We start from the raw sequence: 264,904 nt of genomic DNA, 5'->3' as shown, positions 1-264,904 counted from the left end.
ACATATTTCCATTGCTAAGTGACACATAACTGTATTATAATAACCTGGGATTCTTAGCAATTGTATTGGCCATAACAATTGCAAATGGTTGGGACTCAATTCAATCCATCTTAAGCAAATACACACACAAACACACACACACACCCACACACATACACACACATATATATACACACACACACACACACAAGATATTAGAGTACTTCACAGAATTGAAGGAAGAATTGTAAGCCTCAGGGCATCTCTGGCATATTGAAATTGGCACTCTCAGGATACTCTGCTGTCTATCATCTCTGCTTTTCTCTGTATGGCAGGCTTATTCTTTCTGTCTTTGTGACAGGTAAATATATTCTGGGCCTATATTCCTGAAACTCTATATCCATAGAAGAAAGAGATATTCACCATCCTCTAAACATGCATGTGTACATAATAGCTCCAACTCCAACACGTACACATGTTCCAGTTAAAAAGCCAGAGGAGTGATTCTTATTGTCCCTTCTTGGATTATTATGCCTACCCCTGGACCAATACCTTGAAGCCTGTTTATAGATTATGAATCTCTCAACTTGGGTCACATGGCACCCCTGGGGTCAAGAGCCAGGTTAGGTTATCAGAGAGGAGGAGGAGATCTACTGGGTGAAGATGTTAAGTACCACAATAACCAAAGAGAAAGTTTGGTTAGAATAATTTGAATGATTACTCTAATTCTTTCTTTATTTTTGCTTCCCTCCGGGTCAGAGATATAAAAACATTAGGTAGGTATGTGCAAACTCTGGAGTTAACAAGGGCAATATGTGGGAGGAATGAGCATGCAGAGAGGCATATTGGAATCCTCAGGAGAAAATTAATTGGAAAATGTTTTCAAAATTGTCAATCTATTCAAATATTTAGTTGAAATTTCAAATTACATTAAATGAGAGCTTAATATTTGTATGCTTAGCAAAAGTGACCATGGGTTTATAAAGATTTAGAAAATTAATGTAACAGAACTGACTTTGTTCTATTGACAAAACCCAAACCCTAAAATTGATCCCAAAGTAATGCTTGGAAGCGAAACGCTAAATTTCAGCAAATAAGTAATAATTAACTTTCTACATATGTGCCATGTCATATCTAGGGAATATTTAGTAAGTCTTTAGGATATTTCTTGATGAACTCTAATTTCTAATTGAACAACTTGAGATAACATATTCAATCTCTTCTCTATTATGCTTATCACATTGTCACCTAGAGAGATAGAAAGCGCAATATTAGCAGCATTCCTGATAGATGATTCTTGAATACTATTTTTTTTTCCAACAGAAGAGCATTCCTCACACTTCCTTGTAAAATTTCTAATTTTGCCAATTTGATTTAAGTTTTACCTATTGAAGACATGAACTAAGGAAAGAATGTTAGTGACCCAGTCTATCTCCAGAAACATTTAACAAAATGGTGTGCCTGTGATTGTGTTTATTTATGCATGAACATATATGGAGAGGGGACTCATAGCTTTTATCAGAATTTCCAAGGCATCTGTAAAGTAAAATATGCTTTAAAACCATTTAAAATGGGGGAAACACAGAGTTATTGCTTATTTGAATAGAAATATGTCAGCAGCTGCCAGTCTGGAGGCCTTCCCACAGCTGTGCAGAACTTAGCTCTGCGCGCGGCTGTTGCCTCTGCTGCTCCCCGGGCTGGGGCTGTTTCCCTCTACAAACACGCCTCCAGTGTTCGCAGCCCTCATCCTGCCATACAGCCTCTGCAGGCACCCCAGCCTGAGGTCCAAGTGCGGGGACAGGAGCCACTGACTGCCTCCACGCTGGCCGCAGCACACCCCCAGGAACAGAAGCGGATGCTGAGAGAACGCTTGTTCCCACTCATCCAAACAATGCATTCAAACCTGACGGGGAATATCACGGGAATACTGCTGGAGATCGACAACTCTGAGCTGCTGCACATGTTAGGGTTCCCCCAGTCTCTCCACTCTAAGGTGGATGAAGCGGTAGCAGTTCTACAGGCTCATCATGCCAAGAAAGAAGCTGCCCAGAAGGTGGGCGCTGTTGCTGCTGCTACCTGTTAGACAAGGAAAAATCGATTCAAAAGCCAAATAACCCCTCATGAAGTTCAGCTCAAGGTTTGAAGACTTCCTAGCTTGTCCTATGGACCTCAACACCAAGAACTACAAATTGCAAATTTAATAGGTAATTTTGTATCAAAACGTCAATTATGAAGTGCCTAGAATTTTTCAATTATACAAATATGGTCTCAGGGTTCTGCTGTAGCCCAGTGTTAACTTTTTTTTCTATTGTGGGTTTTGATTTGTCCTCCAATAAATTGGTTTATTTCGTGTACCCAAGTCTTAACATTTCTCAATAAAGAAAAAAAACTCCATAAAAAAAGAAATATGTCAGCAATTTTTACCCTTTGGTCTTAGTTCATTCCACTGGGAACCTGCTAAATACATTGAATACTAATATGAAATGAACAATACTCAGAAATACATATCTGGAGCTTGTATGAGCTGAACTCTGTTACATTCCATACATTACCTAATTTAATGCTTGACCACCTTTTGAAAAAGGTAATATCATGCCCATATTACAGTTGAGAATACTGCAGCTCAGAAGCATGAAATACAAAAAAGTAAAATACTTTCCCAGGGTCATATAACAGCAAATGACAACAACCAAAACTGGGATCTATTTCTAGTTCTCAATCCCATCATGTTGCCAGGAATATGGTAGACACTCAATAAACATGAATTGAACTTAACATGTCGGCATGAGGAAAACGTGATAGCAAGATAAGAATAAACATATCACCTCTCATTAAACTGTTCTTCAAGTAAATAAACTATAATATTCTTTGTATCCCATCCAGTCTCATAAATATGTTTTTCATATTTTAAATTTTAAAAATATATTTGATTATCATTTTATTTAAAGTCATCTTAATGGGAACAAGAGACACTGGAGGCTGCTTGAGTGGGGGAAGGTGAGATGGGTGTGTGGGTTGGAATGCTACCTATTGGGTACTATGCTCGCCTACCTTGGTGACGGAATCATTAATGCACCAAACCTCAACAACACTCAATTGAGCCATGTAACAAACCAGCACATGTACCTTCTGAACCCAAAATAAAAGTAGGAAAAAAAGTCATCTCAACATTATAATCAGTTGGAAAGAACATGTCTTCAGAATGAGGCAGAATTCCTTAGAAGTCCAAAGCTGTTAAACTATCACATCATTTCTTCTGGGCACTCTACTGCCACTAATGGCAGCATAAGGTCACATTAGCCTCTTAGATGTACATATCACATTGTTAATTACAATCAAGGAAACCTAACTCATCTTCATGTAGGATTCTATTAAACCACATCTTCTTCATTTATAGAGATGCTGCAGGTTTTGGAACACAATTATAGTATTTTACTTTTATTTCTATGACATATGAAATGTTAAGGTCAATTTATTCCAATTGTAACCAATTAAGAACTTTAGGATACTGAGTGCTACCTAATATTAGCATTCTTTCCTTTTGTAAAACAAAATGATTGAATTTACAGATTAATCCAAAAGAAATATAAATATAGCTTAAAAAGGGAGAAATTATTATCATTATCTTATCTTTCATCTTCTTATCTCAATGATAAAATTAATAAGTGGTTATTTAGATTACACCTTTTCATTTGCCCTCAGAGGAGAGGGAGGGATTGAATCTTTTTACCTAGTAGAATTAGCCATAAAACATTTCTCCCTGCTGAGGATCTCCTCCCCTTCCAAAAAACAGAATAAGAAGAAGAAGAGGAAGAGGAAGAGGAAGAAGACGACGACCACACACTGTGGGCGAAAATCTTTATTACTCTAAATCAACAGAATATAAGTGGGGGGTGGCTGAGGTGAGAGAGAGCAGTAGAGAAGGACATCACCCATGACTATTTTCCTTTAATCCCTGCTGCACCCCTTGAGGCAGCACAGACAATTGGGAATGATTAGACTTTGTCACATTTTAAAGCTATGTGAGAAATTAATTAAACTGTAGGGTTGCTGGAAAGCAACTAAAACAAAATGGAAGATTACTTTTGGTGTGTCCTGAGAAAGAAATGAAGTCACATCATTTAGAAAGCTAAAGGAGTTTCTCTGAAATCTGTCCTGTGCCTTGCAGTCATACGGTTGGGCACTGAAGCGTGTCTTATGAAAATCATCAGTCTGGCTTGTTATAAGTAAAAATTTATAAAAGTCTGACTGGAAATATTCTAACTTAAATCACCAAAGTCTACTGCAGGCCATGATAGAAATAGAGATAAAATCTGAATCTCTCACAGACCCAAGGGCTGTCCCAGCCTAAGACACAAGAAACACAGGCAGAAAAAGAATCCATGGAATTAGCTTGATAATTATACTTTAACCAATGAGTATGTGACAGCTGTCAAGGGGAAGGAGCCAAGAAGGAATAAAGTAGGGTAGGGGGAGGTTGCTTATCAACTTTTGAGGTGCCTGGTTTTAAGCTTGGCTAGGGAAAATTATTATGGTTTTTGAAATGCACCCTGAAAAGATAAGATAGGATGCTGGAGAGACACAATCTCAGGGCATAGATAGTGAGGTATTGTCAGTATTTAAAATGAGAGATTTAAAATTCCCAAAGTTAGGGATAAATTTTATTAAACATCTCTTTAATCTTCTTAATATCCTGTCCTTTAAAGGTTATCTGAAGAACTGTATTTTAGAACTGATAAATGAAGAGGCATAAGTTTAAGCCTTATTTTAGTTTGAAGATGAAGGTAGATCATCTTATTTAAAATTAAAATGAGAGAACAACTAACCACTGAGGTAACCCTATAATATGATGTTTGTATTTTATATTAATATTTTCTTGTATGAATGAATGTTTTGTTGTTGTTGTTGTTGTTGTTGTTGTTTGAGACAAAGTGTTGGCTCTGTTGCCCAGGCTGGAATGCAACCTACACCTGCTGGGCTCAAGCCATTCTCCTGCCTCAGCCACCTGAGTAACTGGGATTACAGGTGTGCACCATGACACCCAGCTAATTTTTGTATTTTTAGTAGAGACAGTGTTTTACCATATTGGCCAGACTGGTCTTGAACTCCTAACCTCAGGTGATCTGCCTGCCTTGGGCTCCAAAAGTGCTGGGATTATAGGTGTGAGCCACCACACCCAGCCTACAATTAATATTTTAAATTTGTGCTTTATTAACGCTGAATATGGGAGGGGAAAACTAAATATATAATTACATATGTACAAAATAGGTAGCAAGTCCACATCCATGAGCTACTGTGATCAGTTACAAATGGTCAGTAGTCTAATAAAATTGTGACTTTTACTCCTGTGTCTTTGGTAAGTGTTAAAAAGATATAATGGCATATATCTCCTTATTTTTAGCTGAGATATATAAAAATATTTTCTTTTGAATGAAATAAATGCAACAGAGAGAAGTTACATGGCATGCCTAAATTTGCAAATCATGGAAGAGGGAGACTTTGAATACCTAGCTTCCTTCTGGTACACAAAATATCCTCAATTTCTCCACTTTTTTGCATATTAGAAAAGAATAACAGAGAAACAATATAATATCTAAGCCTAATTAATAATCCATAGTTGGTAGAAATTCACTGTTTGATTTGCTGCCTAAAAGAAAATATTTATGTTCTTTAGTGACAAAGAAAAATAGTAGAAAGAAATCAGGATGATCAAGAAGAAAAATATTGGGAAACTGTGAGAAAGAATCCACAACAGGAAAATTTTTACATTAATTAAGTGTTTCGATCCAACAAGAGGTATTTGTGCAGACACATCAGAAGAAATTTACCTGTAAGTTTTAGTTTTTAACATATGTTTAAGGACTCAAGCATTAAAAAGTTAATATTGAATATTAATTTCTTGTGATAGTATCCAGGTAATCATTTTCAGAATAATCATCTACTTCTTTAAACAATAAAATATCATTAAAGTGATTTTCTTTTACAATTTTTAAAACTCCCTCTGTAGTATAAGATTGGCAATTAAAACTGTGTTTTATCCTCCAAATTTCTCCCCATATGCTACAAATTAAATATATGTGAAAAGCTCTGGTTAAATATAATAGTTGTGGGGAAAAAAAAAAAAAAAAAAAAAAAAAAAAAAAAAAACCACTGTATCTAATGAGTACATAAGAATTGTATGAGACCAGGCACAGTGGCTCACATCTGTAATCCCAGCACTTTGGGAGGCTGAGGTGGGTGGATCACGAGGTCAGGAGATCAAGACCATTCTCACTAACATGGTGAAACCCCGACTCTACTAAAAATACCAAAAAATTAGCCAGGTGCATTGGCAGGCACCTGTCCCAGTTACTCGGGAGGCTGAGGCAGGAGAATGGCATGAACCCGGGAGGCAGAGCTTGCAGTGAGCCGAGATCACACCACTGCACTCCAGCCTGGCGACAGAGTGAGACTCTGTCTCAAAAAACAAAACAAAAAAAATTGTCTGAGACATAATCATTAATAATAATGTTCTATTATTATATTTATACATGTATGGGAAGGACAAAAGAACTTTTTTCCTCTATCCTCTTATATTCAACAGATAGGGCCTACAAATTAGACTGACAAAAGACAGATTAGCACAAGGCAGAAGACAGAGTTTATTTATGCACACAACATGCATATGCACGAGAGAACTCAGTGGTGAATAACTCGAAGAAGTGGTTTGATTTGGGAGCTTATATACCATCTTAACAAAGAGTGACAAATTTCTGGAGAAGTGGCAAGACAAAAGAAAAGGGGTTTGGGCTTCTAGGGGCAGCAAATTGTCGGAAGATAAATATATGAGAGAAAATAATGGGAGATGCCACGATCTAAATGTCTGTGTGTCCCCAAATGTTATAAGTTGAAATCCTAACTCCCAAGACAATAGTATTAGCAAGCATGGCTGTTGTGGAGGCTATTAGGTCATAAGGGTAGGGCCCTTATGAATGGGGGATTAGTGACTTTAGAAAGAAGGCACAGGGGAGCTCATTTGCACATACTGCCGTATGAATATACAGTGAAAAGACAGTGATCCTCCCACCCAGCCTCTGCAGGAGCTGGAAACACAGACACATGCTACCATACCTGACTAATTATATCTTCTGAGAGTAGTGCATGTGGAGAGGTAACAAACTGTTATCTAAATTATGTGACACTGAAAGTGCACACCATCAGTGAATTCTTCTAAGTGGTTTACGTTTCTATAGAATTCAATTTATTTTCCTGCTAGCCTAAGTCAGAAAATATTGAAATGTTTTGTCTTCAGTGCCAATGTTGCCAAGTGAAGAAACAACCATGGGAATTACAATGAGTTATATAGTCAGATATTGATACATTGGAAACTGAAAGAATTTGGAAGGGGGTAGATCTATTAATCTTCCAAATTTTTCTTGGACCCATGCAATAACTAACAGAAACAGAAAAACAAGTTGTAGACATAATTTAAAGTGACAAAATGCTTAAAATGTATTGAGTTTTGAATAGTTGCACATCATTTTAGTCACTAATTATGTTGCAGTAACAAACAAATCTCAAATCTTGGTGACTTATTTCCCATTCACATGACATATCAGTTGTAGGTCAGCTATGGTTCTGATCCTTTATTTCAGAATCCAGAAAAGAAGACAGCCCCTTTTGAGGATACATTTTTCCTCTGGCAGAGCAATGGTTGGAGCTATAGTATGGTCCTTTAAGTTCTGCTCAGAAGTAGCATACATCACTTCCCTTTACATTTCAATATTCAAAGCAAGTTATATGATCAATACTGATGCTAACGGAGTGAGGACTTTAAATCCTCTAAAGGATATCATTTTGAACAATAATACAATCTGTTGCATAAACACAACATAATTTCCTATAGCAAGTCAAAATTTCTTTGTTCTTAATTCCTACACAGTATAGTCTATTGTTTCTCCTTACAAAAAAGTTCTAGAGTTCTCCCACTTCTGCTTCCACTGCCACCATCCTTATCCAGGGCACTTCTATTTCTTTTTTCAACCATGATAACAGATTCCTAGGTGGTTTCTTCTCTTCATTCCTAGCCTCTACCTTCAATATACTCTCTAAAACAAGGGCCAACTCCTTTAGATGTAAATAGATTCATGCTAGTGTTTAAAACTTTATCATCATTTTTCTTTCACTCATAACAAACCAAAACTCTCCCCTATGTTGTACAAGGCCCTGCATCACTGCTTTTGTTTTCCTCTCTTATCTCCTCCTTTGCTTTTCCACTTTCTTCAGACACTCAACATAAAATATTTTCCTTAAACTCTTCAAATGTCTCATCTCTTTCCTATATTTTGGTTTCAGTTTAAATGTCACCTTATCAGACAAGCCTTCCTCAACTACCCTATCTAAAGTGAAACCCCTCCCCAGTGTCACCCCACTTCCTGTCATTTTCTATTTCAGCTAGTATTTACAGCATCAAGCACAATGTATAATTATTTCATGTGCTTGTCTTCTTGTTTTTTTCCTCTCCCCTATGTAAACTTCATATTGGAAAAGACCATAGCTATATTATTATTGTATCTAAGCCCTAAGTACTGTGTCTAGAATATACCATATTATTTATTTTAGAAATATGTGCTAGTTTAATTCATAAACAAAGTAAGTCTAGGATTTAGCACTGTCTTACAATAAATAAAAATATTATACTTTCTCTGAATAGCATGGGACATGAGTATATTGATAAATGATATACAGTACCAAATCTAGCATGTACTAAAAAAAAAAAAAAAAATCTTTCTAGCTGAAGCCAATTTTGCACAATTACACTATGAGAGAAGGTCTGCTAATGTTCTAAAGGACCACCCTGCAGCCTCTAGAATATAATTCAACCAAAAGGAAGAAACAGATGGTTACACACATTATATTCTGCCCCATTACATGTGACCCAGCAACCCTGAAGACGTGAAGTGATAAACCATGACCCTGAGGCTAAGCAGATAATGAATAATCCAACAACACAACTCAACCTGGAATAAATGTAGAAGAACCCCAGATATATAGCACATATCTGAATCCTTTAATAGTTCAGAAGATCCAGAAGTCAGTTTATGTGAGTCTGTTGCATTTTGGAGGTGTCTTATTGAGATCTCATCTATTTGCCTTCATTATTTGATGATAGAAGCAAGCAGAATAGGGCAGAAAGGCTAGAAAAAGTAAAAAAAAAATAACAAATATCTATATTTATATACATCATTATGAAAGAGAGACACATGCTTGCGTGCTTTGTGTAGCCATTGCCTCATGGCCACCCAGCACACACATGGACTCTTTACCATTGTGGTCTTACGTTGATGTCTTCTTCCTCTTACCCTCTGTAACCATGGGGGTTTTAAAAAATATTTGCTTAATTTTTCAGAAGACAGATGTGCATAAAGGGGGATGTTCTTTCTAACACCAGGTCTCAAAAATCTTGCTCACATTGTTTACTGTACATAGCCCTCTTCTTCAATAAAATAAGCCAGTTGGTCATGGTAAATAATAATAATAGTAATAAGGATAATACTTTATAGTACATATTTAAAAATTCTTTACTCTCTTATTCTCTCAACACCACTGTGAGATAAATATTGCATACTCAGTCATTTATTGAGTGCCTAATATGTGTCAGTCACTATTCTGAGGGGAATAGTGTTATCAGACATAGTTCCTGCCCTCAAGGAGTTAACCTCCTGTTAGGGAAGATAGAAACAGGACATTATGATGGGATAACATTTAAGCAGTTAGCGTTTGTCCCTCCAGAAACTATATTCCCCTGTTAGGAGATATTCGCTGTTCTTTGGGTGTTTGCTGTACAAAACCAGGGGGAAAGGGGAGACATAAGAGGAATGCTTTTTAAGCTCAACAATGCTCAAAGACTGAACCCCAGGGCCACAGTTTTAACTTGGACACATAAATAACATGATAGGAGGTGGTATGGCAGAGATATAGACGAGAGATTATGGATTTTTCCGAGAAGGAGAAAAATATTGCAACTTTGTGGTGGTGCAGAAAGTTTTGTAGTGGAACAAAGAGAGATGGTGTGGAAAAGGGGGAATAGCAAAAGCTTGGTAATTGAGACTGCATTGCACCAGTCCTTGAAAGATGTACTTTATCATGTGGAGTTGAAGGCAAAGTCATTCCAAATAGAAGAAACAGCATGAGCAAAGGACCCCAGAATCTTTAAATAATTGGATGTATATCTCCAAAAGAAAGTTTTATGGTTTGGCTGGAAAAAAAAATAAATCAGTGGGTAAATCAGAGTTGAAGGAATTCAGTTTGGAAAGTTAAGTTGGAATTGATTATAAAAATTGTTTATGTGGTGTCCAGAGATATTGGAACGACTTACTAATGGGATTGTGGACACGTGCTGCTTCAATTTTCCTTCTAGGAAGGATTTGGTGTCCAGCTCCTGGGAGTGCTATCAGTAATCTTCCCATTTTGTGGCTAAGGATATACAACCAGTGCATCACCAAGGGCTCCATTTGTAGTACAATGCGTTGCATCACCTGGTAGTAGCCATAATGTTGTAATGATCCTTACACAGCTCACACGAGGTTCCAGCTTAGGGATAAAAGCTGGTGGAGCTGGGGTGCTATTCTCTAAAATGTTGTAAAGCACTGACTCAATACTATTGTGTCCCAAGTACTCGCAATATATGGGCCTTGCAATCAAGGGATATATGTAGAATCAGACCCTCTTACTATTATGTCCAGAGATCTACCTACATACTGTATCTTTCTTATCCCTACAACTTTAGACTCTGTTGACTTAAAAGTCCTTGTTTTCTAGAAGAGGAACACTTCCACCAATGAACAGAGTGACACTTTCACTGAAACTAAAACTATGATAGCTGCATGGTAATAGGGAGCATCAAATGTGAGAAGACCAGCAAAGAAAATGCTTACTATGCTGGTGGGGAAAAATGAATTCTGATTATTATGAGGATCTAGGTTCACAGCTACAAAACCAAAATGGGGAGGAGTGCATCTGGAACTTGGAGATTGACTGAAGCATTTCTTGGAGCTCCCATGCCTGCCTGATAACACTGAATGGAAAATTGCACTTTCCATAGCTTGACAAAAGCAAAACAACCAAATGCTCAGACTCCTCAGGAATAAAGTCTTGAATCATACCACCTAGAATATGGAAGTTTAGTAGTGTATCTCTCATTAATCAGTCATTGAAAAGAAAAAGGCAACCAAAGTCTCAGACTTCTCAGGGAATAACTCCATCATCTGACTGGACAAACGCCTAAATCAGCTACCATGCTGATTTAGGACAAAGGTAAATGGGTGGTAGAGATTGGAGACAAGGAACATTATTTATCACCTCAGGAAAAGCTGCAGGAGTGGGCACTGTGTTTTTCTCATTAACCTTAATTATTGAGTCTTATTAAGGAAATGCGGCTAACTCATGAAGAGTTAATTGACATAATATAATTGATGTGGGTTACAAGTAGATCTGGGTGATGTATGAGTGGGCTGGATAAGATGCTTTTACTGGCCTGCAGCACATCGTCTTACTTCACTCCTAATTTTAGTTGTAGTGATGGTAGATACTTCTCTGCATGCTGACGGTACCCCTTCTTGAGTGTGAGTCAAGAATCTTGCTGCATTTCTGTCTCACAATTTTCCCTGAAGAGGCAGAAATCCAGTCAGCTCACAGGGGCAGGCATTGGCTGGCAGTTCAGGGCTGTTAATGCTTGAGAGGTTGTGATCTGATAAACACCTCAGCCATCTTTCACGTGGATGCTGTTTGGAGGCATTCTACATAGTTGTCAGAAGACATGGCTAAGTTGAAACCCTGTTGCCTATAACTGTGACCTCAATAATTCACCTTTCATTAGTGTTCCTGCTTTCTGTCACATTTTCTGTGTTTCTTCTCTTCAGCTTTCTGGAATGAACTCCCAAGTAAAATACCTGTACCTAAATTTGTGTCTCAGGTTCTGTTTATGGGATAATTCAAGCTAAATAATTATAATGGTATTTTGGAAAACAAGGATATGTATACATGAGAATTGCATATAACAACTAACTCATGTGTCTAGGAAGCCAAACAGGGCAAAGAATAACTAAGTACAGTTATTCAGAAGCAATAAAAATAGTTTTACATTATATAAGTCGGACAGCCAGGAATAATGTTAGTGTTGGGGAAAAGTCCATCTGTCATTTGTGTTAAGATGCTTATTATTAGACATCCTACATTGCTGTGCTCCGTGTACCAAATTAAAATGAATTGGGCAAAACAACCCTAAAAGTCGCTCATCTCCTCAGTGTTTTCTTTAATACAGCATTTATTGCTTGTTTTTCTATATATAGAGTAATATATATTCATAACAGAACATTCAGATATTACAAAAGTCTATAGAACTATTGCTTATAGACCTGCCATCCAAGAGTTTTCATCAGGTAGTGTGACACAAGTTTAAAGCTGTAAAATAGGCCGGGCGCGGTAGCTCATGCCTGTAATCCCAGCACTTTGGGAGGCCGAGGCAGACGGATCAGGAGGCCAGAAGATGAAGACCATCCTGGCTAATACGGCAAAACCCCGTCTCTACTAAAATTAACAAAAAATTAGCCGGGTGTGGTGGCGGATGCCTGTAGTCCCAGCTACTCGGTAGACTGAGGCAGGAGAATGGCGTGAACCTGGGAGGCGGAGCTTGCAGTGAGCTGAGATGCTGCCACTGCACTCCAGCCTGGGTGACAGAACGAGACTCTGTATCAAAAAAATAAATAAATTAAATAAATAAATAATAAAGTTGTAAAATAAATGAACATGTGTATGTATAATTGAAATATATATGTATTTTGATTCTGTTAATATCAATGTATGACTATATTTATGCTGTATGGATATAAAGTGAGAAGTCTAAATTTCAGTCTCTGAGAATGTGAGGCTCAAATAAACTGGTCCTCTGCCTCTTCACTTACTCACTGTCCAAGGATAGCCCCAACCCCCCCTCAGCTGTCATAAGCATGATAATACTTCAGTCTGCAAAAATACTAGTTTATTGACCTACTCTTAGACAATCAGGTTTTTAAAAAATTTTGTTAATTATTATTATTTGAGCAAATGTATGATGGGACTAATAGGTTAAAAGTTGGAAAGACCTATTGTTTTTCAACAATATTGCCAAATTGCTTTTCTGAAAGGCTGAACCCCATCACTCTTTCACCATCTGGCAGTGAATAAACCCTCTCACCCTCTCCCATACTAGGTTTTGTTTTTCTGAAACAGTGATAGGCCTGGATCATCAGGTGAGCCACGTCAAGAGGACCCTGCAGATAAGTAATTTGAATAGTGCATTGCGGGCCTGAACAGGTACTGCATGTGGTAGAGAGTGAATATGAACAACAGTGAGAACTTCACAGGGTACTGTATACACTTGAACAAAATAATGGGGTCTACATCTAATTAACAATTGTCCATGTTTGCATGCATATTTTTGGTTTTACAACACAGAGATCTATTTTCAAATGTGACCCTTAGAGGCACGATATTTTAATAAGAACTGAAACTTTTAGCTTGAAAAAATATATAATCAGATCATCCTCAGTGCTGTTTAGCCCTCTGAGTCAAACGCAAGCCCTCCCTCATGAGTAATGCTGTCCTCATTATTTTTTTTTTCTGCCAGATGGCTTGCTAATTTAAAGTCCCTGAAGTGATAGGTGTTTTATTATAGACAATCCACTTGGCTAGGAAAAGTAAGACTGCAGCCTTTCACACCTTCGCTGATGAAGTTAATGAGTTCATATCAACTTTATGAAACTCATTTCACTTATTCAGACTTGCAGAATTGGATACAGGAGAATAAACATAGATTTCAAGTTCCAGGAATATTTTGATGAAGTTCATCCAGAAAAAGTTATGAAAATGCAAGAAAAATTATAATGTTCTTTTCCATGAATATTACCGACGCCTCTAGTCAAGGCCTTTATTAATTTACGACCGTTTATTGCTAGAGATTATTAATTGGCTTTTCTGCTTTTAATCTCTCACTTCTCTAAATCACACTTCATATGATGATCAGAATAAAATTCCTCCAAACCCCTCAGATATCATCCAATTAATTACTATTTGAGGTCTAACTTCCTTGGCCCGTCATTCAAATATCTTCAAACCATCCATTCCTTGCTTACCTTGGTCATATTCTTCAGCACAATCCCTGCACATCTCCCAAGGCAAGTCCACTCAAAGTCCAGTTATGTTATTTCTGGTCATTTCACCCTTTTGTTTCTATTTCTGGTCTTGGTTTATCTACTTCTATTTTTATTATTTTTTTAAATTATTCAAAGCCTGACTCAAGGGCCGCCTTTCCTATGAAGCCTTCCTTGACTTCTTTTCTAAAGTTATTTATGCCTCTCATGAATTCTTGAAAAAATTGTTTTCTGTACCACTTATGTACACAAATTTACATACTGTCTTTTATTGCAGTCAGTTAAATTTGCATATCACCTCTGCAGATTACAAATTACCAAGAGGCAGGAAACATGGCTTGGACACTGTTTACATTCCTTACTTCATTTAGCAGAGAACTTTGAAAAAAGCAGATGAAAAATTAATATTTATTAATTTCAATTCTGTATACATTTTCTAGGTAATGTTGATGAATATTAAATGACTCATAATAATAAGTACAATGAATCACTTACCAAAAAACATTCCAATAAATATTAAATAATGTACTTTCTTGTTGACATTGCTAAGGTGCCTAAAATAGTTTTTTCATGTAAACCTAACTCAGGCACATGGATAATTTTTAAATAAGAGCTGAAATATAAACTTAGAATAGTTGAGAACAAGATATAACACATAAATGTGAATAAGATTATGTGAATAAGAAATGTGAATAAGACTATGAAATTAAAGTATCATATGTGATTGTATAACTGCAGTTGTGGATAGAAAAGGTCACGATTAAGGAAATTACATAATTTTATTTTAGTAAATAGTGTTTTTCCTTCTTTAGCGGATACTTTGGAGAGATTCAGAGGTTTTTTTTGAGGAACTATTTAGAGTGTTTATATCTCTTTGAACGCACTTTGGGATAAATTCTAATAATTTAAGTACTAATACTAAGTTTAAATACAAAAGGTTCTGCCTCTGTTTTCTACGTTATTTAAATCTTTATGCAAAAATTGTGAAAAATGTTAACTATGCATTTTTGCTGAAATATTAGGGTCCCTATAATTGAACCATTACTCTAAAAAACTTTGAAATATACTCCTTGCTTATCAAAAATTAGGAAATTATGATGGTCAAATATTTATTTATCAACAAATACTTATTGGGTAACTGCTATGTACCAGAAAGTATTTCAAGTGGCAAAGTATTTCTGATGTAAAAAGATAAGTTTTCTGATCATAGGAAGTATATATGCTAATTAGCTAAAACAGACCAAAATAATAGAAAAACACAACAAAGAATTATATTTATGTATGTTACAATATGGCAAGTACTTAAATAGAAATTAGGTGATCAGCAGTCTTGGAGTACAACTTACACAATTTCTATTTTAAGTCTTATTTCATGGATCTGATGTACTAACCTAGATCAATTGTACACTGGATAAAGATGTGGCACATATAGACCATGGAATACTATGCAGCCATAAATGAATGAGATTATGTCCTTTGCACCAACATGTAGGCAGCTGGAGGCCATTATCCTTTGTGAACCAGCACAGGAACAGAAAACCAAATACCTCACGTTCTCACTTATAAGTGAGATACCAAATACCTCATGTTCTCACTTATAAGCATCGAGAGTCCGGTGTACTCAAAGTCAAACTCCCACTTATAAGTGAGTATTTGGTTTTCTGCTCAAAGAAGAGAACAACAAAGAAGGTAACAAAGAAGGGAACAACAGACACCAGAGTCTACTTGAGGGTTGATGGAGGGAGAATTGTGAGGATTGAAAAAATGCCCATTAGGTACTATGTGTGTCACCTGGGTGACAAAACAATGTGTAACTCAAACCCCCATGAGATGCAATTTACCTATATAACAAACCTGAAATTATACCTCCAAGCCTAAAATAAAAGTTAAAAAAAAAAAAAAAACTAAAAATGAATTTTAGAGTCTAATTTTCTTGAGGGAAAGAAACTTAGCTTACTATTTATTAAATTATCTTATTTTTTCTTTTCATGAAGAACATATATTATAATGAATTTCTATTAAACTACTGGCTTAAATAACAAGTTTTTTATTTCTAGAGGTTGATTTAAATTAAAGGTTGTAAATTGATTTTAACTTGTGTTATTTACTACGTGAAATTTTTTTGGCAATGTTTTAAGTAGCTCTACTAAAACCTTTTTGTCCAAAGCAATATGAATGAAGACCGAACTTTTAATAACACTTCAAAAAAACCCATTTTTTTTCAAATAGTGACATGATTAGCCTCAAATATAGATCTAGCATTTCCAAAATTATTATACATGCATTTTTAAAAAAATGTTCTAGGAATACACAAACACACACACACATACACACACACAGATATATAGTGTTATTTTTGAAAGCAAATAAAATGAATTTACCTGTTTACTAAAAACCATCTGTTTGTTTTATGCTTCAGAGTCAAACTTGAAATGAGTGCACATGGATCTCATTATCAACTGAAATGAGACAATTTCTATCCTTACTCTTGATGCTTGTCTTGTTAAGAATAAACTTGCTCACACATGGAAGAGCTGCAAACTGCAGGAAATTCTTCAGTATTTTCCTATGAATGGCAAGTTACTCTCTTTTCACAGAAATAGAGCACTTGTCTTGGGACAGATTGGAAAATCTTATCTGGTACATATGATTAGACAGTTCACGGCATTCTTCTTCTTTTCTCCAAGTCAAGTTCTCAGGCTGAGAAGATTCAAAGAAAGGGTTGTTACTCTATTATACAGGCATTGTGAAATGAGGTCATTGGGAAGATGCTGTTCAACTTTGTACTGTTTTGTTTAGGTAGTTTCAATTCCAACTTAAGATCCGCAAATATATTTCCTCATTATCAAGACCAAGAGGCAGTAAGAACATTTCAAGATTTCCTTTTGGAGCCATGATTTTTCAAAATATTTTATTTGCTTTTAAATCTAATACTCTTACCATATGAAGTCAAGGCATTTTCTGAAGAGCTTCATGGAGACTTGTTCAACTGGTTCATGCAGTAAAAAAATATGTATTAAGCAGACTGGTTTTCTGTAGCTATTTTTCATCTTCAAACACTCAGCAAAATCTGTAGTTTAGCTTTCAACTCATTCTATTAAGAATTCTTTCTCTGGCCGGGCGCGGTGGCTCAAGCCTGTAATCCCAGCACTTTGGGAGGCCGAGACGGGCGGTTCACGAGGTCAGGAGATGGAGACCATCCTGGCGAACACGGTGAAACCCCGTCTCTACTAAAAAATACAAAAAACTAGCCAGGCGTGGTGGTGGGCGCCTGTAGTCCCAGCTACTCAGGAGGCTGAGGCAGGAGAATGGCGTGAACCCGGGAGGCGTAGCTTGCAGTGAGCTGAGATCCGGCCACTGCACTCCAGCCTGGGCGACAGAGCGAGACTCCATCTCAAAAAAAGAATTCTTTTTCTGCGAAACCCTCAGATTTCTGTATACAGCAGGAGAGTTAGCTCTTTTCCAGGTTTTTACAAAGTTGTAAAGCATTCTCAAGTGAACAATCATTGTTTAATAAAGTTAAATAAAATGGTCATCTAGGATTCTCTTATAAATTTCATTTTCAAGAATTTTTTGACACAGTATCTCTCTGTGAAAAAAAGCAGTGTATGGTGACATTATTTTACAAGTGAAGTGAAACCTCTCATAAAGCCAACTGTTGAAGGTACACCGTCTATGCAGATACCAACCCAGTTCTCCGAGACAAATCTTTTGTTTACAAAATTCTTAAATATATCTTGGCCTTTGCTTGTTTCCTGTAGTTCTCTGTAGCAGAAAAAGTTTTCTTAAATCTCAATGTTATTTACAAACCTTACATATGCTACAGCATGACATTTATTGGTGAAATCTGTTGACTCAACAACCTGGAGAGAGAAGTTGTTGTTTTCAGTATATTACATACAACCTTCTCAGCATGATGTGAACCACCATCAATACATCACCTTATTTACTATTGGAAAGTGGGATCATTTCATTTTGTTATACTGCATATTGTAGCATTTTCCTCACTCTAATTTTACATGTTGGCATTATTAATTTTCTTTTTCTGGGCAAGAAGTTTGTTGCTCAGTAAATGCTTCTCAGGCTGTTCAAACTGACTGTTTGTTTTGAATTTCCAATTGTTGTTTTAAAAAATCAACACCTTTACTTATAAAACGGCTGTGAGTTTGGTGGAGCCATTGGTGCATTTGAAAGTTGTTTTCCATAGGCCATGCACAACAGAATAGGAAGATGTGAATTACCAACCCATACAAAACAGGTTGATAAGTAACCTTCCTTGCAAAAACAGGTGATCTTGTGTCCCCTGCTCCACTACTGCAGTGAAGTAACATATATAAGATTTTAATTTCCCATCAATAACCACATTAAATTAATTTCCCAGAGGCACAGGCCTGGAATTTTCCTGTCTCACCTCTCATCTTTAAAAATTGTCGCCGGGCGCGGTGGCTCACGCCTGTAATCCCAGCACTTTGGGAGGCCGAGGCGGGTGGATCACAAGGTCAGGAGATCGAGACCATTCTGGCTAACACTGTGAAACCCCGTCTCTACTAAAAATGCAAAAAATTAGCCGGGCGAGGCGGCGGGCGCCTGTAGTCCCAGCTACTCGGGAGGCTGAGGCAGGAGAATGGCGTGAACCCGGGAGGCGGAGCTTGCAGTGAGCCGAGATCGCGCCACTGCACTCCAGCCTGGGCGACTAAGCGAGACTCTGTCTCAAAAAAAATAAATAAATAAATAAATAAATAAATAAATAAATAAATAAATAAATAAAAATTGTCCTATTGATCTTCAAATATGTTTGTAAAACACAAATGCTAATTAAACGTAAAATAAAAAGGTGTAATAAGTAACTAAACAAACACATTGCAAAAACTACAAAATCTTCACAACACAATTTACTTCTTTCACCATCGACACTTTATAACATTTGCCACAACCACAAAGCAGTGGAAGAAAGATAGGTAGGGGGTGGGTCAATCAACCAGCTGAATTATGACAGTTTTTTAGTATAGAATTCCTTTTACAGAATAGAAATGTCTATCAAGCCTCTGCCCTTGCAAACTCTCTCTTGTTTGTGTGCACTTTGGCTACAATCAAATATATGGATGTCATGTAGGTCTTGCAGTGTTGATAAAGATGAATGAAAGAAGGCAAATTTTGTAAAAAATAATAAATAAATAAAAATAAAACCCAAGTATTTCATACATTACTTAGGAAAAATGACAAAAGGACTGGAGGGAAAATTCCCTATTATGCTAGCAAATATTTTTTGGTTTCCATATTTCCAATGTGATGGAAATGCGATGTGCAAACACCCTTCTTGGAGCTATACAGAAAAGCTAAACTGGAAGGCAAGGAAAGTAGATTCTGCTATTGGCTCTTCCACCATCTACATTTTGGTTCTTTCATCCATAAGTCAAGTAGGTGAAATTACATGGGAATTTTAAGTTCCAAGATTCCATAATTGTTGTCCTTTGTCTCAAGAGGATGCATCAACGTATTAAAAGGAACAAATTTCTCCCTTTATCATACATTCAGACTTTGGAAAACATCCCACCTAATGCTATATTGGAAAAATCTAATTCATCTGTTTTGCTCCTTGTAAATGAGGAGGTATATTTTTCTGAACCGGGTATGGAGTATGAAGAAGTTAATGCTTTGAAGTTGCAGAGGGAGAAGGTTATAGGAAAAGTATCACGGAAAATTTAGAATAACTATGGTGATAAAATACTTGACATCATGTCTTCACACTACTGTTTTGCCTTAGGTTCCAGATTCTGCATTTTTACATCCTGGAAATGATGTGGAGAAAACATTATTTGAAATATGTCTTGCACATGGCACTCAGCGTGTTTGTCTAGGACAGCGTGTGGCAGCTCAATCCTCCTGCAATACCTCAAACTGCACAACTAAATAGTCAGCATCTGTTACACTCCTGCACACTTTATTACTGATTGGAAGCCAAAAAAGCTGTGGCTTCTTCTTCACACAACAGAAGGTAAACTATTGGCACTCAGATGTTAAATAATGCCGTCATAAAGACTGTTATGTATGAAAGGTAGTTAAAGAATAAACTCATGTACCACTTGAAGAGGTTTGTTTTATAAGGCTAAGCTATGGTTAAAAAAAAAAATAACTTCTCATTACTTTCAAGTCTCTCTCAAGTATATTAATAAAAAAAGTAGGGACTTCAGAATTAAAATTCATGTTGTACATTTACTTTTTGAGTACCAATTCACACAGATTTGCCCTTTAACAACACTGGATTATTTATATTCATTGATGTAAATAAAAGCTAGAATGTCACCTCACATAACCTCTCTAACCTTAAAATTGTATCTAACTTTAAAATTAAAGTTTTAATGGTTGAACTTGGATAGTATTTTGACAAGTTCATTAACAGTGACTATACAGAGGTCAAGTGATAATAAGCACAATGTCTTGTGTGCTTTTATGTTAATATGCCTAATTAGTAGATGAAACCTCCACTCAAAGCCATAGTCCTATAATAAAATTAACCTCAATAATTATCATAATATAAACTCAAGTAAAAAAGAGTTAATAAAAGGATAAGTTTTGAACTTAGAAGAGACTAATAAAGTAGATAAACTTCACGTCAATCATACTGAGTTTGAATCACAGCTCCATCTCTTTTATGCTGGACAAGTTATAGTCCTCTCATCCTCAATTTCCTCTATATAGAAGGAATAATTAAATACCTCTCTCACTGGGTCTTTTGTAGAGTAAATCACATATGTGTCTGAAGCAGCTAGCACAGTCTCGTACAGACAGAGTGCTATGAAAGTCACCTTCATCTACTGCTCCAGATTGCTAAGTTCTCCAGAGTAGGTCAGTATCCCATTAACCATTATATTCTCATTGTGTAATGTTACATCTGACATATAGTGGATTTTCTCTGGTTAAGTTGTTCAACTCACTTTTCATTTTCTATCCTTCAGGATCCATCAACATACTCTAAATATGAAAACCCTGAGTGATTCTATGTCTTTTTCAATTATTTCCTCAAAGAAAGAAGTGAACAAATAAAGTAACATATGGTTAACACTTAGTTCTCTAATCAGTGACATTCTAGAGAGAGTAACCCAGCAGTTGGTCTCTAGTGACTCCTAGGTTCACTGTCATGAAAAACTAAATATAAGTACTAATATTCTGTTAATGCTTTACTGAGTGTGGACAAGAGGAAAACACATTTCTCCTGCCTATGCAGCTTCAATAATTATTTCCTCTTCATGTTTCTTATGAGGCATAGATGTAAAATATAACATTTGGTTGTAACTCTGCAAGGTGTATACTAAGAGTTGGTACCACCTCTGCCACCAGAAGCTGATGTCAGTGAAAATGGTATCTAATTACAAAAGTTAAATGGTAGCCAGAATCCCCTTTCCTCTCTTTCCTGTATATGCCAGTTAGCTTCCATTGTCTATGTGTAAGACTCTTTTTCTTTTTAAGTTCCTGGAGAGTAGTTTTTTAACTTTCACACCCAGTGCTCAGGTTCAGTGCTACTGTAGTGGCTCTGAGAGCTTTCAGCAAATTATTACTGAGAGTAAAGCAGGAGGAGCATTCTCTCTTCACCCAGTTTTTGGTCTTGTAATATTCAGGTCCTGTATTCAGGGGTATTTGGCCTAGTGGACACATGTGATGAAATCCATTCCATACTCCATGAACCAAGCCATGTGCCTGCTTAAGGCTATATGCCTGCCTAGAGGAAGTGCCTTGTCACAATTTCATGAAATAGCCTCCTGGGCTAGGATATCCCTGGTTTCTCTGTTCTTGACCCAACACTTGAGTAAGGGCAGCTTTCAATGTGCTTTAAATGGATTGCCTTTTAAATGATTGCAAACAATTCTTGTTGTCTAGTCTTTATTGTCATTCATAATATAATCTTTTTTCTTCACCATATCCTAATTTGTAGCAGTGCCCTCTTCAGGGATGCAGAATCTTTCTAATTTGGGAGAAATTATCTGATTACGTACTTCTGACAAAAATTCCTCATGCAAACCTGCTTTAAAGTAAAATGGTTTCATAATTTGTGTTGGTACTGACATTGAAGGTATTAAATATATTTTAATATTTCTCTGCAGTTCACCACCTTCTCTTCTTCCCAGTAAATTACACACAAAAATGGGAATATATTGCAAAAATAACGGAGGTGAGATATACATCTATGTATTAATAATCCTTCCTTCCTTCCTTCCTTCCTTCCTTCCTTCCTTCCTTCCTTCCTTCCTTCCTTCCTTTCCTTCCATCCTTCTTTGCTTCCTTCCTTTCCTCCCTCCCCCACTCCTTTCTTCCTTCTTTTGTTCCTTTTCATCCATCCATCCATCCATCCATCCATCCATCCATCCATCCATCCTCCCATTTATTCATCCATGTATATTCTTCGGCTTTCTCCTGTCTGGTTTCTTAACCACTATAATTCTGGACTACCTGAGTAAACTGTTCTCCATTATAAAATAATTGTACAGGGTAAGCAATTGGGCAAACCAAGAATTCTCATGCAGATTGTGATTGAAACTCAGTGGGATAGAAAGACAGCACTTTGATTAGGAGGCCTTCATTGTATTAACCATTTCTACTGTCCTTTAAACTTTATCCTGGCCGGGTGCAGTGGCTCACACCTGTAATCCTAGCACTTTGGGAGGCCAAGGCAGGCCGATCACAAGGTCAAGAGATTGAGACCATCCTGGCCAACATAGTGAAACCCCATCTCTACTAAAAACACAAAAAGTAGCTGGGTGTGGTGGTGAGTGCCTGTAGTCCCAGCTACTCAGGAGACTGAGGCAGGAGAATCATTTGAACCCAGGAAGCGGAGGTTGCAGTGAGCCGAGATCATGCCACTGCACTCCAGCCTGGGGACAGAGTGAGATTCCATCAGAAAAATAAAATAAAATAAAATTATACCACTTTATCCTTCAACATAGATAATGAGAGTATTTTGTAAGATGGGAAGACCATATATGCTTGGGAAGCTTATGCTGAAATACAATTATATAACCTGGGTCATTAGTTTGTGATAAAAATAACATTGTACTTATTTTAACTTTGAAGATATTTTACCAAAATCTTCTCTCTCCTCTAGTGAGAAAACCTTTCTTTCCTTCAAAGGATGCCTTTCGTCAAGATAATTGAAAGCATCTTAAGGGCATCGTCACTCCACAAGTCTAGTTTTGGTCCCTAACCTTTCCGTTGGAGAGGGAAGTTAGGTTTATCCCCCGGCAATGGAGGACTCTAAAACAGCTGCTGGCGGCTGAGTGCCAGTGGGTTACTCTGTGGTTGCTAAGCCTGAGGTGGGTATCACTGCTGACTCCTAGAGATTCTACAGAGACCCCTCTTCTTCATTCGCTAGAAGCATTGTTACCATCAGTAAGGTTAAATGGATTGCCTGCTTCCCGGCTGAAGTTAGATGACTCAAACTAGTTACTTGAATTTAATTTGTCTATATTTCATGTGGATAAAGATCACAATGCCATAGCTCTTTAGAGACACATCTCTCAATATAAACATAGTCTTTCTGTTTCTTGCCTCCCTCACATGATTTTTTCATGATGTTTCCTAACTATCCCTCTTGTTAAAATAAAATAAGTCAGGCATAGTGGCTCATGCCTGAAATCCCAGCACTTTGGGAGGCCAAGGCATAAAGAAAACTTGAGCCCAGAAGTTTAAGACCAACCTAGGCGATATAGGGAGACACTATCTCTATAAAATGTTTTTAAAAAAATAAGCATGTGACACACACCTATAATCCCAGCAACTCAGAAGGCTGAAGTGGGAGGATCACTTGAGCCTGGGAGTTCGAGGCTGCAGTGAGTCAAGATTGTTCCATTGCATTCCAGCCTGGGTAACAGAGCAAGACCCTGTCTCAAAAAATAAATAAAATAAAATAAAATGAGATAAATCAAAGGGTCCTATTTTTTTTTCAGAGTAAAAATCAGAGGTCTTCCAAGATCTGTGCATCCACAATCAATCGTTTTGAGTGACCTCACGTCTTGCTACCTTGTTCCCTCTATAACCTTCTCACTTCTCTCTGAGGATGCCAAACACCACCCATTTCTAGGCGTTCCCACCCATATTTCTCTCTCCTAGAAACATACTTCTACCAGATATCTACTGTGGCTCCTGTCTTCACCTCCTCATCTCCTTTAAGCCACAATTCAAATGTCAGCTTTTCAAAGAGGCCTGCTCAAATTACACCATTTGGATTACAACTCCCAATAGAGGCTAAGATGCGCCACAGTCTGCAATCTCTAAACTGGAGAACAAGGAAAGTGGGTAGTGTGATTCAGCCCAAAGACCTGAGAACTGGGGCCCACAGGTGTAAAATCTGACCAAAATCTGAAAGCCTGAGAACCAGCAACACCAATGTCAGAGTACAGAAGAAGATGAAAGTATCAGCTCAAAAAACCCTTCCTCTGCCTTTTTTGTCTCTTCGGGTCCTCACCCTATTGGATGATGTTCACCTACATTAGTGAGGGTGATGTTCTGTACTCAGTCTATGATTCAAATGGTAATATCTTCTAGAAATACTCACAGATACACTCATAAATAACATTTTACCTGCTCTCTGGACGTTCCTTAGTCCAGTCAAGCTGACACATAAAATTAACCGGTGCATGTAACCCATGTACATCTGCTTATCGATACATATTTCTATATGTAACCATTTGCATTTATATTGTTAAAAATGAGATCATAGTGATATCTCAAACTTTAATCCATTACCACATGAATCATACTGGTCTCCTCTCCTTGCACGTCTGAAAATTCCCACTCCAGCAATGAGAACTTGGTTTCAACCACTTGTTATCCGTTTATTTACTTTTCAGTATACATGTAGAGTGATTTCAAAGTTGTTCATCTGTGCCCTTATGAGAAAAAAAATGATTAACTCAAATGTAGTGCTGAAGTATAGTTCCTTTTGCCTTTAGTCTTACAGTCCACTCATTTCCAAAACTTTTCTCCTTTTCAATTGAGTTAGTGTCTTTGTAGTACAATTAGATTGTTTTGTCCCATTCTGCATTCCATCTTGAGATCCTCTTACCTGCTAAATGATTTTTAAAGTTTGCATATATTAACATTCTTCTTTGTCCTGGAAAGCTCTATGAGTTTTGACAAATGCATAGTTATATATTTACAATTACAATATAATACAAAATAATTTCCCCACTATAGGAGATCACCTGTCCCTTTTTTAGCCCTACCCTTTTCTCCTCCAGCCCCAGGCAGTCACTGATATTGTGAGTCTGTATAGTTGTGTCTTTACCAGAGTGTCATATAAATGGAATCATGCAGTATGTAGCCCTTTCAGATTTTTTTTTTCCATTTAGCAATACATATTTAAGGTTCATGTATGTATTTTTGTGGCTTCATAGCTAATTTATTTTTATTGTCAAATAATATTCCAATACATGGCTATACCATAGTTTATCTATTCTCCTATTGCAGGCCATTTTGATGATTATGAAAAATCACCTTCTAGATTTTGGTGATTATGAAAAAAAAACTGTTAAAATCATTTGTGTGCATGTTTTTCTATAGACTTATGTTTTAAATCGGTTGTATAAATGTCTAGGAAAAAATTACTGGATATATAGTAAGCTTTGTTTAACTTTGAAAGAAATTGCCAAAATGTCTTCCAAAGTAGCAGTATGATTTTTCTTTCCCACCAGCAGTAAATGACAATTTCTGTCACTCAATATCTTGGCCAGTATGTGGTATTGTCAGTTTTTTGGAATTTAGCCATTCTAATAGGTGTGTACTGGAATGTCATTATTGTTTCGATTTGCAGTTCCCTAATGGAAAATGATGTTGGGTATTCTTTTATATCCTTATTTTCCATCTGTTTATCTTTTATATTGCAGTGCCTCTGGATTTCTTGCCCATTTTTAAATTAGGTTGCTTGCTTTTTTATTTTTAAGTGTTTGTATATTTCAGACACACATTCTTTATCAGATCTGTATTTTCCAAATATTTTTTCCTAGTATTATCTTTTTGTTCTCTTAACAATGACTTTCATAAAGCAAAAGTTTTTATTTTAATTAAGTCTTTTATTAGTTTTTCTTTCACAAATTGGGCCTTTTGTGTTATTCTAAAAAATTTCCATAACGCATGTCACTGAGATATTTTCTTGTTTTCTTCTAGAAGCTTTATAGTTTAACATTTAGTCTGCAAGGTATTTCAAGCTAAATTTTGTGAAAAGTGTATAGTCTGTGTCTAGATGTCCTTCTCCCCTTTTTCATACAGACATTCAATTATCTGAACATGCAATATTTTCTTCGTTGAATTGCTTTTACTCTTTCTTCAAATATCAGTTGAGCACATTCATTTTGGTATATTTCTTGGGTTTTATTCTCACTGACTTATCTATGGGCTTTTTTTCTTTTTCTTTGACAGACTCTCCCTCTGTTGCCCAGGCTGGAATGCAGTGGGCAACAGAGTTGTCTCACTGCAACCTGCAACCTCTGCCTCCCGGATTGAAGCAATTCTCCTACCTCAGCCTCCTGAGTTTGCAGGTGTGTGCCACCACTTCTGGCTATGTGCCTATTTTTGGTTGTTTTTGTTGATACCAATCTCTTTTGATTATTGTAGCTTTAGAGTAGGTCCTGAAATCAACTAGTGTTAAGTCCCTCGGTATTAGGTCGGTTGTTCTAGGTCTTTTGATTTTCCGTGTAAACTTTAGAATGAGCTCGTGAATATTTATAAATAGCCTGCTGAAATTTTTGTTGGGATTGCATTGACTCTATAGATAAAATTGGGAAGAACTGACATTCAACAATATTGAATCTGGTGGAATATTTACATAAAATATCCTTCCATTTGTTAGATCTGCATTGATCTCTTTCATCGAAGTTTGGTAGTTTTCCACATGCAGCTTCTCTATGTATTTGGTGCTGTTGTAAATGGTATTTTTAAATATTGAACTGATGTTTCTTGTTCTTTAACATGTTTTACTTTTGTTGAAATGTTTTGTTGTTGAAAGCCTTACGTGTTGTATTAGATAATAAGAATGGTGGTATATGGCCATTTGTGTGAGGTTTTATGTTAATTTGGCTAGCAGTTGTACTATGTTCAACATTTGCTTTAGCTATGTGTTCCAGAGACTTCATATTCTATGAGATTCTGTTTTTTATTCTCTACTGTCTTTGGACTTTCCTAAAAACTCATATGTAAAGAGTATCTGTGCCTTGCAGTTTTTAAACTGTACTCCACTATTACTATTATTGTATATACTAGTACCCTATTGATGTGGTGGTAGCATGTATATTAAAGGAATCCTTCTATAATCTTATGATGGCATCTTAGTCCTTTACTAGACCTGTGTTCCTGGGCTGGGATCTACACCAGTATTTCCTAGCTTTGTTCTCCCCTTTCAGGTGAGACAGAAATGCTAGATGGGAATGAAGTTCCCTTGGGTAAACGCCGCTCCTGTTGGGTGTGATAAAACTCTGGGAAGCTCTTTTTCCCAGGATAGTAGGTCTTTGTTATAGAGGATGCGCTGGGCATTTTTTTTTTTCATTTAATGAGTTTAATGCTCAATAGTAGCAAGTTATTGTACATGATGACTCCATTGCCACAAAATAGATATGTTTGCTGATAGGATCACATATTCAGATTGTCTGGATATGGCACTATCATCCCCGGGCAGAAGGCACAAAGCAGTTAAGCCATGAAGTCTTAATACACAGGCATCATGATTCTGCCCTAATGAGAAAAGTGCTCTTCCTATGAAAGATGATCTCTCTCCTCTTCCTTTATTAGTACAATAACAGAGAGTGCAAAGGCAAAACAACATCATAAATATGGTAGAACCATGATCGCGCACAAGAGAGACAAATGAACAAAGAACATAGAACTCGTATCAGAAAGACATTATCAGAAAGGTGAGGAGCCACCTGGAGAGAAAAGCCAGTCCCCAGGAAAAAAAAAAAAGTGAGAAACAGCCATTTAGCAAAGCCTCAATAAAATGTGTTTATAAATATGTACATTTGAAAGTGAACTAAACAACTGCATAAGCAGAAACCAAGTTTGGTCCAACCCTTCTAAAGAAAGATAAAAACAAGTTTCAGCAAAGACAATCATGAGACAAGAATTATCTACCATGCATAGAAGGAGATTAGCTGACTCCCTTGTAACCACCACTCAGCCTATTTCTGAGTGATTATTTTTTCCTCTTTCTGTCAGAGTTCATTCTTGCTTCAAGATCTTTGCATCTGTAATTTCCTTCTGAGAATCTGTTTCCCCCAGATATCTGAGTCATTTGATCCCTCACTTCCTGTAACTCTCTGCTCTAAAGTCATATTCTTATAGAGGCTTTTGCTTATTAACTTTTATATAATAAGTTCTTAATACTACCATCACCAGCAGGCTGGCATTGCCTCCTTACCCCTTTAACTCCTTGTTATTGTGCTTCTTTCTATATTATGTTTATAAATATTTTCTGGTGGTTTTTGGATTATTATCTGCTTCCTCCATTTGAATTAGAAACATGATGGTAGACTTTGCTTTGTTAGTTCATGTAACCCTGGTACCTGGAATAAACCTTTGCACATAGTAGCTTCTCAATAAATATTTGTTAAATTAATTTCAAGAATATTATGGGTCATTAAGTTTTAAGTTTTTCTTTCCCTATGCTTCATCTTCTCTTCAACATTTAAATTGCTTTGTTTTTGTCTGTTTAAGTTTCAGTGGTTGTATTATTCATTTTTAGCAGTTCTATTTTATTACTCTCCAAATATGCTGTGTCTTCTCTGAGTGTCTTGCTTCCTAACTTCCCTGGGTTAATTAATTATCTTCTGTGATCTGACAACCCCCTGTGCAGATCTCTACTAAAGCACTAATCACACTGATTTATAGGTGCCTACAAGCCCTTAAGCTGCACCTTCGCAAAGACATCTGTATTTTGTCTTTCCATCATTAATGTCTTTATTCAACAGTCATTGAATGCCAGTCAGCTATGTCTTGTATGCAATATCAGGTGCTAATGGAAAAAAAAGTTAATCATAGTTATTGCTCTTAATAATTGGTTGTCTAGAACAAGAATTTGGCAGTGAGTAAAAATAAGAATAGTAGTAATAATAATTTTAATATTAATACTAATATAATACTAATAAGGAAGAAGGAAAAGAATTATGTTGGTCACCCTTTAATGAGAACGACTATTTGCCAGGTACTGTGCAAATCCTTTTCCATGCATTATTTTTGCGGAATGAATGGGAGGATGAATGAATGCTTCATCTACTTGAATTAACAATTATGATTGCATCCTGCTATGGGGAAAGCTCTTACGGTCCTCATGAATGACGGTGTTTAGTTGCATTTGTAATCCCTCTGTACTACCAGAAAAACCTCTTTGAAGAAGAGCATGGAACTGGGTGGTCTGTCTATGGAGAAGAGACTTCAGAATCACCTCAGCCGTGGAATCCTCTGAGGCTCTCCTTTCATACATCTGTCCACTTCTTACTTCCTTCTAACATTTCTGTAGCTCAAGACCCTCCACTTTTGGCACTATGACTTATTTCTGGAATTTGTATTTGTTTTTGTATATAGAGGAGTCTCATATCTGTCCTTTTTCATTTTACCATCTGTGCTTTAAAACTTCTCAATATTCATGACTATCTCTCTAGCTCTGATATGTTGCTGCTACAAATACTTTCTTTCACCCTAGACATAAAGTCCATTCAGCTTACTACCCTTTTTTGGTTTCTCTTACTAAACTTACACAGTAAGGCAGGCTTTTCCAGGTTTTCAAATGCCATTCCTTGCCAAGAAGTCTTAATATCAGACAAAGTATTTTGTGTCTAAAATGCCTCAACTAATAGACTATTGGAATTATCTTTCTAATGAGAATTGTGTAAGCTTTATTTGTGAATAACAACTGGTACAATTTACTCTGTTTCTCTCCTAGTATTCTAGAATCCTTTACCCATTTACGACTTCCAATATAATAATTTATTTGTTCTCATTTTGACAAAAAAAAAAAATTTAAGAAATTTCAGGCAAGCATCTGGAAATATATACACTGTTTTATTCTTGGGATAATATAGTAAGTATAGCATTTCAAATTTTATATTTAAATGTATACAGTATGTTGATATGTCCCTTTTTTCTACTTTGGATCAAAAATGAAAAATTGACATTCTTCAAATTTAAATGTTATTATTTTCTGTTTGTCTCCCAAGTATCCTTAGTCAAGAGTTGTAGAAGCTTTATTTTGTCCTGTAACTCTCTTCTATATTCTTTCAGACTAGGAAATAAATCTACATCATGTTCAATGGGATTGCTTTCTACAACAAATCACTCTACTAGCTCAGTGAGTTTTCTCTTTAAGCCTTTCCCACTAAGCTCTAGATTTTTATATTAAAGATCCTAATTTGGTTTTCTAGTTCACTGTCTTACTGACTAAATATATTTGTGCAGCAAGTGCTTTTATCATAGCCTCTTGCTTCAGTCTGAAGCTTTATTTCCTTTTTTCATAAAGGCCTAAATTTGCTGACTGCATTCCCCATGATTTGTTTCCATAAACAGGCTAACATACAAAGGTCAACAGTGAGAGTCTAACAACCTGAAATTGAGCATATGATTATCATTTAATGTGCCTCTTTTCCACTGATTCAGGGATGAAATAAATCAACCTTGGAGAGAGGATGAAAATTATTTGATTTTACCGTATAGAGAAAATGAGTTTGCTAAAAAGCTTGAGACCTGAATCCTTTTTGTCCTTAGAATGAATTATAGATGGCCAGAGAATCTCCATTCTACCCCCCACCCCCACCATAGAGAAACACAATAGTTACTTCCTATAAAAACAAGTATTTTAAAAGAAAAAAAAAATGCCCTGGTGTAGTGGCTCACACCTGTAATCCCAGCACTCTGGGAGGCCGAGTTGGGTGGATCACTTGAGGCCAGGAGTTCAAGACCAGCCTGGTCAACATAATAAAACTCCATCTTTACAAAAACTACAAAAAATAGCGGGCTTGGTGGCATGTGCCTGTAATCCCAGCTACTCAGGAGGCTGAGGCAAGAGAATCACTTTAACCTGGGAGGCGGGGCTTGCAGTGAGTTGAGATCGCACCATTGCAGGACAGAGAGAGACTCCGTATCAAAAATATAAAACAAAAACAAAACCAAAAAAAGACTTAAAGAAAAAATTAAGAGTTGGGAAGAGATGAAAAATGCATCATCATTTGGTCTGTCTTTCGCCTAGGAACATAGCATTGAAGTCAGTAAGGCAGACTGCCCTGTGCTGTTGTGTCATTTTGCTTGAATCGTGGTCCAGAGGGACCATTGCTCAGAATTAAAGGGCCATCCATTTTCAATGACTGTTGATTACTTTGTTGCTCTGTTGAGAACTTCCAATTACAATGTCAGCTAACAGGTAAGCTTCAATTCACTGGGCTCTCTCTTAAGGCCTGTCTGATGCTCTCAACAAGCTGTTAAGCAGATGTCCCCTAGTATGATTTTAGGCCACTACTGCTCTCACACAGATTTAATTCAAACATATGGAACCTGAGAGTACAGGATCTGTGTCACTTGTCAAGGAACATTTATATTACTCAGTCTTGATAAAAACAGATATTCTAATGATCAATGGAAATGTAAACATTTATTACAGGCCATACACTGTCCAAAGCAGAGCTGATTTAGATTCTTCTCTAGTTAGGGTATTAAATATGGTTAATTATGGTTAAATTAAATGTAGCTAACAGCAATAATAGCTAATATTGCAAAAGTACTATTCTAATAAACATTTTGGTGTATTCACTTATTTAATCTTCATATTAATGTTTTGAGTAGTTACTGTTATCCCCATTTTACTGATGAGGGCAGTGAGGCATAGGGAGAGTAGGTGTCCCCAACTCTACATGATTAGAGGGTGGCAGAGGTAGGATTTAAAACCAGCTAGTCTAGTACCAGAATCCTTGTTCATAACAACACCACCAAGCTACTGATTGAGGAGTGATAGTGTCCATCCCAAAGAAGGCCAGTCAATAAATTTGTTCTCTTCCCGTTTTCTTTTATCTTTCTGAACCCTCTAAAATGATGCCTTTATTTAATTAATTGACTCAGTAAATATTTGCCGAGTGCCTCCAATTTGCCAAACGCTTTTCTCCTGCCAGGGATGATGTGGTGACTAAGACAAATATATGAATATCACAGGAACAGAAATCACTCTACAAGTGCCCATATTTTTATTTTCATGAGTGGCACTGGCACTCATGGAGTGATGTCTATTTCTGTCCTAATCATTTTACCCCCAGCCCGGACACTGCAGTCAGAGTACAAGCTGAAAACCGGGCACATTATTTCAGTTCTGCAGCTCCATTTTCACATAAGTAAGATGTAGATAATAATAGTGCTTGCCTCCTTGGGTTGTGAATCATTAATGAGTTAATTTATGCAAAGTACTTAGAACCATGCCTGACATGTAAAAAGGGCTCCCTTGTTCTATTGTTTATCCTCCCTGTCCCCCTCCCCTGCCCCATACCCTGAGTGCTGTTCACATGTGATTTCCTCAGTAATTATTTGTTGACTAGTTGGATCACAAAAAAGAGGAGCTACTCTTAGGACTTCTAAAGATAATGCTATTCTTTGAAAGCTCTTTCTCCTGGTCTAAATTGCTTTGATTTTTATTTCCTTTAACACATAATGCTGAGCCCAGTTCTTACCCTTGCAAAGGTCTGCCTTTGGCCTTTATACAGTGTTAGTAAAAAGTAAGCTTTCATCATTAGTCAACTAATGAATAAGAGTTCAGCCATTGCTGGAGAGACTTGAACTCAGAAGGGAAAAAGGTTACTCTTCTTTTCATTGTAATGAACTTATTTATATGAGAATAGACCATTATGTCTTTGGTATGAAATCTGGGACTTTTGAATAGCTTCTTGAATTTTATTTCTTTTCTTTCTTTTAAATAAACCATTATCAGCCTTTTATTCATTACTCATTCTTTTTGAAAAATAATATGTTTTTTTTCTTTATATCCAAGACGACCCAGTTTCAGGCTTTTTTTTTGCTGTTAGCAAGACCACATTGCCCTTGCCAGAGAATTTGGTGGGACATATTTAAAGTTGACTTAAATTAGTTCATTGTAAAAACCCCCCAAAGTTGAAAGAACTCAATATAAAAATTCCATCCAAATCTCCTCTAGGAATGTTAATTGCAAGGCAAGCTCTCAAGGGGTCCATCTGCATTTGTATCTAGTACCAAGAACAGAGCTTTGCTAACTGGTAAGTCTTCTATGACTGTAATGCTTTCATACTGGACTTGAAGCAAAATATGAATCAGCTCATAAATGTGAAAAATTTCACTAAGGCATTTAAATTTGAGCAGAAAACAAATTTTCTGGCAGATTATGCCACGAGCATATTCATTTAATCAAACATTTATTGTACATCTTCTAGGCAACATTTCAGGCATTGTGCTAGGTGCTGACATAAAAGATGATGATCATATATCTTCTGTTTTAAAGGAGTTCTCAGAAAAGTAGGCGAAAGTAAATAGGCAAGTTGATTGTTTTACTTTTTATCGAGGAAATGATAGCAACAGAGATACACACAAAATGCTGTGGAAGCACCTAATCAGCCTGGTGGTGAGAGAAAGATGAGGAAAACTTCTTGGAGGAAATAATGCCAAAGCTAAATATTACAGGATGATGAGGGTTAGCTAGACCAAAGGTGCAATAAAAGCATTCTAGGCATGAAAATAACATGAGCAAAGACATGGGAGTAAGAACTAGCATAGCATGTCTGTGACTTTGCAAGTAGTTCCGTGTCACTTGAGTATAAAATATAAGATAAAGTGGCATGAGGGGTTAAAATATGGTAACTTTTCACTTTTCTGTCCTGTTAAGGAGACTTAGTTTTAGCCTCAGGCTATGTGGGGTTGTTGAGGTTTTAAACCTGGGAATGACCTGATCAAATTTGCATCTATGTAGATCATTCCATGAATTGTGTGGAGACTGCATTTGACAGGCCCAGTATTGAATGCAGGTGGGGTCAATAGGAGGCTGTAGTTGCGAGAGATGATATGAGCTTGACATCAGCCTATGTGGTAAAGCTGGAAGAGGAAAAATGTAAAAGTATTTAGGACCTGAAACAACAGGTCGGTTTGCATGTGCTTGTTTGGATTTGGGGGATGACAAATCAAGGCTGAATACTTTGGGGTCTAAAATAAGTGAAAGCAGACAAACTGAATACTCACTTTATGAAAGAGTTTAAATGGCAGAAAAAAACAATTTTGTACAAATACACATCAATGTATCCTAGGATAATTCAAACCAATACATGAATTAGATGAGTTTTCCCTGCCAATTGTCTTAATGAATGATGCCATGAAGCCAGAATGTCTAGTCGTGGTTCTGTATATCTGCTGCATTGACGAACCATAGAAAACTAAAGCAACATACATAATGGTCATCCAATTTTCTGATAATTGCAGAGACTAAGCTTAACGGTTTGTTTACTATTGGAGTTGTAAACCAAAAGTATCAGAGACAGATCTCAATCAATTTAGAAGTTTATTTTGCCAAGATCAAGGACATGCCTATTACAGACTCAGGAGGTCCCGAGAACATGTGCTCAAGGTGGTAGGGTTACAGCTTGGTTTTATATGTTTTAGGGAGACACAGGACATCAATCAATACATGTAAGCTGTACATTGGTTCAGTCTGGAAAGGCAGGACAACTCAAAGCCGGATGGAGGGCTTCTAGGTCATAGGTAGATTCCAAGATTTTCTGATCGGCAATTGCCCGAAAGAGTTTATCTAAAGACTTGGAATCAATAGAAGGGAGTTTGTTGGTTAAGATAACAGGTTGTGAAGACCAAGGTTTATATTTTGTAAAAGAAGTCTCCAGGTAGCAGGTTTCAAAAATAATAGATTGTCCTAAGGTTTCTTTTAATGTTAATACTGGTCAGTTGTGCCTGAATTCCAAAGAGAGGAGGGCATAATGAGGTATGTCTGACCACCCATTTCCATCACGACCCAAACTTGTGTTTCACGTTAAGTTTGGAATGCCCTTAGCTTAGAAGAGGGGTCCATACAGTTGGCTGATGGGGCTTAGAATTTTATTTTTGACTTACAGTGTTCACAGTTTTTGCTGATGCCCCAAGTCTAGCTAAATTAGATGCTGTTTTAGTTGGGTCGAGGATTCCAATTGTGTATTATTTTCTCCTAATAAAAGGAAACTTAATATCTTTTATTTTCAGTCTAGGTACAGTTGATATTTATTTCATTCATTCCATATAAAGATACCAATAGTACCTCTATTATACAGAAAGGTAAATGGAAGCCAGACACATTATTAGAGTGAGATGTGAAGAAAAGGAGATTTCACTCGAAGTCTCTTATGAGTGTACATGACCTTCTGACACTGCATCTAATTAGAACCTTGCATGTTCTAATCCTTGGGCAGAGACAACAAGAGACCAATGATCTCCAGTCACTTGTCTGTTGTTATAATTTATCACTCAGCTTCCCCCCACCATCTTTTTATCAAGTAAATATATTTGTTCAAATTAAGAAGAAAACAGTATAGGAACTAAAGTGTATTCAGTACTTAGTATGCATCTCATGCATGAGTTACAAAGGCTTTTGAGTTGTATGGATTTGAGTTTAATTACAGATTGTCCTCTTTACTAGGTGTGTAGCTCCAGGCAATCACTTAAACTCTCTGACTCAAGCCTTCGCACCATAAAATCAAGTTTTGTAAAGACTTAATATTGTAAAAAATATTGTATACAATAGGTAGCTTCTGATATTACTTGTTTAAACCTTTTACCTAGGTTATTTCACATATGTAAGTCTGTGAATCATACGATGAGGTATTTAAACAAATGATTTAAACAAGATGAGGTATTTAAACAAATTATTTAAACAATGTTAAAAAAATTGTCACCATTATCAGAATGAAGCAGAAGCAAAATTTAAATGTCAAATTAATTCTAAAAAAGTATATTCTTTCTATTGCAACATTAGAATGCATTTATTATAAATAGTAGATCATATTTATAAAATGTTTACTTCAGTGAAATATTTTGTGTATATGTTTTTAATTAAATTCTAAAAACAGTCTTTTGAGGTAAGCAGGATTTTGTCCCTACTTTTCCCAATGTCACACATTAATAAAGTATTGGACAACTCAATATTCTAGACACACTATTAAATAGATATATGCTTTAAAACAGATTTTTCTGTAATCAATCTATTTTGTCAAAATCACAACTAAAATTTGTTGCACAAGTGTCTATGACTATACATACTTGGCCCAATTCAGAACATTAACTGCAAGCATCATAGCCTGGTTCCAATCTATTAAAGCAGCAAAATAAATTTATGGTAAGAATATTGAGTAATTCAGTTTCACTGAGAAGGCTAAAGCAATCGAAAGTTTTCAATATCCACAGTTAAACATGATGAAACCAGTTCAGTGAGGACCCTGCTGCCATGCTGCCAAGCCCTGGACTGCATATCTGAGGCCCAGCCACCTCCTGAACTGCACGCCAGCTCCAATGGCAGCACCCTTCTCTTATGCCCTGGAAAAAGTTTGCATTGCCTCTGAGGCTGCCAGTGCTGGCCTCCAGGTTGTTTCTCCAGGAGCTTCTGGCCAGCTTTGGAGGAAGCGGGCAAGGCAAGTATCAAGCAATTTCAGATTCTATTGTTTGAGGTGGGCTCTGTCTACCTCCATCCTCAAACAAAGGAAAAGAATTGAGATTTTGAGAAGCAGTTCTTCCTCACAAAAGAGGTAAATATCTACCCCACTGCATCAGCAGCAATGATCAGGCAACCCAACTCTCACCTTAAATTTGTGCTCACCAAGCCATTTTGTAATATATTTGACAGTACTTGGAGTTAAAAAAAAAAAAAAAAAAAAAAAAAAAGCCAAGTTAATAATGAATGAATGAAATCATTTTACAGTATGCATTTTAAAAATAATCGATCTTGTGTACACAATGCTTTGTTTCTTTTTTATATAACATGAGAATTTTGAAAATAATTGTGACTTAATATCAACTAATCTTAAAATATTGATGAGTAATATGCATAAGGTAAATGTATTATTAGTTAGGTAAATGTATTATTAGTTAGCCAAATGACTCATGAGATTTGAAGAATTTAATAACAAAGGAGTTATTAAAAGTTGATCATCCTATTTCAACACCATCATTTTTCAAATAAGCAGAAAAAGGCCAAGAAACACAAAGTGAATTTTCTTAAATGTGAGAGACAAAACAAGAAGTTTATTTCTCTTTGTATATAGATGCTTCTTTTAAAATTATTAAAGTTTTAGATTCAGGAGGTACATGGGCAGATTTGTTACATGGATATATTGACTAATGCTAAAATTTGGGCTTCTATCAAACCTGTCACCCAAATAGTGAACATAGGACCCAATAGGTAGTTTTTCAGCACTTTCTCGCTCTGTCTTTATTATGGAGTTGCTAGTGAGCATAACAAAGTCTCTTTGAATTCTAGTTTTAAATAATGATCTTAATTTTATTAGCTTCATAAATCTAATATACATATATACACACATATGTCTGTATATATGTATATAAGATATTAAGATCGGTGAACCTTGCCTTAATATTGTCTTGAGTCTACTAAGGGCATTGGTAGTCATCCCTCATCCTCACTCAACTACTTCCATAACTGTAGTAGTTTAGTTTTACAGAGACACTGAAAATGGTTATGTTGATTATTCCACAAATCTATCTCTTCAGTAGATCCTCAAGAAGCTTTATTCTTCCATTCAAAAATCTTCCATTTTAGTGTATATCATTGGCTAGCTATGACAATTCTTCCTTTGTGTTTGGAGTTAGAATATTGAGAACATGTTATTTGCACTCCAGCCTTAAGATCTCTTCCTGCATTACCAAAATATATTGATTCAGCCATCTTCATATTCCAACAGTAATAATCTTGTCCACAGGCATGAAGAAGCTTAATGCCCTTGGGCCAACATTAGCTCAGTTTTGCTTTTGGTCCTGTGTAACGTTACTACTCTTCTTTCTTAATTTCTGCATATTTTTCATTAAACTATTCACCCAAAACTGTGGGAATGTATTATGTGCTAGACTACAGAGAGCAAATATATGATGTTCATGTTGCTATTCCTACAACTAGGGCTCAAGATGGACATCATTAATCAATCCTGTTACTTTGGGAAGTATGATTTTGATTCTTCTCAACAGTCTGTCCTGGATAGATAGTATCTCGGAGTTAGATTGCAAGTTGAAAGCTACTTAAAACCTACTTGAGACCTACTTAAGATTTCTGTGCTAGGTATGGCAAATGACAAATGAAAAATACCCTGACCACACAGAATAGTGAGAAAGACTAACAAACCACTAGCTACAGTATAGTACTTAATATGTTATTATAGATTTGATCATAAAAACAACAACACTTAAGAAAAATAGGACGTGGGGAGGCAGATGTGAGGCTAACAAAGACTCTTTTCAGATAGGATAAAGCCTGAGTTTAGTTTAGAGGAACAAGTGGAAACTGACCTGATAAATATGGAGGTGGGTGAAGGGCACTTTATGGAGGCAGAGGCAGTGAAGTGTGTAAAGCTGATTAGCCCTGAGACACCCTGGCTTCTCTGGAGAATACCAGCACACTTAAGAGCAACTGGGATCAGGTAGTTGTAAGGGATTTGTCAGAGTCAAGGCAATCCATCCTAAAGGAAATGGGAAGCCATTGATCGCTTTAAGATAAGAATTCCTAGAATGGAAAGGTCACTTTCCCTGATGTTTGGATGACAGAGGAAGTTAAAGCAGGACACAGTGAAACCTACAGGAAGGCTTTTGTATTAATTGAGAGAAATGACGAGTGCAATGATCATACAGAGGAGTTTTTAAAAAGTTCTAATTGATAGAACTTGATGACTCATTAGCTATATTGAGAAATGGAAAATTAGAACTCTAAGTGAGTTCTAAATATATAACCCATGGCCTTATTTATTTCCCCGAATTTCAGGATTTCTTGCACTGATTTCTTAGGCTCTAACTCCGATTACCATCACACCAATTGTTCTAAGCTCCTGGAGTTTCTGCAACCATTAAAACCTTAACATCTGACATTCTCCTACTACTTTAAGAGTCTCCCCAATCTTGAACTTAATTTGAACCCAAGACTAACCCTGAAACACATGACCCGGTTGTCTTTTTCCTAGGTTGCCTGGTTTTGCCGCTAGTCTTGAATTTTCCTACAGGCATATTTAAAAAAAAATTCAAGACTCAAATCTCTGTTCTTATTTTGGTATTGCAACTCCTAGTCTCTAACACAGTATTTTTGTGAAGACTCCTCATTCTGTCCTCTCTTGAAATTTTATCTCACTTGGTTACCACCTCATCCTGTAGTCTTAGAAAAGAACACTTCTATTGAAAGGAACAACTTCTATTAAAAAAATGAAAAGTAACTGGTCTTTACAATGCTTTTTTATTAAGGCATAAGAATGAAACAACAGATGCAAATAACTACCTAGAAAACTTGCAGGTACTATATTTTAATTTTATAAGTATAGTCTACAGATTTATAACAGTATTATAGGGAATAATGGAGAACAGTTACCATCATCTCCTGGGGACAAGCACCTTGAGGGAAATAGGCAAAACCTGTTGTTTCCATAGAGGAGAATTTATCGTCTTGTGTCAATTAGATGTTTCCTGAATTATTGACTGTAGGTTAAGATAGTTTATTTAAAACATGGCAGTGCATTTATTAGCTGTTAGAAAGCAAGTAACTTACTATAGGCCTTTCCAGCCAAGTCCCTCCTAATTCCTTCATTTTCAAGTCACTAGCACACTCTAGGCAGAAGCCCTCTTATCCTAGTGCTCTGAATGCAATAATTGGGTCAATTTTTGGAAACACTGAAGCAGTTTAAGAAGACTCCTTTTTGTTCGAGACCAGACTGGCCAACATGGTGAAACCCCGTCTCTACTAAAAATACAAAAAATTAGCTGGGTGTAGAGGTGGGCGCCTGTAATCCCAGCTACTCGGGAGGCTGAGGCAGGAGAATTACTTGAACCCAGGAGGCAGAGGTTGCAGTGAGCTGAAATTGCGCCCTTGCACTCCAATCTGGGCGACAAGAGCAAGACTCTGTCTTTAAAAAAAAAAAAAAGCCGGGCGCAGTGGCTCAAGCCTGTAATCCCAGCACTTTGGGAGGCCGAGACGGGCGGATCACAAGGTCAGCAGATCGAGACTATCCTGGTTAACACGGTGAAACCCCGTCTCTACTAAAAAATACAAAAAACTAGCCGAGCGAGGTGGCAGGCGCCTGTAGTCCCAGCTACTCGGGAGGCTGAGCCAGGAGAATGGCGTAAACCCAGGAGGCGGAGCTTGCAGTGAGCTGAGATCCGGCCACAGCACTCCAGCCTGGGCGACAGAGCTAGACTCCGTCTCAAAAAAAAAAAAAAAAAAAAAAAAAAGACTCCTTTTTTGAAAATAAAATCTAACATAAAGCTTAAGAGAAACAAAAGCTTTGTTTCTACTGGAGTCTCTCACATGTCTGAAATGTGCTTGTCAGATTCATTCAATATTAAGGAATCGGTTTGTTCTCATTATTGAGAATGAAAGGCACAGCACACATCTGAATGAGCTGGATGAGGTAGATATACCCAGAAGATGAAGGTAAAGTAGAGGTTGGCTGGAAGGAGCTTGAGGAAGTAGGAAAGTATCAAGACCATCTCAGAGGAACAAACCGCTGCTTTGTAGTGTATCCAAATGATCCTCAAAATTATATTTTGAGAGGTAGTGTTCTCTATCAAACAGACCACTGAGTCAACAGGGAGAAGCCGATTCTCCCGTCAAAGTTAATTCATCAGGTGATTTATTTATTTATTTATTTTATTTTTTGAGAGACAGAGTCTCGCTCTGTCACCCAGGCTGAAGTGCAGTGGTGCCAACTCGGCTAACTACAAACTCCCGGGTTCATGGCAGTCTCCTGTCTCAGCCTCCCGAGTAACAGACTAAAGGCGCCTGCCACAACGCCGGACTAATTTTTCTGTATTTAGTAGAGACGGGGTTTCACCATATTAGCCAGGATGGTCTCGATCTCCTGACCTCGTGATCCACCCGCCTCAACCTCCCAAAGTGTTGGGATTACAGGCGTGAGCCACCGCGCCTGGTTAGGTGAGTGATCTTGAGTAGTAAGTTGACAAATGTACATTTATGTTCAGATGGCAGTATTAAAATATTTACTAACTAAAACTTGGCTAGTTGATCTTTCAACTGCAATTCAAGAGTTGCTAATGAATTTATTTTTCCTGGAAGTCATTACAAATATGACAAATTATTTTTAACCAGGATAATTGAAATATAAATTGCAATAGGAAGAAAATTACACAATTTCATATTACACAATTGCTTTGACTTTTATGAATTACAACGATGATTTGTATGGCATAACCAAATTGTTGATCTGTGTCTACATTTGCTTGCTGAAATATGCAATATCTCTCTTCCTATTTGCTGATTTTGAATTAATATGATGTTCAGGAATGCTATATACTTATTTTTAAAATTTAGGATGGTTTGACATTTTTTGGGGGGGAGGATAATGTTACCATTAGCAAATGGCATAAGAATACTATATTTTGGTATAGAGAATGTTTGTGAGTAGCAAAGAAAATGCAATTAATACACTTGAACTAAGTAGAAAGCTTTCAAAGTATTTACCTCTTGATTAGAATTAATCATGACTTTTGATTTCATAAAATTTAAATATTTGTGACAAAAAATAAAGTTGTAAAAAAAATCTGTCAAGTCCTACTATTTACAGTAAGATAAACAAAGGATATACTGAGGCAGAATCTTCTTTTTGAGATTAGTTGAGATTAACTGGAGGATATCCATCATGATTAATATCAATTGGCATTTAAAATAGTTACATTAATTGTACGCTTCTAAATCATCTACATGGGTGTTTTGTGACTTATATTAAAGATAAGTGGAAATTTGGAAATAATTCCTTGAACAGAAATGTGAAATTTTTTTCCCAACTCAACCTGATGAACTCACCTGAGTGGAATGTTATGTCTGCAGTCAATGAAAGTGATCTATTTTGTGGGTCACAAAGTTGAATGAAAAAGATTCCCCTGGAACTATAAGTCAGACTCAACCATATTTATCACTTCAATCTTCCCTGAAAAATAGATGTTGGAGAATAAACTTATTCAACTGTAGCTATTTTACAGAATAAAATCAGGTCTTAAAGGTAGGTACATTTTACCAATATGGCATAAAGTTAATTGCCCAAATTGGGTGATACTGCTAAAATATCCTTAATCACAGACCTAATTTGTTACATATTTAATGTAAGAAATTTTAAAAGACTGATAGAAATTAATGCAAAGGATAATTTATATTGTATTGGGTAGATAAACTTTGTTTTGTTTTCATACAGGTAGAGCTAATGTATGGAAATAAAGTATCAATATTTTATTGTCTTGCTGTTGTTTGAAAGAGAGATACATGGTGTGCAAGAATTCTAAATCCTGTATAATCTTTTTGAGTTTGGATAATAATAATTTGTTTTCCCTTTTGCCTTTCTGCTTTATCTTCCCTAACTACTCTTTTCTTTTCTTTTCTTTTCAATTAATACTTTAAGTTCTAAGATACATGTTCAGAATGCGCAGGTTTGTGACATAAGTATACACATGCCATGGTGGTTTGCTGCACCCATCAACCTGTCACCTACATTAGGTATTTCTTGTAATGCTATCACTCACTTAGCCCTCCAACACTCTGACAGGCCCCAGTGTGAGATGTTCCCCTCCCTGTGTTCGTGTGTTCTCATTGTTCAGCTCCCACTTAGGAGTGAGAACATGCAATGTTTGAATTTCTGTTCCTGTGTTAGTTTGCTGAGAATGATGGTTTCCAGCTTCATCCATGTCCCTGCAAAGGACATGAATTCATCCTTTTTCATGGCTGCATAGTATTGCATGGTGTGTATGTGCCACAGTTTATCCAGTCTATCATTGATGGGCATTTGGGTTGGTTCCAAGTCTTTGCTATTGTTAATAGTGATGCAGTAAACATATATGTGCCTGTGTCTTTACAGTAGAATGCTTTATAATCATTTGGGTATATACCCAGTAATGGTATTGCTGAGTCAAATGGTATTTCTGGTTCTAGATCCTTGAGGAATCACCACACTATCTTCCACCATGGTTTAACTAATTTATGCTCCCACAAACAGTGTAAAAGCATTCCTATTTCTCTACATCCTCTCCAGCGTCTGTTGCTTCCTGACTTTTTAGTGATTGCCATTCTAACTAGCATGAGATGTTATCTCATTGTGGTTTTGATTTGCATTTCTCTAATGACCAGTGATAATGAGCTTTTTAACATATGTTTGTTGGCTGCATAAATGTCTTCTTTTGAGAAGTGTCTGTTCATATCCTTTGCCCACTTTTTGATGGGGTTGTTTTTTCTTGTAAATTTGTTTAAGTTCCTTGTAGATTCTGGATATTAGCCGTTTGTCAGATGGATAGATTGCAAAAGTTTTCTCCGATTCTGTAGGTGACCTGTTCATTCTCATAGTTTCTTTTGCTATGCTGAAATTCTTTAGTTTAATTAGATCTCATTTGTCAATTTTGGCTTTTGTTGCCATTGCTTTCGGTGTTTTGGTCATGAAATCTTTGCCCATTGCCTATGTCCTGAATGGTATTGCCTAGGTTTTCTTCTAGGGAGTTTATGGTTTGAAGTCTTATATTTAAGCCTTTAGTCCACCTCGAGTTAATTTTTGTATAAAGTGTAAGGAAGAGGTCCAGTTTCAGTTTTCTGCATATGGCAAGCCAGATTTCCCAACAACATTTATTACATAGGGAATCCTTACCCCATTGCCTGTTTTTGTCAAAGATCAGATGGTTGTAGATGTGTGGCATTATTTCTGAGGCCTCTGTTCTGTTTCATTGGTCTATATATCTGTTTTGGTACCAGTGCCATGCTGTTTTGGTTACTGTAGCTATGTAGTATAGTTTGAAGTCAGGTAGTGTGATGCCTCCACTTTGTTCTTTTTGCTTAGGATTGTCTTGGCTATATGGGCTATTTTTGGTTCCATATGAAATTTAAAGTAGTTTTTTTGTTTTTTGTTTTTTGTTTTTCTAATTCTCTGAAGAAAGTCAATGACAGCTTGATGGGGATTGCATTGAATCTATAAATTACTTTGGACAGTTTGTATATTGTCAAAATATTGATTATTCCTATCCAGGAGCATGGAATGTTTTTCCATTTGTTTGTGTCCTCTCTTACTTCCTTGAGCAGTGGTTTGTAGTTCTCCTTGAAGAGGTCCTATACTTCCCTTGTAAGTTGAATTCCTATGTATTTTATTCTCTTTGTAGCAATTGTGAATGGGAGTTCACTCTTGATTTGGCTCTTTGTTTGTCTTTTATTGGTGTATGTGAATGCTTGTGATTTTTTCATATTGATTTTGTATCCTGAGACTTTGCTGAAGTTGCTTATCAGCTTAAGAAGGTTTGGGACTGAGACAATGGGGTTTTCTAATTATACAATCATATCATCTGCAAACAGAGACAATTTGACTTTTTCTATTCCTATGTGAATACCATTTCTTTATTTCTCTTTCCTGATTGCCCTGGTCAGAACTTCCAATACTATGTTGCATAGGAGTAGTGACAGAGGGCATACTTTTCTCGTGCCGGTTTTCAAAGGGAATGCTTCCAGTTTTTGCCCATTCAGCATGATATTGGCTGTGTGTTTATCATAAATATCTCTTATTATTTTGAGATATGTTCATCAATTTATGTGTGTATGTGTCCAGGAATGTATCCATTTCTTCTAGATTTTCTAGTTTCTTTTTGCATAGAGGTGTTATAGTATTCTCTGGTGGTAGTTTGCATTTCTGTGGGATCAGTGGTGATATCCCCTTTATTGTTTATTATTGTGTCTATTTAATTCTTCTTTCTTTTCTTCTTTATTAATCTGGACAGAGGTCTATTTATTTGGTTAATCTTTTCAAAAAATCTCTTGGTTTCATTGATTTTTTGAAGGCTTTTCATGTCTCTATCTCCTTCAGTTCTGCTCTGATCTTAGTTATTCTTGTTCTCTGCTAGCTTCTGAATGTGTTTGCTCTTGCTTATCTAGTTCTTTTAATTGTGAGGTTAGGGTGTCAATTTTAGATCTTTCCCACTTTCTCCTGTGGGCATTTGGTGCTATAAATTTCATTCCAACACTGCTTTAGCTGTGTCCCAGATTTTGGTGTGTTGTATCTTTGTTATCATTGGTTTCAAATAACTTATTTATTTCTGCCTTAATTTTGTTATTTACCCAGTAGTCATTCAGGAGCAGGTTGTTCAGTTTCCATGTAGTTGTGTGGTTTTGAGTGAGTTTCTTAATCTTGAGTTCTAATTTGATTTCACTGTGGTCTGAGAGACTGTTATGATTCCCATTCTTTTGCATTTACTGAGGAGTGTTTTACCTCCAATTATGTAGCCAATTTTAGAATAAGTGCAATGTGGTGCTGAGAAGAATGTACAATCTATTGATTTGGGGTGGAGAGTTCTGCAGATGTCTATTAGGTCCACTTGGTCAAGAGCTGAGTTCAAGTCCTGAATATCCTTGTTAATTTTATGTCTTGTTTATCTGTCTAATATTGATAGTGGAATGTTAAAGTCTCCCACTATTATTGTGTGGGAGTCTAAGTCGCAGCTTCAGCAGACTTAAACATTCCTGCCTTCCAGCTCTGAAGAGAGCAGTGGATCTCCCAGCACAGTGCTCAAGCTCTGCTAAAGGACAAACTGACTCCTCAAGTGGGTCCCTGATCCCCATGCCTCCTGACTGGGAGACACCTCCCAGCAAGGGTCAACAGACACCTCACACAGGAGAGCTCCAGCTGGCATCTAGCAGGTGCCCCTCTGGGATGAAACTTTCAAAGAAAGGAACAGGCAGCAATCTCTGCTGTTCTGCAGCCTGTGCTGGTGATACCCAGGCAAACAGGGTCTGGAGTGGACCTCCAGGAAACTCCAGTAAACTTGCAGCAGAGGGTCCTGACTGTTAGAAGGAAAACTAACAAACAGAAAGGAAGAGCATCAACAACAACAAAAAGGATGTCTACACAAAAACTGCATCCGAAGGTCACCAACACCAAAGACCAAAGGTAGATAAATCCATGAAGATGAGGAAAACCAGCATAAAAAGGCTGAAAATTCCAAAAACCAGAATGCCTCTTCTCCTCCAAAGGATCACAACTTCTCGCCAGCAAGGGAACAAAACTGGATGGAGAATGAGTTTGATGATTTGACAGAAGTAGGCTTCAGAAAGGGGGTAATAACAAACTCCTCTGAGCTAAAGGAGCATGTTCCAACCCAACTCTAGGAAGCTAAGAACCTTGAAAAAAGTTAGACCAATTGCTAACTAGAATAACCAGTTTGGAGAAGAACATAAATAACCTGATGAAGCTGAAAAGCACAGCATAACTTCATGAAGCATACGCAAGTATCAATAGCTGAATCAATCAAGCAGAAGAAATGATATCAGAGATTGATCATCAACTTAATAAAATAAAGCAAGATTACAAGATTAGAGAAAAAAGAATGAAAAGGAATGAACAAAGCCTCCAATTTTTCCCATGGAGCTGTTGTGGTCAGGTAAGCATCCAGCTGCTGTTTGGACAGGACAAGTGTGGCTGCTGTCCCTCCTGGAATAAACAGGATTATGTGAAAAGACCAAATCTATATTTGATTGGTGTACCTGAAAGTGACAGGGAGAATGGAACCAAGTTAGAAAACACTCTTCAGGATATTATGCAGGAGAACTTCTCCAACCTAGCAAGGCAGGCCAACATCAAAATCGGGAAATACAGAGAACACCACAAAGATATTCCTCAAGAAGAGCAACCCCAAGACACATAATCATCAGATTCACCAAGGTTGAAATGAAGGAAAACATGTTAAGGGCAGCCAGAGAGAAAGTTCGGGTTACTCACAAAGGGAAGCCCATCAGACTGATAGGAGATCTCTCGGCAGAAACCCTACAAAGCCGAAGAGAGTGGGGGGCCAATATTCAACATCCTTAAAGAAAATAATTTTCAACATAGAATTTCATATCCAGCCAAACTAAGCTTCATAAGTGAAGGAGACATAAAATCCTTTACTGACAAGCAAATGCTGAGAGATTTTGTCACCTTACAAGAGCTCCTGAAGGAAGCATTAAATATGAAAAGAAAAACCAGTACCAGCTACTGTAAATATAACCCAAAATGTAAAGACTATTGACACTATGAAGAAACTGTATACATTAATGGGCAAAATAACCAGCTAACATCATAATGATAGAATCAAATTCACATATAACAATATTAACCTTAAATGTAAATGGGCTAAATGCCCCAATTAAAAGACACAGACTGGCAAATTGGATAAAGAGTCAAGACCCATTGGTGTGCTGTATTCAGGAGACCCATCTCATGTGCAAAGACACACATAGGCTTAAAATAAAGGGATGGAGAAATATTTACCCAGCAAATGGAAAGAAAACAAAAACAACAACAAAAACCAGGGGTTACAATCCTAGTCTCTGATAAAGCAGAATATTCTTCCTTTTCTCCTTCCATCTTTATCCCTTTTTCTCTACAATGTCCTACTCTGGCTTCTCTTTCTACTTTCTTACTAATCTTGCTCTGCACATACTACATTTCCAGAGCCAATTGTTTCCCAGAATGGAAGGGACTGCTTATCTCTAGGAGAGGAACTTTGTCCCATGGAGCTGTTGTGGTCAGATAAGCAGCCAGCTGATGTTTGGACAGGGCAAGTTTGGCTGCTGTCCCTCCTGGACTAAACTAAGCAGCAGGAAAAGAGCCACCTTATGATGGAGCAGAGAGCCATGCCAAAGCTGATAGTAGGGAATGTTTGGGGTGGGATAAACATTTCAGAGACTCTAAACCTAAATATGTTTTGCCTGAGTTCATCATTTTGTCACAGGTTTCTCTCTTTGGCTGCTAGTTAGCGTATTCCTAATGGGTTTACAATGGCAGCTAACCAAGTGCTGTCTCATGAATGTGAATTCTGAAAAAAAAAATCTTCCTCCACAAGGCCTCATGAAATATCCCTCTATTAGCAACAAGCATCCCATGGTGTCTTATTATTGTTCTTTGCTGAAAAATGGCTCATAATATGATTTATTTTCAACATTTCATAGTCCATAGAACTTTTCAAAATGATAAGTTAAATACTAATGGTTCATTTTGTTTAGGTATGCAACAGGCGTTATAATTAAGGATTTATTTATGTAGCTTTTGCCAACAAAGATGATGCTTGTGACCCTACAGCTGTGTGTAGTTGTGGCCAAATCTGCTAATCACTGACCATTGCTTGTCGCATCACTGTTTGCATACATATAGCTTAGCTTGAAAACTGAGGCCAGTGACTCCTTTCTGGCTGCCTTTCATCAACATTCTTTCATCTTCCCCCCTTGGATTAGGCCATTGCCAAATGTGGACAAACCATGTGAAAAAGTACAGAACTGTTTTATGGCAGGATTTTCGGAGAAGAGACTACATTAGTATGCAAATTATTAAAATGATTTGGAGAGATCAATAGTTCTTAAAATTTAGTGTGCATGAGAATCACCTGGAGGACCTGTTACAGATTACTGAGCCCCACCCACAGAATTTCTGATTCAGCTGGTGTGTAAAAGGGCATCCAAGAAGTTTTCTTTGTAACATGTCCCCAGGTCATGCCAATGATGCTGGTCCAGGACAATACTTGGAGATTTCCTGAGATTGATAAGTCAACTACCACACATATGAATCAGCCCCCACAGGTATATCTCATGATCTGGTCTACTGTATGTTTGATTGCAGCAATCATTAACACCCAGGATCTTATCATCACTCATCACCCCTTCTGAATATCATTTTATAACTACAGGATGAGCTTCAGGCTGTTTATGTAAGTTCATAACCTATTCTCATCCTCTCTTTCCATGGCATTTCTGGGTTGTTTCACAGTGATTCATTTTCTCCACATAATGTGTTGTGTATGGCTTTTCTCTAAGACGAGAACAGTTATGTCCTTTGAAGGTGGAAATTGTTAGTGGCTCTATCTTTTGAATGGTGAGCTGGGCACACAGATAGCTCTAATCAAAGTGCTTGAGCAAATGGGAGCTTCATGTCTATTATCTCAGTTCTGCTCATTGAGAAGGTTACGTGACATTGGAAATTCTGATTTTAAGTTTGGCTTGGGGCTTGAAGTCTCTGCTGTCTGACTGTAGGCCAGTTTGCAAAACAATATATTGATTTTCTTAATTTTTTAAAATCTTTCTGTCTAGTCTGTAAAAGGTCTAACAAAGTCATTGCCTTTACTTTGAAGATGTTGATGAGAATATTTGCAGCATATGTGATCTGTCTGGGAATGTTGGTATTTGACAATTTTGAGTTGCACCCTAAGCCCTTGTCATTTTGTTACAATAATTAATTACTAGCTACATGTTATTTAGAGAGTACTATTGCCAGGAAACAAGGATAGATAAAAAGTATTCCTTGAAGAATATTTGCGGGATAACTTTAAATAACCAAAAGTAACTAGATTTTAAGTTCCTTGAGGGTAAGAACCATAGCATCCTTTCTTCTTAATCATTATATCAACAAATCTTTTTTTTTTTTTTTTTTTGAGACGGAGTCTTGCTCAGTCGCCCAGGCTGGAGTGCAGTGGCGTCATCTTGGCTCACGGCAAGCTCCGTCTCCCAGGTTCACGCCATTCTCCTGCCTCAGCCTCCCAAGTAGCTGGGACTACAGGTGCCTGCCACCATTGCCGGATAATATTTTTGTATGTTTAGTGGAGATGGGGTTTCACTATGTCGAATCCCTGCCTGCCTCGGCCTCCCAAAGTGCTGGGATTACAGGCATGAGCCACCGCGCCCGGCCTATATCAACAAATCTTAACTACATTTTGCTCTCAATACTCAAACTCAGTCCATGTATTAAAAAGAAATGATATTTTCATTATCTTGAGAAAAAGATATTCTGAGAGACAGTGTAGCTCAGCATTCCTAAAGTGTGATCCTTGGAAATTCAGTGTCTTAGAAATAGTTTTAATCATAATAAATTTTTGTAGAATTCAGAATAAATATAATCAATCTCCTCTTTAATCATAATATGCATAAGTAAAATAAAGATCCTAGGAGGTCCTGAAGAAAAAAGGTATAATAATATTTTTACCAGCTTTACTGAAGCAAAATTGACAAATAAAAATTGCATATATACTTAAGGTGCTCAATATAATAATTTTATATACATATTTATTGTGAAATGATTACCATACTCAAGTTGATTAACACATCCATTGCCTTATATAGTTATTTTTTGTATGTGTGGCTAAACACTTAATATCTACTCTCTAAGCAAATTTCCAGTATATAATATAATATTGTTTACTGTAGTCACCACATTGTATATTGTATCTCTAAAACTTATTTATGTTATAAATGAAAGTTTACTCCCTTTAACTAATGTCTCTTCATTTCCCATGCCACCAATGACAATATTTTAAAATCAAAACCATATATTTAGAATTGTTTAACCTAAGATTCTGTAAATGTATTTAAGCAAACATTGATATAGCATTTTTGAAAACAGGACCAGAGTGCAAACATAAGTAAATATTATTGAACACCTCTAGTACAATGCCCACATACACACACACACACACACACACACACACACACAGATTGTCAATCCACCCATCCAGTTAAGTAGCATTGTCCCCCTCTTTGCAGATTACAACACTACAAAGTAGAGATGTTAATCAATTAACCTATGGTTTTTCACTCATGCATTGTCTCACTACTCATCAACAGAAATTGCAGCCCAGGGCTAAAAAATCTGAAAGGTAGCCAGAACTCTTGCTTAGGGCATTTGTAACACATAGCCACAAGCATAGCAAAAGTTTATTTTTAAAAGAATGTGATAATATTACATAAGCATTATTGAAATAATCATCACAAACATGAGTTTTTAACTTCATTCACTTATTTTACAGATGATAACTTATTTTTATTTCATCTTTCATAAGAGGTTCCCCCAAATCTTTGCAGTGTCTGCTGTTCCTCCTTCAAAATTCCACTTTAGAGTGTACATGGTTTTTTTTGTTTTTTTGTTTTTGTTTTTGAGATGGAGTCTTGCTCTATCACCCAGGCTGGAGTGCAGTGACATGATCTCAGCTCACTGCAACTTCCGTCTCCTGGGTTCAAGTGATTCTCATGCCTCAGTCTCTCGAGTAGCTGGGATTACAGGCCTGCACTACCACACCTGGCTAATTTTTGTATTTACAGAGACGGAGTTTCGCCACGTTGGCCAAGCTATTCTTGAACTCCTGACCTCATGTGATCTGCCCACCTCGGCCTTCCAAAGTGTTGGGATTACAGGTGTGAGCCACGCGCCCAGCCGCAAGTGTACATTCTTAAACTACCAACTTCTACTCATCCATCTCACTTACTCTAAGCATTACTTCAGAATTTGTTACTCTCTTTAGACATTTCATTTATGCTTCACATAACACTTTCATTGTTTATCACTCCCTCACCTCAGTAGCTTCCAGTATCATAATCACTTCTTTGCAAATGCCCTAAATACCATTGCCCCTTTTTCACTCCAAATTGTTGTCTGACAAAACTCGTCCTTGCTATGTCCAAGTTATATCTCTCAAATGGGCATTGAGATTAAACTTTTATCCCCATCCCTTGTTAAATCTCCATTCCCAATAGAACTGTTGCATACCTATGCTCGTTAAGCTTCCACATTCTTTTCTGGATCTTCACACTAAGTTGACATCCTCAGGTTTGTAATAAACAAGCATAAACAAAATGGCTTACCACCCTACCTTCAACCACTCTCAATGTTTTCTGTCTTTTCTTCTTTAACAGCAGAAGAAAATTGTCTACTCTGAACAGAGACAAACCCAACCATTAAGCCCCATGTGTTAGTCTCTCATTTTCAAGGATTTTAATGGGGCTGTTTTTCCTTCTTGTGTTCCACATATTTCTGTTACTCAAACAGATTATTTATCTTAGTGTACTTTATGATTAACTTTAAATCATGTCATTTTTATGTCTGGGCCTTTTCCCTATGAAATATTCCTTGTCAAAGTCCCAGATGACTTCCATGCTGCCATAGCCAATAGTTACTTCTGCTGCTCTCAACTTCCTCTCAGCTTTCTTGATATTACAGTGTTCTAATTTTCTCCCTCACTGGCAGCTCCTTCTCAGGTTCCTTTGCTGCTTTTTCTTCTAACTTCTAAATATTTGAAGTGGTCCAGGGTTGAGACATTGTCAGTCGCTGTTTCCTACCCATACTCTCTTCCTACTTTTTTTTTTTTTTTTTGACACAGAGTCTCACTCTGTTGGCAGGCTGGAGTGCAGTGGCACGATCTCAGCTCACTGCAACCTCTGCCCCCTGGGTTCCAGCAATTCTCCTGCCTCAGTCTCCAGAGTAGCTAGGACTATAGGTGCACACTGCCATCAGTTTTTTTGCTGATGGATTCAAAATTTGTTTATTAAGCTGCTAACCTCCAGAATTCTAAAGCCAAATATCTAACCACCTATTGAGAACTCCATTTTTAACTCTATTATTATCAAGCTCAAACCGGGACTTTACAGAACTGTTTCCTTCTCAGTTTCCTCTATTTGTGTAGGCAGAGTTTTACCCTGATTCTTCCATTTTCCCTAGCACTGGCTCCATCCAATACCTCAGAAATTCCTATTAGTTTTACTTCCAAATAGTCTTTGAACTTGTCCTTGTTTCTTCCATATCTACTGCTGCCACCCAAACCAGGCTGCTGTCTCTTCCCTGGACTATTGCAATTGCCTTCTTATTTGATCCTTCTAATTTCATTGTCACACATACTTTCTTTACATAGCACCAATCTAAATTAATCTTTCAACAACATGAATAATATCATGTCACCACCATACACAAACCTCGCAATTCCTTTTCATGGTGAATCAATTAAAATTCAAATTATTTATCATGGCCTCCACTGAAAGACATATATGATGTGACCCTTAGCCACTCATATGATCTTATTGCATATAATTCTACTTCTCACTAAGTATGCTGTAGCCACATTAATTTTTTCTCAGGCTTTCAAGGAAGACAAATTCATTCCTTCTTTAGGCTCTTTGCACTGGCTGTCCTCTCTGACTGGAATGATAGTACGCTGTTCTCTGTATGACCAACTTCTCAGTTGATGTCTCAGCTAAATTGTGTGAATTTTTGTGTATGCGTCAACTGAAGGATAAGCTACTCTCTAGTTTGTTATCTGATTTCATGTTATGTTCTGTATGAAAGAAGAATTACAAAAGAATAGCCAGATAATGACAGGTAAAATACAAAGAGCTTTCAAAACACAAATTGCCTTATAGATGCATAAAAATAATATACAGCAAAGAATGTTGCTTTCTAATGGGAAGAGTCAATTGTATAAGGCCATTAAAAAGCAACTCAGACTCCATCATGTTAACAAAAGAGTAAAATTCCATTAGGCTATGGCTAAGAAGTCTCTATTAATTAAACACTACAGTACTTTTCTGCATACATAGTTCATAGAAACTCATGTAAAAAACTTCCTTTGAAGTAAGACAATGTGGACTGATTTTTGGCATATAATAAATATGACTTCTACCTAATGAAATAATGGAGCTAGTTTATGACCATCAATAGATGCTAAAATATTAGGAGAAATGTTGATATGAAAGTTTTTAATAGAAGATTTAGGCTAATAGATTTTAGCATTATTAGCCTAAATGTTCATATCAATGTTAACATGACCAAAAGAGGAATCACTTCACATTATGTACCTCCTGATATCATGGGGAAAAACAAATAGAGAAAAAAAAAAAAAAAGAAAGAAACCCACAAAATAACAAGAAGAATGGAATCACACCAAACCTCTAGAGGTAACTACCAGCTACCAGAAATATGTGGGGATAGAAGAACATGTGAAATTATACCACAAGCATATCTAGAGTGCAGGGAATTCTATAGCACAAACAACATACATTGTTATGGTTGGAAAAGTATTCAAGAGACATATCGAATTCTTTTTTAAAAGTATATCACCTAATGTGAGTACAATATAAATATGATGAGAAGCCACTGGAAGATTTTAAGCATGGTAGTGACATGATTTGATTTAAGTTTGAAAAGATCACTAAGACTTCAGTGTGAAGTATAGATTGTGAGTTGTAACCATGGAAGCCTGTAGAATGGTGATAAAGCCATTATAGTAGGTGAGGTTGAGAGATGATGGCAACTTGGAGATAAATATGAAAGGATAGAATAGGTGTATAATAGAAATAGCCAAGTCTACATGACAATATGGGTATGACAGAGGAACTTACGTCACATTCTATGTTTGGGGCAGGAACAATGAAGTGTGTGGTGGAGACATTACTAAGATGAGAAACACTGGGGGAGGAGGAGGTTTAGGTATAGAAAAAAAACAATCTTTGGACTTTGTTGTTTTGACATATTTACGAGCTATCTTAGTATAGCTGTCAAGAATGGAGGTGAATATACAAGTATATATCTCAGAAGAATAGTTGAAATTCAAGCTTGATAATAGAGTTTGAATAATCCAGAACACTTTTCTAGATCCAGTCTTCCTTGGTTATAACTCTTTCAGAAACTTTCCTTTCTTCCATGTATCCAGCCACCATTGTGGAAAGAAACAGAGGGAAAAATAGGAGATCTGAGAAAAAGAGGATTTTATATAATAAAATTGATAAATTACCCAAAACATGTTTATATTTTTATGAGAGAAATATTAATAAATTGTTTCAACACTATTTTATTTTTAGTTTTATTTCTTGTTTTTCAGCTAGTGGGAATTCATTAATAATATCAGTTGGCTTAGAAATGATGGAGATAAATTTTTTTAAACATTGTTGCAAGACAACTTAATTCAGTTTGGCTATTTCGGTTATTTTTGATAAACAGTAATGAATCCTTACAAATACAGGTGGCAGAAACTTTTTGTTTCCTCCCCCAAATTAAGTTACCTGGTGGTTTTAAAGCAAGTCTTCTCAGAATGAATTTTGTTATGTACAAGCCTCTTATTAATACATATATATGCATGTATCTCCACACGCATATATATTTGTGTATGTATAGGCACATACATAGGTATGTATAGGTGTGTATACATACATATACTCAGGTATGTATATACCTATGCACATACATAGGTATGTGTAAGTGTGTGTATATGTATGTGTATTTATATATGTGATTATTTGCATATTTATTTACATATATTTATATGCATATAGTTATAATTGTACAAACTGTTGTTAATCATAGGCTTTCAGACATTTTGTAGAAAGATTTCAATAGGGTCGGGCGTGGTGGCTCACGCCTGTAATCTCAGCACTTTGGGAGGCCGAGGCAGGCAGATCATGAGGTCAGGAGATTGAGACCATCCTGGCTAACATGGTGAAACCCCGTCTCTACTAAAAATACAAAAAAAATTAGCCGGGCATGGTGGCGGGCGTCTGTAGTCCCAGCTACTTGGGAGGCTGAGGCAGGAGAATGGCATGACCCCGGGAGGTGGAGCTTGCAGTGAGCTGAGATGCCCCACTGCACTCCAGCCCGGGCGACAGAGCGAGACTCCTTCTCAAAAAAAAAGATTTCAATAGAAAACAATAATGCAATAATATTCGGACTGTAGGGCCTGCTAAACTTTGCAACAGAATACTTAGTTAAAAGATATTTCTAGACTTAAAAAGTTACCCTGAAGATATTAAGCTTCTGTGTTCATTAGATTGTTATAACCCATTTAAAAAATTAGGCTCATCTGTAAAATATTTCCAGCCATTTATCTTGAAAATGACTCATTTTAAAAATTAAAAATTATTTCTAGCATTATTTGTACTAATTAATAAAATTTCTAGTACACATTTAAATATCAGTATTTGAAATTTGCCCATAGTTGCTTTTGGAATGTAGAAAGGTGATTATGATTTTTTTCAAATGCTAGTTTAACCTCATTTGATGTGTGGATTCCTGATAAACATACTTAAAAATGTTAACAACTACCTAGAGAATAGATACAAGTTAACTTATGCACAAATATGCTGCATTTTCAAACTCAAAGTATATTAAAGTAAATTATAGAAATAACAATTGTTCAAGTTACAATATCTAAGTGTGTAACTTGGTTATAGACTTTTTTGATACATATAAATGGTAAGCTAGATTTTCCTCTTTTATTCTTATTCTTCCTAGTCAATGTAAAAGGTCTGATTATGTGAAGATAGACCACAAAATCAGGATCTCTTTTCCTTCTGATTTCATACTTCTTCTTTTCCCTTCTCTCTAATCTTTTCATCAGGCTCCGCCCAGAATGAACAAATTAGAATTGAAAAATGAACAATTCATGGAAGAATCTGAAGAATTCAGACTCTGAGGGTATGAAAGAAAAGCTATACCACCTGTCATAACAGTCATAACTGATCACTTAAAACTGTATTCACATGTATAATTCCCACATGCATAATTCTTTGTGTTAGAGTGTGTTATGTAAGAACTTTTTAAGACTCCATTGTTTTTCTCCTTTGCTTCTTCCTGGTGAACATTTTGCTATCAATAGACACTCACCTAAATTTTGCCCACATCCCTTCTCTTTTGCTGTAATGTCTAGGTTTCGAAACAAAATCCCCAGAACTTCCACCTCTGCCCAAGGCATCTGACAGGTATTACAAGGAGTTAGAGTAGAACTACAAAGTTAGAGGAAAGAGTTCACAAGAGATAACCCTCACTGGTGACACTGACTACAATTTGAATAAGGTTCCTAAAATCAAAATTAGTTTTGATAATTTAATAGATGGACTCACAGAACCCACTGAAAGCTATTACACTCACAGTTATGGTTTATTTCAGGGAAATAATACAAATGAGAACCAGCCAAACTAATAGTCAAAGAATCTTCGAAGGTTCCAAAGGAAGCTTCCATTGTCATCAGGATGTTACCCTCTTGACACCAATGTGTGACAATACACTTGGAGGACTGCAAACAAGGGAAATTTGCCTGAGCTTCATTGTCCAGAATTTTTATTGGATTCTCATTATGTAAGCATAATTGATCGATTAATTTTCTACATGGTTTGACTCGGTCTCCAGCTCTCTGCACCCTCTTCCTGGAAGTCAGGCTGGTATCACGTGGTCCACAAGGGCTCACCTTGAGTCTCATGATTATAGTGTGGCCCAAGGGTCCCATCATAAACAACAAAGACACTCATCACTGAAGAACTTCCGAGGATTTGGAGATTGCCTGCAAGGAGTCTGGGACAAGGCCAGACCTCTCTTTGCTCAAGGCCAAATTCTTTACTATACAGTCTAGCACACACCAAGCAAATGCTGCTGTGTTCTCTTTTCCTGGAATGCCCTTTCCATGGTTAGCTTTTTGTATTTATCCTGGACTGAAAATGAGTTAAAGGGCTTTCTATTTTTGATTCAAGTTTAGAGATATTAAAGGATTAAGATGTTACACTCTTTAGGAAGTGTTTTATGGAGCTATTTATTGTACTGAGTTTATATTTTTGACAAGCATATTCCTCTGACTTAAAATCTCAAATTTCCCATGTATTCAGATGTAAATTTAATTACATTAGGCAGAGACCGTGTATTGAAAAGAGCAGTGAACTTAGCATATGAGGATCTGGCCTTCTGTAGTACTTACTGGATATACAATTTTGCAAGTCACCTATACTCTTTGAATGTCAGTTTAGTTTTGATCTTTAAAATAGTAATAACAACAGTTATTTAGTATGAATGCAGAACGTTTATGAAAACAGCTAGCTAATATTTGCTATGTAGTAAATAGTTAAAGTTAAAAGAAAAACTCTTTTTTTGCCCAACCCAACTAAGCTTCTTTCTCTCTATTTATCCTGCCTTAATGAGGATTATTGTTCTTGTTGCCTAAAGACAGTTCAAAGGTCAGGGCGCAATTTTAGTGTTAAAAGACTAGTGCAGGTGCAACCAAGTCTGATGTGAGTACCAACACTCTCCCTCTGATGCTGAGAGGAGATTTTGCTCATTGACCAAAACACTTTTCCTAGCTTAGCCAAAGGCAAAGTGTACATTGGTATTGAAGCACATGGGCTCTAGTATTAGGCTATTTAGGTTCAAATTAGTGCTATGTAAATAATGCAGACCTCGAAGAGCCCACAGTAATAGGTGTAAGCATCATCATTATCATCATAATCTTACATTTGTGGTAAAATTTGCCTTGGCTGAAATAATTTGTGAATTTCAGCAAGGAACTCAGCATCTTCACTAAGTTTTCTCCTATAATAATAGTTCCTAATTTATGGGATTACATAAATATGTAATATATACACAACATATTAAATGTATGTACACCTATATACATGTTATATATATGCATTAGTGTTACGGGGGTCCTTTCTCCCAGAGCTCCTAAGATGGTGGCCGCCACCTCCAAGATGGCGGCAGGCCACTTCCAAGATGGTGTCAAGCCTCATGTTCTCTGACCTGGGGTTCTTGGCCTCATGGATTCCAAAGAATGGAATCTTGGACCATGTGGTGAGTGTTATAGCTCTATTAGAAGCCGTGGGTCATGGAAGAGAACCGTGGAACCCAGTGACTAGTGTTCAGCTCGATTAGGACCAAGCCAGGCACTTAGCCATGCAGGAACAATGGCAAGCCTTTAGCCCAATCAGGAGTGGCAATGGGTGCCTTGCTGGATCAGGAGCACAGTGGACATCCTGCTGGATCCAGAGGGATATAGTTTTATGGAAGTCAGCGGGGGTCTGCGAGGGTGGCAAACAGCAGTGGTGGATGGCCAGCGAAAGCTCAGCTCCAGCCGTAACAAACGGACCAGTAGAAAGGAGTTGCAAGATTTAATAGAGTGAAATAGAGTGAAGACAGAGCTCCCATACAAAGGGAGGGGATCCAAAGAGGATTGCTATTGCCTCGAATGCCTGGGTTTATATCACGAACCTTGTCCCTCCAACTGTGCTTTCAGGCAATAGATGATTGGCTATTTCTACAACTCCTGTTTTTGCCTAGTTAGGATTTTAATGAGCTCTCTGATTGGTCGGGTGTGAGCTAAGTTACAAGCCCCATGTTTAAAGGTGGATGTGGTCACCTTCCTAGCTGGGCTTAGGGATTCTTAATCAGCTGAAGAAATCCAGCTAGTCCTGTATCTCATTAGAACAATGTCCGTATGTGCTTCCCTTTATATTTCAGAGAACTTCTCAGAATCCTGTTCAACTAAGCATTCTGGATAGGCACATAATTTAAGATGAATTTGCCATTCCCCAACTACAAGTTTTAACCATGTTAACATACAGTTAAGTCCTTTCTTTTAAAAGCACAAATGGAAATAACCATGATGTTAGTGCTTTGCAAAAAAAGGTAGGCCACTTTAGCAACTCATACTCTCACAAACTTCATTCTCCGCAGATGGGGCAGACATTCCTGGGATGCTGATGCCAGCACATTTAGCCAATTATATTTTAACCGCCTATTAAACTCCTTGGAAACAAGATTTTATTTTAACTCAGTATGAAGATTATGCAAAATGGATCACAGATTTGAAGGAAATTATTCCTTCATGTACTATTCATGTACATGAAATAGTACATGAAGCTAAAGTCAGGGAAAGATAATATAGAAAGGACAAATTTGGTCTTCAGCCCCACAGTGTGTCTTTGAATAACAGTTTTTTTTTTTTTTTTTTAATGCACAAACACATGGTATTGAAACACTTGAGACGGAAAAGTCAAAACTGTCTTGAAGTGAAGATAATATTGTGAAACAAACTCACTGCAGGGCTTCATGAGTTTAAAATTCTCAAATAATAACTTGTTGCAGCATGGAATGACTTAACAAAAATTTTCAGAGTTGAAGTATATAATTATTGTTAAACAGTTCTGCACACCAGCCTTTCCCATATTACTAGACTACAGAGATATAGTATTTGTTATATAAATTTACAAAACATTGAATTTCTAGGTGTCTGTCAACACATATTTATTGAAGGCTTCTTATGTGGCAAGCATTGCTCTAGGAACTAGAAATAAATGGATACACAAACAGATGTGGATTTACTCATATAGTGGAAGGAGTAGACAGCAATTAATTGTGGAGTTAAGTTTAATGGGAATATAAGGAACAAGGGAGAAGGAAACAAGAACAAGCCTTAACCTACCCACAGAGGATTTACCTAAGAGGATTATATTAAAGTAAATACCTAAAGAATGGGTGGATTTGGCTCGGATAAACAAAGGAGGGAGGAGCACTTTAAATAGAAATGACAGGATAGTCAAAAGCCCTATGGCAGGCAAGACCATGCCCTGTCAAAGAAACTGAACAATGCCCAGCAGGACCCGTGTAGTAAAAATCAGGTTATAAGAAGACAGGATGGTAAACTATATAGTTCACAGACTGTGGTAACAAAGTCCACAGAGCTTTATAGCCCATGCTTCAGTTTCGAGTCTTCATTGTATACAAATGTTGTAAAATAACTTATTACTTAAAAGCAAATGCCAGGAATCCTAGTAGGCACAACAATGTTCTTGTCTGAAATAAAAATGCAAAATAAAACTTTGAAACATTTTTGGGGTAGAAAGTAAGTCTCCCCACTGCTTCTAAGAGTTAACTGTTGTGGGGCCCATGCTGAAGAACAAGAGGAGCCTAACATTTGCAGGTCCCAGATCAAGAGTACAAATGGACACCTACATACCTTCTTATGTCTAAATATTTTAAATAGCAGAGTGGGGATGTCAACAAGATGTGGAATAGGACTTTCCAATGCTTATTCCTTTAGAGAAACAACAATTCGAACAACTATCCATGCACAAAAATAACTTCACAGGAACTAAAAAATAAGGTGAGGAGTTATAGCACCCGGGTGTTGCACAGAAATAAGAAAATATGCATTCAAGAGTGTAGGAAGGCATAGTTTTATCTTATCCCTGTCACCCTTTCCCCCAACCCCACACAGCACAATGTGGAGTTACATACCTTCCATGTGGGGAAAGGATAGAGAAATGAGCACTGGACTTTGCCTTGTATCCCAACACTGGGCCCATTGCCACCAACCGAGCCTTCAGTGCCATGATGAGTCCTTGGTCTGCTGGGCAAACTCAGTCACTCACTGCCCCACCACCAAGCTGATCTCAGAAACCTCAAGCTATGAATTACTCCTGGCATCAGACCAATTTCCAAAGCCCTAGACATAAAACCAACACCCAGATACCCACCGTCCTGGCTGGTCCCTGTAAATACAAAATGCAGGCCTATCCAGCACTTTGGCCAAACCCAATGCCAGGTCAGCACCCCTGGCCTCAAATATCAGGCAGGTACTAAAGACACAGGCTCAAGGCCTGCCAAGTGCCAGGCTGGTCTCTTCAGCCCCATCTTCCAGATCATTCTCTGTGACCCCAAACTCCAGCACACCCAGAATCTCAGCTTGCCAAAGTAGACCCTAGCACTGGACCAGCTGCCCTAGGCCAGGCTCCAGGATCATTATTGTGTACCAGGCCTGCCTGTGATGTCCCAGGACCCAGGTCAGCTCTCTAGAACCTAGTCTCCACGCCAGCACCTGCACACACAACCTCTATGCCAGTGGACACAGGCTCCAGTCTGGTTTCCATGGCTCCAGCCTTCAGGTCAGCCCCAGTGGCTCCAGGCATCAGGCCAGTGCCCATAATCCTAGGTTCCAGATCATCCCTTATATACCTAGGCTCTGTGTCAGCCCCAACACTAGGCTATCCCCTAGCTCCAGACTAGTTTCAGGGTCCCAGGCTCCAGAGGACCCAGGATGTAGACCTGCTCCAGCAGACACAGGGTCCAGACTCACCTCATTAGATCCTGGTGCCAGAGACCCCATGGACTGAAACTCCAAGTTCATCCCTGCAGACCCAGAATCCAGACTTGCCCCCCTAGACTCAGGTTCCAGTCCTGCCTCTTTACCAGGTAAAACCTTGTGGACTCAGACTATAGGCCTATTCCAGAATATACTAACAGAATAAGGGGCCCAGGAATAAATCCATGCATTTATCATCAATTGATTTTTGACCAATGTGCCAAAACACAGAATATGGAAAGGACAGTCTTTGCAATAAATAGGGTTGAGCAATTGAATATCTACAGGCAGAGGAATAAAATTAGACCCACATCTTATACTATACACAAAAGTCACTCAAAATGTTATAAAGACTTAAATATAAGCATAGAAACTGCAAAACTATTATGTTGGTGCAAAAGTAATTGCAGGTTTTGCCATTAAATGTAACAGCATAAACTGAAATCCCTTTTGTACCAACCAATACTAGAGGAAAACAACGGGAAAAACCTCCACAACATTAGTCTGGGCAACAATTTTTTGGATATGAACCCCAAAACACAGACAACAATAGCAAAAATAGACAAATAGAATTACACCCAACTAAAAAGCTTCTTCAAAACCAAGGAAACAACAACCAAGTGAAAAAACAACATACAAAATGGGAGATTGCAAACCATGCATCCGATAAGGGGTTAATAGCCAAAATACGTAAAGAAACAATCTGATTACAAAGTGGACAAAGGATTTGAATAGATATTTCTCAAGGAAGATACACTGATATGGTTTGGCTCTGTGTCCCCACACAAATTTCATCTCAAATTGTAATCTCCATGTGTTGAGGGATGGGCATGGTGGGAAGTGATTGAATCATGGACGCAGATTTCCCCTATGCTGTTCTCATAATAGTGAATGAGTTATCATGAGATCTGGTTGTGTGATAAGTATCTGGCACTTCCCCCTTCTCTCCTTCTCCTGATGACATGTAAGACGTGCCTTGCTTTCCTTTAACCTTCTGTCATGATTATAAGTGTCTTGAGGCCTCCCCAGTCATCCAGAACTGTGAGTGAATTAAACCTCTTTTGTTTGTAAATTACCCAGTCTCAGGTAGTATCTTTATAGAAGTGTGAAAATGGACTAATACACACACAAATGGCCAAGAGAGGCATATTTAAAAAATGCATTTTCTAAAGGAAGACCGCTGATCTTCAGGTGGGCACATCCCAGTGGGCCTGCAGATTTCTTACCACCTGGATAGGGACTTGGCTAGAGGCGGAGATTCATCTAAAGTGAATGACTTTTTATGCCTGAGTCATATTCCATTATATATATTCCATTATATATAATGTATATATATAAAATGTAGATATAATGTATATATAATGTGTATATATATAATGTGTGTATACACACATACATATACACACACATATTCCATCATATATATATTCATATTCCATCATATATGTATTATATATAGATCACAGTTTGTTTATTCACTCATTGATCGATGGGCATTTGGGTTGGTTTCACAATTTTTAATTTGTGAATTGTGCTGCTATAAACGTGTGTGCAAGTATCTTTTTCATATAATGACTTCTGCTCCCCGGGTAGATACTATTATTCTAAGTGAAGTAACTCACGAATGGAAAACCAAACATCGTATGTTCTCACCGATATGTGGGAGCTAAGCTCTAAGGACACAAAGGCATAAGAATGATAAAATGGACTTTGGGGAATTAGGGGGAAGAGTAGAAGGGAGGTGAGGGATAAAAGACTACAAATATGGTGCAGTGTATCCTGTTCAGGTGATGGGTGAACCAAAATCTCACAAATCTCCGCTAAAGAACTTACTCATGAAACCAAATACCACCTGTACCCCAATAACTTATGAAAAAAATAAAGTGAATGGCTAAGGGAGTAACTAGTGATATATATATATATATATACACACACACACACACACACTATATATATATACATATACACTATATATATATAGTATAATAAAAGGCGAATGATTTGGAACTTTCAGTTAAATCTGGGAAGAAAAGGAGTAAAAAGATATGAGAGGGTAAGATAAAAATGAAAACCAGAAAGATAGTAGAATTCTGGGATTAAATGAGGTCCTCGGGCCTTACAACTCATTTTTTCATTAAAAAAAATATATTGCAGAAGGTGGAGCAAGATGGCAGAATGGAAGCCTATACCGTTTCTCCCTCTCCCCCTACAGGAACACCAGATTTTAAGTACTATCTGCACACAGAAAGGCTGGAGGAGGCATTAAAAAGAGTGAGGGAGACAGTCTTGAATCCCTGATGCCACCCCTCCTCCATGCCCCCAACAGCAGCCATGTGGCACCGAGTCTGCACACTTGGGGAAGGAGAGTGCAGAAACTGGGAGACTTTCCGATGAACTCAGTGATGCAGACAGCAAAGCCATGGTTGGCTAAGCCAGCACCTGCACACAAAGGGAGCATTTGGACCACACTTAGCCAGAGGGGAATCACCAATCCAAGCAGTCAGAACTTGTGTTTCTAAGCAAGCCTCACCACCATGAGCCAAAGTGCTCTGGAGTCCTAGGTAAACATGAAAGGCAGTCTAGGACAAAAGAACTGCAATTACTAGTGCTAGGCTGGGCTCAGGGACAGTGGACAAGGGTAGAACATGGTCTATGGAAACACCAGCTGGGTTGACTGAGGGAGTACTTGGACCCTTCGCCCTCCCCTAAGCCCAGGCAGTATAGCTAGCAGCAACAAAAGTGACTTCTTCCTTTTGCTTAAGGAGAGGAGACAGTAAAGAGGATTTTTGTCTTGCATCTTGGATACCAGCTCAGCCACAGTATTATAAGGCACCAGGCAAATGGATGAGGCCCCCATTCCAGGCCCTGGCTCCTGGAAGATATTTCTAGACACAGGCTGGGCCAAAAGGGAGTCTGCTAGCTTGAAGGGCAGGACCAAGTCCCGGCAGGATTCATTACTTGCTAACCAAAGAGCCCTTGGTCCCTGAATTAACCAGGTAGTATTCTGCGGGTCTTGGGCTCTGAGATGTGCTGGTTTCAGGTGTGATCCAGCACATTCAACGTTGTGTTGGCTAAGGTGAAAGATTCCTCGTTTGAGAAAAGCGGAGGGAAAAATAAAGGGAATTTTGTCTTGCACCTTAGGCACCAGCTTGGTCACAGTGGAATAGAGCAATAAGCAGGATCTTGAGGTCCCTAGGTCTAGGCCTAGGCTCATGGACGGCATTGTTTTAGCTGCTCTGGGCCAGAGGAGAGCCCCCTACCCTGAAGAGGAGTCCCAGGCCTGGGAGCATTCAGCACAAGCTAACTGAAGTCCCCTTTGGCTTTCAGTGAGCATTTAAGGTGGCCTCACCAACCGCCCGCCTCCCCCACCCCGCCCAACTCAACCCACCATGGGCCAGTGGTGGTGGTGGCCACAGAGAGAGATCCTCTGACTGTGGAACGGGGAGGAAAGACCAGGGAGGTCTTTGTATTATGGTTTGAATGCCAGCTTAGCTACATTAGAATAGAACATCAGGAAAACTGCTGAGATTTTCGACATCAGTTTCTGGCTCCCAAACTACATCTCTAGATCCATCTGGGGCCTTGAGGGACCCAGTCACCTGATGGGAAGGACTCAAACCTGACTGGATTTACATCTGCTGATGGTAGAGCCCTCGATCCTTGAGCAAACATAGGTAGCAACCGGGAAGTGGTTACAGTGGGTCTTGAGTGAGACTCGGTGTTGTGCTGGCTTCAGGTCTGACCCAGCACAGTCCAAGTGGTTGTGGCCACAGGGGTATTTAAATCACCACAGCCCCAGTTCCAGGTGGCTTAGCACAGCTAGAGAGGCTCTATTTTTTCAGGAGAAAGTAAAGGAAAAGAGCAAGAGTCTCACTTGGTAATCCAGAGAATCCAGATCTTATTCAAGACCATTAAGGTAGTACTTCTATGAGTCTGAAAAAAACACAGTATTATAATAAATACCAGACTCTTCAATGCCCAGATACTGATGAATGTCTACAATCATCAAGACAATACAGTAATACATGACCTCACCAAATGAACTAAATAAGGTACCAGGGACCAATCCTGGAGAGATAACTTTCAGATGGAGAATTCAAATAGTTGTGTTGAGGAAACAAAAATAACACAGAGAAATTCAAAATAACACAGAGGGATTCAGAATTCTATCAGATAAATTTAACAAAGAGATTGAAATAATTTAAAAGAATCAAGCAGAAATTCTTGAGTTGAAAAATGCAATGAAAATACTGAATAATGCATCAGAGTTCCTTGATAACATAATTGATCAAGCAGAAGAATGAATCAGTGAGCTTGAAGACAGAGTATTTGAAAATACATAATCAGGCCTGGCACGGTGGCTCATGCCTGTAATCCCAGCACTTTGGGAAGCCAAGGCGGGTGGATCACCTGAGGTCAGGAGTTTGAGACCAGCTTGGCTAAAATGGTGAAACCCTGTCTCTACTAAAAATACAAAAAATTAGCTGAGCGTGGTGGTGGGCGCCTGTAATCCCAGCTACTCAGGAGGCTGAGGCAAGAGAATTGCTTGAACTTGGGAGTCAGAGGTTGCAGTGAGCCGAGATTGTTCCACTGCACTCCAGTCTGGGCGAAAGAGTGAGACTCTGTCTCAAAAAGGAAAAAAAAAAAAAAAAAGAAAAGAAAAGAAAAAGAAAGAAAGAAAGAAAAAAATATAGACAGATAGAGAAGACAAACAAAAGCATGCTTATGCTTACAAGATTGAAAAATAGCCCCAAAGGGGCCAATCTAAGAGTTACTGACCATAAAGAGAAGGTAGAGAAAGAGATGGGGTAGTTAGAAAGTTTATTCAAAGAGATAATAACACAGGACTTTCCAAACCTAGAGAAAGATATCAACATTGAAGCATAAGAAGGTTTTAGAGCCGGGCGCGGTGGCTCAAGCCTGTAATCCCAGCACTTTGGGAGGCCGAGATGGGCGGATCACGAGGTCGGGAGATCGAGACCATCCTGGCTAACACGGTGAAAACCCGTCTCTACTAAAAAGTACAAAAAACTAGCCGGGCGAGGTGGCGGGCGCCTGTAGTCCCAGCTACTCGGGAGGCTGAGGCAGGAGAATGGTGTGAACCCGGGAGGCGGAGCTTGCACTGAGCTGAGATCCGGCCACTGCACTCCAGCCTGGGTGACAGAGTGAGACTCCGTCTCAAAAAAAAAAAAAAAAAAAAAAAAAAAAAAGAAGGTTTTAGAATACCAAGATTTAACTCACTTATAAGTGGGAGCTGAATGGTTAGAACACATGGACGCATTGGTGGGAACAACACACACTGGGGCCTTTCTGGAAGGGTGTGGGGAGGGAGAACATCAGAAAGAATAGCTAATGTATGCTGGGCTTAATACCTAAGTGATGGATTGTTCTGTGAAGCAAACTACCATGGCTCACATTTACCTATGAAACAAACCTGCAGATCCTGCACATGTAACCTGGAAGTTAAAATAAAAGTTGGTGGAAAAAAAATAAAAAATTTTTTTAAAAATTGTACTTTTGTGATGTAAGCCCTTTTTCAGCCTTCTCCAATAAATCTTAAGTAACATCAATTATATCAATATTTGAAAATGACAAGGAGGGCTCAGGGAAGTTATATATGCAAATAAGATTGCTTGACACAAAAATAAACCAATTAGATGCACTGGCGACTATGGATACTTGAGGCCAAAGGCTATTTTACATATATTTTAAAATCTTTTAAAAAACACCACATTCCAAGCAAAACATGTCTCTTTGTACGATATGGTAATAAACAAGATAGCTGACAGTTATTAAATATTTACTATGTGCCAGAACATATTCTGAATGCTTTGCATGCACTAATTTACTTATTCATCATAGCAAACCTATGACTAAGGTCTATTGTTATCTTCATTTATAGATGAGGAAACTGTGACACATTAAGGTTAAATAAATCTATACAAAATCATACTTGTGGAAAGTAGAGAGGCAAATTTAAATTCAGGATGTCTATTTGTAGAACTTCTGCTCTTATTTATTAGGCTGTATGGCCTCTCGCTGGTTACTGGGAGGGATATTTAGGTACCAAATCTGCATAAGCAGCTGAAATTCATGTTATGGCCAATGTGGCACAGACCTAGGTCAACAAAGACTGGAATACAAGTGTCAGGAAACGTGATGAAATGTTGGGTATCTCACTTTTGTCCATCTCTCAAGGAGCTGCACTTGTGCATGTGACAATGAGATAAGCTCCTGAAGGCAATGGGATGCCATAAAAAGTTTTAAGTAGGGGGGTAACAAATTTAAAATTACCTTATATAAAGATTACTTGGATTGCAGAATGGTTGCTTCAGGAATAGGGATAAATGTAATGAGCCCGTTGGGATGCTATTGTCATAATCACGTTAGAGATATTGGTGGTTTGAATGGAGTTGAAGAGATATAGCTGCAACCGACATGAATACAGGAATAGATGTTTTATTGGTAGTGAGGAAGCAGTTGGTACCAACGTAATATCCAGGTTTCTAGTTTGAGCACCTGGGTGGATTGTGATGTCATTTACTAAAAGAAGACACTGAATAAATGGATTTTACAAAATAGTCCATGACTTTGCAGCTTGTGGTATGTGAAGAACAACTCTGAAATCAAGTAAACAAAGATAAAAACTGCTCATTGGCCCAGTTTCAGTCACAGCAACGTTGGCAAAGTGGAAGGGATGAATTAGAGATTATCATGTGAATGGCTAGCCATTTCAAAAAGAAATGATTATCATCAAGCAAGTGAATATTTGAACGTTTCTACATAGGGTTGTCTGAGAAAATGTTGCTGACCCTTGGGTTAAAGGAGGAGCCTAGGAAGTTAAGGAGTGGTTGAAAAGCTAGACACCTCAGAGAGCAATTTCCCTAGTGTTTACATTTCAAAGGGAAGTGAAACGGGGAGTCAGGCAGCCAGTCATTTACATTGCAATGGAATGCAAATTACTAGAGAAGAAAGGTTTTACTCCCTCTCTCAAGAGAAGAGGGGCAGCATGTAACCCGCATAAACACCAGAATTTAACTTCAGGGTATTTCTCCTGCAGAACAGACCCCTGTATGTGCAGGCCTGACTCGGACACTCACGTTTTCACCTGGGGAGCACCAGGCATTGGAAATTAATGTGGTGGTTATAATAACGCTGGTCTCTGTCCCACAAACCTCCTGTTCACTTTCAGCATAAAAATGATTGTGTTTTATGATTTAATGATTTTATTAAATGATTATTTAGTGTTTATATTTCAGCACAAATACAAGCATTAAAAACTTTTCAGTTGATTCTCCATGACTTTTGTCTTGCAATATATGGTCATATGTCTGCGCTTGGAAAAGGTAGGGGACATGGGTAACAGGCAGACTGTTGAATTACCTTGCAATGATTAACAATGTAATAATTACTAACTTTTATTAAGCAAAACTACTTTGTGTTTCTTGATTTATTAATTCAATCAATAGAGCAACCATGTGAAGTAGATATATTTCATCCTTTTACTACTAAAGAAGCAGGCTCCTATAGGTCACAAAATTTACCTGCTTGATGGAGTCTAGGATAAAGCCTGTGTCTGACTCTTAAGCTCTCTTAAGCAGCACATTATATTGTCTCTCAGGTAAAAAGACTGTATAAGCAGAAGTTGGAGTTTATAGAATTTGCACCAACTTCAGATACTGCTATGATAGAGTCTGTTACAAATCAAGAGATTTATTCTTTTGTTGAAGTTCTAGAATATGCAAGTAAACTTAGCTGTCTAATAAAGAAGGAAGAAGACTCTCTTTACCGATGTCTCCATTCCCCGCTCCATCCCACTACTGAAAAAGTTGCTTCTCTACCTCGTTCTCTAGATTTGTACCTAGCCATATGAAGTGAATCCTTATGCATCATTTTTCTGTAACATTACCTGTGCCAGCTGTTGAAGACATTCTGCTCACAATGCTGCTTCAGAGGGTCACCTGAATGCCAGATGCATAAATAACTGGGCAATTGATTATGCCAGTGTTAGTTCTATAGACTTTTATTCTCTGACTCTATATCAGTCAATACTCGAAAAAGAATATGTAATATATGTATGTTCATATATTCGTAACTATATCTCTGTCTTGTATATAAGAAATGTATGTGCGTATATATAAAGTCTACTTTGCATATTTATCTGCTTAATCCTTAATACTACTTCTATGCTGCCCTGGATCCAGTGAGATGGACATTTCAGTTCCTCAAAGCACCCTAAAGCTACTAGAACAGGTAAAGCCAGGATATTAATTAAGTTTAACCCAAGACCACACTCTTGACAGGCCAAAAAACGTTATCATTAGCTCCACTGTCTTGCCATTCATTTTCCCACTTGAAATTGTTAGGTAATATTGCTTGATAGAGTTTGTCAGATAAAGTTACATGATACGTATATCCCAATAATTCTATCTGCATGTTATAATATGTATTGCATAATAGGATTCCCCTCCCATTATTAAATCAATTCCATGTTGCTTCAAGTAATTTAAAGTTCCATAAAGTTGAGATACTCAAGTGGAACTCCTCTATTTATTTTCTTCAATAGATAATCAAAATGCTAATAATGAAGCCCAAACAAAATAAGCCCAATATATAATAAGCCGTTCTACTCTGTTTTCCTAGAAAAGTTAATGTCATCAAATCTTTCTTTTTTCTTCCTCCTCACATTGAAAATAACTGGAGAGGCCTTATCCTAGGACTATCCTTAGCTGTCTTCCCCTGGACCTGAAATAGCATGTTTAGATTCTTCAGGTTCTTTATTTAATTCATTATTTTCCAGAGTGGCTGTGGTTTATGTTTCTAAAGTTTGAAAACTTAGAAAACAAAAATAAATCTCTAGGAACAGACATTGTCAATTACGGGTGATACAGTATGATAACATCCCCCAAGCAAAACATTCATGTAACCCTATACCTATCACAGTGGCGGCTCTACTAGGAGACATAAGCCCAGAGATTAGCGTATCTGGAGAAAAGGGCTGACAGAGACAGCAGGAAAGAAAATCGAGAAAAATCTTGGTTTTAGGTTGGCTATCCTGAAAGTCTATCCATGCCAGTTCAGATAACTATTTGCACACCGAAGTTTCGTGCTCCCCTTCAATGATGAAGAGCTGTTGCTGGGATGAAAAAAAAGAAAAGCTCAGCCAAGGACTATGTTTCCCAGTTCCTCCAGCATGCAACTTGGGTAACGTGATGAATATTTTAGATACAATATGGTCAGAAGTGGTGTATGCCTCTGCTTAGCTTGTCCCATAAAAGATTCCTGTACAATCCTCCACCCTCCCTCTTTCCTTATTCCCTAGTTGAATGGAGAAGATTCTGAGGCTTGATATGGGAGAAAGGACATAAGTAGAATAAACACTGTGGAAAAACCATGAATGACCATATGGAAAGTCATCTACCCACTAGGAACATATCATTAAATTGTATTTGAATGACAATTCATCTAACATTCATCTTAAGAACACAGCTTGTGAATTTAGAAGTAATTTGGTAGAAATCATTCATCAAAAGGTTATTTTGGATTCTGTTTCTATATCTTAGTAATATAACCTACATCTATAAAAACTGCCTCTTAGAAAACAGCATCTGAAACACTCCTAACTTATAATATTTTGCATTTTGCAATGGTGGCTAATCTAATTCCTGTCTTTCCTGTGGCTCTGTTGGCCATTTTAGGGTCCTTTTATATTTTAAAGCTATTAATTCTAGTTTCCCTTTTACTTCTCTCTTTTAGACACTATATATGGTTCTTTATAGGACAACAATATTCTCTCTCTTATAATCTGAGTACTCCACTTTTAACAGGAACTCTTCAAGAAGACCACAGTCATGTGTCACTTAACAAAGGGGATAAGTTCTGAAAAAATGCCTTTTTAGGTGATTTTGTTATTCTGTGAACATCATAGAGTGTAGCTGCACAAACTTAGATGGGATAGCCTACTACACACCTAGACTATATGGTACAGCCTACTGCTCCTAGACTACAAACCTGTACAGCATGTTACTGTACTCAATACAGTAGGCAATTATAATACAATGATAAGCATTTGTGCATCTCAACACAGAAAAGGTACAGCAAAATATGGTATCAAAGATTAAAAATGGTATAACTGTATAGGACACTTACCATAAATAGGGCTTGCCGAACTGGACCTTGCTCTGGGTGAGTCAGCAAGTGAGTGGTAAGTGAATATAAAGGTCAAGGACATTACTGTATACTACTGTAGACTTGATAAACACTGTACACTCAGACTACACTAAATGAATTGCATTTATTTATTTGTTTTTATTTACTTTTATTCTTTGTGACAGCATCTCCCTGTTACCCAGGCAGGAGTGCAATGACACAATTATGACTCACTGTAGCCTCAACCTCCTAGGATCAAGTGATCCTCCCACCCCAGCCTACAAAGTAGCTGGGAACACAGGTGTGTCCCACCAAGCTTGGCTACTTTTCTAATTTTTTTGTAGAAATGAGGTCTTCCCATGTTGCATAGGTTGGTCTTGAATTCCGGCACTCAAGCAATCCTCCCACCTCAGTCCCGGAAAGTGCTGGGATTACAGGCATGAGCCTCCCTCTGCACCTGGCCTTAAAAAGTTTTCTTTCTTCAGCTGGGTGTGGTGACTTACGCCTGTAATCCCAGCACTTTCGGAGGCCCAGATGGGCAGATCACGAGGTCAGGAGAGCAAGACCATCCTGCCCAATATGATGAAACCCCGTCTCTACTAAAAAATACAAAAATTAGCCAGGCATGGCAGCACATGCCTGTAGTCCCAGAAACCAGGAGGTACAGGCCGCCTTGAGCTGAGATTGCACCACTGCACTCCAGCCTGGGTAACAGAGTGAGACTCCATCTCAAAAAAAAAAAAAAAAAAAAAAAAAAAAATCAAAGTTTCCTTTCTTCAATAATAAATTAATTTTAGCTTACTGTAACTTTTTTACTTTATAAATTTGAAAAACTCTCCAGCAGTCCTCTTCCCCATTCTTCAAGTCTATTACGTTAAAGAACAACAACAACAACTTGTTTCCTAAATTGATCTTTTTCTTAGGGCTAACACTTTTTCTGATCAGAGTTTCTACTTTGTTTTCTCTTTTGAGAGCGTATTTTTGTTTTGCTTATGTATGTAGCAATATTTTGCCTGTATGGTTATATTTAGAAAGAAATATAATATTTGTGGCTTCTGAGTCTGAAAAAAAATCCAATTTTCAAAAATTATATTCTCAGAGTAATTCTCCCTTGAAGGTCAATTTCACATCTATGCTGGCCATGTGCTCCAACTCCCATGCTTCTGTGAGATCCACTTTCAGTGGGTCTCATCTTTCCTTCAGACTCCAGTTCCATACATTTGCCTGGCATATTTTTTCCATAGCTTGGACCATTCTAGTTTTCTTGTTTAAAAAAATCTTATGTGACCTTGAAATTCACTGAAAAATGCCTGAATTATACATTTGCAAGCCTCTTTTATCAAAGCTCTCAATTTTTGTAGTTGTTAACAATACCTCTGTACATTTTCACATTTTCATCTTCATTCATTTTAAAATACTCGGCTACGACACATATACACACACATAAACACACACACATAAACATGTATGCAAAAAGTAAATTAATCAAATATATAATTTTAGATCAATATTTTTCTAAATATGACACATGGGTTATCTGTATTAAAATTACCCAGAATGCTTATTTAAAATACAGATTTCTGAGCCCGTACCAAGACTGATTGAATCAGAATTTCCTCAGCCTCCAAAACTACAATTTTAAAATCAGATATTCCAATAATTTTTATGAATTCTATAATTAAGGAACGACTGCTTTTATGTATTTACTTTAATATTAAAGGAGTTGCGTTTGTGGAAAGAAGTTTTTATCAGGTTCTTTTTTTTTTTTTTTTTTTTTGAGACGGAGTCTCCCTCTGTTGCCCAGGCTGGAGTACAGTGGCCGGATCTCAGCTCACTGCAAGCTCCGCCTCCCGGGTTTACGTCATTCTCCTGCCTCAGCCTCCCGAGTAGCTGGGACTACAGGCGCCCGCCACCTCGCCCGGCTAGTTTTTTTTGTATTTTTTAGTAGAGACGGGGTTTCACCGTGTTAGCCAGGATGGTCTCGATCTCCTGACCTCGTGATCCGCCCGTCTTGGCCTCCCAAAGTGCTGGGATTACAGGCTTGAGCCACCGCGCCCGGCCCCGTGGAAAGAAGTTTTTATTTTAACTTTTTCTCTGTGTATAGAGAAACATTCTCTCTGTTGAATAAACATAAATTTATATAAGCAGACATATGAACGTAACTTTTATGCTTTTGGTAGTTATTAAAATATGCTGTTTTAATCATGCATTCTAGTAATAAGCTTAGTGCATTAACATTCAGAGAGTAAATGACAGAAACATTTTTGTTCTGTACTCTAAAATTATTATCTTTGGTGTTTGAGAACAGATTCATTTAACAGCCGTTAAAGAGTGAGAAAATATACAGCTTTAACCTACATTGAGAGGTTAAAAATAGAAATTCCAGCAAATATATTTAAATATATGTATCACCAGACACATATTTCAGGCAAAGCTCTCCTTTCTTTAAAAATAATATGGGAGAAACTATTGCATGTAATTTGATGTTTTAGTTTTGATTTTTAAGGACCATTTACTTCCTTTTCTACATGTCAAGTCAATTAATATTTATATGAATTTTGCAGTAAAGCTCTTCCTCCACATATATTTCGCTTTTCAATTATAATTTAGTGGTCTCACCTACACTCTGCATCTGTCTCTCTGAAAGGTGCATTGGTGCAGAGCAGTTACGCAGTAGAATAGGACAATGTGAACAGAAGTGAATTTCTCCCACTATACTGAGCATAATACGGACATTCAGTACTGGGATCGATCCCATCCGCAGAAGGTAGCTCCTCAAGGTTTTATGTACTGGGGATGGTAGGAAAGTTACCCAGCTGCCTAATAAGGGATATTCCAGGTTATTTTAGTTTGGGTAGTAGCTGGTAACGAGGACCACACTCGTTCAGGTTGGACCGCTTGCCTTGTTCATATTCACATATCCCACCACCATCCACACATAAGATCTGAGTACTAGACAAGAAGGGCACTACCACAATCTTTCCATAGCAGGTTGGGTATGTTCATAGGAGGTTAGGAGAATAACAGGGATAAGATTTGTCTCTGTGTCCACAGAGACTCCAAATAGGCTACCTTAATTTGAGTTGAGAAAACATTTTTTTCAGCAGTGTTCCCCAGCACTCAGTATTATTATAGAAACTGTGCTTGAAGGTGGGATTTTCAATATTAAGATGTTTAATATGCTGTTTAATATAATGCATATGTCTCAAAGGAGCCTCAGCCCTTTTCTTTTCTAGGCTAACAGGTCACACTTCTGGATTTTATAAGCCACCACAGATGGGATCAACCAGTCCACTCACCATCACTTCATCCTATCCAATTGATAATGCTACTTAAAATCCAAATCCACACTTGCATCTTCACAACAGTTTATATTTTGGAGTCTAGACATTTTTATTATTTTCCCAATAAAATGATGGTGACAAAAAAAGGGGAGTCTTAAAAATCTAGGGAACAAGTCCCAGGGGAAATTGTAGGCATATTCTTTAGCGTCAACAGTCTTGCTCTGGCCCTTTTCTGGACAGTATTTTTATTTGTTTGTTTGTTTGTTTGCAAATAACCCAATTCTCCATTCTCTTTAATGTCAAACTGACCATCCTTCACAGAAGTCAAACCTTTCCTCTATTTCTTGAGGGATACGGGATGAGCAAGAGAGGACAGGGTTTAGTGGAGTTGGTCTTAATTAAATGTGCACAATATAGTACTAGAAAAACATGCTATTTTTTCTTATCACCATTACTTAGATAAGAATTTTTAATATTAAGCACAGAATCAGATATAAATTCTTATCTATGTAATTAAATGTGACATTAACATTTGAGATAAACGTAAGGTCATTTTTTTAGCTTTTTTCAAAATGAAGAGATGACTGATATAAAGATAAGTTTCATGGGTATCAAGTAGGTCATAATAAAATTCTCGAATGGACAGAAAACTTAACATGTTCTGTTATAAAATCTTTCTTTCATAGTGGACTCTACAGTTTTTGTTTTTGTTTTTGTTTTTGTTTTTTCAATTTCTGGTTTTGTTGTTGCTTCTTGGCATTATTAAATACTTCAATGCAGTAAACTCTACTACAATTACATAAACTGTATACAATGAGGTTTGGAAAAGGTATGCTAAGACTTGCTTCCAGTCATAAGAAAGTCAACCACTGTGTGAAATGAGGATTAGAAACTAGATTTTCTGATATATTTGTACAGGGTATTTACTACCTAACAAGGCGTCTTTTTATTTATCTTTTTATCTTTCAAAATATGAGGCATTTTCCACCATTAGTGAAAAAAAATTTTTTGAAAATCATTACATGAGAGGAAAATGTTATCAATGTGATAGTTAAAATATTGTAATGGCCAACATAGATTTTAAAGGGTGACATCGATTTATGTCATACAACTACATACAATTACAAATGTAGTTAGCATTTTTTTTACCTATTGCTCTGTTACAAATCTTAGTTGCTTTTATTTCTCACAGAGGGTGGGTTGGGCTGAGATCTCTCATATAGCTGCTGTAAGATGGTAGCTGCAGGAACAGTCATCTTAAAACAACTAATGAGGTAATGAGGGGCTGGGTGCAGTGGCTCATGCCTGTAATCTTAGCACTTTGGGAGACTGAGGTGGGTGGATCACTTGAGGTTAGGAGTTTGAGACCAGCCTGGCCAACATGGTGGAACTCCATCTCTACTGAAAGTATAAAAATTAGTTAGGGTGGTGGCAGGCACCTGTAATCCCAGTGACTCAGGAGGATGAAGCAGGAGAATCATTTCAATCCAGGAGGCAGAGGTTGCAGTGAGCCAAGATCTGTTGCCCTGCTCTACTCCAGCCTGGGTAACAAAGTGAGACTCCATCTCAAAACAAAACAAAACAAAACAAAAACCACAAAACACCAAGTTAGGGTGGATATTCATGATGGCTTCTTCATTCTCAAGACTGGTCCTCAACTGATACAGCTGAAACAGCTGGAACTTAGCTGACTGATTTTTGATTTACATGTGGCCTTCAACATGATAAGCTTGGACCTCTTCACAGCATGGTAGTCTCACTGTAGTAAAACTACTGACATGGTGGCTGACTTCCACAGAGCAAGTATTTCCATATACCCAGATGGAAGCTATGATTTCTTATTATCTGACGTTGGAAGTCACACACAATTCCTATCACATTCTAATGATTAAGAGCTACTAAAAGCAGGTCAGGGAAGATTTAGTTCCTGAGTGAGTGTGCATCTTTGGAGAGTTAGTAAAGATGATACTCAGCAGTAAGACTGAGAAGTTTCAGCGAAAAGTCTCATATATTTCATATCCATTGATTCTCAGAACAGGAAAAGACCTTAAGCATCCTGGAAAATATCTAATTTACCCTTGAAACTGATGCTCAGATAAGCACTTGGTGTTTACAAAAATGAAAATCCGGTATCTTGATATTTTTAGGCTATTAGGAAGTCACAATATTTCATATTATTTTAAATAAAAACTGAGATGTAGGAAAAATTAATGTCTCATCTAAAACAAAATAGACAAGAACAAAGTGTACAAAAATTTACTTCATACAACTACAGAAATCTTCCAAAATGTGCATAAGATAAACAACGGCTTTTAAAATTTGTATTTAAAATGTAAAAAAGATAGTATCTGAAAAAAAAATAGATCAAAAAATAGGTTTTGGTTTCTCATGATATTTCTTCTTTTTAATTTTGAAATTCAATTTCTCTATTTTAATTTTTAACAGGTAATCTTTAAGTGACTTCAAAATTAAAAAGGATATAAAGGTTTATAATGAAAAGTACACTGAAAATGATAAACAGTGCTGAGAGAAAGAAAAGGAAACTCAAATAAATGAATAGATACACCACATTCATGGGTGAGAATACTCAGCATTGCTAAGATGACAATTTTCCCAAAGCGGATTTATAGATTCAATGCAATTCCAATCAAAATCTAGAAGGCTTTTTTTTTTTTTTTTTTTCCTGTAGAAGCTGACAAAATGATTTTGAAATTTATGGAAAAGCAAAGAGCCTAGAATAGCCCAAGTGACTTATATTTATTTTTGTTCCTTAAATGTTTTAAACAAAACAAAAAGAAACATTTAAAGTATACAGCCTGATGTTATAAGATACATACATAAAGCTGGCCTTTGATGTTTGTGGGTTCTTCATCTACAGATTTAACCAACTGTGGATTAAAAATATTTAAAAGTAAAAATTAAAAAAGCAATACAACAATAAAAAATACAAATAGAATACAGTATCACAATTATTTACATTATATGAGGTATTATAAGTAATCTAGAGATGATTTAAAGTATATAGAAGGATATGTGTAGGTTATATGCAAACACTATGTCATTTCATATTAGGAACTTGAGTATCTATCTGTAAATTTTGATATTCACAAGATATCCTGGAACCAATCCTCTGTGGATAAATAGGAACAACTATATAGGAAAATGGTGACTGTGGTTCAACAAATTAACACATCCATCCTCTCAAATAGTTTCTCAAATAGTTGCCTGTTTTATTCCCTCTGTGGCAGGAGAAGCTATATTCATTTATCAACGATCCTGAATACAATACACTATTATTAACTATAGTCCTTATGTTGTACATGTTTTGACTCTTTCATGTTTGCTACTTTGTATCTTTTGATCAACATCTCCCATTTCTTCCCCTTAATCTGTCCCTAATAACCCCCGTTTTACTTTTTATTTCTGTACATCTGACCTTTTATTTCTTTTAGATTCCACATATAAGTAAGATCATCCAGTATTTTTCTGTTTCTGGCTTATTTTACTTAGTACAATGTCTTCTAAATCCATCAATGTTGTGGCAAATGGCAGAATTTCCTTCTTTTTTAAGGTTGAATATTCCATTTTAAAAATACAAATATACATACATACATATATGCATGAGTATATGTATGTTTATGTTTATACATATAAAATGGATTATATTCCATATATAAATACACGTGTATAAAAATGCATATATAAGTGCAAATATATTTATATATGTCTATTTATACATGTGTATATATGTCTATATTTATATATAACATGTATTTTATATATAAATATATATTTTATTTTTTATATTTATATATTTTGTATTTTATATACATATATATATAAAATACATGTTATTACAATATGTATTATATATTTATGTATAAATACATATATGTATGCATTTATACATATATGCATATATGCATGCATATATGCATATGTATAAATTTTTATATAAAACACATGTTATATTTAATATATATTTATAGAGTTTGTTATATATACATATATAGGAATATTTATATTTGTGTATATACATATATACATTTGTATGTATATACAAATATAAATATTAAATATGTATTTATATTTATATATAAATATACACATTTCTTTTTATAAATTTTTTCACAGTTTCTTTATTCACTTATCCTTTGATGAATATCTTGGCTACTGTGAGTAATATTGCAATGGTTATGAGAGTACAAACATCTCCTAGAGCTGCTGATGTCATTTCCTTTGGGTAAATATTCAGGAAAGAGATTGCTGGATCTTTATGGTAGTTCTATTTTTAATTTTTGAGGAACCTCCATACTTTTGACAATAATGGTTGCACCAATCTACATTTCCACCACCAATGTGCAGGGGCTCCATATTCTCTAACCCCTCGCTAGCACTTGTCTCTGGTCTTTTTGATAATAGCTATCCTAACATGTGTGAGGTGGTATCTCATGGAGGTTTTAATTTGGTTTTAATTTGCAAATACAAATTTGCAAATATTTTTTCCTAACTTGTAGGTTACCCCTTTTCATTTTGTTGATATTTTTTTTCTGTGAGAAGTTACCATTTGTTTTGTTCTGTTATTTCATTTACAAAATTGTGACATTAAGTTTGTGTCAAGGTGACATACTTCACCATAAACTTAGCAAGAATGTTTTCATTTGAAATACTTTTAAAATTTTTGTCAGGTACAGATGGTATAAGTAGAAGTATTTTAATTAAGCTAATGTTTCATAAGTAAAAAGCAAAATAGTAATAACCCATCTGGAATTTCCTCCAGATTACTCTAGGAAATATACATAATGAGAGAAAATATTCAAAACTATATATTAACTTTTAGGTATTTCTACTGTGTGAGTTCTTTAGCAAGAGACTTGTTATTACTATGAAGAAACTGAATATTTCATTGTTGTTAAAGATGTAGTGCATAACTGGAAACTAGGGTCTGTGGACATACTACTTTGATTTGACTGATAGTTTTGCAATGTGAGAACTCCCATCTGAAAACTCAGTGCACATGAAGAGAAAGAATGTTTTATTTTCTAACACAGCATTGAAATATGTCAAGCACATGAACTGAGACTTGCTCAGCTGATATGTGTTCTGAGAATAAAAGAAACATAAATTGCTAAGGCTCAGGAACATGCCCATTCTATGAATAGAGATTGACTTTGCTGCCAAGGGAAGCAAGTTGCTTGGGCTTTAGGTGACACATTCCCACTTTTTACTTTACCAAGAAAAAGGTTTGCAAAGCAAACTACTTGAAATGTTTTCCCAAAGGTTTCCAATGAATATCAAACCCATCAAACATCACATTTATTTAGACACAGACTCTCTATGCCTCAGGAAACTCTTTCAGCTCTAATGTCATTGGAAGCACCTGTCATCTTCCTTCACCTTACTGTCAGGCTATCCATGCCTTTAAGGTAGGTCACCTTTCTTTGATATCCTGCTTCATTATGGGTTTGGAAGCTGAAGGTTTTTTTTTCCTAAGCTACACTTGGAATTTGGAGCCTTTTTGCTTGTCCTTATACACTCCGCCCAACATTTCCCACTATGTGGTCAAGCCGTTACTCTTATTTACATATTTATTCAAAAAAATATTTATCTATTATATTTTATATTATATATTTCTCTATTATATATTTGTATATTTCTCTATACAAATATTTAAATATTATAAATTAATATTTTACTAAACCATTACTTTTTTAACTCCCACACTGAAGAATAGTGTTAAGGGTAAACAAGTGAAGGATGTAAACATGTCTTTTCCACTGAGTTAGATTGGGAGAGAAAAATACCAGGAAGAAGAAGGGGTTTCTGCATAAAAAGAATAAAATCAAGGTCTAGAAATACTCTAAGAAATGGCTCTCATGGAGGTTTTCTCATGACATAGGTAGAGACCCTGCTTTCTACTATCCCAGACAATTTGAGCGTAACTCCTCTATGAGGAAAATAATATGTTGTTTCCATTAAAAGGCGGGGGGGGGAAAGAAAACAGATTTCCTAATTTTTTTTCCAGATGTTCCCTACCTGACTTAAGAGAAAATGAGCTCCTTGGATTCAGTATGCAAGGTTGAGCACTGGCCAATATGTTTTTGTTTTACTATTCTGGAGACATTTCTTAAAGCCTCTCAAGGTTAATGAAGTATACCAGAGGCATCTATGGGGGTTGCAAAATCTAATTATTATTCCTTGTGGTTACCACACTAGTTTCCTCAACCCACTTTTAGAACTGCTTCTGAGACAATGAACAAGTTCCACAGCCATGTACATATGAATAGAGTTATTTTCTGACTCTTATTGGATTCTGAAGGGCAAAATGAGGAGAGGAAGAAACTACTTTGGTTTCAATGACTGATCAGAGCTGAATTTTCCTTTATTCTAATTTAGGTTTTGTCAATAATGCAAAATAAAATAGTTTAATAAGCGCATCATAAATAATAAGCCGAGATGAAACAGGAATAATTTTGTTTTGAAGGAGTGAGAGATGGAAAGAGAATCATTACCACCTTCTTTATCTTGAGAGCATGCATAGAAATTCACCTTGATTCAAATCATCTTTCTCCTGAGAAGAATGGGTAGGGAGTCATCATTAAGTTTGTAGTTATAGACAAAGCAGTATAGGAGATAATTTTATAATATAACCTTCTCCTCTGACCTAGTTAAAAAAATATAGGCCAATGAGGTTCTTGTAATAAAATAATCCTGAAGAAAGATAAGATAGGCTACTGACTTTGTCTTAAAAAGAGGGTTGAAGAATTTGACGGTGAGAAATGATTACTTAACAAGATGAGGCTGATGCTTCAGTCTCCATAGAATAATGTGTGTGTGTGGTATGTGTGTGTGCATGTTTTCTAATAATGGCTCAAAGTAAGGGCACAACTGAAAACCAACTTATAACTTCATACCGCAAATAAGACTTAAGAAGGGACTTGGGCCACTAAAATCACCTTGCTATAGTTGTTTAAATGAAAAATAGAATCATGTGAGAATCTGTATCAACAGCAGCAACTGTGAGGTCTCAGGTTACATTCTGAGGGAGACATACCAAACTTCTGTAGTTAACAGGTAACAGACATTATTGGTTGGTTATCCCAAAGTTATCCCAAAGGGATAAAGGATGACTCCTTTATCCCTTGCAGCCTTCCCATCTTATAGGCTGTAAAGTTAGGTCTCTTTCCTCCTTCACTGCAGACGGGGGCATACAATCTAATTTTGGACACTGATATGTGAAAGTAAATCTAATAGGGCGAGTTCCTGAAGAAGAGAGCTTCTAGATGGAATAGTAAGGTACAAGAAGAGAGCTGACTGCCTTCCTCTTGCCAATGCCCGCCTTCCCATTCTTATATTTGTACACGATGCTTCTCTGGAGCTTACAACGTCATTGTATCACTTGGAAAAGGGAGGTGGTAACACGCATGTGGGTGAAAAAATCCATATCCTAAGAAAAACTCAGAATAGAAAGAAAGCTTGTGACCTTTGTTGAACCTACGGCTCAGTTTTAAATGAAAATAAATGTTCCTATGGTATAAGCAGTTGTTATTTGGATATTGACACTTAGAGTCAAAAGCACTTTTTACTGATAAAGTACATGGGTGTTCAAGGCCTGAAATACTATATATAAACATAAAATTATTTTAAATTTGGGAAGTGGATAATTTTTATTTCCTGTACCTTCTCAAAGCCCTTTCACACAAATAATTTTATCTGGTTACTATATTAATCCTCAGAAGTACACAGGGGTAGCCTTCTGATTACAGTGTTATAAGAAAGTGAAAAGCAAAAGTAAAGAGACTTTGTCTAGAGCAACAAAACCTGTATATAGTAGAGACGAGATATAAACTAAGATCTCTGACTCCTTAACTAAGAGCCTCTTTTGGACCATATATCAAGTTAAAAGTAATAATAAAATGGCCTTCCATCAAAGGAACTAGATGACGAATGATGCTGATTTTGTCTTTTCTTTCAAACTATGGATCAGCAATATTCCAAAGTAAACCTTTTTGAAACCTAGGCTTTCTCCTTGTTCTTCATAGAAAGGAATGTGTGAAGTTACTCCCCGAGAACTACCTTGCTACGACAACAATTTACATCCTGACTACATTAAATGTGTTAACCGTGGTTAGAAATCTAAAACTGAACAGTTAATAAAAGGAGCCAGAGAATGTTGTAGCTGAACCATTATAGCTCTAGTTTTCCTGTTTCTTTCAATTCAGACCCAAGCACAGAGTCACACTCCCTTCTAGGATATGTGGTTTGCAACGAAAAAGAGTAAAACATCCAGTTTTAAAGCTACTCTGCTGAAATGCAGCAAATTAATAGTTTGTACTTCAGTCTAATCATGTAAATCCTTAGATGGGCTAATCAGTCTTTATAGAATTCTGCTTATCACTATACAGATGGAAGAATCAAGTATAGTGTTTCTTCAAATGTCTTTTAAAAATAACTGAAATTCAATTGTTCATCTCTTAACCTGGTAATCCAGTTCATTTGGGATTATCCTTTTATAATGGAGAAAAGAGTATTAAATGTGAAATTCAAGCCACATCCTATTTATTGTAAATAAAGTTTTATTGGAACACAGCTCTGCCTATTTAGGTATTGTCTGTGGCTAATACTTTCTACTACATCAGGATAATTGACTAGTTGACACAGAAAACCAGTGGCCTACAAAGCTGTTTATTATCTGGACCTTTCAAGAAAAGGTTTTTTGACTCCTGTCTTAGGAAATAAGAAGTGAGGGCTTTAAGCTGGAAAGCGTTATAATAGGAATCATGATGTGGTGGACACCCAGTGTGGATTGATAGACATTGGAGACTCGAAAGGGTGGGAGGGTGGGATGAGGGTGGGGATGAGAAATTACTTAATGGGTTCAATATACATTATTTAGGGGATGGATACACCTGAAGCCCAGATTTCACCATAACACAATATATCAATGTAACAAAACTGCATTTGTACCCATTAAATTTATACAAAAAATACACTCTAGAATCATATTAAATCATTCCCTAGTCAGCTCAGTTTTTATTAGGTTTTTTTTCACATGTGTGTGTGTAGATGTATATATTTTTGTGTTGCTGTACTGACACTCTCTCCAGGAAGACAGTAGCAATTAAATTGAATTAGAGGACACCCAGCTGGTGTCTACTGCAGAACTGCTTGGTTGGTGCATGGGGAGAAAACTCCACACGTTTGGTTTCAGAAATGTTGTGTTAAGTGGTTTGTGAGAGTAGGAAAAACATGTTGGCTTTTTCTTATCTAGAACAATTTTAAAAGGGGAATTTTACCCTGCACAGTATGTTTTATTTATCTTTTCTTTTCAGCCATAGTTCCCTGGTCCTGGTAGATCTCAATATAAACAAAGCAGTTGCTACCAGTGACTAAATGGGTGATGCCATGGGATACATTTAAAATTCATCAAGAATTAGGATTTGATGTGAGATGTTTCTAATTAAAACATGCATATACCATATGGCTTCCCACATAGTTTAGTTAGTTATCTATGTCATGACTTGGAATTGGTTGGCTTTCCAATCTTCTTTTCATCTGCTTTTGGAGAAACTAGATAAAAACAGTATATTTGGAGAGTAATTTAATTGCGGAGGTGGGCCAAACACAGCTTAATAATGCATAATGTCTGCTAGAAAGTGAACTGGAATCATCACACCAATTTCACTTATAAAATTCAAACTGGCAAGAGACTTTACAACACTAATGATAGCCAGTTGCCTAATTAGCTCTGCAACACAGTCTTTTCAATTTATTAAAGCAGAATGAGTCATAAGTTGTGAACCTGGGGCAGCAGATAGCTTCCTGTTAAAACTCTGGGTAGGGTTTAATGATATAAGTAGTCTAGTACATGAAAATTTCTTCTGCAAAAGAAAACATGGAAGGGATATCTGGAAATTTCACTGTATTAAACAGATACATATCTGTATCTTTATCTAAAAAAATGAACTCAATAATGTGAACATATTTTTAAAAACATACTAAAATATTAAAAATAATCTTTTTTTTTTTTTTTTTTTTTTTTTTTTTGAGACGGAGTCTTGCTCTGTAGCCCGGGCTGGAGTGCAGTGGCCGGATCTCAGCTCACTGCAAGCTCCGCCTCCCGGGTTTACGCCATTCTCCTGCCTCAGCCTCCGGAGTAGCTGGGACTACAGGCGCCCGCCACCTCGCCCGGCTAGTTTTTTTTTTTTTTTTTTTTTTTTTGTATTTTTAGTAGAGACGGGGTTTCACCGTGTTCGCCAGGATGGTCTCGATCTCCTGACCTCGTGATCCGCCCGTCTCGGCCTCCCAAAGTGCTGGGAATACAGGCTTGAGCCACCACGCCCGGCCAAAAATAATCTGTATGAAAGAGAGACAGAAAGAGAGAGAGAGAGGTCTCTGTCGCCCTGGCTGGAGTTCTGTAGCATGATCTTGGCTCACTGCAGCTTCAACCTCTCAGGCTTAGGCGATCCTCCCACCTCAGACTCCCAAATAGTTGAAACCAAGGTGCGTACCACCATACTCAGCTAATTTTTGTATTTTTAGTAGAGAAGGAGTTTTTCCATGTTGCACAGGTTGGTCTTGTACTCCTGACCTCAAGCGATCTCCCTGCCTCAGTCTCCCAAAGTGCTGGGGCTACAGGTGTGAGCCACCGCGCCTGGACACTTTTTTAACCTGGTTTTTGGTTTTAAAGGAGTTTATTATTTATTTACTTATTTTTGTTTAATATTTTACCGAAATTCTTTATTAGATTTATTTTTTGCTTTGAGAAATGAAAAAATATGAAATTTCTTTTAACAAAGAAATTACTAAGATTTTTAACATTACTTTATCTGATTTTCTATCTAGGTAATATTCAGTTTTAATTTAGAAGACAACCCAAATTATAAAAGACATGATTGTGTTTATTTTAAACCCTAATATGCAGACATTTCTTTAGTACCCACAGGGATCTGCCTTGAAGAGGTAGGTGGAAACAGGGCCAGAGTCACTTCTACTTTTATTGATATTTTGTTGTGCTCTGAAAATTTGAAACTATTGAGAAAAAAGGGAAAGAGGCTGAGAGGGGAAAACAATAGTATGTTAGATGAATGTGATGACCACTACACCATAAAAACATACCCAAAACCAAGAGTATGGATAGAGTGGAAGTTTCAAAACTAGCTGTTCTTGGAATAGGTAACACCATAATATGGCATATCAAGGGTACACTTTTAGAAATTTCCCAAAACTCTGGGCCACAAAACCAGGTTACCCAGTTGTTTGAATATTAGCAGCAAGAATATTGTGGTTGGCCGAGTCCAAAGACCTCTTTTCAACCTAGAGTGGCTGTAAGTCTCATGCACATGTAGATGTTAAACATCATATAGACAGTTGACTGTTCTTTGTGAATGATGGAGAAACACGTGGGTCTTTAACTGAGTTGTTGACTCAGGACTCTAAAGTAAGATTATATTTATATATTTGCTTTTGTAGCCTATTAAAATGAATACTCTTGAAAATTGACAGGATTGCGCAGCAGTTCCCACTGGTGGGAGTCTATTATCATTTCACCTAATTGTTCATTCGTAGGTTCTGTAAATTAAGTCAACCTTAACTTATAGAAGAAAAATTTGTAAATGATTTTCTATATTTCATAACTATCTCAGCATCCCCATATATCTGATGATCAATAAGGAACTCTAGCAAGACAAAGAACTCTCAAAGAATCAGCAGGTTCTTCCTGGTTGCCTAGGAGAACAAGATATTCTTAACAGAAGTGGGGTATCCAGTGGTTTTCCAATTGAATGCATCATACTACCTTGATTCTTCTCCCAGAAGGGCAGGTTTCCTTTTTAGAGAAACAAATAAATTACACATTTCTCACTAGATTGATCCCATGGAAATCTACTTCATTATTATTAAAGAACTCACAGGAACAACTGGTTTTGGCATATATATACATATATATATATGTGTATATATATATATATACACACACACACTTTAAGTTCTGGGGTACATGTGCAGAATGTACAGTTTTGTTACATAGGTATATATTTTTAAACATCAATGGAAGAGTAGAATTATACCAGAATTTCAAGTAACTATACTACTCAGGAATTATTCTAATAACACTTCTGCTGTTTTACAGATTCAACTCTGAAGATGAAATTTTAAAACACATAAAAACAATTCTCTAGATGAGGATTTGAATTAACTATTGAAAAACACAAGTCACATTTACCTGGGTCATACCATACCTGCTAAGACAGTGATTGGACTGTGTTTGTTTAGAGAGGAAATACACAAACATTGGTTTTTCTTTTATATACATTTTTTAGATTTCTAGAAACACATTACATGACATTTTTGAACTTTTCAACCTGTCTTTGTGGCAGATTGCTCAGTGGGAAATTGCAAGCTTTGAACTTCTGCAGACTTCTTTGTCAGTTACTGGTTTTGCAGTCTGAGGATAATTACCAAATCACTACAGGCCTTGCTTTCTCCATCTCTGAAATGGGGATTAAGTACCTAAATTATGGACTGCTGTGAAGAATAATTGAGATAAATATGTAAAGCTCTTACAGCACACTAGTTGTATAAAATTATGCAGTAATTTTACAAAATAACTTTGCTCTTGCATACATAATTTACAAAATAGTTTATTAAACAACACTTACTTCCATTCCTTTGGCATTGTTGGTTCTTTTTGTCATTGGTACCTCAGTAGAAATGTCCTCCATGCATAGCTTAGTTTTGCAAAACACACATACACACAAGCACACACACGCGCACACACACACACAGAGTATCTTTTTTTTAAAGGTTAGGTATATATTATAAAGCACAAAACAATTTTATTCCTGTTCATAAAAAAATCTATTTCATGCCTGTCATTATGCCTTTTACCATCATCTTTTAACAAAATTTACCTTAAGTATATCTTTATTTTTTAGGTCAGTCCGCCTACACACATTTTCTATGCTTTCATACAGTGGCTTTCAAAGTTCCTTTATTTTTAGCAATCAAAACCCTTCCCCCCTTTTCAAGCAATCTATTACACAGAACCTCAAAATATAAAACTGATGTAAGTTGACCTTTATTAAAGCTGAAATAATGAATCGACAATTTTCTTATTCACTTTTCCCTCTTCCCTGCCTGTCCACCTGTCCCCAGCAATCCCTGAGTCATTCTGGACAAACTGGGCATAGCAAAAGACAATTGAAAACTACCATTTTCATCAACCCATTTTGTGCACTTCAGCTATGGTGTGCTTTCATAGTAATACAAACTGTACCCAACAGAGTAACATCATGTTGAGAAAATAAAATCACTAAATATCACTTTTCTTATTAGTGCACTCAAAGTGTCCACATTATCTACCCAAGTTCTTCACTGGATGCAACACGGCTCCAGACATCTCTCTGCTCTATTACTTGTCTGAGTAGTATCCTGGCCACCACATATACAATTGTAACTTCCTTTGCTAATCTTTACCATATTTCTTTTTTTTTTTTTTTTTTTTTTTTTTTTTTTTTTTTTTTTTGAGACGGAGTCTCACGCTGTTGCCCAGGCTGGAGTGCAGTGGCGCGATCTCGGCTCACTGCAAGCTCCGCCTCCCGGGTTCCCGCCATTCTCCTGCCTCAGCCTCCTGAGTAGCTGGGACTACAGGCGCCCGCCACCGCGCCCGGCTAATTTTTTTGTATTTTTAGTAGAGACAGGGTTTCACTGTGGTCTCGATCTCCTGACCTTGTGATCCGCCCGCCTCGGCCTCCCAAAGTGCTGGGATTACAGGCTTGAGCCACCGCGCCCGGCCTCTTTACCATATTTCTGTAAACCTGCTTCTCTAGTTTCTTATGGCCATTTTAAATATCAGTTCTACATTCTTCTGTAATATTGCCCTATGTACAGACTTTCTGCCTTTTCGTGGCCATACCATGTTGAATTTGATGTGATGCTGCTGACCACCAAAACTAATGAAAAACATCAGGTTAATTTTTTTTTTTTTTAACAACTGTTGTTTTGATGTGATGCTGCTGACCACTAAAACTAATGAAAAACATCAGGTTAATTTTTTTTTTTTTTTTTTTTTTTAACAACTGTTGTTTTTGTGTGTTTTTGGTGTGCTTTAAATTTCACTGTGACAATCATGTGCAAATAACTCGAGACTCTCCTTTCCATCAGGCTAGGAATACAGCTCTCATATGAGAGAAAACCTGCTTCCATTCTTCTCCTGCCCATTCACCTTAAAACCATACAGTCTAGGAACTTGCTGTCTACCAAGTAAGAAGAAAAGCATTAGCATTCATACAGTGTTTGAAATGAAAACAAACACACATTGCCATCAATTTGCTCTATCATTTTTGATCACTAGAACGTCCTCCTTGGGAACCTTTAATTACAAATCTTGCATTTTGGAAAGTCATAAGGCGTTGCTGGTACTTCCAGTAGTGACAAATATAAAGTTGATTCAAATGAGCAAAATTTAGGTTTCTGTCTCTATACCTCATTAGCATTAGCAAGTTCCAGTCTCATAGCAACCCAGATCTGATGATGAACACCTGCCAGCCCAGATGGTTTGGGGAGAAAATTCCTAGCTAAATAGAATAAAGTTCTGTTGTTGGGCTGTCCAAGCCGTTATTTAACAGGGATGTTGCAAAAACTCTGAAAAGCTATTATTGTAGAATTTAAACAAAGAAACATCTCCAAAGTTGTCATATGCAATTTCCATCACTTCTAATATCTAATGTCCCAACAATTTTAGATTGTGCAAATAATATATGGTTATTCTATCTTTAGACATACTACAAATGATATTGGATGTCCACTGGCATGAGCACAGCAGTGGAGCAAAATCAATAGCATCTGCACAATTATAAAACAAATGCTTGTATTTTCATATTTTCATATTTGCTTTTAAATAAATCCAGTCCTCTTCCTTCTCCTAATGAATTGGCTGATATACAAAAAACAAAATCTCCTGAACAAGATCTTAAGTAAATATTGAGTTGCTATTTCAGCCCACAGTGCTTTCTCCCTCATTTGAACTCTTAGAACCTTACCGTTGATGCTGTTTTGGTGGAGGAGGAAAGCAGGTATCAGGGGAGATGTGGCTGGATGTGAAGTCAAGAGTGCCGGGATATTGGTTACCCTTGCTCAGTGGCTGTTTTTTGTGACCTGACTGAAACCATTAAACTAAGTTTTCCTGCCTGCAAAATAATTTTGTAGTAAACGTCTACTTAGATTTTTTTTAGTGTCAAAACATATCATCATATATTTTTATATGTGCATAGTTTCTTTACACAAAAATGAACTCCTCAGGATGAAGACTGTGCTGTACATCTCTAACTTGTGGTGCAGAGCTTTGTACACAACAGATGCCTAAGGACTATCAGGTCTTTCTACCATTGCTTTCACATTCTTGGTGAAAATGATGAAGATCATGGACTTGGGTAGATAATTTTCTGTTTTCTAGCTCTGTGATCTTGGGCAAATTACTTGAGTGTACTGAGTCTCTATTTCTTCATTTGTATTTATTTCATAGGGTTGATAAGAGTGCTAGAGAATTAGCACCTACAGCTTACATTTTGAAAACATGATTTCCTGTGCCTCCCTGCCCTGGGTTGGTACCACAGAACTTTGCAAAGAGTCAACACTGAGGTCAATTCATTGTAATAATTAAGAAAGCCAGAAGATCAAGGTTCAAATCTGGCGTTGCCACTTCCCAGCTGTGTGACTTTGTGCAAGTTTGTTAATCCTTCTGTTTCTCAGTTTCGTCACCATCAATGGAGGCAATGGTAATATTCACTTCATAGGATTCTTATGAAAAATAAGTGAATACTTATGAATTACTTAAAGAGTACCTGACACACACCAAGTACTACTTAAGTTTAGGTGTTTTAACTTTACAAATATTTATTATTCAGGTTTACAAGAAAAATGCTATATATTAATATTATTATATTATATTGTAAGGCAGAACTCCTTTCTCTTTGGGAGACCTCAGCCTTTTCTTGTGAAAGTTTTCAACCGATTGGATGAAGCACACCCACAGTTTGGACGGTGACCTGCTTTCTTTAAAGTCTACTGATTTACATGATGGCTGATCATATGTAAAAAATACCTTTAAAATTTCTTTACTTGATACTGAGTATGTTCAAGATGAACATAATTATTCTTAAATTTGGTGAATTGTATATGTACATTCTACAAAATAACAGATTAATACATGCTGTTTAAACAAATTATAATTTACCAATTTTAATTATATGCTCATATTGTAAAATAATGCAAATAAATTTCTTCTTTACTTTCTGCTTATGTGCTTCTTTTAAATCTCTATATTGTGTATTTGTTTATAAACTAACAGTCTAACCTTTTTAATGCCATTAGACTCTGCCATATTTGTTCACTTTGATGATAAAAAAAATTTATAGTCTCTATGTGCTTTTTAATTTGTTTAGCTCCCAGAATTTTACAAATTATCTCAGTTAAGAAGGGAGAAGTGAGCAGGTCGTTCAACACTACAGTCTTATAGCTAGAGGACTATGTCTTAGTAATATTATTGAATGTATTTTTTCTCATAGTTGATATGTGTCATTTTTTTTCTGTAGGTTTCAAATAAAACAAAACCAAACAAAAAACAAACTTTAGTAGACCAAGTGTTATACATATTTTTTAGGGTGAAAAATCATAATTTACACGAAGTAGGGATATAAAAAGGAAATATTCAGTAATTAAAATCAGTATTCGATTCGTTCTTCTAAAGCAGAGTGTTTCCGGTGAATTCCAGACTAGTAACTTTTTCAATAAAAGAACACTAAACAATGATCTTTCTGGTAAATATCTCACTGATAGCCTTTACCCATATAAATATTGTGGAATATAAAGTTAGATGACAATGTAATTGATACATGAAGAGTCAATGAAAAACATGCTCTACCAGAGGCCTATTGGATCCACAATGAGAGCAGCTAAGCCATGTTTTTAATAGTAAACTATAAATATGGAAATGAGGCTAATGGGGAAGAGGTTTGCTTTAAAACTACAGTTGTGATCATTTTTTTTCTTGAGGTGGAGTCTTGCTCTGTTGCCCAGGCTGGAGCGTAGTGGCATGATCTTGGCTTGCTATAACCTCTGCCTCTCTGGTTCAAGCGATTCTCTTGCCTCAGCTTCCCCAATAGCTGGGGTTACAGGAACGTGCCACCATGCCCAGCTAATTATTTTTTATGTTTTATTTTTAGTAGAGGAGGGCTTTCGTAATGTTGGCCAGGCTGGTCTTAAACTCCTGACCTCAAGTGATCTGCCAGCTTCGGCCTCCCAAAGTGCTGGGATTACAGGCGTGAGTCACTGCACCTGGCCACAATCAGTCATGGTAATTCTTTAGTTATAGCTACCTTTTACAAATAAATGGAACAAATGTTTTCAAGCTTTTAATTTGCTTCATGTTTCAAATGTTAATGAGTATTATGATTCCACCTGTTGGTAAAAGTACTATCAGGCTGCTTTGTTAATATTCCACTTGTATCAGTCAAGGTTCTCCAGAAAAGCAGAATCAATAGGATGCAACCAATAGGATGTATGTATGTGTTTATGTGTTTTATGGAATTAGCTTATGAGACTGTGGGGGATGGCAAGTCTGAAATTTGAAGGGCAGGACTGCAGGCTAGGAATTCCAGTGGGAGTTGATGTTGCAGTCTTGAGTCTGAAAGCAGTCTAGAGGCAGAACTCCTTTCTCATTGGGAGACCTCAGCCTTTTCTTGTGAAAGTTTTCAACTAATTGAATGAAGCCCACCCACATTATGGACGGTGATTTGCTTTCTTTAAAGTCTACTGATTTACATGATTGTTGATCACATCTAAAAAATACCTTCACAGCAACATCTACACTGGTATTTGAGCTTAGCCTAGCCAAGCTGACATATAAAATTAGCAATCCCACTTCCCCACCCACTTTTCTACATAGCACCATTCAGAGATCTTAATCCATAGATCTCTGATTTCACTCTTGCTACTGTTTCTTCATTGCTCCTACAGAATTGACTTGCATATAACTATTTTTTTCTTTTTCATAACCAGTTGTCTTCCTCTATCTTCATTACAGTTTATATTTTTTTCTGAAACTCTTTCTCACTTCTAATATCTTCCTCCTTTTAAGCCCTGTCTCTCAGTTTCTGTTGATACCTATTTCTCTTCCTCTTAATTTTTTTCTTTCCACTTCTGAATGCCACTCTCATCCATCTCTATTCGTGTGAAGCTTTAACTGCCTCCTTTCTCCTTTCCCATATCTATCTAAGATGCCTACAATTTGGCAAATTTCTTCAAGCTTCTTCCCTCTTATTCACTTGAAATTTCTCATTTAGTACAACTTTGAGCTAATAAGTTTCCCTTCAAACCTGTGTGCTTAACACATTTCTGTATTAGCTGAAGCACTTTACACCCTATTTCTTATTATTTGTCTCTGCTGCTGTATACAGGCACTAGCTCTTCATCTTAGTTAACACCAACATTAGGGTCTCCTCCTCCCTATTTCCTCAGCCTCAGCTTCTCTGTGTTCCTGGCAGGGTCTTCCTTTTTCCTTGAAAGTTAATCTTACTACACTGATGTTATCATCAATTTACTCTAACTGGATTTCAGCACTCTGATTTGCTTCTTTTTCTTCTTTCTCACTTTCCTAATTCCTCAATGTTAAAAACACAGCACTGTTCTCTACTGTGCTTATGACCAGGTGAAACCATATTTAGTTTTTTTCCTTTTCCCATTTTCTCTAAAATTTAATAATGCGTTTTACCCAGCCTTTCAAAAATATTTTTCATTTCTGATATTCTGATCCTCAGCTCCCTGGGTATTCACTTTGCAATCTTCTCATGCTGGTCCATCCACGGTCCTGCTGCCAAATATGATTTTTTAAAGTGATGCATTAAATCATCTTACTTTTCTTCATATGTTCTCAAATCTTTTGGAAACACAACTTTTAAGAAATGAATTTTCTCTGGGTATAACCCCTGTTCATATATTATCTATGAGTATTCTGATCAATGATTAATAACTGAAGGATTTCTATTCTTCCTATCTATAAGTTTACCTTTTTTAAAAAAATTTTTCTTCACTGATGTAACTTCTTTGTCATCTAAATTACTTCATTCACACCCATTTTAAGAACTCTCACATTTCCTTTGTCATTTTTTTTTTATCCTGTTGAGGTTTTGAAGTTGGTCTTCTGTACCTATCTGGCCTAATTATCAGTCATGTAAAAGAAAAGTATCAAATATAAAAATTAAGAATCTGAAAATAGATATGCTATATAGTTCATAGTTCAGAGTTTTCATAAAAAAGTAGAAGCAAATTGAGATGTAAAATCACATCACCGTGTATTTCTACAATGTGTTCTCCAAAAATACATACATCATTAATGTTATCAAAAGCCACCATCATGTTTAATAAAGGAGCACTGAAAGTGTTGTAAATCCAGACAAAAGTGTCGCCAATATTGTTCTACGTTGTTCTTAAGATGCCAGATTGAATAATTAGACAAGAAAAGGAAATAAAGCACCAGAAATGTTTATGACATTATTATTATTGCATATATGATTGTATGCTTAAAATATTTATATTAAAAATTAAAAGATAATGTGGATGAGTAAAATATATGAAAATGAATAAGAAACAGGCCTCATTTACAACAGTAATCTCCACACTTTTCCCCCAACTCCCTCCAAAATGCCTGTAAATGTATTTAGTAATATAATAAAAACATATAAGCATACAATGTTCTTTACTAGCAATACCTGACATCTTTAAAATGACAATTTTACCTATGACTAGCTAAATGTTTCACTTTCCCAATAAAAAGATCAAATGGACATCTTGGAACTAGCTAGGCTAATTCTAGTTTATATAACTAGAAAATAAACAATAGCTAGGAAAACTCTAAAAAATAAATATGAATGAGAGGAATTATACTACTGGAGAACAGATCTCTGAATTATAATAGAAAATATGGAAATTAACTAAAATACTACTGTCATCTGAATGGTATCCCCCAAAATTCATATGTGGAAACCTAATCTCAATAGCATAAGGGAGTGGCATTTAGAAGGAAACTAGGCCATGAAGGCTCCACACTGCCGATGGGATTAGTGCTGTTATAAAGGATGTCTGGAGGGAGCTTTGCCCAACTTGTAGCGTGAGACACAGAGAAGATCCCATCTATGAGGAACAAGCCTTACCAGATGATGTTGGCTGTGTCCCTACCCAAATCTCATCTTATAGTTCCCATAATCCCCATGTGTTCTGGGAGGGACCTGGTGGGAATCACAGGGGTTGTTTTCCCCATGCCATTCTCATGGTAGTAAGTTCTCATGAGATCTGATGGTTTTATAAGTGTCTGCTCTCTTCACTTGGCTCTTCTCCTTACTGCTGCCATGTGAAAAAGGATATGTTTTCTTCCCCTTCTGCCAGAATTGTAAGTTTCCTGAGGCCTCCCCAGCCATGCTGAACTGTGAGTCAATTAAACCTCTTTTCTTTATAAATGATCTAGTCTCAGGTATGTCTTGATTAGCAGCATGAGAATGGACTAATATACCAGACCCCAAACCTTCTGGACCTTTATCTTAGACTTCTCAGCTTCCAGTACTGTGAGCAATAAATTTCTGCTATTTATGCATTATCCAGCCAAAGATATTCTGTTATAGTAGCCTGAATGGACTAGGACAAATACATACAGTAATTTGAGAATATTTAAAATAAGTGTCTCATTGGGATCAAGGATGGATGTAAGATAAATATTGGTACTTTTGGTGGTTTATGGAGCTTATATGATATAGGTACAATAATTTTAAAAGGTGGAGTATTTTGGTTTATTTTAAATTTGGGTTCTAATTTAAATTTTAATCAGAAATGTTGCAAAAAGAAAATGGAAGCCAATTGGTAATTCAATAAGCCAGAAATCTTCCATTGTAGCTTTTAAGGAAATATCCAACTACAGTAGTCCCAAGGAAAAAGGCTGAAAAGTTAAGCCCAAGATACAGTCACAAGGGTGGCAAAACTGCAGAAGAGATGGACTGTCCAGTCTCAATTACTTCTAATGTCAAAGTCAGGACCCTTATAGGAAAATGTAATTCTGAAGCCTAGGATAGATCTGTATATGTGGATGAGTCTGAATTAACTGGGTGTCAAAAGTTGCCCTCTTTCTTTTGTAAGACAGAAAGCTCTTTTTTTCTTGGTACTAGTGACTTGACTTGTAGCTTGTAAGATAACACTTATCCTACCCTGAATCTTCCCTGACTTTCTTAGTTGGTTTGTGTTGCTGTGATAGAGTACCTAAGAATGAGTCATTATAAAAAACAAACATTTTTTTTTTCTCCCAGTTCTGGAGGCTGGGAAGTCCAAGATCAAGGTACTGACACCTTGTATTTGGTAAGGCCCCTGATTTCTACTTCAAAGAGGGTACTTTCAGTGCTGTATGCTCTGGAGGGGAGAAACACTATCCTCACATCAAAGAAGAGTAGAATAGAGTGAACTCATTTCTGCAAGCCCATTTTATAGCAGCATTAATCTCTTCATGAGGACAGAGCTGGCATAACCTAAACACCTCCTATTAAATATCACCTCCCAACACTGTTGCATTGAGAATTTCCAACACATGATTTTTTTTTTGCAGGAGACACATTTAATTAAACCATCTGCAAAGTTTCATTGACTTCGTGACTTCAGGGTGATAATCAGTCAGGTATCAGCACCATCCTGGAAAAAAAATGCCTTAAAGCTGAATAAATTGCAATACTTGCTTAATACCTACTGTTAGAAAGCAATGGAACAGATTTTGGAGTGGGTCTTCAAAAATTTGAAACTAAGAACAGAACATATGACTGGTTGGTAAAAAATTGTTGACATGAGCAGCTCATCCATCACTTGCTGTTCAATGTTTTGGCAAGGCCATCTGACCAGTATCTGTTGTGATGGCTACCTGAAGGTTGGATGTGATGAGGGACTTTGCTGAATTTTGGATAAATGTCAAAACATTTCTGACATAGTATTGAGGAAAAGGCAGAAGGTCAGGGAGGCATGAATGTTAGAACAGAATGATAATGTAAGGCCTGAAAATCTGCCACTTTACTGTGTTTCCTGAAAGGGGCTAAAGTAACCTCTTTCATTAAGGCATCAAGAAATGTACTGGAAAAAGATGACACTAGATTATTTAACAAACTTGTGGTGGTCGTTTTTTGTTAGCTGGAGTTGATGGTAGGATTTGTTACTGTGGAACTTAGCTTCCTAGTATCAAATGAATGAGGAAATTAAAAAATGGTAGAGACCAAGTTGAGCACTTAAATGTGGGAGGCAAACTGGGTATACTTACCTTAATGGGCAAAAAGGCCAGAGGGGCAATCAGAAAACCTTGACCATTACAATTCTTTGGTATTGACTAATCACATGATGTTTCTTGAGTTAAGAAAGACGGACCACTAACAGGGGTGGTATTGGGTAATTGAAACTCAAGAACTGTTGAACAAAATACTTTGCAAGCTACTGCAATGAAAAATTATGGTCCCTTGCTCAGATTATTTCAAATTAAATTCACAAACCGAGAGCCATTGGTTGAAGAAGTCTGGGTCTTGAAGAAAGACCCTTCAACGCCTCTAAAAATATATACAACCAAACTTTCCAATTCTTTCCCCATGGAAAATAACCTGTGGTTGTTTTCCAGGTGTGTTTGATCTAACATTAATACCCAAGAAACCAAAACACAACTACGGCTTGCCAAAGTAAGAAATTATGAAGGTCAAGTGAAAATAATTTGGGGCAAGTCTATCTCTTAGCATATCTAAAAGTACCCATGGATACATTTTGTGATTATTACCCTGTAGCATATATTTAAAATCGATATACCTAGCAGCTGTCAGAATAATCACATAGGTTTCCTAATTAGAAAAATAAGAGACATTATAGTATGAAATAAAAATGTAAGTCTGAGAAACTTCTGGAAACCGTTCTGTTCCTGCCAAGACATAAATCAGAAGCAACAAAGTTTTATGGGAAGAAATGCTAGGGGTTTTATGTTATTTAATGAACTACTATAGTCCTTCCAAAACTGAGATAGAAAACAGTCTGTGAAAATTGACAACCGTCAATTTGAACAATTGACAGATTCCATTTCAGCTGCCATGTTGGATTTTTATTTGAGCAGATCATTAAAGCCTCTAGCACTTTGTGTGTGTCATTGATCTGGCAAGTGTTATCTTTTTGTTCTCTATCTATAAGGAAAATAAAAAGCATTTTACCTTTTCATGAAGAGATAGTTGCAATCAGTCCCTGTCCTTCCCTGGGGGACAGACTAACTCTTTCTCTCTGTCCACTGAGATGTCAATTATCATAATTTTCCACACACATTGTACCGGTTCACTATCTTGATAGCAGCATACTATTTGAACCTGGTGAGAAGAGTCACATATTCTACATGCCTAAATAAAACATATATGCCAGAAGGTAGAATTTAAGCCTATAAAGATTCAAGGATCTGCCACCTCACTGAAGTTAGGGTTCAGTAGTCCAGATTTGGTTAGCCTATCCAAAGTAAAAGCAAATTGCTTATACTTTACTTCTTTTTTCCACTGCAGAAAAGGTGCAGCTCTCATTGGGTATATTTATATTTTTGAAGTAATCTATCTATCCATCCATCCATCCACATCTCTCTCTCTCTCCCTCCCTCTCTATCTACCTACCTATCTCTATCCATCCATCCATCCAGTGGTGCTAGGATCCTCAATAGATAATGATGCTGCTTGGTCTTTAGCAAGACATGCTGAAATAATGGCTGATATACGATTCTGTGACTCTAAAAATCAAAAACGTAGGTCTAAAAACGATGGAATGAAAGTAGGATTGCCCTCATCCTCCTCAATTTCAGAGGCCCATTGGAGAATTTTTTTGTTTTTTATCCTCATATAACCTTAGTCATAAAGTTATTGATCTAAATTCTTATGTCTTTTATCAAAGGCTTTTTAAACCAAAGAAAGAGTTCCACTGATCTTGGTCACTTTCTCACTCATCCAGTAGGGCAGTAGAAAAACAACAGAGTGATTTTAATGGCAGAGGTAATAGACTGTTATCACTATGAGAAACTTGAGTTGCTGCCACATATTGGGGACAGAGAAAGATATGTCAGCAATCCAGTGATAGTTTTAATATCTCTTTTAAGCTGTCACACCCAGTGATAAGTTTTGCCATACAATTGCCACAACTGCAGTTCAATAAGGACAAAGCAACTACAGACTCATGAGAAGTGACAGTCAGCATCACTTTGCCAAGCCAGCAAAACAGACCAGTTGAAGTGTTGACTGAGGTGAGTGTATTCTAGGATCGGTGTTAAAGCAGTAGTTGATGACTTACAATTATGGCCTGGGGATCAGCTTCAGCAGTGAAGGCTGAACACTCTTGCTATAAGTATTTAATTGATTGAAGCTGGCTACTATTTTGAACTCATTGTGCATTTTGTGACTCATTGGGCTTGAGTCTCCCCTCTTATGTTCTCACAAAAATGCAGGCTTCATATTGCAACGTGGAATCTGGATATAATGAAGGGCATGGATAATCTGAGTGATGCAAGGTTTTGACTCTATCAAACACTTACTGTACATCTATTCAGATAATCTCTTATTCACTTGTCCCTTCTTCTAGTTGTCAGTATAGCAATTAGATCTGTATGGACTCTGATTAACTTTACATAGTCACCACCTAATGCAGACAACTCTGCTCAAACTTTCTGCCTTTTGGCTCCATTTTGGAGCTTGTTTGTTGATGGTGCTGTTGTGGAAACTCACTCACTGCTCAACTATATGCAACTTGGAACTGCAGTGAATTAATTCCTCATGTGACCAAACGTTGACTAATAGGAGATAGAATCTGATTAATATACTTTTCCTTTCTCATAGGAAAGTCCTTAGACATATTTTATGTGGATTTTCAGGGAGATCCTAATCAAAAACCAATTGCACAACCAGGTTGATACTGCCTTATTTTACTGTCTTTCTCATCTTCCCTACTATACTCCTCAAATCCATTGTTGCTCTCTGGAATTTTACTCCCTGTGCAAAAGAAATAAGCCGTCTGGCTTAGGCTCTGCTTTCTGAGAAATTAATGCTAAGAAAGATAGTAAGAGATTTCATGGAAAAGTTAATACAAAACAGATCTTCAATATATGAAAAGATGTTCAACCTCACACTAAAATAAGAGCTTTTATACAGATGAGATCAAGCATTCTGATCAGACATTAGTGGGTCAAAGTCAGCATATGGAGCTGACCAGAAACAGACCTAAAATCTAGGTTTTAAGGCTCTTAGTGTGAGGGCTCTGGGTCAAAGGGCACCAGCTTCCTGAAGCATGTTATTCTTATGGTAGATTAGAAGAGTGCAAAGGAATAGTGCCATACGTTTTAAGGCCTAAGCTCAAAAACTGCACACTGTAACTTCTGATCACATCTGATTAGTTCAAGCAAGTCGTGTGTAGTGTGATGGATTCCCCACTAGGCTAAAGGGTGTATGTCTGCTGCCTGAACCTTGAAGGCTGGGCAGTGAGCCAAGGCCATGTTGTCCAGTTAAGGAACAGGTATCCCTGAGAACCCAAACATCCCTGGAGTGTCTAAGAACCTACCAAAAAGAAAAAAAAAGAGAAAAAAGAAAAACCCAAACCAGTCTCAGTTGGCTATTGCTGCTTTAATGCTCCCTGCCTCCCAGAGTTGGTGGTTTGCAACAACAAACATTTATTTTATCCTCATTGGTATGCAGATCAGCTGTGATTTGGTTAAAGTTGGCTCAATTTGGCAGAGACTCTGGTGAGCCAAAGTCAGCATATCAAGCTGATCTAAAACTGACCTACAGAAACACAGTAAGCAAAGAGGCAGAAAATTAGCTTACAAGCAGTTTAGAGATGGGAGGCAGTGCAGATCTCTAGAGCTGTCCTGCCACCATCCAAGAGTGTCCTGTATGTAAGTCCTAATAAGTTGACCTATTTGCCAAGGTGGACTTACCTAAGTCATTCTTTGATCTCTTAGTTCCTTTCCAGTTTGGGAACAGGGAAGGTAACAGTCCCAAGTTTTTCTTGTAACAACATGGTCAAGACCAAAGTCAGTGGGGTGGTATAAAATAAGAAACCACGAGGGCGTGGGAATTGGAATGAATATTTGCTAAATAATAATCCAATCCATTATAACTTCTATGAAATATGACTTAGTACTCTCTATCAACATGGATTCAGAAATTCCACATCCAGGGTTTTATAGTATATATATATATATACTATATATATATATGGCACAAGTATAAAACCATATGCCCAAATTTTAATCAATAGATGATTTGTAAAGTAAATCAAGTTACACCAATTCAACAGACTCTATGCAACCCATTAAAAATAATGAGGCAACATGAAACATACACTTGTGGAAGGATCACCAAGATATATAGTAAAGTATAAACACAAAGTACAGAAGAGTCTGTATAGTTGCTTTAATTGTGAAAAAAATATAAATATATCTGAATATATATACGCTATCTCTGAAAGGAGTTATTAGAATCTGACAACAGTAATTACTCCATTGAGGAAAAATGAGTGGCTGGGGAGAGAAGCAAATGGGAGACTTTCTTTTCTCTGTATGTTGTTGTATTACTTTGAACTTGTTGCAAGGCATATTTTTACTCACTTAAAAGTTGCAAGATATAAGTTAGAAATCTAGAATTCTTCTCATTTGTCATTGGCTTGTAATTGTTACTAGTCCAGAATTTTCTGAGTGTCTGAAACTTTATCTTTCCCTCTCTCCTCTAGGTAAAGCTATGGCACTTTAGAAAAAGTCAACTCTCTGTATAAACTATTGTATCAGGAAAATCTTCTGATTCTGCCTCAAAATCTGCTTTATCCAACTTGTTCCTCCTTGCATTCACACACTTCTCTAATACTCAGTACTTACAAAAACTTTGCCTTGCTCTGTAAATTCCTGAAACTACTTTCATTGCTTTTTTAAACACTTCAAAATTACAGTAAGCATTTTATTCTTAAAGATTTTGGCCATTTCATTACTGTTGAGTTTTAGAGAACTCACCTAGTTTCAGACTCATACCATCTACTGATTCGTCTCTTTATCTTCCTTCTTTTTTGCTCTGCTCTTTCCCAAATTTCTGCAAAAGTCCCTACTATGCTCCTTCTGTTATGTACAGAAAAGTCCCTCCAGTCCATCCTTAAGCCTCAGGCAACAGACCTGGTCCCTGTAATTTAGGGGGCTCAGCTTTAGTCTCTCTGGCTACACCTCTTCTATCAAGGAGTCAAGGGACCAAGGAGGTAGACTCACTTTGAGTCCAGGCCTTTTCTTCTTCTGGACTATGTTCTGGGTACTTGAAATTCTAGAATTCTCTGTCTAAATTAACCTGAGTCAAGTTTAAGCACCTACGCCCCAGGGATGACTGTGTTTATACCACTGAGGAAATCCAAATCCTCTGAAAACGAAGTTCAAACTGGGTCTTCTACATTGTTATACAGATATATTTATCAAGGTAGGAGAATAGGACATGTCTTATGTAATGGTTTGTTAGCTTGATTTTAACTTTAAATTTATGATTCTCTATTTGTACTCTTGCTGTGGGCCCTGAAATCTTTTGGCAAGAGCTAGTCAAAAACCATCAAAATCTATGCTTAATTGGGCAAAGTATGGGCTCCCCTTCTATGTGGGAGGGCTGGTTACTTTTTTCCTGATGTCATATTTAAGAAGAATGATGCATTAAAATATTCCCTAAGGGCTGGACGTGGTGCCTCATGCCTGTAATCCCAGCACTTTGGGAGGCTGAGGCAGGTAAATCCACAAGGTCAGGAGTTGGAGACCAGCCTGGCCAACATGGTGAAACCCCATCTCTACCAAAATACAAAAAATTAGCCAGGTGTGGTGGCAGGTGCTTGTAATCCCAGCTACTCAGGAGGCTGAGGCAGGAGAATCGCTTAAAACCGGAAGGTGGAGGTTGCAGTGAGCCAAGATGGCACCACTGCACTACAGCCTGAGCAACGAGAGAAAGTCCATCACAAACAAACAAACACAAACAAACAAACGAACAAAAAAAACACTTCCTAAAAAGAGCCCTAGAGACCCATGTGGAGGTGGAGGGCCTGAGGAATAGCTTGGATAGAATGTGAATAGACTTTCAAAGCCCACATACTCCAGCTCAACGTGCAATCCTCTTTTGATCACAAGTATAGTTAAGACCAAGCAGTGGGCACACAGATTAAAAAATACATTCCAAAGGGAAGTGTATGATCCTGAGATGGAGCTAAAAAAAATTATCTCAAGCAATGGCATAAAGTGTGTGATTGCCTTTTGCAGGACAACCCTGGTTCTATTCAAGGGAGGGAGGTTTGGTTGATCAACAAGGTGTTAAACTTTTTTCTTAGAACGCGACTTATATCCCTGTGTTGCAGTGGAGAATGGGGATAGTCTAACCAAAGTGGTTTATGAATTCTCATAGCCCTGCACCTCACTAGATAACACGATGCTCACTCTACACTTCTTCCCCACTTTGAAGGTTCTAAAGGATTCTCAGGAGTGAAAAACTATTCTTAGTTATGGAATTCAAAGGTAAGTAATTAAAAGGTAAGTGAACATTAGCTCTAGGGAAGTAACTAACTCTCCCTCTAGGTTCCCACTGATATGCCAAGCTAACCACAGGGGAGAAATTAACAATCAAACAAAAGAAAAAAACCAAACAAATATAAAACAAGTATTTAGACCATTTGCCTTTGGGAGTGAAGGAATAAAGAACATATTCATTTCTTTTTTTGAGATTCAACTAAAGTTTCATAGCAAGAAAAGACAAGAGTCACCAAAAGGAAAACTGATTGAGGCTACAGTCACCATAAACCTGACAAACCTGGAATGGTGGGTGTCTTTCAGGAATAAGGACTAAGACAGAATACAAAATGCAATGAGTCTTAAACCATGATAAGCTTTAGATTAAACCCTTAGCCAAGTGTAACACAGAAAACGGGGGATCATGTGCCTTCAAACAGCAACAATAGCTGGGAAACTGATCACTAAGCCACACATACTTGCAAAAATAGCAGACAGAGACACAAACACTTATTGGGGTGTAGAGCATGATGATGTATAAGCAACTGGCTTCTCATATATTAGAATGCACCTAGTATTGGGAGAATTCGCTCTCACTGTTTAACGTGGGTTCTTTTCTATTTCCTAAGTGTCTAGGCTGGGTTGAGAAATAAAGGGAAAGAACACAAGAGAGAGAAATTTAAAGCTGGGTGTCTGGGGGGACATCACATGTCGGCAGGATCCGTGATGTTCCCCGAGCCCTGAAACCAGCAAGTTTTTATTAGTGATTTTCAAAAGGGGAGGGAGTGCCCGAATAGGGTGTGGGTCACAGAGATCACATACATCACAAGGTAATAAAATATCACAAAGTAAATGGAGGCAGGGCGAGATCACAGGACCACTGGATGAGGCGAAATTAAAATTGCTAATGAAGTTTCGGGCACGCTTTGTCATTGATAACATCTTATCAGGAAACAGGGTTTGAGAGCAGACAACCTGTCTGACCAAAATTTATTAGGCGGGAATTGTCGTCGTCCTAAGAAGCCTGGGAGCGCTACAGGAGACCGGGGCTTATTTCATCCCTTTGGCTTGGACCATAAAAGACGGGACGCCTTAAAAGGGGCCGTCTATAAGCCTACCTTCAGGGCGCATTCTCTTTCTCAGGGATGTTCCTTGCTGAGAAAAAGAATTCAGCGATATTTCTTCTATTTGCTTTTGGAAGAGGAGAAATACAGCTCTGTTCTGTCCAACTCAGCGGCGGCCAGTTCAAAGTTACCTCTCTTGTTCCCTGAACATCGCTGTTATCCTGTTCTTCTTTTAAGATGTTCAGATTTCATATTGTTCAAACACACATGCTCTGCAAACAATTTGTGCAGTTGACACAATCACAGGGTCCTGAAGCGACATTCATCCTGCTCAGTTTACAAAGATGACCGGATTAAGACATTAAAGTAAAGGCAGGCATAGGAAATCACAAGGGTATTGATTGGGGAAGTGATAAGTGTCCATGAAATCTTCCCAATTTATGTTCAGAGATTACAGTAAAGACAGGTGTAAGAAATTATAAAAATTTTAATTTGGGGAACTAATAAATGTCCATGAAATCCTCACAATTTATGTTCTCGTGCTGCGGCTTCAGCCGGTCCCTCTGTTCAGGGTCCCTGACTTCCTGCAACAACCTAGGTTTACTGAAGTGGGGAAATCCGCAAGAGGAATTTTGGACTTCATGCTCTCTTGAACATATGATCATTCAAGTGATTAATTTGAATACTGTCTTAGTCCATTCAGGCAGCGATAACAAAATACCATACACTGGGTGGCTTATAAACAACAGAATTTTGTTCCTGGTAATTATGGAGTCTGAGAAGTCCAAGAGCAAGGCACCAGCAGATTTGGTGTCTGGTGGGAGGACTCTTTCTGGTTCATAGATGGCACCTTATCATTTTGTCTTCACATGCTAGAAAGCACCAGCTCTACGGTCTCTCCTACAAGGGCATTAAAGCCTATTCATGGGGGCTCCACCATCATGACCTAATCACCTCCCAAAGATGCTGCCTTCTAATGTCATCACTGTGAGGATTATAATTTTAAAAGATATATTTTGGGGAATCACAAACATTCAAACCACAGCAAATGGATAGATTCCCATATATGTCATAAGTTTATAAAGTGAATATAGAATGCGATCTGTTATTTCCCAAATTTTTCCTCTTGCAAGAAATATTTCAGACTTCATGTTACAACATCTGTAACACTCATGTTACAATATCTATAATTTCTTTTCAAGATGGGATCATGGATTGTTGCCCAGGCTGGTCCTGAACTCATGAGCTTAAACAGTCCTCCCATTTTAACCTCCCAAGTAGCTGGGATTATAGGCATGCACCACTGTACCTGGTAATATCAGTAATTTCCATAGTTTTTAATTCATTTTTGTTAAACCATTGAAACCTTGTTAAAGTGCAAATGTTATCTAAGTTACTGGTTGAAACTAAGATGGTTAAATAAATGAATACTATAGACAGAAGGAGATAGAATTCTAATATAGTCAATTGGTTGCAAAAAGAAGCAAGTTTTATTTATCTTAAGTAGGAAGTGGAAACAAGTTTTTAAAGTCCATTATTGAACTGATAAACTGAAGGTATAGTAATCAAGTCTGAGAAATTCAGAGAAAGGATTTTGTTTTCTAGCCTAGTCTGTATCTTTTGTAGTAATACAGTTGTCCCCAGAAGCATTTCTACAATTGTATTATGGAGCAAATATACTGAGAGTAAAAACCAAAAAAGAAAGCCTCGGGTCATAAATGGGGTCATGGTATGAGTTCCTAGATTGTGTGGAAAATGATTGGGAATGTCAGCTACTTAGGAGCTTGAGGCACGAGAATCACTTGAACCCGGGAAGTGAAGATCACAAGGATCCGAGATCCTACCACTGCACTCTAGCCACAGCAACAGAGTGAGACTCTGTCTCAAAAAAACAAAAAAACAACAAACAAACAAAAAAAACCAAAACAACAACAAAAAAACCCAACCCCGCCCCCCCCCCCCCACACAACTTATTAAGAATGCAGCCCAGTGGTGGAGTGAGTCTGTTAGATGGACTGAAAGACTAAAAGGAGGAAAATGTACAGAAAATCAATGAATAATACAACCTTTTCTTTCTGGCATCTTTGCCCAATCAGTGACCACAAAACAGCTTTGTTTTCTCAGATACCATGGAGGAAGAATACCTGTATATTCTGTGTCTACTTAATCACCAGAAAATCCTGTTCATCAAAACAGTTCAGATTCTGGTCAAACTGGTAGCCACAATTAAAAAATACTGGCTGTAAGCAAAATAACAGCTTATTTCATCAAAACCATCTTTATCTGATTAAATTGACTTTCTAAACAACTTCTGAGTTTTCAAACCTCTGAGAGAGAAAGATATTATTAATGGGAGCATATACTGGGAAAAGATCTTGGTCACTTTCACAACCTGGCTACACTTTGAAAAAACAGAGCTTTTAAAAAATACTGGTGCCTGAGCCCCATTCTAGATCAAGTAAACACAAATCTTCAGGAAAAATTCTGAGCCTCAGTGTTAAAACAAAGTCTCCCCAGGTGACTTGTAATGAGAAGCACTGACTTGAAGAGCACTGTTGCCTGCATCCATTTTAACCTTAACATATCTGTATTTTCATGGGGATATATAGCTGATTTTTCAAGTTTGTTTCCCTGAGATCTGATGGGATTGTTTCAAGGTGTGAGAGGTCATACTATTTTACCACAATTCTTCCTTTACCATTGCTACATTCCCTTACTGTGGCTTCCCTGTTGGCAGAGTACACTTTTCCACACTACTGACTTCAGGTATGGCCATATGAGTTAGTTGATGGGATGTGGAAGTGATAAATTGTGCCAGTTTTGATCTAAGGCCTTAAGAGGCATGGCAGTGCCCACCAACACTCAGGGAGCTTACTCTCTCCACGCAAAGAGCAGCCCCAGGTAGACACTGTTTTTTCAGCCTGAACACAGGAATAAAGGTATATGGAGGAAAAAATATAACACCATATCAGTAGTCCAGCCTGGTCCAGCTAAGTCAATCTGAGTCTGACTGATAGCTGCAAAACTGCAGCTCACCTACAATTCTATGAAATAAGTTTAATTTCTTAAACTCTTTGAAATTTTGGAGTTTTATTTTAAATTCAGCATTATTGCAGGAGAAAAATAACCAACACACAAGTATTTGTAAGTAATCTGCGTCAAGCAATGTCTAAAAAAATAGGTACTAAACAAGTATTTAAGTTAATTTGCTTTTATGGAAGGTTGCTTTACATTTACTGACACACACACACACACACACACACACACACACACACACACACACAAATGGAATCACCAGATTTCAAAGTGTTTAAATTTAGGTTCAATGATATTAAAAATAATGCAGTGACCATTAGAATTTAAGTGGATTTAAATGGATTGTATCTCTATAGAATGTTAGTTATTCTGTTCATTTATAAAAAGGATATTAGTGAATATGCTTAACATTGCTTTTTCCAGTAGCCAAATGGATCAGGTTTTCATCCAGATGGTTTTATGGGAAGCATCTTTCTGCTCAGCTAATGCATGTATATGAGGATCAAGCTTTTGTACTGATTTGGAAATACTACTTGTACTACTAGGATATTGTTTAAATTTTTGGCTAAGATTAAGAGAATTGATTTCATCATATAGAAATCTCTGTTTTACATCACTGAGATGTATTTTATCATAAATGCCTAAAATTATTAATAGCAATAAACAGCTAACACTTCCTGAGCAATAACTGAGTCAAGATGAAGAGTTATGGGCAGAAATCTTTGAAAACTTAATTGAAATGCTAACCCTTTGTGATGCATAAGGAAGTTACAGAAAATTAAACAAGCAATCACAGAAACCTTTGAAAGAAAGAAAATCCTAGTTAGAAAACAAGATATGTCTTAATCTCAATTAAACTGTCTTTTTGAAGTTCTCTTTGCCTTGATAAAACATTGTGATTCACTTTATAAGTGTTTTAGTTATCTTTAATGTAACCCACTTTTTTTTAAAGGTGTTTTCTTAACTTCTTCCTTACAATAAAGATAAATTATTTTTATACTGCTTTTTGATGATCCATCAGTGATTACTAAGGGATTTATATATATAAAGTAGAGGTATTGAAGAAATGATCGTTACCTTATGGGTAAAACAGATGTAATTATGTTGTCACTTATATTTTGAGACTTCTATAAGAATGCATTAGATAAACAGAAAATCCGTTTTTAAACTCTGAGACTGACATTCATTAGTGATGTTATTTATAGCAAAGGCAAAAATAACATAGCAGAATAATATATGAAATGCAATGCTCACACAAACTGTCTTCAGTGTCCAGTGTAAAAGTATTAATTTCACAGTATCTTGGGGACCAGGTTGATGCACCGCACATAATCCACAGTGTCACAAATGTCCTTAGTAAACCACACTCCCAATTGCAAACCCATCACACCTAATACAGCAGAATGTCACTCAGTGCTCACTGGGTTGCCAAAAAGTGCAAGTAGGGTTACCACTATATCACCTACCTTCCCCTGAGATGGGAGAAAGTAGACAATTCAAATTAGGTGTAAAGGAAAGCAGGAAGTATATAGTGCATTTTGATTGCAGGTATTTGTTTAAATCTATGGGACATGTTGATTACAATCTCATTCCATGCATTAATGTGGTCCTGCTGTTGATAAATGTGAGACTTTTAAATCATATTAATTAGGATGCTAAGATTATCCTGCAGTCAATAAGTAGTGGTTTATGACTATATGTTACATTGCAATCATTTACTCAGATTCCCATATTATCTTTCACTCACATCCATGGATTATATACAGATCTATGGCAAATATGTGCCCAGTTTAAATGCTCCCAAATATAACACCAGGAAAATAATCTGTCTGTAAGAAACATAGGTTTAATGAGAAAAAATCCTAAGTCCAAAGGGGAAGGCAAAGTCAGTTCTCAACTTTAGGCAGCCCAGAGACAGCAAGACACAAGAAAACACTACTGATAAGATGTACCTTCTTTTAAGAAAGTACAGCCAGACTTTTTCCTTTTTGGGAGATGGAAACTCTTAAAACTTTTGAATCATGGGTTAGTTCAATAAAGAGACAATCTCAGAATTTCTGATAGTAAAGGTAGTAAAGGTAAGATATGAGGCAAAAAAAAAATTGTAGCACCAAAGAAAGGTTTATGGAAACCAGTTGTGTTACTAAGAAATGAAAGAACCTCAGGCAGTAACTTATATCTAGTCAAAGACATCGCCAAAATTTAAAAGAAAAGTGGTGAGTAGAAGAAAGAGGTGCTTAAAGGAGAGAAGTGGACAAGTATAATACTATTTATAGAACATACATTACTTGTAGGTCATTTATATGTAGGTTGCAAGGTAACTTTTAAAGTTTGAATTTCCATTTTTCGACGATGTAGTGTTTCATAGATACTGTTTCAAAAAGGGATACGGCAGCAGAAATGAGACCAAAAAAAAAAACAGTTCACTTTTTTTTTTTTTTTTTTTTTTTTGCAGCAGTGGGGGCATATTGAAAAGCCTAGACACATGAAGTTACAGATATAATCTTGATATTGATAAAAGATATAGGATAAAATTGCTAAAGTGAGACGACTCCCTTCTACCTTCCTCCATCGCACTATACCCCATCTCTCTAATACTATGTCTGGGACAGGAAATAAAGTAGAAGGTAAAAGATGAGATATTAGATACTTTTTACTTCTACATAAAGTGTTATACTCTCGGCATTATGGACTGTACCTGGCAAGGCAGCAGCAATTCCATATAAATGTATGCAGATTAAGATGTGAAGAGCTGGCACGGTGACTCACGTCTGTAATCCCAGCACTTCGGGAGGCCAAGGCAGGAGGATCACTTCAGCTCATGAGTTCAAGACCAGCCTGGGCAACAAAGCGAGACCCTGTCTCATAAATTTTTTTTTTAAATTAGTCAGGGACAGTGGCACACACCTGTAGTACCAGCTACTTGGAAGTCTGAGGTGAGAGGATTGTTTGAGCACAGGAGTTCTAGGTTGCACTGAGCTATGTTGTATGACTGCACCACTGCACTCCAGCCTGAGTAACAGAGTGATGTCTTTTTTTTTCTCTTTTTAATAAAAATAAAAAATAAAAAAGAGCAGAAGGAACTTGTACTTCCTTCTTTATAGAGTTTTGGGGAGACAATATCTCTATCTAAATTTATATATATATCCCTAGATATAGATATAATACAAAATGAGTGCATGATGTACTTAGGTGATGGTTCATAATGTGGCCTTTGATGGTCCGAATACACCAGGAGTATCATCGTTTACATTAATAGAATAAGTAGAATTAATAGTAAGAGCTATGCAATCTAAGAGCAGAAGAGACATCAAGGACAATTAAGGATCTGATGTTATGTTGGTGCAAAAGTAATTGGGGGGTTACTAATTACTATTAATAGCAAAAACCACAATTACTTTTGCACCAACCTAATAGAACTGTGGTCTATGAATTGATACAATGTAAATCCCTGGAAAATTAAACAGGATCTTGGGAAAAGGCTAGCCATAAACTGAGATTATATACTATCATTTTAGTGGAATAAAGATATTTGTATAAATTCACTTTTGTACATTGGAGTTTGTAACTGAAATTCATACTATGTATGTATCATCTGATTTAACTCTCTAATACAGCTACAAAGTGTCTCATTTAACAGATGGAAAAAATAGATAAGAAAGGAAGTTAATCATTCAAATTCATTACTTAAGATGTGATGGACCCAGGATACAGAATAAGATTTATCTTACCTAAAGTTAACAATATTTTCTGTTGTTTTGTTTCTGTCTACTGTAAAATTATCTATATATCAAAAATGTACAAATGTAGGTTGACGTAATGCTTTCATTCTTCAAATTACATGTTTTTGTTTTTTGAAGAACCCTGGCATGCATATATATATATATATATATATATATATACACACACACACACACACACACACTCCCATATACACACATGCACACCATGTATATATACACACCATATATATACCACTTATATACACCATATTATATATCTATATACCATATATATATATAAATATGATAGATATTAGAAATGAAATTCAATATATGATGTTAGTTTAAGGAAACCTAGCTTTCTAAACTCAAAATTTATATAGTTTAATTAGGAGTATAAGTCTCATTTATAATACACATTTTATTAAAGCATGTTGATTCTTTCTAGACATAATTTTTAAATAAAACTGTTGTAGAAGAGTGAGTGGTTCAACTTTCAGTTCTCAGGTTGTTCATAAAATGGAGAGATAAGGCTAAATTCTAAGTTCTGTTTAACACTACATTGTATGATTGTTAAATGAATAATTAAGAAAATTAATTAATGGAAAATATAGTAAGACCATGCCACACTATGGTCTTAATGAGCAGTAAAGGAATTAGCCTAACTTCACAGGGTCTCAAAATACTATCTAAATGATATTCCAATAGAAGCCAATATTTTGCGTGTTTTCCTTGGTTATATTACAAGTAGATGAACCAGACTGGTTTGGCAGAAAAAACTGTGTGAGAGAAATATGCTACAGATTGCTCCATTTAAGTATATAGAAGTGTTTCTTATCCCTTTTAACCATAGCTGGTATTCCCATGTATTAATGCATTATCATTCATTCAACCAGTCCTGCTACATTGATAGACTTTTAGGATGCATTCAGTCTTTTGCTATCACAAATAATGACACAAAGATAAGCCTCGCACAAATAATATTTTGTATTTTTGCCAATTGTATATTTTGAATACATTTCTAATAGTTAAGATTACTAAAGGCTTAAATACATACTTTTTATATGCTGGTGTTTAGAAAAATTTGTAGTTGTGCTGTAATTGGTTCATTTACATCAATATGTTGTGAGTCGTATATCTGTTATTTTGTTACCTAATACAAAAAATAATAAAATAAGTCCTTTTTTTATCCATTTCCTCTCCCAAACTTCAAATTAAAAGTGATATAACTGTACTCTCATTGAAAACCTATGTAGCTAGTCAGCAAACTTATTCTAGTTTCCAAATACTCTTCTCTGTCCACCCTCCCTCCCACCCCTCAAGACTGTTATTTGTACTATACACAGTTAAAAAACAGTAAACATTTCTACACCACTAAAGTGGAGTAATCTAAAGCACATTTTATTAGGTAAAAATAGCAGGTGGTAAATATTTCTAGTATTCTACCTTTTGAGTAATAAAAGGGGATTTGAAATGCTTATGTATCTGAAAAGATGATGGAATAGTAAACAAAAAGTCATTATTAACCCTTCAGTGTGAAAGGTGCAGAGTAAAAACAATGCTTCTGTGAATGTAAATTGTTTCAGAGTTTTCATTTTCAGTTTATGTAAATGCATTTTGTAACTTAGGAAGAAACAAAGTTAAACCAAAGTTGTGGGAAAATTCATAAAAACACGATACTGAATCAAAGCATCTTATTGTTTATGAAGTTGATGGTATTTCAACAAAACAGAAAAACATTATTTCAAGTAATTCTAAAACACAGTATTTTTTCAGTAGCTTTACTGATGTATAATTTAGCTAAAATAATATCAATTTTAAAAATCTAGATTTTTATCATTTTTGGCATATGTACATAGTCATGTAACCCCACCACAGTGAATACATACACTATTGCCAACTCAAAAATTCTCCTGAGTTTTTCACAAGCCTCAATTCTGTCACTTTGCCTTTCCTAGAATTTTATGTAAATATATTAATCAGTATGTTATCTTTTTTGTTATCTTTTTTCATTTAACATGATGTTTTAGTTTTATGAAGTTTAATTTTTAGCATATTTCAGTTTTATGAAGTTTAATTTAAATTTTTTTGGTCTAGCTTATGCTTTTTGCATCCTATCTATTGAATATTTATCTAAGTTATAATCAAGATTTTCTTCTATGCTTTATTTTAAACATTTTATTATTCCAGTTCATGCATTTAGTTATGTGATCCATTTTTAATTTTTTTGTTTTTATATTGTGTGAGGTACAGATTGATGTTACTTTTTTTTTTTTGACATGTAGATTTAATTGTTTTGACACTATTTACTGAATAGGCTATTTTTTCTCCATTTAAATACCTTGTCATCTTTGTTGAAAATCGTTTGCCCTTATATGTGTGATTCTATTTCTGCGCTCTATTTTGTTCCACTGATTTATATATCTATTATTATATGAATACCAAACTCTTGATTTCTGGAACTATAGAATATGTCTTGAAATAAGGCTATGTTAATTCTCCAAATTGTTGCTCTGTTTCAAAATTGTTTTAGCTATTCTAGGTCCTTTGCATTTCCAAATAAATTTTAGAATTAAAGTACTCAATTTCTATGAAAAGGCCTGCTGTGTTTTTCATTGAGATTGTATTGAATCTGTTAATCAATATTGGCACACTGGCCACATTAACAATATTAATTCTTCTTCTTAATGAACATTTTATATAATTCCAACTGTTTATATTGTTTGATATATTATAGTTTGCATTGTACAAATCTTGGACACCTTGTATTAAATGTAATCTTACGTGTTTTATATTTTCCGTGGTACTGTACATGGTATTTATTTAAACGTTATTTCCCAATTTTTTGGCAGCTAATATTTTGATTTTGTATCTTGTGACTTTGCTTAATTGACTCATTAGTTCTAGTACATCTCTTATAGAATAATTTGAACATTCTATGTAAATGATTATGCTATCCATGAGTAAATAAAATTTTACTTCTTTTCGAATCTATAGATTTGTTCTTTCTATTTTATTATTTTATTGGCTAAATCTTCTCATAAAATGTTGAATAGAAGTGATAATCTTATTTTGATCTTAAATAGAAGGCATTCAATATTACACAATTAAGTATAATATTAGCTGTAGGCTCTTTATAGAGGCCCTCTATTAGACTGAGCAAGTACTCTTCTTTTTTTAGTTTGCTGATAGTTTATTATCATGGATGAGTCCATCTTTTTCTGTATCTATTTAAGTGATTGTATAATTTTGTTTCTCTTTATCCTATTGTTCTATTAAGCTACTTTGCATTCATTGGATTAGCCCCACTTGTTCATGATGTATTACTATTTTATATATTGCTAGATTAAATTTGCTAATATTGTTGAAGAATGTTTACATATAGGATATGAAGTATGTTGGGCTTCCTGGTATTATACTACAGGTCTCTGGAGCTTCAGTATCTTATTCTTCTGTTTTCATATGGGATATTTCAATGGGTCTATTAATTTCATTGATTCTTTCTTCTGCTCACTTCAATCTGCTTTTGAGTTAATCTAACAAATTTTTTATTTTAGATACTATAATTTTCAGGTCTAGAATCTTTAGTTTTATATAATTTCCATTTTCTACGTAAATTCTTTATTAATAAAATAATTTAATTTAAAGTTATTTATATTACATACTGTGAGCGCTTTGCTTAATAAATCCAATACATGGGGCCCATGTCTATTGACTGCCTTCTCCCCTACCCCACTCCCAAAGATGTATTACACTTTTATTACATGTCCTATTTGAACACTGAACATTGGAATTATATATTATAACAACTTTGGAATTAGTGTGTGTGTATATATATACACAAATATATACACATATATACACATACACACATATATATATATATATTTTTTTTTCTATTAAAAAGTTAACTTCCCTGGAGTCACACATGGTAATCTGCAGCAGCTAATATCTCTGCCAAATTGTTGGCTTTTTTGCTACTATTTTTCTCACCTGGCCCCTGAAGTCTTCCTTCTGCCTATGTAGTTGAGAAACTGGTCAATTATTTAGGTAGAATTGCGCTTTGAGGTTCATGTAACTGTATCCATGATTCCCTTACTTCCCTTCACTAAATTTCCAGTTGTTCTTCCACCTCTGATTTCTGGTCTTCATCAGCTCAAGACACTAAAGTTTCCATATTTTTCAATTCAAATCTAATGATAATTGGGTCGTATTCTCTGCAGTTTGGGGAAAAAGCTCAGTCCAGCATGCAGCCAATTTAAAAATCTCATAAAGGCCAGCAACTTTGCTCTTCCTCACCCTCAGAAGAAAATTACTTTTGCTTGGGATGGGGTCAGGAAGCTTTCCTACCCTTTCCCAAGTAGCTTAACCTTGTTTCCTATAAAAAAGGAATTGTGAAGTGAGCGATTTTGTGCTTGTGCACCAATGAGGGTACCCTCTCATTAGTGCAGGCTGTCTCTGATCCTTCTCTGAACCATCTGATGGAGGTCTATAGAAAATACCTGTAATTGTGGACTTCTCTTGTGTCTAAGGTTCCCAGGGATTATAAAGTCATGCAGACTCACACTCAAGAATTCATTGACATTTGTAGCTGTGTTTTTCCTTAACTACTCATATGATAACCACCATTTCCTCCTGTACTCTGGTAAAACTAATACTATTCCTGTGCCATCTTTCCTTTGAATGGCTCATTACACTTTTGAATTTAGTTTAAGTTGGTTGCTTTGGGACTTCAGTTCTGATAGATTCCAAAAAAGTTACGGTTTTGTACATCATCTAGACTTTCCCTGTGGAATGAAAGCAATAAAGCAGTGCAATCCTTCTTCCTCCCAGTTCATAAAAACCCTGAACTTATTCCCACATCCAGCAACCCTTTTTAGGGTCTCCTCTATGCTGAGAACTTTTTCTGTTGCTTAATAACTCCTACTCTGCCTTACTCACTCTCTGGTGTTTGAGTGCCTTATTCTTCTTGGTGGTGGGACAAGAACTTGGAACTTGCCAAATTGTGGGAGCAGGAACTGCAGTGCTCCAGCTTGCCAAACTGCTGGTGGTGGGAGTAAAAGGGCTGTTTCACTTCCTTGTGCTTGCTGAACTGTGGGAGTGAAGAAGTCACTGGGCACCACTCCCTCCAGCTCACCAAACATCAGAAGTAGGAAGGTCGCAACAATGCTACTAAGAACCAATACTTCTAACCTAAAAAAAAAAAAAAAGATAAGAAAAAAAGAAAGCAATTAACTCAAAACACCATAATGTGAATTAGAAGTAATAGCATGAAACTTTGATTTGTTTAAAAAATATGTATTTACTAGCTCTACGCACTGAAGAGTCCTGGGAACAATGTTAATACTGCAGCAATAAACACATTAACACCCACATTTTGATCTCTAAAGACATTTCTCAGGACTCCATTGAGAATTGCTTGTTTCAAATGTGTTGTAACAAAAATGCTAAATGAGCCTGGAAAATTGTGTTCTGCCAGAAAGAAAGGATTTCAGACTATTTGGTTATGACCTGATTTGATGGCTTAAAATAGGATGATTTTACCATAAAAAAGAATGATAATTGAAATGCATATACACATATCATATAAAAATCCATAATCGTAATAATATATACATATTTATTTATAATAAAAAGATTAAAAATTTTTTCATTGGAAGTTTCTAGAGCACATTTTAAACCACTACTGTGATGTCTTTTACTTTTCTTCTGTAATTTCTTTGAAATTCTATCATTGTGTACATACTCTTGTTTTATACTTATATGTCTGCAAATGTATTTTCTTATTAAATTGTGAGGTTCTGTAGAAAGGTAGCATGACTTAGTTATTACTATATACCCAGTGCCTGTAATAGTCTCTAATAGAATAAGCTCCCCAAGATGTGATGATTGAAGCCAGTAGACGATTGATAAAGAGGCCACAATGTAATCATCATGGAAATCAGTCTGATGATTCCTCAGAGCCAAAAACAGAACTACTATTTGACCCAGCAATCCCATTACTGGGTATATACTCAGAGGAATATAAATCATTCTACCATAAAGACACATGCACACTAATGTTCATTGTAACACCATTCACTATAGCAAAGAAATGGAATCAACCCAAATGCCCATCAGTGACAGACTGGGTAAAGAAAATGTGGTATGGATATACTATAGAATACTGTGCAGCCATAAAAAAGAATGAGATCATGTCTTTTGTGGGAAGATGGATGAACTGGAGGCCAGTATCCTTAGCAAAGTAATGCATGAACAGAAAGCTGAATAATGCATAAGTGGGAGCTAAATGATGAGAAAACATGGACACAAAGAAGGGAACAGACAATGGGATCTTCTTGAGAGTGGAGGATGGAGGAGGGAGAAGTTCAGAAGAAAACAACTTTTGGGTACTAGGCTTAGTACTTGCGTAATGAAATAATCTATACAACGAACTCCCACGACATGAGTTTACCTATATACCAAACCTGCACATGTACCCCTCAACCTAAAATAAGATGAAAAAAGAGGCCATAAAAGGCCTCTTTGGCTGTGTGGGCTCTTTTTTGTTTCATATAAATTCATCACCCTTTACTGATTTATGATTAGTAAAAAATTTCTGTTGTGATAAGTTTGTGCCTCTGCTGTTTCTTTTCATGTGTAGAAAATAAATCATACAAAAGGAAAAACCTGTAGACTCTTTTCAAGATGTCAGTGAAACTGCTCACACAGAGATATAATGCTCTAAGGGCCCTGTGGTGCTAAGAGATTCTCTCAGACTTCCACCTCAGAGTCTTGCTCCACTTTAGGTACGTTCTGGCTCTACCTGGGGCACTGCAGCCTTCTAGTGCTTTCTTTAGCACTCCACTTTCTTAATTTTTTAAATTTCAATAGTTTTTGGGCACACAGGTGGTTTTTGGCTATGTGGATAAGTTGCTTAGTGGTGATTTCTGAGATTTTAGTGCACCTTTCAACCGAGCAGTATACACTGTACTCAATATATGGTCTTCTATCCCTCACATTCCTCCCAACCTTCCCCATACCCTGAATTCCCAGAGTCCATTATATCATTCTGATGCCCTTTGTCCTCATAGTTTAGCTAAGTGAGAACATACAATATTTGGTTTTTCATTTCTGAGTTACTCCACTTAGAATAATATCCTCTAGTTCCATCCAAGTTGCTGCAAAAGACATTACTTCATTGCTTTTAGTGGCTCAGTAGTATTCCATGGTATATATGGTACATGGTATAAGCAGTACCACGTTTTATTTATCTGCTCATTTGCTGATGAGCACTTGGTTCCACATCCTTGCAATTGCAAATTGTGCTGTTAAAAACACACATGTGCATGTATGTTTTTCACATAATGACTTCTTTTCCTTTGGGTAGATACCCAGTAGAACCACTCCACTTTCTTTATCTCCACATTGGTTCCCAGGAACTCTGCTGCATAAGCTCTGCCATTGCCCCCGGTCTCCCAAACTGAATGCTCATATCCTTGTGTCCTGCCAAGTTCATTTTATTCACTTCTCCTCCAGACCTTTGCTCTCTACCAGATCTTCCATTCTATTATATGTGCAACACGTCTTTGCAAATACAAAGTTATTTCAAGTAGCAATTTTTTCTTCTTGAGGTATTGGAATCCAAGTTTTCAGGAACCACACGGGTCCCAACCACCAGGAGAGTAATGAAGATTGCATTTTTAGCTCTCTTTTTCACAGCAAACTGTCTGCATTTTAAAGCAACAAACCACTTTCTCTAGCACTCCACTTGACCCTAGAGAGTGTCTTACTTTCCTGGGTGCCTATGAAGAGACTGTGAGAAAGTTTCCATCACTTCCTCCTGAGAGCAGAGGGCGTTTTACTTCAAATGTGGGGAATATTGGTCTAGACCCCAGTGTCCGCCCTATAGCTCTATATGCCTTTCTCTTGAGCTTTAGCAGCTTTTTTGAACATATCGATGTTGGCCCAACTTCTCGTGACTTTTGGAACATGTATTAAAAATTGGACCCAAAAAGTGGTCCTGGGATAAACCTAAGAAAGTTTCTGAATTCTATAGTGAGTGGACTTGTGTAACATAAATGGATAGAAGTTGTTCCATTGACTGAGCCCTCACTTGGAGTGGAATACGTTTCTCAAGGATCGTGCACTTAGAAGTTAAGAGCAAAGGCTCATGTTGACTTGTCTGAGGTCATTGTAGATACTGGATATTATTCCTTCATCAGATGTATAGATTGTGAATATTTTTCCCAACTCTGTGGGTTGTCTGTTTTCTCTTCTGACTGTTCCTTTTGCTGTGCAAAAACTCTTTAGTTTAAGTCCCAGCAACTTATCTTTGTTTTTATTGCATTTGCTTTTGGGTTCTTGGTCATTAAATCCTTGCCTAACCCAATGTCTTTTCCAATGTTATCTTCTAGAATTTTTATAGTTTCAGGTCTTAGGTTTAAGTCCTTAATCCATCCTGAGTTGATTTTTGCATAAGGTGAGAGATAAGGATCCAGTTTCATTCTCCTACAGGTGGCTAGCCAATTATGCCAGCACCATTTGTTGAAAAGGGTGTACTTTCCCCACTTTATGTTCTTGTTTTCTTCGTCAAAGATCAGTTGGCTATAAGTATTTGGTTTTATTCTTGGTTCTCTATTTTGTTCCATTGGCCTACATGCCAATTTTTGTACCAGTACCATGCTGTTTTGGTGTCCACAACCTTATAGTATACTTTGAAATCAGGTAATGTGATGCCTCTAGATTTGTTTTTTTTTTTTTTTTTTTTTTTGCTTAGTCTTGCTTTGGCCGTGTGGTCTCCTTTTTGTTTAATATAAATTTTATAATTTTTTTTCTAATTCTGTGAAGAATGATGGTGGCATTTTGATGGGAATTGCACTGAATTTTTAGATTGCTTTTAGGAGTGTGGTCATTTTCAAAATATTGATTCTACCCATCTATGAGAGTGGGATGTGTTTCCATTTGTTTGTGTTGTCTATGACTTCTTTCAGCAGTGTTTCATACTTTTCCTTGTAGAAGTCTTTCACCTTCTTGGTTAGGTATATTAGTAAGTATTTTTTTGTTTGTTTTGCAGCTATTGTAAAAGATGTTCAGTTCCTGATTTGACTTTCGGCTTGGTGGCTGTTGCTATATAGAAGAGCTACTGATTTGAACTTAAACAAATCAACAAGAAATAACACACAATCTCATCAAAAAGTGGGCTAAGGATGTGAATAGACAATTCTCAAAAGTAGATATACAAATGGTCAACAAACATATGAAAAAATGCTCAACATCACTAATAATCAGCAAAATGCACATCAAAACCACAATGCTATACCACCTTATTCCTGCAAGAATGGTCATAATCCAAAAATAAAATAATAGATGTTGAGTTGGCTGTGGTGAACAGGGAACACTTCTACACTGCTGGTGGGAATGTAAACTAGTACAATCATTGTGGAAAATAGTGTGGAGATTCCTTAAAGAACTAAAAGTAGATGACCATTTAATCCAGCAATCCCATCACTGGGTTTCTACCCAGAGGAAAAGAAGTCATTATACAAAAAAGATATTTGCACACACATGCTTATAGCAGTAGAATTTGCAATTGCAAAAATGTGGAAGTAACCCAAATGCCCATCAATTAACAAATGGATAAAGAAGCTGTGAGCTGTGAGAGAGAGATATATATATGTATATGTATATATATGTATTTATAGATATACATGATATATAGACATATGATATATATTATGATATATATGATATATATAATTATATATATAATATTTTTCACATAACGACTTCTTTTCCTTTGGGTAGATACCCAGTAGAACCACTCCACTTTCTTTATCTCCACATTGGTTCCCAGGAACTCTGCTGTATAAACTCTGCCATTGCCCCGGTCTCCCAAACTGAATTCGCATATCCTCGTGTCCTGCCAAGTTCATTTTATTCACTTCTCCTCCAGACCTTTGCTCTCTACCAGATCTTCCATTCTATTATATGTGCAACACGTCTTTGCAAATACAAAGTTATTTCAAGTAGCAATTTTTTCTTCTTGAGGTATTGGAATCCAAGTTTTATCATATATATGTGTGTGTGTGTATATATATAGTCCGTGTGTGTGTATATATATATATATATAGTCCATATATATATGATGGACTACTACTAAGCTATAAAAGGAATGAATTGGAGTAATATCCAGAACTTGTAAAGAACTCAATCAAATTTACTAGAAACAAACAAACAACCGCATCAAAAACTGGGCAAAGGATATGAACAGATACTTCTCAAAAGAAGACATTCATACAGCCAACAGACACATGAAAAAATGTTCATCATCACTTGCCATCAGAGAAATGAAAATCAAAACCACAATGAGATACCATCTCACACCAGTTAGAATGGCAATTGTTAAAAAATCAGGAAACAACAGGTGCTGGTGAGGATGTGGAGAAATAGGAACACTTTTACACTGTTGGTGGGACTGTAAACTAGTTCAACCATTGTGGAAAACAGTGTGGAGATTCAAGGATCTAGAACTAGAAATACCATTTGACCCAGCCATCCCATTACTGGGGATATACACAAAGGATTATAAGTCATGAGGCTATAAAGACACATGTACACGTATGTTTACTGTGGCACTATTCACAATAGCAAAGACTTGGAATCAACCCAAATGTCCATCAGTGACAGAATGGATTAAGAAAATGTGGCACATATACACCATGGAGTACTATGCAGCCATAAAAAAGGATGAGTGTGTCCTTTGTAGGGACATGGATGCATCTGGAAACCATCATTCTCAGTAAACTATCACAAGAACAGAAAACCAAATACTGCATGTTCTCACTCATAGGTGGGAACTGAACAATGAGATCACTTGGACACAGGAAGGGGAACATCACACACCGGGGCCTATCGGGGTAGGGGGTAGTGGGGAGGGATAGCATGAGGAGATATACCTAATGTAAATGACGAGTTGATGGGTACAGCACACCAACATGGCACATGTATACATATGTAACAAACCTGCACGTTGTGCACATGTACCCTAGAACTTAAAGCATAATAATAAAAAAATAAAAAAAAAATGAGAGAAAAAAAAGGAATGAATTAATGGCATTCACAGCAACATGGATGAGACTGGAATGGAAAACCAAACATCATATGTTTTCACTCATAAGTGGGAGCTAAGCTATGAGGATAAAAAGGCATAAGAATGATACAATGGACTTTGGGGACTCAGGGGGAAATGGTAGGGAGGGGGTGAGAGATAAAAGACTAAAAATAAGGTGCAGTGTATACTGCTTGGGTGATGGGTGCACCAGTATCTTACAAATCATCACTAAAGAACTTACTCATGTAACCAAACACCACCTGTACCCCAATAATGGTGGAACAAACTTTAAAAAAGAACAAAGGCTCAGATAAAAAAAGAAATTCTTCATCTTAAAACAGCTCTGTCATTGGTTAACTTTGTGATTCTTAGCAAGTTATTATAACCTTACTGAGCCTCAGTTTCCTCATCCATAAATGTGGGGAGTGGGACCAAATAAAATAATACGTGTAAAGTGCTTGTATTTTACCAAGGCTTGATCCATGGTAAATATCCAATACATACGGATATATATTTTAAGTTAAATTTTAAATGAGAGTAAAAATCTTCTGGATTTATTTATCTAAATAAACTTCTTAGTAAACATAAGACTGGTTCTTATCTTGTGTTTCACAAGTATAATAGTGCAAAGAATAAGTAAAATGAAACCTAAAAAAGATCCAATCCTAAACTAGAACTTTACAATTGCATATGGTATGACTTATTAAACTTACTAATACTTAGATCTCCTCACATAGCACAAAGAATGTAGTATCTACATAATTCAGAACTCATTTATTTTCTTGTTATTTTTGCATAGGGTCCAGTATGAGAATGCAGAACTTGTTATGTGAAGGCTATGGAGTCAGCCTCACAGCATTCTGTCTGTGTAGATGCCAATGACTTCACAACTACAATGTTATTTTGAGCAGTGAAAACAATTTATTAAAAATGAAGAAAAACGTAAATGACTCCTGTAAAGAAATTAAATTAATGTTAGGTACTAGAACACAGATGTTTTGTGTGCCATACCTATGCAACCATGTCATTAAATTCAAATCTCTAATTAACAGACATCTGTTTCTTGTTCAAATTTGAAATGATTCATTAAAACCATTTGCAGAAACAAGTATAACTTGTGAAGAGAAAAAAATGTTCCTGACCTTTTCTCCACTTTAATTTTTTTCTACTTTGTAATTATTTTTAAAAACTGACTGGCTTACTGACTCAATGATTCAGAATTGAGACATATCTGACACTTCAAAGCCTGCCTCTCTTACTCATTAGCTTCACATCCTGTACCAACAAAAGATTGTGCATTAAAATCAGAAACATTAAATAATATTATGTCATGAAAACAGGTTGCCAAAACTTGGGAAAAGCAGTATAATTAATTTTTGAAGAAAAGCAGATGAACTAAGTTTAGACTTGTCCTGTTGCTCAACTTCTGCTCATAAAGAAACATTAACATTTTAATTTAATTAAGCAAATATTGTTGAACATCTATCTAATAGGGAAGTAACCGTGTTGCAGTAGACGGGGAAAAGAAGACTTCAAATAAGATAGAATTTATGCAAATTCTAATTCTGAAACTAACTTTGTAACTTTAGTAGTTAGCTTCTCTGAATTCAGTTTTGCTTACCCATGATTATAATAGTGTTAAGACCAACATCAAGGAGCAAGATAGCTGAATAGAACCCTCTAGCAATCATCCGGTCTGCAGGAACACCAAATTGAACAACTATCCACATAAGAAAGCACCTTCGTAAGAACCAAAAAATCAGGTGAGTGATCACATTACCTGGTTTTAATATTATATCGAGAGAGACATTGAAAAAGGTAAGAAAGGCAGTCTTGAAACACCTATACTACTCCCCCATCTCACAGCAGCTCTGTGCAGTGGCAGGGCGGGGCAGTGGGGAGAGAATCTGTGTGCTTGGGGGAGGGGAAGTAAAATGATTGTGAGGTTTTGCATTGGAACTCAGGGGTGCCTTTTCACAGCAGAAAATACAAGGCAGAATTCAGCCAGTGGCCACAGAGGAAGCAAGCATTTAGACCAGTCCTAGCCAGAGAAGCATTGCCTATCGAAGTATTCAGAATCTGAATTCTGGCTAGCCCCATCACCTAAGGCTAAAGCACTCTGGGGTTCTAAATAATCTTGAAAGGTAGTCTAGGCCACAAGGAGAGCAATTCCTGGATTCCTGGGCAACTCCTAGTGCTCAGCTAGGCTTGGAGCCAATGGACTTGGTGTGTATGCAACCCAGTGAGACACCATCTGTAGCAGCCAAGGGAGTCAGTTTATGACCCCCATCCCAACCCGAGGCAATGAAGCTTGCAATTCTGGGGGAGACCCCAGGCAATGATGCTTGCAGTTCTTCTGCTTGAGAAAAGCAGAGGGAACAGAAAAGGGGATTTTGCCGTGGAACTTTGATACCAGTTCAGTCCCACCAAAATAAAGCACCAGGCAGAGTCCTGAATCCCCCATTTCAGATCCTGGCTACTGAATGACATTTCTAGACCAACCCTGGGTCAGAAGGGAACATATTGCCTTGAAGGGAAGGACCCACACCTGGTAGGCTTCAATACCTGCCGACTAAAGAGCCATGGGCATTGAATAAGCATCAGTGGTAGCCAGGCAGCAGTGACCACAGGCCTTGGGTGAGATCCAGTACTGTGCTGGCTTCAGGTGTGACCCAGCGCATTGCCAGCTGTGTTGGCCATGGGGAGAGAGTTCTCCTACTTGAGAAAAGGAGCAAGAAGAGTAAAAAGGACTTTGTCTTGCAACTCGGGTACCAACTGAGCCACAGAAAAATAAAGCATCACACAGACTCCTAAAATCCTTGATTGCAGGCCTTAGCTCCTGGATGGCATTTCTAAACCTGCCCTAGGCCAGAAGGGAACCTGTTACTATGAAAGAAGAGACTGGCAAGATTCATCATCTGCTGATCAAAGACTATTTGAGCCTTGAATAAACATCAGTTGTAGCCCGGCAGCAGTCACCACGGGCCTGGGATGGTAGTGGCTATGGGGAGAGATTTCTGCTTGAGGTAAGGAAAGACAAAAGTAAAAAGGACTTTGTCTTGCAATGTGGGTACCAGTTCAACCACAGTAAACTAAATCACCAAGTATGTTCCTAAAGTTCCTGATTACAGATACTAGTTCCTAGACATTATTTCTAGATGTACTCCAGTCCAGAAGGGAAACCAACAGACTGGAAGGAAAGACCTGGGCCTGACTAGATTCACCATCTGCTGACTAAAGAACTCTTAAGCATTGAATAACCATCAGCAGTAACTACGTAATAGTTGTCACAGGCCTTGGGCAAGAACCAGTACTGTGCTGGCTACAGGTGTGACCCAGAACATTCCCAGTGGTGGTAGTCATAGGAGTGCTTGTACCACCTTTCTCCCAACTCCAGACAGGTCAGCATGGAGAGAGAGATGCTGTTTGGGGGAAAGTAAGGGAAGGGAACAAGAGTCTCTGATGGACAATCGGGGAATTATCCTAGATCTCACCCAAGACTACAAAGGCAGTACACCTATGAATCTGCAAGAGTCACCCAGTTATGGAGCTTGGGGTGTCACCTAATGCAGATACAGCTATAGTTACCAAAGTCTTAGAATATAACACTTAATTCCCTTTGAATACTTGGAAAGTCTTCTCAAGAAAGATGGGTACACAGAAGCCTTGATTCCAAAGATTAAAATAAATACCTAACTCTTCAATGCTAAGACATGGATGCACATCCACAAGCTCGAGACCATTCAGGAAAATATGACTTCACCAAATGAGCTAAATAAGGCACCAGTGACCAAACATGGAATGACAGAGATATGTGACTTTTCACACAGAATATGTAAAACAGCTGCTTTGAGGAAGATCAGAAAAAATTTAAGATAACAGAGAAGGAATTCAGAATCCTGTCAGATAGATTTAACAAAGAGATTGAAATAATTTTTAAACTCAAGCAGAAATTTTGAAGCTGAAAAATGTGATTGACAAAATGAAAAATGCATGAGAGTCTCTAGACAGCAGAAATGATCAAGCAGAAAGAATAGTGAGCTTGAAGATAGGATATTTGAGAATATACAGTCAGAGGAGATAAAATAAAAAAATAAAATGAAGCATGCCTACAGGATTTAGAAAATATTCTCAAAAGGACAAATCTAAGAGTTATTTGCCTAATGAGGAGATAGAGACAAAGATTTGGTTAGAAAGTTCATTCAAAGTGACAAATAACAAAGAACTGTAAAAACTTAGAGAAAGACATCTATATTTAAGTACAAGAAAGTTATGAAACATCCAGCATCTTTGACCCAAATAAGACTACCTCAAGACATTTAATAATAAAACTCCCAAAGGTCAAAATAAACAAAGTTTCATACAAGTAGAAAGAGGAAAGAAGCAAATAACACATAAAGAATCTCCAATGCATCCAGCAGCAGACTTCTCAGTGGAAACTTTAAAGGTCAGAAGAGAGTGGTATGACATATTTAAAGTGCTGATTAAAAAAAAAAAAAAAAAAACTTTTATCATAGAATATTATACCCATTAAAAATATCCTTCAAACATAAAGACTTTCCCAGACATACAAAAGCTGAAGAATTTTGTCAATATCAGATCTGTCCTAAAGGAAATTCTAAAGAAACTTCTTCAATCATAAAAAAAAGGACTTTAATGAACAATAAGAAATTATCTCAAGGTACAAAACCCACTGGTAATAGTAAGTACACAGACGAACACAGTGGTGTGTAAACTACTTGCATCTTGAGTAGAAAGGCTAAAAAATAAACCTATCAAAAATAGTGACTACAGTAATTTTCAGGACATAGACAGTATAATCAGATGGAAATAGAAACAACCAAAAGTTAAAAAGCAGGAAAGATAAGGTTAAAGTGGAGTTTTATATTGGTTTTCTTTGCTTGTTTCTTAGTTTCTTTATTTGTTTTTGGAATCAGAGTTTAGCTAACAGTTTAAAATAATGAATTATACAATGTTATTTGCAGTCCTCATTGTAAGCTGAAATCAAAAACCTATAATGAATTCACACACACACACAAAAGCAAGAAACTAAAACATCCCACCAGAGAATACTTCCTTCACAAAAAGGAAGACAGGAAGAAAGGAAGAAAGAAATGAAGGAAGGAAGGAAAGAAGGAAGAAAAGGCCAAGCAAAAAGCAGAAAACAAATGACAAAATTGCAATAGTGAGTTTGTACTTATCAATAATAACATTGAATGTAAATGGACTAAACTCTCTAATCAAAATATATAGGGTGGCTGACTGGATTAAGCAACAAAACACAAGACCCAACTATCTGTTGCCTATAAGAAACATATTTCACCTATAAAGACACAAATACACTGAAAATAAGAAATGGAAAAAGATTTTCAGTGGAAATAGAAACCCCCCCCCAAAACAAAACAAAACAAAACAAAACAAAAACAAAAAAAACAAAACAAGAGAAGGTATACTTTTATAAGATGAAATAGATTTGAAGACAAAAACTATAAGAAAAAACAAAAAACATTATTGTGTAAGGAGTCAATTCATCAACAGTATATAAGAATTGTAAATATATATGCACCCAACACTGGAGAACTCAGATATATAAGGCGAGTATTATGAAAGCTAAAAGAGAGACCTCAAAGTTATACTAGTTGCAGACTTCAATACCCCGTTTCCAGCATAGGGTAGATCATCCAGAGATAAAATCAACAAGGAAACATCAGACTTAAACTGCACTATAGACCAAACGGACAAAACAGATATTTACAGGACATTTTATTCAACGACACAGCACAACACACACTTTTCTCCTCAGCACAAGGTGGTTCCTAAGAATAGACCTATGTTAGGACACAAGACAAGTTTTAAAAACTTAAAAAATAAAATAAAGTCATTTCAAATATCTTCTCTGATCACAGTGGAATAAAACTAGAAATCCAAAACAAGAGGAACTTTGGAAACTATACAACACATGGAAATCAAATCATATGCTCCCAAATGAAGGTCAATGAAGACATTTTTTAAAATTGAAAATTTATTTAATCAAACAAAAATGGATATACAGCATTTCAAAACCCATGGGAAAGAGCAATATTAAGATGAAAGTTCATAGCAATAATTGCCTACATCAAAAAGTAGGAAACTTTACATAAACAAACCTAATATCACATGTTAAAGAACTAGAAAACCAAGAGCAAACCAAAATACAAAGTTAGTAGAAGGAGAAAAATAAAGATTAGAGCAGAAATAAATTAAATTGAAACAAGAAATAAAAAAGGTCAATAATATCAAAACTTTTCTTAAAAGATGAACAAAATTGACAAGCCTTTAGTCATACCAAAAAAAAAAAAAAAAAAAAAAAAAAAGAGAGAGAGAGAGAGAAGATTCAAATAAATAAAATCAGAGAGGAAAAGGGATACATTAAAATTGATACTACAGAAATTTGAAGGATCATTAGAAATTGTTATGAGCAACTATATGGCCATAAATTGGAAAATCTAATTAGAAATGGATGAATTTCTAGACACATGCAACCTACCAAGATTGAACCACGAAGAAACTGAAAACCTAAATAGACCAATACAAGTAACAAGATTGAATGAGATTGAAGCCATAATAAAAAGTATCTCAGCAAAGATAAGACTGATACCTGATGGCTTTGTTGCTGAATTTTGCAAAAAAATTTAAAGAAGATCCAATACCAATTATATTCAAACTATTCTGAAACCAGACAAAGACACATCCAAAAAGAAAACTACAGGCCAATATCTCTGATAAACATTATTGAAAAAATTCTTCAACAAAATACTACCAAACTAAGTTCAATTGCACATTAAAGTCATTAATGATCAAGTGGGACTTAGCCCAGGGATGCAAGGATGGTTTAACATGCAGAAATCAGTGAATGTGATACAATGTATCAACAGAATGAAGAACATAAACCATATAATCACTTCAATCGATACTGAAAAAGCATTTGATAAAATTCAACATCGCTTCATGATAAAAATCCCCAAAAACTTGGGCATAGAAGGCACATACTCCAGCATATTATGCTATACCATATATGGTAGACACATCTAGTTTCAAACTGAATGAGGAAAAACTGAAAACTGAAAAACTGAAAGACTTTCCTCTAAAATCTGGAACGTGATAAGAATGTCCACTTACACCACTGTTATCCAACATACTATGAGAGGTCCTAGCTAGAGCAATTAGACAAGAGAAATAAATAAAAGGCATACAAATTAGAAAGCAAGAAGTTACATTTTCCTTGATTTTATCTATCATCTATCTATCTATCTATCTATCTATCTATCTATCTATCTATCTATCTCCTTATATTTGGAAATAACAAAACTCCAAACTCCACCAAAAAATTATTAGAACTGATAAATTTAGTCAACTTGCAGGATACAAAATCAACATATAAAAATCAGTAACATTTCTGTATGCCAACAGTGAACAATGTGAAAAATCAATAATTTTTTTTTTTTTTTTTTTTTTTTTTTGAGATGGAGTTTCGCTCTTGCTGCCCAGACTGGAGTGCAATGGTGTGATCTCAGCTCACCACAACCTCTGACTCCCAGGTACAAGCAATTCTCCTGCCTCAGTCTCCCAAGTAGCTGCAATTACAGGCATGTGCTACTTCCTTTTGGAGTAGGTGACATCTCTTGTTGCACTGATAGGAACTTTGGCATATGTTTAAGGCCTCATTACTATTTTTGAAAATATTGAAGCTAAGAAGCCGCTACCCCTGTAATGTGCAGTGACTGGAATGTAAAAATTACCACAGCCGGCTAATTTTGTATTTTTAGTAGAGGCGGGGTTTCTCTATGTTGGTCAGTCTGGTCTCAAACTCCCGACCTCAGGTGATCCGCCCACCTCAGCCACCCAAAGTGCTGGGATTACAGGCATGAGCCACTGTGCCCGGCCTAAAGTCATCTTATTTACAATAGCTACAAATAAAATAAAACACCTAGGAATGAACTTAAGCAAAGAAGTGAATTATCTCTATGATGAAAACTATAAAATATTGATGTAAAGAATGGAAAAAGACATTACAAAAGGAAAGATAGTCCATGTTCATGGATTGGAAGAATCAATATTTTTAAACTTCTCATACTACCCAAAGCAATCTACAGTCAACACAATCCCTATCAAGATACAATGTCATTTTTCAGGAAAAAATAATTCTTCTTATATAAAAAAATTCTAAAATTTACATGGGACCTCAAAAGATCCAGCACAGCCAAAACCATCCTGGGCAAAATGACCAAAACTCAAGGAATCACATTACCTGACTTGAAAGTATATAACACAAAACAGCATGGTACCGGCATAACATCAGACACGTAGACCAATGGAACAGAAGAGCCAGCCCAGAAAGAAATCCACACACCTACAGTGAACTCATTTTGACCAAAGTTGCCAAGAACATACAGTGGGGAGAGGACAGTCTTGTCAATAAATAGTACTGGGAGAACAGTATATCCATATGCAGAAAAATGAAACTACATCCCCATCTCTTGTCATACACAAAAATCAAATCAAAATGAATTAAAGGCTGAAACCCAAGACCTCAACCTATGAGACTACTACAAAAACAATTGGGAAAAGTCTCCAGGACATGGTCTGGTTAAGGATTTCTTGAGTAATATCCCACAAGCACAGGCAACCAAATCAAAAATGAACAAATGAGACAACATCAAGTTAAAAACCTGCACGACAAAGAAAACAATCAACAAAGTGAAATGACAACCCATAGAATGGGAGAAAATATTTCCAAACTACCCATGTGACAAGGGATTAATAACCAGCGTATGTAAGGAGGTCAAATAGCTCAATAAGATAAAATTTAATAACCCGATTAAAAATGAGCAAAAGATTTGAGTAAACATTTCTCAAAAGAAGACAAATGTAAAACGCATACAAAAAGATACTCAACATCATCGATCATTAGAGAACTGCAAATCAAAATTACAATAAGGTATCATCTCACTCCAGTTGAAATGGCTTTTATCTAAAAGACAAGCAATAACAAATGTTGGCAAGGATGTATGGAAAGAAAACCTTCATACATTGTTGGTAGGAAGGTAAGTTAGTACAGCCACTATGGAGAACTGTATGGAGGTTTCTCAGAAAACTAAAAAATAGAATTATCATATCATCCAGCAATTTCACTGCTAGGTAGGTACTCAAAAGAAAGGAAATAAGTATATCAAACAGATATCTGCACTCCCATGTTTATTGTAGCATCATTATCAATAACCAATATTTGAAACAGATGAATGGGTAAAGAAAATATGGTGCACATACACAATGGAATACCATTTAGCTAGTAAAAGGAATGAGATCTTGTCATTTGCGACAACATGGATGGAACTGGAGGACGTTATGTTAAGTGAAACAAGCCAGGCATAGAAAGACAAACTTCACATGTTCTTACTCATCCTTGGGAGCTAAAAATTAAAATAATTGAACTTATGGAAGAAGAGAATACAATGATGCTCATCAGAGATTGGAAGGGCAGTGGTGGGTGTGATGGTTGATGCATACAAAAATGTTAGATAGAATGAATAAGAGCCAATATTTGACAGCACAATAGAGTGACGACAGTCATTAAAATTTATTGTACATTTAAAAATAACTAGAAAAGTATAACTAGAATGTTTGTAACAAAAATAAAGGATAAATGCTTGAGATGATAAATATCCCATTTACCCTGATGTGATTACACATTGGTACCTTACCAAAATATCATGTCCTCTATAAATATACACAATGTCCCCATAAAATTTTTTAAAAATAGGGCAAGCTATTTAGAACAAAACAAACGCCATCTTTAAAGCGCTGAAAGAAAAAAACAGACGATCAACCTAGAATTCGCTATATGATATAGACATAATATATGAAGGAAAAATTGAAAACTTTTAGATTTTAAAAAAGTTGAGCAATATTTTCATCAATAGAACTATACAGGAAAGGTTAAAGAAATTTAGATTGAAGGAAAATGATACCAGAGAGAAAGTTACAGCTACAGAAACCAATAAAAGCAGCACAAATAGAACATATATGGTTAAATATAAAATGAATTTTTCTTCTTTCTTAGCAAAGAACACTCTTAAATAAAAATAATATGTTGTGGCTTTTATAAAACATATAGAAATAAAATGTGGAAAAAGTGTAAATGGAAGAATACTATTTTAGTTTCTTACATTATACAAGAAGTGCATAATAATTCTCAGTTCACTGTTACAAAGACACATACTATAAATTCCTAGATTAACTACTAATATAATAAACAGTTACAAATAAATGTTAATAAATGAAATAAAATATATATATTTAAGCTCAGTTAATACTCAAAACAAGTTAAACAGAGGAGAAAAATAAAGCAAACCAGCCAATCTAACAAACAACTCATATGGGATAAATGAAAAGTACATAGCATTTTTTTATCTTTAAACCTAATTATAGAAATAAGGCACAACTCTTTGTGACACCTGTATCTGAGATAAGGCCTAGACTCAACAGGAAACAGTTGTTCTAATCTCCTTACAAAAAGCCCTTTGAAGTACAATGACATTAAAATGTATTCATCATGCCTCTGATATCAGCCTGGTGATTGTTGCCATTTTTACCAAAATACCAAGCTTCATCTCCTGGTGTCTTTTTCCGAAAAGGTAAAATACGTGTCTACAAAATGGATTCTTGAAGGTCAAATTCTAGGCTCCAATCCAGAATAAATAAACAAGAAAGATTGTTTTCAAATTATAGTTTCAGTTCCTTCCCAGTATTCTGTGGCTTATAAAAGAATTTTTTATAGACCAGGCATGTGGTGGCTCACCCCTGTAATCCCAACAACACTTTGTGAGGCCGAGGTGGGTGGATCGCTTGATCCCAGAAGTTCAAGGTCAGCCTGGGCAACATGGTGAACTGTATCTCTACAAAAAATACAAAAATTATCCAGGCATAGTGGAACATGTCTATTGTCCCAGCTACCCCAGAGGTTGGGTTGAGAGGATTGCTTGAGCCCAGGAAATAGAGGCTGCAGTGAGCCGTGATCACACCACTACACTCCATCCTGGCTGGGCAACAGAGCGAGACCCTGTCTCAAAAAAAAAAAAAAAAAAAAAAAAAAAATACCAGGAGTTAAAAATATGTGGGTATAAAAGTAAGCGTTTGGGCTATATAACATAGATAGACTAACCTCCACCACTGTCACGAGTTTTCAGACTTTCTAAGACCCACCTCACATGTAAGCTTAGAACACTGGAGACAGTAGTGGCATGTTCAAGTGGAAAAATGAAACAAGACGCTATGCAAGGAAAAGGTCAAATCCCTGGCTACGTTCCTGGGATTCTTTTTGATATTTTCCTTTTGGAGTAGGTGACATCTGTGGGGAAAAGAAAGAGATCAGCCTGTTACTACTGTGTCGATATAGAAAGAAGTAGACATAAGAGACTCCATTTTGTTCTGTATTTGAGATGCTGTTAATCTGTGACCCTACCCCCAACCTTGTCGTTGCAAGAGACATGTGCTGCGGTGACTCAAGGTTTAATGGATTTTGGGCTGTGCAGGATGTGTCTTTATTAAACAAGTGCCTGAAGGCAGCTTGCTGGTTAAAAGTCATCACCATTCTCTTAATCTCAACTACCCAGGGACACGTACATGGCCAAAGGCCAAAGGTCGCAGGGACCTCTGCCTAGGAAAGCTAGGTATTGTCCAAGGTTTCTCCCCATGTGATAGGCTGAAACAATGCTAAAAGGTTTATGGAGATGTTTGCATATGCATCTCAAGGCACAGCATTTTCCTTTAAACTTATTCATGTCGCAGAGGTTTTTGTTCATATGTCTTACTGCCGATTTCCTCCCTACAATGATCCTATTGTCCTGCCACTCCCTTATCTTTAAGATGGTAAAGATAATTATCAATAAATACTAAGGGAACTCAGAGACTGGTGCTGGTATGGGTCCTCTGTAAGCTGAGCGCTGGTCCCCTGGGCCCACTTTTTCTTTCTCTATACTTTGTCTCTGTCTCATTTCTTTTCTCAAGTCTCTCGTTCCACCTAACGAGAAACACCCACAGGTGTGGAGGGGCAGGCCACCCCTTCAACATCTCTTGTTGCACTGATAGGAACTTTGGCATATGTTTAAGGCCTCATCACTATTTTTGAAAATATTGAAGCTAAGAAGCCGCTACCCCTGTAACGTGCAGTGACTGGAACATAAAAATTACCATTGGGAAATCTCACTTTGTCTCAGAGAGTGGCCCAAGTTATTACATGCTTGATTTTTGGTTGTTGGTCTTTTTTTCCTTTGCTTTGATCCAATTAAGAAAATTATGTATTTCCGAACATGAAGAGTAAGACTTTTATTGATGTCCGAGATTTCCAAATTCGCTTTTTCTTGATTACTCCCGTGTTTCCTTTCCTCAGCCCTGGACTCTGATTCCTTGTCCTTCTAAGACTGTCATATCCTCTTCTGGCCTAGTCCAATTTGGAAAGCAATTAGGATTATATTTTCTTACTTTCCTCTTGGGTTTTTGAGACGGAGTCTCGCTCTGTCCCCCGGCTGGAGGGCTGGAGTGCAGTGGTGCCATCTCAGCTCACTGCAAGCTTCGCCTCCCAGGTTCATGCCATTCTCCTGCCTCAGCCTCTCGAGTAGCTGGGACTACAGGTGCCTGCCTCCATGCCAGGCTAAATTTTGTATTTTTAGTAGAGACGAGGTTTCACAGTGTTAGCCAGGATGGTCTCGATCTCCTGACCTCATGATATGCCCGCCTCGGCCTCCCAAAGTTCTGGGATTATCCTCTTGGTTTTTGTATCTATATGATACCATGATACCAGAAAAATACTTTCATTTTCTCTGAAAATTTTTCATTTTTATTTTTGTTAGAAATCTAAGAATGGTGTTGAATAATAATTTTAGGATTGGAAATAACACAACCTAGTGGGAATGAAGCTGTTAGATAAAAGTTTAAATGGAAATTTAAGTAGGAGTTCTTACAAGGAAAAAGGACTGGGTAGATTTGGTGCCTAGAATGAAATAGAACCTAGTTGAAAAGGCATGTCAGGGTTGGAACGCAAAAATCCAGGGAGTTTCTGATTATTATAAGCACAGTTCCATAATAATTATTATATACAATTTGGGTAAAATAACATGTGAGGAGGAGGCAGGGTGAACAATAAAATTTTCCTTTAAGTTTCTCTGTTTAGTTGTTTTGGTTTCAAAAGACTCAGGAGAATTCTTAGATACGGACAAACTCTTTGTGGAACACTGGGAAGGCAGAAATCAGTCTCCAACAGATTGCTTAGCAAGATGATTCTTCTCTAACTGAAGAAAGAGGAGAGAAGAGAAGGTGGTAGGGAAGGGGAAGGAAAGGAAGGAAAGGAGGGGAGGGAAGGGGAAGGACCAAGAGGGAAGGGAGGAAGACTGAGGTGTATCTGGGAATTCTGCAAGCAACTGTTTTTGTTTCCTGTTGACCAGTTATAGTGGCATAGGAATGGCAAGACCCGAGAGAGATAATTGTGTAATATATCAGGTCAGATGGGATTCTCAAGTCCAGTATTTGGCATAAAGTAGCAATATAGTCATTTTCAAGTTTTGTGTACTACAAAGAAACAGCAATAGAATCAGTGAAACTGAGGGAGTGTGGAAAAATCGATAGATATTTTGGCAGCAGCAGCCTATGTGAAAGGCAAAACAAGCACCAGATGCCTCCCGCCACTAAACTCTCACTCAAGCGTTTGCAAGGAGTTAAACATGGGGACTGTGGCAACACTATGTAAATTAACCATGGAGATCAATGATGTTAAATGTATTGTCATGGTGGTTCATGAGGACTGAGGGCAGGTATTCAAAACAAAAAAAAGGTAAATAAAATTATTTTAATAAAAATAAAAACTGTGTTACATCTTAGTTTGTGAATAGACATTTCTGTTAATGGCACTAAACATTAACAAGTGTTTTGCATATGGTATCATGCTAAGAACTTTGCACACAGTATCTGGTTTAATCGCCACAATATTTTTTTCCTATGAATTCCAGATCATTATTTCAAATTGTTTCATCTACAAGAAAATTTTTAAAAATTGTACCCAAACATTTTAACCTCCATGAGATACCCAAGGCTTAGAAGCTTGGTTCTATCAGTCAGCCAAGTTGGTTTTTCTCTTTGTACACACTAACTGTCATTATTATAACTGTGTTATACCGCTGCCCCTCAGCTGTGTAGGCATGAACAAAATCTGAGTGGTCACTTTCTGAGCAAGAAAAGAAGCATATCAAGCTGTTGGAATTCTTCAGGAAGAGAATTTCTTGCTGAGAAGGGTTAATATGGAAGAAAGATGTAGAACATATGGTGTTCAATGCATTAGTTCATGTTTTATCTCTTTGTTTCTTCAACCCAAATTGCTCTGTGCATGAGAGTGAATGCTTAAGACATTATGTTTAAAAACATGCTCTTGGGGACACTATTTCTACAGAATGTTAATAGGCATAACTAAAAGGGTTTGTAGGTCAGCATAAGTGAAGAAAACTATGAGTGTAACAAGGTTAAAAATCTGTGTGTGCAAGAATGGAGAGGGGGCAGGTGGGTTCCTTTTTCAGAATTCACAGAGCCTTTAATAACTGCAGAAACTCTCAAATGTTCTAATGAATATTTCAGTGTAAATCTCCTAGGATGATTATAATTTGGAATGCTTCGTCAACTTATCTGGGCAGGGGTTTCAAAAATACAGAAAACATTTATTTGTTTACATATGTTTATGTGCATATACATTTACATATGTATGTATGATTTGATTGATTTGCTAGGTATGCAATTTTTGTGATAAGATGTGTATTATAAAACACTAGTCTCTAAGAAAGATATTACTAACTAGCTTAAAATCTATGAATCAGTCTTCCAGTCCCCTATGGGGCCATTACTGGAGATACTGAACCTTTTTACTTTGTCATTTATCTTTGCTTATGGGCACAGGAAGACCATGCTGCAAGACCTGCTTCCTTGGGTAAGTGGTACTTACATGCCAATGTAATCTTATCTTTGAGTCTTTGGAAATGATTTGAACTTTTAAGAATAATGCACAGGCAATCACTCGGCTGACTATGATACCTGTGAATTTCACTGCGTGGTATTTTTGCATTTTTGACTTTAGGCAAGTCAGTTGATTATTCTGCAGTTTAATTTTCCCTTCTGTAAATGAAAATCTGAGCTAGAATAACCTTAATATCTCTTTTACATATATAATTCTCCTATTTTACCCCAAAGTTTAGTAAGATTTTAAACTCTACCAGATCAACAGCCTGTTTAGTAGCCTCAGGATTTTGTTATCAACAAATTAGCCTCCATGGTAAATTTCTCCAAGTATTTCAGAAAAGCTTGTTTGTACTTCTTTGCAACTAATTAAACATAGAAAAACATAATAAAGAGAACAGCTGGCATGGTGCCCAAATCCCCACATTCAATTAACCCCAACTGCTTTTTATGAAGTAATACATGAAGATTTTAAAATGCCATTATTTTTAAAATACATACTTTTTTTCTTTTGGTTTAGAAATGCAGAATTACTACTTCTCTTCTCCTTCCTCTTTCAATCCTCATTCTCCAGAGAATGGCAGATGTGTTGCATTAGACCTGTGACTGTTGCCACATGATATTTTCCTGAGGTCATGTTTTTCTCTTTGTGCACACATTTACTAATTTGTGAAAGCATATTTCTTGAAAAGAATATCTAAAAGGGAACATAGGGATGTAGATCGATGGGAACCATGACTTTAAAAAGAGACTAGTGGGAAACCACAGAAAATGTCAATATAAAAACTCTTATCAGCTCTACACAATGCTGTTTAAGAAGTAAGCTTTGCCTTGGGGTGCTCTAAACCAGTTATTCATTAACTGACAGGAAATGCCTGACCCAAGGGATATTACTATTTCGAACTTCATCTTTTGCTTTTCTTCCCAAAGTCTACAACGTCTCTATTTCACTGAATGCTTCTAATAAAATCCTTTTTCTAGCAACTACATATTTTCTAGAAAATGATAAACTGTGTCCAGAAGGAAAAATGGAATTTGTTTTAAATGTTGTCTGAAGGTTACAATCTTGTTAGAAGTCCATGAATTTGAAAAATGTTCACTATGCGATGTATGACAGCTCCTGCATTATGCAACAATTGACATCATGTTAGCTAGTGCCACTCTCCGCAAATGTTTTTGTTCAGAAATTCCACCAAATGAAATTTTATTTATCTAACCCATAATTATTGTTCCTAAAGTATTTTATATAATTTTTGGTTCATAATTAGTTTTCATTAAAGACTGATGACTGAAAAAGTATGAACTGATGAAATGTATTCAATTTTATGCACATGTTTTTTCTTTTTTGCTAAAAGTTGTGTCTTACATCTCCTGAATACCATCTATCTTCTCTGAATTTAATATTTGGTTCACCAGAATACAAATGGTAGCATTTTGAAACTTATCTCTAACCGGAAAATGTTTTAGGATCATCCAGTGTTTTGTATGAGAAAAGCGTAAAGCAATACCTATAGCTGCTAACACTGTCCTGAATAACTCTGCTGTGCATTTAACTCCCGAGCTTTGTTTCCATAATTCCAACCTTGAGCAATGGACTTTGGGAGGAATTGGTAATAAAAGAAAGTACATGTGCACTCTAAATTGTAATGGCAAATGATCTTCAGTGTTTCTGGTTTTATGGTAAAAGGAAATCCAGGGTAAATAACTTTTAAGTAGTATAGGCTATATTTCACAGCTGCTTAGGATATTATGTTGTCAGGAGAGTGGTAGGTATCTTACATAACAATTAGTGCCTGCCTGTATAACACCTGTTATGTATGTGTAAGTGCTCTTCTGCTTTTCTCTTTGGAGTATTTTAAAGATTCACTGGTCGGTGGCTCAAGCCTGCAATCCCAGCACTTTGGGAGGCCGAGGTGGGCAGATCACAAGGTCAGGAGATCGAGACCATCCTGGCTAACACGGTGAAACCCCGTCTCTACTAAAAATAAAAAAAAAAATTAGCCGGGCCTGGTGGTGGACGCCTGTAGTCCCAGCTACTGGGGAGGCTGAGGGAGGAGAATGGTGTGAACCTGGGAGGTGGAGCTTGCAGTGAGCCAGGATCGCACCACTGCACTCCAGCCTGGGCGACAGAGCAAGACTCCGTCTCAAAAAAAAAAAAAAAAAAAAAAAAATTCACTGGTACTGCTTGGGTGACGTCAGGAAGGTAAGCAGTGTTTGAAATCTGGCTAAATGGTAAACAAGAATACTCACCAATATCCAAAAGGAAAAATAAGATACATTTAAGCAGTATTATGAAAAAGTATCAACTGACTTCACAGGTCTCATTTATGAGTTAGAAGAAGAAATGAGACATGGTCACAGTTTCTCCAAAGATTTTGTTCCCAAATAGCAGTACTCTAAAAATAGTTCAAAAGATAGGGAAACAAATTATCCCTCATTGTATACTTACTTGCTATTCTCAGGTTTTGGACTAGGTAGACTGGCTTGTCTTCTGTGATTCATATATTTTTGAAAGATTTCTCTCTAAAATGTTTATCAGTGTAAGTGAATTACAAGAAAATATTTAGAATAATGAGGTCTAAGCACATTGAATACTTAATATTCCAATTAAGTTTATAAGAAGTGGTGAGGTAATAGGAGACCATATGACACCAGGCCTTCTTTGGGGGCAGAAGGATGAAATATATAGTCAAGGGAATTTAAAACAATACGAGAAGAAATAGGAGCATAGGCAAGAATAACTTGTAGCCATGTAGTAATTAGATGGAATGGATCTATGCAGACTAATATTTACTATATATGGAGGGGAATGATCAACAGCAATCTAAGATAGACTATATATAACCAACATTTGAAAATCTACAGCTGATTTAAATGTGTCTTTAAACATTTTCTGTAAAGTTGTAGGTTAACACAAACAAAAATGGCAATTACTGCAATTATTGTATGTTTCTAGTCAATAACTTTTATAGGCTCCTGACAAATCAGATTTCCAAGGGGTACCCTAACTTATATTAATACAATTTTTTTTTTTTTTTTTTGCACAATATGTTTAACATGAAAGAGTTCAGGAAAAGTGGCAGAAGAATTACTAGTTTTTCAATCTTATGCAAATCGAAAAATCCATTCATGATTGCATTCAAGCCTCTCTGGCATTAGTGGGCTCTGCAGTTGGAGAATGAAATATTTACATTTTTCAATTTGAACACTCTAGAGTGCCAGAATGCCTATATTCATAATCTTAATGAGTAAAATAAATTTCGATATTAAATTTGTTTAAAATATATCTGAGAAATGAGAAAACAGAATTATCTATCCTTTCATTAATGTTTTAATTCAACGTTTTATGTATTCTACAAATAGGGAATTTGTAAAGAATTAAACACAATCGTAGGCACGGGGGATGCAGAAATGAATAAGATTCAGGGATGCTTAGTTTGTAATTGAGAGGATTGTTGGTAAGCATTCAACTGAAATTCAAGTGCAGTGTGGTTCGATAAAGATACAATGCATTTTGGTTTAGCCTAGAGGATAACTCCTGTGAACTGTCCTGCAGTTTATTCTGGAGTTTACTCAGGTGGGAATGTCCACTAGGCAAGGTGTGTATCCAAGGAGAATGATTTGGGAGTCATAAACATCGTGTAGGGCTCACTTCCTACCCTGCATCTTTCTCCACCAGTGCCTTCTAAGGCTTCTTTACCTGGAATTTAATTGTATCCTTGTCCTCTCATAATGCTTCCCATCAGAAGTATTACAATTTCCCAGTCACCTGCCAAGGATTGCATTCAAGGTGCAACTTAATAGCACAACAGCTAATCTACATCTTCATCTTTTTTTTTTTTCCTTTGGTTGAAAAAGGAAGGTAATTTCTGAGTGCCTGACACTGGCAAATCTTTTTTGTTACCAAGTGATTGATGGAGTTCTCCCTGGCTGACTACCCCAGGACACAATGCCAGAAGAATCCTGACTCCTTTGGCTTGCGCAGGTAATAGGCTTCTGGGCACAGGCCACTTAACGTATTGTGACTTCATTATGTAAAAAGGCTAAAGGTGTCTGACAATGAATCTGCCATACTTCATATGACAAGGATTCATATATGTGCACCTTTTGTTCTGTTCGTATTCTGCAAGGCTTTCCTCCTGACATTTCATTTTACCAGGCCCCATTCTCAGAGTGGTTGTAGCTTCCATCCTCAAATTTCAAACCAGATCACTACATTTCCATTAGCAGTCTTATTGTGGGCAAAAACAAAAATAAGCTACCATAAAATAAAAATGTAATTCTATTTTTTAATTCAATTTCCTGACCACTATATTGGAGCAAAATAGTTGTGAGGTCCTCAAGGGAAGGCATCATTTGTATATTTATGTGAGCCAGGTAGCCGTTATTCCTGGTTGGGTATTATATTTATAGATCTCTCTCAAGCCTCGTAAGCTTTAGCAGCACCAAGCTCTGAATTTACAGTTTATGGCCCTCTAGAAGGATTGACAGGAAATATGGACCATATACAGATGTCCTGTTTTACATCACCAGGCATATCAGAGACAGCTGTAACCATCAGTGTCTGTTACAAATTCTAATCTGAGTCTAACAATGACTAAAGCTGCAGAGCTTATTTACTGTCTTTTACTGTGTATTTCATGTGTCAACATTTGATGTGTTTCATCTGTAACACAGAATGAAATTTTGTGCTACTGTGATTTTCATGGTCTTTTTTTTTTTTTTTTTTTTTTTTTTTTTTTATAATGCAGAATGTCTCAAAGACTGACAGCCACACTTGACTCATTATTTTTTTGTTTATGAAAATATCAGAAAGACGACACCTAGGATAAGTTTTCAGTATCAGTGTATTCAAACAATAGCAATAAGAAAACAAAGGCACTTCCTTAAATCTTTTTCACTTAAATAGTAAGTATGACATTGTATTGGAGGAATGAAGTTATACTTGGGATTTTTAGATGTTCAATTTCTCAACAGATTGTTTAAATCAATAGTTCCTGAGGCAAAAGATATACATCACAATTAATGTCTGTCAAATTATTATTATATGGGAATCTGCAAATAATTTGATTTTAAGAAGGTCTCTTCATTCTCGCCTGAGTAAAATATGTACTCCTATCTTTATAGGTAATGGATGAGGGAAAAAAATTGAATAATTATTTTTGTTTTCTAGAAAAATCTTCTATTGAAAAATATCAAGTTTAAATAATAATATTATCCTGTCTCTCCTATTTCAAGCAACTATTTCAATGTAATTACCAAACAACAATCTTATGCCTGGAACTGTAAAAATACACATTATATTATTTATGTTTTACAACTCTATGAGGCAAGTTTTATTTTCCTCTCTTGGAGAAAACTGAGGCTTAGAGCACTCTACTTTGGCAAGCATGACCACAGCCCTATTATGTGACAGAACATACATTAAGCCTTGTAGGATTTAATACTTCTGCTGTACACAAGCCAACCAAAGGCAAAAATCACCTTCAAAACAATGCTGAAGAGACATGGATCAGCAATTGTAAATAATTATATTAAATGAGAAGTTCATTTCTCAATGATGGGTCAACTTTTCTTCGCTGCTAATACTATTTTTGGAATATTTATTTGCTCTTTTTATGGAATATCTGGGGCAGGTGAAACAAACAACCTTTTCAATTTTAGATGGGTAGATTCTAAACAGCAAATTAAATGTTTAATATAGTTGTTCTACGATTAAAGCTCTTATGGGAGACCTTCCTACCAAAATAATTCATTCAGTAGGCAAGAAACCCCTACACAATTTTGGGTGACTTTTAGAATATTCTTCAGTTATGATGACTAAGAACAATTAATGTTCTAGAGGATTCTGGAATGTATGTATGTATGTATTTTGAGATGGAGTCTCACTCTGTCACCAGGCTGGAGTGCAGTGGCATGATCTTGGCTCACTGGAAGCTCCAACTCCCAGGTACACGCCATTCTCCTGCCTCAGCCTCCCTAGTAGCTGGGACTACAGGTGCCTGTCACCATGCCTGGCTAATTTGTTTTGTATTTGCAGTAGAGACGGGGTTTCACAGTGTTAGCCAGGATGGTCTCGATCTCCTGACCTCGTGATCCGCCTGCCTCGTCCTCGCAAAGTGCTGGGATTACAGGCCTGAACCACAGCACCTGGCCTCTGGAATTTATTTTTCTTTTATTTCTTGGGTTATCTCTACATGAGCTGCAGATGTAGAAGGCTTGCAAAGACTTCTGCCGTAGTTAATATGTGTTTTAGGGCTTTTATTCATTTGCATGACTGATATACTTATGTGTAAAAATGGCGTTCTATTGAAAATTTCTAGGGAGCTGCCTAAATGCAAAACATATTTTGAAAGGAGAAAAATGACATCTATATTTTTATAAAGGGTAACTGTAATCACAAAATAAGATTGACTTTTTAAATACACCTTTTTGTTTTGGAGTAGTTTTAGATTTACAGAAACATTGCAGAGATAGTACACAGAGTGCCTACATACCCCTACACCCAGTTTCCCTTATTATTAAAAGTTGACATTAGTATGGCACATTTGTCACTACTCTGAAGTGATAGCAATATGTCATTGTTAACTAAAGTCCATGCTGTATTCAGATTTCCTTAGTTTTTACCTAATGCCCTTGTTAGGTTTCAGGATCCCATCCAGCGTAACACATTACATTTAGTTTTCATGTTTCCCTAGACTCGACTGTGCCAGCTTCTCAGGTGCTCATTCTTTTTGAAGACCTCAGCAGTTGAGGAGTACTGAATAGGTATTTAGACTGAGTTTCTGGGTAACTGCAAGGAAGACCACAAAGACGAAGGGACATCATATATCACATCAAGGGTATATACCGTCAACATGATTTATCACTGTTGTTGACTTTAATCACCTGGCTGAGGTAACTTGCCAGGTCTCTCTACTATAAAGTTCTTCTCTCTCTTTCCATACTTTTCCAAATCTAGACTAACATCACATTTAAATGGTAAGAGATTTGATGTTTAGAGATGATCTGTAGCTATACAATTTATGTAGTTTTCTTTACTAAAGACTCTTTAAATTGATAAACAATATTAACTTAAAAAGTCAGCACTTTTTCCCATTATTTTGGTTGAAACCATCCAAGTGCTTCAATACAACACACAGTAGTTATTGAAAAGTATTAATTTATTTCTTCTGTCCCTCCGAAATACTTACACATAGAAAAAATAGGTATTGTTCTACCAAATGGATCCAGTGTTTGAATACAAGAGATTAAAACAGTCAAGAGCTGTATGTTTCCTCATCATGTGTTATCCCAGAAATGGTATTATCATCCAGATGTTCTGTCCTCTTGAAACTGAGAATGCCTGCTTTTTATTTTTCATTTTTTGCTTATGAAAAATTAAAGCAAAATAATAAGAGAGAATATAACTAGGACAGATAATATTATTAAAAAATATAAAAGATATAGTGAGCGTGATGGTTCATGCCTGTAATCCTAGCACTTTGAGAGGCCAGGGCAGGAGGATTGCTTGAGGCCAGAAATTCCCGATCAGCCTGGACAACATAGCAAGATCCCATCTCTAAGAAAAATTTAAAAATTAGTGTAGTATGGTGGCACACACTTGTAGTCTTAGCTACTGAAGAGGCTGAAGCTGGAAAATTGTTTGAGCCTGGGAGGTCAAGGCTGCAGTGAGCTGTGATTGTGCAACTCACTACACTCCAGTCTGGGTGAAAGAGTGAGGCTTTGTCTCTAAAAGAAAAAAGATGTATAAGAGGATGAAGATGACGTTGAATATGAATAAGAAATTCATTGTTATAAAAAGTGTTATATCAGGGAAAGGGAATTTTCAGCCAGCAAAGAAACAAATTCCAGTGCCCCACATTGTTTCATATGTTATTAAAAAGACTGAGGCAGATCCCATACTTGTCCTTCTTGTATACCTAGAATAACGACTACATTTCCCTCCTTGCACTTTAGTGAGATACATATGTTACTCTGCAAATGGTAAATGCTTACTTTGCTATGCTCCTTTTTAGAAAAAAATTGAGTATTTTGCTACCTACTTGGCAGTCTATGATAATGGCCTAATAAGATATAATACATAGTATGTGACAAGTGTCAGAGATGAAATAATTTGTAATTTGAAAGAGTGGAAATTTCAATTTACAAACCGTATGCAGTTTTATTCTCTAACCATATTACAATATCAGACATACCCATTAGACAATCATTGCTGTGTCAACTATTAAGCAAAGTTTACATGTATATTTTCTTTTATATTATTTCTGTGTGTGCTTATTTATACTTCTAAGTTTTGTCTAATATTGATTGTCTGTTACAAAGTGCTAGAATTGCTACAGTTACACCAAGCAGATTTAGGCAATGTACTCAGAACAAGCCAAAGCTATATGTTGAAGACCACAGTGACACAGACACCTCATGTGTACTGTGTGTTTATTGTATAACTGGCTACATTCATTTAACACTTTCAATTTTCCTTGAGGCAGTAAATTATTATTCCTACTGCATAGACGAGAAAGCCAAACCAATTGCTTGTGCTCAAATTCCAGCTCTGTCACTTATTTTATAAGCTTCAAAGCAGCAGTTGGTTTCTAGATTCTGCTTTCAACTATTATGTGCTTATATTGCTTTGCAATGTCAAAAAAAAAGGTCAAAAGAAATTTTGAAAAATAACTAAGAGAGGAATTTTGGAGTCAATGATTCTCTATTATTTGTGCTCTCTTATTGCCACTGAACTGAAATGTGAAAATCACCAGCAGAAACACTCTTGCATCAAAGAAATAAAATAGGCAAACTCTACAGTGACAGAAGTTGATATAAATGTGAAATTACCTCTGAAGATTATGTGTAATAATATTTTTATCATATCACATATATAAAATCAATGAAATGTACATCTGTCCTGTGTATTCCACTTAATTCAAAATAGACAAAATTCCACCCTCTAAGATCTTTCAATTTGAAATTAGAATTGAACTCGGAACTCAACAAGTCAATACTGTCATCCATTCAATGTCATTAATCTTTTGCACTAAAAACAATAATTGAATCTCTTTCTCTAAATATTTTGAAATGATAACCTAAAATCCCTGCATACAGAGATTCTATGCAACTGATTCTCTCCTGTCCTTTCAGCCTGCACATGAGGTTCTAAGTCAACTACTCAACAAATGAACTTTTCTTGAAGCTATTTTTAAATTATAAATTTCTTCAGTAAATAATCACAGAACAAAGGTGAAAAGCTTCATGACATTAGTCTAGGCAATATTTCATATATGAATCCGTAAGCACAGGCAACAAAAGCAAAAATAGACAAATGGGATTACATCAAACGAAAAAGCTTCTGCACACCAAGAAAACAAATAACAGATTGAAGAGACAAATTGTGTAATGAGAGAAAGTATTCGTTAACCACACATCTGATAAAGGGTTAATATTCAAAATACATAAGGGACTCAAAAAATTCAGTAGTAAGACACCAAATAACCTTACTTAAAAAATGAGCAAAGACTCTGAATAGACACTTCTCAAATAAATACATACAAATGGCTATCAGGTATATGAAAAAAATGCTTACTATCACATATTATCAGAAAAATGCAAATTAAAACTACAATAAAATATCACTTTACACTTGTTAGATTGTCCATTATCAAAAGGATGAAAGAAAATAAGAGTTGAAGAGGATGTGGAGAAAAAGAACCTCTTGTGCATTGTTGTTGGGAATGTAAATTAGTAGAGGAGTTATGGAAAACAGTATGGAAGTTCCTCAAAAAACAAAAAAAGGTATCAAGAACTACCATTTGATCCAGCAATTCTACTAACTGGGTATATATATTAAAAAATGAAATCAATATATGAAGAGTTTCTGCACTTCTGTGCTCATTCTGGCATATTCACAATAGCCAAGATATGGAATCCACCTGTGTGCCCATCAACAAATGAATACACACACACACACACACACACACACACACACACACACACACAATGGTATACTATACAAACTTAAAGAAGGAAATTCTGTCATCTGTAACGATATAGATGAACCTGGAGGACATTATGTTAACTGAAATAAACAAGTCGCAGAAAGATAAATACCATGTGATTTCAGTGATATGTGGAATCTGTAAAAGTAGAGTGAATGGAATGGTGGTTACCAGAATGTGGGGATGGGGCAAGGGTTGGAGAGATATTGATCAGAAAGTACAAAGTTTCAGTTAGATAAAAGGAATACGTTCAAGAGGTCTATTGTACAACATGGTGACTGTAGTTAACAACAATGTATTGGAAAATTACTAAGTGAATTATTGTAAGTTTTCTCACCTCAAAATATAAGTATGTGAGATAAGACATATTAATTAGCCTTATTTAGTCATTCAAAAATGTACACATATTTCAAAACATGTTGTACATAATAAATATATACAATTTTTATTTGTCAACTTAAAAAATTAACTAAAAAATGATGTGGTCTGGCAAAGGAAATAAATAACAGAATATGAATATATGGCCTATCCAGAGAACAAGTAACTGTCCTGTGTGTCTAGAAGTAAAATGGTGAACATCTAGAAAGGTGAATTAGACAGAAGCCACCTTTATAATATCCAAATAAAATATTTCATTAAAATTATAAACATTAAAAAATATTTTAGACATCTCAGTATACTTTTTAACAGATACTGATTGTACTATCATAATAACTATAGATTTCTGAGAAGCAAGCCACCAACCCGTCTTCTTGGTTTAATTCCAAGTTCTAAGATAACATCCTTTTTCCTGTTAGAATAAAGAAGGTGAACTTTCTCCTTAGGTCAGCTAAGACATGGATCTGATTCTCTTTTCAAAGATCTTGAGCATCAATGCAAGGCATTCTCTTCCTATATGAAACTATCATATGGAACCAAAAAAGAGCCCACATAGCCAAGACAATGCTAAGCAAAAAGAACAAAGCTGGAGGCATCATACTACGTGACTTCAAACTATACTACAAAGCTACAGTAACAAACAACATGGCAATGGTACTAAAACAGATATATAGACTTAATGGAACAGAACAGAGGCCTCAGAAATAACACCATACATCTCCATACATCTACAACCATCTGATCTTTGACAAACCTGGCAAAAATAAGCAGTAGGGAAAGGATTCCCTATTTAATAAATAGTGTTGTGAAAACTGGCTAGCCATATACAGAAAGCTGAAACTGGATCTCTTCCTTATACCTTATACAAAAATTAACTCAAGATGGATTAAAGACTTAAACGTAAGACCTAAAACCATCAAAACCCGAGAAGAAAACCTAGGCAATAACATTCAGGACATAGGCATGGGCAAAGACTTCATGATCAAAACACCAAAAGCAATGGCAACAAAAGTCAAAATAGACAAATGGCATCTAATTAAACTAAAGGCTTCTGCACAGCAAAAGAAACTATCATCAGAGTGAACAAGCCACCTACAGAATGGGAGAAAATTTTTGCAATCTACCCATCTGACAAAGGGCTAGTAACCAGAATCTACAAAGAACATAAACAAATTTACAAGAAAAAAAACAAACAACCCCCACTCAAAAAGTGGGCAAAGCATATGAACGGATACTTCTCAAAAGAAGACATTTATGTGGCCAACAAACATGAAAAAAAAGCTCATCATCACTGGTTGTTAGAGAAATGCAAATTAAAACCACAATGAGATATATCTCATGCCAGTTAGAATGGTGATCATTAAAAAGTCAGGAAACAACAGATGCTGGAGAGGATGTGGAGAGACAGGAATGCTTTTACACTGTTAGTGGGAGTGTAAATTAGTTCAACCATTGTGGAAGTCAGTGTGGTGAATCGTCAAGGATCTAGAATTAGAAATACCATTTGATCTGGTAATCCCATTACTGGGTATACACCCAAAGGATTATCAATCATTCTACTATAAAGACACATGCACACATATGTTTATTGCAGCACTATTCACAATAGCAAAACCTTGGAACCAACCCAAATGCCCATCAATGATAGACTAGATAAAGAAAATGTGGCACATATACACCATGGAATACAATGCAGACATAAAAATAGTTGAGTTCATGTCCTTTACAGGGACATGGATGGAGCTGGAAACCATTATTCTCAGCAAACTAACACAAGAACAGAAAACCATTTACGGCATACTGACACTCATAAGTGGGAGTTGAATAATGAGAACACATGGACACAGGGAAGGGAACATCACATACAGGGGCCTGTTGGGGAATTGGGGGTTAGGGAGGGATAGCATTAGGAGAAATACCTAATGTAGATGACAGGTTGATGGGTACAGAAAACTGCCATGACACGTGTATACCTTTGTAACAAATCTGCACGTTCTGCACATGTACCCCAGAACTTAAAGTATAATAAAAAAAGAAACTGTTTTTCTATAGGCATCTTTGCATGAAATGCACACATGCTTAAATCTTTCCCATCTAAAGAAAAATAAGTTCTCATCTCCCTCTACTAATCCAGATGCTATTTCTTGTTCCTTTTCATAACAACTTCTTAAGGAGTAATCTGAAACGTTTTTTGTCAATTTTTCACTTTCCACTCACTTTCCAACCCATTTCATTTTAATCTTTATCACTCCACTCTAAGTGTAAAAGCACCAATGTTCTTTTTGTCACTGAATAAAAAGACATTTCTTAAGGCATTATCTTATGTGACCTTTCAGCATAATTTTACCTAACCTGTTTCTCCCGGAAGCAATCTATTTCTGTTAAACATTCTCCTGGTTTCCATCTATTTTCCTTTTCTATCTTTTCTGCCTTCCTTTAGATTCTGATGTTGCCCAGGATTCTTTGAGTCAGCTTTTTCTGCTCCTACACATTCTTCCATCACAACCCCATTCATTCCCAAGGCTTCATTTACCATCTACATGCCAACGATTTCTATGTTACTATGACTAGTCCAAACCCCCCTCTGAGCTTGAGATTTCCATTTCTGACTGCTTATTTGACATCTTCACTTATGTATCAAAAGCATCTGAAAATCAGCCCCATCTAATTGTTTAAACTTGAAATATATAAATCATGCTTTACTCTGTAGTTTCTTAATCCCCATTTCTAATAAAAACTAAAAGCTGGTTTAAAAATATTCCTGGCAATTTATTGTGCCTTTGGGGGTCTATATTTTGTTTTTTGTTTATATTTTATCATGGTAATATACAAATAACATAAAATTAGCCTTTTGAACAATTTTTAAATGCAGTTAAACAGCAATAAGTACATTCAATTGGTTACAAAACCACCACCACTATCCCACTCCAGAGATTTTTCATTAGTCTAAATCAAAGCTATTGTTTTAATCAAGAATATTTCTTCATAATCCACTGATTTTCTTCCATGATCATTGCTTCTATACTATATTATTGCTGTTGATTCCTAAGTAGTATTTCTACAAAAATACTTTATATTATAATCCAATCCTCATATTTTAGCTGATACTTTTTTTTTTAAAGTTTTAGACTGTTCAAGGTTCCATTGTGTTTAGGAAAAAAAGTTAATGCATAAAGCAAGTCTTTTCTAGCTTTATTTTCTGCTGCTCTTTTGCTTAATGTGCTTTAATGGCTCTATTTAAAAGTTTTCAACTTTTTCATATCAGCTTTGCTTGCTCTTACCATACTTGGCAGTCTTTGCACGTGCTATGCCATCTCCTTGGAAATCTCTTGCCTTGCCATCTAAGTCATATTCATGCTCAATGTAGGAGACCTTGCCAAATATTCCAATCTAGGTTATGGTCATCTGTCACATTCTGCCATATCACCATGCAAGTCTTGATTTCTGTTACTCAGTGCTCTTAAAATTAACTTGGTCAAAGTTTTTTAACACTAGATTGAAGTTTTTCAGAAGATGATATCAATAGCATTTCTGATACTTAATATTTGTTGAACGTGTATGTCTGAAATATTTATGGTGTCTACTATTCCAGATACTATTTTAGGCACTAAAGATACAGCAGTGAGCCAAATTGAAGTCATTGCTCTCTTGGAGATGCCATTCTAATAATACAATGTTGACAATGAAACATTGACAATGAAACAAAACAAATAAATTCATATCAGTTGATAATGTGCTAAGAAGAAAATTAAAGCAGGATAATGGAAGAGTGATTAGTATAATATTTTAAATAGATTGAACACAGTATTTTTTTTTTGATAAGGCTCTGTTTAGTGAAATACTTGAATGAAATGAGCCACCATCAGGGATATCTAACAGGAAAGCAATCTAGAAAGAGGGATTCTCATAGGGCATGAAGCAGTGTGGGCTTGACTTGATCAAGGAGGAAGCCAGTGCTTCTAGAGGGGGCAAGTGAGAAAATGAGGGACAGCAGATGAGCCATCATCTAGGGCTTTAAGAACACAGTTAGGATTTTGAGTGAAATAGTGAGCTATTGGACATTTGTGAGTGCAAAAGTGACATGATCTGGCTTTCTTTTTCAAAAGAACAGGACAGCTGTTTTGCAAAGAGTAGGCTTTAGAGAGTATGGAATTAGAAGGACCTCATAGGAAACTACTTACATGGTGCTGATGAGTTACGATGGGTTAGAGCGAAGTGATCAAAGTGAAATGTTTAGAACTGGTTCGATTCAGGATAAGTAAGGTAGAACTAACAGTATTTGCTTATGAATTTGCTGTGGGATAACAAACATGTAATGGCTTCCTATTTCACTCGAAGTCCTAACCATGGTCTTGAAGCCCTACATGATCACTCATTTGCTGTTCTCTTATCACTTTCTCACTTGCCCTACCCCAGGAGCACTGGCTTCCTCCTTGACCAAGTCAAGCCCATACTACATCAAGCCCTTTGAAAATCTCTCTTTCTGGATTGCCTTCTGTTAGATATCCACCATGATACCTTACTTTATTTAAGTATTTGAAAAAATAAACTATAATATATATAATTCCAAGAGTTTTGACTTAAGAAACTGGGAGGATGATATTGTCATTTACTGAGATGAAAACAGAGGAGCAGATTTGATCGTGGCAATAAACAACTCAGTTCTGGACATATAAAGTTGAAATAACTCAAACATAGTCAAGTGAAATAGTGAGTAGAGAGTTAAATATATGAATAGATAAATTTGACTTACTGTGTAGACATGAAACACTCTTTGAGCCTTGGTTTCTTGGTCTACCAATTAACCCAGTTACATTCTTTTTTTGTGATTAAAAGCAATATACATTTAAGTATTCAAACTATACCAACATAAAATAAGCATTCCATACATTCCAGTAATTTTTTCTCCCATTAAAAGTCAGCTGACTTCATAACTTTTGTGAGATCCAAATGGGGCACAGGAAAATTTCTATAAACTCAGAAACATCAAAATATAAAGTATTAGTACTATTACCATTGCCAATATAACTAATAAGATTTTGGTACATTAAATTTGTTTTTATGCTACTGTTGCTTTTGGAGTATAAGGCAACAGATTAAATATGTATAGGAAATATAAGGTCTATTTCTTTGACTTTTGTGTAGTAGAAATCTCAAGAAAAAGAAGCTGTTTTATTTTCTTAACCTTTATATAATCTTCAAGTCAATTATAGTTCTTAATTATTACTTGGACAAAAGTCATATTAGTACCCAAGCATTATTTATGGTATTAATTTCCTAGAAGATATATTGCAAGTGGAATAATTTTTCCTGTGAAAGAAAAGATACAATAAACTAGGAATCATGACCACTTTTCAGGATATAGAAATGGATGGTGTTCAGTGCCACAAATACAATTTATCTTGGTATAATCTGGTTTCAGTTTGATTAGACATCACATAAAGGGAGCAACACAAGCAGAATGTCTTCTCTAATAAAACCAAATTTTTATTACAAATGTATCAGTAGTGATCTTCGTTCTTTAATCTTTGTCAACTCAACTACTCTAAGTCCTGAATACTCATGAGACACTGATAAAGACAGTATATCATTTCTGCCCTTTTTATCAGCATAATGTAGAAAATGAGAAAAGGATCTCATTCTGGTATCTATCATGTTCATGGTCATGAAAGTAAGATACAGAAATGACATATTCATTTATTTAATGTAATAGACTTAGTTCCAAAAGTCAGAGAGAAGAGATCAAGTGAGATAGTCATTTCTGAGTTAAAGAAACTGTGACTATGGTCTTATAGAAACTCACTAATAAGTGTTTAAGAACTTCTATGATGGAGATCAAAAAGAATAATTCAAAAGAGATTTTCAAGCAAAAGTCAAATAAGTTTTTATATACATATATTTCCTTTGTGAAAAGCTACACTGTCGGATAGTAGTTCTGAAAATGAAAAATTTAAAATTAAAAAAATGGAAGAATAAAGCTAACAAATAGTAAAATGTTGACAGTGACTTGATCAGTGTGAAAATGTGTAAAGTAAGCAGACTGACAATAGTATATTAAACTCTGAGTAAGAGTCGGGCAGAGGAGGAGGAGTCATCACCAGTAGCTGTTAGATAAAAGGCACCAAAGCATGCTCCTTCAATTAAGTAACTGGCTTTTCTCTCCTTGTTTTGCTGTATTTAACTTAGAAGTCTGAGTTGTGATATGCGTCTTATCCTTATGTCTGGTTTAATGACCTTGAACACGAAAACCTGTCTTTTAACTTCCTGTTCTTGGTTTCCATACTGATTATGATTTCCATTATCTTTGCTTTTGATCACTTAGTTTTTGCTTAGTTTACACCACAGATTTCACTGCTTTTTCCTGAATAACTTTGTCTTGCCTCCTCTCCTTGATGACTTTGCTTGTGTATCTAATCCTTAGCCTCTTCTAACTCTGATTAACTCAACTATGGTGGCCCATATAAAGAACCAGACACCCATTGGCAATGAAGATGATTTAGTTTGGATAAGAGGTTCAGCGATAATTGAATATGTTTTACTGTCCCTTTTACAATCAGAAGGTGCTAAAAATATTCCTCTCACCTCTCAGAGTCCAAAAGCTGAGATATACCCCTGTTATCTTTGGTAAGGCCTTTTCCTCGATAGAGAATTTCCTGACTTCAGCATGTTCTCTTTGAGTGGAGAAAAAGAAAAGCTATTGCTGTTTGCAAAGCTCTCAGCTTTCCTGCAGAATGCATTGCTTTATTCATTAAATCAATAAATATTTCCTGAATGGGCAGAGCACTATAGTAAACACTATGAGAGATCTAAAGCAAGGTAAGGCTCAGACCCAAAACCCCAAAGCTTATCAGTGCTAGACACCTGGACCAAAAGGTCATCTCTGAATCTTGATAGCAGTATTTCATGTATATAGGTGGCAACTCTCTTAGGGTTCTTATAAAATTATATAATGGCAACTAAGTGTCTTGCACTGTGGCATGTTTTTGTCTGTGTCCTCTTAATGGAGATATTCAGAGAATGTAGAATTAAGGATGAAAGAAAGGAGCTGCATATACTTTCAACGTACGTAGTTTTAGAAACACAGTGCTTAATAAATTCTCTAATAACATTAAGCAAGATTAAAAGGGTTTTACTGATCTGTATAGATTTATATTTGGACAAAAATTATTTTCTTAGAATAAATTCCAAGTAAAATAGCTTACCAAATGAGAGTGTAAAAATAATTCTTATGGAGGTCCTTGCAATATGTCAGACCTGAGTGCATGTATGTGTCATGATTTCCTATCATCCTATTTTTTATGAATCCAAATGAATTGGTTGCTTCTATATCAGTATCTGAAATATGTTATGTTATATTCAAAAAGCAATATTATAACTTTTACTTAGTAACTTTTAACATTCTGATTAATTTGTCAGCTGAATGTGTTTTCCAAATGCTTTCATTAGTTATACATTTTTTCTTTTCATTTATTTTACAAATCTTTCCAAAAGAAATATAAGAAATGATTCCATTTTCAGAACAAAAGATTAAGTTTCAAAAGCAAATACATGTCCAGATTCTGAATGGAGTGTCTCAAAGAATCTTCACCCTTAGAGGGGAAGTTATTGAAATTAGGTTAACTCTTTTCACGAATGAAGACTCTGTGATTTATGTCAAGTTGTTTCTTTTCAAATTAGGCAGTATAGTGTAATGCTTACCTATCAAGGCATTTGAAAAAGACTCATAGAGGTTCCATGCCAGCTGTGTCTCTTTCTAGAAAGTCAGATATTCTCTCAATTATCATTATTATCTGTTAAATTAGAATAATAACATTTCGTACCTCAAAGGGTTATTTTAGGATTACATGTGATCCTGCATATAGAACACCTAGTAGGGGGTCTAATAATAATCTCTCTCAGCTTGACTCTAATTAGGGACTGCCCAAGTAGAAAGGTGAGAATAACTATTCACAGGCTTGTCTTTAAGAATCCATGAGAGACATTTAAGTTTAACAACACAAAGGAGGAAGACAGAACAAATATGTATGTTGGTAGTGGCTGAGGAATAGAGAGATGGTGGGCAAAAAGGAATTTGCACCTTGCTGAAATCAGTTCAATGAAATATATTTAATGATGTATACCAAATCCCCAGGGAAATTTGAAAGTGCAATGGAATCTGTGAGTAAAATAACCCATTGAGGGTTGCAGATCGGGTAGTGATAATGGCAAGTTTGGACTGACCACATAACCAAAACATTAAATGAGCTGAGAATTAAACTCAGGTTGCCTGATTCTTAAGTTAGAGCCACTTCATCTTTCTTTCATACACCCCCTAGGATGACATTCCTTGGCTTTTCATTTGTTTGTTTTTGTTTGTTTTTTTTTTTTTGCTTTAAGTTAATGCAAAGATTGGTGCCATTGTAAATTCTTCTATAATTTAGAACTACTCTGGATTAGCTTAGTCCAAATTTGAATTCACTTATGATCAAACCAATAGTAACATTCCCAGGGTATGCAACTTGGGTTCCTGAAAGATGGTTCTCTTATAAAACAACAAATTTCAAAGCAAATTATTTTGCCCATTTCTGTAGCAATCTTGTCTTATTTTCTTGTTCACTCACTGAGGTATAAGAGATGACAAGCTTCCTTTGACAAGGTTTTAATTAGTTTCCATATGTGATACTTTTATACCATGTGGTCCTGGAATTTTCTTTCTGTATGGGAAAAAAAAGGCCACTTAAACTGTTTTAATTATTTACCTGCATCAGTTCTGATAATCCCCAAACAGATGGCTTTGCCACTTTTTTGCTTATTTGTGCTTCTGATTTTTTTTTTTTTAAAGCTTTGCTTTCATTCCAGCAAGTCAGATGGACTAGTTTACTTTCTGAGCAATTGTGTTAGAGAAAAAGTAAAAGATCAACTGTAGGTCAGCTGAAGGATTTTGTGCAGTTAAACTCAATTACAGGGAATTACTGAAATGAATTTAAAATTGCCTTTCCTGAAGGATGAATAGATGTTGTCCTCTGGTTTCTGACAGGACAGTGCTCGTAGGGCTTTATCAAAATGGATAAATTTTGGCTTTTTAAAATGTATTTTTGGTCATGGGAGTTGGGTGGCAGAGAAGAAAGTTGTTGTTTGGTTTGAGCTTCATTCTGTTTCCACAGCTGCATTAAACTAACAGCCAGTTTTGGCAAGAATAAATCATTTTGTATAAGCAAATGAGGGATGTATTTGACAGCAGTGACTAGTTTTTAACATAGATGAACACTTTCCACTCTTGAAAATGAAGGCGATAGCTGTGCTGCCTTTTGAGAGTCAAGGGGGAACATTGACCCCTTTCTCTTCCTCTTTCTTCTTGACCTTGGTTAATCTTGTGCCTGGCAGAGAGCTGCAAAGAGGAGTCCACAAGAAGGTTTGAAGCCTACACTGTCTCAGAACTTTGACAATTCTTTCTAATCTCAGAGTGTCCCTTTATACCTCCGCCAGCCTAAAATGTTTCTTTTACCACCCCATCTCCTCTTTTCAAATCTCTGCTTTAAATTTGCCTCCTTCAAGAAACTTCTCCTTTTCAAGCTCATCCACACTAATTCCCCAAAGCATTTTGTTTGGCATTTACAGCATGAACACTTATTCTTATTTACATATTATACTTGAACTCTTATTTAATATACATATGAAAGTCCTGTGTTCTTAACTGGATTTTTAAATCCTTCTAAAGCCAGATATATTATTATTTCATTTTATGCTGTATAATACTTAATACTCTCTATCGAGAAAGCATTCCAGAAACTTTGAAATTCCCTCTTCTCCCACTTCTCTGCCTCTCACTGATTTTTGAATTGGTATCTCGAGTCTCTTTCCTTTTCTTGATTTTCTTGGCTCATGGTCCTTCAGTTTTGGCAATTGTGGCTATTTAGCCTTAGCTGATAACGTCATTCTCATTATTCACTACCCTTTTTATTTACTTCTACTTAATATATCTTATTTGCCATAACATCTGTTCTAAATTTTCACTAGACTTCTCAGTCTCCTTAGCCTTATAACTATTCTTGACTACAGTAAATGACATAGGCTCCTACACTACTGCACAGTTTGAGGCTCTTCATCTCCTTTCTCCCTGACTCTATTTTCTACGTGTATTAGTCCATTTTCATACTACTATAAAGAACTGCCAGAGATTGGGTAATTTATAAAGCAAAGAGGTTAGTTGACTCACAGTTCAGCATGGCTAAGGAGGCCTCAGGAAACTTACAGTCATGGCAGAAGGTGAAGGGGAAGCAAGGCACCTTCTTCATGAGGCGGCAGGAAAGAGAAGTGCCCAGTGAAGGGGGAAGAGCCCCTTATAAAACCATCAGAACCCAGGAGAACTCACTCACTATTACGAGAATGGCATGGGGGAAACCGCACCCCTGATTCAACTACCTCCACCTGGTCTCTCCCTTGACAGGTGGGGATTATGGGGATTATCATTCAAGATGAGATTTAGGTGAGGACACAAAACCTAACCATGTCACTCTGTATCTTCCCATCTGTCTCCTTTGTAGCTGCTGCCCCTGAAGAAGTGTCCTTCTTCCCCTCCAGCACATGCAGCTTATCCTTCCCATGACTTACTCTTCTCTCAGGAATGCTGACCCATGGATTACTTACTACTGCTACCGTCTCTACTCACCTTACTTTTTTTTTTTTTTTTTTTTTTTTTTTTTTTTTTTGAGACGGAGTCTCACGCTGTTGCCCAGGCTGGAGTGCAGTGGCGCGATCTCGGCTCACTGCAAGCTCCGCCTCCCAGGTTCCCGCCATTCTCCTGCCTCAGCCTCCCGAGTAGCTGGGACTACAGGCGCCCGCCACCGCGCCCGGCTAATTTTTTGTATTTTTAGTAGAGACGGGGTTTCACTGTGGTCTTGATCTCCTGACCTTGTGATCCGCCCGCCTCGGCCTCCCAAAGTGCTGGGATTACAGGCTTGAGCCACCGCGCCCGGCCTACTCCCCTTACTTAACAATGTGCTTGAATCTGTCTCTGACACATTGTAGTTTCCCAAGAGCATTCTTGGATGAACGAATGAATGGTCTTTTCTACTGTAAAATCTAGCTACTCTTCTTCTATACTTTTAATATCAAAGTGCTGTATGTATTAGGCAACATTTGGTGTCTTTACTTTCTAATCACAGATGAATTGCATAATTCTGGCAATCACATTTCTGTGTTCATGACATCGCTGAAATTCCTTTCAGCAGCAGACAGGAGGCTCCTCCATGTTGCTTTCTAACATCTTCTCTCTTGTTTTTCTTTATTTTTTCTCTTGCCTCTACATGTCATTCACTTAGTTTTCAAATTTTCGAATCTGGTTCACTTTTAATTGTACCCTCTTTTTTCCCTTTACATTTAAGTGTCTTCCCAAGTTTATTTTCTTCGTTTCACCTACTTACTTTTTCCGCTTGAAAATCTTACATAATTGGGTGGTTTCAATAGTCATATTTTTCCTAAATTATCTCATGGTTATGTCTTTTGAACTAACCTATCTCCTATAGGAATTTCTATCCAGAATTCCAGAAAAATGCCTGATCAATCTTGGATATCCCATTGACACTCAAACTTAAATTCAGCACGCTGTCTTCGTTACTTTACAAACAAATCCCTAAAAGTATTTTTATTATTTGCAGTAATATTATCCAAACTATTCAATCCATTATTTTTGACTCACCTACAATGTGTGTCATATGTTTTGTCTTATTTCTCATCTGGCTGCAACCTCACCTGTTTAGGCTACCACACCTGTTCATGCCTCTATTATTTTTGTAGTTGGTTCTTAGTAATTACCATGACTCCATTATTTGCTCCACTAACCCTCTGCCCTCCTCTATGCCAGCTTATTTTTTCTCGATTGATGAGGCTAACAGTAGCTGTTAAAATAAAAAAGCAATTAAATGTCAGTGGATAAATGCAACAAAATTTTAATTATAGCTCACATAAGGGTCCAAGATCATCCCAGGTAGACAAGGAAGGTGTGAATTTGCCCCATGTAATTATTCAGAAGCTTAGACTGGCAGAGGCTTAGACAGTCAAAATACATGTCTCCCAAGTTGCCTTGGGCCTCAGCATCCAACTGATTGGGTGGGATAGAACAGCATGGAATGCCCTGTGGGAGGTAATTATATGCACCAAGATAGAAAATGAAGGCAATAACTTGTGCATCAATTTCACAGGCTAGAATTTATGGTCATATGGCCACATGTCACTGAAACAGTTCTAGAAGGTATCATCCCTCGCTGTTCAGGCACTTCTCAGTTACAATTCCATAGCATGGAACGGTAAAGCAGAGTAGAAGTATTTCAATAGTAAAGCCATGTGGGCATAGAGTTTGCTTTGCTAATTTTTTTCTTGTAATAATTCAATTTCTTTAACAAATATAAAAGTGTCTCACCACATGTGTGCACACCTTAGGAATCAGAAGTGGAAATTTACATGTAGAATAACGGATACACTTTTATGCAGTTCTGTATTGTCCAAGTTTGACCCATGACTTTTTATCTCCTTGGAAGCTCTGAACACCAAATTTGTCTTTCCAGCCAAGCGAGGCTGCCACAAGGTTTTGGACACTGCTTTCTTACTGGCTTTTATGCCTTAGGAATAGAATCAGCAAATAATCTTAAGTGAAAAAATAAAGTTATGGTAAACACAGCACTTACTACAACATAATTACTCTTTCTTGGAAATATTTTATTTTTGTTATCAATTGAAAGGTTAGTTCAAGGTAACCTATTCCATTTTAACTCTAAGCAACAACTCCAATAGGAGATTTTGAGCAGAGTAGAAATGTAAGATTTGACTTAAATTTTAGAATATCATTGTGAATACTGCGTAAGAATAGACTATAAGGGAGGAAGGGTAAAATTGTGAGGAAAAATTAGGTAGCTATTAAAATAATCCAGGTGAGAGATAAGCATTAAGAAAACATTGATAGTGCTATATATCCTTCTATGTGAGGTCATTCTGCTATGCAGGACTGAAGAGCCCTGGCAATTCCCCTTTAAGTGTCACCTTCCTGTGGCTCCAGTTTACCTTCTTTTGGAATACAGTCTATGAGTCAAAGTAATAAACATTAGGTCACCCTGTAGCAGCACGGTAAATATATATAAGCATTTAATTAACCCTCCCTCTATTATGTATTTTCATTCTCATAAAAGATCATATGGATATTTCCTTTCAAGTGTTACTGAGATAAATGAGCAAGATTAAATGTCAGAAATGATTTGTTTCACTTTGAAAAACATTATCTTTCCCACTCCAAAAAAAAAAAAAAAAATCTGTGATTGATTGATTTATGTGGGATAAAACAAATCAATTCTTCTCTTGTGTATCATCTATTCATTATTAATGAGGTAAACAAGTATTTGTCCTCACTTAATATTTATGTATTTAAAGATACATCAATGTAATATTATTGATTAAATTATAGTACATTGATTTTTGAAAACCATTCAGAATTCTTAAACCATGGGTACAAATTAGGCTTTCTTTAAATATTTTAGCTCTTCGGGCCAGGCATGGTGGCTCACGCCTATAATCCCAGCACTTTGGGAGGCAGAGGCAAGTGGATTACCTGAGTCAGGAGTCCGAGACCAGTCTGGCCAACATGGTGAAACCCTGTTTCTACTAAAAATACAAAAATTAGCTGGGCATTGTGGTAGGTGCCTGTAATCCCAGATAATCGGGAGGCTGAGGCAGAAGAATTGCTTGGACCTGGGAGGCGGAGGTGCAGTGAGCCAAGATCGTGCTATTGTAGTTTAGCCTGGGCAAAAAACTCCATATCAAAAAAACAAAAACAAACAAAAAACCACCAATAAAATGCATATATAATATATAATATATATAAAATATATATAAACAATATATATAAAATATATATATATATATACACACACACTCTTCAAAAAGCAGTATTGCAGAGAGGTTGCCCTGGAATAAATTTGCTGGGTATAAAGGCTAGCTATGTTCCATGCTAGTGCTATCAACCTGAGCATATATACTTATTTAATACAGCAATTGTGAAACCTAAGTAAAATAATCATGGAAAATCCTTAGGAATATGGATTTATGCTGGAATCACAAATTATTCAAATTTATAAATTGAATGCAAAGGATACCTTCATTTTTAGAGGCAAAATTTAAGGTATCTGCAAGATAATTTACTAGTGTCTTTTTAAAATTTGATGCTCTATTTCCTTCCAGCTACTCCATTATCAATAAATATCTAAGGTGAAATGAAGAGAATGCTAAGAGTTACCTGAAGCAAATTGTATTAGTAAAAATAATAAAAATTTAATTGACAAAGACTGACAAACCAAAAAATGCTGAAGTTCAACTTTTTTTTCTCCTGTTTCTGTAGTTTTACAGAAACAACAATTGAGAAAACATATTTCATTTTTCCTTTGGCTATTGAGAAATATAAATTGGTAACTATAAATCTACTTGTAATTCTGAAGGTATAGCATACTTTATCAAGCAATTGGGTACTTCATAATCTGGCTCAATTGCAATTGGATTGTTGATATGCCAAAGTAAGCTCCAAATACATAAAAATAATTTTGATTGATATGTTTTAACATGAGCAAAGTAATACCTCAAACCTACATCTTAGCTCATGAGATAAAACATGAGTAGCAGGCATTGCTAGGACTATTCCCTTATGGATGATCGCTGCAGCATATTGAAGAAAACACATTATTAATGGGCTATACTTAGGACAGAAAGTTTAGTCAGCAAGAGAAAAACAGCTTTAGTTAATAAAGATAAAGAATAACTATTGACTCAGTAAAGTAATTCTATATATTTCGAGGGTGTTTCATTGGTAGAAAAAAGTTCTGTGTCAAGCATGGTATATTTGTCTTATGTCTTTTCACTTTCTATGATTTATTTTTAAATGTTTTTTTGTACTTTTTATAAGAAGGCACAGCGGGAGATGCAAAGATAAATAGGCATGGCCTCTAATGTCTTGATATAAGGTAGAATGTTATAATTGATAAGAAAACCACAAGTATAAAATATGATACTTGAAATAAAGGTTCACTCTGGCCAGAGAGATATAGTAAGATTGCAAAAATAGTGGTGTCTGATGTGGAACCTAACCGGTAGATATGTTACATTCACACCTTTTAGAATAGAGGAAAGATTTTTTAAAGAAATAAAACATATGAAATTGGAAACGGAGAAAATAAAAGTTATGTGTAAGAACAACAACAACAAAAGACCAAAATGTACATGAAGTTAGAAAAGTTAGGTTGAGTCCAGGTTGCTGAATAATACAGGGTTTATTTCTTTACTCCTGGGACATTTTGGGACTACTGCAATTTTTTGAGCTGACAAATTTTAGGGTGTGTATTAAAGAATTATTTATATCTCAGGACTTTATTAGATTGTTTAGAGAGGGAAAATAATTGGGACAGACAGATCAATTAACAGCTTATGAAAGTAGACAAGCTAAACTGATTTTAAAGCCTGTGCCTGAATAGTAATGGAACTGAGATAAGGCATTTTTAATTTTTACATATTGATCTTCCTAAATTATTGCCTCTGTGTAGTTTAAATTCCAATTTAATTTATTGAAAAGTAAAATTAGAAAGTGCAAGTGAAGCTGTAAGTATGACATATTTCATAGAATTTGAAATAATACTTAGGCCACAGTTTCCAGGTTTCAGTAGCTGAAATCCCAGTTTGGAGGAGTGAGAGCTTCGTCAGTCCAGGTTGTTTAAAAGTGTCCACGCCAGGCAATTTGGTGATCCTGTTCCCTGAGTAGCAGTGTCTGAGAAAGAAATTGACGTTCAGGAAATTTGTTGGAGAATGCTCTCAGATCAACACCTGTCTGGAGCCGGACAGACTTTGGGGGAATTGAACTCCAAAGGCCTCAACCAGTCCTCTGTGGAGCTCTGTAACTGCGATAACCTTTCAGAGTCATCCTGGATTGGGAAAAGGAAACACTAGAGTGGGGCTTGTCAAAGAGAATTCAGTTATCAGTACTTCCAGCAGCTGAGAAAATGAGTGCTTCAGTCCAGAAAGTGGTGGTGTTGCAATCTGGACAACATACCACAACAAAGCATAGCAGGGAGTAGAGATGGGAAGTTATGTGTAACCTGGGTTCTTTAAGAAGATAAATGTCAGCATTGTGGGGTGAGAAGCAATTTTCATTTAAAGAGTTAAATCATCATTGAGTCACACATTTAATTAATTATTCTGCTATTTTTGAATATTTCCTAAATATTTTTTCATTATATTATAATAACTATCTTATCAGGCATAGTTTTCCATTAGAATACTTTTTAGAATGTTTACTTTTGATATATTCAAATCTCCATGCTCTCAAGGTAAATATAAACACTGATTCTCTAAGTAATAGAATCTGTCAGTTTCTGAAAATCTTCTACTAGATGAATGCATGGCTTTCATTCAAAGTTCATTCAAGATTAATCTAACAGAGATTAATTTGCTGCCTAAATGCCTGAAAGTAAACCACTAACGATTACTCGTCAGTCAAAAATTTACATTTACCCTGCCCATATCAGAGCTTCATCCTTCTCAATTAATATTACACAGTGAATCACACAGTTTCACAGTAAACTCTCTTCCTCTGAATTTACAAAGCACTGATATGATCTGGTCATACTATTCTTTATTGGCTGGTGCAATCATGGAAGCTGAACAAGCCAGGCAGGAATCAGAGGTAAGGAATCACACAATTACTACTGCAGGGTGATTCCGCAGCTTGTGGTAAGAAATAATTATGGAATGGTGCACAGTAACTGTGATTAACTGTGTACCATAACAGGGATAGCGACCCATCACTATTGAGTCACTGCCTGTTCTTTACTGGCAGCAAGTACCCACAAAATGTGGGAGAGTTGGATGTGGCGACAGAGAGCAAGAGAAAGCACAGGGTCTAACCGATTTCCTTAGGGCTCTGAAAAGAGAGGCACTTTCATTGTTGTTAATCAAGAAAGATCTGTATCTGTATCTAAGCTATACTTACGTCTATATTTCTCTCTATATCTAGCTAATATATATTTATATAATAGGTATTTTTATTGTGTGTAATATAATCAGGGCACTTTTGTATTCATTAATTCTTCTGGCATCCCTTTGAAGCAGGAGTTAATGCTATCAATTTTCAAACATATCATGTTACATAGAAATGGCAGACCTAGAATTGAATCACAGAACAGTCTATTTCAAGCCCACATTCAGAGGTTCTCAATCCAGGTTACACAGAAGAAACTCACTTGGAGCTTAAAAGAAATTACGGAGGCTGGACCACATACCTGGGAATTCTGATTCAATAGGTCTGAGATAGCATCTCAAAAAATATACGCTTTAAAAATGCATAGGTGGTTCTGACGAAAAAACTAAGATTGAGAACTATCGCCTGTGATTATTCCAGTCTATTTTTCTGCATTTTATGTCAAAAAGAGATGGCCACCAAGTTTCCCAGATTGCTTATTATTGAGAGTAGTTAGTATTGAGAATATATACACTAGGCCTGAAGGTTATGCATTGTGGATGTCTGGTCAAAAAAGTTTCTGTTCCTGTTTAACATCACAGCCATCTGTTATACTCATAAACTTGTAAAAATATTTTATAGGTTATTATGTAAAAATGTACTAATATTATAGATAAATAGGACATATTGACATCATAGTAAAATTGTTGCATCAGTGATGCAAATAAGTAAAATACTTAAGTAGAAATATTATTTTCCCTACAGAAATTTTTCTATTATAAATACTTTTTGCCATTCTTGATTTATTTCTATTCATAAAATTGTATTTGCATTTTCACTAATGACCATTTTAATTATAATTTCTTAATGATGTGCAAATTGTATCAAGATGCTGAGTGTTACTGTGAATGGAGATTTTCAGTCTGAACCCATGTAAAAGAACCAACACAGTGAATACCTATTAAGTTATAAGCACCGAACCAGGTATATTAAATTGTTTTAAATTGAGCACTTACTATGTGTCAGACATTATACTAGGAATTTTATGTTTATTTAATTATCAGAACAACCTAGGGATTGGGGAAGCATTCTTGCTTTGCATCTGCATATGATATAGCCAAGGGTCAGAGAGGGTAGGCTAGCTGCTCAGGACCACACAGCATCCAAGCTAGAGCCGAATTCAAGGCAAGTAAATTCTCTGAATTATGATGGCTTCCCAAATTGTTTTTGATATTAGGATATCTATTATTCCTCTTATTGGTTTGATCACTATTCTAATTTCTGCTGTGACATTTATTCATTCATTCCTTTACTATTTCTTAAATTCAGATTTTCATATATATCTGAATCTCTATCCCATTTTTTGCCTTTTCTTTAGATGTATGATGCATAATATGTTTACCTGGGCCGCCTTTCTTTACTATTTATTGTAGTAAAGAAAAAATTCACCATATTGGGGAAATATAAATCCAGGAAATACTATAATTTTCTCAGAAATGACTGTTGATATTGAACTTTGTTAATTATTTCAGCATGCTAGATATCTAATGTAACACTGACAATATTTCCAAAGAACTGCAAACATTTTTGCTTTTTTTAATATTTTCTGTGATTAACTGTTGTCTAAAAGGGGTTGGTATATTAATTGTCATCTTTTTGGTAAATGTGGAAAGAATTGCCTAACCCTGTGGTATTCCCAGAACATCAACTCTCATAATTCTTACATTTTGTAAAAGGTACCCATATGCGCCTGCTTTCCAGATTATTCAGTTTAGATTGATATAGACGATTAAGCTCAAAGTCACTAATCCCTACCATATAAAATACACAGGCATTGCCTCCAATAATTTCTCAAACATAGTTTTTCTCATGTATTGCATCATTTTTTCAGAATGTACAATTAAAAAATGTCCATTTGGACCTCCGTAGTACATATGTTTGTCAGGATAGGTCTGGGAAATGTTGCTTAAAGTCTAATGAGTTGAGTTCTGTACTTTAGGAGGTGCCTTTTTGACCCCAAAATGTTCATTTTGAAAATGGAAGCAATGAGAAATGGTAACTGTATTGATATTTGAGTAGTTCTTTTTGGTGACCTACTCACATTTTTCTTCACTCAAATCCCCTAGTACATTGGTCTGTCTCAAATGAAAGACACAATGGAAATGGAATATGACTATATTCCAGGGTTTTGATGCAAGAAAAAAAGGTACCTAAGTTCTCCTGTCTCTATTTCATTCTTCTTTTTTGCTCTTGCTCTCATTCTTATTTTTTTCTCCTTTCAAGAGCTGCAATTTTAGTGTTATAATAAGATTTGGGAATGAGAGTGACCCCAGATTAGAAGGTACTTTCTTTGGCTTTGGGTAACAAAAGGACAAAAAATAAATCAGGGTGAGAGAAACATTTCTTGCCTTTCTAGTAAAGAAGGGAGCTCCTCAGGTGTTCAACCTACCTTACCATGGGGAAGAATAGGCAGGAATTCAAGGAAGAAGCATTGCTGAAGAATACAGAGTGTATTCGTACTTGAAGAGTGGCATCTGAGTATTCACTTATTTTTAAATTCATTTTTATACTTCAGTATGTTAATAGGGGGTGGGCCTTAGTGTAGATCTGTCATTCTCAATTCAGAAAGTATATGGAGATTTTAAGAGCTACAAATACTATGTATTTTAGTTCAGTTTTAGTTGGTCAGGGCTCCCACCCACCTAGTCATTGTCCTCTTTAAGGTCCTCTCCATGTAATTCTTATATGCAGCCAAAAGTCAAACCCACTCACCCAGAGACAGCTAAAGAAACACTTCTGGTACTCAATTTCTACATTAGATTGATCAATCCTGAATAAATTTTCAGAGTTTAGTTTTAAATCTAGAAACTGTATACTCGGTGTTAATTTCTAGATCAGTTCTCTGAGATATATTTTGCAATGTTAGTTTAGTAGTGTTTTCTGCAATGTCACCCTTTAGGGATTGTGAGTTTCAGATTCAGGGGACTGAGCTTATGGCACTCCAAAGCAAAGCGGTGACTGGAGGATGCTGATCTGAGAAATTCATCTTTTAGGAGTAGCCCTGAATTGCACACGACCAAGGAGTGATTCAGTTGGGGTGTCAGTGTCACAGAGCGTGATGACGGCATGGTACAGGGAGGGCAATCACTGACTACAAGATCCCGTGAAACTGAAAGAGTGAATGAAGGGAAAAGAGGGTTTTGAGAGGTGATGGAGCTTGTGATCTTAGATCTGAATTGGTATCTAAACACTTATATTCAGTCATAGTTCAGCAAGAAGATTTTTCTTATAATTTTCTTTAGCCAGGAATCACGCTCAAAGGCAGACAACTCATTTCCTCTGGTGAGTCAACGCAAATAATTTTATTTGATTAGAAGTCTGAAGATGTGGAAATTAACTGGAATATGTGATATCAGTAACAAAATGTCAGAAAAAAAGGAGCATCACTGTATTTAACATTGTTCTATTTAATCTTAACTGGAACGCTCTGTGATACTCAGAAAACATAAAAATGAATCAATATGGAGAATAGGGATTTTTCAAGTTATTTACTCTGGGATTAAGGCAATGCCTGACAAGAGATATACTACCCTTTTCACATGGTGCTGTAGAATCTCATTGGAAATTTCTGCTTCGTGAATAGGAAACTATATAGCATTATTATTGATATTCTTTATGTTGTCAAAATCAGGACTCAGTTAATGGCGTAGCAGACCAAACCCGGAGACTAGGATGCTTTGCAGAAGAACGAGCAATGTTCAAACTGTGGGCAGTGACCCTACAGAAGGTGAAAACAATCTGAGACTCCAGAGTAACCAGGAGATAGCAAATTTAGATGTGGTTGGTCAGTGTTAGGTGATTTAGAGAAAGGAAGCTACCCTCTCGAGAGAATGTCGGAGGATTTGTTTAGCAACATGTAGCTTTTAGAGCTAAAGTAGTTTTATCATGGAATACAAAAATAGGACACTTCTTCTGGGACAGAGATAAAAGTGAGAGTGTACTCACAGAGTAAACACAAGTCAAAAATTGGGGTAGAAGGCACGGAATTGTGGAGAAGGCTAAATTAAAGATAAAACACCCAGTCTGACCAGGACAGTAGCTCCTGCCTGTAATCCCAGCATTTTGGGAGGTTGAAGTGGGGGGATCACTTAAACTCAGGAGTTCAAGACCAGTCTGGGCAACATAATGAGACTCTGTCTTTACCAAAAAATTAAAGAATTAACCAGGCATGGTGGTGCACATGCTTATAGTTCCAGCTACTCAGGAGGCTGAAGCAGGAGGATTGATTGAGCCCAAGAGTTCAAGTCTGCTGTGAGCTCTGATTGTGCCACTAAACTCTTGCCTAGGCTACAGAGCAGAAATACACTCAACTTGCTCCTGAATAGTCTTTTACATCCACCTAGACGGAACATGGTAGTGGTGAAATTCTTATGCAGTAGCACCAGTTAACATAATTTGAATCATGTATCTAAAAGCAATAAAAAAAAAAAGTACAAATCCTAGTACAAAAATCACATTATAGCATACATCTCTTTGGTTTGTATTTAGAAGTTAAATTCGGTAGTGTATTTTAAACCTTGAACTTACCATGCAAAATATATGCTAAAAATAAATGCAAAAATTGAACTGTACTTTAAATTTTTTCTCAAATGGGGCGAATCCCATGATGACATAAATATATTTGAAACTTTTTTGTATTATTTTATTCTAACTCAAATAATTTTGTTCTTTTAAAAAAAGCTTTATTGAGGTAGAATTGACATAAAGTAAATTGCATGTATTTATAGTGCACACTTGGATAAGTTTTGACCATATATATATACACACACACACACATACACACACACACTCATGAAATCGCCACCAAAATTAACATAACAAACATACCTATCACTCCCATACATTTTCTTCTCCCCGTTTGTAATCCCTTTGTCCTGGTCTCACTGCCCACTGCCCACATCCATGCTATCATTGATCTGGTTTTGTAACTATAGTCTTTGCATTTCATAGTTTTATATAAATGCCGTCATACATTATGTAATATTTTTGCCTGGGCTTTTTTTTTTTTTTTCATTCAGCATTGTTATTTTGAGTTGTGTGTTTCAATAGTTGATTCCTCTCCTCTGGTTTTTTTCTTTCCTGAGTAGTATGCCACCATGGGAATATATCACAATTTTTTTATTCATCTATTGATGGATGTTTGTGCTGTTTCCAATTTTTAATGAAATAAAGCTACTAAGGAGTACATGTACCATTTTACCATGTGTAGAATCCTCGTGTTTTATAGTATAGCTATTGAGCTTTGGAGGTCAGAAAAAAATTAATGAAAAAACTATTTAAGAGATGTTTCAGAGTGTGTCAACAGAAGGCACACCGACATCTCTTACCCTCAGTGACATTTTGTTGTGTTCTGTCAAGAACCTGATGTTTCTTATTGACTCAGGATGAATGTATACCTAAATGAAATTCTGTTGTATATTAAAGTATAATGAAGCTAGCTTCTCTGTTTCTTTGAATGTCAAATACCATCATTGCATTTCATTATTCTCAGAGTGCTTTTCTAAGAAACTGTAATGAACATGTCCAAGCTTCATAATAGTAAAGTTTTCAATATTATCATCTTCAAATTATTTCTTATTACATTTTAAAGCTTTCAATAAAAGATATTCATAACCACATTCTTTGATTTCTAAGATGTTCTAAAAGGCAGACTTGAAATTCATTATATTTGAAAGCATTTACAACTCATTGAAAACTGTTCTGCAAAACAATGATAATGGGAAGTAAATAGGAATATTAAACAACATCCTCTCAGTTACTCAGTAAATACTTTGCACAAGTTAAAATCACAGAGTGTAAGAATTAGTTGAAAGCTTAGATGTTATCCATTCATGGCTATTCATTTGATACTCGAGGTCAAATAATTTGCTTCGAGTCACACAAGAACAGTTGCTAGTGACTGAGTAGATTTTTAAGTAATTTACCTCTGATGCAGTTTTATTTTTATTACTATTCCTTACTATCTTTTAATATTCCTGTTGCCTTCTCAGTTTTTAAAATGGATTCTCAAATGTGGGGAGACATACAACATTTTTATGCTAATTTTTTAATGAAAATAGATATAGGTTTTCTTAGCCAGAAGGTGTCATTTCACCAAGACAAGCTGTCATCACTGTCAAAGCTATGAACTTTTGTCCCTGGAGACATTCAAAATCATACTTTTGTTCTTCCTCCAAGTAAAATGTTGTCTTTATTTACTTTAGCTTAGGGCTGCTCTTGCTAGTAGAAATGGCAACAGTGCTTTAGATTAAATGTTCTTTTAAAATGTTGTAGCTCTCTTTCCTCCAACCCAATGACCACATTTCCATCTAAGGAATTTTCTATATATAAAGTTTATTCTGCACTTTTAATGATAAATAAGAGGTAAAAAAAATTATTTATGCCACATAGTAGATAGATTATGTGCTTTGAGGTCAGAATATTATGCCACTTAGTAACTGTACAAACTTGTGCCTGTGAATTTAGCTCCTAAAGTTTAGGTTTTATTAGAACTTATGTGTAAGATTCTCTACTGTGCCTAATTCAGAAGTTTTTATGAGAAGAACATTAGATATTTTATGGGAAAGCACTTTATAGACTATCACATGATATAGACAATATAATTGCAATTTTATCAGTTCTCTGAGGTTGGATAAAGCCAATGTGAAAAGTCTTGTCAAAATGCCAAGTCAAATCTATTTGGGTTCCTACATGGCAAACTAGAGTGAAGTGCTACAAATTTTAGAAATGCAGATCCACTGTGTCAAGACACTGCAATGGTTTTAATAACAAATATTCATTCTGTGCCTGAAATGTGCTGAACACATGATGAAGGGTGTCCTCATGGCAGCTAAAGCACTGTTGAGGGGCAAATAGGATGCAGAAGTTTCCCAAGACCCAAAGACTTGTGTGTTGAAGTATGGATTCTCTCTGCTTCATTCATATTTCAGATTTGAGTTGTATAATTGAGTCATAGTTAACTGAGGCTACCACATTTTAATTTAGACATGTAAATTTAACATTTGTGTACCTAATTAATTTTCTGTAAATCAAGCATTGCTAATTCATGGATATATATTAACAGACAAGATCAACATGGGTTCTGATTTTAGTAACTTATAACTGTGTACATAAACTTTCAATTGTTTAATACAGGCTAGTAGATGAGTGAAGCTATAAGGCGATTTGTGAATCTCACCAAGATTTTAGAAGTAAAAGATTTAATTACAATAAAGGAAATACTTCTTTGCATCTTCACTTTGTCTCTACTCATTTAATTCCAATACGTATTTTTATTGCTGCTACAGTTCAAATGTTTGTGAATCCTCCAAGCCCCAACAAATTCATATGTTGATGCAATGTGATGACGGTAGGTGGGGCCTTGGGAAGGCTATTAGATCGTGAAGGTGGAACCCTTATGAATGGGATTAGGGCCCCTTGAAAGAAGCCCTAGAGAGCTGCTCTGCCCCTTTCACTATGTAATGACACGGTGAGAAGGCACCATCTATGAATTAGGAAGAGGGCCCTTACTAGACACAGAATCTGCTAGTGCCTTGTTCATGGACTTCCCAGCCTCCAGAACTGTGAGAAGTAAATTTCTGTTGTTTAAAAGTTACCCAGTATGTCTTTGTTATAGCAGCTAGAGTGGAATAAGACAATTGTCTACTGATGTTAGTCATTCTCTATTTTTATAATAGGGAGTGTTGTAAACATACATAGGTAACAGCTTTGACAAATTTCCAATGTTTTGTGATAAATATACTAGGAAAATGTGTACATAATAAGTACCTCCTCCAGAAAATGATATTGTTTGGTAATGAGAATTTTTAAAACCTTAGCTTAAAATATTGTAGAGTATCTGATATATGTAAATGCATCCCTGGAGTATGATCAACTCCCAGATTTCATATTCCAAATGGTTCTGACTTTCTATTGCTTTATGGAGAATAATTCTAATTTTAGTTTATGATTGAATTTTTAAAATATATCTGAACTTCAGTTTTTTCTTGAGTAGTGATCTCTGATTTTCTCTGCAAAATCTGGCTGAAGTAAAAAGAGTAATTTTAATTTTAAATATTTAGAAACTAGATGAAAGTATGTCTGCTTTCAGAAATTATCTTTCCAACTTAAAGGTCACACAAATCTTGAGTAAATTCTTATTTCATTTTCTTTTATTTATAAAGCCATTTTCATTCATATATATTTTAATTGCTAAAACTAAAAGTTAACATTTGGAAGGAAGACTATGACTTTCAATTTCACTTTTGCTGTGATTGTTTTAGATGTTAAGAGAAGTTTGAGCATTGCCTTTTATGGAGCAGCTGTGCAAGCATGGATAGAAAGCCCCCTCAGCAAGGGCTTTCTCCCACCGAGGCTGATCTACCTGTGTCTGAATTCCAGAACCACAAAACAAGACACAAATGCTGGGCCCCGGATATATTAACATCTCTCAAGGAAACTAGCTAGCTACTTGGAGGCCAATTAATGATATCAGAACCCTTTTACTATGAAGGTGACAAAGTTTTGGTCCTGGTGGGATATTTATCTATTCTGGATATGGGTTTGCCTTCACGTCTGTAATACTTAGGCCAGGATAACTATGTGGTTACTTATATGAAATTCGATTTACTGACATAGGATTCTTGGATCCACCTTGGATCAAGGAATATTTCTTGGATGACAGACTATAGGCTTGGGATCCTGTTTTCCAGGAAATAGGATAAGTATTGGACAAAAACATATATATGGCATGCTTGCTCAGTAGCTAGAATGAAAGATTCCCAAACCAAGAGTGATAGTAGAATTTGTTCCCCTCACCATCACTCTCAAATTGCTAAATGTGAGCTTTGTGCCTATGCAACTCTATGCTCTACTGGATTGAAGGTCTTGGTCACCGGGGGATATGCCTCTATCACATGATGGGAGATTTTAACACCTCACTGACATTATTAGACAGATCATCAAGACAGAAAATTAACAAAGATACTCAGGACCTGAAGTCAGCTCTGGATCAAGTGGACTTGATAGGTATCTGCAGAACTCTCCACTTCAAAACAACAGGATATACATTCTTCCCATTGCCACATGACACTTACTTTAAAATTGATCACATAATTGGAAGTAAAACACAATTCAGAAAATGCAAAAGAAGTAAAACCATCACAGTCTCTCAGGCCACAGCTCAGTCAAATTAGAACTCAAGGCCTGGCATGGTGACTTGTGCCTGTAATCCTAGCATTTTGGAAAGCCAAGGGGGACAGATCACTTGAGTTTAGAAGTTTGAGACCAGCTTAGCCAATATGGTGAAACCTCGCCTCTACTAAAAATACAAAAATTAACTGGGCATGGTGACGAGTGCCTGCAATCCCAGATACTCAGGAGGTAAGGCAGGAGAATCACTTGAACCTGGGGACACAGAAGTTGCAATTAGCCGAGGTTGTGCCACTGCACCTCAGCCTGGGCAACAGAGCGAGACTCTGTTTTTTTGTTTTTTTGTTTTGTTTGTTTGTTTTTTATTATCATTGTTTTGTTTTGTTTGTTTAATTAGAACCCAAGATAAAGAAATTCACTCTAAACCACACAACTACATTGAAATAGAACACCCTGATCCTGAATGATTCCTGGGTAAATAATAAAATTAAGGCAGAAATCAAGAAGTTCTTTGAAACTAATGAGAACAAAGAGATAGCACAGAAGAACTTCTGTGATGCAGCTAAAGCAGTGTTAAGATGGAAACTTACAGTACTATAATGATGGCATCAAAAAGCTAGAAAGACCTCAAGTTAACAACCTAACATCACAACTAAAAGAACTAGAGAATGAAGAGCAAACAAACCCCAAAGCTAGCAGAAGATGAGAAGTAACCAAGATCAGAACTGAACTGAAGGAGACAGAGACATGAAAAACCATTAAAAAAAAAAAATCAACAAATCCAGAAACTGGGTTTTGGGAAAAATAATAAAATAGATAGCAGTAAAAAATAGCCTACCAACCAAGAAAAGCCCAAGACCAGATGGATTAACAGCTGAATTGTACCAGAGGTACAAAGAAGAGCTGGTGCCATTTCTCCTGACAATATTCCAAAAATCTGAAAAGGAGAGACTTCTCTCTAACTCATTCTATGTGGTCAGCATCATCCTGATATCAAAATCTGGCAGAGATACAACAAAAAAACTTCAGGCCAATAATCTTGATGTAAATCAATGCCAAAATCTTCAATAAAATACTGCCAAACTGAATCCAGCAGCACATCAAAAAGTTTATCCACCATGATCAAGTCAGCTTCATTCACAAGGATGCAAGATTGGCTCAATGTACGCAAATTAATAAATGTGATTCATCACATAGGCAGAACTAGAGACAGAAACCACATGATTATCTCAATAGAGTCAGAAAAGGCTTTCAATAAAATCCTACATCTCTTCATGTTAAAGACTTTCAAAAAAGGAAGTATTGAACAAGATACATCAAAATAATAAAAGCCATATATGGCAAATCCACAGTCAATATCATACTGAATGGGCAACAGCTGGAAGCATTCCCTTTGAAAACTGGCACAAGACAAGGATGCCCTTTTTCATCACTCCTATTCAACATAGTATGGAGAGTTCTGGTTAGGGCAATCAGGCAAGAGAAAGAAAGGGGTATTCAATAGGAAGGGAGAAAGTCAAATTATCTTTGTTTGCAGGTGACATGATTCTATATCTAGTAAATCTCATTGCTTCAGCCCAAAAGCTTCTTAAACTGGTAAGCAACTTCAGCAAAGTCTCAGGATACAAAATCAATGTGCAAAAATCACTGGCATTCCTACATCAACAACAGGCAAGGAGAGAGTAAAATCATGAATGACCTCCCATTCACAATTACTACAAAAAAAAAAAAAAAAAAAAAAACCTAGGAATACAGCTAACAAGGGAAGTGAAGAACCTCTTCAAGGAGAACTACAAACCACTGCTCAAAGAAATCAGAGAGGACACAAACAAATGGAGAAACATTCCATGCTTATGGATACAAAGAATCAATATCATGAAAATGGCCATACTACCCAAAACAGAATTAGAAAATAAAACTATTTTAAAATTTATAGGAACCAAATAAGAGCTTGTATAGCCAAGACAATCCTAAGCAAAATAACAAAGCTGGAGGCATTACACTACCTGACTTCAAACTATACTACAAGGCTACCATAACCAAAATAGTGTGACACTGGTACAGGAACAGACACATAGACCAATGGAACAGAATAGAGAAATCAGAAATCAGACCTCAGACATAAACCATCTTATCTTTGACAAACTTGAAAAAAGCAATTGGGAAAGACTCATTATTTAGTAAATGGTTCCGGGAGTGCCAGCTAGCCATATGCAGAAAATTGAAACTGGACAACCTTCCTTATACCCTATACAAAAATTAACTCGAGATGGATTAAAGACTGAAATGTAAAACCTGAAACTATAAAAATACTAGAAGAATATCTAGCCAATAGCGTTCAGGACATAGGCACCAGGAAAGATTTCACGACTAAAACTCCAAAAGCAATTGCAAAAAAGGAAAAATTGACAAATGAGATGTAAATAAACTAAAGAACTTCTGTGCAACAAAATAAACTATTATCAGAGTGTACAGATAATCTACTGAATGGGAGAAAATTTTTACAATCTATCCGTCCAGCGAAGGTCTAATATCCAGAGTCTATAAGAAACATAAGCACATTTTATAAGAGAAAAACAAACACCATCAAAAAGTGGGCAAAGGACATGAACAAACATTTCTTGGGTGTTGTGGCCAACAAACACAGGTGAAAAACTCAACATCACTGATTATTAGAGAAGTGCAAATCAAAACCACAATGAGATATCATCTCACAACAATTAGAACAGCTATTATTAAAAAGTCAAAAAGCAACAGATGCTGGCGAGGTTGTGGAGAAAAGGGAACACTTCTGCACTGTTTGTGAGAGTGTAAATTAGTTAAGTGTGGTGGTTCCACAAAGACTTAGAGGCAGAAATACCATCTGACCCAGCAATCCCATTACTGGGTATAAACCCAAAGAAATATAATTCATTCTATTATAAAGATACATGCAAGCGAATGTTCATTGCAGCACCACTCGCAATAGCAAAGACATGGAATCAACCTAAATGCCCATCAGTGATAGACTGAATAAAGAAAGTGTGACACATATACACCGTGGATTCTTGCATGGATACTATGGATTCATAAAAAGGAATGAGATCATGTCCTTTGCAGGGACATGGATGGAGTTGGAAACCATTATCCTCAGCAAACCAACGCAAGAACAGAAAACCAAACACCACATATTGTCACTTAGAAGTGGGAGCTGAGGGATAAGAACACATAGACACACTGGGGGGAACAACACACACTGGGGTTGGTCTGCCAGGGGCATGGAGAGAGGGAGAGCATGGGGAAGAATAGCTAATGGACGCGGGCCTTAATACCTAGGTGATGGCATAATCTGTGCAGCAAACCACCATGGCACACATTTACCTATGTAACAAACCTGCACATCCTGCACATGTACCCCAAACTTAAATTAAAAGTTGAAGAAAAAAAAAGTGGATCTCACTAAACATATCACTAAACATATAACTATTCCTGTTGCCTGGTCACTTTGGAATCCTCATGCCCGTGGATGAAAAGGTGAAGAAAGGGCTTTCTATCCTAATGAAGACTGTCAGCTCTGCCTTTCTTGGGAAGATTTGGTTACTGCTATGTAATTGTGTCAGAGATGATGAAACTTACAGGTTTTACTGAGTATCTCAGAACTTTCATGACCAGTGAAAATGGTGTATGGACAATTGCTGAAACCAAACCTGACAAGATCAAGGACACTACAAACACAGATACCCCAGACTGACCCCACCAGACAAACAACGTGGACCAGGTGAAGTGCTGGCCAAGAGTGAAAGGAATCTAGACTGGGTGGATGAAGAAGATGATGGATATTAATTATGACTTCTGTGCCAGCTCCAAATGGGAACTGTAGGTTGTTTTCTTAACTCCAGTGTAAACAAATCTTATCTTTAGAGACTGCAACAAGTACCACTTTGAAGAGTCAGCAACACAGTGAATTAAATATGAGACATAAGCAGATTCAAGTGGTATAACTCATGATCTATGCTTGTGATGCGCCACGCAAAATCTTGGCCCACCTGAATTCAGCAGAGATGTTGTATACAGTTCATTCACCTGATCTTACTGCCACAACACATATATGCAGTACAGTCTCTTTTCAGTGCTACTGTGTAGCTTTCTCTTCAGCTGCGAAAGACTGCTTAGCATTGTGCTACTGCAATCTCAAGTTTTAAGATAGTTAAAGTGCCCTGGGAAATGCCTCAACAAATAAAGAAATGGAGTTGGTGTATAGTTCAGTCAGCCCCCTTATTCTCTGGGGAGAAAGGCCAATTTGGAGGCACATTCTGTGTGGTTTCTCATTTTTCCCCAGAGGGATTAAGCCCTATATTTTGCAGCGGTAACCAGTTAATTAACATATACTTTATGGGTTTTTCTGCCTTCCATGTCTCATGTTCTCCCCTTTATTTAAATTTTATGAAAATATGAATTATAAAAGAACCAAGGGGAGATTATCTCGGTAATTTTTATAGCCTCTCTGTGCTATAAGTGGCCACATGCAAATGTACAATTGAAGCATGTCCTACAGGAATATTTACCTAACACATTTCATTTCATCTGATTTTGTTGAGGGTGGTTAACTGTTTGTCAGTTCTATACAGAATTCAGATTTCTCAACCCAGAACATCTCTGCATTTCAGTATAGTTTTTATTCCCAGACAACAACTATTTTTGTTCTATAAACTTGCTTTTTGGTTTGGTTACTTTAATGTAACTTACATTTCATCCCTTCATCTCCAGATCATGGTGATGCTTAAAATGCAATAAATGCTGCAGCGAAATAAATTGACACCAGGGAGTATGGAAAGGAATGTATATCTGCCTGAGAAGATTTTTTCAATCTCAATCTGAAATATTAAACAATGTTTGTGCCATCAAAGAAGGCTGAATCAAGGGATATCAAATGAATAGCCACCTTATTTACAGCTGGCAATTTTATTCCTAATAGACTAGCAAATATCAAATAGCTAATATCAATTCACTATTCTTAATTTCGTTTATGGTCAGTGGACTTTATGCTCATTTATCTAGACATGTTCTTTATAATAAGATTAAAAGAATTTATGATGTGTTTAACAATTCCACTTATGATATTAGGCGACTCTAGGGACAGTAAATTTGAATATGTTTCTGATTATTATTTCTAAATACCATCCAGGAAGACATCTCCAACAATACAATCATTTCAACTTTTTTTCTTTTTAGTCTTGAAGCTAGATGATATCTTACCAGTACCAAGTAACAGAGGATATATATTTAAATTTTATTCATCTAAAGTTTTCATATTTTCTATTTAATAGCAAAAAGTATTAGAGCACAATGGTGAAATCTCAGTTCACGGCAACCTCTGCCTCCTGGGCTTAAGTGATCCTCCCACCTCAGCCTCCCGAATAGCTGGGACTACAGGCTAATTTTTGTATTTTTTGTAGAGATGGGTTTCACCATGTTGCTCATGCTGGTCTGAAACTCCTGGGCCTAAGTGATCCATCCACCTTCGCCTCCCAAGTGCTGGGATTACAGGTGTGAGTCACCCTGCCTGGACTATCCAGGAAATTAACCAAAGGATAGAAAAGGACAATTCTATCCAACATTCTTATTGAATGCTTACTAGGTGCCTGATGCTGAAACAAATCTAATGCAATGGGTAAATCTATACAATGTGAGTCTAGGCTTCGCTATTTCCTGACAATGTAATTTGGATTATTATTACTAATTATTTGTCAATTTCTTTATTATTCAAAGGAAAATATGAATTCTTGTATACCAAGCTTGCTGTTAGCTTTTTATGTAATAGTATATGTAAAATGTCAAGCAGTGTCTAGGGCAAAGTGTTCAACAAATGTTAGTTATTTTTGGACTCCAGGGATCCAGGGATGAACAAGTGAGACATCTCACATGGAGGCAGACAATTTAATATGTAATTAAAATACAGCATGATAGTGGTAAATGACAAAGAGAGTGTGTCATAAGACAAAACCAAACAGAATCTGGATGAAAGTAATGTTTAAGTCCGGATCTGAAGAAAAAGAGAAAGCAGGAAAAAAGCAAAAGAATGACATTCCAGAACAAATGAAGAGGCCAAATGAATGAGAGTGTTATGACTTCGAGGAGCTCAAATAACTTAAGTGTAGCTAAATAGGTAGCATGATTGATGTTGTAGCAAGAGGTAATATGACCTCAGGAGAGGTCAGCAACCTTAAATCGGTGACTCTCAAACCTTTTGGTCACAGGAACCCTACTCCCTCTTAGATACTACCAAGAACCTCAAATGGCTTTAGTTTATATGGGTTATATCAATCAATCAATATTTACCATATTAGAAATTAAAACAGAAAGTTTTAAAGCATTTATTAATTTATTTAAAAATAGCAACAATAAACTCATTATTTGTTAACAAATATTTTTATAACAAATATTTTCCCAAAACAGAATACTGTTAGAAGATTGGCATTGTTACACATTTTGAAAATCTCTTTAAAGTCTGTCTGAATGGAAGATAGCTGAATTATTACATCTGCTACTGAATTCGTGCTTCTGTGATAAGTTATTTTTGTTAACATGTATACAACAAGCATAATCTCACAAATATAAAGTAGGAAAATAGAGGGAGTATTTTAATAGCCCTTTCAGGATCTATAGTTTTGTATAGATAGTTTTGTATAGTCTTCTATGCACAATTATCTATACAAAACTATACAAAAAATCAACATGGAGTAGTTTCTTAAAGGTTAGTTGCAATGTGGGACACGACCCCATGTCTATTAGCTTTTAATATGCTGTTATATTAGAATTCATTGGTCTATTTTGGTCTTTGAAACTTTTACCCATGTATAATTTTGCATCATCAGACATTTGGTCATTTGTAAAATATTAACTCACTGTGTTGTCCCACAGGTGTCTCTTCAGAAAAATTTTTATGCATTGGGAGGTAACAGGTTAATGATGTTTCATTCGTTTCCAATTTTGTTTTGTTTTGTTTTGTTTTGTTTTTGAGACGGAGTCTCGCTTTGTCGCCCAGGCTGGAATGCAGTGGCGCAATCTCGGCTCACTGCAAGCTCCGCCTCCCGGGTTCAAGCCATTCTCCTGCCTCAGCCTCCGAGTAGCTGGGACTACAGGCGCCCGCCACCTCGCCCGGCTAATTTTTTGTATTTTTAGTAGAGACGGGGTTTCACCGTGTTAGCCAGGATGGTCTCGATCTCCCGACCTCGTGATCCACCCGCCTCGGCCTCCCAAAGTGCTGGGATTACAGGCGTGAGCCACCGCGCCCGGCCTCGTTTCCAATTTTAACTAAAAAACAGAAATTTTATTATTGGCAACAAATACTATCATTTTAAAAACAGTCTTGCTCATTCATTTTTGAGAAAATGTTAGGCAAATATCCAATTTTGAATAACCACACTTTGTCCTTCTTTCAGTAAGAATGATGTTGCATTGTGAAAGTGGGTAGTTCAAATTGCAAATTGAACAATTGCCAAGTGCTTCAGAAGTACTTTATCTATACTTCCCATTCCTTCACACGAAATATTAAAAAGACATGTCCACAAGGGGTGAGACATGGCAACATTAATGAGTCTTACTTCTTTATTGAAATCATTTTAAAATAAAAGTGGCTTTTTAAAAACCTGAGAGTGTATAAAAATGAATAATTTAATGACCTAGAAAGTTTGATGCCACTGTCTTGATTTGTGATTAGGTGATAATTCACCTTTATTTTTGCACTATCAATACAAAGGGCAAAATGTATTTCAGTATTGTTATGGAAAAGTTATGATCATAAAGACCTCTGCTAGGGTTCAGGAACCCAGGCATTTTGGCCCACACTTGTTCTAAGAACCATCAGATTATAAAATCAAAAATATCCAAGAAACAGAAACTGATGACAATTTAAAATGGTATATAGTTTATGTTATTTAATTGTGTTTGTTCATCATACAAAGGTCTCATTAAGTGTTTAGGGAGCCGTTACGTAAATAGAAATTAGATATGTCTTGTGTTTGGTTTCTATGGGTAGAACTAAAACCAATAAATATAAATGGCAATCAGATAGATTAAGAGGCAGCATAAACATGGGGGTTCCCTAAACATCGTTGACTATTTCACATTGCAAAACTATTTGGTGTTGAGTTTCTAGGAACTGAGTCAAGGCAGAAAAATCACCAAAGCTATTGAATAGGTTTAAATGGTAGAGAGGTTGTTGGATAAAATGACTTCAAATTTTCCTAAAATGTTGAGATTCTGTGATTTGTTTATTCATTAGATTGCCTGAAATATAAAATGATATGAAATATATGAAAAATGACAGCCAAAGGCTTTGTAAAATTAGTTTCTTCAGGTTTTTTTTTTTTTCTTTTCAATTTTGCTGTTTAATGCAGTTCCACTGATTTCCATAGAGCAACTGCTCTTGGGAGGAAATTCTAATGCTATGTCATTTGGTGAAAGTGTCTACCCAAACACAATCTGCTCAGGCCTAAATAATGTTAAAAGCTGCACATGGAATTGTGTTAAAACAGAAATAAATTATTTGTAATTTTGCTTAGTGCCAATTAATTGCTTTTTTGAAATAGCTGTTTTTAATGAAGTGTATGTTTTATTTGTCTGGTTATCATAATCACTTTTTGCTTTGTTAATTTTTCATTTTTCAAGTATGCAATGGAATTTGTATATCAATTCAAAAAGGGTTAGAGCAACTGTACATATTGAGGAACTACATATATTAAGGAATAACATAATGACTAGGTAACGAGTTTATTACTTGTTTTAATAAAATTTTACCTCAGGTTAAATTTATGTGACACCTACACAACCATTTGATTCAGTTAATTTGGAGAGAAAGAAGTGCAGTGATGTTGGATGACCATTGGCTTTCTGTATATTTCAGTAAATTATATGGATAATTTTTGATGCTGTACATGTATAGCAAAATATACTTTGATTTAAAATAATACATTTTGTATTTTGTCAACTAATTAACATACTGTGTAAAAAGGTACAGAGAAATCTCCCTCTCTCCTTTTCTCTTTCTTTCTTCCTATCTCTCTCTCTCTTTCTCTCTCAGTAAAAGAAAAAGTTGTAAAGAGACATAAGAAACTAAGAGATAAAAAGATGCCCATCTGTGAAATGCATAGAGGTGAAATCATTAGAGAGTTTGAAAACAAATGTGAAAAGAAATCTGTGGGTCTCTTTCATTCTTCATTCTCACTGTCTCCTTACTAATATTTAAGAACATTCCAATCACATCACTCCCCATCTGAAGTGGCTACTATCTGCTCCCTTTCTCTTTTGCATGGTAGCTTCTTTCATCTTTAGCTGTTAAAAGATAACTCTGAACATTGTTTAAAGAACAAGCAATCTGAGGTGAAGTTCAAAAAACACTAAAGAGTATTACATTTATTGAATTGTGCTTGAGATCAATGCATTATGAATTTCCTATTAGAGCTCTTCACTATTTGCTGGACACATTCTTCTATTCTTTGTTACATGTATAATGTACTGAACCTGCAGGTAAGCAACATTCAGTTTCACCTTCAGACTTGTCTTGGTTTTCTCATTTGGGCTTTCAGTAATTCTCTCTAAATCAATATTTGTTCTTTCTATTAAAACACAAGCTCTTACAAGCAAGATACCATTTACTGTGGATGTGAAATCAGCAGAATATAAGCTCAGAATTGTGGTAATTCTAATGCCTGAGACTTCAATACAAAGAAGATTATTTAACTACAATGTGGAATTTGTTTGCAATATAAGTTAATTTAAAACTACTTAAAATATTTGTTATAAGGTAAGCCTTGCTGAACAACTTATAAGGATAAGATTTAAGTAAGTTACAGCACACTCTTGATATCATGATTATAGTTTTTATGGAGTTGATTTTTATAAGCCCCCAAATTAAACAAATTGGATACATCTTTTCTTTACTCACTGTGGTTCTCATGTGTCAAGGCAAAAATTGTACCTGACAAAATTAAACAGGCAAGGAACACTTTATTTAGGCTATTGCAATAGGAGAGAATGAACTTAACTCTGATGAAACAGAGGGCTGGAGAGTTTTTAAGAGCTGAGGCTGGGAAGATTCTAGGCCACCTGTATTTGCTAATTGGCTTTACCCAAGGGAAAAGTAAACTTTTTTGTGTTTTCATGAAAGGAGGTAGTTCTACAACTTAGAGCAAGACACCGACGGAAGTTATGCTATTACTCTCCTATAGAAACAGGGAGATAGGGATACTATTTTCCTCAATGTTTACATTTCAAAAGAATGGTTCCCAGGTCCTCGAGACAGATATTTCTGTCTGTCCATAATCATGATATTGATACCATAGTCTTGATATTGAGAATGTGCTGTAACTTACTTAAATTTTATTCTTATAAGTTGTTCAGCTAGACTTACCTTTTAACAAATATTTTAAGTAATTTTTAATTAACTTCTATTGAAGAAAAATTCCACATTGTAATTAAATTATTTTTCTTTGTATTGAAGCCTCAGGCATTAGACTTAACACAGGTTGTAAAACTGTTAAGAAGCTTGTAGCACATTTCCATAAGTTTCATAGAGACAGAGAAAGAATTGACAATTGCCAATTTTCTAAAGTAACTTCTCTAAGCAAAGGGAGGTTGAGTGTAGGGGCAGGAGAAGCTTATCTAATGTTCTATCAGATTGAGGGAAAGAAGAAAACTATTCTGGTCACATATACATTTTCTTCTATTGAGACCTGTGGTCTATTCCTTTTTCATCAAATTAGGTCATCCTAATTTCTGACAGATACAATAATTATATATTACCAAATTTGAAGGGAGTGATTATTGTTTCATGGGCTTTTATAATAAAAATATCCATAACATATTTTTGATTAGTTGTTGAAAGCCCACATGTATAAATTACTTTTGGTACTATGGAGAAACAGAACCCATAGGATATTTTCTAATGTTGAATAGCTATAATGATGTATTTGTCATACTAATTGTTGATTATGACATTTCTAGTATTTACAAGATGGGGGATATATTAGTGTTCTCTAGAGGAACAGAGCTAATAGGAGATACGTATATATAAAAAGAAGTTTATTAAGGAGAATTGACTCACATGATCACAAGGTAAAGTCCCACGATAGGCCATCTGCAAGATGATGGGCAAGGAAGCCAATGATGGCTCAGTCCGAGTCCTAAAACCTCAAAAGTAGAGAAGTTGCCAATGCAATCTTCAGTTTGTGGCTGAAGGCCCAAGCGCTCCTTGCAAACCATCGGTGTAAGTCCAAGAGTCTAAAAGCTGAAGAACTTGGAGTCTGATGTTTAAGAGCAGGAAGCATCTAACACAGGAGAAAGATGAGGGCCAGAAGACTGAGCAAGTCAGCTTCTTCCACCTTCTTCTGCCTGCTTTTTCTAGCTGCGCTGGCAGCTGATTGGATGGTGCCCACCTAGATTGAGGGTGGGTCTGCCTCTCCCAGACCACTGACTCAAATGTTAATCTCTTCTGTCAACACCCTCACAGACACACCCAGGAACAATACTTTGCATCCTTCAAACAAATTAAGTTGACACTTAATATTAACTATCACAGATGATAATAATAATTGGAAAAATAAATGTTTTTTCTCTCTAAAATCTTGGCAAAGTTTACATGTAAAACATGCACAATCACTTGGTTTAAACCAATATGCCTTGAATAGCCGCCTATTTTAATCATTTCAACATTATTTATTCTGTGGAAGTCTTCAAGGATCTCAAAAGACACATACCTCATGATCTCACTTGCATGTGAAATCTAAAAAACATTGAATTCACAGAAGTAGAGAGTAGAATGGTGGTTATCAGGGGCTGGGGGGTTGGGATTGGAAAGATGTTGGTCAAAGAGTATGAAATGTCAGTTGGAAGAAATAAACTCAAGAGTTCTTGAGTTTATTCACATACTTATCAAAGAATGATACATATGTGAGGTAATATATATATTTACTAGCTTGATTTAGCAATCCTACAATGTATAAATATTTCAAAATATCCTGGTATACACCATATATATCATTTTTGTTTGTCAATTAAAAATAAATAATAAGAAAGAGAAAGAAACTTAGAAGCATATATTAATATAGTTAAATGCAATCTTAGATAATGTCAAGTTCTGCTGTATCATTTAATAGGTGAGGAAAAGGATACAAATGAAAATAAGACAGTCCAGAATCACAGTGATCATCTGGAGGACTTTAGCCCAGTCACTAAGCTCTTAAATATTCTTTCAAAAGCAGAAAGTATATATGATTTGAATTTGTCTGGAGAGTTGCCAAATACTTGATTAAAAACATTTCTTAGGAAACTATGGACATGAATGAAATGAAGATTAAAGAAATACCAGCACAGATCATAAAATAAATATTCAACATATGGTTGAGACAGTTGCAAGTAAGGATCACCTTATAATTGTTAAAATTCTACTTTGAACATATTGTAATGAACATTGCATTTTATCAGATACTTTAAAATGTAATTTGACTATGTTCTATAATGATTTATTGACTCTGACCAAATGTGTGTATAAAGAAAACTTTAATCTTATATGTTGAGGAAGAGTAGCTTTCAGTACCATTTTAGAGAAAGAAGTTAGTTTGAGTGACCCCTTTTTATATAGGTCTTGACCGCTCTTAATTTGAATTGAATGGATAATTAGCAGGCAGAATTACCTAGAGAAAACAAGTTATTTAGAGTTCTCAAGCAGGAATTAACTAGTAGGGATTCAGCCTAGTGTGCAGAACATCTCATTCAAATTATTGTAACTTAGAAACATCTTATGTATGTCCATGAAATGGTGCTGTTTAAAGACTTTTCTGAGGGTATGAATTAAATAGAGCATTTTGTAATAAAACAAGAGAGCAAAATGGAGTGATAGTGGATGCAAACCTAAGGAATACTCTTGCTATGAGCATGCTTTTGTTGTTTCTTATTGGTAGCTTAGCCTTTCCGTTTCTTTTTCAGTATGGTATATAGACATCAGTAATAGAACTAAAGCTGAACAGAATATTGTTTTAACAGAGCCAAAGGCAAAGTACATCCTCAAGTAAACTTCAAATGCAACCTGGGAAATTAATTCCAAGTTGACTCAAATGACAACACTAATTTTGGTTTTAAGACAGAGTAGTGTGGAGGGGACAATAATATTATTACTCTGTCATTACTATGTGTGTAATGACAGGGTTCAAGCTGCATAATTAGATAATAATGGGAAGAAAATGTTCCAGAAATTTAGATACTGAGAAGAGGTGGTCAGGGGTGTAATGCCTCTGTCAGGAGGTGACGAGTACACTTGTCACCCTGTACATTATCAAAATGGTTTATGAGTAAAAGAAAAATAACTATTTTTATACAACCCCTTTAGTATAAATGTTTCCCGATATGGTCTGTAATAAATACATTAAAAGATATTCTGAGTGCTGACTCACATATTATTAGTTTAAAGGGAGTATTGAATGTGATTATAACTATCTTTGAGAATATGAGAGTATTCAAACTCTCAGCACATATAAATGTATAACATCCTATGATATATTTATATATGACTGCTCTTGAATTGAATAGATAAGTAACAGGCAAAAAGACAGAAATACCTAGAGAAAATGTTATTTTCAGTTATCTAGTGAGAATTAGCTAGCAGATATTAAGCCTGTTGTGGTGGTTTTATATATAAATAGCAAGTGCCTCGTTCAGTGCCTAGCACATCCTTGACAATAATAGTAGCTTCTTTTTTTATTATTGCTTATGTTGATACTACAAAAACTGTAGAAAACGCTAATACTTATATTTGGCTTAGATATGTAGTCTTTGCTTACTGTACAACTAAGATATGAATATGTTTTATTGTATAAGATTCAAGTACAAACAAATATAAAGAGGAAATTGTGCAAGTTACCTTTACTCCCTCTCCTCAGGCCTGCTTTCAACCTTCATGATCACCACTATATGTTGTGTATTATTTGGCTTTGCATTTATAAGCATTTACATGCAAATAGAGAACGAATGGACATTTTTTTCAACCTACGTAGGGACAAAGGGAACTGTCCTTCCTGTCCCTTCTGAAGGTTAGATAATGTGAGTTTATAAAACAAATTGATCTAGCCTGGGCAATATGGTGAAACCTTGCCTCTACAAAACATACAAAAATTAGCTGAGCATGGTGGCATGCATTTGTAATCCCAGCTACTTGGGAGCCTGAGGTGAGAGGATCACTTGAGTCTAGGAGGTGAAAGTTGCAGTGATGTGAAATAATGCCATTGCACTGCAGGCTGAGCAACAGAGAGAGATCCAGTCTCAAGAAAACAAAACAAAACAAAACAAAACAAAAACCCCCCAAAACAAAAAATATAACAACAAAAATTGACCATAGAGAGATCAACAGGAATTAAAGGCATATATATTTATTAATGTGCATAAACACAAGCCATACAAAATAGGAAGCTCAAAGAAGAGTCAGATGACTAAAACTTTTATATCATCCTGAGGTTACAGAAATATTAGGAGATTGGGCTTTTGGGATGGGGAGGTGTCGTCATAGGTTATGGGAGAGTAGGGAGAGGCAATCGTGATAAGCAAAGAGTTTCTTGTTATGCAGATAAAAATCTTTCAGGTAATCTCAAAACTGCCCTCTGAAAAAAATAGATGATAGCCTGTGGAAAACTTTCTCCAGCAGACCTTTAAACATGTCAGAGTTTTAGTCTTCTTTTTCTGTGAGTTAATCTTTCCTAGATCCAGGTAAGCCAGTTAAATGAGTCTCAGAGATAGCGTATTGACATCTGCTGTTTATTTCACTAATGTAGATTTCCTCTACAGATGCAAATCTCCCCCATAAAAGACAGCTTTTCAGAGCCTTCACTGTGCTTGAAGCCCCTCTAAATGGCTGTCTTGAAATATACCAAAGAAGTATATTTTGGGGTAAGCATATTTTGGCTTCCTTCGTTCCCCTATTTGAAACTTTATTTTCAGAAAGTTTTATGTATTAAAGTAAGGTTCGTAACTATGGAGAGATTTGAGTCAGAAGTTTTGGGATAAGACATTGACACAGCGGAATAAAACAGATTGGATCAAGCTGAAAGAATAAATTTGAGCCCATTTCCCCATGTTTTCTTGAGTCGATCTCTTAGTCTTCAGAATACGTAAGCTAAGTTAAAAAGTTGTGTCTCATTTCAGGAAGTGGCATTGCAGATGGGCTCCCATCAAGGTTAGTTCTCAGTATGGAATAAGCATCTCTACATGGTAGAAGCACATAGGCATTCAATAAGAGGCTTTTCTATTAAAACAAAAGAAAAACAAAGGTTAATGTCTGGAGTTATGACCTAGTCTCTGAGTCTGAAGGGCAATCAGTTGAGAAGATTCTGGACTTGGCTTTGAAGTATTTTCAGCTGGAGTGGGTGCAGGCAGTGACAGGCAATGTGACAGATTGTCCTGGGTTGCATTTTGCATGTCACAAAGTTTGTCCAAATATAAGCTGTTATGATGATTTTTTCTTTAAAGCCAAGTTGACTAGCTTCAGATTGTAGGGCCTCAGGTAAAAGGCAGTTTTAATTTCTAGAGATTCCAAATAAGAAGGGTGGGAAGAAAATGGGAATGTTCATTCAGAGACTTGCAGCCAGGAAAGAATTCAGAATTTATTCCAAATCCCAGGTAAATAATAGAATTTCAAAAACCAATGAGCTGGAATCCAACAACGTAACAGGTGTACTATAGGATTTTTTTCTGAGGCATATTTTTTCTCTATATATTTACCTCCATTTCTACCAAACATATTTGTAGTAAGACTAATTTGTTTGCAAAATAAGTTGTCCAGGCTGGTCTTGAACTCCTGAGCTCAAGTGATTCCCCTGCCTCGGCCTCCCAAAGTGCTACGATTACATGCGTGAGTAACCATGCCTGGTCTATAAGGAATCTTGAATTAGGCTTAAAAGCCTCTAAAGGCTAGTGAGTGGAGACAGAATTGACTCACCCTCAAATTGTGCCTGTAATTACAGTATCTGGGTGAATTCCTCTCTTCTCAGTGTCTTCAAAATAGCTCATGGTTCTTGGGCCTCCCACATTCTTTACCTACCTGCAGGGCAACCATGTTGACTATGCATTTAAATTACTGGTCATTTTTTTTCCAAGGGGTTTTTACTGGCTCCATAAAGCCCCTTAAAGTAATCTTGTCATTTCTGAAAATATGACATTCTAGTCAAAGCCTCAGTAAAATAACCATTGTTTCTAATTGTGTCCTATTACAAAAGAACACAGATTCTTATTCAATTTATGCAAACCTTATATTGCCTAAAATAAGAACACTCACAAATAGGCTCCTAATTCTAAAAGGATCAGTAGAGACAAAGGTAAATGTTTCAATTATGTTTACAAAATTATACTTAACCAAATTATTGCAAGCTATAAATAACTTAAAAGTGAAAAAGTTTCCTTAAGGTTGGAAAACAAAAGGAATCAGCAATGTTCTAAACAAAATGTCATAAAAAGACATTGTATTCAAATGTGATGAATTTTTGTTTTTTGGAGTTGAGTTGGCAGTTTCATGAACCCATATTTCTCTTTTTTTCGTGTCTTATTGGCATTTATTTTATTTTTTTAACTGTTATTTTAGGTTTTGGGGTTCATGTGCAGGTTTATTGCATAGGTAAACTTGTGCCATGGTGGTTTGTTGAAAAGATAGATTATTTTGTCACCTAGTACTAAGTCTAGTATGCAATTGTTATTTTTTCTGCTCTTTCCCCTCCTCTCACCCTTTTTCCTCAAGTAGGCCCCAGTGTCTGTTGTTCCATTCTTTGTATTCATGAGTTCTCATCATTTAGCTCCCACTTATAAGTGAGAACATTCAGTGTTTGTTTTAATGTTTCTGCATTAGTTTGCTAAGGATAATGACATCTAGCTCCATCCATATTGTTGCAAAAGATATTATCTTACTGTTATTTTATGTCTGCATAACATTTCATGGTGTACATGTACCATATTTCCTTTATCCAAAATCTGTCATTGTGGGCATTTAGGTTAGGTCCATGTCTTTGCTACTGTGAATAGTGTTGCAATGAACATTAGTGTACATGTGTCTTTATGGTAGAATGATTTCTATTCCTCTGGGTATATACTCAAGAATGGGATTGCTGGGTCAAATAGTGGCTCTGTTTTTAGCTCTTTGGAATCACCATACTGCTCTCCCCAATGGTTGAACTTCTTTACACTTCCACCAACAGTGTAGAAGTGTTCCCTTTTCTCCACAAGCTCACCAGCATCTGTTATTTTTTGGCTCTGTAGTAATAGCCATTCTGACTGACATGAGATGGTATCTCATTGTGGTTTTGATTTGCATTTCTCTAATTATGAGTGATATTGAGCTTTTTTATTTATAAGCTTGTTGGCCACGTGTGTGTCTTCTTTAGAAAAGTGCCTGTTCATGTCCTTTGCCCACTTTTAATGGGATTCTTTGCTTTTCTCTTGTAGTTTGTTTAAGTTCCATATAAATGTTGGATATTGGACCTGTGTCAGATGCATAGTTTGCAAATATTTTCTCCCACTTTGTAGGTTGTCTGCTTACTCAGTTGACAGTTTCTTTCGCTGTGCAGGAGCTCTTAAGTTTAATTAGATCCCATTTGTCAATTTTTGCTTTTGTTGCAATTGCTTTTGATGTCTTTGTCATGAAATCTTTGCCTGTTTCTATGTCTGAGATGGTATTGCCTAGGTTGTCTTCTAGGGTTTTTATAGTTCTGGGTTTTACATTTAAGTCTTTAATCCATCTTGAGTTGAGTTTTGCACATTGTGTAAAGAAGGAATCCAGTTTCAATCTTGTCCATATGGCTAGCCAGTTATCACAACACAATTTGTTGAATAGGGAGTCCTTTCCCAATTGCTTTTTTGTCAGCTTTGTTGAAGATCAGATGGTCATAGGTGTGTGGCCTTATTTCCTAGATCTCTGTTCCTTTGGTCTATGTGTTTGTCTTTGTATGAGTGTCATGCTCTTTTAGTTACTGTAGCCTTGTAGTATACTTTAAAGTCAAGTAGAATGATGCCTCCAGCTTTGTTCTTTTTGCTTAGGATTGCCTTGGATATTAAGGCTCTTTTGTGGTTTCATATGAATTTTAAAATAGTTTTCTATAGTTCTGTGAATAATGTCAATGGTAATTTAATAGGAATAGCATTGAATCTGTAAATTGCTTTGGACAGTGTGGCCATTTTAATGACACTGATTCTTCCTATCAATGAGAATGGGATATTTTTCTATTTGTTTTTGTCATATCTGGTTTCTTTGAGCAGTGTTTTATAATTCTCCTTGTACCATTCTTTCACTTCCCTGGTTAGCTGTATTCCTGAATGTATTATTCTTTTTGTGGCAATTGTGAATGGAATTGTATTCCTGTTTTGGCTCTCAGCTTGGCTGCTGTTGGTGTATAAGACTGTTAGTGGTTTTTGTACGTTGAGTTTGTAAACTGAAACTTTGCTAAAGTTTTTCATCATCTGAGGTAGCTTTTGAGCCAAGACTAAGGGGTTTTCTAGACATAGAATTGTGTCATCAGCGAACTAGGGTAGTTTAGCTTCCTCTCTTTCTATTTGAATGCCCCTTATTTCTTTCTCTTGCCTAATTGCTCTGGCCAGGACTTCCAATACACTGTTGAGTAGGAGTGGTGAGAGAGGGTATCCTTGTGTTGTGCTAGTTTTCAAGGGGAATAATTCCAGCTTTTCCCCTTTCAGTATGATGTTGGCTGTGGGTTTGTCGTATATGGCTCTTATCATTTTGAGAGAACTCACGTTTCTTTATTAGATATTTGGAAGCTCTTACCCAGTCCAATGAGAAGAACATCAGTATAAAGCAAGTAACTGTGGACAGCAAGACTTAAACTAGCCGTGGTTAAACATCTAGTTGGAGTTCATGCAACCTGCAATTGATGAAGACATTTGGCTATTTCTATGGCATATCATATTTTAATGTAACAACCACAATTGTGACATTTATATATGACATATTAGATTTTTAATAATCCCATACAATTATGTAATACATGTGTCGATAACAGAGCCACACAAACATAAATCAAAGAAAGTTCAAAATTATTTCTTATATGAAAATGCTTTTTGTATAATTTTAAAATATCAAATAAACCTAATTGTTCTCATTTTTTTTAAAACAGGAAAGGTCCTTCTTAAATGTCCAAAAGTTGATCTGAGGTCAAAAAACCTTAATTTATAATTTGAAGTTGGATTTAATAAGGTTGTCAAATGTGTGAAAGATTTAAAATATTTGATCTAAATAAGATTGCAGGTCACTGTGAAATAACAATAATTCATTTAAGCAAAAGACCTAATAAAGACAGTATGAGGCACACAGGATCTGTTTTTCTCTCTTCTTTTACTCCTTTGTTTATGCAGTTTGTTCAAAAGGTGAACAAAAATATTTTATATCTGAACAATGTTATACAAAAATCTTATTTAAAGGAGAGTAACAAATTGTAGTTCTGTATTAATCTACCTTGAGAATTAAGCCTTAAATATTTTATTTTTATACTTTAAGTTCTAGGGTACATGTGTACAATATGCAGGTTTGTTACATATGTATACATGTTCTGTGTTGGTTTACAGCACCCATTAACTCGTCATTTACATTAGATATTTCTTCTAATGCTATCCCTCCTCACTGCCCCCACCCCACAACAGGCCCTGGTGTGTGACGTTCCCCACCCTGTGTTCAACTGTTCTCATCATTCAATTCCCATCTATGAGTGAGAACATGCGATGTTTGGTTTTCTGTCCTTGAGATAGTTTGCTCAGAATGATTTTCAGCTTCATCCATGTCTCTACAAAGGACTTGAACTCATCCTTTTTTATGGCTGCATAGTATTCCATGATGTATATGTGCCACATTTTCTTAATCCAGTCTACCACTGATGGGTATTTGGGTTGAATTCAAGTCTTTGCTATTGTGTATAGTGCCGCAATAAACATATGCGTGCATGTGTCTATATGGTAGCATGATTTATAATCCTTTTGATATTATACCCAGTAATGGAATCACTGGGCCATATGATATTTCTACTTCTAGATCCTTGAGGAATCACCACACTGTCTTCCACAATGGTTGAACTAGTTTCCACTTCCACCAACAGTGTAAAAGCATTTCTATTTCTCCACATCTTCTTCAGCACCTGTTGTTTCCTGACTTTTTAATGATTGCCATTCTAACTGGTGTGAGATGGTACCTTATTGTGGTTTTGATTTCCATTTCTCTCATGGCCAGTAATAATGAGCATTTTTTCATGGGTCTGTGTCTGCATAAATGTCTTCTTTGGAAAGTGTCTGTTCATATCCTTTGTCCACTTTTTGATGGGGTTATTTGACTTTTTTTCTTGTAAATTTTTTAAGTTCTTTGTAGTTTCTGAATATTAGCCCTTTGTCAGATGAGTAGATTGCAAAATTTTTCTCCCATTCTGTGGGTTGCCTGTTCACTCTGATGGTAGTTTCTTTTGCTGTGCAGAGCCTTTAGTTTAATTAGATCCCATTTGTCTATTTTGGCTTTTGTTGCCATTGCTTTAGGTGTTTAAGTCCTGAAGTCCTTGCCTATTCCTGTGTCCTGAATGGTATTGCATAGGTTTTCTTCTAGGGTTTTTATGGTTTTAGGTCTAACATTTAAATCTGTAATCCACCTTGAATTAATTTTTGTGTAAGTTGTAAGGAAGGGATCCAGTTTCAGCTTTTGCATATGGCTAGTCAGTTTTCCCAGCACCCTTTATTAAATAGGGAATCCTTTCCCCATTTCCTGTTTTTGTCATGTTTGTCAAAGATCAGATGGTTGTAGATGTGTGGTGTTATTTCTGAAAGACTCAAAGATTTTTTTTAAGCCCTTATATAAATTCATTCAATTTTAGTCAGTTTGATCACATTACAATTTTTAAATAAGATTTATAATTTGTAACCGTTTTATACTTTCCCATCCATTCAGTTATATATATATGTATATATATACGTGTGTGTGTGTATATATATGTGTGTGTATATATATGTGTGTATATATATGAAATGCTGAAATACACAAATTGCCATAGTGTATTTGTACTATGATCTCATGTAAATAAGTGTGTGTGTGTATATATATATACATATATATACACACACACACATAAATTTTTTTTGAGATAGAGTCTCACTCTGTCACACAGGCTAGAATGTAGTAGTGTGATCATCGTTTACTGTAGCCTTGAAGTTCTGGGCTTAAGCAGTGTTCCCACCTCATTCTATCACGTTGATAGGACTACATAGGTGCACACCATGACAACAGGCTAATGAATTATGAATTTTTTTTTCTTTTTTTTTTTTTTTAGAGATGGGCGGTCATGCTATGTTGTTCAGGTTGAACACAAACTCTTGGCCTCAAAAAATCCTCTTGCCTTGGACTCCTAAAGTGCTGTCATTACAGACATGAGCCACCATGCTTGACTGAAACAATTTTAAATAACCTCTAAACTATGCAGAAAGACTTTTCTTTCAACAAAAATACACATCCTCCTGTCTTCCTTAAAACTTTCCTCACCAAAACGATAATAGTCTGTTCTTCCTGTGAATTAATCTTTCCTAGATCCAGATAAGGCAGGTAAGGAAGTCTCAGGGAAAGCTTGTGGGGATCTAGTATTTACTTCACTAATGTAGATTCCCTCTACCATTGCAAGTCTCCCCAACAGAAGACAGTTTTTCAGAGCTATCTCCATGCTTGAAGTCTTTCTGAATAGCCATCTCAAAATATGCCAGAGAAGTATATTTTGAGGTGGCACACTTAGGTTTCCTTTATTTACATGAGATCATAGGACAAATACACTATGGCAATTTGTGTATTTCCGTTACTAGATTGAGGTAATATTTCCATATTTGTAAACTTTTTCTTAATGGCTGCAGTGTTGATGTATCATATATTATGCAGTTTTTCATCTCCTGATCAACAAGAGATTTGCAATTGCAAAAAAAAAATCTGCAATGAACTTTCTTTAGAACCTTTGTGAACTGGTGTATTTCTTAGGTTTAGATTTTTAGATGTAGAATTTTCCTGTCAAATACATACAGTATTAAAATCTGTTAGGCCCTTCAAAAGCTTCTTTGAAAAAATCGTTATGGATTTACATTCTAACCACCAGTGTAATTGTGCTCACTTCCTTACATTTTACTCCTTGTATAACTATTTTATATCTTTTGTCATCATAGTGTGTACATAACAGAAAAGGGCCTGTGTGATTCTTGACTTGGTGGAATTTAAAGTATTTCATCATATTTTGACAGATTTTGCAGTGAGCTATTCCACACTCTTCTCCACAGGCCAGGATATTATATAATGACCAGTGGCATTAATTCTCTCTGAACAAACATTTTGTTGAAAACATTGCCTCAGAACCTTTAAAAGCTTGAGAGCTTACAGAGTTTTATGAATAACTTTTGGAATCTTCCTGTGAAAGCTGCCCTTGAAGAACTAAGTCCTACAATTTTATCATCTAGTGTCTTCTTTTCAGAATTTATTATAGGCATTTTCCTTATGATTTTGGCTTTATTATTTTGCCTTTATTCTCATATAAAATGTGTCAAAAATACAAAGTAAGAGAATGTTGATGACATGTATTGCTAATAATTGCTTTCGCACATCTTCTAGGTAAAATGTACACTTGTTTAACGTTATTATTAGTGTCATGAGAATTAGCTATATAAAAATCAGATGAAACAAATGAAACAGCTTAGATTTCCTTTATACAATATCCTTTCAATTGTTTTTGTTGTTTTATGTTATGGACTACTATTTCTCTCCACACTTAAAAAAAATCATTATATTGATAGATGAACTGCAAGAAATGGGAAACAATTTGTTCTTGGTGATGTTATTTTCATTCAGACAATATTTCCCTATGTCCCTTAAAATACATAAATATTGATGTTAAAATGGAAGCAGTACATATTTCCTTGTCAGATACCTCATATGAAAAATGACTGGAAGAAAGTGTGAACAATAAAAGCAACAGAGCATTTATTGAGCATTTACTATTTGCCTAATATGATGATTTATAAATCTATCAGTTATCATATGTATACAAAAGTATTAGCTGGCAATTTAATGTATTGTTATGTAAATACAGAAAGTTGTATATATTTGTAAAATCCTTTAAAATGTGCTAGAGAAATCAAGAACATCTAGTTCCTTAACAGATAAAAGTTTATTAATTGAAAATAAAATCTTCTGTATTGATTTTTAAGATGCTGAATTGTAGCAAAGAACTCAAAGAATACATATTTTAACTAGATTTTTGATAAATGCCTTGATGGGTCAAGAAAGACAGATTTCTGTTCTGTCATTCTTATACATGCTTGGCTCATCCTAAATTACAGCAATGTTTAATTGCCACCGAAATTCTCAAGATAAAATTCTCAGCACAACTGCTTGCTAAGCAAAATGAAAAACATAAATTTTATCTGTGGTGAGCAAATGCATTTGGAAGCTGTCTTTTATTTGGCTTGCAGCTTCTTTTGCAAAACAAAGTTTCTGCTGATTCTTTGGAGGATTTGGTTAAGATTGAGTGGATAATCTGTTTGACAATCAACTGGTCTACAGGAAGGGTATTCCAAAAAAACATGTTTTCTGTATTGTAAACACAACAGATTCCATTAGCTTCACCAGTTTTGATCTGGAAAACCTAACAGCTCACATCAATTATTTTTCAAATAAATTTTCTTCTCTGTTTATAGGGAATCTAATATTCCAGCTATAATTATTTTGTTCCAATTTTATTAAAGGTATTTTTACTTCTAGGAAAATGATCACATAGAACAAAACATATGCCCATTTCAATCTATCCAATAAAGTTCATTTCAGTCACTGCTGTGTTCCTTGTATTCTCAAATAACATATTTTCTGTTTCTCAATGTGTGGGTTGTCTAAAATCTGTAAGAAGTCAAGTAACGCACATTTATTTTCATGCACTTCCATTCCCATCGTTTATTTTTTCTTATAATGACTACTTGTTCGAGCAAATAGTTTTTTCACATGATTCCACTGGTTTCCTCAACACACTTTTTGTTTATTCAGTATGCTAATTCCTAAGCCCTGCTGTAAATTACTCTGTTTCTAGTGTTGCCAAAGAGAGGAAATTAGAACAGATGCTACATAGCTTATTTTACATACATTGGATTCCCTATTTCGTTTTTTGAACAGGTTTTCTAATTGTTTAGATACCCTATTTGTGTTTATTCTTGTGCATTCTTGCCTTTTCCTTTTAATTTGAAAGAAAAGCATTGAAAACTAATGGTCAATGCAAAAGTTGGCTGCTAGTCATGTAATATTCAGTTCCAAGGGATAAGTGTGTTTATCTTCTCTATCAAAATAATTTTTTTCCTGAATTCACTACAAACTGATATTAACATGTAGGACTGAACATGTATTCACTTCCAGTCTTTCCTAAAACTCTAGTGAAATGTAAATAAAGAGATTTTAAAAGGCATAAAATGTCAAGGACAAATAGAAAATAAGTGACAAAGACAGCAGTGATATTTTGAGGCTGGAAAGCAAAAATAGTAAAACACACACGCACGCACACACATACACACACACATCAATTCCCTTTCTTGCCCTTTCTCCTTAGCACTTACTAATGGGCTCTGGTCTATTGCCTGAGTCTCAGCTAGAACAGGATCTACATTAAGGATACAGCCATGATTCCCAGTAGAAGGTGGAACATATGCTACCATGTCCTGGAATGTGAATCACCATCTTTCTCAACTGATGTTACAGTTGATAGAAGTTTGATGTGAATATTAGTTCATGGTATTCTTTTTCACATAGTTTGTAAAATCTAAAATAATGTTCCCATTATTCTTTATCTTCACAGATAGTGATAATGCAAAGCTTGGAACTCTTTTAGTTCATGCTATTTAACCAGGAAGACACTATTGCTTTTTTTCTTACACATTTTTTTATTCTGTGCTTACACTTTATGCTAGACTTTATTTTATACTAAACTGTATACAAACTAGTTTATAGTAAACTTTATTTTAACTTTTCATACTAGATAAGTTTAGAGAAAAAAAAATATTTCTTCCAACTTTAAATAGATCAGCCTTGGCCAATGAAACATGATCAAACCTAATGTATGAAATTCTGGGTAGAATGTGTAAAGGCAACTATTGTTCTGGCCCCTTCCTCTTCCCTTCATGCTGGGTGAAATACAGATAGAATCTTGCTATATCTCCAGTCTAGTCAATATATTCTATAGCTGTTGGAAGACTAAGGGAAATAAATTTGAATCAATAATTATTTTGCAAACACACGTTATGCTAGAGGACTATAAAGCTCTATCTTATTTTAGCCATGTTATTTTGTTTTTCTGTTATAATCTGTTACTGACTGCACTGTGTACCCTTATCCCTCACTCCCCGCTTCACACATTGAAGTCCTAATCCCCCGTGTGACAGTATTTGGAGACAGGACTTATGAAGAGGTAACAAAGGTTAAGCGAGACCATAAGGTGGGGCTTAAACTTGATAAGACTATTTTTATTAGAAGAGGAGCCACCAGCTCTCTCTCTCCACCCCACCCTGCCTCTGATTGTGCACAGAGGAAAGCCTGGGTGAAGACACAGCCTTTAATTCTGGGCTACACAAGAAGCAGCCCAGAATTAAAGATGTGGTTGAAATTGTTAACATCTCATTTGAGCTTATTATTTTAAGATGATCTCAAAAGGATCGTATATTAAATTTTGGAGGTGGGGTTAATCATCCTAGACAGGCTGGAAAATAGAATAATACATCTTTTAGGAATAAAGTTTCTGCCTGTAGAGATCACTGTGGTTACTTCTAAAGGCAGCTAAACGAAAACAAATAGAATTGAAATCATCTAAATTTTGAGGCTATAATATTGTCAAATAAATAAGACAGCTCTACCAACTTACACATTTTTTTTTTTTTAATTCTGTGTCCTAATACTGAAATCCAAATCTGCACTTGTAAAACTATTCCTACAGCTCCAAGTAAATGCATGACTTCCAATGATCCCTTCAGGTAGGGTCCCATGAAAAACTGGATAAGGAAGCACCACATAGAGGGACAGGCCAGGGGCCGTGGAGAAGAATATTGGGCTAGGGAGTATTTCTAATGAACCCAAACCAAGGGCTTCCAAAGGGACTATACAAGAAAGTTACTGCATTGTAAAGGCTGAAACTCCTATACAAATCCAGTCTGCGAAATTGAGTAATTGCAAAAAACAAATGATTTACTTATGTTCCACATTTATCACTTCAGAATTTTTTTTTTAAATGCAGTTATTCTATTCCTTTTCCATTATTCAATACTGGTGGCAAAGAGGGAAAATAAGCTGCTTTTTACAGGTTTAGTTTGCAGGTGGATGACTATCAAGAGCCATGGGGCCTTTTGAAAAAAACCTTTGTAATTCTCCGAAAACCTTAACTTTGAGCTAAACTCAGGAACAGGATATAACACTGCATGGAAGGTAGCATATATGCACGTTTGGATGCCTCAAGACATACACTGTATAGCAACTGCGAATTACCCTTTAATATCTATTCTCGATTCAATATGTAGTAACAGAAATATTTATCTTTAACAGAGCACCTGGTTAAATGGGTGACAAGAATAAATCTAAATTTCCAGAACAACTTGAATCTAACTGTAACCAAGCTCTAACTTCTGATCAACTTCTTTATTGTGAAATTAAATCAAAAAGGATTAGTATATACGGTTAATATACATATTCAAACATGGTGAACACAGCACAGAATTTCCTGCTAATTAGTGGTTCACAACCATATCATCCAATAGAGAAGACACTGAGTACTTTGAGATTTGAAGTGTGACAAGACTAATAAACTGAATTTAAAATTTTATTGAATTTGAATGCTTAGAAATTGATATTAAATTCAGTTTTGAAAATTATTTAACTATGTTTAGAAAGACTTGGATAGGTACATCTACTTTTTCAATTGCCAATTTTATAAAATCTAAACATAATTCAATTATTTTCAATAAAAATTTAGTCTACCTTGAGACATGCTATAAGTGTGAAACACACACCATTTTAGAGACTTAGTATAAAAATGTAAAATATTTTATTAACATTTTGGTATTGATATGAAATTAATAACATTTTAGATGATTTAGATCAAATAAAATATTACTAAACTAATCCTATTGATTTCTATTTAAATAATGTGGCAACTAGAATGTTTTAAGTTGTACAAGTGGCATTGTACAACCGTTCAATTGTTACTGATTGAACTGTGTCCCCTTATCCCTTACTCCCCACTTCACACATTGAAGTCCTAATCCCCCATGTGACAGTATTTGGAGATAGGTCCTACAAAGAGTTAATAAAGGCTATATCTCCAATTTAGTCAATATGTCTCCAATCTAGTCTATTCTATTTCTATTGATCATCACTGCTCTATAACTAAAATGAAATTAACTTGGCCTCATTGTTGCAATATAGAGGTATTAATTACACCTCCATTACTCTCTTGTTTTCCTTCCCATTAGCTGAAATGACGAAATGAAGGGGATCATCTGGCAAGATTAATATCCTAAAGATGGCAGAGCAACCAGAGAGAATCTAGATTCTTCATACATTTTAGAGCTGAGCTGCCAGACTTTTACAGGACAGAGAGCCAAATTTCTATCCAGTTTAAAACCTTTCTTATTCAGATCTCTATTGTATGCAACAAATGTAAATCTTAACCAAAATAAATAAGAGAGTGAAATAGGTAAATCCCAGTACCCCCAAATCCTATGATTATTAAGACATTTTAGAACTCAAAAATAACCCCAACAAAAACATATATTATTTTTGGATCATTACATGCAAATTCAGCAATTTAGTTTAGAGGGATACATTAAAGTTTGTGCACATAAAGGGCTCTCTAACTTAATTAATCATAGTTAGAAAATGAAATGTACCCAGTATCAGAAAAATGTCAAATGTATATTCTATTATTCAGATTACATTTTGTTGAGGTATCAAAGGAGTATGGAACAGGCTGGTTCCTGGGTGCAAGAAGTTAGAAAGGGGAAAGAAAAGCATTTAGTTGACCTATCTGGCAAAGACAGCAGATAGGTTTAGAAATGCATTTATCTAATTATATATCTCAGAAGTTAATCCAGTGAGGTCATTCATGAAAAAAGCTTTCTCGGTTAAATTATTTTGCAACATTATGTGTTATATCCTTTTATTAAATAGCTAAAATGCACATTAACTTTTGAATGTTTTAGGAAGATTTGCAGGAAACTCATTTGGCTGTATTAATTTAATATTTTCCGATTTCATTTAAACATCAGACACTATCTTCTCTCTTTTTTCCCACATAGTAACTGTATATTTCTGGAGGAATCAGGGCTTACTAGAACATGTATTGGGAAATACCAGTCAAGAAATCAAGAACTGGGCATCTAATGTTTGACTAAAGCTGCTAAAGAAGGCCTAAATTCTTGTTGGAGCACAATAATTTATTTTTTTCTTTGTGTTTTTAGTTGGTACTTACCAAATAAAGATTTTTCAATCAGTTGATGACAATAGCTTATAATTTCTATTTGAGAATTCATTTAGTCTCTTGGAAACTGACTCCATAGTCAGCCAGATTTCTATTTGTGTTGACTCATCTATATTCTTCAGAACTAATTGTAGTTAGGAAGCTAGCTGTGAGTGGTTGTTGTCTATTTCATATAACTTCTAATTAATTGATTGCTGGGTCATTAACCTTGATGTCAGCTGTGGCCTTTTATTATTTGGAAATATAGGTAAATTTAGCTTAAAAACTCAATTCTATTGCCTAAAGATTTAAACTCCTTCTGAGAATGTCTGAATTACTATTGGACTCATTTGCTCATCAATCCACCTTTGTTTATTTTTTTGCCTCCTTAACTTCAGTTTCTCCTTATTTAATGTCATTATTGATGTGAAATCAGTTGCTTACAAGTTTCTGTATAACCTAAAACCACTAATATGAGGATTTATAAGTCTGGGGTCATGAGTTAACACTTTGGAACTTATTACTTCTTGACAATTCTCTTACTTCCTACTTTTATCTCATTTTTTGATATTCCTTCTCTTTTATTCCCCTATTCTTCTGAGAACAATTATTCCCCATCCTACATGGCAGTAAAGTTACCTATCCTTATTGATAACAAGAACACTCATCTCAAGTAGCTTCTCAAAGTAATTCTTTGTAGTCATTTACTATTCTTTCAAAAAGCCCTCCTAAAAAGTAGAATTTTCTTCATTATTTGCAAGAAGAGCAGAGGCAAGCCAGAAGGTAGATTATATATTTATTCATATCTATCTGTGTGATAGAAGTCAAAAAGGAGGTCGAAGTATTTAACAGTCAATGTTAATAAGGAGAATTGTTAGTAAAATCCATATGAGTAAATTTTGCTTCAAAAATAATATTTTGGTGCCACTCTCGGATATAAAGAGCTTGAAATAGCTGAATACAACCTCAAAACCTCAATTTCATGACTTTTCTTGAACCCATTAAAGTGCAAAGGTTATAGGGCAATTAACACTGTAACCTAAGAAGAGGTAGGCTCCTGAAAATACAGATAAGATGCGAATATGCACTTACTTGGGCAAGGTGCATGTGGGCATTGATAATAGGTGTTCAGCTGGTGTGATTGGTGAACTGGTAAAGGCCAGCTGAGTGTGCACTGGGGAGAGATGGGGAAATTTAGTGCCATAAAAAGACAACAAGTATGAACTATTTTCTCCCAGTAAGCTCTATCAATTATTCACAGAAAATTTCAAAAGGGTTCTAAAAATGTCTCTATTGTTGTTCTGAACTAGAAATGAGCAACAACAGCAACTGTGAAAGAAGCAGAAAACTCTACTAGACCCTTTTCTCCTCTCACCCCTACAGAATAAAAGCCTTAATTTGTGGTAAAAGAAAAAAAAAAAAAAAAAAAAAAAGACAGTTGCACTGCACTTAGGGCACTGGTGAAACTTCATTGCATTTAGGGGAAGAGGAAAGGTGGGAAAAAAAACTCTACACTATTTGAAGGAGAGCAGGAATAAGTTTGGAGCTCAGAAGAATATTAGGGAGGAAGTTGAGAAGAACACTGTAACATTAGATGAAATAAGTGAAGGTAAAATATATTTTTTCTAATTTTTAATTTCTCTAAAGATTACTCATTTTCTAAGAAATTATTGCATATATTTTACATTTTTAGCATGTATAAGCAGAAGATAATATGAGGATAGTAGAACATAGAATGAGAGCAAGGAATTGGGAGTATATTTTCATAATTGGAAATACACACGTGAAGCAGTGAATATATGTGTCTTAACTATAAAGATATACGTAGATTAAAAATAAAAGGCTAGAAAAAGATAAACTATGTGAACACCATTCCACAGGAAGGTGAGGTAAATATAGTAAATTAAAGATGGTCTCATGTTAATTAAAATGTATATTAAAACTATAGATAACCACTAATTTTTGAAGTATATAAATATTAGGTCAATAGGTAAGTTAAGGTTATAAAAAGTCTCAATCACTCAAAACAAAGCAAAATATAAAGAAAAAAATCCTATTACAAATAGAAAATAGCTAGCAATAAAATAAATACAATTATATCAATGGCATTAATGTCAATAGTCTAAACACAGCAGTTAAAATACAGAGAAATTCAAATGACAAAAAGACAAGATCTAACCATGCTACCTGCAAAAAAACTCCACTTTAAATACAGATAAATATATAGGTTAAAAATCAAAAGTTAAAAATAGACAAACTATGTGAATACTATCCCAAAGAAAGTTAAAGTAATTATAGCTAGGTTTAGACAAAGTAGAATTCAGATCAAGAAATATTATCAGGGATAATGATGGGCATTACATAACGCCAAAGAGAAAATTTTCTAAGAAGGCATTATATTATTAAATGTGAATGTACATAACACCAGAACTTCAAAATAGTGAAGAGGAAATGTATATAGCAGAATAGATGAATAGGCAAATATGAAACAAAAGATGAAGACTTTAACATTATTTTCTTACACAGGAAGAGAAAATGAACAAAGTGTTTCATTAATGTTAATTTTCTCTTTTGGTTTCTCTTCTGAAAGATATCTATAATGCAACTCTGCCCACAGGAAAAAAAAATATAAATTTAGTTCATGAACTCCAAAATATTGCTCAAAAGCAAATAGTTGAATGGTAACATCAGTGAAATGGAAGACTAGGTAGAGCCAAGGGCTTGTCTTTTCAGATACAAACATTAAGCAAAAACTGTTAGAATCAACTTTGTCAGAATTCTAGAAAAAGTCAAAGGCTTATAGCAACCAAGTAAACACAGAATCAAGAAAAATACAACTTAAAATGATAGAAAAGCTTTGAGCCACTTTTACTTGGACATTTTAATTAACATTGTATATCACCAAGTCTTTATGTCTGGCTGATCTTGAGTTTAGCCCAAGCAGGAAGTAAATCTAAGGTAGAGTTGCAAACAGCTTGGATAAGTGTTAAAGGAGTGTTCCAACACATAAGCAATCTACAAAGACTGGGAGAACTGTTTATCTTTTCCCTCCTTCCCTCTCTCCCTCCCTTCCTCCTTCTTCTCCTCCCCTTCCTTCCTTCCTTCCTTCCTTCCTTCCTTCCTTCCTTCCTTCCTTCCTTCCTTCCTTCCTTCCTTCCTTCCTTTCTTTTCCTTCCTTCCCTCCTTCCCTGCGTCCTTCCTTCCTTCCTTCCTCCCTCCCTCCTTCCGTCCCTGTTTCTTTCTTTCTTTCTCTCTCTCTCTCTCTCTTTCTTTCTTTTCTTTCTTTCTTTCTTTCTTTCTTTCTTTCTTTCTTTCTTTCTTTCTTTCTTTCTTTCTTTCTTTCTTTCTTTCTTTCTTTCTTTCACAAAGCATTGAAGGAAATCTCTGTCAAAACACAGGTGAACCCAAGCTAATGGAACAGAGACTTAAGAGACTATGCACAACAAGAAATGCAGATTTTACAAAAAATAATTCATAAAAAGCAATAAACGAAAACAACTACAACTGACGGCAAACAACAAATACTCCTGAAACGAAAGAAAGGAAGAAATCTAATGTCTAGAGTTGTTACATATAATATTCAGAATGTCCAGTATTTACCCAAATATTATGTATCATGTAAAGAAAAACTAAAGTATGGCCCATTGATAGGAGGAAGTAACAGAACTGTGCCTGAGGAAGCACAGACACACTTACAAGACAAAGACTTAAAATCAATTGTCTTAAATATGTTTACAAAGCTCATGGAAACCATGAACAAAGAGCTAAAGGACCATGGAAACAATGTCTCAATAAATAGAGTATATCAATAAAGAAACAAATTATATACAGTGACCAAACAGTAATTATGGAGGAGCTAAGTACAATGACATGAATGAAAAACTAGTTTGTGAGTGTCTACAGCAGACTTGAACAAGAAGAATCACCAGAAAATTTTAAGTTAGTTTATTTGAAATTGTGTAGTCTGAAGCAAAATTAAGAAGAATTTAGAAAATTGAAGAACCTAAGTGCATTGTGGAATACCATAAAGCTTATCAACATATGTATAACAGTGACCTTAGAAGGAGAAGAAAGAGAAAAAGAGACAGATAGAATATTTAAATAAATCACGACTGAAAACTTCCCGAATTTGATAAAGGACACAAATTTACACATCAAAGAAGCTCAGCAGACTCCAAGAGAGATAAACACAGATATCTATACCAAGATACATTTATAAGCGAAGAGCTGAAAGTGAAAAAGAAAGAGAAACATCTTTAAGTGAGAAACGGAGAAGGCAAATATCACATACAAGTGATCCTCAGTAAGATTAACAGCCTCAGTTAAAGATTTCTCATAGAAACCATAGAGGCCAGAAAGCAGTGGAAATATATTTAAATTACTGAAGAAATTCCTGTTAATCAAGTATTCTATATTTGCCAAAACTATTCTTCAAAAATAAAGAAAAAATAATACGTTTCCAAATAAATAAAAGCAGGGGGAGTTCATTAGTAGTAAATCCTTCCTACAAGCAATGCTAAAGGCAGTCTTCCCGGCAGAAACAAAAGGCTACCTGAAAGTAACTTAGAGCCATATAAAGAAAAAAAGAACACTGGGACAAGTAACTACATAGGTACATTTTAAGAGTCAGTTTTATTATATTTTTGGTAGCTTTTTTCCCGTTATTTAAAAGACACATGTATACGATAATAATTATAAATCTATGTTAATCTGCACACAATGTAAAGATGCAATTTGTGGCACAACAACATTAAGTAGAAGTACAAAGATAGATATTTTGCTATTAATTCAATCTAGATTGGTATAAATTTAAGATGTTTACTAACCCACATAAGAAAAGAAAACTGAAAAGCAAATATGGAAAAGGGAATGAAGAGAAAATTTAAAAGGTTCAGTAGAACAAAAACCAATCAAAACAATCTCAAGCATACAGAGCCTCCCTCTCTGTTCTGAGCCACCTGAAGCTGGGAGTGAAGTGACACAAGCACCCCTGTGACCATCACCACTCTGATTGTGCTGGGTCAGACCTGAAGCCAGCACAGCCACTGGGTCTTGCCTGAGACCTGCTGCAACCATTCTCTGACTACTGCCTATGTGTCTATGTTCACTCAAGGCCCTGGGCTTCACAATTAGCAGGTCGTAAAGCCAGCCAGGCCTATGTCCTTCCCTTCAGGGTGGTGAGGTTCCCCAGGCTGGGTCCAGGAGTGCTGTCCAGGAGTCAAGGACTAGAGTCAAAAACCGTAGAAATGTACCCAGTATTCTATTGTATTATGGCTGAGCTACCACTTGAACCATAATACGCAGTGCTTTCTGCTCTTCCTTCCTCTTTCCAAAGGCAGAGGAGCCTCATACCGTAACCACTGCCAACTCTGCCCATGAGGAGTACTGCCGGATTACCACCTATGTTCTTTTAAAGCCCAAGGTCTCTTAAATCAGCTTGTGGCGAATGCTGCCTGGCCCAGAACTCGCGCTTCGGAGCAGTTGGCTACGCTCTGGCCCAAGACAGGTCCAGAAATGCCATCCAAGAGTCAAGTCCTGAAATGGTGGACTCCAAGTGCCCACTTGGTGCTCTGCTCCCCTGTGTGGTGTTTCCCCTTTACTATTCCCTCTGCTTTTCTTAGGAAGGAGTTTTGCCCCATGGCCACCAGATCTGGTGAGGTGCTGAGTCTCCCCTAAAGCCATCAAGTCTTGGAGACTCACCAAGAGCCTTTTAGTACTGGGTATTGCTGCTGGTTATTCAGGGCCCAAAGGCTCTTCAGTTAGCAGGTGATAAATGCTGGGAGGACTGGGTCTTTTCCTTTAAAGCAGCAGGTTCCCTTCTGTCCCAGGATGTGTCTAGAAATGTAGTATGGCATCTAGGGCTTGGAATGGGGCTTCGTGACTCTGACCAGTGCCCTAACCTGCTGTGGCTGAGCTGATATCTAAGATGCAAGACAAAGTCCTTTCCTGTCTTCTCTTTCCTCTGCTCAATCAGAAGAAAGTCATCTCTTTTGGAGCCAGCAACTGTGCAGATTTAGGTTAGAAGAGAGGTGATGCCAATATTCCCTTGACTGCCCAAGTTAGTGTCTCAAAATGTCATGTGCCCCCTAGTTCACTGTCTCTGGGCCTAGTTCAGCCCCAGGACTCACCTACAAGTTGCAGTCCTAATGGCCTAGACTTCCTTCCAAGTTTACTTAGAGACCAAGAGCACTTTGGTTCTTGGTGGTGAGGTTTGCAAGCACTCAAGTTGGGATCACGGGGATCAACAATTCCCCTCTGGCTAGGGTTGGCTTCAATTAGACTGACAAAGAAAAATAGAAAGAAACTTCAAATTACTAAAATCAGAAATGAAAGTGAAGACATTGCTACTGACATTACTGAAATTAAAAAAAAAGTATTATAAAATGTTATGAATTGGAAGATTTAATATTGTTAAGATGGCAATCCTACTCAAAACCATCTATAGATCCAATACAATCCCTATTAAGATTCCAATGACTTTCTTTGTTAAATTGAAAAAACTGATCCTTAAATTCATATGAAGTTGCAAGGGGCTCCAAATAGCCAAAACAATACTGAAAAGTAAGAACACACACAGAGGACTGACAGTTTTTCATTTCAAAACTTACTAAAAAACTACCATGTTCAAAATAAGGTAGTATTGGAATGAAGATAGATAGATGGACTAATAGAATAGAATTGAAAGTCCAGAAATAAATTCATACCTCTGCATAATTTATTTTCAGCAGGGATGCCAAGACCAATTTAATAGATACAAAAACATCTTATAACTCAAAAACAAAAAGACAAACAACCTAATTAAAAATATACAAAGGACTTGAATAGACATTTCTCCATAGGGGATGTACAAATGGCCAAGAAGCACATGATAAAGTGTGTAAAATTATTAGTTATTAGAGAAATGCAAATCAAAACCACAATGAGATACTGCTTCACAACTACTTGGATGCATATAATAATAATATAAAGTAAAAAGTGTCGGTGAGTATGTGGGAAATAGAAACCCTTGTACATTGCCACTGGGAATGTAAAATGGTGCAACTGCTGTGGAAAACATGTTCACGGTTCTTCAAGAAGCTAAACATAGAATTCCCACTTGACCCAGTAATTCCTCTCCTACGTGTATACCCAAAAGAATAAAAACCAGTCATTCAAACAAATTCTTACTTATGAATATTTGCAACAACAGCACTATTTTAAATAGCCAAAAAGTAGAAACAACTAAAATGTCCATCAAAACATGAATGGGTGAACTAAATGTGATATATAGTTACAATGAAATATTTTCAACTATAAAAATGGAGAAAGTACCACTAATTCATGCTACAATATCAATGAACCTTGAAAACACAATGCTAAGTGAAATAAACAATGCACAAAAGAAAAACATTGCATAATTCCATGTGTACAAAATATCCAGAATATACCTCTGTCTATAGAGACACAAAGCACATTGCTAATTGCCAGGGTCAGGAGGTAGGAGGAAATGTCAATGACTGCTTAATGGGTAGTAGGCTTTCTTTTGGGGTGATGAAAATGTTTTGGAACTTAATATGAGAATAATTGCTATTAAATGCCACTTTAAAATGACATTTAAAATCTGAAAGAAAACAGTTAATTTTATGTTATGTGAATTTTATCTTATTTTAAAAACCCTGTAAACTATACGAAGCCATAAATCATCAAGCTGTTGATTACTTAATAATATGGAGGAAATGTCCATGATATAAAGTTAAGTATACATAGAAGTTCACTAACCTGTTCATTCAGTATAGCAAAGAATTATTATAGCATAGATATTCTTATAGCAGAATAGCAGAAATAAATCAAATTTTAATTATTATCTCTAGTTAGTACTGGGATTTGGGTAATTCTCATTTTCATCTTCTTAATTTTTTGAACTTTCTGATTTTTTTCTATTAAACATGTATTGTTTTATATAAAAAAGACAATAATCATTATTCAAAAAGGAATACAAGTTTAATGGGACTTCAGTTTTCAACTAATACATGTAAAAAACTTCCCAAGTTGTCACTTTCACCATTAAAATAAGAAAAAGCTGGATAGACTGAAAATTCAGTGTTTTATCTTGGTTCCATCGGAGAACTATGATTGCAAGGTAAACCACCACCCTAAAATCTGGAGAGGTGGAAAAATTCATAGTCACAGAGGAAACTTGCTTTTCTGGAGCAAAAGCCACTGGAACCATAAATGGGCAGGATCACCTAATTGGTATTTTTAACAACTTGATGGAGACTTCATAGTGACTCCTAGGAAACTGAGAAACTCCTGGTTGCTGCAGACTTAGGAGGCCACACTTGCATGTGCCTTCCCTATGGAACCCAACCAGATCATCACAGGGAGGCCTGGAGAAATATGTCTCTCATGGTTCTTGCAGGAGGAGAATGAGTTGTTTGAACTTTGTGAAATAAGCCAGGCAAAGAGAAAGAGCAGTTCTTCCATTCCAGCTGCCTTTAACCTCCCTGCCTCACTTAACAGGCAACAAAAGTTAGGAAACACGTTGAGAGTCATAGGCCCACTAGAAGACCAATTTAATGATAAGATTATAGGGTCCATCCCCTCCACACCTTACCTCACAACAACGAGGCTACAGTAAAGTAGTGGTGCATTACAATGAGGAATTTGACTTCAGATAAAAATCCTATGTGTCACTTTTTTTTTTTTTTTTTTTTTTTTTTTTAGCTCAGAGATAAGCAATTATAAAGCAAAGGCTAAAAATCAAAACCACTGTAACAGAAATTAGAAATGCCTATTACAAGCTTGTCAATAGACTGGGCATAGCTGACTAAAGAATCTTTGGGTTTAAAGATTTGTCAGGAAACTTCTCAAACTGAAATGCAAAGAGAAAAGAAAATGAAAACAACAAGCAAACAAGAAGAAAATATCAAAGGATTATGAAACAATTTTAAAAAGTAGAGCATATACATAATTGGATTACCAAAAGAAGCAAAAGAGGTGAAAAAAATTGTAAGAAGCATCTAAAAAAACAGCCCACCATTTTTGAAAATTAATGACAGACACCAAACCCACAGATCCAGTAATCTCAGTTAATACTGTTTTGATGTATTTAACTTTTAGGTCGTAATGTATATTGTGTTAGTAGGATAGGGAAGGGAGTGGACTCAGGAAAGCAAATAAATAAAATAATCACTATGCAATCAAAGGGTGAATATTTCCAAAAAGGAAATAAAGCAATTTTGTTTGATTAGGAATTCAGTTGATAGAGTGTCAGGATTTGAGGTGCCTTACATTGGGTGAGCAGGGTAACCTCTCTTACAGAGTGATTTTTTTTTAGCTAAAATTTGAATAAGAAGAAGATGAAGAGCTGAGATATATATTCTAGGTGACGACAACTGAGAGAATGCCCTAAGGTTGTAAATATATTCATGTTTTTAAGAAACAGAATACAGACATGATAACTGAAGAGTGCTGAGTGAGGAAGACAGAGGCAGGAGATTAGGCAAGAAATATGGTTACATATCCAGTCTAGAAAATCAATGTAATGAGAAGTCTTTCAATGGTCTGATTAGCTCTGAAAAGGTGGTATCTCTGAATGCTATGTAGAAAATGAATTACACACAAGAGTAGACAAAAGAAACTTACTGCAGTAGTTTAAGTTAGAGATTATAGAGACTTGTACTAAAAGAAAGTAATGGAAAAGCAAGAAGTGGAAAGACTCGGGATGTACATTTTTGGTAAAACTGGAAAGATTTGCTGATGGGGTAGATGTGAGAGGAAGGATAAAAGCAAATATAAAGCGTAGGTTTTGGGCTTGTGCAATGAGTGGCATGATTGTGTCATTTTTGAAGGTAGGAAAGACTGAGGGAGGAACATATTTGAGGGCAGAAATTGAAAGTCCTATGTGGAATATTTTATGGGTGAGGGGCTTGTATATATGTACACATATTAATTGAAAGGATAAAGTAAGAAAATTGCAGGATTTTCAGGGATTGTTGAGTGTCTATTTGAGACTTTTAGTCATAAACTTAAAAAAAATTATTCATCGTGTTTATGTAATCTTTTCCAGGAGTATTCAGATGCTAAAGGGAGGCACAATAAAGTCTGATATGTTTTTTCCCATATCAAGTTATGTTTTATCCATGTAACTGTAATGGAGAAAGAATAGAGAAAGGAAATTAAGGAAGCTTGCATTAGACAGAGTTATAATGACAAACCAAGCCTGGTATATAATGATTAGGTACCAAATTTCACTCAAACAATCTGTAATTCACTTTCAATGAAACTTCTCATGCCTTAGACACCCAAAATATATCATTCTCAGTGATTTAAATCACTGGAAAACTTTCTATTAGATTGGTGCAAATGTAATTGCCATTTTTGCCATTACTTTCAATAGCAAAAACCACAACTACTTTTGCACCAAGCTAACACGAAGTTATAATTCCTCTGTGTATCTACTCAATATATAGAAAGCATGACTATCTTGCTATCAAACACCATCTTGCTTTTACAAAACAGCTGTAAATTTTTAAAACATAAGTATATATTAGATTTGAAACATTTGAATTCTTCCAGTATGGGTTTGTTTGATGGAGGTAATGAGGGCCAGAGGTAATCAGGTGTAAGAAGGGGAACTCTAGGCTAAGAAATACCTAGATTCTGCTGAATCTGTGTCATCATGGTCAAATTCAATCTCTCCAAGCATAAATTTACTCATCTACATAACTGCCTATATTATAAGGGAGACTATATGAAATTTGCTGATGTTGGAGCTTAGAAAATGATACCCCAAAGAATGGGGCTTTGGCATGTTGAGCACTTTGAATTGAAGGAAATTGGAAAGTCTTGAAAGTTGCCTGAGAAACAAGGTCACTGACTTTCCCTTGTTTCTCTACCTCCCCCGTGTCCCCCAAGCACAGGGAGGGAATCTCTCTGAAGTTTCCTTATCAGAATGAAGGAAATTATTCCAAAAGGAAGGCAATTGTCTTGACCTCTCCCTAGGAAATCTCATCAACTCATCAAACAACCAGGGAAGATTAATCACCAGAGAGGAGATTAAATGTCATTATCGTACCCAGATAGGCAATCGCCTCTTCTTCTGGAGAATGCTCTGAAACAACTTTTATTACAGGTGAGACTTTATCTGCATAATGAAACAACGTTTGTTCACCATGTGGTTCCTCTCCTTTCCCTCAGGTAATTTGTTACCACCTCCGGCAAAAGCCTCCAGTCCTTCTTCCCTTATAGCATAAAAACTTCAACTATCTGGCCCCTCCTCTGAGTCTTGTATTCTTTTGTGAGGCTCCCATGCACATGCATTAAATTATTTTTTTTCTCCTGTTAATCTGTCTATTGCCAGTTTATTTCAACAGAGGCAATTATTGAAACTTTAGAGGGGAAATTTAAACTTCCCTATAATATACATCACACATAATGTGCAACCTGACAGAGTAAGTTTAGCTTAATGCATGTTAGCTATAATTTATATCAATAAAGGCAGAAAACTGTGCAGCATATGTCCTGATGAGACATGTCCAGTTTGCTATAATCTGATCTAAATGGATTAATCTGATAGAATATTTGAAAGTTAAATTTCATATAGTTATTAGAAGGACTTTCTTGCCAAGTTAAGGAGTTTAAATTCTATCTGAAGGTAAGGATAAGTAATTGGAGACTTTTGCATTCAAGTGATCAAAAAATAACACTAAGGATAGGCATTTGGCATCAGAAATAGGCTATATTGGAAAAGGTTAAAATTGACAGATCTGTTAAGAAGCTCTACTTCAATTTGAATTAAAGAATTATCCTCACAGTAGTCACATGTACAGTTAATTGATAAAATACTAAAAACGTGTAAATAAAATTCAAAGAAAAGAAAGAAAAAATTGGAGGTAGAAGCAACAAAATGTCAACTGAAAACAAGAATGTATAAGCTAGAAGTGGCTCTACAATTTCAAGTACCTTCAGACCAAAATATAAGCCTAACCACAAAGAAACAAGGTACTTCCTCAGTTTATGGATTATATACAGATCTTGAATTGAACTCCTGCACGAAGCTAGTGACATTAAAGTCATGTCCTACCCCAGAAAGGAACCTAAAAATTGTCTCCCTGCTCAAGAGTTTTGAAATAAAGCTTATGTACTGCCTTGTCTATGGGAGGTAAAAAAAAAAAAAAAAAGTAATTGATGAGAAACTGAATCCTTAAGCTGGCACCCTACTTTGAAGAATCATTCTAATTCAATATTTTACTGTAATTTGGAAAATTTCAGCCTGAAAAAATTAAAATGAAAGGTGGTTTCAGAACCATAATATTCTAGCACCCTAATATAAAAAAAAATGCACAGCTGCTATATTGAAAAATATCCTTAAACCAGGGGAAATTAGATTCCCACAAATAGAATAATATTAATTAACTTAACAGAAAATAATAGTAATCATAGAAAATTGTAATAAAATATAAACCCCATGAACTATGAATCATTATAATGCATACTGAACAGTTACAAGTGAAAGGGAGAAAAATTATTTTTCTAATACTGAAGCAATGGAATAACCTGAAAGTTTTATAACATAAACTTCATTTAAAGAGAAATACATAGTTTAAAATGTTAAAAAAAAAAGCAAGTTAAAAACAAATGAAAAGAAACCAAACTGAAAAAAATAATGTAATGGATGATTAAAAAGTGTAATGGTTCATAAGATAGTAGGGAATGGGTGATCTGAATGCAAGGGAGGGTTCAGGTTGGTTGATATGGATTTGACAGCCAACCATGAGATTCAAATAACATTGTATTCTCAAGATGTGAATCTTGTGTTTGGCTGTCCAACGTTTGTACAGCAAAAACAAAACACAAAACATAACTGAGGATCTCTCTGCAGGAAATACTTATATCAGAACGCAAAATGATGGAAAACAATGTTAAAATAAAAAAGAAGTATACCAAGGACAATATTCAATTGAATTTCCAGGGTTTTAGAACATCTAGTGTTTCAAGTAAAGAATTAGGCACTGCCCAGGCATCAGTCATGGGACACAAAATCTCTCTCTCTCCTCTCTCCCTCTGTTTCTGTTCTGTATCTACATATTGAATCAAGAATAATGTGATTGATAGAGGTCAAATAAAACTTATGCCTTTTGGCCAGGCCAGCGGCTCATGCTTGTAATCCCAGCACCTTGGGAGGCCTAGGCGGGTAGATCACTTGAGGTCAGGAGTTCAAGACCAGTCTGGACAACACAGTGAAACCCTGTCTCTACAAAAATACAAAAATTAGCCAGGCATGGTGTTGGGTGCCTCTAATCCCAGTTAGTCAGGCAGCTGAGGCAGGAGAATTGCTTGAACTAGGGAGGTGGAGTTTGTGGTGAGCTGAGATCCTGCCACTGCACTCAAGCCTGGGTACAGAGCAAGATTCTGTCTCAAAAACCAAATAAACAAACAAAAAAACCTTATGCCTTTTGACCTGAAATCCTGATGCTAACAAAATGTGACTTTTTAAAATTTCTCTAAGGTGCCATTATTAGAACATTTTGATGGGGGGGGCGCCCAAGATGGCCGAAGAGGAACAGCTCCAGCCTCCACTTCCCAGCGTGAGTGACACAGAAAATGGGTGATTTCTGCATTTTCAACTGAGGTACCAGGTTCATCTCACTGGGGTGTGTTGGACAGTCGGTGTTGGACTGTGGATGCAGCCCGACCAGCGAGAGCTGAAGCAAGGCGAGGCATCGCCTCACCTGGGAAGCACAAGGGGGAAGGGAATTCCTTTTCCTAGCCAAAGGAAATTGATACACAAAACACCTGGAAAATCGGGTAGCTCCCACCCTAATATGGTGCTTTACCAAGGGTCTTAGCAAACAGCACACCAGGAGATTATATGACACACCTGACCCAGAGGGTCCCAAGCCCACGGAGCCTCCCTCATTGCTAGCACAGCAGTGTGAGATCTAACTGCAAAGCGGCAGCGAGGCTGGGGGAGGGGTGCCCTACTTTGTTAAGTAGGTAAACAAAGCTGTCAGGAAGCTCGAATTGGGTGGAGCCCACTGCAGCTCAAGGAAGTCTGCCTGCCTCTGTAGACTCCACCTCTGGGGACAGGGCATAGCTAAATAAAGAGCAGCAGAAACCTCTGAAGATGTAAATGTCCCTGTCTGACAGCTTTAAAGAGAGCAGTGGTTCTCTCAGCATGGAGGTTGAAATCTGAGAACGGACAGACTGCCTGCTCAAGTGGGTCCCTGACCCCTGAGTAGCCTAACTGGGAGACATCCCCCACTAGGTGCAGACCGACACCTCACACCTCACACGGCAGGGTACACCCCTGAGACGAAGCTTCCAGAGCAAGAATCAGAAAGCAACACTTGCTGTTCAGCAATATTCTATCTTCTGCACCCTCTGCTGCTGATACCCAGGCAAACAGCGTCTGGAGTGGACCTCAAGCCAACTCCAACAGACCTGCAGCTGGGGGTCCTGACTGTTAGAAGGAAAATTAACAAACAGAAAGGACACCCACACCAAAACCCCATCAGTACGTCACCATCATCAAAGACCAAGGGCAGATAAAACCACAAAGATGGGGAAAAAGCAGTGCAGAAAAGCTGGAAATTCAAAAAATCAGAGTGCATGTCTCCCTCCAAAGGAACACAACTCATTGCTAGCAATGGAACAAAGCTGGACAGAAAATGACTTTGATGAGTTGAGAGAAGAATGCTTCAGTCGATCAAACTTCTCAGAGTTAAAGGAGGAACTACGTACCCAGTGCAATGAAACTAAAAACCTTGAAAAAAGAATGGATGAAGGGATAACTAGAATAATCAATGCAGAGAAGACCTTAAAAGAACTGATAGATGAAAACCATGACACGAAAACTATGTGACAAATGAACAAGCTTCAGTAACCAACTTGATCAACTGGAAGAAAGAGTATCAGTAATTGAAGATCAAATGAAAGAAATGAAGCAAGAAGAGAAGTGTAGAAAATAAAGAGTAAAAAGAAATGAACAAAGCCTCCAAGAAATATGGGATTATGTGAGAAGACCAAATCTATGTCTGCTTGGTGTGCCTGAAAGTGACAGGGAAAGTGGAACCAAGTTGGAAAACATTCTACAGGATATTATCTAGGAGAACTTCCCCAACCTAGTAAGGCAGGCCAACATTCAAATTCCGGAAATACAGAGAATGTCACAAAGATACTCCTTGAGAAGAGCAACTCCAAGACACATAATGGTCAGATTCACCAAAGTTGAAATGATGGAAAAAATGTTAAGGGCAGTCAGAGAGGAAGGTCAGGTTACCCACAAGGGGAAGCCCATCAGACTAGCAGCAGATCTCTCGGCAGAAACTCTCCAAGCCAGAAGAGAGTGGGGGCCAATATTCAACATTCTGAAAGAAAAGAATTTTCAACCCAGAATTTCATACCCACCAAACTAAGTTTCATAAGTGAAGGAGAAATAAAATCCTTTACAGACAAGCAAATGCTTAGAGATTTTGTCACCACCAGGCCTGTCCTGCAAGAGATCCTGAAGGAAGCACTAAACATGGAAAGGAACAACTGGTACCAGCCATTGCAAAAACATGTCAAAATGTAAAGTCCATCGATGCTAGGAAGAAACTGCATTGACTAACAAGCAAAATAACCAGCTAATATCATAATGACAGGATCAAGTTCACACATAACTATATTAACCTTAAATGTAAATGGACTAAATGGTCCAATTAAAAGACACAGACTGGCAAATTGAATAAAGAGTCAAGACCCATCAGTTTGCTGTATTCAGGAGACTCATCTCACACGCAGAGACACACATAGGCTCAAAATAAAGGGATGGAGGAAGATCTACCAAGCAAATGGAAAACAAAAAAAGCAGGGGTTGCAATCGTAGTTTCTGATAAAACAGACTTTAAACCTTCAAACATCAAAAGAGACAAGGCCATTACATAATGATAAAGGGATCAATTCATCAGGAAGAGCTAACTATCCTAAATATATTTGCATCCAATATAGGAGCACCCAGATTCATAAAGCAAGTCATTAGCAGCTTATAAAGAGATTTAGACTCCCATACGATAGTAACGAGAGACTTGAACACCCCACTGTCAACATTAGACAGATCAACGAGACAGAAAGTTAACAAGGATATCCTGGAATTGAACTCACCTCTGCACCAAGTGGACCTAATAGACATCTACAGAACTCTCCACCCCAAATCAACAGAATATGCATTATTCTCTGCACCACATCTCACTTATTCCAAAATTGATCACATAGTTGGAAGTAAAGCACTCCTCAGCAAATGTAAAAGAACAGAAATTATAAGAAACTGTCTCTCAGACCACAGTGCAATCAAACTAGAACTCAGGACTAAGAAACTCAATCAAAACCGCTCAACTACATGGAAACTGAACAACCTGCTCCTGAATGACTACTGGGTACATAATGAAATGAAGGCAGAAATAAAGATGTTCTTTGAAACCAATGAGAACAAAGATACAACATACCACAACCTCTGGGACAGATTCAAAAGCTAGCAGAAGGCAAGAAATAACTAACATCAGAGCAGACCTGAAGGAGATAGAGACACTAAACCCTACAAAAATCAATGAATCCAGGAGCTGGTTTTTTGAAAAGATCAGCAAAATTGATAGACCACTAGCAAGACTAATAAAGAAGAAAAGAGAGAAGAATCAGAGATGCAATAAAAATGATAAAGGGGATATCACCACCAACCCCACAGAAATGCAAACTACCTTCAGAGAATACTAGAAACACCTCTACGCACATAAACTAGAAAACCTAGAAGAAATGGATAATTTCCTGGACACTTACACTCTCCCAACACTAAACCAGGAAGAAGTTGAATCCCTGAATACACCAATAGCAGGCTCTGAAATTGAGGCAAGAATTAATAGCCTACCAACCAAAAAAAGTCCAGGACCAGACGGATTCACAGCCGAATTCTACCAGAGGCACAAGGAGGAGCTGGTAACATTCCTTCTGAAACTATTCCAATCAATAGAAAAAGAGGGAATCCTCCCTAACTCATTTTGTAAGGCCAACATCATCCTGATACCAAAGCCTGGCAGAGACACAACAAAAAGAGAGAATTTTAGACCAATATCCCTGATGAACATTGATGCAAAAATCCTCAATAAAATACTGGCAAACTGAATCCAGCAGCACATCCAAAAGCTTATCCACCATGATCAAGTGGGCTTCATCCCTAGGATGCAAGGCTGGTTCAACATACACAAATCAATACATGTAATCCAGCATATAAACAGAACCAAAGACAAAAACCACGTGATTATCTCAATATATGCAGAAAAGGCCTTTGACAAAATTCAACAGCCCTTCATGCTAAAAACGCTCAATAAATTCGGTATTGATGGAACGTATCTCAAAATAAGAGCTATTTATGACAAACCCACAGCCAATATCATACGGAATGGGCAAAAACTGGAAGCATTCCCTTTGAAAACTGGCACAAGACAGGGATGCCCTCTCTCACCACTCCTATTCAACATAGTGTTGGAAGTTCTGGCTAGGGCAATCAGGCAAGAGAAAGAAATCAAGGGTATTCAGTTAGGAAAAGAAGAAGTCAAATTGTCCCTGTTTGCAGATGACATGATTGTATATTTAAAAACCCCATTGTCTCAGCCCAAAATCTCCTTAAGCTGATAAGCAACTTCAGCAAAGTCTCAGGATACAAAATCAATGTGCAAAAATCACAAGCATTCTTATACAGCAATAGCAGACAAACAGAGAGCCAAGTCATGAATCAGCTCCCATTCACAATAGCTTCAAAGAGAATAAAATACCTAAAAATCCAACTTACAAGGGATGTTAAGGACCTCTTCAAGGAGAACTACAAACCACTGCTCAGTGAAATAAAAGAGGGCACAAACAAATGGAAGAACACGCCATGCTCATGGATAGGAAGAATCAATATTGTAAAAATGGCCATACTGCGCAAGGTAATTTATAGATTCAATACCATCTCCATTAAGCTACCAATGACTTTCTTCACAGAATTGGAAACAACTGCTTTAAAGTTCATATGGAACCAAAAATGAGCCCACATTGCCAAGACAATCCTAAGCCAAAAGAACAAAGCTGGAGGCATCATGCTACCTGACTTCAAACTATACTACAAGGCTACAGTAACCAAAACAGCATGGTACTGGTACCAAAACAGAGATATAGACCAGTGGAACAGAACAGAGCCCTCAGAAATAATACCACACATCTACAGCCATGTGATCTTTGACAAACCTGAGAAAAACAAGAAATGGAGAAAGGATTCCCTATTGAATAAATAGTGCTGGGAAAATTGGCTAGCCATAAGTAGAAAGCTGAAACTGGATCCTTTCCTTACTCCTTATACAAAAATTAATTCAACATGGATTAGAGACTTAAATGTTAAACCTAATACTGTAAAAACCCTAGAAGAAACCTAGGTATTACCATTCACACATAGGCATGGGCAAGACTTCATGTCTAAAACACCAAAAGCAATGGCAACAAAAGGCAAAATTGACAAATGGGATCTAACTAAAGAGATTCCGCACAGCAAAAGAAACTACCATCAGAGTGTACAGGCAACCTACAATGGGAGAAAATTTTTGCAATCTACTCATCTGACAAAGGGCTAATATCCAGAACCTACAAAGAACTCAAACAAATTTACAAGAAAAAAACAAACAACTCCATCAAAAACTGGGCAAAGGATATGAGCAGACACTTCTCAAAAGAAGTCATTCATACAGCCAACAGACACATGAAAAAATGCTCATCATCACTGGCCATCAGAGAAATGCAAATCAAAACCACAATGAGATACCATCTCACACCAGTTAGAATGGTGATCATTAAAAAATCAGGAAACAGCACGTGCTGGAGAGGGTGTGGAGAAACAGAAACACTTTTACACTGTTGGTGGGACTGTAAACTAGTTCGACAATTATGGAAAACAGTATGGCGATTCCTCAAAGATCTAGAACTAGAAGTACCATTTGACCCAGCCATCCCATTACTGGGGATGTACCCAAAGGACTATAAATCATGCTGCTATAAAGACACATGTACATGCATGTTTATTGCAGCACTATTCACAATAGCAAAGACTTGGAATCAACCCAAATGTCCAACAGTGACAGGCTGGATTAAGAAAATGTGGCACATATACACCATGGAATACTATGCGGCCATAAAAAATGATGAGTTTGTGTCCTTTTTAGGGACGTGGATGCAGCTGGAAACTATCAATCTCAGCAAACTATCACAAGAACAGAAAACCAAATACCACCTGTTCTCACTCATAGGTGGGAATTGAACAATGAGATCTCTTGGACACAGGAAGGGGAACATCACACACAGGAGCCTATTGTTGGCAGAGGAGTGGGGAGGGATAGCATTAGGAGATATGCCTAATGTAAATGACGAGTTAATGGGTGCAGCACACCAACATGCCACATGTATACATATGTAACAAACCTGCACATTGTGCACATGTACCCTAGAACTTAAAGTATAATAATAAAAAATAATAAATAAAAGAACATTTTGACAGGAAATATGTTTCTTGAGTACTGTTGGAATCCAAAATGAATACATTATGTGGCATGTTGGATTTTAATAGTGTATTTAAAATAATATGATAGGAGGATCTGATTTTTGTCAGAAAGCATAACCTGAATAATTTATTTTATAATAAAAATTTTTCCATTGAATCAATTTGTAGTGTTTAGGCACTTTCTCTATGTTTAGTTCCATTCGTGCCATAAATTGTATTGAATTCTTTAGTCAAATAGGTTATAAATTGTGAATTCATATGAATGATAATGCACAGTTGTACGTGATAAATTTGTAAGAAGAAATATGTAGTAAAATATTTCTTAAGGGATATTTGTGAACCTCTTGATTTCTTCTGAAACATAAATGTGGAATTATTAATACTTTAACTCTCAAAGAAGGTGTATTTCAGAATGCAGTAATTTAGTTTTGCTATTTAATACTCACTGTATGTGTGTAAATTATGGACACATATGTGTTCTATATATAGACTATAGGTCAAAGATTTCTAGATATGTATTATGAAAGTTTTATGTCTAAATTAACAAATTCCAAGTTAATTTTAACTCTTTGTACTATACATAAGAATATATTTATTCTTTTACATAATTCAGGGCCTGTTCACTTTTACATAAATTTTTTGAAATTTGCAATTTGAGAAAGTCATAATTAAAATCCTAGACTGAAACTCTACTAGTACCTATTAAAAAAAAATTAGAAAACATATTAGAAACACTGTCATCCTTCAGTCTTTCCATAGGCTTCATAAATTATTTTGGATACCCAATACCTCTTATTTTTAAAACTGTAGAGTAGAATTAATATGAAAAAACTTGAAGTTTTGGATAAATTTAACGCATTTCAAATCCATAGTGTGTTATGGCTGCTATAGAGCAAATATAAATTTAAGGTTTTTAAATGATTATATGACATCTAAAATGTGACCTGCGTAGATTTGTTCTGTTTTACTGAAGTCTGACCATAATGGTAATAATAGATTCACTTCTATGTTCCATACCTTGGAAGATATTGATCGACTTTAATGCATTCAGCAAAAAACAAAAAAGGTGATACAAATGAAAAGCAATTAAAGAAACAGGAGACATTTACAATAAAGAAAAGAGGATTGCCAGCAATATGCCACTTATCGCCAAAATTTGAAAACCCATCATATGGAAGAAAGATTGGGTTTATGTTCTGTGACTCTAAATAGTATAACTAAAAATAAACGTGGTGACTCCAGGGAGAACAATTTTAGTTCAATACATGGCAATACTGCCTCTGCTTTGTAATGATGTACTTGACAAAATGAAAGACACGTCTACTGGGATTTCCTTGAGTGGCTGCAAGTTTCATCTGATGTTGATTTATCCATTTATAGTGAGCTTTACTTTTAATTACTTCTAATATATCACACTTAAAAACTAACTTTGAGATGAAGAGTGGCACCATGAAACAGTGGAATGAGCAAAGTGTTTAGAGTCACAAAGATTTGGCTTTTGAATTTAGTCTTTGCCATGTAAGAGACTTTACTTCACAAACACTTTATCATCTGTTAAAACAAATTCATAATATCTTCTCATTTTTTTTGCTTTTTTATATTGAGCTCTAGTCTTCTGGTCACTCAAAGCCTAAACTGTAGTGGCAGAAGAGCAGTGTAAAAACTAATTCTAAAAGCCAATGTTCTGGGTTTAAATTCTAACTTGGCTATTTCAAAGCCATGGGACCTAGACGAAATCATTTCACTTCTGAGTCTCAAGTTCTTCATCCATAAAATGCAGATAACAACAGCAGTTGTTTAATAGATTTGTTATAGTGTTTCATGAATAAACACAAACAAAGCTCTTAGAAAATAATGACACGTGATAAAAACTTAGTAAATATTTCATCTTATTAGTTATTATTCTATTCTTTTTTCTCTCTCTTTGAGATGGAGTGTCACTCTATTGCCCAGGCTGGAGTGCAATGGTACAATCTCTGCTCACTGCAACCGCTGCCTCTGAGCCTCAAGCGAGTCTCCTGCCTCAGTCTCCCGAGTAGCTGGGATTACAGGCACCTACCACTATGCCCGGATAATTTTTCTATTTTTAATAGAGATGGGGTTTCACCATGTTGGCCAGGTTGGTCTTGAACTCCTGACCTCAAGCGATCCACCAACCTTGGTCTTCCAAAGTGCTGGGATTATAGGTGTGAGACACTGCACGTGGCCAGTCTATTCTTTATAACTCACTGATTACACAACCCATGTCCAATTGTTCTTTCAATTCTTCTATTTCCCTAACTATTCTTTTTTTCCATTCCTTCTACTATAATTGTATTTTTTAAGGTTATTTTTACCACTTATAGGATTTGTCATACTAATCTTCTAACTGGCCTGCTTCCTCCTTTTCACCCTTCCAGCCAGGTTCCAAATTGCTGTCAAGTCTTCCCAGAAAAACTATTCATTATTGTTCTACCTTTTTTCCATATACTCTGAAAACCTCTCTAAAATGAAGACTTCAAAATCTGGCCTGAACCTACAACTTCCAGATATCTTTAACTATTTCTGCAGAATCTTCTACCTTAGCCTTCTTTTGTATTTTTTGTTTTCCTAAATTTGCGTGTCTATTCATCCACCAACGCTTTATGTAGAAGGACTTGACCTACTAACATTTTGACAGTCCTTTAAACTTCTGCCTGTACTTGATTCCACAATACCACACCCTTAGACTTTCACTGATCTCTCCCTACAATGAAATTTCATTATGCCAGGTTATCCATCATATTATTTTCATAATGTATACCTTCTGCATTGAAATTTATTTTGAGATACCTTGTAACTTTTCACAATATTTAGCACCAGTTTTACCAAAAAATAATATTGACTACTATTTATGGATCCTTTTAATGAATTTGAAGTCTTTTGTCACACTGCTAATAAAGACATGCCTGAGACTGAGTAATTTATAGAGAAAAAGAGGTTTTATGGATTCATATTTCACGTGGTTGGGAGGCCTCACAATAATGGTGGAAGGTGAAGGAGGAGCAAAGGCAGGTCTTACATGGTGGCAGATGTGTACAGGGGGCCTGCCCTTTATAAAACCATCAGATATCATGAGACTTATTCACTATCACAAGAACAGCATGGGAAAAACCTGCCCCCATGATTCAATAACCTCCCAACAGGTCCCTTCCATGATGTGTGGGGAGTATGGGAGCTACAATTCAAGATGAAATTTGGGTAGGGCACAGCCAAACCGTATCTGTATGGCTCCACTTCTTATGAACTTTGTGATATTTTATATAATTTAAAAAATTACCCCCTCACAATTGTTGCCATTAGTGAAAGTTACGGCAAATAGATATAAATTATATTTTATAAATTAGTTTCTATTTACATAGCGGTTTTGGAAATTCACGTGAATTTTTTTGTTTCGTTTTGCACCGAGAGTAGATGGTTTTAGAAAGAGGAATTGTAGAACAGTAGAAAAAACATGAGGTTCTGAATTAAAGACTTAGGTTTTAGTCTTGGTTTTGCCATTTCCTAAGTGTTGGCTATAAGCAAATAACTTAATCTCCAAGTCTCTTTCTTCTTGTGTAGAATGTGTGTGATGAAGTTCTGACAATCTGTAAGCCCCTCATGGGGCGTTCGTCTGCTTTGTCCACTATCATATCTCAAATATTCGGAACAATATCTGCTACGGAAGAAATATTTAATATTTTTGTTAGCTAAGCACCTCCTCCAAGAAAAGCACTTGTCAAGATGAAAAATATTAACGCTTGTGAATGGATTTTGAAAAGGAGCTTCTTATTTTTATGCAAAATTTTATGTAAGTTCCTTAAGAAAAGGACAATCATTTAACAACGCTTCCCTACTTTCTGACATGTGGAAAGTGCACTATTGACTCATAACATTCCTGAAGGTGGAAGGAGGGGCTGACAATAGTAGTTCCTGTACTTGTATTTGTCATTGTACTTGTATGTCATTGATTGCCTTGAATTTCCTCTTGTCATTTTAAGTATGCTCTGACTGATATAATTTAGAGAGCAAATCTGTATTTGTGTGTCAAAGTCAGGTGTCACTATGGTACAATCCAGACTGGTAAAGCTATAAGTGAGTGTACGATTTTTTAGATATATATTAAAATACGTAAAGACATTCAGGGAAAACAGTCAAATTAATACATACTGGCCCTGTTATGGAATCTAAATTATTAACTATCCTTCCAATCTGAAAAATGTATTGCATTCCTACTGTGTAAACAGAGATGAACATAATGCATTCACATTCTATTTGTTTTCCTTAGGAAAACTAAAACTTAGCCTCATTTAACCAATTAATCCTTAGCCCCATCCATACAAATGCAGTAAATATGATTTATAGTGAAAAATGAAACAGAACAGAAAGACAATAACTTAGGCAATTAATTTTCAGACAATGTCAAGCCATGCCATATAGTTTGGATGTTTGTTCTTCAAACCTTATGTTGAAATATACCCGCCGTTGAAGTTGAGGTCTAACTGGAAATGTTTGGATCAAGGGAGTGGATTCCTTACGAACTGATTAATGCTCCCCCTGTGGGGAGGGTAATTGAGCAAATTTTATTCTATAAGTTATGGTGAGAGCTAGTTGTTAAAGAGAGGTTGTCACTTCCCCTCTCTCTCTTGCTTCTGTTTTTACCATGTGATCTCTGCACACACTGGCTCCCCTTCCCCCTTTGCCATGAGTGGGAGGAGCTTGAGACCCTCATTAGATGCAAATGCCAGAATCATGCTTTTTTACAGCCTCCAGAGCCATGAGCCAAACAAACTTCTTTTCTTTATAAATTACCCAGCCTCAGGTATTCCTTTATAGCATGCAAATACACTAAGACAAGCAATAATTGTAGCAATATCATTAGCACTTCTTTTAAAACTGTTGTGTGTCCTATGAAGCTAGGACTCACTTATTTTCTTCATCACTACATCCCCCTTGCCTACATTTGTTGAAAGAATAAATAAGTAAATAAATGACATATTAGGAATTCAAATAAGTTGCCAGGGAAATCCAAAATGAAAAGATTTATTTTCGATGAGAGAATTCAAGAAAGCTTTTTAGAAGATAGAGAATTGTGTTGGGGTTTAGTGGAAGAGTGGGAATCTTGTTACATGAAAAGATACAACAAGATATAACAAATACCTTCAGGGTGGTATTTTATGCAAAAGACTCAGCATAATCCTATTTCTTGAAGTAAAGAAAGGAACAATATTCAGCAACTAGAAATTTAATGATGACAGAAGAGAAGATTAGAATGTAGATTGGAATGTGCTCAACTAGAGTATACCCTAGTTCCTTGAGACACCAGGCTTTGGAGTTTGGATTTAAGTTTACATTAAAACATTGTCCGTACTTTACAGTTATGATTCTTATAGCATTGTGTGGATGGAACTGATGGTAGAAAAGATGGAGCTGAAGAGTTTGTTAGAATAATAAAAAATAGCTCAGTAGAGAAATAACTTGTTTGAAATGTGGTATGAGAGTGGAAAGGAAAGACTGTGTGTAACTGTTCTGTAGATAGCCTTATTTAAAATGGTATCTCCACCCAGTTTTGACGTATTGGCTAGAGGCTGGTCAGCTTCCTTTCTTGAGCAGCTGATGAAATCTACAACAAAACCAATTATCAAACTGTTAAATTCCAAGTCCCTGTGCAACTGTCCTAATTGACCCAAAGTCAATTACAATACAACTAGGGGGAGCCACTGTGCCCTGAACCCAATAAATTATTCAAATTAGCCAATCTTCAGGAAGCCCACTAAACATATAGCTAGCCCCATTTTGCTTGCCATGCATAAACTGCCCCAACAGCTACAGCTTACTGTTACTCTGCCCCCAATCATAATTCTTTTTGTGGACCTGCCTGCCAGCCTTCTCTCTTTAGGAACTATAACAAAAATTGGTGTCTTTTATGTATCCTACTAGTATTGTGTTGTATCTTGCCATCTAAAGGAGCTTTAAATCTTTTAAAAACACACCCCAAGTCAGATTTATGATCATCTGGTAGCTAAATGGAGGGAGTAGAGTAAAATATTTAGTGGAGTAGAGGGCATAAAAATTCAAGGAATCATCAAAGTGAAATATGCAGCAAAAAGAAATCCAAATACTGAAGTCTGGGGAGTGCCTATATGTATGGAGTGGAATGAGGAGGGTATAAGAAAGAAGTCATAGCAGGAAAACTGGAAGAAAACAAGCTGAGGATCATAATGGTGTCTGTATCCATGGAAAATTTAGCAACCACTGTAATTGCTAAGAAATAGAAATGAATAATCTACAGGTATAAATGCTATAGCAAGGGAGAATAGGAACATGACTTAAAATAATTTAATGGCTACTTAAATTGCAAATTAATCTCTGTGACAGCTTCTTTAAGCAATGGGTGGTTTTCTGTGCTGTGTTCTCAGCCATTAGTGCATACCTTGTATTGTGGCACTTAAATGTTGTACTGTCGTAATTTGTCTGTTTCATGCATTACAATATAAGCACTCTGAAGATATAAATCATGGACTTATTCAGGTGTCTGAATTTAATTCTAATACCACTTTTGGTCACCAAGATAGAGCTGTTACTTGGTGAGCATTTGTTGAAGGAAACAAATGTTTATTTACTCCATTGTTGACATTTTAGCACTCTTCTTCATATTCAAGAGGTTAACTGCCTGATGTCCTGGAATTGGAAGAGATCCCTTGCAGATTTCCTGACTTTCCTTATATAGCTGTGATAATCTATAGAAGCTCAGCTCTGCAATGACTTGAAAATTTGTGCTTCCATGCATGTTTAATATGTTCTTCCCAATATTTTTCCAGTAAGAGCTAGAGAAACTAGACAATTTTGTGTCAGAAGTTCAAAATCAAAGTACTCTTCAATTTTATCCTGTTTCCATAGCAATAGCTCCACGTCCTTCTATAAGACGTTTCATGCAAAGATGTTCTATATGTGATACAGAAACATGAGTCCTTCCATTGGTAAGTCAGTAGGTTAAAATATTGTGCTTATGAGAACAGTGCTGTGGGGAATAACTTCTCTAGGGGCCAATTAACTTCATTCCACCTTATGAATACTGAGTATGTTCTTTACCCAAATAAATCATCTTAAAAGCCTATATTCCTGGTGATGGAGAAATTAAATAAGAAAATGTTCACCCAAATTTTGAAAATGAAAACATACGGCAAAGTAATATAACACATAAATATTGATTTGCTCTTCTGTGCCAGGTAATTGGATACTAGGTCTCTGTCCTAGGCAAAGAGAGGATGGATGGAGAATGTGTTATCTTAGAGGAAAGAATGCTTTTAGTGGGCACATTGACTACTTAGCATTTCTTGCTCCCAGGGAAGGTAAATGATGGGCATGAGAATTAAATCAATCACTTGTTAAAAGACCAACAGAATATTATAGTTAAAAAAAAAAAACTTCTAAGATATTTATAAGTAACTAAGAAGCAAGCCTACAACAATTGCTCTAACCCCGACAGTGTATTAGTATCACCTGAAGAACATGAAACAAACAATGTCGTTGCCCTCTCCCAGAGGTGTTGACTTAATTATTCTGTTTCTGATCCACATTTATTGTGAAATCATGAAAAGACTAAATGGCATTTTCCTAACTAACTGGGAGAATGAAGTATGATCATATGTGAATGATATCAACATCCAGAAGTTACAACGATACCTTTAAACAGTCAGATATTCCTGCATTAGGCAAGACAAAAATCTGCTTTTCAAAAACAAAAGGGGAAGTAAAATAAAGGGAACAAAATGCTATTTCCAGATGAAAAGTGAGAATGGACCTTACATAAAAATGAGCAAACATTTGTTTTTATCATGTTGCTGTTATCACCAACACAAATACCAATTTCATTGTTTAATTTTATTGAATTCTTTGTATTTTCTTATTTTAGAAACTAAAGGATAAACTTGTGTTGTGTGCTGGCTTATATTTATAGACACATGTTTATTTACTAAAAAACAGAAAATAAATGAAAAATTTAAATTTAAATCATGCCTAAACTAGAGAAAAAAACTAATTACAAATGTAGTTGTTGAGCAGCAAATAATTTGTAGGGCAATAATTCAAATGAACCTCAATTCAGGTTTTAATGTACAGCCAAATTTGAGAATGCAGCCAGGGTTAAGAACACTATCCTTCAAATCCAACTTGAAAAAGTGATAAAGATTTTATTCACAATGGAAATAAATACGTACTAGAAGTAAACTGAACAAAAATGTGCAAAAATAAATTAAAAGGCATCAAGAAATACACAAGGGACCTTAGAGAAGAATGAATAAGTGGAGAGAGATGCTAAAATTCTTAATGAGAAAAATCGACGTTTAAACATGCTTATAAAATTAAATTTACAAGCTTAATATAATTCCAATAAAGCATCTAATAGGTCATATTCGTTTTAGGAGGGAGAATGATATCACAAAAGCATTCTAATTTTGTTATACTTTTCTACTGAAGGATTTTGTTTAGGATTTTGATGAGCATAAAGCAGAATCTTAATAAATGTCTGGTATTTCAGTAAGTAGTCAAGACTCAGTTTGAAATGATACTTTAGTATCAAATACTATAAGAAATAAGCTATACTAGTGGTTTTTTAAAAAGTGTTTCTTATTAGGAAATGTTCCTCTGAGTCTTATTTATTGAAAATTCAACCTTCCTGTGGTTCTCAATAGACCAAATACTAAACCTTAATAATGTTTAAATGCAGACACAGAGTTCTCTCTTCAGGAGCGGGAGTAAGTTTTGAGGAGTCCTACGTGGTTGGTATCTAATAAGTATTTCACTCAGTCTCTTGGAGATAAAACTTCAGTCCATTATGGGTCCACTGGAAGCAAGTCCTTAGTGGAGTCAAACTTATTGCTAATCAATATTATCACTGGGCCAAAAGCCTCATGTGAGTGAAGCCACTTCTCAAAAACTATTAAAAAAGTCAAATGAGCAAAACACAGCTTCCCACCCTTTCTTTTTTGTTTTGTACTTTACTTCTTTGAGACTCCTAAATTTATTTTTCTGACATTGTAGCTTTCTATCCCATCTTCCACTGACTTGTAAAATATGGCTATGAAGATATTAAGAACAATTTTAGGCCAGGCGCCGGTGGCTCACGCCTGTAATCCCAGCACTTTGGGAGGCCGAGACGGGTGGATCACGAGGTCAGGAGATCGAGACCATCCTGGCTAACATGATGAAACCCCGTCTCTACTAAAAATATAAAAAATTAGCCGGGCGCAGTGGCGGGCGCCTGTAGTCCCAGCTACTCGGGAGGCTGAGGCAGAAGAACGGTGTGAACACGGGAGGCGGAGCTTGCAGTGAGCCGAGATAGCGAGATAGCGCCACTGCACTCCAGCCTGTTGCCAGCCTGGGCGACAGAGCGAGACTCCGTCTCAAAAAAAAAAAAAAAAAAAAAAAAAAAAAATTAATTAATTTACATGGGGCAAATGAGTTATTGCCACTAATAATCAAAATTTACAAACACTCATTGCAGTAAAATGATATATTGAGTTTTCAATAATAATAGCATATGTTCAAAGATTTATTATCTGTCAATGTGTTATAATAGGTTTCCCTAGAAGTATATTCAAAAACTTTAAAAAGATAATCCAGAAGATGGAGACATTATAATATCCAAAATCATGAGAAACTCTAAATATATTCATCTATATATTGTGTAGAATGAAAACTTTTTTTTCCATCTATGAATGAAAATTTGGACTATATAAGTCATAGGAATAACTTTTGTAAGTACTAAGAACTAATTAAGAAGTAAAAAATATGTAAAAGATGTGTGTTTTAATTCAAAAGATACATTTATATGTGTTACAAGAAAATAAAATTGACTGTGTGACGAGTACTCAAGTAACTAACTCAATAGCTTTTGGATCAAGAATCCCAAATCCCCAAATCAATTTTTCTAAACTGGGTTCTCAAAACAGATCTGGCCGGCCGCAGTGACTCACGCCTGCAATCTCAGCACTTTGGGAGGTCGAGGCAGGCAGATCACCTGAGGTCAGGAGTCTCAGAACAGCCTGGCCAACATGGGGAAACCCCGACTCTATTAAAAATACAAAAATTAGCTGGAGGCGGTGGTGCGCCCCTCTAATTCCAGCTACTCGGGAGGCTGAGGAACGAGAATCTCTAGCACTAGGAAGTCAGAGGTTGCAGTGAGCCGAGATCCGGCCACTGCACTCAAGCCTGGGCGACAGAGCCAGACTCAGTCTCAAAATAAAATAAAATAATAAATAAAATAAAATAAAATAAATAAAATAAAATAAAATAAAATATCAAATCAGTAAGAACCTACCTCCCCTCCTTTCTCTCCTGAAAGAAATGGGTGGAGTGAAGAAAGAAAGACACGTGCGTGCGCGCATACACACACACACACACACACACACACACACACACAGAGAGAGAGAGAGAAAGACACACAGACTCACACAACGGAGACAGAGAGAAAAAGGGAAGGAAGGAAGGGAGGGAGGGAGGGAGGGAGGGAGGGAGGGAGGACAAGAAAGAGAAGAAAAAAGAAAGAAAGAGAGAGAGAGAAAGGAAAGAAAGAGAAAGAAAGAAAAGAAAGAAAGAAAGAAAGAAAGAAAGAAAGAAAGAAAGAAAGAAAGAAAGAAAGAAAGAAAGAAAGAAAGAAAGAAAGAAAGAAAGAAAGAAAGAAAGAAAAGAAAGAAAGAAAAGAAAAAGAAAAGAAAGAAAGAAAGAAAGAAAGAAAGAGAGAGAGAAAGAAAAAGAAAGAAAGAAATAAAGAAAGAAAGGGAAAGAAAGAAAGAGAAAGAAGAAAGAAAGGGAAAGGGAAGAAAGGAGGGTGGGAGGAAGGAAGGAAGGAAAGAAGGAAGGAAGGGAGAAAGAGAAAAAGAAGAAACAAGAAAAACTGTTTCATTGCGAACAAGCTCATGCTGGTTTAGACAGTTTCTTTACTTCGCAGGATTTTTTGATGCCATTAATATGATACTGTACATTGGGAATCTGCAAGCAGAACAGAATATGTACCATTTCCTAAACTTATTTGGGAACAAAAGCCTTTTTATTGCTAAATATCTGTTAATGCACAATAAGATTCATTTAGAAAATACTCCCCTAAATGATTAGAGGCTCTTAGAGAAAGCAGTTAAGGTATCATTACACTTTTACTCATTCCAATTCTATGATGTCATATTTTTCAAATATTAAACTAGATCATTCCCCAATTGCTTCTGATAATGAGACAAAGGAAGTAAGCTTTTTTATTCTTAGACTAATATGTAGCACTATGGCAGTGCTGTGCCTGTTATGATGTTTGTCAATATCATGTAATTATCTAATTTACCACATAGTTATATAATTTTTTAATTATTATTGCTCAATTATCTATCAGTTTTATTACTATTTCTCTTCATCACATTATCAATGGGAGCTTAACATGACTTTTTAGAGGAATTAACTGTTAAATTTATAGTTGGATACATGCTACTTTCATTTCTTGATGTGGTTCTAATAAAATAGAACAGAGCTGTCACTGGCTATATTTTTCCCCATGCCAAACCGTTTAAACTCTCCAGAGAAACTTCTGTTTAAATAAGGCATGCTTGACCAAGAAAGGTTGTCATGTATTAACTGTCTCTGTGGGGAGCTGATGTTAAAAGTATAATTTGTTCAGTAGAGAGAACAGAAAATTATTATGCCCAGTCAGAAAAACAGCTCCTCGTCTTCTCTGCATGTGTGTGTGTTGTCACAGCTAACTAACAAAGTATCACCATACACAATGAGCAATGAGAAGATTTCTGCAGTTCAAATGTTCAGGATTTTCGTTTTTGCCCTGAGGATAAAAATTTTCTTTTTTTTCTTTTTTTTTTTTTTTGAGACGGAGTCTCGCTCTGCGGCCCAGGCTGGAGTGCAGTGGCCGGATCTCAGCTCACTGCAGGCTCCGCCTCCCGGGTTCACGCAATTCTCCTGCCTCAGCCTCCCTAGTAGCTGGGACTACAGGCGCCCGCCACCTCGCCCGGCTAGTTTTTTTTGTATTTTTTAGTAGAGACGGGGTTTCACCGTGTCAGCCAGGATGGTCTCGATCTCCTGACCTCGTGATCCGCCCGCCTCGGCCTCCCAAAGTGCTGGGATTACAGGCTTGAGCCACCGCGCTCGGCCAAAATTTTCTTAATGTGCATTCTGATTGACATTTATCTGTTAGAATGTGAAAAGTTACACCTCAACTTCCTTTTTCTCCTATCAAAGAATCAGCTTTCCTCTTATTATTTCCCTCTTATTTCTTTTCTCATTTTTTTCATGATACTGTATTTCTCCTGGTATTTCATATTTTCTTCTAATACAGAGAGCACATTTATGCCTTGGGATTTCAAGGTTATTCTTATGCTATATAAGCAGAAGTATTCTCCAATGCTACAAAAGCAAAACCATTTTTAAAGGGAGAGAAAAAGACAAAAGATAATCTCAGTTACAAGGAGAATAAAAATCCTTTTTGGATTTTTAATTCATATTTCAAACAAGGTTCTGATTTCTTAATCGTGGTATAGAAAGACTAATGCAACCAACAAGAAAACTCTTTATCCAGTCTCTCTTTAAATACTTCTACTCGGCAATAGTTTCCACCAGGATAAAGTATTTCATATAGTTCGTCACTGTGATTATCCAGTGTTGATACTGCAAACTACAAAGGCATTTGCAACCTAAATCTTAGTTTATTTTAGAAAATGTTTTGTTTTCCCTTGGCAGCACAATTTATTGTTTCTATTGTCTTTCCAACAGCATTAGGTCAGACTAAATTTTTGAGCTTTCAGAAATGATAGCTTAGTACTATTTGTGTTCTCTCTCACACAAGCAAAAAGTGCAAAATGTACTGGCCGATTTGACTTCTGACTGTTTTGTGATCAGAGAACATGGATTATTTGATGTTAATTTTTTGCAATGTTAGGCTTAGGAGTGGCCTAACATATAATTAATATTTATATAGTTTAATATATACTTAATAATAGTTTATAATTTCTATTAGTTGGTTGTAGTAACAATAATGCAGCAAAATAGTTTTTTTTTTAATGTTTATATCCTTGTTAAAATTTTTGATCTACATGATCTCAATTTTCCAAGAGTTTAGTAAAGATTTTCCACTGCAGTTAGTGGGTTTGTTAAGATCTCCATATAAGTTTCACACATTTTGTTTCATATATTACTTAGTATTAAATGCCAACACATTCTTTATTTTAGCATATTCTTATCCAATAGTTTATTTTATTACATAATGCTAATATTTATCTATACCTAAATACTATTGTGTCCAATGTCAAAATTATTGAGGATAATTATTCTTTGTTTAGCATTTGGATCATATATTTTTTCTATATCTTTATTATTTGACTGTTCATTTTGCTTTCTTTAAAAGTTATTTTTCAATTACATGTAATAATTATACATATTTATGAGGTACAGTGTGTTATTTCGATACATGTATACAATGTGTAATGATTAATCAGGGTAATTAGCATATCCATCACCTTAAGCATTTATAATTTTTTTGTGTAAAGGACATTCAAAATTCATTTTTTCCAGCTATTTGAACTATACAATAAATCACTGTTAACTATAGTTGCCCTATAGTGCTGTAGAATACTAGAAGTTATTCCTCCTATCCAGCTGTAATATTACATCCCCTAACGAACATTTATCCTATTCTCCATCTCACCCCTGTTACTGTACAATTCCCAACCTCTAGCAACCACTATACTACTCTATACTTCTATAAGATCAACTTTTTTAGCTTACACATATGAGATAGAATGTACTATTTGTCTTCTTGTGTGTGGTTTATTTCTTTTAGCGTAATGCCCTCTAGCCTCATGTTGCTAGGAAAGACAGAATTTCATTTTTATGGCCAAATAGTATAACATTGTGCATATGTACTACATTATCTTTATCAAGTCATCTGTTGATGGACATGGGTTGATTTCATATCTTGGCTATTGCAAATAATCCTTCAATAAACATTGGCATGCAGCTACCTCTTTTACATACTCATTTCTTTTCTTTTGGATATATACTCCAAAGTGGGTTTGCTGGATTATAATTTTTTTTTTTTTGAGGAAACTTCATAGTTCACAATGTTTATAGTAATGTACATTCCCACCAGCAATGAATAAGAGTTTCCCTTTCTTCATATCCTCACCAACATTTGTTATTTCTTGTCTTTTAATAATAGCCATTCTAACTGAGGTATGGTGGTAAAAGTCATTGGGGTTTTGATTTACATTTCCATGATGATTAGTGTTGCTGAACATTTTGGTCATATATTTGTTGGCCATTTGTATTCTTTTGAGAAATGTTGATTAAAATCATTTAACCCATTTTAAATATTGGGCTATTTTGGTTTTTACTGTTGAATTCCTGTATATTTTGAATATTAATCTCTTGTAGGATTAATAGTTTGCAAATACTTACTCCTATCCTGCAGGTGGTCTCTGTATACTGTTTTTCCTTTTGCTGTGCAGGAGCTTTTTAGTCTGATATGATCTCATTTGTTTATTTTTGGTTTTATTGCCTATACTTTTGAGTTTTTGTCCTTAAAATCATTGATCAGTCCAAAGTCATGAAGCTTTTCCCCTATGTATTTTTGGCAATTTTTGTGCAGATTTGGTATTATTTTTTATGTCTTCAATCCATCTTTATTTGATTTTTGTGTATGGTGACAGATAGGGGTCTAGTTTCATTCTTCTGCATATAAATATCTAGTTTTTCTGCCACTGTTTATAGAAGAGATTGTCCTTTGCCTAATGAATGTTCTTGGTGCCTTTGTCAAAAATTAGTTGTCTGTATGTGGCTTTAATCTGGGTTTTTTATTCTATTTCATTACTCTATATATCTGCTTTTATGTCAGTACTATGTGTTTTGATTACTACAGATTTTGGAAGTCAGGTAGTATGATGCCTTCATCTTGGTTCTTTTTGCTCAAGATTACTTTAGCTATTTAGAGTCCTGCAATTCCACATACATCTTAGGATTGCTTTTTCTATGTCTGTGAAAACTGGCATTGAAATTTTGATTGAAACTGCATTGAATCTGCAGATAACTTTGAATAGTATGGGCATTTTTTTTTAAAATTTATTTATTATTATTATACTTTAAGTTGTAGGGTACATGTGCATAACGTGCAGGTTTGTTACATATGTATACTTGTGCCTTGTTGGTGTGCTGCACCCATCAACTCGTCATTTACATCAGGTATAACTCCCAATGCAATCCCTCCCCACTCCCTCCTCCCCCCTCCCCATGATAGGCCCCGGTGTGTGATGTTCCCCTTCCTGAGTCCAAGTGATCTCATTGTTCAGTTCCCACCTATGAGTGAGAACATGCAGTGTTTGGTTTTCTGTTTTTGTGATAGTTTGCTAAGAATGATGGTTTCCAGCTGCATCCATGTCCCTACAAAGGACACAAACTCATCCTTTTTTATGGCTGCATAGTATTCCATGGTGTATATGTGCCACATTTTCTTAATCCAATCTGTCACTGATGGACATTTGGGTTGATTCCAAGTCTTTGCTATTGTGAATAGTGCCGCAATAAACATACGTGTGCATGTGTCTTTATAGCAGCATGATTTATAATCCTTTGGGTATATACCCAGTAATGGGATGGCTGGGTCATATGGTACATCTAGTTCTAGATCCTTGAGGAATCGCCATACTGTTTTCCATAATGGTTGAACTAGTTTACAATCTCACCAACAGTGTAAAAGTGTTCCTATTTCTCCACATCCTCTCCAGCACCTGTTGTTTCCTGACTTTTTAATGATCGCCATTCTAACTGGTGTGAGATGGTATCTCATTGTGGTTTTGATTTGCATTTCTCTGATGGCCAGTGATGATGAGCATTTTTTCATGTGTCTGTTGGCTGTATGAATGTCTTCTTTTGAGAAATGTCTGTTCATATCCTTTGCCCACTTTTTGATGGGGTTGTTTGTTTTTTTCTTGTAAATTTGTTTGAGTTCTTTGTAGGTTCTGGATATTAGCCCTTTGTCAGATGAGTAGATTGCAAAAATTTTCTCCCATTCTGTAGGTTGCCTGTTCACTCTGATGGTAGTTTCTTTTGCTGTGCAGAAGCTCTTTAGTTTAATTAGATCCCATTTGTCAATTTTGGCTTTTGCTGCTGTTGCTTTTGGTGTTTTAGACATGAAGTCTTTGCCCATGCCTATGTCCTGAATGGTACTACCTAGGTTTTCCTCTAGGATTTTTATGGTATTAGGTCTAACATTTAAGTCTCTAATCCATCTTGAATTAATTTTCGTATAAGGAGTAAGGAAAGGATCCAGTTTCAGCTTTCTACTTACGGCTAGCCAATTTTCCCAGCACCATTTATTAAATAGGGAATCCTTTCCCCATTTCTTGTTTCTCTCAGGTTTGTCAAAGATCAGATGGCTGTAGATGTGTGGTATTATTTCTGAGGACTCTGTTCTGTTCCATTGGTCTATATCTCTGTTTTGGTACCAGTACCATGCTCTTTTGGTTACTGTAGCCTTGTAGTATAAATTGAAGTCAGGTACCGTGATGCCTCCAGCTTTGTTCTTTTGACTTAGGATTGTCTTGGAGATGCGGGCTCTTTTTTGGTTCCATATGAACTTTAAAGCAGTTGTTTCCAATTCTGTGAAGAAACTCGTTGGTAGCTTGATGGGGATGGCATTGAATCTATAAATTACCTTGGGCAGTATGGCCATTTTCACGATATTGATTCTTCCTATCCATGAGCATGGTATGTTCTTCCATTTGTTTGTGCCCTCTTTTATTTCACTGAGCAGTGGTTTGTAGTTCTCCTTGAAGAGGTCCTTTACATCCCTTGTAAGTTGGATTCCTAGGTATTTTATTCTCTTTGAAGCAATTGTGAATGGAAGTTCATTCCTGATTTGGCTCTCTGTTTGTCTGTTACTGGTGTATAAGAATGCTTGTGATTTTTGCACATTAATTTTGTATCCTGAGACTTTGCTGAAGTTGCTTATCAGCTTAAGGAGATTTTGGGCTGAGACAATGGGGTTTTCTAAATATACAATCATGTCATCTGCAAACAGGGACAATTTGACTTCTTCTTTTCCTAACTGAATACCCTTGATTTCTTTCTCTTGCCTAATTGCCCTAGCCAGAACTTCCAACACTATGTTGAATAGGAGTGGTGAGAGAGGGCATCCCTGTCTTGTGCCAGTTTTCAAAGGGAATTTTTCCAGTTTTTGCCATATGGGCATTTTTATAATGTGAATTTTTCTAATCCATGAACATTGGAATCTTTTTATTTGTTTGTGTCTTCAATTTCTTTCATCAGTGTTTTATAGTTTCAGTGTACAAGTATTTCACTTCCTTGGTTAAGTTTATTGCTTTTTTATTGTATATTTTTGTACCTATTGCAAATGGAATTTCTTTTTGGTTTTTGGTGTGTAGCCTATTATTAATGTATAGAAAAACTAGTAATTTTCTTTAGTGGTATGCTTTGATTCCTTATTTTGTATTCTCCCTGCATCTACCGTAGGCTTTTGTTTTGAGGCTTACATAAAATATCTTGTTACAATGGGTTATTTTAAGCTAATTACACTTAACTTTGCACACTAAAACTCTACACTTTTATTCCATCATCTCCTACCACACATTTTATTTTATTTTTATTTTTTTTTAATTTTTTTTTTTTTTAGGGTATCTTTTTTCTTATTTATTTGTTTTTTTTTTTTTTTTTCTTTTTTATTTATTTATTTATTTATTTATTATTATTATACTTTAAGTTGGAGGGTACATGTGCATAACGTGCAGGTTTGTTACATATGTATACTTGTGCCATGTTGCTGTGCTGCACCCATCAACTCGTCATTTACATCAGGTATAACTCCCAGTGCAATCCCTCCCCCCTCCCCCCTCCCCATGATAGGCCCCGGTGTGTGATGTTCCCCTTCCTGAGTCCGAGTGATCTCATTGTTCAGTTCCCACCTATGAGTGAGAACATGCGGTGTTTGGTTTTCTGTTCTTGTGATAGTTTGCTAAGAATGATGGATTCCAGCTGCATCCAAGTCCCTACAAAGGACTCAAACTCATCCTTTTTGATGGCTGCATAGTATTCCATCCTACCACACATTTTAAATTGCTGAAGTCAAGAGTTACATCTTTTTATATTGTATATTTCTTAACAAAATATTTTAGTTATTATTATCTTTAATAGTTCGGACTTTTAACCTTTATGCTAAAGATATAAGTGATTTGTACACTAACATTATAGTATCAGTGCATTCTTAATTTGGCTGTGTACTTACTTTTTTCAGTGAGTTTTATACTTTCATATATTTTCTGTTCCTTATTGGCATCCTTTTTTAAAAGCTTTAAGAATTCCTTTTAGAATTTCCTGAAACCCAGCACAGGGCTTTCCTGTACAAGGTTTTATTCTGGAGGGCTTGGTATTGGTATCTGAGGCAAAGTTCAGTGTTCACTTACCTCTCCTTCTCCTCTGTGCTGGAGTTGAGAAAGGGGTGATAAGAGTAATGTAAAAAGGCCCTTCCTATCCTCTTCAGTGTGTGTTTATTTATTTCTGTGTTACATCCAGACACCATGGTCTCTTACCTGATTTCCTTGGCTTTTGTGAAGACACTTTTATGGATAATAGTTCAAATTGATTTTCTGCAAGGGGATGAACATTGAAAAGTCCTGTTTTGTCATCTTACTGATGCCAGTCCTCTAAAATATTACCTTTGCCTTTGTAGTCTATCCTTGAATACAAGTATTCACTTGAAGAAAATCTTTCTCACTCCCAGGAATTCTTATGAACTCAACTGAGAAGGTTTGAATTTGTGTCCCTACTCAAATATCATGTCAAATTGTAATTCTCAGTGTTGGGGGATAAGCCTGGTGGGAGGTGATTGAATCATGGGGGTGGATTTCCCCTTGCTGTTCTCATGATAGTGAGTGAGTTCTCATGAGATCTTGCTGTTTAAAAGTGTGTAGCACGTCTTCCCCTTTCACTCTCTTCCTCCTGTTCCACCCATGTAAGACGTGCCTCCCTTCCTCTTCCTTCCTTTTCGCCTTCTTCCATGACTGTAAATTTCCTGAGGCCTCCTCGGCCATGCTTCCTGTACAGCCTGCAGAACTATGAGCCAATTAAACCTTGTTTCTTTATAAATTATCCAGTTTCTGGTATTTATTTATATGAGTATGAGGATGGACTAATATACCAACTTTTCTGCTTTATATCTATCTAAAAAATTGCCTTTGTAAGTAAGGTTCTGTGGCATGGTGGTGAGTTGATGTGTAACATCATGAAATTCCTTTATCAACATGGAGAGAAAACTAACAAAACCACTTGCCTTTAAGTGCTTTTCGAGTTTTATATATTTTGTGTATGCCATGGAAAACCCTGAAAGCTTTTTTACTCACTGAATCAAAATACATAGAATAGTTTGCAAAGTAATTCTGAGATAATGCCCATCTGCTCACTTATACACTGTGTGTTTGTAGGTGAACTTTGCATAATACCCATTTTGCATTTTTCTTTTCCTAGAAAGACTTAGAATTAGTGGTTTGGCAAATGGAACCACTTTTTGTTTTTTATATTTTTCTATTTGGTTTGGAAGAGTAACCTTCATTATGTCTAACTACAGAGAAAAGAGAATGATCTTTGATCCTCATCACCTTCCATCTAATTTTTGTTCCTCACCTCGAACAAGGGAGAAAAGCTTTATACATTAAGAGATACATACAATCACCAAGAGACAAATGTTGATAATTAGCTTCAAAGTTGATTTACAAAATTTTACTAAGAATCCTGTTGATCACTATAAAATGATAATGAATGACTAATTTATACCTAGGTGGCATCTCTAATCTTGGTTTCTTCCTAGCTTAGGTATGCAAATGATGATAATGTTATAAATAAACCTGTGCTTATTATCAAATGAAAGTCGAGCCTCCATTATTGTTATAAGGAAAACACCTCTACCTTTTTCTGGTGGAGAGTAAATTTTTTCCTGGTAAAAGAGTAAATGTAGAAGTTGAGACTCAAGTTTGTTGAATAATCAAGGTATAAGAAGCTAACATTTTGTTAACTTTCCTGGATTTATAGTTTCTTGATATCCACATACACGCCATCCTCTGTAGTTATAGTAAAGTACATCACTACTATACATAGAAAACAAGTTTAATTTCCTTGATGTAGAAAATTACATAAATATAAACAAAAAAACTAAATAACATTATTAGAACGTTTCTGAATACTATTGCCTGACAAAATATCTCAGTGTGAGATCTGTGTTCTCTTTTGAAAAGGAGGATTAGTTCGTACTGGAGAGAGATTAATGATATGCCAGTACCAAAATGCGCATTTTTCCTGCCAAAATGAGAGAGAGAAAGAAAAAGAGAGAGAGAGGAAGAAGATTTGGAAAAAAAAAAAAAAAAACCTTGTTATTGGTGACTCGATGTAATTTAATGCTATTTTTTCATATACCTAAATTTGCCCTTCTTTCAATCAGAAGTAAGGGTCCCATTCTTTGAATACTCTAGTGTCACAGGTTCCATTGCCCAGCTATAACCTATAGAACAGTCATTCTACTTTGACCAGTGGAATGGAAGGTACCATTTTGAGATGTTGTCTAGGACTCATTCCTTGTATATTGACCATTTAAGATATGAGAGTGTTAGCATTTCTCACTTATATTTACAAAACAAAATTTAATTGCTTTGAAGACAAACGATCAAATATAAAACTTGATGCAGGAGTGTCAAGCAATGGAAAAATCACATAGCCATTAGCAGCTATTTTTGAAGATCTATTGGAAAATGCTCAAAATAAAATAAATAAAAATGTATATAACATACGTGTATATAAGTAGTCATGTATTTAAACAAAGAGAAGAAACAACGAAGAAAATGCATCACAGTGCTTAGCATAGATTTCTATTGCCTTATCAAGGATGCTGAGTTATTTTCTGTATATACAAACCTGTCTTATAAAAGGAATATATGACTTGCATATTTTAAAACCAGACACAATTTATTAATAAATATGGAAAAAAGGCGCGGATACTTTGAATCAAGACCTAAAGTATCTTCAGAATTTGAAGATAGCACCAGAAAAATCTAATAATTAAAAAAGGATGGTAAAATTAGAGATAAAGGTGTATAATATTATCCACAACAGATTGTCCTTCTGAAAGATGTTTTGAAATATATTTAGGAGACCCCAAATAAGCTAATGCAGGATAGCAATTAGTATTTCAGTAGCAGACTATGTGGATAAAAATTTCACTTAATTAATTTGAAGTAAAATTGTCCCAAGTAATAATGTGATGACAGAGGAGAATGACCTGAAATAAAATATAAGTATAAATTTAAAAATATACATGTCATAAAAATGATTGCTCATATATTTACTGCTTATAATGGTGACATTTTTATATGTAGAAACATCTCAATGCCTTTGATTGATTGTGTAATTTCTAGTACATAAACATAAGGAAGGAAGAAAAGATAATAAGTTTTCAAGATCAAGTTTTATCACAATGATTTTCTAAAATGAGCGGATTTTCTTGCAGTAAAATAAGATTTGACAGTTATTATTTGTGTAACTTTTTGAATTCTTAGTAATGATACACATGTCTCTTTTATTCTAGCCATAAACAACATTCATATACTAGATTTAAATGACCAGAAGTTGGAAAAACTGTTTCTGAAGTAAGAAAAAGTATATAATGTTATCTTTATTCTTTTTCTTAATCTTTCTAATTTAGTCTCAGGTTTCTATTTTTAAACCAATTAACTAAAATCAATGTAATTTTTATAGGGTTATAAATTATGTGATTAAATGTTCAAGAGAGTTTTTTTCACATATTATCTGTGAGAAGAATTTAAATAAAATGAAGATCAATGTTTTTTGGAAAATTTATGGATAATTTTATTGCAGAGATGGTATATCAAACAGAGCATTTAAACTGGTCAAAATACATATTTCAAGAGAAAAGATACAAATCACAAAGGATGTACAACCACTTATTTTTGGCTTTTGAAAGATTTTAACTAGACTAACACTACTAGTCTCTCAAGACTCTCATTCATTTCTCCCACAGGGAAGAATTGTTATCATGGGAGAAGGAAGTGGTATTTGGAGCTCAAGAATATCCGGATCTCCTTGGAGGATGCCTGGCAGAATATATTTTTTAGATGTATTTAAAGGGAAACACTACGAAGATAAATGTTTTTGTTCGTTAATTTGTTTTTGTTTGTTTGTTTTTGTTTGTTTGTTTGATTTTTGAGATGGAATCTTGCAATGTCTCCCAAGCTGGAGAGCAGTAGCGTGATGTTGGCTTACTACAACTTCTGCCTCCCGGGTTCAACCATTCTCCTGTCTCAGCCTCCTGAGTAACTGGGATTACAGCACCCACCACCATGCCCAGCTAATTTTTGTATTTTTAGTACAGATGGGGTTTCACCATGTTGGCCAGGCTGGTCTAGAACTCCTGACCTCAGGTGATCCACTCGCCTCAGCCTCCCAAAGTGCTGCGACTACAGGCCTAAGCCACCACACCTGGCCAAGATAAATTAGTATTATTAAAAATAATTTTCCCAGCACTTTGGGAGGCTGGGGTGGGAGGATCACGAGGTCAGGAGATTGAGACCATCCTGGCTAACATGGTGAAACACCGTTTCTACTAAAAATACAAAAAAAAATTAGCCAGGCATGGTGGTGGGTGCCTGTAGTCCCAGCTACTCGGGAGGCTGAGGCAGGAGAATGTCATGAACCCGGGAGGTGGAGCTTGCAGTGAGCAGAGATTGTGCCACTGAACTCCAGCCTGGGTGACAGAGCAAGACTCCGTCTAAAAATAATAATAATAATAATTTTCTATAAGAAAATGAGGCAACAGGATAGAAACGCTGCAATTAAAACTTAACTTATCTAAATGTAATGTGTCCACAATTATAATTTGAGACTATTTGATGTTGTACATATTTTAAAAAAATATTAGATCAGAAGAAAAAAATTAATCATTACAATATGATGACAATATGGACGACATATGACACAGCTGCACAAAGAAAAAATTGTTGCAAAACACTTTAAAACACATTTTTTGTTGTTGTTGTTGTTATTGTTGTTTTGACTTTGTTTTTTTGAGACGGAGTCTCTCTCTGTTGCCCAGGCTGGAGCGCAGTGACACGATCTCGGATAACTGCAACCTCCACCTCCTGAGTTCAAGTGATTCTCTTGCCTCAGCCTCTGGGGTAGCTGGGGCCACAGGCGCCCGCCACCATACAGAGCTAATTTTTTTTCTTTTTTTCTTTTTTTTTTTTTTGTATTTTTGTAGAGACGGGGTTTCGCCATGTTGCCCAAGCTAGTCTCAAACTCCTGACACCAAGTAACCCACTTGCCTCAGGCTCCCAAAGTGATGGATTTACAGGTATGAGCCACTGCTCCCAGCCTAAAACACAGTATTTAATCTGTATTTCTAGTAGAATGTGTTCTAAGAACAAAAAGAACAGTACAGAAATCTTGAGGTCTATTCAGAGTGTTATTATTTTTTGTATTGTCACATTGGTATATATACATTTGGAACTATAATGTGTATAGTGTAAGATATATCAAATCTGGTAACTGTGGAATCTTTAAACTAAGGCAAAATAAGTAAAACAATCAATTAAGCAAAACCCCCATAATCTTATATTTGAAATGAAAGTATTAGTGAGCCCGGATAGTTCAGTCGGTAGAGCATCAGACTTTGGCCGGGCGCGGTGGCTCAAGCCTGTAATCCTAGCACTTTGGGAGGCCGAGACGGGCGGATCACGAGGTCAGGAGATCGAGACCATCCTGGCTAACACGGTGAAACCCCGTCTCTACTAAAAATACAAGAAAATTAGCCGGGCGAGGTGGCAGGCGCCTGTAGTCCCAGCTACTCGGGAGGCTGAGGCAGGAGAATGGCGTGAACCCGGGGGGGTGGAGCTTGCAGTGAGCCGAGATCGCGCCACTGCACTCCAGCCTGGGGCACAGAGCAAGACTCCGTCTCAAAAAAAAAAAAAAAAAAGAAAAAAAAAAGAAAGTATTAGTAGGAAGATACGATTTTGTGTCAATAGAAAAACTTTTATTTGTTCTATGCCGTTTAAAGTCCAAGAAGCAATAATAACTGAGTTGCAATGAATTCACCTACTACCCAGATGATAATCTCTAAATATGATTTCTCCCACATACACACACACACACACACACACACACACACACACACACATATACCAACAGACATACACACACACACACACACACACACACACCCACACACACACACACAAAAGAAAAAAGAAGAAGGAAGTTTCTTGGGGTAAAGAATGGCTAACTCAGATCTGGGGAAGTACATGAAAAATTAACTTACAATAACTCTTGTTCCAAAGAGAAAGGATCATATAAAATTGGAGTCATGTCAAAGAAAACAAGAGATAGTTTACAGTTTGTCAATATTGGGATAATTTTAGCTTAAAAAAGAATAATGCAATGAACTGAAGCACATCAAATCTGTATAAATCTGTAATTTACAATGCTACTAAAATAAATCTTATGCACCATCTAGTATGCCAACTCTTTATTCTGAAAAATGGTAAAAAAGAAATATTGGGTTTTCTCTGTTTTATTGTTGGGTCGTTAATGGTTAATAAGAGAAAATCTTCTGTATAAATAAAAATCACAGGTAATAAACACAGGCGGAATGATATAATTTTTAAATTTCTATTTTGCAATCTCTAAAGAAATAACGGATCACGGCTGTGATCAATAGTGAATGCTAAAAGCGTTTGGTTAAAGGTTGATGGGGAAATTTATAAAAGAGGAGTAAGTCTGATGCATTAGATTTCTATTGCTGTCTTAGGAAATTACCAAAAGTGAGTGACTTAACGCAAATTTATTACCTTACAGCTCTGTAGGTTAGAAGTCCAAGCACGATGTGGCTCGTCTGGTTTTTTCGCCGAGGTTTCACTACGCAGAAATCAAGTCATTAGGACTGTGTTTCTTTCCAGAGGCTCAAGGGATGAATCTATTTTCGACTTCATTCGTTATTGGCATAATTCATTTCCATGGGATGGTAAGACTGAGATCCCATTGACTTGCTTGCTTTTGGCTAAAGGGAATTCTCAGCCCCTGGAGGCTGCTTATATTCCTTGGCCTTGTCGTTTCCTCCATCTTCATAGTCAGTAATAGCAGGTCTAGTCCTTCTCATGCTGTGATTATCTTTGACCTCCGCTTTCTATCTCTTCACTTCTGCTTTCTCTTCTCTCTGACTCCAGTCTGAGAAATTCATCTGCTTTTAAAGGTTCAAGTGATTAGATTGGGTCCACCCAGATCGTCGAAGATGATCTCCCTGTTGTAACTGCATCCACAAAGTCCCTTCATAGCACTACCTAGATTATTGTTTGAATAACCAGGCGTTGGGAATCTTGAGTTGGCATCTTTATAATTCTGCCTACAAGAACTGACAACACTTAAACCCACTGATTAATCTCAATTGTAGTTTTGGTTAAAAACAAGTGATGAGGAGGTGATATTTTAAAGGAGATTGGCGGCCAGGCGCGGTAGCTCACACCTGTAATCCCAGCACTTTGGGAGGCCAAGGTGGGCGGATCACGAGGTCAGGAGACCCAGATCATCCTGGCTAACACGGTGAAACCCAGTCTCTACTTAGAAAATACGAAAAATTAGTCGGGCGTGGTGACACGTGCCTGTAGTCCCAGCTACTCGTGAGGCTGAGGCAGGAAAATAGCTTGAACCCGGGAGGTGGAGGTTGCGGTGAGCCGAGATCTCGCCACTGCACTCCAGCCTGGGCGACAGGACAGACTTGTCTCAAAAAAAAAAAAAAAAAAAAACCAAAAAAAAAAAAAACAAAAAACAAACAAAAAAAAAAACAGGGAGATTGGCAAAGTGTTTACTGCTGGAGGTGGGTGATGGGTACATGGGATTTTATGATGTTATTACAAAAATCCAGCTTTTTTATGTATATGTTTCCATTATGAAAAGAACAAATAAACACACAACCTCCTCAAGAGTTTCCAACATAAATGCCTCAACTGCTTTCAAGAATGCATTCATAGTTCATTTCTTATCCAGCCTTCTAGTGTCTTCTCTCTTCTCCAGACCTATAAAATTACTACTTTTCTTGGAAGAATCTTAAATTGGTGACTGCAGTTTGTGAAACCAATCCTGCCTTGAGGGTAAGGAGACAGGAACCCCTCTCCTAAAAACTAAATAGCCAATGCTGGTTATATTCACCTTTTGTAAGTGAATTTATAAATGGAAATGCCCAGTTGTATCTTGGAGCCTCCATTACTGGTATACTGGTTACAACTTGCTAAAGAACCTGGCCACCTTTTATTAATACATTTGCTGCAGTAGGGAAGAAGCATATGCTCTATGTTGTGCTGCTTCCTGACCTGTCTCCATTTTCCCTGAAGGATCTTATTTCCATTCCTATAATGATTTTTGACTCCTCCACACTTCAAAGTTTGGCCCTTAAATCAGTTTTAAAGAAATGTCATTTCTACCAGAAATATAACATGGATTTAACTTACCACAGGTAGATGATAACTTTAAAAATACACAAATAAAAGCTAAGTAACATTATTAAAATTTATCTAAATTTCTGCATCATTTTAATTGTAAGGCTTTCTCAGTTCCTGCTGCAAGATGCAATTTCTCAGGTCGATGAACGGTCACAAAATCAATTTCCACTGCATATGTCAATTTGCAGTCTTTTCCACAGACTCAATTATACCTAGTTACAAGTATAAAAAGAAAATTTTGGAGTTTATTTTTGAGTGGCGGAATAATTCAGTCTTATCTATGGTCACCTTGCTTCCTGAGGATACACGTTGATCTTACTTGAACATCACCAAAACATAAGGAAGCTCTAGCAACAATACCTTGTACCTCTCTCAGAGCCTGCATATTGCTTACAGGCTTCTTTCTGAGTGTCTTTCCTACTCTTTTCTTATAAAATGAGATATTATTTCTAAATGTTCTGGAGGAAATCAGTCATGGGATCTTGCAAATAAGAATGACCTGCATTGGTAAATTTGTGGACTGACTAGCTGGTTCTTTATATCCAGCAACCTCTGGGGTCACCAGCTAGTCTAAAAATAATCTTCAGTTGAGTTAGTTTTGCAATCATAGTTTAATAAACTGTCAAACTTGGGCAAAGTGTGGTCTAAAATTTTCATGAATAAAGACTGTGTTTGGGTAATTACATCTTTCAGAGTTTGAACTTGTGATGTACCCTGAATGACATGTCCAGTATACAGTGAAGCAAGTGAGTTAAGTTGAGTGATAAATATAGTAATCAGAATGAAAGACAAAAGAAAAAATAAATTACAACTGTCTGGCGGCTATAATCAGCAGAAAAACATTTTGAAATTCATTGCTTAAATATGGAGGAAGAAATAGTAAACAGAGGAAGAAATACTAATTAGAGTTCTAGTACAGCTTTGGTTTATTCATTAATTTTTGTTTGTTTGTCTATACCACCCAAACCAAGGCAGAAATGTGTATATTTGAAGGCATAACTTGAAGGATATAGGGAGAAAAGGTGGTATGCTGCTTTTGGAAAAGGAGGGAATGTCTGATCCACTTAAGAGTTAGGAACAGAGGTACAATGTTAACCTATTTCAGATGGAAATGACAATAGATAATTTGAAGCTGTGTGAAAATATGCAAGTCTGATCTAACCAGAAGCAATGTATTATAGTACACTTTTGAAGACATACGACATATAAACAGAGCTCTTCTGGAGGAATATAGTTGGCATTGATGTCATAGTATCTATGTTTATTCAACAGGATAGGAAAAGAAAGATTATTTTCAGTTCAAATAGTACCTTATTGCCTTGGTTCTTATTCTCTTGGCTTGAAAAGATAGTATGTGTTAACTCTAAAAGAGCATTAGATTTTACATTAAAGTAGCTACCAATCATGAAAGTAAAAGGTATTTGAATTAATTTTTTTGGAATATATGTAGCATATCATGGCCTTATATCATTAACTTGGTTTGCTAATGTATCTCTACAATTAAAAATATAATCTAAGGCTGTAATTGGTTTCCCCTATGAACTGATCCAGGAAGCCTGGGTTTCAAGAGGTCAAGAAAGTACAAGTCATCAGATTAGCTCTGTGCAGATGGGGGCACAGAAGGGACCAGACAGGTGAAAGGATGCTCGTGACCGTCTTTTATGAGTCTCATCATTTTGACTTGTGAAGAAGAAAAGGAAGCCATCTGTGCTGTCATTCTTGTTAACCTTCTGCTTTGAATAGGAAAGATAAACTGAATACTGAAAATAGGTAAATGAATACAAAACAATATTTGCATCAGGGTTATTGAAAATCAAACTAAAGATGAATAACCTTGCTTCTGTCTGTCACACACATTATCCATGTTTTTGCAGATACTTATTTTTATGACTGAGAAGCTATTTGTTTTATGAGAAAATGCTAAGCATTAATTCTGATTTATATTTGAAGCCAGTCTATATATTAACCCACTAAAATATGTTTCTTTTGTGTTCATTAACTATTCATTAAGTAATCATGGCTTTTATTTTTAATGTCTGAGTAATCCTTAATTACAAATCAGAGACAAAGTAATTTTGATTTGTACATGTCATTTAGAGGAAAGGGTGAAAATTTTAATGTTAATTAAGTCTATACATGTTTTGTTTTGTTTAACTAATAATATTGTCTTCTGCAACTGCTAATCCCCCAGTTTTATGCTATATAATTGATTTAAGTTTTCAGATCCTCAAGATATTCATTTATTTCCTTCTATCATATTCTGCTTCAGGGAAGAGAACTAATACCATTCAGACACTCAAAAGCCCACTAAATATACATTATCAGTCACAACAGGTCCTTATTTCTCTAAGTGTCTAGTATTTGGCATTAGATCATCTAATTGACCAATCTGTATTTCCATAATTCCTATATCTTATGTTGAACTAGGTGTATGTCTGATATGGTTTGGCTGTGTTCCTACCTAAATCTCACCTCACGTGTCATGGAAGGGACCTGGTGGAAGGTAATTTAATCAGGGGGGTGGGTACCCTTATGCTGTTCTCAGGATAGTGAGTGAATTCTCACAAGATCTGATGCTTTTATAAGGTCCTTTTCCCTTTAGCTCCTTCTCCTTCCTGCCACCATTGAAGAAGAACATGTTTGCTTCCCATTTTACCATGACTGTAAGTTACCTGAAGCCTCCCTAGCCATGCTGAACTATGAGTCAGTTAAGCCTCTTCCCTACATAAATTATGCAGTTTCAAGTATGTCCTTATAGCAGCATGAGAATGGACTAACACAGTAAATTTGTGCCGGGAGTAGGGAGCTATTTTAACGATACCCGAAAACGTGGAAGTGACTGTGGAATAGGGTAACAGGCAGAGGTTGGAACCGTATAGAAGGCTCAGAAGAAGATAGAAAAATGTGGGAAAGTTTGGAACTTTCTAGAGACTTGGAGGGCTCAGAAGACAGGGAAATGTGAGAAAGTGTGGAACTTCCTAGAAACTTGTTGAAGGGCTTTGACCAAAATGCTGATAGTGATATGGACAATGAAGTCCAGGCTGATGTGGTCTTAGATGGAGATGATAGGGACAATGAAGTCCAGGCTGATGTGGTCTTAGATGGAGATGAGGAACTGTTGGGAACTAGAGTAAAGACCACCCTTGCTATGTCTGGATGTCCGCCCAGAAGTTTGTTGCAGGGGCAGAGTCCTCATGGAGAACATCTGCTAGGGTAGTGCAGAAGGGAAATGTGGGGGTTGGATCCCCCACACAGAAGCCCCACTGGAGCAATGCCCAGTGGAGCTGTAAGACAAGGACCACCATCCTCCAGACCCCAGAATGGTAGATCCACGAACAGCTTGCACTATGCACCTGGAAAAAGCACAGTCACTCAACCCCAGCCCATTAAAGCATCCATGAGGGGAGCTGTACCCTGTAAAGCCACATGGGAGGACCAGTGCAAAGTCATGGGAAACCACCTCTTGCATCAGCGTGCCCTGGATATAAGACACGGAATCAAAGGAGATCATTTTGGAGTTTTAAGTTTCAATGACTGCTATATTGGATTTTAGACTTGCTTGTGTCCTTCAGCCCCTTCAGTTTGGCCAATTTCTCCTATTTGGAATGAGTGTATTTACCCATTGCCTGTACCACCATTGTATCTAGGAAGTAATTAACTTGCTTTTGATTTTACAGGGTCATAGGCAGAAGGGACTTGCCTCACCTGAGATGAGACTTTGGACTTGGACTTTTGAGTTAATGTTGGAATGAGTTAAGATTTGGGGGAACTATTGAAAGGGCATGATTATGTTTTGAAATGTGAGGACATGAGATTTTGGAGGGGCCAGAGATGGAATTACATGGTTTGGCTCTATCCCCACCCAAATCTCATCCTGAATATTAGTTCCCATAATCCCCACATGTTGCGGGAGGGACCTGGTGGGAGGTCTTTTAATTATGGAGGCAGTTACCCTCATGCTTTTCTCATGATGGTGTGATAGTGAGTGAGTTCTCATGAGATCTGGTGGTTTTATAAGGGGCTTTTCTCCTTTCACTACTTCCTTTCCTTCCTGCCACCATGTGAAGAAGGATGTGCTTGCTGCCCCTTCTGTCATGATTGTAAATTTCCTGAGGTCTCCCTAACCAGGCTGAAATTTGCATCTATTAAACCTCTTTCCTTTATAAATTATGCAATCTCAGGTGTATTATTTAACTTATATCTCTACCCAATTTTCTACTTAGAATCTCTTGCTTCATTTCTAGTACATACCATGCTCTTATTAAATGTCTGCTTTTATTTTCTGGCTGTTTCATTACTCATAAAATAAAATCCAAACCCCTTGGTACAACATGAAAGCTACTTTACAATTAGTTTGAAACTAGCATCCAGAGCCTCATCTCCTTTGGTTCCACCTCAGACACTGAGTCAGCTGAAGCTCCAGTCTTGCAGTTCCTTCCTTATACACTAGTTTCTTCCCTAGAGCATACAAATCTCACCTCCCCAGTTTCCTAAGGCCAATCTTCAAAACCCAGCCCTGCTTAGCCCATGTAAATCCTTCACGTAAATCCTTACATTTTTTCCATAATAATGACTGTCCCAGAACCCTCCTTTTGTTAGAGCGTCTCCTCATTTTCTCACAAAGGTAAATGGGAAATAAACTTGACTCTGCAAATGTGGAAAACATGTACTTCATATTTATATTTGACTGCTATCAATAATAGATTTAGATAATTGTGAAGAAAATATTTATTTTAGAGGTTTTTCCTCTCAAATCTATTACAGATTTTGTGTATTTATAATAAATTCTAAAATTTAGAAAGAATAAGGGACAATATAAATATTCTTTTGTAGTATATATATACACACATATATTCCAAAGCTGATGTTATTATATTTTTAATTGCAATACATTATAAAATAATTTATTATATAAAAAAGTAACACCTGTTTTTAGAAAGTTATTTGCTTTCTGCCTGTCTGTCTCTGCCTTCTACACTGGAACATACATGGTAGTAAACACTGTTTCCTATTTTTTTTTTCTAAATGTAAAGCATCACTATAAAAATGATTCAAATAATACTGAAAGTAATAAGAATTACTATTATTTTGACATGCTAAATATCATCTCATGGCCATATTATCTTCGTGTAGGCAAGTAAGTTAACTGAATGGAGGGACATCTCCTGAGAGCGTAACTCATCAGTTGTAAGTCGTGGCTAAAAATTTAGAAAATTTGGTCATAGTTTCATCTCAGATTCTGAGCATAGTCTTATCATTTGCAGACTATAACAATATCATTTCTAAATAACTATTATGTGTTGTTTCCTGACACCTGGAAACACAGGGTATTTTTATAAGTATTTTAAAGGAAATAATCAAACATATATTATCTAGCCCTTAAGAAGAAGAAAATATCCCATATTTTGAGATTCCTACTGAAGATCAAATAGAGAGATGGAACAGGTCATGTCATTTGACTACACATAAGAATAAAAAAATCAGGGAGACACGCCCATTCAAGAACTCAGGTTCAGGTGGGGGTGGGACAAGACACACTGTCAAGTTTTCGCAATTTCAAGTTTTTAATTGGGAAAGCATATTACTATGTAGCATCCAGGCATGTGGAAACAATTTTCTTATTTTTCATTTTATATAAATATCTGTATAGACTTGCTATGGATCAGGCAGCAAGGGCTGCATACAAAGCAACTCAGCACTCAAAGACAAAGTTAGTCAGAAGTTGAGCAGTTTACTCATGGGCAGCAGAGAGCTAGCTATTGAAAAGGGGTTCAAGAGCAGTGTAATCTTTACATGCAATGCTTACATGACTACCAAGGCAAGAGAACACATAAACACTGGCAGATAAATAGTCTATAACTTCTTGATTTTATTTCTCATCCATATTATTATTTTATGAGGAGTTAGAAGTAGAGTTGGAAGGTAATTTAGTAACTTTTTTTTCTCATGATCGCATACCAGACCGCAGGGAAAATTTAATGGATTTGGTCATCTGTCTATTTTCCAAATGTACTTTATTGTCATAGTCTTGGCTATAATCTTCCCTTTTTTCCCAAGTCCTATTTTAGTCCTCTCAATGTGCTTGTGTTTGAGTAAAATTCTATCAAAAATTATTAATCTATGGTCAGATTTCTGTTTCTATATTTTTCATGCTGGAATTCAGTTGGCAGTGTCACAGAGATTCAGGCAAATTTATAACTTCAGAAGATTGCAATAACAGAAATGCTGAGTAGAACATAATAAATAGTGCCCATTCATTCAAAATACCTACTTCAATTCTTAGTAAAATAAAACACAAATACAAGGTTTTCTTAGACATTTATAGAGCATTTAATGTGCCCACATAGGCATTATTTGATGTAATTCTTTTAAACCTGGCTTCCACTAGTATAAAGCAAATCCATTATATACACATGAATATTAAGACACATTAAAATTTAATTAATCTGAATAAGCTGCAGTATCAATTTTCTAATTATATTGCTAAAATGTTCAATATAAAAATCTTAGGAAATTATTAAATATGTTCCTATATATTAAATTGCTATTTAAAAATCTTCAGCTTCTATTCTCATCAATGAAATTTTTTGCTTTATTATGCTACCATCCAATAAATTACACATTAAATCTTTTATATACAACTGAAATGTAAACACCCACAAAGAATATGCTGAGTAAAGCATTTATAAGTTTCTGTTTGTAATTTATAGTTTTCATTTTGGGATTCAGATACTTAATGAAAATAATTATTTTTTGATATTATTAACTATTGAGCATTACCCATTTAATCAGCTAGTTTTAATTTACTATCTGCTAAAAGAGAATTAAAATTTAAAAAGTCACAGCATAAAGCTTTTTAAGATTTATTGCCTCATGATGAAACAAGGCAAAAAAAAAGTATCCCCTGAATGCCTTTCATATAATGCCTGAGTCTTATAATTATGATATGGTGCTAAACCTCTTTTCTCTAGATATTAGAGTTGAAAGTGCAAATTTCGAGCTTATCTGGAGTACAGATTCATTATGAAGTCGAGAGAGTGAAGAGTGAGAAATAAGGTGAGCAAGGTAGGGTAGGACTAGGTTGTGCAGAGCCTTAAATTTCACTGTTTCCTTGTGTACTTGGACAACAAAGAACTCTGAGGCTTTTAATAGAAAGTAGCATGACAAACAGTGACTTATAAAGGTTAACCTGGTAATAGGTTCTGAAATTTTATAAGAAGTTTACAAAATGTACTGCTCCTTTTCCCTGACTTAATCTTCTATTATCAGTGTATCTAGCCTTAAGCCATTAGCTTAGAGATCACACAGAGGAGGAGCTTTAGAAGAGAGGAAGACTACCAAATGATTTAATGAGGATCCTAAAATAATTATACTATGTCAACCAGCTTATGGCTACAATATAAATTTCCATTGGTTGAATTGCCAGCTCAGTATAAATAAGTCACTTATTAATATTGATAGATTTGGAGAGGCATACTAAACAGGAATATCTGAAATACTGTTAAGGAAACTGTGTTTGCTGTCAGTTCTGCTTATAGAAGGTCAAGTGTACTCAATTCATTTCTACCCCATCAAAAAGGTAGGGCATTTAAACAACATGCACTAAGTTAAAAGATAATTGACTTTTTGGGAAAAATATTCTTAACGATAAGAGAAAAATATTAATATTGTCTATGCACTAGTAAATGAAAGACACTCTGATTTTTGAATGGTCAGATAGTATTGAGTAATCTCACACAAAAATAAATAACAACTGGTCAATAAAATATGCAAAGAAATTTAACCTCACAGTTAAATAGTGTATTTCAAGTCAATACATTTAGTTGTATTTTTTTCTCAACAAAATGGGACCAGATTGATAATATACACATTGATGAATTTTAGAATGAATAAGTATTCACACTCAGTATGGGTTCTCAGTGTACCTGGTATATTTTAAAGCATAATGTGTTGGCTGCATAAGAAAAATTCTAGTTTCAGGAATCTAATCTAGAGAACAACAATCACAAAGATGTTCCCTGGAGCATTTTGTAGCAGTGAAAACCTCTAATGCTAAACTATGATGCAGCAGTTAAAACAGTAAGATGGAACTATATGATTAGCCTGGAAAAATCTTCATGCTAAGTGAAAGGCTGGTGGCAGAATATATACAATGTGATTCTATTTCTACTCTCAAAAACCCAAAGGAAAAGACATGTGTGTACGTGTGCACACATGTATAACTGTGTGTGCATATATATACACATGTATACATACATCACAGTATCACATATATATGAACATATAATGAACATGAAGAGTTTTGGAAGAAAGGCACTAAAATAAAAACAGTCTATAACAGTTATTGCCATCAAGAAGGAATGTGGTATGGAGGTAACAGCAAGCAGTCCTTTCACTAGTCATGTACTGTTTGAAGTTTTCAAATAAATGGTTCAAGTGTCACTTGTAAAATGAAAAAATAAATGCTTGTGAGGCTATATGATCTTGAAAATAACTGACACAGATTGAATCTAGAACATATTGAGTACTCCGTAAATTCAAGTATATTTTATGTAATTTTAAAAATGATTTACAAGCTTTGAAAATTATAAATATTGGCCGAAGATGGTGGCTCACGCCTGTAATCCCAGCACATTGGGAGGCTGAGACAGGCAGATTGTCTGAGTTTAGGAGTTCGCGACCAGTCTGGCCAATACGGTGAAACCCCGTCTCTACTAAAATACAAAAAATTAAACGGGCGTGGAGGCAGGCACCTGTAGTCCCAGCTACTGGAGAGGCTGAGTCAGGAGAATTTCTTGAACCCGGGAGGCGGAGACTGCAGTAAGCCGAGGTCGTGCCACTGCATTCCAGCCTAGGCGACAGAGTGAGACTCCATCCCCCCCACCACCCCAACCTCCCCAAAAAAGAGAAAGAAAATTATAAATATTTGGCTAGCTGTAAGAGTAAATTGTATTGGCCGGGCATGGTGGCTCACTCCTGTAATCCTAGCACTTTGGGAGGCCGAGGCAGGCGGATCACAAGGTCAGGAAATCGAGACCATCCTGGCTAACATGGTGAAACCCCGTCTCTACTAAAAATACAAAAAATTACCGGGCGTGGTGGCGGGCGCCTGTAGTCCCAGCTACTCGGGAGGCTGAGGCAGGAGAACGGCGTGAACCCGGGAGGCGGAGCTTGCAGTGAGCCGAAATTGCGCCACTGCACTCCAGCCTGGGCGACAAAGCGAGACTCCGTCTCAAAAAAAAAAAAAAAAAGAAAAAGAAAAAAAAAAAAAAAAAAGAAAAAAAAAGAGTAAATTGTGTTTCTGCAGCTCTTGAAACAAGAAGAGTTACTGAGGAAGAATAGTATTCTCTGTAGTCACGAATTAATACGTCAAGTGTTACATTTTAAGTACTGCATGATTCCACTTATATGAGGTATCTAAAATAGTCAAACTCATAGAAGCAGAGAATACAATAGTGCTTTCCAGAGACTGAGGGGTGGGGGAAATGGGGAGTGATTATTCAAAGATACGAAGTTTCAGTTACACTAGATTAAAAAAAATTCACCTGTAGTTTAACCATATGGTATTGTAAATTTCAAATATGTCAAGAGGATATGTCTCATATTAGATGTTCTTACTCCAAGAAAAAAACAAAAACAAAATGGAAAACCAAAGGAAATTCTGGGAGGGATTGAATATGTCTATTACTTGGATTGTGGTGATACTGTCATGGATGTTTACATATGCCCAAACTCATCAAATTGTACACATTCAATATATGTGGTCCTTTGTACATCAATTGTACTTTAATAAAGCTGTTAAAAACAAATTTAAGTCATATTTAAGTATAAAATTTGCTTTCATCAATCTTCTTTGCCATTCTTAACTTTTCAAAGTTGTAAATGTAGCCATAGCTAGAGATGCTGCCGTGTATCTGTATGAGTGAGCATGATGAATGAGCTTCGCCATAGAGCTGTACCACATCACAGCATGTGTTAATGTGGCATGCAGGTGTTTTAGAGGAGCTTCAAGTTCAGGCGACTATTTTCCTCTGATATTTCTTGGTATTGTGCACATACCTATGGAACTTCTAGTCGATCTGATACCACTTTTCTTCTCCATAAAGTCAGTATCTATAGATTCTGTTACTGGTTTTAAAGTCTTAGTCCAATATATGATGAAGATTCTAGTCTAGTTCTGCCCTTTGCCAAACCTGTGACATTGGAAAACTTTATCCCTCTTAACATGAGCGTTTCCAATTGTAAAAATAGGGTCATTTACCCTTTTTGTAGGAACTTGTGTGGATTATATAAGATAAAATAATTAAAGCACCTAACATTGTACCTTATTGATTTTAATAATTTCATTAATAAATAATCCACTTCCTCAACCTACTTCTTTGTTGCTACTTATATTTTCTGTCAAATCCTCCATGTGTATTCACTTTCAATTGAAAGGACTCTTACTTTTATAAAAATTTGAAACCAATCAGTCAGTCAGCTTCTTGCCATCCATGTCATAGATGAACAATATATAGCATATCATATGTCAAATGTGCTCTTTGGTTTTTCCAAGCTGTGTTGTCATCGCTATTCCTTCACTATTGGACAACAAGGTCTTGGGTGTTTTCATAAATGTAGCCCCCTGAAAATTCAGCATGGTCTAATTTTTAGACTTTTAAGTTTCTACTTATAAATAATAAAGTATGCTTATATAATATAATTACAGATTTGTGGACTATCTTTGAAATACACATATATACATAGCCCCAGTTTTATGTCATATAATTTTTCTGTCTTTTTCCCTTAAAATCTAAGAAGCTCATTCATAAAAAACAAATTCATAACTAAAATTTCCAAATAAGAAGTCAGAAAAATACAAATATTCTTTCTCATATTACCTAAAAGTATACATACTGCATAATCAACAGCTCATTTAGCAGCCTAATAATTTATAATAATATTTATGTGCTGTTTGAGTATATTTATTACACTTATACTTCTCATATTTCTATAACTCCAATTTTAAACCATCTAACTAATTCTATCAGTTTTCCCCCTTTTACTGGTTAACACAACTTCATTTTATTCCCAATGAAAGTGATGTAAATAAATAAATATATATTTCTCTGTTTTATGTAGTTATTTTATTTTATTTTAAAATGCAGTGAGCAGAGATTTTCCTATTTAGGAATGTTACATGCTGACTAGCATCTGACTTTCTCCTTTTACTTCTGACTCTCCTCATTCCAAATTCCATTGTCAAACTGTAAAAAAACTATCAAGTGTGTCTCTAATGACAACACATTTTCTTCCTGTCTATTTTCTCTCTGTGACGGGAGTATTCATGTTGGATAAAATTTAATATGCTAGCCCCAACTGACAACATTAAGTTTCTCTGCGAGTGTTATTACTTGATCCATAGGTGCAGACAGTACAATGGACTCTGGAGAGGTTCAGAATATAATTTGTTCTTCACTGGTATTGTCATTAAGCCCATATATATACAGCAGCAAGGCAATATTTCAATCAAGATTGGAGGTACTGTATTATCAGCCATTCCTTTAAAATTGAGTAGCGCTAAGTTCTGTCCCACGAAAGAAATAATTCCTTTAACAAATCTACTCCAGTCACAGGATATTTCTAGGCATAACATTTATGCAAAAACTTATCATGAAGACTCTGCTGTGTTTTTGGATGGTTGGTTTTCCAAACCACTGGAGAGGCTGATAAGCAAATACGGCTATAGTATAAACTCAGGCTTAACTTCTATGAGATGTGATTTGAAGTAATTACTCAAGTTCACATTGACTTTATCCTACTCTGAATTTCTAATTTATTCTGGGGCAGAGAGCTATTTTCTGTGTTTTCCTGGACTTCCACCACACCTTATAAAATAGGGGCTAATAATCTTCAGCCCTGTTCTAGGAGTAATAATACAAATAATGGCGATAACATTTACAACATTTATTATGAATCACATGCTGTTCTACATCTATATATTAATCTATTTCATCTCTTCAATAGCCCTGGGAAGTAAGCTCCTTATTATTCTCTTTCTGCAGATGAGGAAACTGAAGCAACAGAGAGTTTAATAGTTTGTTCAAAGTCATAGAGATAAAAGGGTCAGAACTGAGATCCTAAATAAGGCATTATGGCTGCAGAGTCCAGTTCTCTACCACTAGTGTGTTACACAGAAGAATTGAAAAACACTTTTTCTGCCAGTGATCCTGCCAGTTTGTTCTTTGTTCCTTAGAACACGCTATTTCTCTTCTCCTGTTTGGGTGTGCTCAGAGCATCTGAGCCAGGGCTTAGTGGTCACCTAGGAGTATATATCAGTCAAGTTGTAAACAACAGAAACTAATTCTTGCTAATATAAACAGAAAAGCATTTTACTGAAAATATATTGTATAGTTCACAGAATTGCTTAAGATATTTTGACAGCAAAGTTAAAAACAAAACAAAACAAAACAAACAAAACAAAAAAAAACAACAGCAACAAAACAGATAAGAACAAGGACATGGTTCCTGATTGTACTAGTATCAAGTTTTGTAGTGAGACTTGCTTTGAACAATGCAATGCAAGCAGAAATTTTAAACACTACTTCCAAGAAGAAGCTGTAGGAGATATTGCATGATTCTAACATCTCTCTTTTTTTCTATCACACAAGTCACTACATCCCACATAGGAACTGTTCCTAAGGTGTGAGTCCCAAGGGGAAATAAATGCTTATTGTCGTTGATCTCTGAGTTTTTGCTTTATCTGGTAAACACCATAATCTAGTTTAAACTGATTCATAAAAGGGACAACCAGTAGTAAACATTACCATAACCACAATGAGGTAACAGTGTCAGTTCAATTGGGAAACTACTTCTTTCTCCAAGGAAACCTGTGTTTGTTAGTTGGCATTGCTGCCATTGTTGGTACTAACACTGAATCCCAATCTTGCCACCATATGCATCATTGCTCCAGAAAGAGGATTTGCTGTTGCCATAGTCACTGCCATCACGGATTTTGCATTGCTCATGTTTCTTTAGTTCCTGATTCAGTGATTCAGATGTGACTTGAAGTAATTACTCAAACTTACAATGACTTCATCCTACTCTGACTTCCTAATTTATTCTGGGGAAGAGAACTATTTTCAGTGTCTGGGAGAGAGGGATCTGATGATTGGAGTCTAGGACTAGTACTTGTGTGTGCTTCAGTTGGAAGGGTGTCTAGAAAAGCAAATATCTGAGTTATTCAGGTTTTATAGTAGTAAAACGGCACTTCTCATCCACACTCATGACGAATAATTATTTAAATAACAAAGGGGAACCTTATCAAAGTCATCAGAACTTTCAAGACCTCAAATCTCCCAAGTAAGGCAAGTTGGGTTCTCTCTCCACCCCCTGTCTCTCAACCCATCACCCCATCTCTCAATCTCTCCCCCTCTGTCTTTTTCTGTCTCTATCTCTGCCTCTCTCTACCCTTAACTTTATCTCTTTCATTCAATTGAGTTCTAAAACAGCTATGAGCCTCCATAAATGAGTGAATTATACATGAAGAAAAGAAGTGGGATGAAGACTAAAATTTAGTCCCTGATGAAAGTTATATTGCTTAGTCCAGATTTACCATTAACACAGCTGATACAAATATTTTAATTTGAAAGCTATATCTATTTCTCCCTTTGTTCAGAACCTATAAGAAGGAAAGAGTAATGATTACTAGTCCACCTCAAAACCCAATACACTTACTCCATGAACAATGAAGTAGAAGGGTCTAGTTTCTTTCTTCAGAAAAACTTGCACAGAGACAGCCCCTAATTAGAACTGCTATTCCTTACAATGGTGCTTGGTCCTGCAGCCCAGAAACTGGATTTTCTTTGTTTATATTTGATCATTTTTATTAGGGACATAAATTTACATAAATTGAATTTAGACAAGAAATATATATATATATATATAGCCAATGCATTAATTGCCTATATATATATATATAACCAATGTATTTATTGAAAGATATTCCTTTCTAGGAATCAGTATATTCTTTCTCTTATAACCATTTCTTAAGGAAAAATTAGTGATCAGAGATTTCTTTATATGATTTATTCCATTGGCTGAGTAACACAATTTGCAATGCAGTATCTCTTACTAATTCCAACTATAATGGCCTTCTTTCCTTCTCTTCAGTTAAACATGGCCATGTGTCTCGGCTGTAGTCAATAAACTATAATAAAAAGTCTGGGGTCCGTGGGATTCTGAGGAAGATTTTGCTTTACTGATAAAAGAGACAATCTAGCATTGCTTCTTTCATTTCATTGTTACATTCAAGGCACCTTTGAAGCAGTGGTCATTATTTGGCAAACTTGATAAGACAACACAAGGAAGAAAAATTAATATGGTGAAGATGGTAGGGCAGTAATGTAGAAAGTCCCAGTTACTTGAATACACCTTTTAACAACTGTATACATACCATCTATTTACATCACAGTTGTTAACAATAAATGTCGTTATATTTTAAGCCACTATTAGTCAATTATTTGTTAATTGAAACCAAAAGTATTTTCCATGAATATACCTGATGAACATGAAACCATATGAAAGACAGTAAACTGTTTTAGGAGAAAGGGTATTTAACACAAATATTGGAAAACCCAGTAAAATATTTTCTCCACACAAAATAGAGAAATTTCTTTAGAGAAAAAAATTGCTTCTGTAACTGTATTTCCAGTGTATTTCTTGAGTAGGCAGTATTTAATGTACTGTGGCTTTTGTCTATGTAAGCTTATTTTCCATAGTTTTAGGCTAGTCACAAATTCCATGAAAAAATTCACATTTCTAATTCAGATTGCCTATTTTTTTTCTAGTAGCAATTTTGTCTTTTATCTTCAAGAGGTGACATGCATCAGTCCCTTGATTATAATGGCATCTTAGAGTTACTGCTTTGAGAATTGCAGTCTGATTTTGCAACTAATTAGCTGTTGATCTTAGACAAGTTATTTAACTGGAGCTTTATGAATCTATGTCTTAAATTATATCTTGGATATTTAATTTCTATACATACACGCTAAAGCTTTTGCTAGTATTAAAATATCCTAGGCTCTCCACAAAATAAAAGCATACTATTTTGATGCACTTTACAGTTTTTAAAGTTGCTTATACATTTGTAAACGCTTGCCTCTGATTTTCTCATTAGAAACAAGCAAAACAGCAAAACATTTACAAGGGTGATATGGTTTGGCTCTGTGCCCCACCCAAATCTCACCTTGAATTGTAATAATCTTTACTTGTCAAGGGTGAAAGCAGGTGGAAATAATTGAATCGTGGGGCAGTTTCCCTCGTGCCTTTCTCATGATAGTGACTGAGTTCTCAGGAGATCTGATTTGTTTGTTTGTTTGTTTGTTTGTTTTTTGAGATGGAGTCTTGTTCTGTCGCCCAGGCTGGAGTGCAGTGGCATGATCTAGGCTCACTGCAACCTCCGCCTCCTGTGTTCAAGCAATTCTCCTGCCTCAGCCTCCCTAGTAGCTGGAATTACAGGCGTGCACCATGCGACCACGCCCAGCTAATTTTTGTATTTTAGTAGAGACGGAGTTTCACCATATTGGCCAGGATGGTCTCGATCTCGATATCTTGACCTCATGATACGCCCGCGTCAGCCTCCCAAAGTGCTGGGATTACAGGCTTGAGCCACTGTGCCCGGCGGATCTGACGGTTTTATAAGGGACTTAGGGCTTCCCCCTTCGCTTGGCACTCATTCTCTCTCCTGCCACCCTGTGAAGAGGTGCCTTCTGCCAAGATTGTCAGTTTTCTGAGGCCTCCCCAGTCATGCAGTACCGTGAGTCAATCACAATTCTTTTCTTCTTACACTACCCAG

The 264,904-nt window shown here is 36.1% G+C and overlaps 1 protein-coding gene and 1 long non-coding RNA gene across 2 annotated transcripts; one reads left to right on the top strand and one right to left on the bottom strand.

Moving 5' to 3' along the window:
- Nucleotides 1–575: 575 nt before the first annotated feature.
- Nucleotides 576–2,360, top strand: LOC105474371 (polyadenylate-binding protein 4). The gene is made up of 2 exons (XM_071070576.1): nucleotides 576–677; nucleotides 1,586–2,360. The coding sequence occupies exons 1-2, from the start codon at nucleotides 576–578 to the stop codon at nucleotides 2,060–2,062; spliced, it is 579 nt and encodes a 192-aa protein (XP_070926677.1). The 3' UTR covers nucleotides 2,063–2,360.
- Nucleotides 2,361–24,801: 22,441 nt separating this feature from the next.
- Nucleotides 24,802–181,482, bottom strand: LOC139356549 (uncharacterized). The gene is made up of 7 exons (XR_011608552.1): nucleotides 181,370–181,482; nucleotides 116,782–117,033; nucleotides 112,898–112,993; nucleotides 110,817–110,956; nucleotides 78,277–78,327; nucleotides 42,178–42,301; nucleotides 24,802–25,027 (listed from the first exon to the last, which is right to left on the bottom strand). It is a non-coding gene; the product is annotated as an uncharacterized lncRNA (long non-coding RNA).
- Between the last annotated feature and the right edge of the window lie 83,422 nt (nucleotides 181,483–264,904).

This window comes from Macaca nemestrina, chromosome 10 (genome assembly GCF_043159975.1).
Source record: "Macaca nemestrina isolate mMacNem1 chromosome 10, mMacNem.hap1, whole genome shotgun sequence".
Taxonomy (NCBI): Eukaryota; Metazoa; Chordata; class Mammalia; order Primates; family Cercopithecidae; genus Macaca; species Macaca nemestrina.
Note: the sequence above shows the minus strand (reverse complement) of the source record. Positions and strands in the feature narration are given on the sequence as shown.

Excerpts from the sequence above, each read along its gene's own strand:
- LOC105474371 (XM_071070576.1), top strand. The coding sequence starts at position 576 with ATGGCACCCCTGGGGTCAAGAGCCAGGTTAGGTTATCAGAGAGGAGGA. Across the intron at positions 678-1,585 it reads ATAACCAAAGAGAAAGTTTG|AAATATGTCAGCAGCTGCCA; the intron begins GTTAGAATAATT and ends TTATTTGAATAG.